Below are 288,358 nucleotides of genomic sequence, written 5' to 3' on the forward strand. Positions count from 1 at the left end.
TTATGTAAACAAAACTTTTATTTTGGATACAATTAACATTGATCAATCATTTGACAGCCCTATTATTAACATTAGCAAAGGTTAATAAATGTTATGAAAATACATTGCTCATTGTTCGTTTCTGTTAGTAAATGCAATAACATTTGCACTGTGTCCTCTAGTAGTCATTATGGGGAATGCCTTCGGCGTGACCGGTGTCTGAAATAAACATCTAAACACGATAATAGCATTGGCTGGCAACAGCCTGTGACATCACTACAGTCTCGACCACAGTATAAAAGGGCGCTGATAGAACACGTTATCCGCTTCTTCATCTGAAACTTACGTCTAAGGCATGGCAAGTAGAGAAAGGCAGTGTCTCATTCCCTTCTCATAAAAACCATGGTTACATGTGTAACCTGAGATGTTCCCTTCCAAGGGAACTCAAACTGCATCCTCTAGGGGTTGCTATGGGGAACGAAATACCCATGCTGCTATGCTGAGGGGAGTGCATGCCAAGAACCAAGGCGAGCACTGAGTATCAACTCTACCTAATCAGGGAAGATGCCCCTTGGTCGCCTTAAGCAGCTGCCAGTGATGATATCCCCTTCGGCCAAAGGCCTGAGCTACATGCCCAAATAGTGTGATTCTTTTAAGGGGATATAGCCAGGAGTCTAGGGTTATTTCATTACCAGACCCCGACCCATCACCTAAAAAAACAATCCCTTCTCTCCCAGGCAGGCTTAAAACATTTACCTGTCTGCCGAACCAGAGTCTCAGATCACTGAAAAATGCAAGGGAAGACTTCATAGTACCTGACATGGAAATTTCAAATTTCATTCTCTTAAGATGGGAACCATCAACATCATTAGAGAGGGGCCCAAGGTAAGAACCGGGGCCTGAACAACTCTAAGAAATGGTTTGGAACCTACCATGCATGACCCTTACCAAAACGGATTTTAGAAAGTGCACAGTATGCATTGCGTGTGCACTTACCATAGAAATGGATTTCAGGAAGCACTTAGTGCCATTAAGAGGCCATGAAAAGGCCTATCCTTACTTATGGAGCTCCAGAGAGTGGAAGACTCGACTGTCAGACATAAAAGGGGAGCTAGACACTCACCCTGGGAGTAGCGTGCTCATAAGTGACCCTCTAGAGTGAGGGGAGCACTGCTGAACTCAACCATGAGAGCAGCCTAAGAGGGAGCCAAAGACAGCCTAACAACCTGATATGGCTGCCTCACGGAGCCCCTGGGAACGGGGGACTTGACTCTCAGAAATAAAAGGGGAACTCAGACACTCACCCTGGGAGTAGTGTGCTCATAAGAGGCCCTCTAGAGTTGAGGGAGCACAGCTAACTCAACCATAAGAACTCATGGAGCTCCAGGGAGGGGAGGACTCGACTCACAGAAAAAAGAGGGGAACTCAGATGCTCACCTTGGGAGCAGCATGCATATAAGCAACCCTCTAGAGCAGTGGTCGGTCGGTGCCAGCGCCCGCAGCCAGATTTTATTGATAGTGGCTGGTTCTGAAATAGAATTGACAGAGCAGCCATCAAGTCTTAGACAGTGACTATGCATTCTGCTAGTTTTTCAAACTGATATGTTTTGCCGGGCAGTGAAGAAATATAGAGCTTAGTATCATCAGAATAACAGTGAAAGCTAAAACTGTGTTTTCTGATGATATCTCCCAAGGGTAATATGTAAAGCATGAAGAGTAACGGCCCTAGTACTGAGCCTTGAGGTACTCCATACTGCACTTGTGACCGATTTGATACCTCTTCATTCACTGCTATATGGCAGTCATATAAGGACGATTTGAACCATGCTAATGCACTTCCATTAATGCCAACAAAGTTTTCTAGTTTATTCAGAAGAATGTTGTGGTCAGTAGTGTCAAACGCAGCACTAAGATCCAATAGCGCTAATAGAGAGATACAACCATGCTCAGATGATAAGAGCAGGTCATTTGTAACTCTTATTAGAGCAGTCTCAATACTATGATATGATCTAAATCCTGACTGGAAATCCTCACAGATACCATTTTTCTCTAAGAAGGAATATAATTGTGTGGATACTACCTTTTCTAGTATCTTGGACAGAAAAGGAGATTTGAGATCAGTCTGTAATTAACTAGTTCTTTGGGGTCAAGTTGTGTTTTTTTGATGAGAGGGTTAATAACATCCAGTTTGAAGGTTTTGGGGACATATCCTAAAGACAATGACGAATTAATAATAGTCAGAAGAGGATCTATGACTTCTGGAAGCACCTCTTTTAGGAGCTTAGATGGAATAGGGTCTAACATACATGTTGTTGGTTTAGATGATTTAACAAGTTTATACAATTCTTCCTCTCCTATAGTAGAGAATGAGTGTAATTTTTCCTCAAGCGATCTATAGCACACTATCTGATGCGATACTGTAGCTGAAGTCTGCATGGTTACAATTTTATCTCTAATAGTATCGATCTTGGAAGTAAAGTAAGTGAAAGTGAAAGTCATGACATTTGCCAAGTATGGTAACCCATACTCGGAATTGGTGCTCTGCATTTAACCCATCCAAGTGCACACACACAACAGTGAGCAGTGAACACACTGTGAACACACACGTGGGCATTTATATCCAGCGCCCGGGGTGGAACTGGGGGTTCAGTGCCTTGCTCAAGGGCACTTCAGCCATGGGTATTGAAGGTGGAAGAGAGTGCTGTTCATTCATTCCCTCCCACCTACAACTCCTGCCAGCACCGAGACTCGAACCTGTGACTTTTGGGTTACAAGTCCAAATCTCTAACCATTAGGCCACAGCTACCCCTAAGTAGTTCATAAAGTCATTACTGCTGTGCTATTGGGAAATGTCAACACCTGTTGATGCTTAATTTTTCATTAATTTAGCCACTGTATTGAATAAATACTTGGGGTTATGTTTGTTTTCTTCTAAAAGAGATGAAAAGTAATCAGATCTAGCAGTTTTTAATGCTTTTCTGTAGGATAGGTTACTTTCCCTAGTTTTGTTTTCCTCCAGCTGCAGTCCATTTTCCAGGCTGCTCTCTTTAGTGTGTGTGTGCTCACTATACCACAGTGTCAGACTGTTTTCCTTAAGTTTAAAGGAGCAACTGTATCTAAAATGCTAGAAAAGAGGGAGTCCATAATTTCTGTTACATCATCAAGTTGTTCTAAAGTTTTGGATATTCTAAGGAATTGGGAAAAATCAGGAAGATTACTTACAAAGCAGTCTTTTGTGGTAGAAGTGATAGTTCTACCATACTTGTAACAAGGAGTAGAATTGACAGTTTTAGCTATATGAAGTTTGCACAAGACTAAATAATGATCTGAGATATCATTGTTTGGCTGCATAATTTCAACACCATCAACATCAATTCCATATGATAGTATTAAATCTAGAGTATGATTTCGAGAATGAGTAGGTCCTGAGAAATGTTGTCTAACCCCAATAGAGTTCAGAATGTCTGTGATTGCTGATCCCAATCCATCTTTTTCATTATCAACATGGATATTAAAATCGCCAACAATTAAAACCTTTTTGCAGTCAGCACTACCTTGGATATAAAATCAGCACATTCGTTAATAAATTCTGTATGGTGCCCAACCAAACACAAGACACAAAGATCGTGTGTCAGGTGTCAAACAACGAGGACACGGATCAGCACACTTCTTAAACATCTTACTAGTGCTCACCATAATAATAAAGAAAAAACAGCGTTCTTACCAGGATGCATGCTTCAAACAAAACAGTACCTGAAGATGAAGAAGAGGATGATGTGTTCTATCTGCACCCTTTTATACAGTGGTTGCGATGGTAGTGAGGTCATAGGCTTTCGCCAGCCAATGTTATTGTCGTGTTTAGATGTTTGCTTCAAACACCGATCACGCTGAAGGCGTTCCCCATAGTGACCGCTAGAGGACACAGTTCGAATTACCCCGGAAGGGAAATAATATTAGGGTCCTATTGTGCTCTTCTACAAAATCTTTATTTTGTTTTGGGGTGGTACTAGTACATGCTCTCATGCTTGGAGGTTCGAAAAATGCATTATTTTTGACATCATTTACATTATTACAGTACCTTTCTCCCCAGCCTGGCACAAACGGCTTGATTAGTTCCGGGTTTGATGAAGGCCTGCCTTCCGAAAAACAAAATGTGTTGTGATTGATTAGCTGTCCCAGTGCATTGTGATTGGCGAACAGCTTAGACCAGGGGTGTCAAACTTACGGCCTGCGGGCCGGAACCGGCCTGCCAGGGGGTTCAGTCCGGCCCGGGGGATAAATCTGCAATATGAAAAAAATTCATTTTCATTTTTGGCGGACCTAACAGCAGATGGTAGCACTGAGCTTCAGGGTCTGAGTGGCGTTTGGTTCAATCAGTTTTCCCGCTTTTCTGTTGGCCCTGGCACCCTCATCAGCGAAATGTCTTTGTCAAAAAAAGAGAAAAGTGGATACAGAGTGTGCCTGGTGTGCACTCAGCAAGTTTTGGTGCTTAAGGAATATAATATTCGGCGCCACTATGAAACTCAGCATGGTGAAAAATACAACAACTTGCACGGAGAACTGAGAAGACAGAAGGTAAATGAAATGTTGGTGGGTCTGAGGAAACAGCAATCTGTTTTTCACCCGGAGCCTAGAGGGCAGTGATGCTGCAGTGAAAGCAAGCTACCTAATTGCTAGCAAAATAGCATTAGCATCAAAGCCGTACTGTGAGGGGGAGTTCGTCAAAAATTGCATGTTGAAGGCTGCCGAAATTGTGTGTCCTGAGAAAAGCGACAAGCTTTTGCCAATATTAGCTTGACGAGAAATACCGTGGCAGACAGGATTTTGGCAGCAGTTTTGGACAGCCAACTGAAACGCAAAGTGGAGTCATTTCTGGCATTTTCTGTTGCAATTGATGAGAGTACCGATATTATGGATGTCGCTCAACTGGCCATATTCATTCGTGGAATTGACGAGACTTTGACTGTCACAGAGGAGTTTCTTGAGTTGGTGCCTATGACCGACACCACAACAGCTGAGGACATTTTCTGCTCCGTCGTTGGAGCGCTGGACAGAGTCGGGGCGGACTGGTCCCGCGCCGTAAGCCTGGCTACAGATGGTGCGCCGTCAATGATCGGGAAAAGGCAGTTGTTGTGACAAAGCTCAGAGAGAAAGTACAAGCCGCAAATGGAGGGGGTGATTTTTGGACATTTCATTGCATTTTGCATCGTCGTTAAAAATGGATCACGTCATGGAGGTGGTTGTCTGAACTGTTAATTTCATCCTAGCCAGAGGTCTCAATCATCGTCAGTTTGACAGCCTTCTCAGTGACTGTAACATTACCCATGGTCTGCCATACCACACTGAAGTAAGATGGTTAAGCAGAGGTGCCGTGCTGAAGCGCTTCTTTGATCTACGTGGGGAAATTGGACATTTCATGAAGGGAAAAGGTAAACCTGTTAAGGAATTACAGTGCCCACTATGGCTGCAGGACCTTGCATTTATGGTTGATATTACAGAGCACTTGAATAATCTGAACAAAAGGTTGCAAGGACGCAAAAAAATTGTAACACAGTATTATGACAGCATACGTGCATTCAAGTTAAAGCTCACGTTATGGGAGACGCAGATGGCAAGCGGTGACCCTGCTCATTTTATCTGTCTAAGAGATGTGTGCACAGCAAGCATTAATCCTGACGTGAGACAGTACAAAGATAAGATTTCAGGGTTGCTGAGGGAGTTTGAGAAACGGTGTCAGGTCTTTAGCGAACTCGAGACCGAATTCGCAGTTTTTCTGATTCTGATTGAGTTTCTGATGTGCCCGTTGACATGCAACTTGAAATAATTGATTTGAAGTGTGATGTACTGTAGAATTGAAGGAAAAATTTGCCTCTGTGGGCTTAGACACATTTTATCAGCATCTCCTGCCAGGCTATCCCAAATTAATAGAACTGGCTACAAAAATGTTGTGCATGTTTGGGACTACCTACCTTTGTGAGCAAATTTTCTCAGTAATGAACATTAATAAAACGAAACTGCGCTCAAAGCTCACAGATAAGCAGTTAAATGAGATTCTAAAATTGGCTACTACTCAGGACATGATGCCTGATATTGATGCACTTGTGCAGGCTAAAAGATGCCAAGTTTCAGGGGCAAATTGATAAAGTAAATTTGTTTACTTAAAAAAAAAACAAAAAAAAAACCTCTGTTTAAAAAAAAACATACATATGTATAAATTTGCAAATTTTACAAATATTTTCTGTTTAAAACAGCTGTCACTTAAGATTTTAAGTGTGTGGAGTCAATTCATGTGTTCAGAATTGCTTCCCAGAATTGGAAAATGGATTTTAAATAATTTCTATATTTTGATGTTTGATTTGTGTTAACATGCAGGACAGTGTTTTTAAGTTCCACAAATCTGTGACTAAATGTTTTGCAACATTGTACAACAACTGTGATCAGCATAATGCACTTAAATAAATGTTAAACTGAGTAATAGTGTTGTTGAAATTGCACATACTACTTACAGTAGGTTGTTCATAATATATTTTGTAAAAGGACAATTCATTTAGTATAAAGATTTTTTATAATTTACTTCTTTGCACTAATACAAAGAAAAAAGTGGACTTATTGTTAGTTCTATGTAATTGTGCTATGAGTTTACTGGTCTGGCCCCCTTGAGATCAGATTAAGCTGTATGCGGCCCTCAAACCAAAATGAGTTTGACACCCCTGGCTTAGACGGTGTTTCAGTACTGCGCCGCCCCTTGCCACAGCTGCAAGTTCTGTCTGCTCCGGTATAGTTAAGGATGGCATCAATATTGCCATATCAATTTGAGCCTGATACAGACCCTGAGAATATTGGGCAAGAGGATCGCATAGAACCTTTGCATGCACGGATATCGCAAGACATATTAGAGTGGTAATGTCATTGATTTCATTTTTATTTTTTTTATTCCTAAAACACATTTTACATAAAACAAAAACAACAAATTAAAAAAAAAACCACTTAAAAAAAAATTTCATATAAGTGCATATGTATTATGTTTATTGTTCTTTAATTCTAACATTATAACGTGAATTGCAGTGAAACTGTTATACAGTTGAATTTATTTATGCCATAGTCCAGTGATTCCCACAGACTTAGACTCTTTTTGTGATGGCATATATATCCAAATTCATCATCTGCCAGCAGGAGGTACTGCTTGAGTGGTAGAGATCAAGGTTTCTGCACTAACAGCTGTACACAAAGCAGCGTTCAACTCACAAACACTGCTTTATCAGACATTACATGCAATGACAAATGAAAATGACATCCAATTTTCTGAAGACAGTCAGTTAACTTCAGAAATACAGTGATATAAAAACATCCACACTCAATGTATGGGAAACACTGTAGTCTCATAATTGAAATGTAAATTCTGCAGATTACATCATTGTCCAGTATTGTATTGTCAGCAATTTATTATAAAAACTTTTCATAATTGTAACATATATTTACATACATAATTATTCAGGTGCATGTGTAATAACTTGCGAAAACTTAATGCTACAGCAGCTCTGTCACAGCACGGTAAGTGAACACCATGGAAAAAAACAAGGTCTGGGTCCAAATGCAGGTTAGAACTCCTCTTTAATAAACAAAAAGGCCAACAAGGCAAAACAAAACAGGTTCAAACTTGATCACAGCTCGTCAACATCACATCCATAAATAGAGAGACACTTAGCACTCGAAATACAAATCACAATTAACAATTAATTCAGCCAGGCAGAGTGGTGAGTGAGAGGAAAATATATAGTCCGTGACAATGGGCACCAGGGGTGTATTCTTAGGTGAAATGTTAACTTACCGTGAACTAAACCCTGAACTCTCGGTTGATTAACCCCAAAACCTTGCTTACTCGAGGCATGTGGTTCCAAAAATGCGTCCGGGAGTAAGTTCATTCAACTCAGAGTATGTTCCTGATTAAGACTCAAGACATTCTCAACAGAGCGACGAATCGACGAGTCACTATGGAAACGGACGCTAAGAAAAAAGCGCGCCAAGCTGTTTCTTTCTTCTTCTTTTGTCATTAGTTGTTTACATGCTTAGTGCATATCGCCACCTAATGGATGACCGTGATTTTTTTTTTTTCATGTAATCTTTAATACTTGAGAATGTGAATTATATTTTTTGTTTTATGCTAATTATATATTAAGTCATATCAGATATGTATTTTGACAATTTAGAATTTAGACATTATAGAAAATCCATGTGTGAGATAATATAACATGTAATAAATAAAATAAATAAATATTTATAAGTTAAACATTACCTTGTCATAGTGTTTTATAATTTATACAGATAACTCTTATATATGGCAATAAAAGAAATAATCATATTAGAATAATGTCACCTTATTTATTACTTATATTAGTGCTTCCTCATTAACATATCAAAATATATATATATATATATATACATATATATATATATATATAATAAGCTATATTACATATTGTAATATTATATAATGCTGTGCGCTATCTGTCACGCCCACTGAAGGCTCGCTGAAGTGGAACTAACCCTGGAACATAACCTGCTCCGGAGCAGGTTAAGTATCAGAGAGTGAGTTGCTATGACTACTAACATACCCTGAAAGTTACCTCCATTTTTGGAACCGAAAGTTGAGGTTATCCACTTACTTACTCTTAAACATACCCGGGTATGTCACATAAACCTGACGGAAATTGGGGACCCCAGGTGTGTGTGTGTGTGAGTGGGTAAACAGGTGTGTGGAGTAAAGGTAAATGAGTCCGGGAGAATGGGAAATGGCGCCCTCTGCTGGTGAGAGGGAGAAACACCGGGTCCGGACTCATGACAAGCACTTCTTCGTCATCTTGTCTGATGCATTCAACAAAGGCCCTGTCCCAAATGGCACACTCCGGACTTGTGGACTTCCTCAGAGTCCACACTTTGGTGATGTCATGTAGTGCAGACCTATAGGGCCCTTGGCAGGAGTCCACAAGGGTGTATTGAGAGGTATTTTTGGGACAGACTCGATCGTCACGCCGGAAATAATGGTCTGGTTGTTTTTTGACAGGAGCTGCAGGTTCGGGGAATATGCTGCCTATGTTCCATTTGAACTAAGATTACAATTTTAACACATAATAAACATGTGCGTGAGTTTCAGATGAATTTACAGCAGGGATAGGCAACTTCGGTCCTGCAGAGTTTAGCTCCAACCCTAATTAAACACACCTGAACAAGGCAATCAGTGTTTTCGGGATTATTAGATAGATACAGGCAGGTGAGTTTTTATGAGGGCTGAAGCTAAACTCTGCAGGATAGTAGCCCTCCAGGATCGGAGTTGCCTATCCCTGATTTACAGGTTTAAATATGAATACTAGGTTTACATATGACTCAGTAAAGATCTGATATTTGGTTCTATTTATTTAATGAATCATAATGCGATCGTATTATTCAACACGCTATTATTATGTTTGAGATATCAACCACTGGTCAATGACCATAATTTTTGTATAAACTGTAGGTAACAACTGGTAAAATGTACACCTAGGTCATAAAAACCATAATGATACCTACACTTAAATATTTTCTTCTCAGCCATGTCATCAATTGCTCTTGAGCCAAATCTCCTCCCATCCGTTGTCTGATTGGCATTTCGCAAGGATTCCTGGGTGGTTAAAGTGTGCGGAGCCTGCATCTATGCGGGCTTCGCGGAAGACCGCTTCAAGGGTACAAAGGGGGCGCTGCTGAGCACACTTCAGAGCGATAAAATGCTGAATGGGATGGCCTACGGACTCATAGACTCGGCGAGCACTCGCAATTTAAGTACACGAGACCGAAAGTCCACATGAAGTGCACCATTTGGGACAGAGCCTTTAAGTGTTCTAACTACGACCTCTTAACACTTAACACAATTCTCATTTTTAGTCATGAAACATGTCAACCAAACCCTGTCTATTACATCATCTAAATCTAAACACAAAATTAAGCTAAATGAATCGAGTGACCAATATATATATATATATATATATATATATATATATATACACACACACACAAACCCGATTCCAAAAAAGTTGGGACACTGTACAAATTGTGATTAAAAACAGAATGCAATGATGTGGAAGTTTCAAATTTCAATATTTTATTCAGAATACAACATAGATGACATATCAAATGTTTAAACTGAGAAAATGTATAATTTTAAGGGAAAATAAGTTGATTTTAAATTCCATGGCATCAACACATTTCAAAAAAGTTGTGACAAGGCCATGTTTATCACTGTGTGGAATCCCCTCTTCTTTTTATAACAGTCTGCAAACGTCTGGGGACTGAGGAGACAAGTTGCTCAAGTTTAGGAATAGGAATGTTGTCCCATTCTTGTCTAATACAGGCTTCTAGTTGCTCAACTGTCTTAGGTCTTCTTTGTTGCATCTTCCTCTTTATGATGCACCAAATGTTTTTTATGGGTGAAAGATCTGGACTGCAGGCTGGCCATTTCAGTACCCAGATCCTTCTTCTACGCAGCCATGATGTTGTAATTGATGCAGTATGTGGTCTGGCATTGTCATGTTGGAAAATGCAAGGTCTTCCCTGAGAGAGACGACGTCTGGATGGGAGCATATGTTGTTCTAGAACTTGGATATACCTTTCAGCATTGATGGTGCCTTTCCAGATGTGTAAGCTGCCCATGGCCACACGCACTCATGCAACCCCATACCATCAGAGATGCAGGCTTCTGAACTGAGCGCTGATAACAACTTGGGTTGTCCTTGTCTGCACATTCCATTCTCACACAGGCAAATGCATGAATATAACAGTAGAATAACTTGATACAGAAATGGCTAGATTCACATTGATTATACTTGATTAGTTCACATGTTGACCAATAAAAATCCAGTTTTCCAAAAAGTAGTTCAAATTTTGATTAGTTTGACCACAAAACAGTTTTCCACTTTGCCACAGTCCATTTTAAATGAGCCTTGGCCCAGAGAAAACGCCTGCGCTTCTGGATCATGTTTAGATATGGCTTCTTTTTTGACCTATAGAGATTTAGCCGGCAACGGCAAATGGCACGGTGGATTGTGTTCACCGACAATGTTTTCTGGATGTATTCCTGAGCCCATGTTGTGATTTCCATTACAGTAGCATTCCTGTATGTGATGCAGTGCCGTCTAAGGACCCGAAGATCACGGGCATCCAGTATGGTTTTCCGGCCTTGACCCTTACGCTGAGATTGTTCCAGATTCTCTGAATCTTTGGATGATATTATGCACTGTAGATGATGATAACTTCAAACTCTTTGCAATTTGTCTCTGAGAAACTCCTTTCTGATATTGCTCCACAATTTTTTGCCGCAGCATTGGGGGAATTGGTGATCCTCTGCCCATCTTGACTTCTGGGAGACACTGCCACTCTGAGAGGCTCTTTTATACCCAATCATATTGCCAATTGACCTAATAAGTTGCAAATTGGTCCTCCAGTTGTTCCTTATATGTACATTTAACTTTTCCGGCCAAAATGTGCCAATATTTGGCATGACATTTCAAAATGTCTCACTTTCAACATTTGATATGTTATCTATATTCTATTGTGAATAAAATATAAGTTTATGAGATTTGTAAATTATTCCATTCCTTTTTTACTCCCAATTTGTACAGTGTCATAACTTTTTTGGAATCGGGATTGTGTATACATATACACAATATATACAGGCATAACTTTCAGAGACAATTATTGCAACAGACAGCATCTCTCGCTCTCTCGCTCTCTCTCTCTCAATAACTTTATAACTTATACGAAGTCTTTGACAAGTTAGGCAGCTATATTTATTCAGATTCATGTGCCAGAAAATCATATGAAACCTTTTAGATTTACAAAATTTGTTTTGAATTACACTGTTATTTACTTGGCAGTCTAACATGGATTATTTTATGGACAGTCACAGGCCTCCGGTTTTCATCCAAAATATCTTAAATTGTGTTCCAAAGACGAACTGAGCTTTTATGGGTTTGGAACGACATGGGGGTAAGTGATTAATGACAAAATTTTTATTTTGAGGTGAAGTATCCCTTTAAGTGTGGAAGACAAATTCTTTCTTAGAATTTAAGATAAGAAGTAAAAAGAAAATAGATTTTCTTACACATTGAATACATAACTGTACACATGATAATAATTTTTAAAACAACGACAAAAAATCATTCTTTACATAACTCATTAAATATCATTACATTTTTGAAGAGTTGCACCACAACTTTAACCTTGCCATGTCATAAAAACATCAAACTATCTGATCTGAGATAATACTAAAAGATTGTCAGAATACTTTGTGAATTAAAGAACATCATACTTATAAACTTTTTCTTTTTTGTGACATGAAAAGTCAAAGCACCCTGATTGCCCTTATTTTAAATATCAGAATAAATTTTAATTTGCAAAAGAGGTGTATTCAAGGTAATTCATGCATGAATTGCATTTTTTGTGTATTTTTGAATAAATTAATAAATAGAACAAAAGAATAAGCAACATGCCATTGACCCATTTATTAAAAATAAGCAAATTGTGTGGAATATATTTACAGTACTACACATTGTTTCCTATATAGAAGGTATATAGTCTGTGACATCATCCAGTCCAGAGCTCTCGTTATCCAGATACTCCAGAATGACGTTGCCTCAGTTGTGCAGGGGACAGTCTGTATGTGAGAGTAGGTGACTGGAGGCTAGCGTCCATCTTAAAAAAAAATGAACATCTCTAACATTTAATAAGATAATTAGAGAACAAAGATGCACAGAACAAATAATCATGGTCTAAATATAATATAGCATGCATTTTTATTTGACCGCTAAATCTGTTGATTGCACCAAAGCTGTTTATGTGGTAACAGGAGTAAAACACGCTTTTCCAATGCTACAGCGACGTCTGTGAAACCAATATGAGCGAAAAAAAGAACTTGTTCATATATCCTTGACATTTCATCAGTCAGTTAGCGTTAGCATTAGCATTACCACTGCTCTCAGGGCAGGAGTACTCAATATTTATATAACCGTTATTTTTAGTGTACCACATATTCTCTCAGAGACGACGAGATGAGTCTACTCACGTCTTCTCATGTGGCCTGAACATATAGTGAAAAAAAATGTAAATTTAAAAAAAATATAAAAATTACATATACAAATAAAGAGAGAAGAAACATTTTTCATGTTAAACAGGTTTTTTTCTTTTTTTTTTTTAAAAAAAGTCAGTGCTTAAAATAAAGTTTTTTTATTGATGATTGCAGTGTGGAATCTGGAGTCGATTAACGCGGATACGCATTTTGTGGCCTGTAAAGGGTCTACTTTTATTTGTATACACACATAATGACAACAAAAATTTGTGCATTTATAAAATAAAGAAACAAACAGAGTGTGCTGTCTGCAGCCTTGGTCTGCGCTGATCTTCATTTAGAAACGCGTCATTAAAATGAACTGTATCTCAGCAAATACTCAACACAGAGACATAAGAGATAGATCCAAAGAAAGCTTGACATGTCTACTTTTAAACTGATCAAGTCTTACTGAAAACAAATATTCTGTGATAAAGTAATCCATATGAAAACAACCCGATGTCCAGTCTTTCACGTCTCCCTTCATTATATCTAATGCCCTTCGCTATGCCCACGCGCCGAGCGCTATAGATATTATAATCATCTACGTGAAGCTTGCGGCGGGTAACAACCCACATCAGAGCAAACAAAGCAGCGAGACTGTTCACTAAGACATAATTCACCTCAATAAGACATCTAAGATGAATCAGCCAGGTATGTGATGTTCATTTATATATTTCAACATGACACAATACCAGTCAAAACTTTTGAACAGTAAGATTTTTAATGTTTTTGTAAAGAATTCTCTTCTGCTGTAACATGGAGGCTGAGGCAGCATTAAAATCCATTTGCAGAAGTTTATTAGGGAAAGACAGAATCGTTAAACCAGGCAGAGAGTCAGTACCGTAATAGCAGTCCGATCTTTCAACATACACAATGGGGATCCACAAGGCAGAGACAAGTAGGCAGGCGAATGGGTCAAACACAAACATCAGTCCAATCAGGCCATAAATCCAATGAGGCAATCCAACAATCGTAAACGTGAAGACAGGCAGAATCATACACAAAACAGGCAAGCAGAATAACTATGGAAACCACTTGGTAAGGCAGGTAAACTGGCAATACTTCGCAATGATCAAACACACTGACTCATGTTAAATACTGTCCGACAGGAAATGAATGTAGAAGCAGAGGGAGCGGTAAACAGTCAGTACTCAGGCGAGGGCTCCCTCTGCTGGTGCGCCGTTACATCTGCTGACCAAGCCAGCATTTATTTAATCCAAAATACATAAAGTTGCATTTGCTAAAGCAGTAATATTGTGAAATATTTTTACTATTTTAAATAACTCAAGTTATTTTGTGGGATAATTAAATATATTCTAAATAAACTACAAACATAAAAATATATCAATTTATTTTGTCCTCACATTCTTTGTTGTAACTCTTCCCTCTTGGTCACATACCTGACTGAAAGGCTCATTATGTAGGCCTTTGTCTTCTCAGGTGTGAATCACACAAATATTCATGGTCAATCACGAGAGAATTGAAATCAATCTATTGTTTTCTGTGAGTGAGTAAGCGAGATGATTTTCAAAGAAAAAAAATTCTAGGCTACAAGCTCCAGGTTTGACAGTCTTGTGAACAAATGTTCTCTAGGTGTTTTATGACCTTATTTAAGTGACTTCAAAATTGTAGTTTTTCACTAACCATGCATAAACGTAGTTTTCTCAAAAACACAATCATGTGCATACATGCTATTTACATATTATTGTAGCCCAGTTTGTACGGATTACAGTGTTATTAGATTTTAGCCATGTATATGTTTATAAGCAACTGAAAAAAAGCACAAAAGTCAGGGGATGTCAAAACTTCTCCAGGCCCCCAAAACCCCTCAGACCCCAGAGGGTTAAATTGTCTCGCACACTTCAATGCACTTTGAATGGAAAACATACATTCGCTTCGAACTGGAACCATGGCGGAATATCTTGTGATGTCCACTTCGCAGGGCATTTACGTTTGAATAGAACACACTGCACCGCGTAAACATAAAACCATGTATGCATTTGTGATCGGAGAAACAACAAACAACAAGCGCTACTTTACACTGCTCAAAACTTGCATTTGAATCATCAGTGGCAAATCCTTTAAATACAAGAGCATCTCAATAAATTAGAATGTTGTGGAAAAGTTCATTTATTTCAGTAATTCAACTCAAATTGTGAAACTCGTGTATTAAATAAATAAAATGCACACAGACTGAAGTAGTTTAAGTCTTTGGTTCTTTTAATTGTAATGATTTTGGCTCACATTTAACAAAAACCCACCAATTCACTCAACAATTCTCAACAAATTAGAATATGGTGACATGCCAATCAGCTAATCAACTCAAAACACCTGCAAAGGTTTCCTGAGCCTTAAAAATGGTCTCTCAGTTCGGTTCACTAGGCTACACAATCATGGGGAAGACTGCTGCTCTGACTGTTGTTCAGAAGACAATCATTGACACCCTTCACAAGGGTGGTGTCACATTTTGGGCGGTTATGCAAATCTTCCCACATCGTGACGTAGACATGTGGGGGCATGCTAGAATCAGCCATTTTAGTAAGGCGTGGTTGACTCTTAACTTTTATAAAGAATATCTCTTTGGATTTGAGACTTTAGTCTTTGCAACTTTATAGATCTTCTTTATGCACCAAGAGCTTGCAACACTCCAAAGAGAAAGGAAAGACTGAAATCGTATCCTATGACCCCTTTAAATTCTTTAAACACCGCACACCAAATGACTTTGAACCCTGACTGAAAACACTGACTGAGCTCAAATGACATTCATAATCGGCCTGACAGTAGTGTTTTTCGGCTTCACAGAATGAACCGGTTTGTGCATGGAACTGAAAGTCTTACTGGTATTTGCAGACTGATGGGCGGGCTTTCTTCATTGTCAGTGCGAGTTTTTAAAAGTCTTTTTTACAGAATCATGCATTGCTGCTGTTTTTCTAACATTTTCTAATACACAGCTGCAAATTACAGTCCAACTGAATGGATGAACACGCACAAATTGACATGCGTGCATGCCCGAAACAGCCTAACAATTGGCTAACACTGCTGTCAGTCAAACTCATCAAGAATTATGCAAAAACACATTTTATTTATTTTAGTTATTTGAGATGTTATAACAGTTCTCTAATTGTGTTAAAATAGATGAAACAATAATTATTTAACAAATATTATATTTGTATAATAAACTGGGGGAGCCTGTCATCAGAGTAGGCGGGCCTGGGCCCGTCAGGCCCATCCGCTACATACGCCCCTGAGATGAGCACTGCATTGTAGATATGGACACAACACTTAGTACACCAGTTGGCATGGTTATATTCACAAAACATTATTTTAATGAGGTTTTACCCATTGTTTTCCCACTATAGTCTCTTTGTCCATTAGGTGAGACTTCAGCAGTGTCAGAGATGTAAGGTATTGTAAAGTATGTTCGTAGGTAGAAGTATTTTTCACAGTGTGGGCAGATGACAGGCAGCAGCTCTTTCTCTTTGCAATCCGCAAAGCTACATGGATATGATGTGCTTCCCCCATGAGGCCATATATGGGTCGCATTGCCTAGCCCAGCCCCAGGGGTCCGCAACCCGCAGCTCTTTCATCCCTTTGTGGTGGCTCCCTGTAGCATCGGTGAAGGTGTACAGAAAAGTACAAAAAGTCCAAACCAACTCGTATGATAAAAGTAACTTTTGAAGCCCGCTATCGCTGTAGCTAAACTGAATTACAAGCATAAACCTGCTGACTGAGGACAATGGTAAACAGGGCCGTGCACAAGGGGGTGGCTCGGTGGCTAGAGCCACTGCCCCTTTACCCACATCGGCTGAGGTGCCCCTCTCAACACCCCCTCCACCCCAGCCTCACCTGAGCCCAAAGCGTTCTATTCCCTCTCCGCTGAAGATCCGCTGATTCCATGAATCTGCTCCAAGTTTTCCTGCCATTCCGCAACATCACTCACAATCTATGTGCCACTCTCTGCTGTAGAGACCACAGTTCCAGAAGCTCATTCATTAAACAGGTAGATGCATTACAGTCCACATTACAGTCAGTGGATGATTTGCTGAATTAGTCATTTGGTAGTTTGTTTTTGTATTTCTGTCAGTAAAGTGATAAAAAAAAGTGATTACAACAAAATATCCACGTTCTTAGAATTAGAATGTCTAATAAAATTATACCCAATCAGATCTAAATAACACAAAATCCACTGTTGTTGGCACACTTGAAGAGCGAAGAGAGGCTGCTAAAGGCAGTTCAACATTGCAAACATGATTTCAAAACTCCAGCAAGCCAGCAGGTAAATCATCATATAGAATATTTAGCAGTTTGTCATACTTTAATTCTTGCAATTAAGTATATTTCACATTATAAACACTTGTCTTGATACAAGTAAACTATTACACATATTTTATTAAAACCATATTAATAGTAGGCCTATACATAGTTTAAAAGTAATATACATTTTCTAAATGAGTTGTTTATTAGTATATAATATACATGTAGATTTATGGTGTAAAATATTAAAGTAAATGTCTAATACTTATCAGGAATAGCCTTCCTGATAATGTTCGGGGTTCAGACACACTTCCTCTGTTTAAATCTAGATTAAAAACACACCTCTTTGGCCAAGCATTCAAATAATGCATCTCATAATTTTGGACTGCAGTTATATCTGATCAAATGCGCATTATTATTCTTTAGCTTGGGTTAAACTAATTAATTTTACTTGGCTGGAACAGCAGCTACGCTAATTATTTCTCTATTTGTTTCTCTGTTTTGCCACTAGGATTTACACAAGCTCCAGTCTGGATCCATAACACCTGAGAAGAGATGATGCCAACCCCTCAGAGGACCTCAGATGATGCTAACCCAGAGACAACATACAGAACTACCACATTTCGCTATAAGTTTGAGTGCATAATTACTGTTAATAGTGTTAATCGTCTGTTTGTTTACGTCTTTTATTGATTTTTCCGAACACATTTCTGCCGTATACACATAAACTGACAGTCATCACTGATAAGCTACTACTAAATATTGTAGAAACGTAATTTTCTGTAAAGTTGCTTTGCAATGATTTGTATCGTAAAAAGCGCTATACAAATAAACTTGAATTGAATGAATAATACTTATAGGGGAGAGTGGGGCAAGATTAACCATTTTTTTTACTTATGTGGTTCTCAAGATAAGGGAAAATGACGCAGAAGTACAATGAAAGTATCTATCCAATCCTATCCTAATGAAAGTATTCCTATCATTTTAAATGATCAGAATGTATCTATGACAAAGGTTCTTATAAAAAAGTGTTCCCATGGCTCAGTTTGCCCCGGGTTTGGGGTAAGTTGACCTGAGCTGAGTCAGTGGGAAAGATGCATCATCTGGGTGTAAAATGACCATCTGACCAAATCTGATTCAAACCCATTTGAAATAAATAACAATATACAAACTAACTTAATAATTTCCTCTTACAAACAGTCATATTTCTTTTTATAAAGTTAATTTTAACAAAATAAAACCAACCAAATGAGGTTTAAATTTCAATATTGTTTGCATTTCTGAAACAATATGTTGAACATCAAAGTTGTAGCCTTCCTAAAAACAGACTAAACAGAGTTTTTTGGCCATTAGAGACTACAGGTGGAAAGATATATCTGTTTATAATGTGAAAAGCATTTTCTGGTTCTTATCAGAGAAGGATTTGGTGCACTTGTACACTGTCCCTATCAAATAAACCACAAATAATATGTATATGATAAACTAAACCAGTAATATCACATTAAAACATCAGTTTATAATTCAGAGATTTAACTTACAGTAATTACAGTGCCTTATGGTGGGGTAAGTTAAAATGCTGACCCAATTTACCCCACAACATTTGGCTCACTTTTCCCCATAGATGCCATTTTTAAAAAAAAAAAAAAAAAAGGTACTGTAGCTTACCAGTTCAGGCTAACATTTAGCTAAATTATTGGCATGGTTTTATTGCTAAATAACCTATATGTGTCATACATATTTTTAGATCTGGATAAATTTGCTTTGATGTAAAAACCATATCATCTGTTATAACTTTGAGAAGCCAAAAACAGTTTTTAAAGTAAATGGGTGCCTTCCACTCCTCCTGTGTGTTTCTCCTTACCACGGTCTGGCAGAAATGATGGGTGGTTCCAAAAAAAATGGTCACATGACAGTAAAGGTGTACAGTTGCCAAGAAACGGGGTGGGTCAACTTACCCCATTCTCCCCTACTTCCAATGAAGATGAGGCAGAAGCAGGCTCAGAAAGTGAGGGAGAGCACACTCTTATCAAAACATCTGCAATAAAGTCTGAAATTATTACAGAACTGTCTTCTCTTTTAATTGTATATTTGTAACAACTGTATCAATTGTATTAACAAGCACCCACCCCCTAGTGCCCCTTTTTTTGGTTTGGCCAGTGCCTCTCAAAATGTCTGTGTGCACGGCCCTGATGGTGAATGATTTGCAGATCCTTAGCACCACTGACAAACATCTAATTTTGTAAAATGTGTTGTAAGTACTGCCGCTCCAGCTCCATGTATAAACGTGTGATCGCGAATCTCGAAAATGAAAGTGAAACTATAATCGATCGTGCATTCAAAAGCAGTTTAGTGGCTCCCTGATGCCCGCAATTTATATACAATATAATTGCCCAATGTTATAACTGTGAGATAAATTATTAAAATATGTATTTTCCTCTCATCGTTTATTTATTCCCTTTAGGGGTTCCTTGCACGTCATTTTCTAACACGGTATTGGGATGCGGAATATCTCTCCGAACACGTACCCTAACAATATCACAGCCCAACATCCCAACCCCAATCATCAATCCTCAAATAACAATGACATCGTCTATCGGCCCAACCCTATTTTTCAAGTCTTTAATATGAATGATACAGTGGTAATTGACATAGCATTAATTACAGTACAGAAGCTATAATTTTTTTTTTTGTCTTATTCCGTGATAAAATGTAGTAAACTATTATGCTGATTATTCAACCATAACCATACACTGTCATTAGTAAAATATATATCAAAAATATTATACTAGACAAATGTTTGGTTATTGTACAGCATTTTAAATTATTGCTACTCCCCTGCCCTGTAGCATAACTGAATATAACACTTTAGAACAATAATAATATTATTGAAATGACTGCTACTCCCCTGCCCTGTAGCATAACTGAATATAACACTTTAGCTATATGCCTTGTTGTCTTTATTTAGGGATCAAATATTTTGTGGCTCCATGCACGTGAATTTTATTCAGTGGGAAAGGGGCCAAAATGGCTCTTTTGACGTTGGAGGTTGCAGACCCCTGGCCTAACCCATTGTGACAGGCTTGTTTGAGATGCGCCTCGCCTGAAATGTAGGCGAAAGTAGGCGGCTGCAGTCAGGGGAGGAGTGAAATAAGCACAGTCAAGACGGACAGGTCTGACCTTTCGAAGTAAAAGGGATACCAATGGGACCAAAGGCAGATATCGCGTTATTCACACTCATGTGCTGTGTTGCTAATAAACATGGTATAACTTCAGTTCTGTTGCTTTTATTTGAAAATAAATATGATGAACACGACACTCAAAGTGCTTGCTGTTTGATTCCATACGAAAGGTGTATTTAACATCCATTTACTTTAATACAAACATGTATTTCAGATTTTCATAGAAACATGACAACAATCACACATCTCACACAGAGATCGCACTGTCATAGTGTTTAGGAACATTCATGCATAATTTAAATATATAATCACATGAAATCAGATATATTATATTAAAGTGTCTGAGCTTTAAGATGTGCCGTCATGCATTTGATCAGAGAAGTCGGTGGAAAGCAACTGCGCCCTACTGCACAATCCGACACAGCCGCCTCGATCGCAGTCGTGAGAGTTTTTTGGCACCCGTCAGCATGACATCAGAGCAAGTCGGACTTAACTCGGAGACTTTTCTAACCGGCATGCTTCTCGCGGTGATCACCGGTGATCGGTTATTCGCAGATTTTGCTAATCTCAAACGAGCCTAATGTCCGACTTCACGTCTCCACTTTCAATTCCGCCCCCGACTGCAAGCGGCTACTCTCGCCGATAGGTCTGCGCGGCGCTGCATGAAGTCGAACACACGAGGGGATGCAGAATCTGGCATCTTCGGCAAAAACACGTGCAGCAATAGGTTTACGTGCGAAGTCACAGGTGTTGAAAATGTGAAAAGCAGAGTTTCAAGAACTGCCACTGATTGGGTTATGTTGGTGTTTTGAATTGAATGTGAAAAGCAGAGTTTCAAGAACTGCCACTTTCTCTCGCGATCCTGTATCTGCCAGATGTTTTAAATCAGTTGGATCTTTAACTGGAATTAAAAGCAGTACATTCAAAATGAGTAAAATTTCAAAGATGTTTAAAGTTAGCTCATCAAGCTCATCCAGCTCCAGGCCTAGTTCTGGTTCTAGTTCTGGATCCGTTTCTAGATCTAAGCATCGGTCTCGGTCTGGTCCATCACCCCAAGAGGCCATCAACAGACTGAGAGAGACAGAGTCCATGTTAACCAAAAAACAGGAATACCTGGAGAGCAGAATCGAGCAGGAAATCACGATTGCCAAGAAGAATGGCACCAAAAACAAGAGAGGTATGTTAAATAGGTCTTTCTGTAGAGAGGGATTATGTAATTTTTATCCTTTGTACCCTGAAATCTAATGAAACCGATGAATTTTTTTTTTTTATGATTTTTTTTTTTAATTATTATTATTTATTTAATTCATGCTCTTCACTGACACTGTTGTGTCCTTCCTAAACAAACTTTTGAAATAATGAAATACAAACAGGGATAAAGTTGTTGTGGTGTAAATGACACCAGAACCGTGGAACATTTGTGTTATTTGTGCAAAGATTTATAACAATAATTTTTATTTCACTCATAATTTAGATATTACAGTTTTAAACATTAATAACTTAACAATGGCAATAAAAAATAAATAAATAATGGTAATATATATATATATATATATATATATATATATATATATATATATATATATATATATATATATATATATTATATATATTTTTTTTTTTTTTTTTTTTTTTTTTTTTTTTTTTTTTTTTTTTTTTTCAGTTGTAAATGATTAAAAGCAAGGTGTTATAACATGCTATTGAACGTGTCATCGTTTACATCTGGAAAGTGTAACACCCCACTGAGACATGGCGGTGAAACATGGCTTTTGTTAATGTAGAGTGACGCCCTGTCACTCATAAAAACATGCTGTTCATCTTGACACTCCTCATTTTACAGTTGTCCCTTTGTGCATTTACACAAGCATGTAGTTTACACCCAGAGGCCAAGGTGCATTCTTTTAAAAGGCAGATTTTTTTTTTTTTTTTTTGGACTACACATCTTGGATTTCTATCTGATTTTTCATTTACTTTTTCATTTGATCTTGCAGAATTTACAAAAGAAAATATCATTTTGTAAAATTTCAGAAAAATATAATTTAATCATTTAATTGTATTAGTTTAATTCTGCTGGGAAATGTTTGATGATGATGATGACAATAAGAAGCAACATTATTAGATCCCAACATTTTGTTAGCTGCACTTCAGGCTCTTAAGAGGAAGAAACGCTTCGAACAGCAGCTGACGCAGATTGACGGGACACTGTCCACTATTGAATTCCAGCGAGAGGCCCTTGAGAATGCCACCACAAACACAGAGGTTCTGAAGAACATGGGTTATGCAGCTAAAGCCATCAAAGGGGTTCACCAGAACATGTGCGTGTCATCATTGGTTTTCTTAACACTGCCATTGAATTATATAAAATTCCAGTTATCATCACTTATTACACAGCTCTCAGGAATAAATATTTTTAGTGGTCAATACTGCAAAATTGTTTTTTTAATATATTTTTTTATTATAAAGATGATAAACCCTATAAATGACTATTGCATACAACTGCATAACTTTGACCAGTGGATTAAACAGTCAACCATACTGCTTCTCGTTTTGTTCAAATGTCATCAGATCTCATCAATCATTCTGTCTCTCTCACTTTCAGAGATCTAGATAAGATTGACACCCTCATGCAGGACATTACAGAACAACAGGAAGTAGCTCAAGAGATCAGTGATGCCATCTCAAAACCATTTGGTGATCAGTTTGATGAGGTAGATGTTATAAATAATAATACAAAAAGAGTAATTATTTTCCCCCACATTTAAAGTGTATAAGGTTTGGCTCTGGTTCATCATTTATTTAATACTGCAGCTTTTTAAAATGTTTCTGGTTATTTATAGCAGCATGTTTACTTTGATTTATGAAGTGATCTGTGCTCATTTATATATATTTTTAGGATGAATTGTTGGCAGAGTTGGCAGAGTTGGAACAAGAAGAACTAGAAGAAAGTATGAAGAATATGGGAAGATTACCAAGTGTACCAACCACCAAACTGCCTAGTGCAAGACCAAGCCACCTTGCAAGTATAAAGAGACCCACACATTCTTTTAAAATTCAGCAAAAGACCAACCTTTTATTCAATTAAAAAAATTATAAACATACAAAACAAAAAAAAACAGCATAGAAACATGCGTACGCAATTTTTCACGCACATATCGTGATTTATAAAAAATAAGCTTGGCGTAAATATGTACTCACCGTACGGACATTCTAGACCATACGTACGAGCTATTTTTCCTGGAGTGAGAAAAGTAATGAAGTAAAGAACGATTTTAAACTCTGTTTTCATGTCGATATACACATTTACATTAAATACTCCACTCTCATTAATGGAGATAAACACTAAAATTACATAATTTTACAAAAAACATAATTACATCATTTTATTAACAATAAGCTACATAATATTTCTTGTGGTATGCTATGTTTTAATGACAGTGAGGAGTGCTATAGGTGCACAATAATTCATCTTTAAACTAAACTACAGATCACATGTTATGAGAAATATTTTAGCGAGAACAATGATCAATGATGCACACTTACTTCGATATTACGGCAGACACTGCTTGTTTCAGTGGTCGAACTGTCCATTGTCCAGTATAGGACCAATAATAATAGCTTATTGTACAACCGCAACTCTGCTGCACGGAGGTGTTGATGTCATGTGAAGGCATCTCCACAACATAATAAAAAAAGACCACTATGTTTGAAGGATATAACTAGGAGAAAACGGTAAGATTTGCATGTTTCCTTTTTAAAATACTTTGTTAGTGACGAGCCGAATCAGACAATTGTAATAAATATGGGCCAATCTGTTTCCGCTAAAAATAGCTAAAACTGCATATATTTAATTGATTTGAATTGTTTAAAACAATTGAAATACTATTTTGCCAGTGTAAAAGAATGAGATCAACTATCTGAGAACAACTTTAAACCATTTTGTTTTTATGGATATTTTCATATATTTTTTTATAAAACATGACAAGGATACTGGATAATTTTTAGCAATAAAAAATAATGTGTATGGCACAAATAGCATTATAGTCCCCATCTCATATTTCCTTAATGTCTTGGTGTTGAACATGGTGTCACGTGGTAGGAATAAGCATGGAAATAATATGCAGATGAGGTTATGCATAGTAAAACTAGGCATTGTAAGCTCCATATATGGTTATTTCGGGGAGGAGACGAGATAGTGATGCACGTATGCACAGTCTTCCCCTGACTGGGATTTATAAAGGGATTTTTGCACAGGTTCTGGTGTACGCATGGTTTTATAAATCTGAAAACTTTTGTGAGTATGCAAAATCTAGCTTTTGTGCCTACGAACACTTTTGGGATGAAATCTACGGAGAGTTTTATAAATGAGACCCCAGGCCTTTTATACAGTCTCCACTTCATCTAAATGTCTGTTATTTCACTCTTTCAGCCTCAAAGAAGAGAGTGGAGGACGATCATGACATGAAGAGGTTGTCTGCATGGGCTTCATAAGCAGCAGTACAAACTCTTTCTTCTTTTTGCTTTTTGCTAACTTGCACTCTTAGCTCTACATCCAAGAATTTGTGTCAAATTATAAGATATTTTTATATACAAAAGTAGAGAAATTAAGCTAAACATTTGTATTCAAGCTAATGATTTTGTTGTGTGTTGATCTTTAAGATGAAGGATTACTTTGGTGGCAACTTGGTGTAAATAGTAACATTTTATTAGTGAAGGACAGTAAACTGTTAATTTTTAAGAAAATGTAGAATCAGGGTTTTGTTAAAAAAATAAACTTTATTTATTAAATGCATGATTCAAGAGTGTGCTTACAATGTTGTAAAGTCTTGATTTTGACACAATAGTTATGTTCTAGAATCAAAATTAAACAAATAAACTTCCTCCCAAGCACCCCTCCAAAAGCACTTTAGAAAAGGGAAAACATTTGTAGGGACGTTCCAAACAAAAGTGAACAACTGAATCCCTTCACCAAGGGCCCTTCCAGAAGTCCGTTAGCGAAGGGAGAATGCGCTGTTCACTTCACGGAAGTGATTTCCATTTGTGATCATGTGATCTTTGGTTAGGAGATCTTGCAATGCATTTTAAAGCAAAGACTTCACATACACATGTATGTAGAATAGGCTAATTAAGGGTGTATTCACATCAGGAAAGTCCACTAGTTCAATTGCTTTGGTCCGGACCAAATACAATGTTGATTTTTTATTTTTTGGTGCTGTTCGCTTTCACACTGCCCTTTTTGCAAGTGAACCAAAAATTGTAAACAAAACCACACGTGTGCTAAGGTCATCCATTCATTGGACAGAAATTCTCAAGCAGGGAAAATCAGGAAGTTTGAAAACAGGCTAATTATGGAAATTTTTCGTAGTGCAATTGTTATTATTTTACAGATTTTCTGTTATTAGCTACAAACGCAATATGAAGACACTTATGAACATCAGATGAGACAATGTCATCTATACGATGTTGTAACAAGGATTTTGCGAAGACGAAGAAGTGCTGCAAGATGGTTCTGGCAGAGAGAGCATGCTCTTATGTGCGCCTACCATGGCATACTGACCATGACACTGCGCAGAAGATGGATTAGGTATATATATATATATATATATATAACTATATATATATATATATATATATATATATATATATATATATATATATATATGTACATAACCGGCGCGCATAGGAAAGCGAGAAAGTGGGGACATTCTAAAACGCTTAACGTACCTAAACACCGACCAGGGAAAACCAAATTTCTGTCAAACCTTACTTGTAATAAACACTAACTACCATCAAAAGAATGAGCCCTTATTCCACAGATAAAGTGAATAATATCACCTTAAGCATTTTCTCCCCAATAGAAGTCCATTATAAGGAAACAGCTTAATGTGGTTTAACGTAGCCTACCTTAACAAAAACCGTGGAAAACCAAACATCTGTCAAATTTTACTTATAATAATCACTTGCTACTTTCATAAGAATGAGCTCTTATTCAGCATATGAAGTGACTAAAATCTCGTTAATAGGCTATTAATATAACTTTCTCCCCCACAGGTGTCCATTATTTGGAAACAGCTTAACGTGAATGCAAAATGGTGTTTATTATAAGTAAAAACTGACAGAAGTTTGGTTTTCCCCAGTCGTTGTTAAGGTACGTTAAACCACGTTATGTTTCCTTATAATGTAGCCTACTTCTACGGGGAAGAAAACGCTCAACATGATTTGTGGGAGACCGCTCAAATCCCCTCTCCTTCATCCTTATGCTGAACTTGCTGAACACATCCGCATTTTTATGCATCTTCTCCAGACTGTTAACTCAAAAGGCGCAGTGCTTTCTGCAGTTGGGTCGGATCGAGGTTGAATCATATTCACATCTTAAACAAACCGTACCAGAGTTCGTTTGAAACTGAACCGAGACCACCTCTTCTCTTCAGCTGGGTCTCAGTTTGGTTGTTTGGTGTGCACCAAAGTGTGATTGCTGTGCACCAAAGTGTGATTGCTGTATTCACACCTGCCAAAAAGATCCGCACCAAAGGGAGAAATGAACCAGAGTTCAATTCAATCGAACCAAACAAGACAGGTGTGAATACATCCTAAGATTACTAAACCATACAGGTGCTGGTCATATAATTAGAATATCATCAAAAAGTTGATTTATTTCACTAATTCCATTCAAAAAGTGAAACTTGTATATTATATTCATTCATTACACACAGACTGATATATTTCAAATGTTTATTACTTTTAATTTTGATGATTATAACTGACAACTAAGAAAAATCCCAAATTCAGTATCTCTGAAAAATTAGAATATTGTGAAAAGGTTCAATATTGAAGACACCTGGTGCCACACTCTAATCAGCTAATTAACTCAAAACACCTGCAAAGGCCTTTAAATGGTCTCTCAGTCTAGTTCTGTAGGCTACACAATCATGGGGAAGACTGCTGACTTGACAGTTGTCCAAAAGACGACCATTGACACCTTGCACAAGGAGGGCAAGACACAAAAGGTCATTGCAAAAGAGGCTGCCTGTTCACAGAGCTCTGTGTCTAAGCACATTAAATAGAGAGGCGAAGGGAAGGAAAAGATGTGGTAGGAAAAAAGTGTACAAGCAATAGGGATAACCGCACCCTGGAGAGGATTGTGAAACAAAACCCATTCAAAAATGTGGGGGAGATTCACAAAGAGTGGACTGCAGCTGGAGTCAGTGCTTCAATAACCACTACGCATAGACGTATGCAAGACATGGGTTTCAGCTGTCGCATTCCTTGTCTCAAGCCACTGTTGAACAACAGAGAGGAACAGAAGCATCTCGCCTGGGCTAAAGACAAAAAGAACTGGACTGCTGCTGAGTGGTCCAAAGTTATGTTCTCTGTTGAAAGTAAATTTTGCATTTCCTTTGGAAATCAGGGTCCCAGAGTCTGGAGGAAGAGAGGAGAGGCACACAATCCACGTTGCTTGAGGTCCAGTGTAAAGTTTCCACAATCAGTCATGGTTTGGGTGCCATGTCATCTGCTGGTGTTGGTCCACTGTGCTTTCTGAGGTCCAAGGTCAATGCAGCCGTATACCAGGAAGTTTTAGAGCACTTCATGCTTCCTGCTGCTGACCAACATTATGGAGATGCAGATTTCATTTTCCAACAGCACTTGGCACCTTCACACAGTGACAAAGCTACCAGTATCTGGTTTAAGGACCATGGTATCCCTGTTCTTAATTGGCCAGCAAACTCGCCTGACCTTAACTCCATATAAAATCTATGGGGTATTGTGAAGAGGAAGATATGATATGCCAGACCCAAGAATGCAGAAGAGCTGAAGGCCACTATCAGAGCAACCTGGGCTCTCATAACAACTGAGCAGTGCCACAGACTGATCGACTCCATGCCATGCCGCATTGCTGCAGTAATTCAGGCAAAAGGAGCCCCAACTAAGTATTGAGTGCTGTACATGCAAATACATTTCATGTGCATACTTTTCAGTTGGCCAAGATTTCTAAAAAGCCTTTCTTTGTATTGGTCTTAAGTAATATTCTAATTTTCTGAGATACTGAATTTGGGATTTTCCTTAGTTGTCAGTTATAATCATCAAAATTAAAAGAAATAAACATTTGAAATATATCTGTGTGTAATGAATGAATATAATATACAAGTTTCACTTTTTGAATGGAGTTAGTGAAATAAATCAACTTTTTGATGATATTCTAATTATATGACCAGCACCTGTAGTAACCATGGCACTACCTTGCTCTTGGACAAGTTTAGAGCTTGTCTGATCTCTCATTTCCGCTAGATGGCCTCGTGAGCTCTCTTTGAGTGCGCGCTCACACAAGAGGTCAACACTCCTCCCGTTGGTGGAAGTCTGACTCGTTTCGTATCGGTTCATTTGAATTTTTTTTTTCTTTTTTTTTTGAATTAATAAGTTTTGTGAAGGGTCCTGTTTAGTGAAATATTCCATTTCAGTTCAGCCATTTTCAGCTGAGAAATCTATAAAGTGTTTAAACAACACTAAAATTAATTTAAATATCTCGGTTAAAATGTGTGTCATCTTTCTCAACATGGGCATAAACATATTTCCGTATTTTGTTTGAAACAATTGTTCTTCATTCAATTGTTCTTCATTAGTTTACTCCAGAGCCGTTCATGGGTGCGTTTCAACGAGCAAGTTCAGTGGAACTTGCGACCGTATTTAGCTAACGATGCTTTTGGGAAACGCACCTCAGACTAGTTAAAATCATAGACAGTAGGTTAAAATGATGCACTGAAAAGATCCGATTCCAAAGTCCCGCCCTTCAAGAAGCAAGCAGGAAATCACTCTTTTCTCACGGATTACAAACAACTCTTTTCTCACGGATTACTTACACGTCAAGCAGGAAATCACTCTTTTCTCACGGATTACTTACACGTCTAAACTTAAAAAAAAAGGCATCGTCATGAGCTCAAACAGACCATCATATTCAACCTGTAAGTTGTTTTAAAGTATACTGTTAAATAATGCTTTATAACGCGGCAGTTGTACTTAAATTTGGCATCGTGTGAGTTCCCGGTGAGTGTATGTGTCGGGTGAATGTGACACGTCTCACTGTTTTCCGCTGCTCTCAGGTATGACGTTCACAGGTGGACATATGACACAACAGACACTTTCACATTATAAAACACACATCCATAAGTTATTCAGTGTTCTATTAATCAATATATTAGTCGTCTACAGTGACTTATTTTCATATGAACACCTTTTATTCCATCATCGCTTCTTCTAGTGTGCTTTAGGGTGAAAGCCTATTTCAAGGCTCTCAGGAGTTTTTATAGGAATAACTGTACTACTTTAGCATTAGTGTTGCTTGGCAGGATAGTTGAATGTAAAAAAACAAAAAAAAGGTTCTCATCAGGGATGCATTAAATTGATCAAAATTATAGTAAATACATTTATAAAGTTACACAAGATTCCTATTTTCATTAAGTGCTGTTCTTGTGAACTTTCTATTAATTAAAGAAAAAAATGACCATGGATAAGCAAAATTATTGATAATAACTGATTCTTGAGCACTAACTCATACTAGAATGATTTCTAAAGGATCATGTGACACTGAAGACTGGAGTAATGTTTAAAAAAATTAAACAAGACAATAAAGAATTAAATTAATTTGAAAATAAGTTAAAATATAAATTATTTGTTTTAATTTAATAATATTTCACAAAAGGCCTTTAAATAATTTTAAAAATAGACAATACAGACATTTTCCTAATTTATGATCCACAATTAATAATAATACAGCTTATAAAACACATTCTTGGATGCAGATTGGTCAAAACAATGTTTCATGATGAGGTGCACAATATAGCAGTAGCAGCTCAAACATTTTCATATAGTGTGGGCCACATTACCTAATAAATAAATATATATTTATTTATATATAAATTTTCACGACTGTCAGTTCACTCCTTTCCAGCCCTTCCCAAATAATAATGTATTGGTACCTTACAGCTGATGACCAACTCAACCCTGAGGAACAGAAAAGCTTGGCAGCAGCTGCCCATGAAGCGAACCGTCTCCCAGAACTCCGGCTGATCTTGCTGGGTTGGCGATGGCCAGGTAAAAGCCTGACTGGCAACACCATTTTGGGCCGTGAAGAATTTCGTCTGGAACGTGCCGCCGAATTCTGCGTGAAACGTGAAACCGAGGTGGATCAGCGCAACGTAACAGTAGTAGACACTCCTGGCTGGTTCTCAGCCCAAACCACACCAGCGGACTACCAGCAGGAAATGGTCCGAAGCGTAACTTTGTGCCAACCTGGACCCCATGCATTCCTGCTGGTCATACCTGTTGGCATGTTCACTGAAACAGACCGGGCTCATATAGAGGAGAACATAGCACTTTTTGGGGAGGATGTGTGGAAGCACACCATGGTGGTGTTTACCTGGGCAGAGGTTTTGAAGGACAGGTCCATAGAAAGACATATACGAAGGGAAGGTCGTGACCTTCAGTGGGTGGTGGACAAGTGCAAGAAAAGGTACCACGTCATCAATAACTTTATTTTTGGCGAACACCCACAGCTGCTCCAGCTGATGGAGAAAGTTGAGAAGATTGTAGCTGAAGAAGGTGGTTACTTCACTCTTAAGACAGATGAAACAAAAACACAAAGTCAAACTCAGAGTCTGAATCTAACCACCAATTCACTGAAAGAGAACAGGGAGCTTGGCGCTAGACCCAAACAGAATGGCTCCTGAAACTTGCTGTGGGCCATGGACATGAACCCTCCACAGAGTGAGTTCATGTCATAGCATACGATGTACAACAAGTGCAGTTCTGGTTATTAGCATGTCTCTGAAGGATAATTTGTTTCTTATTGCATCCGGATTGTCAATGTTTACTCTTTCTAAACTTTTGTTCTGATCAAGTAAATTAATTTCCTCTTACATCATGTTATACTGTCTCTCTGTTGCTTATTCTGGAACTGTATGCTAACATCCTCAATATTTCTCTTTTTTTTTTTTTTTACTGCACCAATCAACATATTTTTAAGTTGCAAATTATTTATTTAAAATTCACCACTGTATCTAACTCTATATTTGTATTCACCAGACATACACTGAACAAAATTATAAACGCAACACTTTTTTTTTTTGCCCCCATTTTTCATGAGCTGAACTCAAAAATCTAAGACTTTTTCTATGTACACAAAAGGCCTATTTCTCTCAGATATTGTTCAAAAATCTGTCTAAATCTGTGTTAGTGAGCAATTCTCCTTTGCCGAGATAATCCATCCACCTCACAGGTGTGGCATATCAAAATGCTGATTAGACAGTATGATTATTGCACAGGTGTGCCTTAGGCTGGCCAAAATAAAAGGCCGCTCTAAAATGTGCGGTTTTATCACACGGCACAATGCCACAGATGTCGCAAGTTTTGAGGGAGCGTGCAATTGGCATGCTGACTGCAGGAATGTCCACCAGAGCTGTTTCCAGTAAATTGAATGTTCATTTCTCTACCATAAGCTCCAAAGTCTCCAAAGGCATTTCAGATAATTTGGCAGTACATCCAGCTGGACTCACAACCGCAGACCACGTGTAAACACACCAGCCCAGGACCTCCACATCCAGCATCTTCACCTCCAAGATTGTCTGAGACCAGCCACCCGGACAGCTGCTGCAACAGTTGGTTTGCATAACCAAAGAATTTCTGCACAAACTCTCAGAAACTGTCTCAGGGAAGCTCATCTGCCTGCTTGTCGTCCTCATCGGGGTCTCAACTTGACTGCAGTTCGTCGTCGTAACTGACTTGAGTGGGCAAATGCTCACATTTCGATGGCATCTGGCACTTTGGAGAAGTGTTCTCTTCACGGATGAATAACGGTTTTCATTGTACAGGGCAGATGGCAGACAGCATGTATGGCATCGTGTGGGTGGGCAGTTTTCTGATGGCAACGTTTTGGATCGAGTGGCCCATGGTGGCGGTGGGGTTATGGTATGCGCAGGCATATGTTATGGAATGCTAACACAGGTGCAGTTTATTGATGGCATTTTGAATGCACAGAGATACCGTGACAAGATCCTGAGGCCCATTGTTGTGCCATTCATCCACGACCATCACGCTCATATTGCAGCATGATAATGCACGACCCCATGTTGCAAGGATCTGTACACAATTCCTGGAAGCTTAAAACATCCCAGTTCTTGCATGGCCAGCATACTCACTGGACATGTCACCCATTGAGCATGTTTGGGATGCTCTGGATCGGCGTATACGACAGCGTGTTCCAGTTCCTGCTAATATCCAGTAACTTCGCACAGCCATTGAAGAGGAGTGGACCAACATTCCACAGGCCACAATCAACAACCTGATCAACTCTATGCGAAGGAGATGTGTTGCACTGTGTGAGGCAAATGGTGGTCACACCAGATACCCCAGTACAGTAAAACTGCACATTTTAGAGTGGCCTTTTATTGTGTCCAGCCTAAGGCACACCTGTGCAATAATCATGCTTCTAATCAGCATCTTGATATGCCACACCTGTGAGGTGGATGGATTATCTCGGCGAATGAGAAGTGCTCATTAACGCAGATTTAGACAGATTTGTGAACAATATTTGAGAGAAATAGGCCTTTTGTGTACATAGAAAAAGTCTTAGATCTTTGAGTTCAGCTCATCAAAAATCGATCAAAAACAAAACTTTATCAACAACAATCTATTAAAAAGTACAATTTATTTAGTATTGTAACATAATGACGTAATCAAACTTTTTTGCAAGACATAGCTTTGCATTTTTATGATGTAATTTCTTTTTGTTATCTCTGCAGGTTTGGTTGAAGAAGTGAGTGACTAAGGCTGTGATAACAGTTCCAGTGCTGCTGTATTTATTACTATATATAACTTAAATTATGAATATTCAGATATCAGTCCACCAGTCTAGGCAGCTGCAGGTTGTAGAGTTTGCAATCAAATGCCCCTGTACCATATACTTCATACTCCACAAAATATAAGATGATAAAAGTATAAATTATCATCAAAGGTTCGAATTGGTGTTAGTAAATCAATTGTACAACACCTCATTCGGTAATTAAAACCATTTGTAATGATGGCATACCCTGCAGATATCACTTCAGTACAATACACACTTACCCAAACAGTCATGTCTCACTAAACATTGTATTATATCTGAAGGACACATTGGTACAGAGAATATTGAGGTAATGGAGTCATTAGTCAAACAGAAACACTCAACATTCATGAATAATTTGCACTAATGAGTTTAACACAACCTAATAGCTTGTAAAATGCCTCAACTAATGCACTAATAGAGTTAGCAGAGATGAGAGTCTGACATGATCATATTATTGTAGCATTGGTTAGTTATATAGGTGACAGTTGCTATGGAATTATAAATCGTCCATTTTCCAGTTATTTCACATCATATTTAGGTGTTGTTTCGGGTATTGCAGATACAGCATGTTTAAATGTTTTCAAATTATGTTATTTTCTAGTAATGTCATTATTGCTATTTTATTGTTTGAGTGAATGAGGTGTTTTCACCTTGAATAATACTTTTTAGTTACTGATGTTTCAGGATTGCTGTGATATGTTTTCTTTTCTTAATTTGTTTCTTTCTAAATGTTTTAATTCTGTATTAAGTACACATCATTGTAAATGGTCTCCTCCATGAAACTGAGGCTGGTTAACTGTCTTGTTATAAGCACTCTGAATATCAACGCTGTTAAAGTTCTGTCACTGTCTTGTTCTTATGGAATATGAGTGCCTGCTATTATTAATTGATTTACATTATTGCATTCCTTTCTAGATCTGGTGATATTTCTGAAAGCAATAAAAATCTCCTTCCCAGATGTCTGTGTGACAGCTTATCATGAGCTGTTTTCCATCAAGTCTTTCAGTTGCCCTAATGATAATATAAAGCTGCGCTGCAGTCAAATATTTTATGGTTGACTTTTGACCTCAACAGATATGATGCAGTAAGTTTTTTCCAAATTATTCCCTTAAATTTGCATAATATATATTTAGCATTCATATTTCTATTCATAAGTCTTTGCTATGTATTTTTTTAGTACCAAGATTTTCAGTTCAGCGCATTTTATTTTTGCTGTAATGGAAATAATTTACTATAACTACAGGTTTAACTGTGTTCTTTTCATTATTTTCAAAAGGCCTTAAATAGGGTTTCCAACATCTTATATGACAGAAATTGAGTCACTCAAAAAGAACGTGTCTTTGTTAAAATAATCTTGCCCTTTACTTGCAGTTACACATTTCTTACTGATTTTAACCACAAGGTGGCGCCATAATTTACCTTTACTGTCGTGGTCTTCAGTCACAAGCAGGGCTGTTAATAATTGTAATTATTTTATTCTACATGAATATTCAATATTAAAATGGCTAAGGCCAATATTAATAAACACAGAACATAAAATAATGTCAGTAAATATAAAGATGACACAATCACACATGTTGAAAACAGATCAGTTATAAACCAGAGCTGTAGAAAGCAGTACAAATCTATAGTCCATTGGGACTACTAAAATTACAGATTTATTTATTTATTTTTTTTTTCACTCCTATGTAGACTGCTGGTATATTGACATCAATGCACAGGCCCTCTGCTAATAATCTGCTACAGAGTATTGATCAACAATCTCAGCATTGTTTGATGGTGATAGTAGTGTATTGTTCTTTAAGTTAACATCCTTGATAGGAGTCCACACTGCCTGGAAGTTGTTTACGTATCAGCAGGCTACTTAAAATGTAAAAAGAAAAAAGTTGAACCTATCAGCGACTACACTGTGCCATGTTTCTCTGTTTTACATTGTTTATCTATTTACATGATCTTTTACATTATAATTTGTTGATAGTCCATTAGTAACACAGAACACATACAGTATTTGTTTAACAATTTTTTTTTTCCAGTTTCTCAGATCAAGTTGTTCTTCACATGCACCTTAAATATTCCAAGTAAATAGTAACTTATTGTTTTTCCATTAGAACCTGTCTGGTTCTCTGCATATAGCACTGAATGACAGTTGTATGAGAATTCCACTACACCTGCAACATTCCAGAGTCTTTTGTATCCAAGAGATTTGAGAGAGTTTTTCTTAATGGAAGCTTCAAGATAAAAGATTATGTCATTTTAAAATTATTTTAAATCAAATCATTTAATGTCCTAGTATTTTTTTCTTTGGTCAACAGTAGACGAGTTACTTACATAACTACCAAGCTCAGAAAAAAAAAACAAAAAAAAAACAAACAAACAACAACAAAAAAAAACATTTACTTTTAACTATAGCACTTCCCAACAAAACTGTCGGCTAATCCCATGTTCCAGGAATTCTTCAGCCTCAGCAGTTCCTCAGATGACAATGTGTTACCATCTTGCCTTTATAAATACTCCTTGCTGGAATCACTGTGTTTCCCTTTAAACAAAATAGCAACCAAAAAAAAAAAAAAAAAAAACAAGAAATTGACACATATCCAGACTGCCAGACTGGAAAATAGGCAAAATACTAGTGTAGTTGAGTAGCTTAATATAAAAAAAAGTATAAAATAGGTACTTAATGTGATGCACAGTGTATCACAGTCTGATTTATTTTAATGAATGAAGGATCAAGATACAACTGTGCAAAAATGTAATTTGAACCTCTATTTGTACAAATTTTGCGCACTTAGCAAACTGAATCTAAATATATATTTTTTAAGTTAACCATGCCCCCATTTTCCCCATCCCTAACATGGCTGTGTGTGGTATATCACTCTGAGTGGTAGAATGTACATGTGAGGGTACTTGAGCAGGCACATGTTTACACAGATCTAACATTTCCTGTCCCAGGTCTCCTGGATTTCCGTAGTTTCTGAGCCATTAAGTTCTGGATCCTATAGCCATTGTAACAGGCTATTTTTCAGCACACATAGTCGCTTCTCCCTTCCTCTCTGAGCAGTGAAGGGACCTATGGTCAGGTACTATCCGAACTAAAGAGAGAATGGCAGTGGGACAAATATGAAAAGCACAATACTGGAATGTATTTTATTTTACAAGCGTGTGTTGTATTAATCTTGGTGAGTAATATGGCATATTTATATTTTCTGCTGTGGTTACATATATTTATTTTACTTTTCATGTTTTTGCATTGAGCTATTGCTTGTATGAAAGTACCTAATAAATGAGGTTTACTATTATTATATTAAAACGGTGCCTCAATTATGTACAGAAATGTACAGAAAGGCATAAAGCAAATAATGAAAAAATATACATGCTTTTCCTCCATTATCCATTTTGGTGGGTATTTTAAGACCTTCTCTAAGTTTTAGTCTAGTTTATTAGAATGAAATGAATATAGGTATACACTGTAAAATTAGCTTTTCAGTGTATAAATGTACAACACCAAGAACATTTTATGTCTTGCTTTTGATAAAAAAAAAAATTCCTGCTAAATGTCAGTAAAGATAGATCTGTAAAGAAAGAACTCATCCCATATGTTCTGTATTTTTCCCCATTAAAGCTACAAGCTGAAGTCATGAGATCATCATCATCTCGCCTTAGTTTTTCTTTTAAGGAACCTATATGGACTCGGTAAGGAATTCCGTTTTTTTTTTTTTTTGATATATTAGCGTTCAAATGACTGAAAACTACATATATTAATAAAATGGTAACTGTAACTGTGTGATATCTGTCAATTTTCCACAGTAATGTGTCAAAAATGCAATGCATCGAGTCAATTTTACATGCATTTCACCATTTAACCTGCAGATGTCGCACTTGTTACATTAACAATACTGGATACTCAAAATACGTAAACATACACACAAACTGAAAATGGTTTTTAATACACACACTCCAAAACTGTACAAATTGCATGAACAATACATTACCTTACCAGTCGAGTAGTTAGATGTTTATAGTGAAATCAGTGCATACAATGTTCTGCATGTACAACGAACAACCATTTCATAAGGCATTGTTGTATAGCCTATGTAAAAAGTGGAGTTTGTTTGAAGTCACCCTCATGGTGATTGGTCTTTGACTGGAAACTTTGACTTTATTTAATTGTGTTCTAGTTGCTGTAATGCAACAGGTTGTAATTATCTTACCTAAAAAAAAGACTAAGCACAATGACTGACATTGACTATATTTTTACAGTATTAGGGATATTCTAGACACACTAGATTAAAACTTTTAAAAACGAATAAATGCTTTATTTAACCTCTTAACCTCTGTAACCTCTTTATTTAACCGATGTTTAAAAGTTTTTTTTTTTTTTTTTTTTTACTAATTTCTCTGAACTATTTTGTCCACAAAAGTCTAGCTTGGCCCGAGACACAGGCCTATATTTTAATATATTTACATGATACCAAACACTTGACTGCTGCCCACGGAGCAAGTGTGAGTGGGTTTAGTGAGAATAGAGGCATGCGCAGAGGGGTGGTTGGGTGAATGTAGAGCAGAGCGCGCGAGTGAGTGTGCGCACGGATGTCACACTCCGCTTTGCGCATTTCACACTGTTTGAGTGCAGGCTGAGAACGGACGCTTGATAAACAGCGGAGAATAAATGCATGCACAGACATCAGTGCACTAGAATATCATTCGCTAAGACACTAGCAGAGTGTTGTTCGTAAACATCACGCGGGGGGAACTGTATGTGGACATTATTTCACGGCGCGTGCTGCTGGAATCGCAACTGAACAACTCTGGTCAACTCTGAGCGTCACGTTCGAAAGGGCGAGGGGTGAAACAGCTTGCTATCCCAGTCCCCGATAGAACGATTGAACAAAAAAAAAAAATAGTTTTCTGAAGGCAGAATTGCATAGCGCTTGTTAGTAACGTTAGTTTGTTTTGCGCGTGCTGCTGCTGCAGCAGCAGGCATCTCGCACACCGTTAGATCAACATCTCTACGGCCTCGGAAGTTAATTTGTTTTTCTCTTTTTAATGTTTTTGATCGCGTGAACACACAATTCTATCTATTCCCTGGACGTACCCACGCTTTAGGATGCCAGATCAAATATCGGTGTCGGAGTTTCTGTCGGAAACAACAGAGGATTACAACTCTCCCACTACATCCAGCTTCATCACCCGCCTGCAGAGCTGCAGGAATACAGTCAGTGTGTTAGAGGAGGTAAGAAGCTGCATGCTTTTCTCATGCAGCACTGCATTAGTGCATTGCATCTGTTTTATACTGACAATTTACACTAGTACATTGCATCTGTTTATAATACTGCGTCTTTACATTGATACTTTGTATTAGCATACTGCATGTTTGTTTACTTTGGTACTTAACACATTGCGTTAATACATGTTTACAGTGGCTCTTTGCATTGGTAGCCTACATTGCATCTCGCATGAGTACAGTACAAAGCATCTATTGTTATTAGTGCATTGCATTAGTTTATTACATCTGTTTACAGTTGTTTATTGCATGTTTACATTTGTCTGTTGCATCAGTTTACATTTGTCCATTGCAATTGTTCATTGCGTCTTCTTGCATTTTTCAGTTGCATCATCCTTTTACAGTGGCACATCACATTAGTGTATTGAATCTATTTTAGCATCTGCTTACATCTCTGTATTGAATTTGATAACTTTGGTATTTTATCATGCATATCATCTGTTTGCAGTGTTGCTTTACATCAATGTATTGCACCTGTTTACATTACATCTGTTATATAAGTAAATTGCATTTTTTTTACACTTTTACTTTGTATCAATACATTGAGTGTTTAGTTTAATGCATTGTGTTTTGGTGGTACTTAAAATGTATTTATATTAGTGCATTTTGGTATATTATAACATTGCATTAACACGTTGTATCATTTTACTTTGGTAGTTATTGCATCTGTTTATATTAGAGCATTATGTCAGTTCACATTTTTTAATCTGTTTGCAGTGGTGTAGTGCATTAGTACACACGTAGATCTGTTTGTTTACGTGGCTATTCTGCATTAGTACAATGAATCTCTCTCTTTCCCGTTTTTTATTTTTTTTTTCTTTTCTTTTATTCATGGTTCATTAGGATGTTGCATCCCTTCAGGTTGTGAGCAACAGTGTGCAGTGTGGGTTGCATTTTTGTTCATCCAGCTGGTCTGGCTTCTGATTGCGCTGATGATTCACTGGGCGTACAACCGTTGAAAGTCTATGCCAGCTTTAAGAGTCATAATTTGGATGGATATGTATGTTTTTGTGATTCATAACGAGTGATGTATAAAATGGTTGACTTGAATTCATGGTAAAACGCCCCTAAGAGCATGCATTTGTGCATGCATGAATTTTAAAGGGGTTATAGGATGCGATTTCAATTTTTCCTTTGTCTTTGGGGTGTTACAAACTCTTGGTGCATAAAGAAGATCTGTAAAGTTGCAAAGACGAAAGTCTGAAATCCAAAGAGATATTCTTTATAAAATTTAAGAGTCAACCACTCCTACCTAAAATGGCTTATTCTAACACGCCCCCACATGTCTACCTCATGATGTGGGAAGATTTGCATAAAGCTGACCAAATGTTCACGCAAAGAAAGAAGGCATAACTTTCATTCTCGCTGTTGCTGCTGGCGCCATGTTGTGGAGACGCTGTGTGTTTTGCTGTGAAAGCGAAGCTACTTTGTTTGGCCTTCCAAAAGAGGACACAATTAGAAATCAGTGGTTAAGGGGAAGTCGTGGCCTAGTGGTTAGAGAGTTTGACTCCTAACCCTAAGGTTGTGGGTTCGAGTCTCGGGCTGGCAATACCACGACTGAGGTGCCGTTGAGCAAGACACCGAACCTCCAACTGCTCCCGGGAGCCGCAGCATGAATGGCTGCCCACTGCTCCGGGTGTGTGTTCATGATGTGTGTGTTTGCACTGCTGTGTGTGCGCACTTTGGATGGGTTAAATGCAGAGCACGAATTCTGGGTCACCATACTTGGCTGTATGTCACTTCACTTCACACTTAAGTTGTATTTACAGCACTGTTCCAGAACAGTTCAACCCAAATATTCAGATGTGTGGAGGACAGGGACTGTTTCCTGTGAGAGTAGCCTACAATGCCAGTGTCTGTTTCTATAAAGTGGGGCAATTCCAACTTTGCAAGGACAGTCTGGCGCTTCTGACACACAGTCTGTAAGTACGTTTTCATATGTAAAGGAATTGCCACTGACGATTCAAACGCGAGTTTGGAGCAGTGTAGAGTAACTCAGCTTGTTGTTTGTCGTTTCTCACATCACAAATGCAGACATGGTTTTATGTTTACGCAGCACGATACACAACGTGTAAAAATACATTATAAGACCTTATAATCAGTAATTATATCCCCAATGGAAGCAACAAATGCCTCGTTTGTAATGGGTTTTATTGGTTTTTGTCTCATTGTGCCGGGCCACGCCACCATAGTGTTAAGGGGCGTAACATTTCCGTCACATGTTTGAGGCATTCGGCCAAACACAATGCACTGGATAGCTGGCTAATCAACCTACACCTCACTTTTCATAATGACGAGCTTTGTAAAAATCAACGCATTTCAGAAGGTGGGGCATAGAGGAGAAACAATAATGCACAGTATGTGGGAAATAATGTTTTTTTTTTTTTTTTTACCTTAAACCACATAAAAACATTGCATTACACAAAATACACAAAAATAATGTTATTTTTAGCAATGTCATATGACCCCTTTAAATGCATATTGGCACAGAATTTTGTTGAGGTTCTGGAACTCTCCAGAGGATGGTCTTATTTTGCTAACAGTGACATTCTGTAGTTAAAAGCAAGAACAGTTAACTTAGTTTCTTACTTATCTTTAGTTAGTTTATTAACTTTGGCATATTAAAATAACCTATTGAGTCGGTTCCTGCTCCAATAGCAAAAAGTATATCTAAAACTAACCATACGTATGGGTTTTAAGAAGGTATTGTCAAAACATGTCACACTAGAAGCAACATAACATCTTCATAACATTTTGCACCACACAGTTGTGCCACTTCTGCTCTTATGTGGATGACAGGAAGCTGGTCTTGCAATGATTTGAAGATAGAGTGATGAAATATCACTTTCAAGCACCACTTCCTTTTTAAAGTAAGCAGATATGGTCATTTTCAATAACAAAAAGCCAGTAGACTTAATATGCGTGTTTTCTTTTAAACCGTACCTTTGGTGTCAAAAGCAGAAGGATTTAATGACAGGTTGCAGTAAATGCTTGGTAAATGCTAAAAAAAAAAAACCTGTTTAGGTTACATTGGATAAAACATTTTGACAGGATGTAGATGCATTGCAGTTTTATTTTACATTTAAAATGAAATGCATAGTTATATTCATTGTGTCAGTATGTATTCCATGCCTTTAATTTTGGTGATGATGAAACTCCAGATCGATCCTAGCCGCAAGTTAGAGTTAGTCATGTTATTTGGGGCACATTGAAGAGATATATCCCAAATATCCCATGTGGTTTTCAACAATGTATGACTGCTCTAAACAGTGTATGACTGCTTTGTATGACTGCTCTAAACAATGAATGACATTTTGTGAAAATGTCAGAATCGCCATGTTTCTATTTTAACCAAACAGTCAGGCCAAATCTGTCTCACACTTCATTAGTAACCTAATGTTTGTCTTAAAGAAATAGTTCATCCAAAAATGAATAGGCTATTCTGTCATTATTTATTTCTATATTCTTCAATTAATTTTATTAATGTCAACATCAAACTTTGTTTATCTTACATACATTTTCGTCTTTGCATTAATTTCGACAATTGTGTGTCAAATGCTAGGATGCCTTTAAAATCTGCTGTGGTACATATCACATCTCTGGCAGTGGATTGATGTGGCATTTGTCCATGTAGCATGCTGATGTTATAGAAGCAAAGAGGCGGTGATGTTTCACTGAAAGCTTCCAACTTGGTCTGATGCTTTGCTCTAGTATGTAACATTTAGTCCTCACAGCAGTGAGTGGCAAAAAAACCCAGAGCCAGATCTGATTGACTGCATGCTAGCAACAGCAGAATCCGAAAAACAAATGCTGGCTAGATTGAGAGGGACTGATAGAGACTGGAAGACATAACACTAGTTAACTATGCTCCTAGAATGAAAGAAGACTAATACCATGTAGCCTACACCATATACCATGTAATACCATGCTTCTGACATGTACACAAACTGTGTGTGCAGAACAGGAATGGCACTCAAAAGAGGAGTGACATTTGGTTTTATCTGCAGTGTGAATGTGGCAAACAGAATTTGATCGAAAACAAGTGAGAAGAGTAGGAGAGAGTGGGAGTGTGGAGGAGGATGTAGGCGAGATCTGGCAGCCAAAGATCCGATCCTCATCCAGATTGGGCCAGTGACGCACTAGCTGCATCTTGGTGTAATATTATACCCTGTGTCCTAATGTTTCAGCCAGACAGACTAATAGTTGTGACTCACGGCCTCTCTTTATGGGATGTAAACACATATGCATTATATCACATGATGTTCAGCTCACGTTGGGGGTGCAAAGCGTATGGATACTAATCCACAAAGTCCCTGTTCCAAATGAAACACTTCATGTGGCGATCTGTCGCCACATCAAAGAGTGCCAAAACGGCATTTATTGTTTGAATTTCCTGAAAAAATTAAATAAAAAAAAAAAACATACTTTCTTACCAAAAAAAACAAACATAATATAAAACTGAAGTTTCCAACGAAGTTCCGCTCGTGCAGTGGTACACATGCGTACCGAACTGAAAGTTCCGTACCGGAAATGTTCAATTTCAAGAAAATGTAGCAAGTTTAAATTTTTATTGGACGAATCTGATTTCCTTTTTGTGTGTGTGTGTGTGTGACCTGCTGATACCGATTTTTGCAGATTCTAAATTTTCTTCCTAAGAACTATAATTGACAGCATATACAAAAAAAAATCAACTTTTTTTTCCTTCAATGGAAAAAATGTACATAAGAAATTGTTAAACATTACAATAGAAACTGCTTTTCTGCAGTTTTACTTTGCACGTCTGTCATTTTCGATCTCTCTCATGCTGCCACAGCTGGAGCCTTCTTTTTCATTAGGTGTGCTGACCGTCAAAGCTGGCGTCTGACAGAGATGAGGACTGTTTTTCATCTAAAACCTTGATACACATCGTCTCAGTTTATTACTTCAACATAACGAAAGATGTGATCAGGAAAAAAGGCATTACATGCAAATTTTTAATTCATAGAAATTTTAATAGTCGCCAGTGGTGATCTCAGTAAAAATATCACTCACAAATTAATATTTTTGATCCCAAGTCTGGAGCCCTGCAATTGGTTATATCGTTGTTGTTAAGCAGACTTTGTTTCACTGCGGCTCATGCCCACTTTTAGAGCTTGTGGTTTAAATATTCCTCATACTTTCGCTTGAAACCATTTGGGTTGTACATCCCCACAAAATTGTCATTTGGATCACTTTTGCCCCATTATCATGTCCCAAGCACCGTTTCATTTTGTGCTTGCTACATACCTCAAGTTCTCCCTTACAATATGTGCGCTGCTTTTACAGTGATATCATGCTGTCTTGTAATGGATCACATCAGAGTTCACATCACCACAGTTTCCCTGTCATCTCATAGCTCTGTATGTGCATAAAACATGACGTTCTCAATTGGATTAAAGGTGCATTAAGCGATTTTTAAAAAACGCTTTTGACCACAGTGACGGACTGAGTCCCAAAACACACTCGCAGCCAATCAGCGGTAAGGGGCGTTCCTAGTAATGATAGGGAGAAGAGAGCGCTCGGTGAGTGCACAGGATGGATATTAGCAGATCGACTATATGTAGATAGCGAGAGATGGCAGATAAACAAAAGAGGAAAATTTTGGGAGGAACAAAACATTAAAAAGAAGGGTGATGATCCGGCAAGAGACAGGACCCGTGTAAAAATCTGAGCAGCGGTGGAGAGAACTCAAGGAGCAGAAAGGCCTGGAATCAGATGCCAAGGGTGCTTTGTTTCTTCTTGATAGATGAGTTACATTTATTTCACACAAACACACAACTTCTCCTTTTTCTCTAATGCTTTGAATACATCACGCACAGCAGGCATAGCAAATCCTGCCATCGTCGCTGCCAGGGTTTGTGTATGTACATGTGGGCGGAGTTATCAAAATAGGGGCAAGGTCCTGTTGGGGTATGGACATGTTTGTTTTGGTGCTTTCAAATTTCAACATCATTTGGCAAAAATCACTTAGTGCACCTTTAAATGCCTCATTTTTCTCTACATGTTGTTGCCCACTCTCAGAGCATTGGTTTTGTTTACCCATGCCACAGGCAGCATTTTTTCATCATAAGGAGGAAAAGTCCCCTTCATGAATCACCTCTCTGGCTGTTTGCCTCATTGCTCTTTGGGCCATGGCCTAAACGAAAACCATCTGTGGGGTTCAGGGGGCCGCCATGTGCACGGGCATTGGTGACTGTAGCTGCACCGGAATTTGAGCATGGAACGCTGAGATCACATGACATGATCTTTTTCTGATTGTAAGAAAAGCTCCGGCAAGGCATAATGTGTTTCTGTCTCAAACAATAAGCCAGTCCTCCGGGAATTAGCCCATTTGATGAATTCATTCTTGACATAACATGAAATGAAATGTATTCTTTTGGGTCCATTGTAGCTTTGTGTAGTGTAATGTTAGCTCTGTTTAAAGCCAGCAGATGTTAGTGCATTGTGGCTCTAATTGATGGCCTCTGACCCTGTAAATACCAGATGGAATTCCAGCTTTCATTCAGAATTGTGGAGCTGAACCTGTAAAAGGGATGACAGGAAAATGTTGCATTTTTGAATATATTTACAGAAGGAACTCTTCACTGAGCATTGTGATTGCCTCTTGGTACCTAGGATAAAAAAAATGGCAGTGAAGTTGATGCTTTTTCTTTTTACTCCTGCATCAACCTTGCTTAACAGTAAATAGCTGGTTTGAGAGTTTGGTTGTGGACAAAAGGGGGAAAAAGCATAAATGAGATTTTCTGTTTTGGATCTATTCTAGATATATGAATTTATTCAAAAATACATTTAAACAAATAAACAAAAATACACAAATGCTGTTCAATATATATTTTCTGTATTGAGCTAGTTTTAATTTCCGTATTAATTTTTGTACATGGGGGGATTAGAGACAAAAATGTTAGTTATGCAGCTGTCCCTTTATAAAGGTAAAAGACTACAAAATTGAAATCTTAAAAACATTCTATTATTTGTTTAATTTAATATTTTATATGTAAGTAAATATATTTATAGTAATAATGTTCATATAATATATTTTATAATAATATTATATTATACTGCTTATAGTTACTGCTTTGTAAAATTTACTAAAACCATGAAACGGCACCCCTGTGCATGTAGCAAGGTAAATAAGTCTTAAAATGTTGTGGACATTTCTAATCTATAATAATTAACTTTATTTCTTGAAATATAGCCTATATATTAGTGTTGTGCCGAAAGACAATAGTATTGTGTATCTATGATAGTCAGAGAGATCACATGATGCCTTTAATGATAGCAAGATGATGATGATGATTATTATTATTATAAGGCTAGTATTATCTAATTAATATTAAGGCTTATTTGTTCCATCATATTTCTTTTTATGCATTTTTACAGTGTTGCATCTCATTACCAATAACACTCAAATCCACTGAGTTTATGAATGCAATGGCCAATCAGAGGCGTTCAGATTAGTCATCAGTCAAGTCAAGCATAGAGTCAAACAGGAAAATAGTTTGTGAATAATGCAAAAAGACAATAACATCATCATCTTTCAGCTAAAGTCAGTTCATTGATGATTTAGTGATGTCATCGTCCAGTTCAGTTCTCTTCCAGTACTGTTTGTGTCAAGCGTCCCCAACTATGCAAGCCAAAGGCAACAGTGGCAAGGAACCAGAACTCCATCGGTGACAGAAATGGAGAAAAAAACCTTGGGAGAAACCAGGCCCAGCTTGGGTGCCAGTTCTCCTTTGGCCAGATTAAATCACTGTAAACCCCGATAAGTTAAGGCTGCCAAAACAGGTGCAGAGGACTGGTCTGGTTCTCGTGGTCTTGTGTCGATGGTCGTCAAGGTGATGAGGTCTTCACAGGGGATCTGTCTCTGGGACGCATCTAGTTGACTTGGTCTCCGCTGACATTCAGGGCTGTAGAGGTTGTCTCTAGTAGGGGTAGGCGCCATACCGGTATGAATGTGACTACCGGTATTATGTTGTTCCATGATATGCATTTTGCTATACTGTGGATACCATTTTATATTCATGAATAAAAATGTTGCATTTATATAGTTTTGTTCAATTTGGTACACTTTGCCAATTATAACACAAAGGACGATAAAGAGTCAAGGCTGAATATTTTTGTTCTCTGTGTGTAACGCGGTACTACACAGGCATTAGTAATCAAACACATAGAGCAGTGGTTGTCAACCCTTTTTGGGCCAGTGCCCACCTACCCATTATTCAGGTCCCTCAATGCCCCCCATCAAATAAAACATAGTCTAATTTTCTTCACTGACTATTAAAGTTTATTATTATTTTGTGTTTATAATGAGGACTGTTATTATATTTACAGTAGCATTTAAATGTATGGGGTCATTACTTTTTTTAAAGAAATTACTTTAATTCATGGATCCATTAAATTGATGAAAAAAAAATTGAAATTCAAGTTTTTCAATTCAATTCAAGTTTATTTGTATAGCGCTTTTTACGATACAATCATTGCAAAGCAACTTTACAGAAAATTAAGTTTCTACAATATGTTCGGAAAAATCAATAAAAGACGTAAACAAACAGACGATTAACACTATTAACAGCAATTATGCAATCAAACTTATAGCAAAATGTGGTAGTTCTGTATGTTGTCTCTGGGTTAGCATCTTCTGAAATGACAGTGAAAATCATTTTTTAAATCGATATGTTTTTCTTTTTTTGTACATTGCAAGTGTTGTTACAGACATGGTATGTCAGTCTTGTATATGTTTTAAGAAAATGTTATAAAAATAATATTACAAAAAATTTATTATTTGAAAATAAGTGCAATAACATTCATTTACAGATTTTTTTAAGCATGTTGGCGATTTTCATTGCTACAGATTTGGTGATGTTGTTGCACTAAATTTAAAAAGACTTGATAATTCTATTTAGAATATATCCACTGGGGCATTTTTACAGAAGAGATTTTAGTTTGTTCTTCCGTTCCTGGCAGAGTGTGTGGAGTGGATTGGGAGCGGAGCGAGGAGTGGATTTTTTTTTTTTTTAAGTCAGAGCATTGTAATTATCAGTAACTCCGAGAGCCTCCACTACCGCTCCATCACGAGCAGAATTAATGCCAACAGCCCATAATTTAACCCCATTTTATCAAGAATTCACACATTAAACATCATTAGCTAGTTTGACAGATATGAGGATCACTCAAATCAGAAAGAAGGTGAAGGTTATAATGACGGCGATGGACAAGTGCGGGAGGTTATTTCTCAGGTGTGTTTGTTTGTAGCTTGTGGATACTACTCATAATTGATTGGATGAATTGTAATTTTTTACACAGTTTATTGTAGAGGTAGTTAATCTCCAAACTAATGTTCTGCTACACTGCATGCGCACACAACGCACTAGCTTGCACATAACGTACAGATCGTGTGCACATAGAAACATTCAGGAGTGCAGAAAATTGTCAACACTGTCCTGTGATTTATCATCTTAAAAATTGACAAGTTACAGCATATTCTTCATATTCATTCATATTTGCTGCACAGACAAGTGAGGTAAGCAGTAATTTTTAGTGTTGTGTATTTATTTTTCATTTAATATAAGTTCTGAACAGAATGTTGTGATATTTCAAAACACTGAAATGCTTTAGCCGAGGAGCGGGAAATTGTGAAAGCGGAGCGGAGCTGGAACGGAGTGATTATTGAATGCTTGGAGTGCGGAGGAGAATTTTTTGCTCCACATTCCACATACTCTGGTTCCTGGAACTCATGAGCACCGTTTTTACTGTTGTGATATGTGTGGATGTTTTCAATTAGCTTTCAGTGAAAAATAATGGGCTAATATTTATCTCTTAGTTGTAGAAAATACCCTGTTTTTGAGAATATATTGATTTTTTTTTCTATACTTTCATTTAATCCAAACTGTGTACATATTTAAATTCAAAGGGCTTTTAAAATCTTCTAGAGTTGGATGATTATAATGCCAATAGCACGCTCGGTGCGTGGGCGTGGTCGCATTAGATATAATGAAGGGAGACATGAAAGACTGGACATCACATTGGTTTCATATGGATTACTTTATCACAGAATATTTGTTTTTGGTAGCACTTGCTCAGTTTAAAAGTAGACATATCAAGCTTTCTATAGATATATTTCTCATGTCTCTTCGTTGAGTATTCACTGAGTTACAGTTCATTTAAATGACGTGTTTCTAAATGAAGATCACTGCAGATCAAGGCTGCAGACAGCGCACCCTGTTTGTTTTCTTTATTTTATAAATGCACAAAGTTTTGTTGTTATTATGTGTGGATACAAATAAAAGTAGACCCTTTACAAGTTCTTTTTGGTGTTATCAGGAGAAGATGCCTCAAAACGCATGTTTGCGTTAGTCGGCCCCAGAGGGTTAACCATTTGTACATTCTCTAAAATGCATATTTTAGATTCACAGTTTGCCATCGTCGGTCCGACGGCGAGCGACGGTTGGGCTAGTTTGTTTGGTGTGTCCCACTCATCGTTTGTTGCGGCGATTGGGCTAGTCGGCTCTCGTCGGGCTCACATTGCCGGCAGTTTGCTCGATTCAACATGTTGAATTGGCATCGGGGGTGTCGGGGACGTCGGGGCCGTCGGCGCGAGTGAGAGCTCTGATTGGATGTTCAGTCTAGCGAACGAGTCAGTGCCGAGAATTAAAGCAAAAGTGATGAAAACAAGCATGTTAAGAAAGGCGGTATACAGACAGAAGGCTAGTTTTTTCCAATCATTTAATGTGATGTCAAATTTCGATTATTTCCATGATCGACGTCCATTAACGATCAATAATCGATTAATCGTTAACCATAATGCTGCAACAATGCGTCTATTGCGGTTTTAAGCTCTAAAATGCTCGGGCTAAAATGAATAGACATTATGAATGATTTCATAAAATGAAAGAGCGCGCAATACTTTTGAGGTAATTTTACTTTGTTGACCGTTTCCAATCCCGCACGGATGACGGGAATCCCGCTGAACGCCGCCTCTTTAAATGGTATTTTGTGGTGCTCGTTGTTGTATTTTAAAAAAACAACCACAATTGCAATGTTTTCAACTAACATTATGGCATTTAAAATAAAATTATCCCAAACGTAACTGTGGCGCGCGTGTGACTGCGCTGCGCATTAAGTGAACTGCTTACATCGGCGTTGACTGCGATGTGAGCATGCGGTCCGGTAGGCCTATTTGTTTTTAAAAACCCGTCATACAGTGCATCAGATCGTGCATGCAGACGCGAGCGAGCGCGGCTTTGGCTAAATTTATTTGGAGGTTATTGCTCATGTCTCATTCGGCATAAATCAAATGTTTCCATATTCGCAATGCATTTGAATGTTAAACTATTATTTATAATGGTAAACTAGGCTTGTACTTTACATGCATTCGCATATAGACGGAAAAGATAAATCCTCGTCGTGAGCACGAGTTGGCATAGCTCTGATTGGACTGGTGTAACCTTTAAATCTTTAGTTGACTATTTTATTTTGAAATGAACAGACTGCATGTGAGTTTAAATCGCTAGAATATACGTGTGCAGCAGGCTCCGGCGCGAAGTGATGAAACAAGCATGTTAAGCAAAGTGTTTTTTGCTTTCATTTGTGTATACAGAAGACATGTAAAGCAAAACAAACAGAATTTGTCAAATTTTTTTCCGTGATCTTTGGAGCCAATCACACTTCTTAATACACAATTTCGCATGTTTTTAAAAAAAAAAAAACCATAAATTGTTATTTTTATTTTGGGCCTATGCAGCCGCTTGCTAAAATGAATAAAACTTGTGATCAATGTCGGCCTCACCGTAGTGATATTCGCGTGGGGGAAAATCGTGTCTGTCCAAGCGCCTAGAATCGATGTAATCCAAAATAAAAACGTATCAAGCGTTTTGAAGCAAGCATGCTTTGACAAGTGTGGTATAAAAGCTTTGTTTGTTATGTTAGATCGCGAGCATGCCGCTTGCTAGCCATAGTCTTCATTTACGCGTTTTGTTCTCCGGTTGGTCACACGAATTTCCACAAATTCAATCTTTGTTTAATTCGCAGGTTTTTCGCACTCTCTTTTTATTAATTTGCTCCCTTATTTCACTTAAAACATGGGTTATTTAGGGAACAAAATTAATGAAACATGGACAATTGCCACAAATAATATTTAACAAGTTGAAGGAATGAATAACGTTACTATTGTCCTGTCCTGTGTCTGAAAGCGCACGATATGAAACTCTGTGAAATGACTCTACATTTCTATTGTTTTTTTTATGCTTTTATGTTGTTTTCTATTTTAATGCAAAGAAATCGCACGTGAATTGAGTTTTTAACGCTACGGTTTTCGTAGTCTGCCGCGGTGTGTTGCGCATGAGCCGCACGCAGCTCAACATTAAACCGGTTAACCGCGCCTTAATCGATGCATCTATGTTAATCCAGCGCGTTTGACAGCCCTAATTTTGGTCCGACGCTGCCAACGCGAGGTGACAACACCGTCGGCTTTCATCGCCGCTAGTTCTTTGAAGTCAGCTTGGTGTGTCCCGGCCTTAATATGTACTCCTGTTTTTTTTTTTTTTTTTTACCCTAATAAAAGTTATAGGAGCATTAAATAGTAGGGATGTGACGAGATCTCGTGGCATGAGATCTCGCGAGATCCAGTGTGTCTCGTGAGATCTGACTGGTCTCGCAACAACGTGCCGATATCCTTGCAAAACAATTTGCAGTTTACATTAGAGATGCACAATGAATCGTTTAAAGATCTTGATTCGAACACCCACGCAAGCTTATTCCTGAATGACAACATTTCAGCTATATCTATTACGACTGTTTCACATCGCGAGTGTCAGTGGAGCATGAGAAGCACGTTTTGTCGCTGCCCATGTTAATGAATAATTCAGGGTCCTCCTGATCCTGATGCTGCACCTGATGAACATTTTGTCAGAACCACTAGTAAATTATTTTGGTTAGTTTTCTAAGCTTTTCTTCTTCAAAATCGTGATCTCCAATTTATATAAATAAAAAAAGATTCTCAATTTATCCAGAATAGTGCAGCTATAATTTACATGTGGTTTATTGCTGTATATAATTCATTAAAATAGTAGTTTAATTTCATAAAGCTGAAAGTTGATTTCAAAATGCACCTAAATTTTTTGCATTTTGTGTTTTTCAGTTGAATAAAAGACCATTTTCCCAATATATTTCATCAAGGATTTCTTTAAAAAAAGTCTAAAAATCTTCTCATCTTGTTCTCGTGAACCCAGTGTCATGTCTCGTCTTGTCTCATGGGATAAGTGTCTCATCACACCCGTTAAATAGTTAATAAAGAAACTTCATTCCAATGCTCATTATATTAGCGTTAGCCACGCTTATGCTAACGATTAACTACTCTAATAACAGCGATGTTCATTTCAATCCGACATCCAAATTAAAATATAGAATAATATTCATAACAGAAACGATGTTTCCCACAGATTTGCACTCTTATTTGTGGCGCATATATATGCAAATTCATTATATGCCAGCAGGAGGCGCTTGTAGAGCAGGAGAGATAGAGGTTTCCCCAGTAACGGCTGTAATTAAATAAGGCACACCGCTCGTGCTGCTATCAGGCATTATTACTGTTACACGGCTCTGTGGAATATGTGATTCTGATTGGTTAGTCGTGACATGGTATGTTATCCAAGGTATGTTATCCCTTGATAACAACCGGTAAAAGCTAATAACACAGGCTCATCTAGGTAACAGCAGTCTGCATTGTACTCTTGCTTGAACAATCTTTTCTTGGAGGAAGCTTTGCGTTTGTTTGGCTAATAAAATATTAAAACTTGATTCAAAATGGTGTACAATTATTTAATTATGTCATCCTGGTATTCGCTCTCGTTTCATACAAACGCAGCTGTTGCCATATTGCTGCGATTGTTTTGTATGCTGTAATGGATTATGAGAGAACTAATAAACTGATAAGTTTTTAAAACATTTTCGTCTTAATTCTTTTATTGCCTTAATTATTTTTGTGGTGAACTGTTGTGTAATAAGTGGTTTGACTGCACCATTTCCCTTAAATGTCCGTCTAGTTTGAATTTGCTGCTTGCTCGCAACTGCTATCCTTATGGAAACTTTGCGTTAAAATATTTCAACTGAAATCAATATTTCGCACCTAAGTATTTACTTATGTGGCAAGTAGTTGTGTAATAAGTAGGATAATGTACATCCAGCCGGTTGTTATCTCAGAATAAACCCCTTCAGGCTGATACAAGATGATCCTGATCCCCTGTTGGGGTTTATTCTGAGATAACAACCGGCTGTATGTAGATTATCCCTTACTTACAGTCAAGATGAAATGAAAATGAAGACAGTCGGTTTCCTTCAGAAATACAGTGATATAAAAACACGGGTTTCGACTTTGACACGTGCAGTGCTCATGTTTATTCAATGATGTCAAATCCTTTTGGGAAATCTACTTGTGGTGGGCCACCACAAATAAATCAATGAATGGGAAACACTTCTAAATATTAAAAATTAAAATGAAACTTACCTGCTTGAACTCTTTCATTTGATCTGTGTGTCTGTCTTTAAAGTGTTTTGTTAGTTTGAGGTGTTTCCTCATTTTGAGGTCGCCATGTCTTTTATGAAGAGAGAACGCATCTGCACACCTTTCAGATAGCGCATCAAGAACCGGGTTGACCGGGAACTCCGTACCACCAGTACTTTAAAAAAAATTGGTACCGTAACGTTTTCATTTTTTTTTTTAGTACCGACTTGGTACCAAAGTACCAGGTCTTTTGACAACATAGATGTAAGTATAAGATATGTATTCATCATTCAGTGTAGCTTCACTGATTATAACGAGTGTTTTTTCAATGTGCATAAAGTCGCGCTATAGTGAAGTCAGTCATGATGTTCTTTGATAATGTAAATGTTTTTTGTTCGTTTTCTATAACTGCTGTTTGAATAACTGAGGAAATGTAAGCATTATAGTTAGTAATTTAAAATGTTTTTATTAAACTATTATCATGTTAAATACAAATTTATTCATATTAAAAAAAAATTTATGACATGACATCCATATCATGCTACTTGACTGAAAAGATATGATGTTTAGTTAATAGATTACACTACAATAGGCTGCTATGAAATTAAGTAAATAATGAATAAATTAGCACTTCTATGAAATTAAGTAAATAATTAATAAATTAACACTAGTATGTATATGTATATCTATATCTATGTATATCTATATCTACTGTGTATATATATATATATATATATATATATATCACTTTAAATGGTTTCCCTATTCTTCTTTTTTATGGACACACTTATTTTTCACAGACTCTTATACGAAGATGGACAGGTTGCCCTTATCCTCAAAATCCTCAGTCAGTCAGACAGACAGTCTATCAATAAAACCCAGACTACTTAAAAATGGTTTGACTTTTAGTTAAATGTGTTTTGTGCCATTTACATTTGTGAATTGGTTGCTGAAAGCATGAAAGTATTGAATTAATACATATCTTTGTTTTTAAAGGACATAGTTTTTGTAACAAACATTTTGGTACTGTGTTAGGGCTTTCTTTCATGTCCAGTTTTAATTCTGGTCCCTGAAGCAAAACCAGTTGGGAACCATTGATCTAGAAAATGTCATTTATGTGAGAGTATTTCTATTATTATTTTTTCTCTAACTTCTCTAACTTTTCTTTTTCTCACACATGCATATCTCATTCAACTGAGAATTTGTGATGTTGTGTGCTGCATAGATGTGGCAGAACTTCAGTTCAGCACATTTACAATCTCTTTTCCTCCTGACAGTACTCATAAGTGCAGTCGCTCTCGCTCTTCCAAGGGACAGCTGTCTCTTTTTTTCCCTTTTTTTCAGCAGAGTCATTCTCCTGTGTGTTCACAGGGTAAATTATGCAGAGGTACAGAGTGAATATTTAATGGTGTAACCTGAGGGCTGGAACAGGCCCACATGGGAACCATCAGCACCTCCACTGCATCAGCCAGGGCTCTTCTGCACTGTACTATGATGACATTGGAATAGAATCTTAGAGTAGATAACATCCTAGAACTTGGAGACCCTAAATTGCCAGTATTACACAAAAATGAATTTCCATGAGCTTGGAAGAGCCTGTGTAAATGTATTCAGATGACAGATTAATTACAGGATACCCAATCCCTCTCTCTAATGAAAGATGGAGCATTTTTCTAATTCACTTTTAAGTGTCTATTTCCCAGAAGAGCCAAGCAAACAAACTTATCATAAAATATAATGTAATAATGCAATAGTTAGGAGTATAGAATATTTACATCATGTACTAACCAAAAAAAAAGAAAAGAAAATGCACTTACCCAGTTATTCCAAACCTGTATTTTGACTGTTCAGAATGTTTCAGCTGTTTCTGTCCAAACATTGAAAATCAATGGGATACAAAACAATGGAGTTTGGACCCCATTGACTTATTGCATGGAGAAATATATATTTTTACATATATATATTTTTTTAAAGGTTTGCAACAGCATGATGTTATTTATTTATGGCTATAGTACTGTATACCACTTGGTTAACTGCTAGTTAGTCAAACTAGTTCTATAGTACTGTATATATTAATGTTTTGTATTAGCTTTAATTTTTGTATTTTAATTTTACTAATTTTGCTTTTATTTATTTATTTTTGTTTTATTTAAATACTTTACTTTAGCTTTAATTTATATCTGTTTCAGTTTTAAATTGAGTAATTTTAGTACTCAAGCGCTTAAACCGACTTAAACATTTCAGTTAGTTGTAGTTTTATACTGTATATATATAATTTAATTTCAGCTTCATTTCAATTAACAAAAACATTTGTAATAGTTTTAATTTTCGTTAACAATAATTTTTATTTAAAACATCCCTTTCAGATGGCAGTATCATGGAAAAAATGACTTTGTTTGCACTTAGGAAATGGAAGACTTCATTACACCCTGTGGTGTGGAATATGGATCCCTTAATGCCGTTCCAGGTATATCAGGTGACATCAGTGGCTAGTTGCATAAACTGCTAATACTAGTCTTAAAAGTTAGACACCTGATTTTTTTTTTTTTTTTCTGCTAGACTGGTCATAATTTTTAAAAGTCAGTTATTTAATAGATTAGACAGATTTAACTCATTTAAATCTGAAAAGTAAGACTGATAACCACTTTGTTAACTGCTAGTTAGTCAAACTAGTTCTTAAGACATAGTCTTAACATGGTGACTATGTTTATGCAACTGGCCCCAGGCTCTATTTTTTTTATCCATTGATTTGTCACCATTCTTTTCATTAAATGTTCCACGTCAAGATCAGGTCAGATCACAATTTCATGGCTTGTTAAACCTCTGTATCTAATTAAATCACATTTGTTTTCATATTGTTAGGACTCGACTCTTTTTATAATAGTATCTCCGATCAGTCTTTTAGTCGGCTATTATTGTAGCTTGTTAAACAAAAGAGGGACTACAAAAGATATTGAGATAAGGAACGCTTAAAATAATCCTGCGGCAAACCTGCATCCTTTCATAGCAGTACATGATGTCATGAGTGTTAAAAGAGTCTGATTAATAGCCACAGCCACTCTGAATGTGTTTCCCCCTTCTTCTTTGAGTACCTCTCTAATGTAGTAAATATTGCACACATATTACACACTTTCTGTGTCATATCCAGCTTTTAAAGGGTTAGTCCACCCAAAAATGAAAATTAGACTGTGTTTTACTTACCCTTGAAGCATCCTAGGTGTATATAACTTTCTTCTTTCAGACAAATCCAGTCAGAGTTATATAAAAAATTGTTCTGGCTATTCCAAGCTCTATCATTGCAGTCAGCGGCTGTTGCAGTTGAACAGTCCACAAGTTGTCAAATAAAGCGCACGCATTCATAATAAAATGTGTCTCACACGGCTCCGAGGGGTGAATAAATGCCTTCTGTAGTGAATGCATGTATTTTTGTAAGAAAAATATCCATATTTCAAACATAATAAAGACTTTTCTCTCACTTCAGTTATGTCATGCGCGTAAGCTGTTATTTTCTTTGCAAATCCTCGGTTTGTACTTCTAATTCGTGACCGCGTTGTTTTGTTCTCTCTCTGCATTCGTCACTAATCACACAACGCCGTGTAATACATCATCTGCCGGAACGGCTTTCGTGTATGACAGATAGATGAAGTAAGAGAAAAATGTTTATTACGTTTGAATTATGGATATTTTTCTTTCTTTACAGAACACAATAACTAAACCAACCCACCCAAGCCATACGACACACAATTAATTATGGATGCGTGCACTTTAACTGACCAACTGCAATACCCGCTATGATAGAGCTTGGAATAGCCAGGACAATTTTTAATATAACTCTGACTGGATTCATCTGAAAGAAGAAAATCTTATATACCTAGGATGCCTTGAGGGTGTGTAAAACACAAGCTAATTTTCATTTTTGGGTGAACTAACCCTTTAATGTTTATTATGGGACACTGGACAGTAATACTTTAAGTTCTATTAAATGGTAGTTGTATAAAAAAATAATAAATCAATGAAACAATACATAAATCAAATCACAATCACAATGAAATAAATGATGATTCAAAGATTTCTAATTCAAATAAATGTAGGGCTGTGACGGTCGCCGTGACCACCACCACCGCAGTTGTCTACTGCCACTGGCGGTTGTGCACGTGACGTCACACACTCTATAACAAGCATAATAGTTTACAAGTGTAATAACAGTTAATAGTTGCAAATTGTTTTATTTAGACTAGGGCTGGGCAATATGTCAAAAATATCTTATCGATAATCACCTTTAAAAATATTGCGATATCCGATAATATCGTCTACCTAAGCCCCACCTCCACCACGCCCCGCCCCCGCCGGGACAACATTGCCGAAATGCACCATAAACACACACCATGTTAAGTTTGGTCTTAATTATTGCCACAAAGTTTGGTTTTACTTTTCTTAGTTTGTGCTTAAACTAACAGAAAACATTAGTTTTGCTGTTATTTTGGTGTTGCTAATAATTGTCCCTCTGTTATCAACAAAGTTGTGCTTGAAATGAATTTTGTTTTGGGAGTAGAACTGTTGAGGAAAAATAATAGAATCCAGTTTTAAGTTCATCATGCTGAAATTGGACATTCTGGTAGTGATTGTAATAATGATAAATGCATGTTGATGTCTATAACATCATAATTTAATGTCCTGATAAAATATGCCTATTTTCCGATGTTTCTCTTTCTTTTTGGCATTATCGGTTGTGTAGACACATTTCATGATGGTAAGTTTAATTTCCTTAATTATAACAATTGCAGCATTGTTTTTAAACTTGTAGTCAAGCTATAACGTATTTGATATTTAATTATTTAGGCCTATGACTAAAATCATGCAGGGATTAGTGTTGGGCTGCAACTCCAAACGCATGCGAGGGAAGCTTCGAAGTCTAACAAGTCTTCATCCGTTTGGAGTTTTGTTGCAAATAAATTAAGAATTTATAGTGCTTTATCTCAGTTTAATTAAACATAATTATATTGTATACACGGTTTAAAAAATCTGTAAAAAATATTATACGGAAATGTGCTCTGAAGGAATTTGCTCTTTTAATTATACCCATCATGCTTGTTGTTTTTCATCATTATACAGTCTGTTTAAATAAATATTCAGAAACGCATGCAGTGCTACTTTTAGTCTTTCTAAAAGAAGCATTTCACGTTATCTTGTGTGTGTGTGTATGCGTGTATATATATATATATATAACAGTATGTGCATTATTTATACTTTTTCAATTTTACAAAATTTTCATGTACTGACCTGGTTTTTATTTATTCAAAAAAATTAAGCGCTGCTCCAACTAGGTGACAACATAGCGCAGTGCCGGCGCTTTATGACTGGATTCCGAGATTCCATCCATGTTTTCTGCATCGCAGGACATTGAGACATTGAGTCTCTCCAACTAGGTGACAACATAGCGTTAAATCACCATTCAACAGACAAAAGCCACCACCGCACTGCCGTCTATTGCACTGCAAAAAGATACAAAATTTTCAATCTGCTACGTTACTGACTGTACTGACAAACTATGCTGACACCGTGTCTGCGCCACAACAGCAATCATTCAAAATCATTTGAACTTCTGTCAGCACGTCATAAATAGAACAAGATGCACATCAATTTACTGCATCCAGTGTAGACAACATCAGTTATTATAATGGGTTCTATTCTACACCGGACGCGAGCGGCGCGGCACGACAAATTACAATAGAATTATGTGATGTGACCACTGATCTATAAAATATAGCATACTGGATTGCTCATGACAGTGAAGCCGCCGCGCCGCCATATTGGTAATCCCTAGTGTGCGTAAACGCTCTATTGAATCAATAGGAAATTGTATGATTTTAACGAGAAAACATTGCCTAATGAGACACCGAAAAGTATTTCTGTACATTATTACAATGCAAACACCCTAGTCATGTAAACATTTATTTTTTTAAATGTCGGGAATTTCCCCTACTTATTAAAAACCTACGTTCATTACAGTAGTGAACATCATGAACATGATAAACATCAGACGGACATGACCTCAACATATAAAACAAACGACAAAGTGCTCATTCTGAAATCTGAATTTATTCAGTGAAATAACTGACTATATACAGTATGGATTTAAAGACATAAAGCTTTATTTCCAAGATAGTAAGCTAAGCTTTTCATTTCATTATAGAGCATCATTAACAACATAATTGTATTATTCATTGATATATATTCAAATCCATTTCTGATATGATTTTTTCATGATCGTTCATGTTTAATAATTCCTGAATAATTATGGTCATAAAGAAATAGGCTATATTTTGTGTTGGATCGTTACCTGTGTCATCAGTGTGCAGCAGACACACACCTAAACGGTTTAAATATATCACTTATACTGCCCCAAAAGACCGTAAACACTGCAGATAACGTCTGAAGTAAACATTAATTTACATACACATAACATTAAAACTAGTCCCGTTTGACTGATTTGCTTGAAATCGGGTGATTTTAGGACAGCGTTTTGAATGTGACTCAATGGTGCTCTCTGCCGGTAGGGATTCGTAAGATGGCGGATCGAACACTTCCTGTGGCTTCAGTGCCTGTTGGCAGTTTAGAACGCGATGAGCGATCAGTCATACATAGATCAGTGGATGTGACCAATGTGATAAGCATGAGTTCTGGGCTGCGGCACGGCCGGTATAAACACCTCTGAGTGGCCGCGATCAGCTCTGGTGGCTGTAACATAGGCTTTAATGCGCCGCCGAAGCGTGCCGTGATGCGCAGATCAGCTCTAGTCTCTAACGTCACTGAATCTGCTGTTAAAAAATTAATCTTCCATTAATCATATCATCATGCAAAACTAAGAATTAGGATCATTGTGATGTGACGATCAAATATAGGTGCGGGTGGATAATTTGAAGCAGTGGGTTAAGTTTGAGCTCATCTGCGCATCTCTACACTACAGTGACCTGGGTCACCGCTAGCAATGGAGTGCGCTCTGCTGGACAAACTAAGCCATTACACCATTCAGAAGTATTTAATCTGCCTTATATGTTCTGTAAAAAAAAAAAAAAAAAAAAAAAAGAATTCATTGCTGACACCGATACATCGGTGACAGGCTCATATCGGCCAATAATAATGGCTAAACGATATATAGTTCGGGCTCTAATAAGAAATGATTCTAAAGGATCATAGTAGGGCCCTATGATTTCAGCAATGCAGAATCCAGACATAAAACGGAATTCACAGTTTAACGCAGAATGTTACTCAATTCATCAAAATTTTAAAGGAACACTCCACCGTTTTTTGAAATAGGGCTTATTCACATTATTTCCTACATTTAGATAGGTGGGCAAATGCATTGTTGTGTCAGTGCATGCATTGTTTTAGTTTGACTGGGTCGGCGTTAGCTTAGCTTAGCACAATGAATGGAATCATTTGTTGCCAGCTAGCATGGCCTGAGTAAAAGTGATCAAAAAATTAAAAAAAACCCCACCTAATTACTACTTGTGGCCTGCGTATTCACAACGAGTACAAATAGCGATCCAGATTAACACTAGGCGATTTCCTAGGCAGATATTGACTTGGGACTATATTATGGGGAAGCACAGGCGAAGCACTGCTGCTTAGGCGAAGCACTGCTACTTCGGCGCAGAGATATCACGCAACACATGACGAAGCCGAAGACACTCGGTGCAGGTCACGCCGGTATGTTCTTCTTCTTCTTCTTCTGTTTTTTTGACGCGTTGCACGCCGGTACGTTGACGGAAGTCGTGGGATTTCATGTGTTGCGTGATATCTCTGCGCCGAAGTAGCAGTGCTTCGCCTAAGCAGCAGTGCTTCGCCTGTGCTTCCCCCATAATATAGTCCCAAGTCAATATCTGCCTAGGAAATCGCCTAGTGTTAATCTGGATCGCTATTTGTACTCGTTGTGAATACGCAGGCCACAAGAAGTAATTAGGTGGGTTTTTTTTACAATTTTTATCACTTTTACTCAGGCCATGCTAGCTGGCAACAAAGGATTCCATTCATTGTGCTAAGCTAAGCTAACGCCGACCCAGTCAAACTAAAACAATGCATGCACTGACACAAAAATGCATTTGCCCACCTATCTAAATGTAGGAAATAATGTGAATAAGCCCTATTTCAAAAAACGGTGGAGTGTTCCTTTAACGCAGAATGTTACGGAATTTGTCAAATTTTTAATAAAATAATCAAATCATGATATGGACTAGTATCTGTACATATTAAGCCACAAAAGTCAATTTAAATATGGATCCTGCATGTTCTGTGTGTCTCTGTTAATGAATGGCGCAGACACGCAATTTCATTTACACACTGAAGTGCGCCTGACGCTCGCGGTGATTTCAGCGTCTGCCCTCACCAAATGAGGAAGTAAAGACATGAAGAACATCTCCAGAACTGCTCTGAGAGTCACTTCATGAGCATTTGACCATTTGATTTGAGTAAAACTAGCATCATATCACATACACAGAACTGTAAAGGTATTCACAGTAACCCCTCAAAATAAAAGTCTGGTTTGATTTGAAGACAAATCACAAGGCTACTTTAAGAAAGAAATTAATAAATTAAGATGTTTTATGCATTCAAATAATTAGACATGCTGAAACACAGAATTTGGTAACAATAAAAAATATGGTGAGGAAAAAATAAAACATTTCATAGACCCCTAAACGTAATTTTTGTTAAACTTTTAATAAACTGATGTGAAAATTTATAAGTTTCATGATTTTTATTAATTAGACATGCTTTTTGATTAATACATTTTAATTAAACTGTTAAAAAGGAATCGAGAAAAATTAAAATGGAAAAAAACAATCCAGAAAAATTTTAACTGAAAAAAAAAAAAAAAACACGATTTCATAGGGCCCTAGATCATATCTATGTTTCTGCAATTTAGTACAACAATACAATTCAATTTACTAGCTAACATCAACTAGTTTCTTCCCTCACGTTATTTCACAGAGCGAGGAATAGCAGACTAAAGTTCTATGTTTCTGTGATTTAGTACAATAATTCAATTTAGCTGGTATCACGTCTATACTTGTAAGCCTTCTTCCATTGTTTACATCTGTTCAGAATCACAACATTTAAAAAACAAAGAAACTGCTGGCTCTCAGGTGTCTTTGCCACTGTTTGAGTGACAGTGGAGAAAGACTGTGTGTATGTGTGAGACACACTCGTGCTCTCTCTTTCCTTATGTGTATGTGCCAAGCGGCAACCTTCCGGTCTCTCGTGAAACCAACACGGAAGTGACTAAAACTGCAATTCATCGACTGACGGCTAGAGGCTGGCTCTAGAAGGGAGTCAGTCCCATAGACTCCCAATGTTAAAATGCCCAACTTTATAGCAGAAAAAAAAATGTTTACAGCCTGGTACAAAAAGTGGTTTTGGTCTATATAGCTAATTTTGCCCTTCATGACAACTGTGAGGGGGGGTACTGAAATAGCCAGCCTGCAGTCCAGATCTTTCACTCATAGAAAACATTTGGCGCATCATAAAGTGGAAGATGCGACAAAGAAGACCTAAGACAGTTGAGCAGCTAGAAGCCTGTATTAGACAAGAATGGGACAACATTCCTATTCCTAAACTTGAGCAACTTGTCTCCTCAGTCCCCAGACGTTTACAGATTGTTATAAAAAAGAAGAGGGGATGCCACACAGTGGTAAACATGGCCTTGTCCCAACTTTTTTGAGATGTGTTGATGCCATGAAATTTAAAATCAACTTATCTTTCCCTTAAAAAAATACATTTTCTCAGTTTAAACATTTGATATGTCATCTATGTTGTATTCTGAATAAAATATTGAAATTTGAAACTTCCACATCATTGAATTATGTTTTTATTCACAATTTGTACAGTGTCCCAACTTTTTGGGAAACGGGTTTGTATTGTATTGGACATTCTTGCATGTATTTTAAGTTCTCAGAAAATACTTAAAAATGAAAACTCAGGCCTTTATTTGGACAGTTGTTTTCTTGGCCTTCGATTTAATCTGAATGAATCCAGTCAGTCATTTTGGCTTAACTGCATGTCTTCATACCCTTTGACCTATGCTTTGTGCTAAAATCATGGTTGTGCCTTGACAGATCATGAGTAAATCAGCCTGAATGAAATCCCCCAGCAGTGAATCAGCAGTTTGACCTCTAAGTGTACATTAGAAAACCACAGAATTTAACAGGTCATATAAATATTGGCTCTAAAGGCATCCGCTCATCCCACAATCTTGTAAAAGCCATGGAACACTTCATGTGCATCATTTAGGCCAGAACGTAAAAGTTATGAAGGAAAATTCATAATTTAAAGGTAAAAAAAAAAAAAAAATTAATCAGAAAGCATGTCTAATTAATTAAAAACTTAAAACTTATTCAATTTAACACAAACTGTATTGACAAATTTATAAAAATTATATTTTTCACAAAACATAAAAAAATGTTAATAATCAAATAGCATTATTATTATTTATAACTTTTTTTTTTTTATCTAATCAATTGCATTCATTAAACTTTAACAATTTGATAATTATTATTTATAACTTTTTTTACAATAATAGGGCCTATGATTTTTTTTTTTTTACAAATTCTGTAATCTCTTTTGATTTTTGTAATCAAATGAAGGCGTAAAACATTAACAGTTTAATTAATCGTTTAAAATGTAATCGACAAAAACTTTAAGATAATCATCAACCAAGACAGTAGTGTTGCTTTCGTCAATGAAAATTATGACTAAATATTATCGTCAACGAACCTTTATCATGTGACGAAGACGAGACAAGACGCAAAGTAAATGCTGGTCATGTATCGATGACTATAATTAAATGTATAATGCAGTATTATTGACGAATAAAAAAGAGACAATGTGGTTAACAAAATAAAAACTATGCTAAAATGTCTCTTCATTTTCGTTGACCAAAATGAGACGAAACGAAATGTTATAAAGTTTTTTCGTCTCGTTTAGTCGCGTTATTATTATTTAGCAGTATTTCTGTTTCTGTGCAGACGCAACCGACGTCACTTCCTCAAGCCCCACTCGCGGCATTATTTAGAAGACGACAACAAACAAAGTTAAGCGGGATTTACACTTTCGCCTGGGTCTGCTGAATGCGAGCGCACCTTCCCAAACGGACGAGGCTTTTATACTTGTCGCGTTCGCCGTTGTACTATTTGAAATGACAGGTTAGCGATGAGGAGTAATTGTCCTCTAAAACCGTCGGGAATCACCGGTGAGAAGTCATTTGCCAGTATGGCCAGTACAAGTCTTGTGATGAATTAATAATTTCTTTATGTACAAACTTAAAACAATCTTAAACTATTGGTTGTTTAACACAAGACAACTTTAAGCACATAGTGTATAATTAATATCTAAAAGAATTCTAATTCTATTTTATACAATAAAAATAAAACATACCTCAAATAAGAAGCCTTGGACAACCTATGCAAACTTAAAAAAAAAAAAGCACCCGATGGAGTTTGAACTTCACATTAAACCACTTCTGTTTCACACAAACCCCAACACAGACATGCATGTTCGGCTAGAATCGCCCTGAACTCATGCATGTTCGGATGCGGAGCTATGCGTAAAGTTCCAAAAAATGCTGTACATTCCACCATGCAAAATTAGTTTGCGTGCACTCAAAGTGAACTTACGGCAACACCGCGATGATGTAATATTTTCCAAGCTCACCCAAGCGAAATTGCGGACACGTCGAGTATAAATCAGCCTTGACACAGAGAAAGGGACCGATGGCCGGCCAGCCGTGTTTGTTTTTGGGAGAAAAATTTGCAGAATTTTGTATTTATTTATTTTGTTATATATCTTATTTAAATGCATGTGTGTGTACTTCTTACATGTTTGTTTGGTAAAATAAATGTTGTAAATTCAAATCAGAGCATCTTCCGTGTCTGGAATGGATGTATTCTTAAGTCTATAAGGTAACAATAATTTAATAAGATAACCTTGTTTGAAATGGGTTTGGCTAAAATAAAATTTTAGTTTCGTCTATACTTCTAGGTACTTGTACTAGATTGACTGGGTTAAATAGAATGGCATTGCTAAAAAGAGACTAAAATACCATTTTCATTGACTAAAACTAGACTAGACTAAAAAGAGTATAACTGTGACAAAAACTAATAAAAACTAAAATGACAGCTTCACATAAAGACTAGACTAAAACTAAAATTAAAACAGGCTGCCAAAAACAACACTAAAAGACAGTATAAGTCATTATAATCAGTAATTATGTCCCCACTGGATGCAACAAATGCCTCGTTTGCAATGGGTTTTATTGGTTTTGTCTCGTTGTGCCGGGTCACAGTATGGTAAGGGGCGTAAGATTTCTGTCACACGCTTGAGGCATTCAGCCAATCACAAGCACTGGATAGCTGGCCTATCAGTGCACACCTCACTTTACAGAATGATGAGCTTTGTAAAAATCAATGCATTTCAGAAAGGAGGGGCATAGAGAAGCAACAAATAATGTACAGTATACTGAAAATAAATATTTAATTAAACCAAAAACACAATAAACACATTACAAAACAAAAAATACACAAAATAATGTTCTTTTTAGCAACGTCATATGACCCCTTTTAAGCATTAGCAAGAAGGCAGTGCACCATGAAAAACCTGTGGATTACTCCCACATCTCTTTCAGATGCACAGTTCTGGAGGTCCGTCAGGGTGGCAGGCGGTGTGGCAGTGATGAGTGCTTCGTGGAAGCAGTCCAGACTTCACAGCTGTGTTCTGGTCTGTCTGCAGCCCCTGCCAGTACTACATGCTGGAAAGAAACAGACCCCTGTGTGTTTGCTGGTATGTGTGTGATGGAGAGAGGGGGATTTCACACACCCTAAGCTGAGAGCAACTTATGTGGGTTGCTTATTTAATGTGCATGGCATATTTGTTTGAACTTTTACTTTTATTTGACCTCTAACAAATGATTTCATCTATATTTTTATTAATTTATTTATTTTGGCATGAAGGCTACAGCAACTAGATTCTATGTTTTCCGTAGAAAATGTGAGTGGTGATTGCTGAAAGTGAACTTGCCAGCACAGTGCTACTGGATTTTGAATGGTCGTCATGATGGTTGCTGGGGATTTCAAAGTGTTCGTGGCAGCACTAGTCTGTAGCACAAAAGATACACAACAATTCTGAACAAACACCATAGCCAAAGTATGAGCAATAATAGAGATGATTGTTATTTTCACCTCTCATATGTTAAAACATCTGTTCTGTGGAACCTGTACGTTGGAAATTCTTTGCTATAACTACAGAGGACAGCTGATTCATTATGGCTTAAACAGCAGGAAATATGTTTCTTTGTTGAGAGCTGAGAGCCTTTATGAATTTTGTCTGCATCACAGAGGATTTTTGTTTGATTAGTTTTTTTTAGTTTTGGTCTGCTACCTTGTCTTTGAGTCCAGTATGTAAATGTGTTGGGTTTTCCACTGAATCCTTCAGTCCTTTATCTCAGTGTTGTAGTTTGACTCGTAAACATCATTGACCGTGTCTAAAAAAGCAGGTCGTATCAATATTATTGAAATATGGTCTCAAAATTGGGGCTTTGGAATATTTCAGATTCTTCTCAAAGAAGTTTAGAATAGTGAAGCATTTGTTAAATTCTGAGGAAATATCCCTCCCTGGGCCAACCTCCGTTCCTTTAAAAGAACATGTTTAGGAAGAACCACCTCACTGACAATAAACATCTTATTTTTGCTTCTTGTAATGTTTATCTTGCTTGATAGCGTGACATCATTCTGCACTAATAACCTTGTCAGAAGGATCTTGCTAACCTTATTCCCTAATAATCAGTAGTAGTATGTGTGTGGCCATGGTTTGGCAGATGGTCTTCTCTATCACCCAGGCAACCATGCAACTCAACATCTCTCTCATGTCTGTGTCATCCCACACCACATGCTCGTCATAGCATTCCAGAACGGGACTGAATCCTCCAGCCATGTCGGAGCCGCATTGTCATGAAAGCCAACAGCTTCTATCATGTGTGTGACTGATGAAAGAAAGAAGCCCACTCCCTGGATTAAAACACAGTGACGCCCATTGTTGTCTAATAGGAAAGCACATTCTGTCCTTTACTTTTCACCAAGGCTGCATTTATTTGGTTAAAAAATACAGCAAAAACAGTAATATTGTCAATTAAAATTACTAGGGATGCACAATATTGGATTTTTGCCGATATCCGATATGCAGATATTTTTCAACTCATTTTGGCCGATACCAATACCGATATATTTCCTTTTGTTTGGAAACAACACCAAGTCTCTCCTGTGCAGAAATTATAAGCAATTTTTTATTTATTTTTTTGGTTAGTTTTTAACAAGAACTTATATGTTAGAATTAAATAACAATGAAGGTTTTTTGAAGTACATTGAAGCTTTGAAAATAACTGTAGTCTAAATAAACTATATATCAATGGCTGCATTTTTTTTTAATTGATTGATCTGCATTTTTCCCCCCAGAAAGATGCAGTGTTAACCCTAAAATTTTATTTTAAGGTTTAAAATTTGTAGATGGTCTAAAGCAAAAGAGCTGTAAACATTCAGAAAATCTTTTAGAGCTTATGATTTGTTTTAAAAAATAAAACATTGTACATTAATGAATAAATCAGTATATGGGTTGTTGACGTGACATGGCATTTTCACTGTCCCACAAATGAAAAATCAATATAATTAATATATTCAAAATTCAAAAAACAATAAAACATTAAACATTCCTACATCCAACATTTACCATAAAATATAAAATCTTAATAGATATCATACATCTTTAATATCCAAACAAAAAATCTCAAAATTGTCCTATTGTGTGACTGTCTCAAGAACGGTTCAGTAAATTACAACTTTTATAAATTAACATGAAAAACGTTAATAAATACCTCCGGCATAATTGTATAAGTGTCTGTTTTAGTAAATGGCAATCTTTTTTTTTTCCATCCATATATTTCTGAAAGTGTAGGAACTTGATACATTTTGTCTCTGAAAAGCATGTGTGTGACACCATATCCTGATTTTAAATCAGCCAATTCCAGAAAAATGTTTAATTAGTTGAAGGACCCCATTCATGATCATGTTACTGAAGCCTCCTGTGAAGCCCATGACATGTGCACACGGTCAATTTTTGTCTCAGAATTGTTCAAATATTTAACTTTTTTGGAACCACTACAAAAGTGTTACTTTTTTTGTCCTTTGGTGTGACACCCATAAATTATATATTTTAATTAAAAACTGCATGTTAAACTTCATTATCATGGAAAATTGTGCAAATGTGTCTTGCTAACCGCTATTGACAGGTTAGCTTGGAATAGCAAGGTCATTTATTGACAGAAAAAGACTGAAACGTCCTCTGGTGTGACAGAAAATGTCCTCCGGTGTGACGCCTGTACTGTCACACCACAGGACAAAGATGTCACACCAGAGGACAAGGTCTTTTTAAAAAGCATTTAAAAATAATTAAATAATATTTATTTAACTCATTTTTATTCTTTTAAATGCAGTAATTACATTAATTAAACTATTTTCTGATGTTTTTGCAGAAAACTTGTACTGTTATAAAGTGTCATGAAAATAAGTATAAAATGTGATACTTGGTTTTTGAAACAGAAATAATTGAGGGAGAAAAATTACTGGAAGAGAGAGGACATGGAAATATAGACAGAAAATTAACAGGGATCCACCAGAAGGGAGGAGATCCTAAGAGAATGATGCAGAAAGTAAATAGAATTAAAATGATGCTTTAAAAAGAGTAGCCATATAGTTTAAAAACAATCATTCACATTTTAATGAATATAGTTTGAATATCAATCATATTTAGCTGTGCCACACATGCAGCAGGGGGGCTAGAAGAGTTTCAGTAAAATACTGATTGACTGAGAGACTGACTTTTGTTGATGAAAATTATTTTTTTGTTTTGTTTAAAATACATGTTGATATTGTTTATATCAAAATTAAACTTTCTTTCTCCTTTGACATGTTCAAAATTAAATAGAAATAATTTAATAATTACCATTTCTGTCCTTTAGTGTGACGTAATGTCCTATGGTGTGACACACATAAAAGGACCACAGATTTGTTTTTATTTCAAAATATCTTTTATAAAGGTTGATTATTGCAACAGGGAATATATAATCATCACTCATCTTAAATTGGTATAATTTTCAGGAGTTTTGAAAGGATGACAGCAAAGTTTATCCTGAAATAGTCCAACAAGTCATGGGGAAAAAAATGATGTTAATTATAATTTCATATTAAATAAATAACACTATATGAAAATAAGTGTCGGACAAAGAAGATGCATCTCTCTCATGCTATTTATATATTATTAAGAAGTTTTTTTTTTTTTCTTAAGTTTTGTTATGTCACACCATAGGACAAATTTATGATACAGTTCAGTTAAAATGTAAAAAAAAAAAAAACAATGAAAGAATTGATGAATAGGGTTGGGAACTGAGAACCGTTTCTTATTCAGAATAAATTTAATGCATCATTACTGAATATAAGTATTCTAAAAAAAAAAAAAAAAAAAACTTACTGATCCTTTATTTTTGACCGGTAGTTTACTTTCTTAATAAACATTTCTGGTCTCATTATGCTTAATTCATTAGGTGCAAACTATACTGAAACTAAATAAAACAGTCACCTTCAGAAAATAAACTCATCAAGGATGGTGTGTATGTAACATGTATTTTTTTATGATCCAACTTATTTCCAATGGATTAAAACCTCCCCTACTTATTTTTTTTTTATTTTATTTTTTTATTTTTTGTGTGTGTGTGTGTGTGTGTGTGTTAGTTTTTTTCTTATTGGATATCCAATTTCAATCAGAGATGCATCATATAATGAACATAAAAGTGTTTGTGAATGACATTTGATGTTAATTGAAGTGAAAATGCAACTGGCAAAAGGGAGGCAGAATAAATCAGTGGTGGACAGTAACGGAGTAGCTTTACTTCGTTACTGTACTTAAATACATTTTTCAAGTATCTGTACTTTACTGGAGTAGTATTATTTTGAGTAACTTTTACTTTTACTTCATTACATTCCAAAGCATAAGATCGTACTTTTTACTTCACTACATTTCATAAAACATATCGCACCAAACCATTCATTCACAAAATAGAATGATCCGATTGCAGCTGTTATCGAGACGATAACTCGCTGACTCAAATGAACCGTTTAGTGCGAGGTAAAAAAGGTTAACGTTTTATTGCCGTAACGTTAAGTTTTATTAAAATGCTACGCATTTAGCCCTATGTGACGTCTGATTTTATATTGTTTATCAACATTATAATTTTTTACATTGTTTGGATTAACTAGCCGAGTAGACAGATATGAATTTTTATTCATAACCATACTGAAAATAAGTAAATATTGTTAGCTGATGCTAACTGTCTAGCTAACAAGCTTCCTGGTGCTAAGTTGAGGTAATTTTTAGATATAAAGTCCAAATATTTTTATTCAACCACCTAGATCGATTACATCTGACGGAAAGAAGAAAGAATGTGATGAAAGTAACAAGTCAATCCCTCTGGGGACCTACTTTTACTTTTACTGGAGTAATATTTTATTATACGTATCTGTGCTTTTACTCAAGTACTGGATTTGTGTACTTTGTCCACCACTGAAATGAATGAACCCAAAATATAAGGCAATTAAGTGTTTCTTAGATTATTATTATTATTTTTTTTATGGGAAGTGGACATATTGTGAAGTATTTAGACAGCTAAATGTGAGGAAGTCCTAATGCAGAGAAACCTAGAAAGCATGTCAAAGCTGACATGGCTACATTATGGCAGTTGTTATCTTTTTTTAAACTCATTTGACTATGTAAATGTATTAGGATGTGTCTTTTCTCATTCATCTGATATGGAAAAGTAAATATCAAACCTAAGAGCCTATACATACAGAAACATTTTTATTTGTACTTTAACTGTTTAGGCCTACTTTTAGATCTAGTTTTATTGATACTTGTAAGGCTTGCATGTCCTACCTTAAGTAGTACCTTCTTTACTGTTTCTAGGTGGACTGATAAAAAACAAAACTTGTGGCCTTGCTTATAAGTTGCATTAAGCCAGCTAATCAGCTTGGAGCTGGCCAGCTTAGCTAGCTGTCTATTAGACTGAAAATGTTTACAAAGTGACTTTAATGTTGTGTTTTCTCTTTTCAAGATATTGTTAAATTGAATTGATGAGATGTCTTACTTAAAATGTGTCTTTGATTAAATGTTGTTAGTTTGCGTGCTAGAGCTAATTTGATGGTCTGCAATATTAAACCAACAAATACCTATATTTTTCATCTACTCAAAATTTGCAAGTCTCCTTAATTTTGTTTAATGTTTGATTGCTTCCATGTCCTGGCGAATCTCCAGACAGAATGTTTAATGCACTGCTATTTTAGTGTCTTGTAAGTGCTCATTATTTGTCAGTTTGGCTAGAATAAAGTGGGTACGGTTTACATGTGCCTGACACACTGTCAATAAAGTGAATTATAGAACAGCCATTTCTTCCCAATCATTTTCTCCCCCTTTTCCTTAATTTCAGTGAGTATCTCAAGATTTGTTTTTGAGGCACGCGCTCATTTTGGCAACAAGACGGTAGCGTGCTATTTTCAGCCTCTTACCTAACATGACTGCAGTCCTTTCCACAGGGACAGAATTGAAGGGCTAAATTATTGATGACTTGAGTGCACTGCATTCATTAAAGCACTTTATTTTAGTGCATGTATTCTCATTCATTCCCACATGCCATGAGAGTGCTGATGACATAGACTTTTCTAATTTCCTGGATTAATTTTGTCATTGTTACAGGAATTTCTATTCTCTAATGTTGTGAGCACCCAGCAAAAGCAGGACTGTAAAAATGATGTCATTTATTATTAGTGGTTACTCAAAAGAAACCCACAACACTGATAAAATCAAAGGTAACTGCAAGTAGTGATGTTCCACTAAATATTGGCTAAATGAATATTACATTGTGATTAGACTGCAGATTTTCAAGATTCACTGGCCTGTTGTTTGTCTAAATCTTAAAGGTCCTGTTTTATTCTAGGGGTGCTCCAATCAGGATTTTTGATCAGGAGTCTCTAACTCAAACTCTCTAGCGCCACCACTTTTTCAAAGTTGCACTCATGTTTATGCTAATAACTTTTGAACCGTAAGCCGTAAAATTCTTTTTTTCATCTGAATCCTTGGCTCATGCAGAGTTGAATGAACTCCAATCGCAAGGTTTAGTTTTTTCACTGTTTTTAATTGTTCGTAAAACCTACTTTTTCGAACTCATCCAAGGCCGTTGCACCGATTGTCTCGAAAATTTAACCAGATTATCTTCAGACCATCCTGGCAAAAAGTTATGGAATTCAAGTTGATTCGTCAAACCGTTCTTGAATAACATGCAAAAGAATTCTACGAAAAGCACGCAAAAATGCATGTGAGGCTATATCTCCACAATGATTAGGCATATTGAGACCAAACTTGGTGTATGTTATAACAAGCATGACCTGAGACTACCTGCAGCATTTCGGCACTGTGCCACCTAGTGGTCAGGAGATATGAAAAATGCATATTGTGGTCAAAAGTTATAATGAAATTTATAAAAATGCTAATAACTTTTGCTTACATTAGCCTATTGTAATGGGACTGATGTTGATTCATTTGGTAACAGCGCCACTTGTTGGTCAAGAGTAATAAACCATTCATTAACCATTAATTATTAAATTTCCAAAAATGCTAAAAACTTTTGATTGCATTAGGCTATTATAATGAAACTGGTATGAAAATATTCCATGGGTCATGCCAACAGCATAGATACCAATTTTACCATAGTCAACCGAACTTCCTGTCCGCCATTTTGATTTATTGAAAACCTACTTTTTTTATTTAATTTAATTCTTCTCATCAACCGTTGGTTAGTTTTTCACCAAAATCGAGTTGGATGATATTCAGACTGTGGTGACAAAAAGTTATGGATTTTGTGTCAATTAACGAAACCGTTTTTGTACAGCGCCACTACAAATTTTAGGCATAGTGCCAAACTGCATCTGAGGCTGTATCTCAATATTTGACATATTGACACCAAATTTTGTATGTGCCATTGTCACCTCACACTGACCATGACACATTAATTTGGTAACAGCACCACCTATTGCTCAAAAGTGATAAGCCAAGAAATCATATTACTAATGGTTGTATTTATGACTTTTTAGCCACTTTGACTAAAATAATCTTAAAACGGTTTTAATTACTCATTCCTGCAGTTGGTCTGAGGCTTGCTTCTGTAGTGCTTGGCCCCATAATTGCTGCTTGCAGCTATATTTATTATTATTATTATTATTTATCCATTTTAAAATGGCTTTTAGGTTGCTTTTAGTCAGAAAACGACACACATACAGCAAAATAATGTAATTTCACTTACCAGCCTATCATTTGAAGCAAACATCCATCGCTTCTTAAGAGTCTGTGTTAAAAGAGCCGACTGCTGTAACGTCATCCAGCTTAGGCATGTTCTCCCTTCATTTTTAATTTGTATACATACTGTTTGAATGACAGCTTGGTAAATCTGTTGGCGATCAAATATTTAATATCGTTACTCATAACTACTTGGTACATTATCAGTGCAGCGGGAGACGTTCAAAATAATATCACATAATTTACGTCTCTATGATGATTGGTTGATATACCAGTTGATATACCAAAGTGAATACTCGATGATGATTGGCATATTTTTTTCTTTACCATCGGAAGCACGAGAGCTCAACTCTCCCCAGTCTCCTCCTCCCCTTCTCTATCACTTAGCGGTTGTAATTACATCAGCAGATTCAGCAAATTCGCGTTAGAAAAGCGGCGCTTTCCGACTACAGTAACATGTTATGGTATTACAGCTGTGAATTTACAAACAAAAAATACACATTCTGAGATATGAACTGAAATGAATTGTGAATTTTATTAATATTAAATCGTCCTCCTCCCATTTTCACCTCAAAATTTTGGGGAAGCTGTGCCTCCCCTGCCTCCCCCGACGAGCCACCACTGGATCCACTCACACTTTTTGTGAAATTATGTCTCACAGAAACTTGTTCAAATTACTTTATAAGTTATTTAACGAAGAAATATGAATTGTACCTCACCTTCAGCATTATAATTATTTCACTCACGCCAGACAGAAACTGAGACGGCGCCACTGCAAGTCAAGCCAAACCTCTGACGGCAGGCACGTCATCAGCTTGAGATCGGTTTATGAGATCAGACTTTTTAGAGACTGCCAATCAATCATCCCAAAGCGATTATTGGCCGATTGTGATCGCTAGCCGATTAATCAGAGCACCTCTATTTTATTCAAATGTATTTTAAGTTCTTTTCTTTTCTTTTATTGACTAGTTGTTGGTTGTCTAAAACCTAACCTTATTTTTTTTGTTTGTTCAGTATTGTTGTGTTCATCATAACTTGTTACTGTAATATTTTGTGTATTCATCCCCTTTAAGGTATCACTACAAAAGAGAACAAAAATGAATGAATACAAAAAATAATAAAATAAAAACAAAACAAAACAAAAAAACCTAGTTAAACCACTTGCTGGACACTTTATTAGGTAAACCAGTTCACCTGCTCATTAACGCAAATATCTAATCAGCCAATCACAGCCAAGCATTTAGGCATGTATACATGGTCAAACCGAGCATCAGAATGGGGAAGAAAGGTGATTTAAGTGACTTTGAACGTGGCATGGTTGTTGGTGCCAGACGGGCACTATTTCAGAAGCTGCTGATCTACTGGTATTTTCACGCACAGCCATCTCGTTTACAGAGAATGGTCTGAAAAAGAGAAAATATCCATTGACCGACAATTCTCTGGGCGAAAATGCTTTGTTCATGCCAGAGGTCAAAGAAGAATGACCAGACTGGTTCGAGCTGATAGAAAGGAATATTTATAATATATAATATATAAGGAATTATTCAAATAACCACTTGTTACAACTGAGTTATGCAGAAGAGCATCTCTCAATACACCACATATCAACACTTGAAGCAGATGGGCTACGGCAGGAGAGAACAGGAAACCGAGGCTCCAGTTCGCATGGGCTCACCAAAATTGAACGATAGAAGACTGGAATAAGTTTCACTGGTCTGATGAGTCTCGATTTCTGCTGCTGTATTTGGATGGTATTTGGCGTAAACAACATGCAAGCATGGATTCATCCTGCCTTGTGTCAACGGTTCAGGCTGGTGGTGGTGTAGTAATGGTGTGGTGGATATTTTCTTGTTATACTTTGGGCCTCATAGTACCAAATGAGCATCGTTTAAACACCACAGCCTACCTGAGTATTTGCTGACTATGTCCATCCCTGAGTGATCACAGTAGTGGATACTTCCAGCGGGATAATACGGCATGTCATAAAGCTCAAATAAGCTCAAACTAGTTTCTTGAACATGACCTCGAGTTCACTACACTCAAATGGCCTCCACATTCATCAGACTTCAATCCAATAGAGCACATTTGGGATGTGGTGGTACTAGTGGCTTGTGAGTGTAAACTAGTTACATTAGTTGTTGGATAACTCATTTAGTACTAGTAGTCGACAATTCTGACCCATACTTTGAAATGATATATTTAATGTTTGTCCAAAAGTAGTTTAATGAATTTATACTTTTGAGTTTATCGTGTTGTGATGAAAAAAAAAAAAAAAAAAAAAAAACACTGGTTATCAAGAGAAACATGGTGTATTTCTTCTAGGTCTCACAGAACTGATATTTGTCAGTGGTGTTGAATGGAGATGATTAAGTGGTTACCTTGAGTCCTGCTGGTGATAAGACATCAGCGCAAATACACGTCAGATGGTGAAAGGTCTCCTCATCCACAGTACCCATTTCTGTCATTCTGTCAGCACTCAAATTAGATCCACGATCTCATAAAGCTATCATCTGCAGAAATACCAGATGTCATGCTAGAGGTTAAAGCTTTGAGAGTCATGTAAGCTTCAGATGCCTCGCCAGCACATTAAAGAGACAGACAGACAAAGTCAGACATGTTTATCTCTATCTACTTAATGCATATAATGCTCAGCTGGGTTTGAAATGTTTACAAATGCTTTGCTTCACATATTCATTTGAATATAAAATAATTGTTTACCTTGAAATTAATATTTTGTCACCGTATACTTTTGTGTGTGGGAAGTGTGTTTGTGATGGACAGCCAGGATAGAGGGTGAGGTTAGTGCATAGAGAGGGATCAGGATGTAAATGCAACGCTGCTGTTACTAAGGCTGGGATAGCAGGAGGGGTTGGCATTGAAATACTTGTGTGACATACATCCTGCAGTGGTATTGTTAGCCAAACAGCTGTGACTTCCCATGTATCTGTGTGTGTGTGTGTGTGTGATTATCACTGCCACCCCATGAGCCAGACAGATAGTTGTAAGCAAAGATTTTTATTTGATTATATCCATGCAGACTCATTCGAGTTGTTGCTTTGGTATGGTAGTGTTGAGGAATGAGTTTTACAATTGCAAAGTTTTTCGTTAGAAAAACAGTAAAAATTGTTTACTGAAAGGATTAAGAATCAGTCAGATATGCTGATTTGAGTAAGTGCATTTGGAGTGTTTTGAGAATTATCTCTGCAGCTTTGGATGTGCTCTTTTTTGAGAGGCTTATGGAGAGCTGAAGACTGAAGTCAAGGGCTTAAACATCACAGTCATCATCAGAATACAAAACACTGTAAACACTGCTGATATTGGCACCAGGGAAAGCAAGACTGACATTTAGTTTTGACACCTGCTGAGCGCAAAATTAATATTCTTAAGTTTTCATCTGCTGTTCCCGTTACCAGTTTTGTTTTACCTTTTATCACTGAGCAAATTGCTGCTTTTGAACTAAACATGCTCCTCATTTGGTGGGTCACACTTGTGACCGGACACCTACAATTTACACCCCCCCCCAAATAAAATCAATGTAACATATTTTTGTTCTATAATATTTATTATTTTTTTTCGTTTGTATTTTGAGATAATTTCATGGTACAAACTAATATTTATAAAATATTTATGACAGATTTATTGGCCATTTAGTGGGAGTAAAATAAGAAAACAACTGCAATTCCATGGTTTAGTCCATAGATTCATATATAGCTCTTTATAAAAGGGCCTATAAATTATTTCTTGTTTTTAGACATAAATACTTATTTTTATTAAGTTGTGGGTTTAGATATGTACATATTTGGACATTCTCAAAGACAAGTTTTTGTAAAGGTTTAGATTATTATTATTATTTTTTTTAAAATGTAGATTTTAAGCGTCAGTTTTTAAATTATTATTACTACAGTCAAACTTGAACACAGAGAAAGCATTTTGTTACACAAAACATTAAAATTCTTTAAAAATGTAACAAAAATGTACAGTAATGTTTTATCAGAGCTTAATTCTTCTGGGTCTGATCTGATTTTAGTTTTCTGACTTGTTTTGGCTATATGGGTATACCCATACCAATTAATTTGAGTGTGTAGCTATAATTGTGTATATGTGTGTGTGTGTGTGTGTGTCTGTGAGTGTGTGTGTGTATGTGTGTGTGTGTACATATTTTCTATTTTACATACACACCATTTCACAGTGTTTTAAAGTGTAACCCCTTCATTGCTGTCCACTTCTTTACTGCATTGTAGTTGAATTATTGTTATTTATTTTACATATTTGCTGTGTTACAGTCACACCAGTTCATAGGTGTGTGTTTATGTAAGTGTGTGTATGCCTGTGTTTGCAATCTTATGTTTTTTTTTAACAACCTTGATGTTTTAGAGTTTCACCCCATCATTGCTGTGTACTTTTTTCTGCATTGTGGCAGATTTATAAATTGTACACACAAAAAATCTCTGAAAAAAATTCAGTCAAAAGTGGTGCCGTAGTCGTCAATTAGCTCAAAAATTTAAATAGAAAATAACCAACTTATTGTCATTCATTATATGTTTAAAGCACCAATAGTTGAATAAATTTTGACACTGGGGTCTTTGAAATTAGTGACTCAGTATTTGTGGTTAAAAAAAAGTTTTGATGAGTTCTAGTGGATCAATTATTTAAGGTTGTTATGTGGTCATAACTGGTTTGGTGGATTGATAGGTCTCAAATAAAATTTAATCTCTCTGATTGATTGCTTGATTGATTGCTTGATTGATCGATTAATTGACCGACCGACCAACCGATTGCCTGACCGATTGATTGACTGATTGATTTTTTTTTTCATTTATCATTTGATTTTAATGATTGAAACAGTAAATCCTTAGTAATAGTAATAATAACAACAATTGTAATTTGGTCTTCTCTTTGCCACTGGCTTTGTTTACATGCATCATTTTTGGTTCAGTTGAACTGAATTCTTTCCGATTGATGAAACTGAATGTAGTGTTTACATGAACGCTAAATAAAGTGATTCGGTTGATTTGCGCGTTTATGTGTCACAAGCTTCAAATCGGAATTATTATTTTTTGTTTACTCACCAGACTGAAATACTGTATATAGGGGCTGGGCGATTTATCGAATATTAGCGATAATATCACAATAATTTAATAAAAATAAAATGCAAACGCTCGTTCCTCATTTAGGAAGCGCTGCCGCAGAAGATCTGAAAACCAAACACCCTGGAGTTTAGCGATCTAAATGAAAGCATCATTTAGCCGGTCTGTGTTCTGTCATGAGATCTCGACTGTACTGTTTGCGATTGTGGTCGCTGTATAAATGAACTCAGTCGCTGTTGTGTGAATAGAGAAACATAGGCTATGGCAATGTGGAATTACTAATAGGAATTTCACTGTTATAATATTTCAGTGACATTACATAACCAGTATTTGTATTTGTAACAGTCACAAAATAATTAGTATCTGTTTTCGGATAAAACCAGGTGTTGTAAAGTTACTTGATAAGACCGTTATGACTATCTTTTTTCTCGTAGTCATCACTGAACAAATATGCTGCGTTAAAGTAAAATAATTATTCATTTCTAAAAATAAATTAATCATATAAGCAGAGATGTCATGACAAACGTTTAGTGATCATTTGAACACGACTGAATGAATTCAAGGTGCACATTTTAATTACGCAGAATTCTCTAAGCGAGTCTTTTAGAAACTTACTAAATAAATGTGCGTGTGCGTGTGCCACGCAAACCAGCAAAATATAAAGAAGCAAACATAGAAAATGTATCTGCATCTAAGGTGATTATTAGCCTACTCTTGAGAGAGAGAGAACTGATTTGGTTTTGCCAAGCTCTGATTTCTGAGAGATGCACAGAGAGGCAACAACAATGCGGTGTTTGATTTGTGCTCTTTTCGTTCATAAAGTTTATATTCATTCACTTTACACACTCATTATTGCGTGACTTTAGAGGTCTCTGTATAATATTGCGCTGATCCCATGGCTCAATTGTTATCTAGCAAACAGCAGAGTGTGCCAGCCTTCATCCAAATATCCAGGCAGAATTGTTCCTTATCTGTTATTCGTTTTTGAAGCCATTATCTGTGCCATTTCGAATAAGGTATTAGGCTTCGGGCATATTTTACATGTTTTCTACATATTTTAATTTTACATGTAACAGATAAAGTGATAGAAAGTAACATCTACACGCAATATTGTAATCCTATAATTTGCGTTGTAGGGAAACTGTGCATGCATTATGGTTAATGCACGCTCGAGTAGTTGATTGTTTCGGAATACTCGACTAGTCTGTGTAACCCCTAGTGTAAACGTATAGCCATTGTGATGTAGGCTATTTGATAGTAACCTGGAACCACATAAAATCAGATACAAAAACAAATTGTGAAACTTAATCAAACCGAAGCTAACTGAATTTAGAGATCTGTATAATCACCTGGCCTGATGGGAGCCCAGTTAACCCACGTGACCACATGGCCTGGGTTTTCAAGCAGGGATTTTGCCATTGCATATCTAACCTAACATACATCAAACAAAATTTGATTTATTTTATTTTATATTTAATTTAAATTTTTAATTTTTATTTTTTTAATGAAAAAAGGCCTTGTACTGCTTGATACTGTACATAAACTCCTCCTTTTGTTTAATATTAAAAAACAAGAAATTCTGACAAAAAAAAAAATCAGTCAATACATAACAATATTGTTTTTCCCTCTGTCTGTCTAGTTTTGCTAGATAGCTTGTTAGCATTATGTTTGGTTGGATGATGCAGTTAAATCATCTTCAGGCTTGGTAATGCTTGGGGCATAAACAGTGTCTGCTAGCATCAGCATGACTCTCAGTATGGAATAGTAGGAGGAGGATGCTGTTCAGCCCGAGGCATGTCTTTGTCAGCCTCGTGCTGAATTTAGCATCTGGGTGGAGACGCTAGTGGTGGCTGTTGTCGTTTGCCTTGAGGTTTTGCCACAGAATACAGAAGCGCCAACTTCCTCTTTAAGTGAACAGCACAGCACCGCCTAGTTTAGCAAGCTTCCATAGAGGATCATTCATTTTGCCCCTAGAGACTCTGCATGCTTGCTGTTCTAGCTTTCTAAGCACAGAAGCTAATGGAGCTGTATACTGATCTAAATGTTTTTCACCATAATTCTGATATATTATATCACAAATATCCCAGATAATCCTTTTTTTTTTTTTCAAGTGTTAGGGTAAATGTGCCTATTAAGCTCACAAAAATATACATTAAGACATTTTTAGTGCACAAGTTATTGGTTTCAGAAGTTATGTTAAAATAAAATATTAATCTCTAACGCAATAATATTGAATTTTATTTTAAATGACAAAAGCATTTCAATTAAGATAGCCTCACATCATGTTTTATTAAAAATTATTGTTTATTTTAAGGAAAATAATAAAGAATAATTGAAAAATGTTTTATTTGAAGGTACAAGCTAATTAACTAAATAAATAGAACACTAAAATCAAGCAACAAGACACTCAGTTTGATCAGTTATAGTATATTCATAGTGTTATTCAAAAGTGTCAGTCATACATATTGCAACATCTAGACTTATCCACGTTCAGCTAAGTAACACATATTCAAAAATATAATAACAAAACAAACCAATAAAATATTTTATTCATGGGGATGAACACAGAAACTAGCCTCATTATGAAGCCTCTTATTAAATGGATGTCAATTTATTTATATTCTCTTAAGCCTGGAATACACTGCATGAGTTTTGGCCTGATTTTTCACTGATTTACAGTCAGGAGAAGTTGACACTAGTTGGCAAAGGTCAGAGCCAGTCTGCACATTTGAGATGACTGAAAATCACATAGTGTTTTTAGCTTCAGACTTTGATTCCATCCAGTCACAGGAGAACAAACATGATTGATATTTTCTGCCGATTTTAGAACACATTGTTTTCATTTGTCACGTGTCTCCTAGCAGCTATGTGCAAATTTCTGTGTGAGTTTGTTGTGATCGGAAGGAATTTAAAGTCTGGTATTGTATGATCCTCAGTCGTTTAGTGTATGATGGCCAGTTTTACTTTGACTATTTACAATACTATTATAAGTCTGTAAGCGTACAATGCCTGGTGTTTTAAAAATCTGTTCAAATTTTAATGAGTCATGTAGTGTATCCCAGCCTTTCGTCACTTTTTTCCTGGACAGATACAACAGATTTTCCTTCTTTCTATGAATCACATGCCTCTTTCATCTTTGGGCATAAACTTTAGTTACACTTAGATTTTGTTATCTTAAAGCTGTTAAAATAAGTTATTAATCATTTTATAAAGATTAATTTAAAGTGACAACCATCAGTTAATATTTAAATTCTGTTTATGAAGTATTAACATAGATGTTCAATGTGGAAGAGCTTAATGAGAGCACACTGAGCTTAATGGTAGCAGAAACGATTTTTTATAAATTTTATGTAATATTTTATTAAAATGACAAGATTTTGCTAAATAAATAATCTAGGTCGTGTATTAAGTTTATACAGTATATATTTTAATATGAACCACTATTATTAACAATATCTATGAAATTATACTTTTTCTTATTGATGTCGCACTGAAGATGTGTGATTTTTAACCATGAAAGTCACCATGAAATCAAAATTTAAAATTCTTATTTTTTAATGGAATACTGCAGTGTTTATTATAAATAATTTCTTCATTATTTTTTATTTTTTAAATTCATGTACACTCGTAATTTTTATTCAAAAACGTTAACCTCCCCTCCCCCTCAAAACGACTCATCTTCTCTTCCGGTCACGGGCTATGGCGCAAGGGCAGAGCTAGTGACGTGAGGGCTAAACGCTGGGGGAAAAACTGAAGCTGATGCTTCACTTTATAGAAATCAATGCATTGACCAGTGCTGACGCAAGCCGTGGGGGAGTGCACTACCCTTAAAAGTTGAAAGGATATTAGGATATTACCACAACATTACTCTTAGGACATTGCAAACTTTTTTTTTTTTAATATGACTTAACCTAATAGAGGACGCACAGTCATTCAGGCACTCTCTCTCTCTCTCTTTCTCTCTCTCTCTCTCTCTCTCTCTTTCTCTCTCTCTCTCTCTCTCGCACGTGCTGTTAGGCATGTTTTGTGCCGTTGATTGTCCTCGTTGTCGTCTTCCTCAATAAATAAAACATTTCTTCATGCTAGGGTGTCACAATCTTATACAGCTAGTCAGTGACAGTAGGTGGGCAACCAAAATTGTCTTAGACTACAGTCTACACATCAAAAATTAAAATAAAGGCCTTTACACAAAGGCTCTTACTGCATGCTATTGTTATTAAACAGTCATTTTATATATATATATATATATAATATATATACAGATATATATATATAAAATATAAATATTCTTATATAAAATTCTTATATATATAATTTTCGAATTTATGTCTTTACTGTATGTCCAAAAATTAAGTATTTATCTGTTTCAGCTATACACATATCATATACCGTATAGCAGCGGTACATATATATTATTTTTTTCCGGCGATACTGAAACACGCGTCTGAATACATATACATAATATATAGTTTTAGCATATAACATAAATACACAGATTAATAGCTAAACTGTTTTCATTTTTTCAAAACGGCCGCCAGACAGTGTGAACACATGGAGACAGCATCCATCTCAGGTTACAGTAGGTATGTAAGAAACGTTCTTGGCAAAAAAATAAATAAATGAGTGTTGCATATTCTTAACTCCCCATTGACAAAATTATTGAAATCTTCCTCTTACAGCTTCAGCCGAGCCACGGAGAGTACTTTTTGACGGTTTCAATTTTCGAATTGAAATGATTTACGGTATGACCAAAAATTAAGTATTTTCTGGTAGTTCAGCTGTTTGATCGCCCTGGCTGTACCATCACGCAGCACAATATTCATTGGAAACAGCGTAAACCAACCGTGCTGTTTGCGTGAGCAGCGAGGGTCCACTTTGGCATATTTTCTAAATATATCGGCATTATTTTTTTGACCGCGTAACTGTGGCAGCGCCGTGTAGCACTGAAGTTATGTACGCGTGCCTCGAACTACAAACTGTTACTTTTCTAACCTATTTCCTACCTAATGATAATTGTTTAGGTGGTTCTTCAAATGGGGTGTGTTGTTCAACATCCACAACTTCGAATATGGAAATCCGGAGTTCAGTAGGATTTTTCGCCAGCGCCATGAGAGAGGTAAGCCCAACCTCCATGTGTTCACACTGTCTGGCGGCCATTTTGAAAGCTGTCTGAAAACTTTCAGACACCAAAAGTGAATAGCTAGTTCAAAAGTAGGCAATAGGCCGCCAGACAGTGTGAGACCCTGTTTATTATTATTATAATTCTAATGATGACCTGAGTAAGATACTCATTATTAATACACATCTCTCTTTCTGCCCTACAGATGGCTGAAAAAGGGTGAACGCTGTAGCTTGTTGACTACTTCTGCAAATTCCAAATAGGTATCTTTTGTAACAAAATATATACTTTTGATGTGCAATTGTTTATTCATTGAACTAACACATAATCCCAATACATAGAACATCAATTGAAATGTTATCCAGAGTTTAATATCGGCATCGGCATCGGCCCCCAAAAAATCCATATCGGTAGGGGCTCTAGAACAAACACATCAAGTTGGACATTAATACATAATACATTATTGTTTTCTTTTTAAAATCTGTCAGAAATTTGTGCTTTTGTGTAAAAGTCTGAGCTCAGACCAATTCGGTACTAGTGTGTCAAAAGACCGTGTATGATGTTCGCTATAATGAATGTAGCTTTTTAATAAGTAGGGGAAATTTCCGACTTAAAAAAAAAAAAAAACTTTACATGCCTAGGGTGTTTGCATTGTAAGAATGTACAGGGATACTTCAGATTTAAAAACGCTGGCTTTTTAGGTGATGTTTTCTCGTTCAATTTCCTATTAATTCAATGGCACGTTACATGCACTAGGAATTACCAATATGCGGCGGCTTTACTTTGATGACGTCGTGAGCAATCCAGTTCTTTGACATTGTTTGTGTCATATCAGTCAGAAAAGCAGTTCTGGGCCTTTTTTTTTTTTTTATTAAGCTAACTTAGTTGTTATTCTTGGCTGCCGGAATTGGTAAAGAGAACCGTGAATTTTCACTGGTATTAGTACCAAATACTGAAATTTTGGTACTGTGACATCACTAATAGGTACGTTTATCCTATCTCCTTTTTTAAATTTGTTTGTGTATGTGTGCTCACACATTTTTGAGGAAATGTAGGTCACACTGGCTAAGAGTAGTAAGGTTATATTTTGCACTCTACATTTTAGTGGTTTAGCTGGAACCGCAGGCTGCCCACTGAGGATTGAGAAATCTCATTACAATGTCCTTATTCTGAAGTTACAGGTTGCAAATCAGAGATTGTTTCTTCATTGGAACAGATTTGGACACATTTTGCATCTAATTTAGCTGATAAAAGCATCACGGCAACACGACTTCAGTACATCAGGTAATATCTTGTGAAAAGAAAAGCTGCATGTGAAATAAGTTTCAAGGGGCATTCTGTGGAGAGGATGTGGTTAGAGGTCTTGTAGTACTTGCATGCCCATCTTGGTTATACAGGTTTTCTCTCTTGTCTTATTTTTCTCTAATGCATCCAGAGTTACTATTATAAAATGGAAGTTCTGGCCCTGGGTGATAATTGACAATATAGGCATGTTATACTAACAGCTGTGATGTTGCTACTCCACTGTGGGTGACAGATTAAAGAGTCTGGTCTACAACAGAAAAAGCAATGGATGAAAAAGAGATGAATGGTTTAAGGAGTGATGCCTGAGAATTAATTAATTTGGGTGTTGCATTGGACAGAAAGTGGCTTTACTGAAAGATGAAATATTTCCATTATGCATGTAAAATTCTAGCAGTGTTGTGTCCGGGGCAGAAGGAGGATGTTGCAAGTCATGCTTGCTGCATTTTAAAGATGTTTTGTTTTGTTTTGTTTTTTGTCTCTTCCTCATCCGTTTCTGTCTTGTGCATGTACACAGCTGCATCAGGCCTGAAAGCCCAAAAAATCAAAACAATTCATTCCAAATAAAAAACGAAAACACCCCCAATAAATCCACAATACACACACCCCCAAAAAATTTTCACTAGATTACCTTTGTCATCACTTTGAAAACACTAATAAATAACTCTGCTAAATGTACAAACAAACTATTCTCTGGTATTTTGAAGTTGTGTAGATTAATTCATTTTAAAGTTAACCATAAACTTATTCTCAAAAGTGCACACACACCAAAGCATCTCTTCTTGACATCTACTACCGCGTTGCTAGGGAATCACTACTACAGCACTGGAAAACAATAAAACTAGCAGGCCATGTTTCACCTCAATGTGGAGAGCTGCCAGATTTCACTGAGAGGTGAAGATCTGGCCTCGTGCAGTCGTGTGTTGTATTTGTGTCTCTCATCTACAGAGGCTTGACATCAGCATTGTTTTAATTGCAGCCACTGTGAGATGGGAATACTGTACTTTACGCTCTATAAAAAAAACATCCGTCACTAATTTAATAGACCAATTTCTATTCATAATTGGATGAATGTTAGCATTAATCAAGCTGTTGTTGAGTAAATTACGTGTCCTCACTCAATCAAACTAGGTTATTATCATTATGCTTTGATGTGACATATTAATAAAATATTGATTTTTTTTCTTCAATTAATGTCTTCCAAATGATTGTACCAGATATCAATATTTTTAAATAATTTATTAAATATAAATTAACTAAATCTGTCATCTGTTATTTTGTCTTCAACAGATTATTTCAATAAAATTAATTTAATATACAAATGGTTTGAATTATACACTACCATTTAAAAGTTGGTTATGTTTTTGAACAAAAGTTCTTGCTTATGCTCACCAAGGCTGCATATATTTGATCAAAAATACAGTAAAAATGGTAATATTGTAAAATATTGTTACGTTTAATTTATTTTCCATTTTAATATATTTTGAAATGTAATTTATTCCTTTGGCAAAGCTGAATTTACAGTAAAATACTGGCAACTAAGACAATTACTACTGTAAGAAACATTTACAGTATTTTACTGTATTAAACTCTTTTGTCTACAGGAGTTCATTGTATTTATTCAGGGAATAATTGTTTTTGTAATGGTTTTCATACAATGGATTGAATTAGTCATTTAATAATTAAATATATCATACTTTTATTCTAAAAACATGAATTTTTTAAGCAAAAGGCAGAAAATTGGCTTTTATGAACACGTAAGCTGGAATGTCAGCTGTATTAGAGTCCTGCAATGGGTCGAAAAACACAAATAATTAACTCCTTTCGGGCGGGTAGTAGCGCGGATGAAAAACACGGGTGGGGATGCAGGCGGATAATTAACTCTTTGCGGGCAGGTATGTGCAATATTTGTATGTACATACTGGTAAAAAAAAAAATGTATAGCCTGAATGCACTGTAAGTCGCTTTGGATAAAAGCGTCTGCTAAATGCATAAATGTAATGTAAATGTCTAAATTACCATTACGCATACGCAACAACGATATGACATTTGACCCATCACGTCACCACCACTGCAACAGTGCAACTTTTGTTGATGCTTCTCGTAGCCTAGTAAGGCTATTGTTTGTGAGCGACAGGCTCAGGGTTTTTTTTTCATTAATAGGTCTATTTGCGTATAGTTATCAGGTTCCATAGCCTATTTAGGTGCCGATGGTAGGCTACTTGAATGGCACAAAACAAAGCGCACTTTAGACTGCTTCATTAGCCTATTCATGACGCTGTCGTGATGTTGAGAGAGGTGCGAGATAAAAAATAAAGCACTTTAATTGGAATGATATTAGCGTGTGTGATTTATCGTGGGCACGGATCGGGTAACGGGCCAAATATTAATGGGTCTGGGCGGGTGCAGATTTAATTTTGATATTATCATGGGTGACGGGTCGGATCTGGTGCTGAACTTTGTGGGTACGGGCAGGTCTCCAGAAATGGGCAGGACTCTGAGCTGTATTTCTCATCTCTCTCTCTCTCTCTCTCTCTCTCTCTATCTCTCTCTCTATCTCTCTCTCTCCTCGCTAGCTATATATATATATATATATATATATATATATATATATATAGATATATATATATATATATATATATATATATAATCATTTAAAGTTTAGTTAACAATAATCAATACAGTAATGTTACTTTTTATATTTTTCCAGATGTGAACAAAAAATAATTACATAGTACTACTCAAGCAAGAAAAAAATAAAATAAAATAAAAACGAGGTGAATGCTTATATATAGGCATAATAGAAGATGTATATTTTAAACAATAATTAAAACACCAAAACAGACACCATTTTAAAAACATAAACAAAAAACACAAAACTCACACCATTTTAATCACAGAAATTTGCATTTGTGCGAGGACCAGTGAGGTCTGTTTCTTGCATTACACACGTTTGAGTTTACGTGTTCAATGTATTTGATGCGCACAAAAATTGGTAATTGATATGGAGTTAGTATAGCCTTATTTTGTGCATTGTACAGTACCGACAGAATTTGTTAGTGGTTTATATATAAGTGGTTTTATATATTTGCCAATATAATTTCTAGTATCAAATGTTCCTGTCATGCCGCATATTATGATTGGACATCTTCAGTGTTTCATCTCTGATCTGTGTGTCCACAGGCTTTGGATCAGGACAGAACTTCATTGCAGAAGGTCAAGAAGTCAGTGAAAGCCATTTATAACTCCGGCCAAGGTATATACACAACCACATGCACACAAATGCTGGTTTTGTTGAGGCTGTAATACAAATAAACACACTTATTAAATTCATAATCACTTATATTTTCCAGGCAGTGTCATGTGTGTGGTGGTGTGCTGTATTTTTTGTGATTAAATATAAATTTGTTTGTAATAATGTTAAAACAAATGGCTAGATTACAGTAAGCATCAACATGTTTCTGGCTGATGCCACACCAGCTAGTTTCATCCACCCCCACAAACACCCACCTACCTAATCACTTTCATACACTGTATAGATGCATTCTATGCTCAGGTGTGTGTGTGTTTTCCGTATATCGTTCTATTGAAATGAAGCAGGATCCATTTTTATTATACAGAAACATGAAAATGTATGTTGGATTTTTTTTCCTCTTAATTGGCTAATTATGCACAGTTATTGATTGTAAATAATATAAAAAATAGAACAATAAAACTCTCCCAATATGTGTGTATATTTGTTTCTTACAGTCTTAGTGTTAGTATTTTTTTTTTTTTTTTATATATAATTAATGCTGTTACTTTGAACATTTTATCCATCAAAGATCCTGGAAAAAAAAAAAAAAAAAAAAAAAAAAAAAAAGAAGACTGGAGTAATGGATGCTGAAAATTCAGCTTTTCATCACAGGAATAAATGACACTTTAAAATATGTTACAAGACAAGATAATTTATTCAAATAAATGCTGCCTTGGTGAGCATAAGAGACGTCCATCTAAAACAAGTTTTAGATTTAGTTTTAGTAGTAGTGTATATTAAAATTAATTTAGAATGTAATAGCACAATGGGATTTATTAATATATAAATGTATTATTTTTCTGATTAATATTAAAATTCTAATGGAAATGGAAAATGCATAGAATGTTTAATAGAATGACCCCCATTATGAAAAAACACCATGATCATGGTTACATTAACAGAAAAGTTGGTGCAGAAAGTTTGAGGTTGCAACTTGATAAAAGCAAACATTCCTTAAGTTCAAAATTATTTGCACTTATATGCATAATGTTATATAATATTATATGTTATATAAATTATATGCATATGAATACCAGGGAAATTTACCTAGGAAGTGAATGATTTCATGCTGTCTTCAAGGAACTAGACAACATGCTACCATAGAATCTTGAGCAAGGATGTGTACTCTTCAAATGCATGACGTTCATTTGTTTGAATTGTTCATTTGTGCTATTTTATCAGATCATATTCAAAATGAGGAGACGTACGCCCAGGCTTTGGATAAGTTTGGCAGTAACTTCATTAGTTGGGATAATCCAGATCTGGGCACGGCCTTCGTTAAGTTCTCCACTCTGACCAAAGAGCTCTCCGCCCTCCTCAAGAACATGGTGAGTCCTCCATGTGAACATATCTTCAAGCCAGAACGAATGGACACCCAAGACTGAATGGATTTAAACGTGTCTCTTTTCTAGGATAGAAAGAGATCTGTACAAAAACCTGTAAAGTCATGAGTTGAACTGTCAGTACATAGATTGTTTTGGTTTGTGTTGAAGCCCAATGTAAGGACAGATTTAAGGATTTACAGCATATAAGATCTCTTTAGAGTGAATCAGCCTCTGAAAGGTGTAAAAGAACTTGAAGTGTGTGCGGTTCTACACTGGTTGTAGAGTTCTCTGTGTTGTTGTTGGAGGCGTATGTGTCCAGAGGACAGAGTTGTGTGAAATGTGTGAAAATTGTCTGGTGGATGTGTGAATGAGAGGGGCTTTTGTAATCTATCCTGCTCTCTTCCTGGCAGAAACGTGGAGATAGAGCCATAAATTTTGAGTGAACCATTGCAGTAGCTACAGAGCATCTCCTTTTCACCCCTCACATGCACACTAACACACACATTCCTAAATCACTGTGTGAATGCTGGCGAGCGCTGCGGAAGGGAAGTCATATCTCTGTGAACGGAGGCTCACTGTTCCAGCACTACACAGCTGCTCAATGTGTGCTGAAAAAAAGTGGGAAATGTATTATTTTCATTTTATCAGTGCTCTGTCTAAATTTAAAATTTCAAAGTACTTTCAGCAGACTGTTAACCAAATGTTGTCAACAAGAGGGTTTCCAGCTAAATAAAAACATGAAGAAATTAAGACAAGCATATATGGCATACTGGTATACTCTGGTCAATTTATGTCATCAACAAACATAATGAAAACATCTTCTTATACTTTATAAATACTGTTCCATGGTACACTGATAAAAATCACAGAACTTTAATATACTTCACAATGATAACAATAATAATGAATACAATAACAATCCATCCCACACCACTCAATCCTTCCTTCACTAATTATCCATTAAATTATAAGCCAATATAATAAAAAAATATATTATTACAAAATATTATTGTTGCATCTTATTGTAACTACCATAAAATCTAGTGATTGACATAGCCAAGGCCGATATATCGGCTGATAAATTTTTCTGTTTGGCCAGTAAATGTCTCCGACGACTTTAGTTTACAGTCTTTGTTTAACGGTTCTGTCTAATAAATACACATTTATATAATTTATGCAAGTCTATGATTATCTAATAAATATTTAGTTCCGCAAACCCTAGCAGAGCTGTATTCAGTTGGCCTCTAGTGTATTGTATGTTATATTCATGTCATAATCATGTGTACTGTATGTATAATAATTGTGTGCAAAGACTTACAACCAGATTACTGAGTACAGTTTTTTTTTTTTTTTTTTTTTTTTTTTTTACAATTTATTTGTTTGTGAAAATAATATAATTCAATAATGTAAAAGATTTTTAGATTACAGAACCAAGAATTTTCTAATTCAAGTACAAATCTGTTTATTTTAAGTGTCCTAGTGTATTTTATAATACATTTTTTAATTGTTAAATTATGTTTATTATATTTATTTAATTATATTTATTATGTTAATTTAAAAACATCGTTTTTTTTTCTGGTTATTATTGGTATTTTGTTTACATAGAATACTGTATCTGGCACTAAATGGTAAACTCTTCTAGCTTTTGTCTGGGCTGCCCCATCACAGGAAGGAAAGATTAGAAACATTGGTAACACTTTAGAATAAGGTTCCATTAGTTATTGTTAGTTAACTACATTAGTTAATGTGAACTAAGCAAGAACAATCATTCTACAGCATTTATTAATCTTAGTTAATGTTAATTTTAACATTTACTAATGTTTTATTCAAATCAAAAGTTGTGCTTGTTAACATTAGTTAATGCACTGTGAATTAGCATGAACTAACAATGAATAACTGTATTTCCATTAACTAACATTAACAAAGATTAATAAATACAGTAATAAATGTATTGTTCATTGTTTGTTCATGTTAGTTAATACATTAACTAACATTTACTAATGGAACCTTATTGTAAAGTGTTACCGAAACATTTAACATTATTCAGTCTATAGATTTTACTAGTATTGGCAAAATAATCATGTTTTATAAACCCTACAAATGATAAATTATTAAATACAATTTGAAACAGAAATATTTAAAAACCTAGTGTACTTCTTGCATTCTAATAAATTAAATACATTTTAAATGTGTATATATACTGTATATATTATGTAAATGTCTTGATCATTTTCATTGCGGCCCTAAAGTTTTTAATGTGCTCTTAAAATTTTCAACTTAGGCCAAGTCAAGGTCAGTCAAGGCCTGTATAACAACTGGTATTTTTGCTCAGAATGTATATGGTTTTCCTCCAGTGCTAACGTATTTTCAGTGTTACTCTCATCCTGTCATGCTGACAACAGCATTAACATTTCCCTGATTCATTTCCTCTAGTTCCTGTTCAATCAGTATGTCCTCTCCATTTCCACGACACCCTCCTGAGGACTGCAACCTCTCTGGAACGCTGATGGTCTGATTTAGACAGATTACATATACTTGTCTTTCACATGGTGGGCTATCAGCATTCACATTGTGTCTGCTAAGCCATGCAACTATTGGCATTGTGCTATGTGGCTAATAACTTTCTTCCTGCAATCTAAGGCTTGAAAGACCTGTTTAAGCGCAATAGAGTTCAGTCATCAATAACTTAACTGTATGAAACAGGGTTAAACTGCAGAATAATTTCTTTGGTTTTCTGCTATCGCTTCTCCTTCTCAAAAGAGGCACTTTGTTGTCTTGCAGCAGTGCTTTTAGTCTTTTTTGCCACTTAGCTGAGGTATTTATCACTCTGAAACAAGAGCCTCCATTTAGAGACACTGAAGAATAGTGAAGAAGAGAGGAAATAGATAGAAATACTACGTTATGGTTTGTCTCCCCATCACAATGATTCTTATTTATGAAAACTTTACATTTTTATGAAATGAAGAAGAATTTCAGTGTGGTTGTACTTTGTTGCAGCCTTTCTGTGTGGCGGTGTATCTTTCAGCATTGGTGTTCATTTGCCATCTGCATTATCTGACTTATATGAAGAAAATCAAACACCATTTTTAAAATGACTTTTATGACTAAAATAATTATTTATTACTAAGTCAGGATTAAAATTTATATTGTTCAATATTTTAAGGCAGTAAGATCATGATCTTTACTGGTGACACAAAAGGCACCAAATACAAGTAGTGCCATATGAGGTGACTTTAGAAATTCACTTTTCCAAGTATTTTAGTCTTTACTCATGGTCTTTACTTTACTTGATACAAGGTTTTTTTATAGTAACTTTGAAATTGCTTGCTAGTGTTTTTTTTTCTCCATACAGTATTTTCATTGTGTTCCATTCATTCATTGTTTCAATGCCATTTAAAAAAAAGCATTTATTTACACTGTGCCAGATTTTTTTCATGTTTTATTTAATATTATTTAGAAAGCATCTCGCCATATTATTGTACTATTCAGGGCTCCAAACTGCGACTAAAACTGTCGCATTTGTGACCAAAAATATTAAAATACTCATATCACCAAACTTATACAAAAACCACCAAACACCAAAAAAAACTGTCGCATTTGTGACCAAAAATATTACATTTCGAGTTAAGTTTTTTTTGTTGAGGTCGCCAATGGCGACTAGGTCTATGTATTTACATGTTCTAACTTAAAAATTTGCATGTAATGCCTTTTTTTCCTGAAAGTTTTGCAATCGCATCATTTGCTATGTTCATGTATTAAACTGAAACGATGTGCATCAAAGTTTTAGTGGAAAAAAAGAGTTTCAAACAGTCCTCATCTCTGCTGCGCAGCAGCGCTGACACACACCTGATAAACGCAGCTCAGTTGTGCAGTGCGAGAGAGATCGACATGACAGAGACGTAAGAAGTGAAAGTACAGAAAAACAGCTTCTATTTTACTGCACGACTTGAGCAAACTACAACAGGTAAAGCTGCCAGCTGTGTGGATATTGGCAATATCGTTAACAATTCTCGTTTATAATCATTACTAATATGGCCACTTCTTAACAAGATCTTAGTCTGTGCTGTGCTCTGTTAATGCGTGAACTTTATTATTTGAAGTGCACTTGCCGTCAACCAACCACAAAAAGCAAAAAGCTTTGATACTTTACACTAAACAAAAAACAAACTATAAAATTAAAAAAAATTCAAAATTATTCAAAATTCATAATGAAATACATGCAATAAATACAGTTTTTTGGCACTCTTTAATGTGGCAAGTGCGGTTCCTTTAGCGCCTCAGTTCTAGCGGCAAGTAACCCATTTTATCTTTCTCTTTACTACTATAGTACATAATGATCATGAATTAACATCAAAAGGTAGACTATTTTATAAGAGAGCCTACAGTACAACTTACTGAAATGTCTCATGTAAAAGCTCATTCAGTGTTTCAGACTGCGGAAAACGTGTAAAGCTTTTAAACATTGCAACATAATATATATTTACCTCAGAATAACCATTCAGTGTCCATAAGCTCATCAGTCAGTTAGAAAAATAACTGTAAAGAGGAGCATTTTGCTTTATTTATGCACTTTTGCATTTCAATATCTTTACTCAACCTGTTGTGTTCATGATACAACTCAGAAAACTCAAACTAAAAAAAACACAAAGAAAAACAGACTGAAAGTGTGAGACGTACACTCTTAAAAATAAAGGTGCTTAAAAGGTTCTTTACAGAACCATGTTTGGTTCCACAAAGAACCATTCAGTCAAAGGTTCTTTAAAGAACCATCTCTTTCTCAACTTTTTATAATTTGAATAACCTTCTTTTGCCTCAAAGAACCTTTTGTGAAACGTAAAGGTTCTTCAGATGTTAAAGGTTCTTTATGAAAACATTTAGTCAAAAAAGGTTATTCTATGGCTTCATGAAGCATCTTTATTTTTAAGAGTGTATGACAACATTTACAGGATGCATTGAGGATGAGCACAAACTACACTCAGTGCCCAAGTGATGCTTATGGTCCATGATATTATGATATTAAAGGGGTCATATGATGCTGCTAAAAAGAACATTATTTTGTGTATTTGGGTGTGATGTGAGGTGTGCTGTGATTGTTTAAGGTTAAAAAAAACACATTATTTTCCACATACTGTACATTATTGTTTCTCCTCTATGCCTCGCCTTCTGAAACGCATCGATTTTCACAAGGCTCATCGCTCTGAAAAGTGAGGTGTGCTGTGATTGGCCAGCTATCCAGCGCGTTGTGATGGAAATGTTATGCCTCTTAACATATTGTGATGCCTTGTCCGGCCGGAGCAACGAGACATAAACATAAAACCCATTATAAACATGATATAAACATGATTTCTAGTCGTGTTTTCTTTTGGAAGGCAAGAACAAAGTAGTTTTGCTTTCTCATCGAAACAGCGTCACACACCACGGCCTTGAGTGAGCAGAGGCCAGAGGCCTAGAGTGAGCCACGGCCGGCTTGAGTGAGCAGATATTTATATTTATATTATCAGTCATTTATTGTTGGTTATTGGCCATAACATAAAATATCTAGAATTTCATTATCTGTGCATCCCTGTATTCTTGGCAAATAGACAAATATAGAGTATACAGTGGAAATTATATTAATGTAATTTAAAGGTGTATATGATGCCCTAAATGTGTTATTCTTTTTTGCACATTTTATTTTTTATTTTTTATTCTCAGGTGATTTAAATTTCTCTTAAGGTCTTATGAGACAATGCTGTGTCACAGTTGGTCTCATCTTGTTACTTGAGTCCAAACTATCTGGCCTCTTAGGTCTGAAACATTAATGTTGATTAATTTAAAAGATCTTCCCCGGAGTATCATGTGACAATGCAGGTCTGCTCATCCTGATGCGATTGTGTCTCTCTCAACAGGCTCTTTGTGTGGATGGCTGTATTTGATATGTTTTCTCTTATTTCTTCTGTGCTGCGCTTATGCTGTGCCAAGTGTCATGTATCGTATTAACACAGTCTCTGCTCTGTTTCACCATCTTTTCCTGCAGCTCCAGAGTCTGAGCCATAATGTGATCTTCACACTGGACTCACTGTTGAAAGGCGACCTGAAAGGCGTGAAGGGGGTGAGAAATATTTACTGACCTGGTCTCATAGACCATCAGACACGCAGAGCCTAAATGCACATGCAGATGCATGCAAACTTTTCTCTACAGTTGTGCTTTTATACCTAGCCAGAAACATAAACAAATCTTAAAAGAAGATGTAGACCTGTTGAAGTACTTGGAAGTACCTCTGTGTGTACAGCTCTGTTCAAATAAATGGCTTCATGACATTACAAACTAAATTAGCCTGCTGCAGTTTTAATGTAATGTACTGAAACTGAGTGCGGTCAAGGCGGCTATTTGTGATGTCCTGCTTATCAGAAGATCAGCAGTCTGACTACCACACCAGCAGTCAATCAGAGCCCACTAATGGATCTGTCATTTACCACAAGTAATGGTCATGGTGCTCCAGATATTCATCACAATAATGATGTTATGAGGATGTTACAGTCGTAATGGTCTGTTTACTTTACTGATGGAAAGATATCATCCCTCCACAATGATGCAGATGTGTAAACTTAGCTCTGTCTTTGTCATTGTTTTTGGGTGTGACATCTGCTTTGATGTAAACATGAGGGAGTCTAATTACTTTCAACTGACTCACTTACTATTTTTCCTTTTTTTTTCCAGGACCTGAAAAAACCCTTTGACAAGGCCTGGAAGGACTACGAAACCAAGTTGTACGTTTGATTTATGCATGTTAGCTGAGTGTGTCTGTATACATATTTGTCTATTCATACTGATTATTTTCTGTCTGTGGGCTTTTGCAATTATCAGATGCATTTTACAGTAATCTAAAAGCACCATCAAAAAGCATGAGCAAAATCATTTTCTCCTCCACAGATGTGAGATTAATGCCAAATAAACAATGCAATCTATTTGCCAACTCAGATGAGTTGTTCTAAATACACAATTTTTTTTATTGCTTTTTATGGTCAAATTTCTTGCAATCTTACAGTACAAAGATCGAGAAGGAAAAACGTGAGCATGCCAAGCAGCACGGGATGATTCGAACAGAGATCACTGGTGCTGAGATCGCTGAGGAGATGGAGAAAGAACGGAGGCTCTTCCAACTACAGATGTGTGAGGTCTGCAGTGCACTTGAGCTGGTTTTATATATTTGTCTTTATTGTTTTGTTTTGTTTGTCTAAATTAATTAAATTATTTATAATAAACAGTTTTTAACAGAATATAAATCTGAATTATGTAATGCTGTCATCTCAGTGCTAATGGCCTTTTTATCTTATGTCTCGAAAGATTCCCTTAGCATTAGAACAGATGGCTCAAATTGTGATAGAAATGTTAGTTTTATGGATTCATAATCATTGGTGTTATATTTGCTCATTAGGGAGGATAGATGTGGGTTATTTAACATGTTAATGAGTTGTGTTTGTCAATAGGATTTGCATCTTGAATTTATTTCATTCTCCATCAAGGGTTTGCGAGGTGTAGATGAAAGGTTTGGTATCTTAGGAAAAAAAGAAACCTCAGGTTGCCTTTCAGATGGTATTGGACCAAGTCACATGATAAAATCTAATATTTCATTTAATTCTCTCTTTTTTTTTCCATTTAATTAAGCAGTAATGTAGAGGAGACAGTGGTATATTGCTGAAAGTCTAGCTTGTGTATAAGCCTAACTTAAACACTAAACTAAATACTAAACTGCATACAACATTGTTTACAAAATTGTTGACAAAATTGTGGCTATGGGTTTAAAGGTTATGCACAAATACATTCACACACTCTTAGATGAGCAGAATGTGTGCCATTTCATTTTAAGATATATTAATTTAAATATGAGCTGCGGAATGGACCTGTAATTTTACCTAGAATGATTTTGAATAATCTATTTCAAATAATATAGCACTTAAGGTTTCCCTATCACTCAATATCTTTTGTTCTACTGTTGGGATACTAAACTGTGTTGTGAGCAAAGTCTGTCTGTTTTTGCAGTACCTGATCAAAGTGAATGAAATAAAGACAAAAAAAGGGGTTGACCTCCTTCAGAACTTGATCAAGTATTACCATGCGCAGTGCAAGTAAGTGACATTTGCTTTCAGATGCGTTTTTACCACAAAAGACATTTGCAATATCAATATACTAGATAAATGAGTTTGCTTAAATCTAAATCCTTTAAGGTCATACAACTGTCAACATAAATCTGTATTTGATGTTTGATTGTTAATGGTCGATACTGAAAGTATTATTGATCCATGTAACCTAAGTGTCGCGATCATGAAGGTCTGAAAAAGTGATGAGCTAAAAGAAAGAACTGAAAATCTAATGTTGCTTTTGACCTGTAGATACATCAGCAGAAACCTGCAAGCATACCTAGAAACACAAGCATAAAAATCAAACCATACACTTCAATTCAATGATTTGACAGATCAGATACTATAAAATCAAATAACCTTGCACTTCAAGGTTTTGATTGGTCAGATGTGAGACTGTCAAAGTTAATATCTGTGATTAGTGTTATTGTGTTCTGACTTATCAGACTTATCTAAAATATAAAAGTTCCTGGTGTAGCCACCATTTATCACTAAATAAGGAAAAACATTTTTTATGGATTTATTTATTTTTAAGTGTCTTATCTGGGTTTAATTTATAAATACTGTAAGTCGGTTTTGTTGTATGGTGAAATGTTTTTATTGAAACTCAATAAGTGTACAAGTAAAGCATACAAGAGTATAGGGCTGCAGCAAAAACAACTTAACACATGTAAGATCATGTCCATAAAGTATGGAGAAAGTTGTTTTATTACTCAATTTGAGTTGTTTATCAGTATTAAAGGGCTACTCCATCCCAAAATGAACATTTTGTCATTATTCACTTACCCCCATGTCGTTCCAAACCCGTAAAAGCTTTGTTCGTCTTTGGAACACAATTTAAGATATTTTGAATGAAGACAGGGAGGCTTGACGCAGTCCCATAGACTGCCAAATAAATAACAGTGTCAAGGTCAAAGAAAGTATGAAAAGCATCATCAGAATAGTCCATCTGCCATCAGTGATTCAACCATAATGTTATGAAGCGACGAGAATACTTTTTGTACACGAAAAAAACAAAAATAACGACTTTATTCAAAAATACAAAAAAAAAACAAAAAATTTTCTCTACAAAAATATTACAAAAAAAAAAATTACATAGGCAAAACATTCAGTTTTCTTCTAAAATATGACAAATGTATAAAAGATTTTCTCTATAATTAGATTTTCTTATAAACGTTTGAAAACTTAGGAATTATACATATAACTATGAAAAGCTCTCTGCATTTTTTTATTTAATTTATTTAAAAATATGCCTAAGGTCTCTCAAATGCAGAATCATGCTCAAACCTCATATATACTGTAAACATCTGATGTGTCCTGACAGCAGAATGTGTGGCACAGTGTCTGTACCACTGACTCATCCAATTTGAATCTGATACTCTTGGCAGGTTGTTAGTGTTGGCACTATTTTAGTCATCTGTCAATATTTAAAACTGGAAATTTCCACCACAGGTATCCACAAAACGGAATGGTTTGTTTGTTAGTTCAAAGCTTTAAATGCTTCAAAGGTACCTTTGCTAATTAGAGAGCTCTACTTCAATATATTGTTAAGCTTATGAGCTAATTATATTTTTTACTTATCATTAACTCAGGCTTTCCAGTTGGCAGGTTTCTGTGTTGTATAGATTAAAAGTCTATAATTTTCCTGACTGTATTAAAAAAAAAAATGTGTACAGTCGATAGCTGTTTTCAGTATGAAAAATGTGTTAATTAATTGTTGTAATTCTTTTTTCTTCTTTAAAAAAAGCTTTTTTCAAGATGGATTGAAGACGGCAGATAAGCTTAAGCAGTATATCGAGAAATTAGCAGCTGATCTTTACAATGTATGTGCCTTATTCTTTAAAAATTTACAATTCCTTAAATTCTTTAAAAATATTTGATTTGGTAAAACCTTTTAAGCTTACTTTATGGATTGGACTTGGCAATAAAATATTTTATCAATATCTGGGTCACAGTTTTTTGTTTAGTGTATAGTCATTTAAAACTGTTATTGCAAAATTTTACTTGTTTCTCTTAGAGCTACATTAAACCTCTGTGTTGTGCACCGTTATATTCTTTCCTAAGATCTTTGGTCAACTAAAAATAATTGTGCATTGACTATTGCTTTACCATGTTTGACCTTGCTGGACTTGCTCCGAATGGTGGACAGTCATTCATGTGGTCCAATCTCAAAATATGAAAGTGAAAAATGCAACTACAAATATTAATTCTTAGCATGAGAATATCAAAACTTTATTGCAAGGTGAAATATTGCGGTACTTTACAATGACAGGCTTATGTCGGGATACTGTATGTGTAACAAGTTATTTTTTGATTTTGTGTGATCTAGATAAAACAAACACAAGATGAAGAGAAAAAGCAGCTCACTGCATTAAGGGATCTCATTAAATCCTATCTACAGCTGGACCAAAAGGAGGTAGGTGTAGAGTGTTGTGTGCCTCGGGGCTCTGTCTTAGGACCAATGCACATTATCATTTAATTGTCCAAACATCAGTCAAATGACTTGTTTGGGGTTAAATATTTCCGATGTTCATTATATTTACATATGTTAAATATGTAAATATAGGAAATATATTCCATATTTAAAATACTGTACACATGTAGAATTCTAATTAATCCTTTAATTGAATGAAACCTGAAGAGTTGAATTTTGCAGTACATCTGTGGATCTAATGTACAAACCCTCCCTAAAGCTCGACCTGTACAGGGGAGAGTGTGAGAGGGAGTGCCCAGTGCTGTACCATGCTGGTAGTCAGTATGAAATTGGGCTTGCTGGTAACCAGTGTTGTGCCCCACTGGTTGCTCAGAGAAAAAATAGCTGATTCTATCATATTTAATAAGGAAAATAAATGACAATAAGTAGTTAGTCAGTGAATATTTGTTTTATGTGCTTAGTGCCAACACATTGCCATGACAGCAAACTTGCATTTAATTATGTTAACATGGTGGGAGACAAGTCTGTAAGTAAGAATAAACCGTAGTGTAATGTACCATAGTGCATTTAAATGGTTTAACAGATTCGACACGGACAGCTTACATGTACCATGCTTTTCACACCCTCTCCTGTGTCTCTCTCACCCACTGCCTGTATGGATTGAAGTCTAGAAGAGTAAGTGTTCAGCATGTACGGCATGACTTGTGAATGTGATAGAGATTGTTGTTTTTGTGTGTGTGTGCACATTAAGTAATTGGGTGTCAGATAAAGCTGATGTTAAAAACGTTACAAATCTGTTGAGAAATGTTGAAAAATATTCATGTATTTTACAAAAATGCTGTGCATGCAGTATCTGTCGGGATCGGTGACTGCATATAGCCGTTTAAAGCACCTTGTGTATGTGTGTTTGTACTTGAGCAGGACTCTCAGAGTAAACAGGGTGGCTATAGTATGCACCAGCTGCAGGGAAACAAAGAGTTTGGCAGTGAGAAGAAAGGCTATCTGTTGAAGAAAAGTGATGGGTACACACACACACCCACCCTCATTTAGATGATACTTCTGATCAATATGAGTTCTTGCTCTCTGCTATAAGTAGTGTTATGCGGTGTAATTGTTGTTTTGTAGGTTGAGGAAGGTGTGGCAGAGGAGGAAGTGTTCAGTTAAAGGAGGAATTCTCACCATCTCTCATGCCACTGTGAGTAACTCGGACACACTCATGTGATTTACTCTGTTCACTATAAACCATGTAATCCTATAATCAGCCTATAAAAACAGAGGTCTGACATTTACAGTGAAAATACTTTGGCTGAATGTCCAAACCTAGACCATCCCAACCTGTGTCCCACTTTATACCTAGTGTAGACTAGAATATTTTTTTTCCAGAATAATTTTTTGTTATACTGGTTGAAAGTCTCTTCACATCCTGATAACAATCAATAATTAATATTACATTTATATATAAATCTTATGTGGAAGGCTCATGACCATAAATTATGGAATTCGGTCCATTCAGTTTAGCTGGTGTGTAAAAAAAATAAATAAATAATAATAATAATAAAAAAAACAGATTCCATTACAGAGGTGCAAGCCAAAATTCGAAGACTTGCCAAAATACACAGACAATGGAATAAAATGAGGGTAAGCATTGCCAGTATTTATACAAAATGGAGGAATTTGATTAAAATTTATACAACAAACTTACAAAACAAACCAGAATAAAAAGGGGCGTTTGCAAACAAAATTACGAATGTTTAAAGTTTTCAGAGTAATCATTTTTCCTTTTTTGAAATATGCTGTAAGAGCTGTGTTTGGGGGAGGCATGGCATGCAAAAGGGGCGTTTGCAAACAAAATTACGATTGTTTGAAAGCATGCTGTATTGTTGTAGTTCTGCTAGGTGACACTAGTAGTGCAAAAATTGCCTATCCTAGCTTTAAGAGCCCACTGGGAAAATGAGCAAGTGTTGACCACTTCATCAAATTTCTCTCCTCTCTTATCCTCTCCACAGCCTTGTTTGCATTCACTTCATATCAAATGTGGCCTGCTAAGGTTTTTACTACACTCCTAAATAGGGTTGGGAATCGTTAGAAGTTTTCTGGTTCCATTAAAATTATTAAACAACTATTAAAAAAAATAGTGGTAAGGAAAAATGCACAATACTCAACTACTCAATGCTCAATACTGTTTATTACTTACTGTCAACTTAATTTAAAGTTTGGCGATGTCAAATTCAACATATATTACAGTGTACGTATCTTCATAAGTAGGGTTGGGTATAGTTAGAAATTTTCCGGTTCCGAATCTTGTTCCATTTAAATGAACTATTATGTTTTTTTTTTGTTTTTTTTTACTATTTTACCTTCATTGAATGTAGTGTTGCTGGAAGGTAGTAAGTAATGTTGAGTAATGTTAGTCCATCAATCAGCATATTCTTCAAAGTTGATGTTTTTTACATTATCAATAACATATTGCTTCCAAATAAATAACAATCTCAATGTCCAAAAAATCCATTAAAGTCTAAGACACAATACCACATCCCCAAATTAATTAAATATTAACTGTTATACTTATAACCATGTATACACACACTCCATAAAGCCCATATTTTACAAATAATAATGCAGTCAGGAGATGGTGTGATGCAATGAGTGGTTTCCACATTTTTCCACCTGTACACTAAATAATCTAACCCTCATACTTGCATAACAATGGCAGTCTATTTATTTAGTGGTCCAAGTTGAAATCAGTATGTATATTGACAATATGGGAAATATAATGTAATTAGGTGACAGCAGGTGCTGCGCGGTGCCAGTACATGTACAGTCAGACAAAACGACATGCACAGTTATCAAAGGCACGAGTGTGCGTACAGTCGTGGAAAACAATGTGTTCGGCAGTTAAAGACGTGACGTGTCTATGGAGTGCGCGTCAATGGAAACAATGTGCTCAGTAATTAAAGAGGCAGGGTGGCACAGCGCTTGGTCATGTGTCCTACCAGAACCGTTTTCGGAACCGAAACTTAGAAATTGCTCACGGTTCTGGTTCTTTTAAAAAAACAGAATTTATTCAGAACCGGTTTACGGTTCTCAACCCTACTCCTAAACATACTCACTCCTAAACATCACTGTCTTGGACACAGTACCAGTCAGTCACAATAAGTGAAATTATGCAGGCAAAAAGGTCCATTGCCAGTAGTTCAGCAAATCATGAAGCACAGCTCACACAGAAGTCACTTTCAAACCAAGCAGCTTTCTTATGGTCAGTGTGGCAATGTCAGTGTGATTTCACCCGCAAAATTTTACTGAGCAATGGAAAATGTGACAGCATTTTTAGTTTAGCCGAACACTACCAGTCAGCTTTGTTAGCATCCCTTTCTATGTCTCAGTCTCAGGTCTTGTCCTCCCTCACCCTCCACAACATATTTCAGCACTTTCCCTCTTGATACCCTCTGTCTCACATTTCATCGTCAAATCAAACCATATTCATAACAGTCTAGACCAGTGTTATGTAACAAACACATGTGTTGCATTTCTCAACACCTTTGTTCAATCAGTAGCCTCTGCATATCACTGTGTGATTGAGCCTATATCAGGTTTATAATAGCTAAATCACAAATTTCTCAAACTACTATCTAGTATTTTGTGAATATTATTTCTTTGTAAAAAGAAGAAATGTTAATTTAGTTTTTTTTTAAAAATGTTTTATAGTTTTAAAAACTCTACTCATTTAGTAATGCACTAATGCACTCTGACCCCTATATGCTACTAGAGGTATATGCGGAATGAGAAGCTGAAAAAAATGACACTCAGCTAAAGATATCCGTCTAGTGTGTACATATACCAGAAAAAAAAGTGTGAAAATGGTGTGCAAGAGTACTTTCTGTTCTGAATGTACAGACTGACAAACTCAACTGTAAAATTTCTGTGGGCTGTGGACCAGTAATAGACCTACGTTAAATGATTGTCTACCAAAATAATATATAATGTTTGTATTAGCTTTATTTTTTTATTATAAATTTAAAATCACATGGTTTAGGATGTTACAGCAGGAATATGAATTAGTCAAGTATTTCTCCTGTTGTCACATTTTGTTTCGTCAAACAGGCAGCCTGTCAAACTCAACCTGCTCACATGTCAGGTCAAGCCCAGCACTGAGGACAGGAAGTGCTTCGATCTCATTTCCCGTGAGTCAACAGACACCCACAGGGAGAGCTTCTTTTGTGGGAAACCACATGAGTGATTTAGTAGCTTAGTGTAATGTGTTTGTTTACTTTACCATACTCAATCTTGGAAGAAAATTGTCATACTTAATTTTAAATAGTTGTATAATTGCAACATTAATGTGATTTATGACTTTAATACTATCTTCTGGTGTTTAATTAAATTAGTGAAAATCACTTCATGTATATGCAGATGGCTTATATTTTATTTGTCATGTGTTTCAGATAACCGTACATATCATTTCCAGGCTGAAGATGAGCAGGAATTTATGATGTAAGATTTTTTTTATGGGACTTATTTTTTTTTACCACTCTGCATCTGTTAGTCACAAACTTTGTAATCTAACTGCTCTGTAAATGCAGTGATCTCTAATAATTTTTTATATGCTGATTATGGGATCTCTCTGCAATTTAACAATTATGAACCTTTATAGCAATCTGCCTAGCGTTGAAAACAACTTTTCTTTTGTGTGACTAGATTGTACTACTTTTACGGCAAACTAATATCGCAAAAAGAGTTTGAGATTTTAACTCTCGTCTAAAGCATTTGCTCACTGGGTTTTGTGAATCTTTGTAGTGAGAAGTCTTTGATGTGTTGTTTGATGGTTTTAATATGGCACATATTCTTTGAGGTCACTAACACCACAATGACATTTCCCAGGCTCCTTTAGATGCAAAAATTCTCACAAAAAAGCATCTACAGTACCATCTCATAATGTGTCTAAGTATTTTTAACAGCTGGCTTTGCTTCTTACCTACACTGCTGTGAGCTCCCTGCTGTTTATCAGAGAAATCCCTGACTGAGCCATTTAACAGCCATTATAAAAGGGTTTTTAAAAGCACAGAGGCTGATCAGAATGAGGCCCTATAACCCCTTTATAGATTAGTCCTGCAGTCCTTTCACCTCTGCTTTGACCGGAATCTCTTTTAAAAGCAAAAAGCCAATCACATCATCTAGCTAACAAGGACGCATGGCATGCTTTTGAACCCCATTTTTTGTAAAATATATCTTATTTACGAAAAAAAATGGCAAAGGGATAAAAGTAGGAAGATGAATAAAAGAGTCTGAAAGAAGGGCTTTTTTTTTTTTTTTTTGAGGCAATTCAATATCTTGTTGGCACATTGGTATTTCAGCATTACATGACAGAGTGTTTGGGACAACTTATAAATAGTCCATGTTATGCAGCAAATCAGTGTTAGGTTTAAAACAATGGACCAATCAAAAGAAGGACTGGGGTGGACAAGCAGTTCAAGCATTTTACAGTAGCAAGTGAGTAACTGTGTACAGTTACCATGCAGTCAAAACTGACAACTTTCCTAACACATGTTCCTGTTAGCATGTTATTCCAAAGAAAAATGTATTTGCACTCTTCAGTTTTAGTTGTGTCGTAAAACTGTAAATAAAAAATATGGAGAATGCTTCTTGTTAATGCGTCTCTGTTAATGTGTTTCTGCCTCTACAGATGGATCTCAGTGTTAACTAACAGTAAGGAGGAAGCACTTAACATGGCCTTCAGAGGAGAGCAGGGTGGAGGAGATGATGGGCTGGAAGATCTCACTAAAGCCATAATAGATGATGTGCTGCGCATGCCCGGAAATGAAGTGTGCTGTGATTGTGGGGCTCCAGGTGCGTCTCTGTCCATCCATCCATCCATCCATCCACCCACCCATCTAGCTATCTATCCATCTATCTGTCTGTCTAAAAAGAAAATTACAATAAAACTGTGTCTGGTAAGGTTTCTCGTCCTTATTTCACTCTCTCCTCTCAGGTCTCTTCTCCACTCAATCTGTTTTAATTTTTTTGAATCCCTATTTCTATTTCTCTCACTCTGTTACCAGTGAAATCTGTCTCTCTCTTGATGAAGCAGCAGCAATATGAGTGTGAGGATCAGGCAGTCAGTACAGACGAGTGCTGTTACATCACTCTCTTATGTAATTGGCTCATGCAAGCTGCGCTGAAAGTTCTAAGAGGGCGGCTGCTGCTCCAGGGATTATTTGATCGGCCTCTTTCACGTTCATTGTTTTCTCTCTCTGTAAGGAGGATAGAGATGTGGCCCAGGAAAGGATCATGGAACCTATATACTTGTTTTAATTTGTTGTAACATAAATCGATGAACAATTTATAAATTGGGGAAATACGTTTTTATACTTTGTCAGGTTTATCAGTAAAAAAAAATTAAATGCTATCCTGTTAGATGACCATTGTTAATGAATAGTGCCAGAATAAACCCAGAGTTCACACCAAGGAAATAACTATCAATAAATATAACTATTATATTATATTTTAGGTGGTTGTTAGCATTGAAGTATAGTTCCTATTCTCATTTAGGTGTTCTGGAAGGTTGTTAGCACATTGTTACATTTCTTCTACCCAGTTTATTTGGTGTTCTGGATGGTTGTAAGGATGTTGCTCTGCAGTTGGTCAGGTGTTAAGTGTTGGTTCCATTTTATGAACTAGGTGTAAAAAAAAAAATAGTCACATGATTTCAGGTATCATTTATGTCAGTAGCACAGACTATGTGGAATGAGTATGCATCATAGTTGCATCATACTCCTTTTAAAAATGAACCATACTAGTCAACTGATTCATTGATTGAAGGGCTTATAAATGAAGTTTAGGAAGCTTCAGGTTCACATGCCATGACTGTGTAAGAGGCTTACTGTGTTGAGCTGTTATTCAGCTCCTCAGCTGAAAGCGAAACACTCTCATCTGTGTCAAGGTGCATGACTCCTTACACTAGTGAGTCTGTTTGAAAACAGATTGGTTTATTTTTTTTAACCAGAGAGATGAATGATTGTATTTTATGCTGACTGATTGTGTGTCTGTCAGAGAAGAAATAATGTACAAGTACACCTGGGATTTACTGAACATGCAGAGAAAGCTGCTGGAGAAGACATGTTTCTATATTTAGCTGCTGTGTATGTGTGTGTTCTCTTATCTTTGCTGCCTTGTCACTGGTTCTGTTCAGTGGATGCCACTCATGGAGCCATGAACACACCTGCCGCCAAGATTTACACACAAACAGATTATGTCGTATTCTCCTACAAACACTGATAACATGGCACACTGAATTAAACTCCATTCAGCATTTGCCATGACTACACAGTGTTCATTGCTCCTTACTCCCTGAGCACAGGAAATCACTTTGCACTATGCCACTGCCTGCAGCACCTTCACACATATGAAGCTTACTAGAGAATTGTGACAGAAATAAATAAAGAGTTTAGATGCAAAAGCCTCTAAGTACGTCTGATGTTTTTCTTTAAAATTACCATTTCTTTTTGGCTACTATGTATAGGTTTCTGTGTAAGTACTGGTACTTCTGAAAGGGTTGAGGCTGGGATTTAGTGCATTTGAAGTGAAAGTACTTGATGAACATGTATTATGTGTGGAAAGCATTCACTCAGTATCGTTATCTCATTTTTGACCAAGATGGCTTTTAGAGGCTTTTGCATTGAAACTCTTCAAATACAATTTAAATTCATGTCTTGCACATTTTAATGCCCTTTGAATGGAACATATACCCTCCCTTAAAAATATAATCAAATATCAATATAAATCCAAAACAAATAGAAATTAAAATATCAATGAAAACAACTACCCCTAAAAATAAAAATGTTTCTTTTCCTCTTCTTACAATTCATACTTTTTTTCGCTCTTTTTATTATTATTATTATTATTTATTTTATTTTATTATTATTATTATTATTATATATATATTTTTTTTATTCTCAGATCCCAAATGGTTGTCAACTAACCTCGGAATCCTGACATGCATCGAATGTTCAGGTCAGTCAGGAATTCACCTGGGGAGGAATGGGCGTCCACATCTCAATATATAATTCATCATTTATATGGAGCTAGACAAACAGTGGAAACCTCTGAACTGTTGGCAGTGTTGCAGATGGGTTGCATAATTATGGTTGATATAAAACTATTTATACATATATATATATAAATATATATATATATATAATATTTATACTCTTGCTATATGCATAAATAATATCAATATTTATATTTGTATGTGCAAAAACTTTTTTTTTTTTAACAAAAAACATTTTTGGTGAAGTATAGCAAAGGTCTTAAACAGTGGATCCCTAGGGATTCTTTGGCAGTATTGCAGGGGGGAAATAAATCTGCCGTGGGATTATTGTTTGATCACAAATAATATAATTATATATATTATATAATATATATATATATATATATATAATTTAAATAAAAAATACAGAATTACTAAAAATTTAACTAAAAATAAAAATAAAAACTGCAAAAAAATTGGACCCATGACTGTCTACATAATTCCTAAAACATAATTTACATAACAATGAACCCATAAATAACTACAAAAACCCAAAATTATTAATTTATTTAATGATATTTGAAGAATTAGATATATTGTAATTTTGGCATGTTTCATTTTATTTTCCTCTATTTTTTTTGTTTTGCTTTCAGCTGGCCAAGAATGTGGGAAACAGTAGTTTTAATGAAATAATGGAGGCAAATCTTCCTTGCCCCTCTCCCAAGCCCACTCCTGCTAGTGACATGTAAGTATATGATATTTCAAGATATTAAATGAATTGTCAGATTTATATTTGAGTTTTTTTTTCTGCATTTAAAAATACTTCAGCTGGTAAGAATTATGAGATTTCCTTTATTTGCAGTTGCTTAAACATTTTTTGCCCCTTAGTCCCAAGCCCACTCCTGCTGTGATATGTAATGTATATCCCTGTTTCTCAAAAAATTAGAGCTTATGTGATCAAAAGTTCATTATTTTCCATAATGTAAGGATAAAAATTAAACTGCTAATATATGTAGATCATTGCCACACAACTGAAATATTGCAGCTTTTTTTGCAATACAGATGAGTTTGGCTGTCATGAAAAACCATCAGGTCACATCTGAAAAAATTAGCTCTCATCCAAAGGTTCTCGTAAACGAGCTATTAACCTATCAGAGCTGATGGAACCACTTAACTGAAGGACCTACAGGTGAGATTTCCAGGCTTCTGAAAAATCCCAGCCTGGTTCGACTCAAAACAGGTAATCATGGGTAAGACTGCCACCCTGACTGCTAGAAGGCCATTCATTTACACCCTTTAAGCGAGATTAAAACACAGAAAGAAATTTCTGAACGAATAGGCTGTCCCAGAGTGCTGTATCAAGGCACCTCAGTGGGAAGTCTGTGGGAAGGAAAAAGTGTGGTCCAAAAAGCTGCACCAGAGGAAGAGGTGACCTAAACCCTCATAAGATCGTGGAGAGAAATGACCGATTCCAGACCTTTGGGGAGCACGGAAGCAGTGGACTGAGTCTGGAGTAGAAACATCCAGAGCCACGTGCACAGGCGTGGATTTTGAACCAGAAACATCCGGCAGAAGCTTGACGTGGGCTCACTGAGAGATCCCTGACTGTTGCTCAGTGGTCAAAGTACTTTTTTTTGGATAAAGCAAATTTTGCATGTCATTCGGACATCAAGGTGCCAAGAGTCTGGAGAAGACTGGGGAGAAGGAAATGCCAAAATGCCTGAAGTCCAGTGGTCAAGTACCCACAGTCAGTGATGGTCTGGGGTGCCATGTCAGCTGCTGGTGTTGGTCCACTCTGTGTTTTATCAAGGGCAGGGTCAATGCAGCTAGCTATCAGGAGATTTGGAGCACTTCATGCTTCCATCTGCTGAAAAGCTTTATGGAGATGAAGATTTCGTTTTTCAGCACGACCTGGCACCTGTCTCACAGTGCCAAAACCAATGGTAAATGGTTTTACTGACCATGGTATTACTGTGCTCAATTGGCCTGCCAAAGATCCTGACCTGAACCCCAATAGAGAATCTGTGGGATATTGTGAAGAGAAAGTTTGTAGAGACGCAAGACCCAACACTCTGGATGAGCTTAAGGCCGCTATCGAAGCATCCTGGGCCTCCATAACACCTCAGCAGTGCCACAGGCTGATTGCCTCCATGCCACGCCGCATTGAAGCAGTCATTTCTGCAAAAGATATTCCCGACCCAAGTATTGAGTGCATAACTGAACATAATTATTTGAAGGTTGACTTTTTTTTGTATTAAAAACACTTTTCTTTTATTGTTCGGATGAAATATGCTATTTTTTTGAGATAGGATTTTGGGTTCTTGAGCTGTATGCCAAAATCATCAGTTTTACAAACATTGTAAAAGACCTAAAACATTTCAGTTGGTGTGCAATGAATCTAAAATATATGAAGTTTAATGACAGATCATTACATTTATATTTGAGTTTGCTAGTGCATTTAAAATACTTTCTGGTAAATTATAGATTTCCTTTAAAATATAAAATTAATTGTCATATTATATTTGAGTTTTCTAGTGCATTGAAAATACTTTCTGGTAAATTATAGATTTCCTTTATTTGCAGTTGCTTAAACATTTTTTAATGTTTGGATATTAATGTTATATCCCTGTTTCATTTTCCGTCTCTCTTATGTCGATCATAGGACTGTTCGTAAGGAGTTTATCAATGCTAAGTATGTAGATCATAAGTTTGCAAGAAAAAGCTGCAGCTCAGCAGCAGCCAAGATGAGTGAACTGTTTGAAGCCATCAGGTCACATGACCTGCTAGCTCTCATCCAGGTGTATGCTGAGGGAGTAGAGCTTATGGAACCACTACCTGAAGGAGGACAGGTGAGTGACAGCATCTGAGAGTCAAATCGATCATTAAAAGTATAGTAACTAGGACAGTGGGAAAATAGGGTGACATTCATTTACCATTTCATTTTTATTAAAAAATAAATAAATAAATAATTAAACCCAAAAAGCTAACAATCTTACCATATTAGAAAGAAAAACCACATCCACAGAGTACATATACAACTAAAATATAAAATAACATAATACATGAACACTGACCCATGCACATCTTTGATGAGCACAGATTTTGATGAAAATCAAAAACAAAAAACACCATTCTGAATTTAACCCTCAACCCTCCGCCTTGATCTTTTCTCACTGAGAGATCCTTCATTGTATCAGCTAATTACTTGAGAGGCTGTATTTGCAAAAAAATTCTAGCCCAGAGGTCTTCAAATAAAATAGCTATTCTCAGTCAAAAATGATCTCTGATGTAGCCCAGAGGTCTTCAAATAACCTGTATCTGCAGGATTTTTAAGCTCAAATTTAAAAGGTACTGGAAATTATATACCCAAAAAAAAAATTTAAAAAAAATACTATACCCTAAACCGCAGTATCTTCAAGCTAAAAAATAACAAAAAAAAAATTTAAAACCCACACAAATACAATCAAAAAAAAAAATAAAAATAAAATAATTAAAATACAACATTTCAACAAAAAACAAAGTTTTATAAAATGATACACTTCACATTTAAATAGCTACAAGTGTCAATTATTATATTAATTTAAACAATTATTATCAATTATAATAATTGTCATTATATTAATAAATAACAAATATATATATATATTCTTAATTGTTTATATTTTTAATACATTATCTTCTTGTCAATCCACCAGTTCACTTTTACAACTCATTGTAAATGAGTAAAACATTTACATTTTCACATTGGTGTGAACAAAAATGACAGACAGGCTTATTGAAAATGCAAATTCATTCTCTGCCAGCAGGAATGGCAGAATGACAGTACATAATGCAGCACAGCAGCTGACTTTGAAATGTGCAGCATTCATATTTATTTAATGAAGTTTAATCACATTAAGCCAGGGGTCTCCAATTAAGACTGGTACTCTGACTTTTTATGGCCTTGACCCGTCAACTTTCCGAATTTTTGATCTCTTCACTAAACACAAGACACCAAAACTTAAAACAGCAACAGTTAACCTTACTGCTCTCTTCACTAAAAACATGACTGCACATCTGAACATAGCAACAGTTAACTATAGTAGCAACCCAAGGTGCCATAGGACCCAAACGGCTCTACTGATGTGCTTGATATACTGTAAATTTGATTTTATTAGAAATTAGCATTTGCCATTTATTTATTTCCTTATGTCAAAAGGCTTTCCTATCCCCATATCAAAAACAGATTACGGGTCATCTTTTGTTAAATCCTCAAAACATGAATCAGTGACCAACACAAAAAAAAAGAAACTACTAACAGGATACATTAATAAATAAAAAAAAGTTTTCAGTCATTCTTAAAGAAACTCACACATACCAACCAAGGATTTATTTAATTTAATCAAACAAAAATACATCACAATTGACAATATTTACAGTTATGGATACGGATTACTATTCATGAACTTTGGGGCTTCCATAAAAGTGCATAGTCTATATCATGTATACCTACCAAAGGGCTAAGGTCCTTTTTTTTGTTTTAAATACCAATGTAAAACCTGATAAGACTGATGTGTTTGCATGTGAACACAGTAATATTAGTAAACATTTATTGTGAAATTACTGCAGTTCCGTGTCCTAACTGTTTTCTATTTTAATTACATCTGAAAAGAAAACACGTTTCATACATAGAATAGAAACAGTCTTATTGCTGCCTGCTCCAGACGCCACATGGAACCTTTGGAAGCCATTCCTTAATGCCAATTTTTGAATGGATAATAATTAACAATGGGTGCGTTTATTTAAAAAAAAAAAAATGCAAACGCACACGCACTGCAGACGGAGTCTGTGTGGCCTCATGAAACAGGCTTGTAAGTCCTTTAAAATACCATGCAAATTAGAGAAGGAGTTCTACCAATCTCAAGGACCACACTAGGACGCAAAGCTTCCCTTAGCTAATGCGGATAATAATAAAAAAGCAATGTAGCGCAGGGGATAATAATATAATAAACTAATAGTGCAGCAATGTATAATAGTACTAGTAAAATCAGTTAAAAGAAGAGCAAGCCTTCGGAAATAATCACAAGTACCATTTAATTCTAGATTTAGATTATTTTGATTACAGTGAGATTAATCTAGATTAAAAAAAAAATCTATGCCCACCACTGATATATATATATATATATAAACATTAAATTATTTTCTCATAAATAAATTTTCTAGGAAGGAGGAGAGACTGCATTGCACTATGCTGTGAGGACAGGTGACCACACCTCACTGCACCTGGTTGACTTCCTCGTCCAGAACAGGTATGGAACGCCAGCCTATAACCACAAAAACCTGAGAGTATACAGTAGCCATATTTTTATTATCAATTTTTTTTTGCAGTGAATGATCTTCAGGATTCATTTTAGGCAGTCACGTCTTGTTGCATTCCATCACTATTATCATAAAGAGCTTCATGGTTAAACGGGATGACTTTTTAATGTGTTTTTTATTTAAGATGACAGGTGTTCATGTATGAGCACCAGCACTTTTGAAGGGATTTTTATGCAGAAAATAGAGTAATTTAAGTTCAACTTTAGCTCAATTTGCTCTCTGGTTTGTGGATTAAAGTTGCATAACAGCATTAGAAGATCTGGTCATGCTTTAGCCAGAAATATACTTGGGTCACATCCTAGTAAATAATCATAATTCGATTTCCCTGAGAACTGGAACACTGAAACTATTCCAGGTTTGCATTAAAGGTTGACTCAAGAGAAATATGACAGCATAAGGGAAATAAAACCAACCCAGACAACTGGAATTGTTTTATTTTTTGGACAGCATGGCAACTCCTCACTAGGTTTTGTTTTCCATTCCCCAATCCTCACTTGCTCCCTGAATACATCTGTAAGATATTGCGTTCCGAGTTCCATGGCAAAGTTTGCACTGTGATAAATGTAATATTAGGTTAATGTTTGCACAATTTCTGTACAGTTGCAAATTGTGATTAGTATGTATTATATTATAGTAATATTGATATGAATGTGTTTAAAATGTGAAGTGCTATTATTTTCTTTAAATTAAAAGGTTGGCATCTGTAAAATGTCTCTTAAAAAATACCGTAAAAAACGTAATATTGTGAATTATTATTACAATTTTAAACCAATATTTCTTATTATATGTTCAAATGAATTTGTGGTGGCAAACTTGAATTTTCGGCAGTCGTTATTAGTCTTAAGTGTCACATGATCCTTCAGAATTCATTTTTAATTTGCTGATTTGGTTCTCAAGAAATGTTTCTTATTATTATTGATATTGAAAACAGTTGTGCTGCTTAATATTTTTACAAAAACCAGGATTCTTTAATGAAATTTCAGAATTCAGAATCAGATTTCAGGGTTCTTTAGTGAAAAGTAAGTTCTAAAGAACAACATTATTAATATTATTATTATTATTATTATTATTATGTGACAATGTAAAAGTTTTTACTGTCATTTTTTATTTTAATGCATCCTTGCTGAATAGATATATTATTATTATTATTTTTTTTTTTTCAAAAACATTTTTATTGACCCCAAACCAGGGGTGTGAACTCGAGTCACATGACTCAAACCTCAACATAATTAAAGAAGACTTGAGACTTGACTTTGACAGCAATGACTCAAAACTTGACTTGGCCTGAGCCCTTTGACTCAGAAAGACTTTATGATCAGATCAAAGTCGTTATAGACGCGTCCCTGCAGCGTGCTTGCTCTTGACTGGCAGTAAGCCAGAGACTGCGTTCAGGGAGTGCTGGATATATAGGCTAGAATAAATAAATGGAGTAATAGCATAACTTACGACAAAAGAACCAAGATAAGAAAAAAAAATTACATGATTCGTCTAGTAGCGATCTCCACTTGTGAAAAGATAGCCGCCCAGCAGACACACGGAGTGGGCATGAGAAATGAGAGGCGCGGTCGCGATCACTGGTGCTCACCTCATCATCACCACTGCTGTTAAATATTCCTCACTTCTTTTGTTTGTCCGACATCAAGGTGCACCATGAGTGATAGATCTGCATCCAGCCACGACACTCGCACTCTGCCAACTCGATGTGCTTTAATTTTTATTTGTAATAAACACCTCTCTGAGACCTGTTTTTGTCAGATCTCCACTGTTTTTGTTTAATCAGTTACATATTTTAATTACATGTGCATTTTATTTTATTCAAACCTCCAGTAAGTTTAAAGTTAGTCCATAATGGAGATTTAAATCTGAGTTTAAAGTTATTGTGCAACAGGATTCAAGTTAATCTTAAATATAGGCCTCACTTCAAAAATGTAAAATGTAAACCTGCTTATTTTTAAAGGTGTAAAGTTTGGTGCAACAGAATTATTAGATAAACCTTGATTTAATCTAGATTTTAAATTAATCATTGCAAACCATTTAGCTATAATTTAAAGAAGAAAAATGCACATTAGGCCTAATGTCTGAAGTGGGCAAGCGGCAATAGGCCTAATGATCATTTAAAATATAATTTGAAGAAGTGTTTCTTTCTCAAAATGAGTATTGTATATATAACTATACAGTATAGGCTACTAAATTTTTCTCCCTCTTCACCAGGCACTCATGTCTTTTCCATTTCTTTCAGGATAAATGAATGAATTCACGTGTAGTAAATCAGTCTGTTGGCCTAGCGCACATAGCCCCTTAACTATGCATATTATAAACTTTACATTTAACTAATTTTTTTTTTCTATTAAATAATTTTGTCTTTGTTACTCTTTGTTATAAAGGATGACAGCACAGCATTTTTGAATGATTGTCTTCATGAATTTGTCTGCATCCATATTGCATTATCTCTCTCACTTGTAAAATATGCAATTATTTCTTCTAGTTCTTTCAGAGCAGTTCTTTCAAAGCAGTTCTTTCTGCGTTATAGATACAGCTTTTGTGCCACAGACACATTGTAGGTTACTGGTTCAGGAAACAGTCCTCATCCTCCATAAAATGCGCAGCACACATCTGAATATTTGGACTGAACTGTTCTGGAACACTGTTGTAAATACAACTTAACCACTGATTTCTAGTTGTGTCCTCTTTTGGAAGACCAAACAAAGTAGTTTCACTTTCACAGCGACTCCACAACATGGCAGTGTCAGCAACAGAGAGAATAAAAGTTACACCTTCTTTCTTTGCGTGAACATTTGGGCGGTGTTATTTAAATCTTCCCAAATTGTGACGTAGATGTGGGAGTGTGTTTAACAAGGCATTTTAGGAGGCTGTGGTTGACTCTTAACTTTTATAAAGAAGATCTCTTTGGATTTGAGACTTTAGTCTTTGCAACTTTACAGATCTTCTTTATGCACCAAGAGCTTGTAACACTCCAAAGAGAAAGGAAAAATTTAAATCGCATCATATGACCCCTTTAACCCGCTGCGCTTAGTCACAGCCAATACAGCATCATCTTTGGCCAAATGTAGGCTACTAAACAAAAGAAAAAAATTCTATCAACACTTTAAAGCCATTAAAGTATTTTTAAGATGTCTAAAAAGGTTTGCTGCATTGTTTAAAAAAAAAAAAAAACCTACTTGTATAAGATTGCATTTTGAGAGTGAAAAAAAAATGTCACGTATAGGCTCACGTCGCATTTTATTATTAAATTCAGAACTAATGTAGGCTAAAGAAACATGTTTAGAAACATTATAAACACAGGTAATTTTCTCTCCACAACAAATCCTCTAAAGTCAAGGCTATGCGTTTAGGCTCTAAAAACGACAATCCAAAAACTAATTAATTTAAGGTAAAACTGATGCCTACCTCACTCATTCAGCACAATGTTTACATATTCGCGACCATATCTGGATGCTAAAATTTTATTTATTATATGCTAGGCTTTGTACTTCATTCATTCGCATTGACATTATCCTTCACATTGGCTATATCAGCACAGTGAGGTGGTGGTTGATTGAGCAACAGAGCAGTGCAACTTTTTATTTGTTTCTTTAACTGTATTTTATTTTGATAATGAACAGGCTGCAATGTGGCAAAAATATGTTGTCTGTGTGTGTGTGAGGCGCCGGCGCGATACGGTCATACCAACGCTGGTTGGTTATACAGATAGAAGCAAGACATCGTTCAAAAGTGTCAGAGCTTTTGCAAAGTAAATAACACTGTCAAGCTTTTGCAAAATAAGGAAACCTTTCTGCTGTCTCGTTTTCCTTTCCGAGAACTTTGGAACGCGTCACAATGAACTGTAACTAAGCACACTTTTTTCTTTCGTTTTCTACAAACGAGACTTCTGTGGGAAGTCGTGGCCTAATGGTTAGAGAGTCGGACTCCCAATCGAAGGGTTGTGAGTTCGAGTCTCGGGCCGGCAGGAATTGTGGGTGGGGGGATTACATGTACAGTTCTCTCTCCACCTTCAATACCACGACTGAGGTGCCCTTGAGCAAGGCATCGAACCCCCAACTGCTCCCCGGGCGCCGCAGCATAAAAATGGCTGCCCACTGCTCCGGGTGTGTGTTCACGGTGTGTGTGTGTGTTCACTGCTTTGTGTGTGTGCACTTCGGATGGGTTAAATGCAGAGCACGAATTCTGAGTATGGGTCACCATACTTGGCTGAATGTCACGTCACGTCAAACCCGATTCCAAAAAGGTTGGGACACTGTACAAATTGTGAGTAAAAAAGGAATGGAATAATTTACAAATCTCATAAACTTATATTTTATTCACAATAGAATATAGATAACATATCAAATGTTGAAAGTGAGACATGTTGAAATGTCATGCCAAATATTGGCTCATTTTGGATTTCATGAGTTACACATTCCAAAAAAGTTGGAACATGTAGCAATAATAGGCCGGAAAAGTTAAATGTACATATAAGGAACAGCAATTGGCAACATGATTGGGTATAAAAAGAGCCTCTCAGAGTGGCAGTGTCTCTCAGAAGTCAAGATGGGCAGAGGATCACCAATTCCCCTAATGCTGCGGCGAAAAATAGTGGAGCAATATCAGAAAAGAGTTTCTCAGAGAAAAATGCAAAGAGTTTGAAGTTATCATCATCTACAGTGCATAATATCATCCAAAGTTTCAGAGAATCTGGAACAATCTCTGTGCTTAAGGATCAAGGCCGGAAAACCATACTGGATCTTCGAGGAATGCTACTGTAATGGAAATCACAACATGGGCTCAGGAATACTTCCAGAAAACATTGTCGGTGAACACAATCCACCGTGCCATTCGCCGTTGCCGGCTAAAACTCTATAGGTCAAAAAAGAAGCCATATCTAAACATGATCCAGAAGCACAGGTGTTTTCTCTAGGCCAAGGTTCATTTAAAATGGACTGTGGCTAAGTGGAAAACTGTTCTGTGGTCAGACGAATCAAAATGTGAAGTTCTTTTTGGAAAACTGTGACGCCATGTCATCCGGACTAAAGAGGACAAGGACAACCCAAGTTGTTATCAGCGCTCAGTTCAGAAGCCTGCATCTCTGATGATATGGGGTTGCATGAGTGCGTGTGGCATGGGCAGGCTTACACATCTGGAAAGGCACCATCAATGCTGAAAGGTATATCCAAGTTCTAGAACAACATATGCTCCCATCCAGACGTCGTCTCTTTCAGGGAAGACCTTGCAATTTCCAACATGACAATGCCAGACCACACACTGCATCAATTACAACATCATGGCTGCATAGAAGAAGGATCTGGGTACTGAAATGGCCAGCCTGCAGTCCAGATCCCCATACCCATAAAAAAACATTTGGCGCATCATAAAGAGGAAGATGTGACAAAGAAGACCTAAGACAGTTGAGCAACTAGAAGCCTGTATTAGACAAGAATGGGACATCATTCCCATTCCTAAATTTTAGCAACTTGTCTCCTCAGTCCCCAGACGTTTGCAGACTGTTATAAAAAGAAGAGGGGATGCCACACAGTGGTAAACACGGCCTGGTCCCAACTTTTTTGAGATGTGTTGATGCCATGAAATTTAAAAATCAACTTATTTTTCCCTTAAAATTATACATTTTCTCAGTTTAAACATTTGATATGTCATCTATGTTGTATTCTGAATAAAATATTGAAATTTAAAACTTCCACATCATTGCATTGTGTATTTATTCACATTTTGTACAGTGTCCCAACTTTTTTGGAATCGGGTTTGTAGATCTGTCAATTATTTAAGTGAAATATATTTTGTGTATATTCCTATATTTCTTTTTATGTAAGCTTGTGGTTTTATTCTGTTTTCTCGGTTCATAGAAGCGCTGCAGGTGCACGTGATCCATTGAATCCTTCTTACACTATCCTCGGATAAACTCTTTAACTCCGGTGCATTGCCATTGTGACTTATGATGAGTACAGCTGAGTTGGCATTTCTCTCGCTGGATGCGTCAGCTCACATTATCCTAGGCCGTACTTCTGGAATTCGTGATTGGTTGACAGCAAATTTCAAATATTAAATGGAACGATAAAATAACATCAACTGGTTCATGGCCATTTCAAATTTTCAATTCTGTTCAGAACTTTAAAATTTGATTTCATTTCTGGTTCTGTTCCTGTCAAAATTTCGTTCGTTTCCATTTTTCGTTTTCGTTCCTTGAACCAGTTCAAAGCCCTGATTGCACATTTTGGAGATATGCTCAGATGATTTTGTTAACATGTTAACAAGACCATAGTTTTGTGCCAAAATTGATGCAGGTTGGTTTTGATACATGTTTATTTTGCTTTATGTAGGGAGTTTTGAGTTCTAATACTTATAGTGTGTTTTTAATAGTACAGTAAACTCTTACATGTCAGAAGATCAAGGAAAAATGTATTCTTCATATCTCTGTCTCCAGTGGGAATCTGGATAAACAGACGGAGAGGGGAAACACGGCCCTGCACTACTGTTGCCAGTATGAGAAACAAGAATGCCTCAAACTACTGCTGAGAGGCAAACCAGCTACTGATATCAGTGAGTTACACATGCATGTGGATTTTTACCAGATTTACTTCTTTACTTTTCACTTATTATGCCTTTTAATATGCTTAATTATATACAAACTTGTAGGCACAATACACAATACATCAGTACCATATTGATAATTGGCCATCAAAAAAATATTATTTTATTTATTATTATTATTATTATATAACATGTATTAATTAATGAATGGTTTGATTTTTCCCCCCAAAATGAATATAATTTTTTGATACTGCAATTTATAATGTTATGATGCTTAAATCCATTCAAAATTCAGAAACCAAACCAACAAAAGAACAATATTATGTAAGTGCTGTGACAAGTCCCAGTTAGTCTAATAAATAAATTAAGTCGATAGAATAGAAAAAGTTTAAAATTAATGATTTTTTTTTTTTTTTTTTTTTTTTGTTGTTGTTGTTTATTTAGACAAAATAGTATAGAATTATAATGTTGGTCATTTATGTGTTATTGACAGTAACACAAAAATAAAATAATTGTCATCTTACAAAATAATTGTCATCTTATGGTCATATATTTACCAACGCTGAGCCAACACATTGTTTCATGATAGACATTATGTATAATTTCTGGTTAATGTGGGGCCTTATATTTCAGCCAATCAGAATGGAGAAACAGCTCTGGATGTGGCCAGGCGGTTGAAGATCATTCAGTGTGAGGAAGCGGTGAGTAACTTCTGGATCAGATGATATAATCCTTCCTTTCAAAACTCTTAATACATGTCTGAAAATATGTCCTTCATGATCAAAGAACAATAGGGGGCAGCAAAGATGTGGTAAAGTCCCCAGGGTGTTAAGATGTGGTTGTTTTTGAAGATCTGTCTCATATTTGTGTATGTGTGTGCTTCAGCTGGTACAAGCCACTGCAGGAAAATTTAATCTTAAAGTCCATGTGGAATATGAATGGAATCTCAGGCTAGAGGAGCTTGATGAGAGTGACGATGATCTGGATGACAAAGTAACACTTTAGCCTCTTTTAAAATATCCAAACTTATGTGACTCACTGACTGAAAAATTTCATATTGTTTTTCATTCCCAGCCCAGTCCCATTAAAAAGGTTCGTTCTCCCCGGCCCCAGAGTTTCTGTCACTCATACAGTCTGTCTCCTCATGACAAGCTCCCTCTGCCTGGTTTCACTGGCCAGCGTGATAAGCAGCGCCTTTCATACACTGCACTCTCCAATCAGATGTACAGCGTTTCTACTGACTGCACGTCCTCTCTGGTCTCAGATGCTCCACCTCTGCCCCCTAGGAATGCAGGCAAAGGTAAACTAGAAACTCAAAGGCGATCAAATGCCAAAATTTGAGCATAAAACTTGTTCTAACCAGTCTTGCGTATTAATAATTAAATATATTAATTTATGTTATAAATTCTATTTATATTCATAGAAGCTGTTTATGAACGTATTAATTTAGCTCTTAGCTTCTGTATTTTAGTCCAGTTTGTAATCCTAGAACCTGTACAGTAAAAAAAAAAAACAGCAAACCTGTAACAAATATCTGTGTTTTTTTATCCGCTCTCTGTTGCTTTGCACACACTCCAGCTGTGTTTACTTTTCCTTTTGATACTTTCGTTTATGGTTTAACTTTCTGATGTCATTGTATTAATAGGCAAAAATATGTAAAATGTCATGCAGCCTTTTTCCAAATTTTCTTTGTTTCTCTCTCTGTATTTTTCTATTTTTCTCATCTCTTGCAGCTCCTCCTCTGGCTTTCCTTGGCTCTCATTCCCACTATGCTACTCTGGCTAGCACTCGACCATACATCAGTGACTATTTTTTTATTTTATTTGCATAAACCTCTCCTGCTTATTTAATCTATTTAATGAAATTACCCTATTATCTTACCGCACTGCCTTAAACTAAACTCAACTCCACCGCATCGAACTAAACTAAATTATATTAAATTAAACTACAATACAAAACAAATGATTTCAATAACAGTAAGACATTTTTTTCTTAAAGGAAATAAATACTTTTAAATATAAAGGACCTATTAAGTTAATCAAAAGTGACGATTTAGACATGACATTGTAAAGTTACAAAATATGTCTGTTTCAAATAAATGCTGTTCTTTTAAAAGTTTTCAAAACAATAATAATAATAATAATAATAAATGTATTGAGTACCAAATCAGCATATTAGAGTGATTTCTGAGGCATCGTGTGACACTGAAGACTGGAGTAAAGGCATCTCAAAATTAACACTAGACAACAAAGCAAAAAAAAACATATATAAAATAATAAAAAAAAAAAACAGTTATTTTAAATTGTAATAATATTTCATAATATTATATTTACTTCATTATTGATCAAATAAATGTGCCCTTGGTGAGCACAAGAGACTATTTTAAAAAATCTCACCGATCCCAAACTTTTGAAAGGTAGTGTACATTCTAAATAGTCTGATTTCAGATGATTTGAAAATGATGAAGAACACATTGAAATGAGCTTTAGAAATACATTTATTAGTCCAAAAAAAAGAAAGAAAGAAAGAAAGAAATGTAACATTAACAAATTACTATCACAGGCGGTGAATACAAATGCTGACAGGATAAAAGCTTCTTAGTAAATAGATGGTTGTGCATAAATTGGATTCGGATGTGCCTTGATGCCTTTATATGTAAAGATTCTGCATATTTCTGGTTTTGGACTATACAATCACTCAAACAACCATCACCGTGGTCACTAACTCTTCTTATATGCAAGTTTAGCAGACAAATCAGATTCTGTACATCCTGTTTACTTTTCACTTGATGATTCTGCTACTGTTCATCTGTTTTAGTAAAAAGATGATTTGACTTTCCTTACTAAAGTGCAGAATTCACTTTGGTTGTTAACTTGCTACGTTTGCTTACATCTCATCCCTTTCCTGGTCCTCTCTGACTGAGTTTTTCACTGGCTTTTGACGGTCTTTTCAAAATATGTAACATAGAATAGATCACCCATGAGAATAAACCTTACTCAACTTTTTTTGTAGTGTCTCGATGTCCTTCATCAATTTAAGTCACTCATCTAGTTTCTACACTTCCACTTTAAGTACCCCACTTACCTGGCCTGCTTCAGTTTCAGTAGCAATTGTCATCTTATCCAAGTGGTTACCCACACTGTCATTCCTTCCCTTTATTTACTTATCTTTCTATCCTGCCATCCTCCTCCTGTATCTTCCACCGAGCCCATGTTAAATGACAGTATCCATTCTTCCCCGTGACATCTGCATGTACTTGTTTTATGTTTGTTTTACCTCCAGCCCCTCCATTGTCAAACCTGCCCCCCTCCACCCCTGCTGCACAGACCCCCGCTAGTGGCAGCTCCACCCTGTCAAAGAAGAGGCCACCGCCCCCTCCCCCTGGACACAAACGCACTCTATCTGACCCCCCCACCTCTTTCTCACACACCCCCCTCGATAAAGGTGGGCTATACTTAGTCAACAACTCTAGGTTCAATTACAAAACTAATGTTTCTGGTGTTTATTTTTGTCCAGGTTTTCATTTACTCCGATCCACATAGAATGGATTTGAATTTTCCATTTGTATGAGACGTTTTCAGTTGAAACACCAATTTAGTTGTTTTTAAATAACATTCTATTAAGAAATTACTGTCTTTCGGTTAATTTTAGATCAATCCTTAGTAGCTGTTTTTACCATCCCCAGGCTTCCTGCATTTACTTTTGGTTTAGTCTCTAAAATATATTACCAGATCATTTGCATCCCATTCATTCTGTGGTGTTGTTGCATGTTAAACAACATAACATTTTAAATATGAAAACCAATATTGAGAGGACAATATTGCCAATGAAAGCCTCGGCCTAATGACCCATCACTAACCTTTCGACCTCTGCGTTATACCCTGACCCAGTGATTTGCATGTTTCTTACCATTTTGGGTAAGGCAAAGAGAAAGGCATGGCAAAATAATGGTCTGAGTTTAATTAATAGGTGAAAAACTGAATGCATTGCATCTTCCCATGATCTGTTTTGATATAAGCCATCTAAATTAAGTTGTTGATTGAAATAATTGCATAATCTGAGATGCATAAGACCATTATTGTGCTTGGCCTGGCGCTAATGTGTTACCTTTCTGCTGCATTATTAATAAAGTTTGCTTTACTATACTGAGTCTAAACAAAGCCATAAAGTGACATTTGCAGAAAGAATTCCTGGAGATTTTCACAATGTACACAACAGACTTAAATGTGAAAAACATTTGCGTATACTGTACTTAAATGCAGTTCAGAATTTTGCGTTTAGTATTATATATTTTTTTCCCTTGTTTCTGAAAACATAAGTTTACATAAGAACATTAAGCATAAGGCTGTCGTGATAATCGCAATATTGTAATATCATGATGCTGAAAAGCATAAAATAATTTTAAAAACATTAAAAAATATATAATAATAATCTTTTTTTCCCCCAGTGTGAAAGTCACACAAAGGTCTGTTCTGAAAATGTCACTTTAGAGGCTCTTATAGACTTCTCCCACTAAAATCAGAGATTTAAGTAATATGTTAATTTGTTATGACATCTTACAGTACCTCATAGTATAATGTTCACTGTACAACATGCTCATCATTCCAGGAAGTGATTCAACGCCACCTCCTGTCAACAAGATGTACCCTCAAAACAGATTTGAGGGTATCCCACAACAGCAAAGGTGAACCGACATCCTTTAAGCTTCAATGTGGCAAATGAAACAGCCCGAGCATAACTGATTCAGAATTAAATTCACACAAGCAAGTAAAAATCTTTTGCAGTTTTTATATAGCAATTCTGAACTATTTTTAGAACTATATTTGCATTAGAGAAGTCAGCAAACTTTAGACTGCAAATTTAAACATAGCCTTTTGTGTTTCACTTTCATGTAATTTTTTCATTTTGTTTGGGCATGCAAATCAGTTCCATTTTATACAGTATGGCTGGTTTTACAGAGTGTGTAAATATGATATTATCGGACATTGCTTTGAGGCTTACATATGTTCCATATTTTTAGTCTCAACACCACAAAGTCCACACTTGGTCCACGGGTCCTTCCCAAACTACCTCAAAAGGGTAGGTGACATGCTTTCTTTTTTTGAATATCGCTGTGGTACATCTGTTTGATGAAATAAAATGAATTCCATTAAGTAATTAATTTAGTTATTCATGAATAATCACAAATGTACAGGTGCTGGTCATATAATTAGAATATAATCAAAAAGTTGATTTATTTCACTAATTCCTTTCAAAAAGTGAAACTTGTATATTATATTCATTCATTACACACAGACTGATATATTTCAAATGTTTATTTCTTTTAATTTTGGTGATTTATAAGTAACAACTAAGGAAAATACCAAATTAGAATATTGTGAAAAGGTTCAACATTGAAGACACCTGGTGCCACACTCTAATCAGCTAATTAACTCAAAACACCTGCAAAGGCCTTTAAATGGTCTCTCAGTCTAGTTCTGTAGGCTACACAATCTTAGGGAAGACTGCTGACTTGACAGTTGTCCAAAAGACGACCATTGACACCTTGCACAAGGAGGACAAGACACAAAAGGTCATTGCAAAAGAGGCTGGCTGTTCACAGAGCTCTGTCTCCAAGCACATTAATAGAGAGGCAAAGGGAAGCAAAAGATGTGGTTGAAAAAAGTTTACAAGCAATAGAGATAACCGCACCCTGGATAGGATTGTGAAACAAAACCCATTCAAAAATTTGGAGGAGATTCACAAAGAGTGGACTGCAGCTGGAGTCAGTGCTTCAAGAACCACTACGCACAGATGCATGCAAGACATGTACGCATTCCTTGTGTCAAGCCACTCTTGAACAACAGACAGCGTCAGAAGCGTCTAGCCTGGGCTAAAGACAAAAAGGACAGGACTGCTGCTGAGTGGTCCAAAGTTATGTTCTCTGATGAAAGTAAATTTTGCCTTTCCTTTGGAAATCAGGTTCCCAGAGTCTGGAGAAAGAGAGGAGAGGTCCACGTCCACGTTGCTTGAGGTCCAGTGTATAATTTCCACAGTCAGTGATGGTTTGGGGTGCCATGTCACCTGCTGGTGTTGGTCCACTGTGTTTTCTGAGGTCCAAGGTCGACGCAGCCGTATACCAGGAAGTTTTAGAGCACTTCATGCTTCCTGCTGCCGACCAACTTTATGGAGATGCAGATTTAATTTTCAAACAGGACTTGGCACCTTCACACAATGCCAAAGCTTCCAGTATCTGGTTTAAGGACAATGGTATCCCTGTTCTAAATTTGGCCACCAAACTCGCCTGACCTTAACCCCATAGAAAATCTATGGGGTATTGTGAAGAGGAAGATGCGATATGCCAGACCCAACAATGCAGAAGAGCTGAAAGCCACTGTCAGAGCAACCTGGGCTCTCATAACACCTGAGCAGTGCCACAGACTGATCGACTACATGCCACGCTGCATTGCTGCAGTAATTCAGGCAAAAGGAGCCCCAACTAAGTATTGAGTGCTGTACATGCTCATACTTTTAATGTTTATACTTTTCAGTTGGCCAAGATTTCTAAAAATCCTTTCTTTGTATTGGTCTTAAGTAATATTTTAATTTTCTGAGATACTGAATTTGTGATTTTCCTTAGTTTTCAGTTATAATCATCAGAATTAAAAGAAATAAACATTTGAAATATATCAGTCTGTGTGTAATGAATGAATATAATATACAAGTTTAGCTTTTTGAATGGAATTAGTGAAATAAAACAACTTTTTGATGATATTCTAATTATATGACCAGCACCTGTATAGTTATTTGCATTCACATATGTATAGTTTAGTTTATATTAAGCTGACAGTGTATTTTTTCCTACCCACTATTACAGTACAGTTAGATGTATAACTTAAAGCACAATTATTTTTTTTTTCCTTTGCCCTTTGCTATTTATACTTTTTGAAAATCCTGTTTTCTAGTGTGCTCTTCTGGCATTTTAAACCTAACCCAACATCTTGTTAGTGAGGGAAATATTTTTCATAGTTGTCTTCCAGAATTATCTAGAGCTATATAAAAAATTTTACAGAAAACATACAACTAATCTACTAACTTTTTTTTTCAATAGTTTCCCTGCGTAAGATAGATACCATCCATCATCCATCTATGGACAAAACCAACCAGCCTCCTGAGCCTGTCCTGTTCCAGAAGGTTCTGCAGAGTTCAGACACCCCACCGAAAGTTCCGTTAGCCGATAGGCCTCAACCTGGAGATATAGCTCCCAAACCACAGCCTTCAGAATTACCCCCTAAACCAGGAGAACTGCCTCCAAAGCCTCAGCTATCTGACCTTCCCCCTAAACCCCAGCTAGGTGATCTACCCCCTAAACCTCAGCTGAAAGATCTCCCGCCCAAACCTCAACTGACAGACATATCCCCACCCAAACCTTTAACCGCTGAGGTCCTCCACAAACCTCCTCCTGGTGAAATGACTCCCAAGCCCCAGCCACCAGATACTCCAGCAATCATCCAACAAGCTGAACTGACTCCTCAACCTGTCCAGTCTAGTGAAGACACCAATGGAAGCCCAACATCTGCAGAAGAGACTCCTGTACCGTTGCCCAGGAAAATAAATCCGGTAAGGATTCGGAAAAATGCATTGAAGTATGTAACAACCCGCTTTCAACAAACTATTTTACATTATTTGTTTTGCTTTCTATCAGATAAAGAGTAAAATGCGGAGGGTGAAGACTATCTACGATTGTCAGGCAGATAATGATGATGAGCTTACTTTTGTTGAGGGTGAGGTCATTGTAGTAATGGGGGAAGAAGATCAGGAGTGGTGGGTAAGTGTAACAACAACAAATTTTCAAGCATGTGCACCACAGCATGAGACTGAAGAAGCAAAAATTCTAGATTTACAAATTCTAACGTTCCATTAATGTTCTTTGAAATAGCCCATAGCTATGAAATAGTTCCAGGTTTCTGAGCACATTACTGGTTCATATCACAAATTGTGCCAGGAGTGTACTGTTGCTGTGTATTTATGAACGCAACTTTCACACGCATCTGATCAACAGATAACCCATACGTGCTTTATTTATTTGTTATTGCTGTGCATATTTCAGCAAATTATGTTCTTCACAAATTATGTTCTTTCTCTGTCCATGCAATAAATGGTTTTTCTAGCATATTATGTTCTTAGTAAAAACAGTATTTTATTGTTCTAGATAAGTTCCAAAAATTTGCTGGTTGAAACACAAATGAAAGAATGGTTAATGACCTTTTTAGGTTTAATGAGTGTACATTTTGCTAATAAACTTAAAAAAGATAACAATAAAGTCTAATCATCTAGAAAAGATTGAGCATTCGTGTGTGTGTGTGTAAGGAATAATTGATGACGGGCTGTTGAATTATTAGAAAACGACGCAAAGCGGAGTGTGCGTTATTTTCACCACCACCATGTGCGTTATTTTTCTAATAATTCAACGGACCAGAGTCAATTATTCCGCTTATACTACGGTTACCACACCTCAAGTAATCGATCGGATGATATATTTAAAGGGATTCCTCCACTTTTTGTACTTAAATCACTATTGTGAGTAGGATTATTTCTTCCACATTTCATCCAACGCCTCTTTTGCTGGTTCCAAATCCAAAATGTCAATTTTAGAGCTGGTAATGGAGGCTTGATAGCATTCTAATGCAGTTATTAATAAAGTTATTAGAAAGAGCGTGATGGAGACAAAGACACACAGCGAAAGAGAAAAAAAGAGAAATAAAGAGCTTGCGTGAATTAGGCTACCTCTGTGCATCCCACAACAGTGTTCTGCAGCAGCGTCTCTAAACAGTGCTGTTATTACCTCGCAAGTGAGAAATGTCATGTGTACGAACGTTCTGAGGTGTGCAATTATTTTCTGAGAAATGCACAGCGAACATAGTTCCAGGCAGCTCTCTTGACCGCATTACAGTTCCATATCACTTTACATAGTAAAACTGTAATAATGGAAATTACAGGACTTACAAAAACAACATGACAGATGAATTTCCGAAAGTAAATTGAATTGAATTGAATTAGTCAGAACGTTCGTCAGCCAATATATATATATATATATATATAACGGCCCCGTAGAATATATATATATATATATATATATATATTTTTTTTTTTTTTTCATGTGACCTTGATGGAATATAATGGTAAAGAACAGTTATTAAAAAAATATAGATAAACTACAGTATTGCAGGCCAGACACAAGGCCCACACACATGAAAAACTGATAAATCATGGTAAAAGCAGAATTGTTTCCAGGCCATTGAATCTGGCATTCCTTTTCAGAAATACAGCAGTTCATCATCAGTTATTCCTTTCTTGATTTAGACTGGCATTTAGAACCACATTCTGATTGCAACCTTTCTTTTTGTCTTCAGATCGGGCACATCGAAGGGCAGCCAGAGAGGAAAGGTGTATTTCCCATGTCTTTTGTTCATATCCTGTCTGATTGACAGAACTTTTGGTCCTCTGCCTCCATCTATGGGATGCACTTGACTTGAGAAACACATTATCACCTTACCATCATCAGAGACAGAGTCTAAATAAAATGTCTAACTTTACCGCTGTTACCCATACCATTTTTTAGAGCCTACCGCAGTGGCTAGACTGCACCCACTTAAAAGACCAGCACTTTCCCTCCACTATTACTGATTCTGTATCTCTGTATATAAGATTGTACATAAATGTGTGTGTGTGTTTCACATAAGGATGAGTGTGTGATTTTGTGCAAATATGGAAAATTGTGTTTGTTTGAAAAGTAAATGTGTGAACTTGTACTCTACCTGCCAGAAAGTTACGGCTGGGGCCAGTTTTGTTCAAATAAGTTGAAGGCCATCATTGCTATCATCTAAAGCAGGGACAGACAGGAGTAGACTTCTCTTCCTTGTGAATAACTGGACTCATAAGTTTCTTGAACATTGGTTTTCAACTGTTTTTGCCATCACATTTCCTAATACACCACTAAAACATGTCAGAGAGTGAAATGTTAATGTGTTTGCTGTTCCCTTTTCTTGCTACTCAGTGTAAAAATTATTAAACCATGCAATGCATTACCTGTGTCCTTTTCACAGGTTGTTCCTATATGATCCCATATCAGTGTGTTTTATCTAGTCTTATTGAAGGACAGTGCTCTGTGATACAGTGGTGTTCCACAAACATAAAGGTCACCTTAATCATCTTGAATAGTTTGAGGTCTTGGATACTTGAAATACTTTTGAAATATGGAAGTTGTTTACTTGGTTCATAGAGGTTATATTTTCAAGTGATAGACATGTACTGTATTACAACTGGAACCTTTGCTTTGTCCATACTGCCAGTAACCCCATGTTAGATCTCAAAAGTTTCATTAGCCTTTCAAATTCCAGGTGAAGGATTATGACTATAGTTTCCAGGGTGAGATTTGGTCAGTCTTGCATTCATCCAATCAAAGGTTGGATCATGTCAGCATAGAGATTCCTTTTGGTAGATTGGATCCCCAAAAATTTAAAGGAGCATGGTATGAAGTCTAGTTCAAAAGGAAGCACGATTGAAGTTTGAATAATTATCCTCATTGGTCATTAACCCTATTTGTTGCATTTACCCAGTATTCAGCATTGAGGTTTTAGGTCAGATGTGCTACAGGTTTCTTTTTGGCTGCATATTCTGAGGACAGTGTCCACTGTCTGAACATGTTCCTTATTTACCATTCCATTATCAATAAAATGATTATGTTAAGACTCAGTTTCTTAAGCATTTAGTTCACAATCAAGTTACAACTAATTCAAGTGATAAACTCCACAGCAGCTGCCACAAGTGGACTCAAAACCACACATGCAACGTGGAAACTCAAATTTATTTGTAGTCCAGCAGCATACAACTGTTAATGCTTCTCTACAGTCATGCCAAGCCTCAGATTGGGCCCCAGACTCAGTTCAAACAACCCAATACACCAGCAACGCATTTAAACGGCTTTAAGGCAAAATAAAGTGCAGTTCCGTAAAACTGCACAAAAATGCTCAACTTAAAGAACCTTTTGGTTCACATACCAGACTGCTGGTAGATAAAAGTATTGAGCAACTCATTTTGATACAGCAGGTTTGTGTGATGTCTTTTTAGCTTTGTCCACCTTCTCCACAGATTTGATGACTCCAACAGCAACTGTCTGTTTTAAATCCCTTACAGCAAATCGACCTGACACACACATTAAAAAATGCTTCTTTCAGCAGTACTTAAAAAAAAAAATACCTAAAGCTACCTAACACACACACACACACACACATTAAAACTGGCTTCTTTCAGCAGTACTTTAACTACAATCCAGTGCCTTACCCAGAGGTGGATAATGAAAGAAGCTCTCCACACATAAGGGTTTGTTTGGGATGAGTTTTATTGTAGCACCATCTCCCGACATCAGGTACTGGGGCCAATCCTCCAGTTTCTTCCCCGTACGCCGATCAAGCCTCTCCCTCAGCTCAGCAAAACGACAGGAAACATGAGTTGTGTGGCAATCTAGTACAGGGGAGTAGCCAACCTTGATTTTGCCTGGGTGGTTCAGCATTATGATCTGTTGAAATACACAAGAGAATCATTTAACGGTGTGTCAACCAGAGTTCAAACAGTCAAGGAGAGCAAAGCCGCTGTACCTGAGCAATAAAACTGCTGACATCTGATGGTGGGTCCTGCTGTGCGTTACCGGCCACATCACCTCTCCGAAGGTTCTTTACAGACACATTTTTAATGTTGAAGCCCACACTGTGGCCAGGGAAGGCAGTCTGAAGCCCCTGGTGATGCATCTCAATTGACTTGACCTCAGCAGTCAACTTTGCTGGTGAGAAGGTCAGAACCATTCCAGGCTTTAAGACACCAGTCTCAATCTTACCCACAGGGACTGTGCCAACACCTGGGGAGGGGGACCCAGTTTAGACAGTCACAGTAGATGTTATGAGTGCTCAAGGGGTTTTATACTTTGTCAAATCAAGACCTTGCCCACTTGGTAGTTTTACTCACCACCAATCTTGTAGACATCTTGTAGAGGAAGGCGCAGTGGTTTGCTTGCATTGCGCACTGGAGGAAGTAGGGATTCAAACACCTCCAACAAAGTTATGCCATTTGAATGGCCTTCTTTCCTCTTGAGCTTCCACCCTTTGAACCATTGCATCTGAAAGAAAGCAAGTAATTGAGGTCTGCAGATAAAGTCTATCGGGGTGCCCAATCCTGTTCCAGAAGGAAAAAAATAAAAAGGGTCCAATCCTGATCAAACGACTGAAACTGCCATTGTGTGTCTTCAGGAGCACCTGATAGTTACAGACAGGAGTGTTGGAGATGAACTCTATAGGTAGGTAGGTAGGTCTACACGAACAGGATGGCTCTATATCTTCATGTCAAGGGTGTTGAGAATGGCATTACCTTTTGGGATGGGGCAATCATGTTCTCACCGCTCCAACCAGAAACAGGTATGAAAGGTACAGCACCAATCTCAAAGCCAATCTTCTTGATGAACACAGAAATGTTCTTCACCACCTCATCATAACGTTTCTGGCTGAATGGCGGCTCAGTGAGGTCCATTTTATTGACGCAGACCATGAGCTGTCTGACCCCAAGGGTGTATGCCAGCAAAGCATGCTCTCTTGTCTGACCATTGCGAGAAATCCCTGCCTCAAATTCACCCTTTGCAGCCGAGACAATTAGTAGAGCAGCATCAGCCTAAGAAATTGAAAAAGATCACCATTTAGATCAACTTGATTGTATATGAATTACCAGAAGAGAAACCCAGATAAACACTCAAGAGCTCAACTCCCCAAGAAGCATTAATACCTGTGAAGTCCCGGTGATCATGTTCTTAATGAAGTCACGATGACCAGGTGCATCAATTATAGTAAAAGTGTATTTCTGAGTATTGAATTTCAGCAGGGAAATATCAATTGTAATGCCACGTTCCCTTTCTGCTTTCAGTTTGTCCAGAACCCAGGCATACTTGAAGGAACTCTTTCCCATCTTCAAAAGAAAGGAAAAAAAAAAAAAAAAAAAAAAAAAAAGTTTAATATCAAATCAATCATAAAAAGAGAATTCAACTTGATACTAACCTGGGTTGCAGCTTTCTCATATTTCTCAATTGTTCTATGGTCAATTCCTCCACATTTGTAGACCAGGTGACCAGTGGTTGTGGATTTGCCACTGTCCACATGGCCAATTATGACCAAGTTGATATGGATCCTGTCTTTAGCCATATTTGCAGATAGTTTAGTTAATAATCTGTTTTACACACCTTATTCCTATAGTGATTTTCAAACCACAGCGAACCTAACTAACAAAGGAAACAATTAAGTATGGTTGCTGGTGATTGAGTCCTGGTGTGATCAATAAAGGCTTAAACTGCATTACTGCAATAATAACCACGCCCACAATTAATTAGAATAGGCTCGCTATTGTTATATAATATGTACTCCTGTATGTTAACAAAAATCTGCAAATTTCTGCATAACGCAGATGCCACAGATATCAAAGTCAATTTGATTTTATCTCCTTAAACCCGCAGCTTTTTTATTTATTTTATTTATTTATTTATTTTGGCGCAAGTGACATCACTCAAATTCGAATCTAAAATGAGGGCACCAGCTATAAGGCTAATACCAAAGACAATAGAATATAACACCCATGTTTATTAATTACAACCTATAGCCAGCTGAAGTAACAACGGCCCTTTTGTACTTGGCATATGTACAGGAAGTAGACAAATGTAGGATAATTATATACACATTTCAGGTATTTCATGTAGCAAAGACAGATTTAAAAAAAAAAAAACCCAACAACTTAATTTTATTGGACAGTGTGTCGTCATTAGTAACTCGCATTAGCTGCGTTTGTTCAGGTTTACATAACAGGCATGAGTTTATCAGTCAGGTGTGTCTCTTATGCGCATCAGCACAAGTTAACCGGTAGGGGGCGTGCTGAAGACTTCATTATTTTCAGCTATATTATAAGAAATCATCGCATGTCTGTTCCACACGCGACTAAATATTTGAAGTAGTATACGTGCTTTTCTTATTATATGATAATTCTTGGAGCTTGATTTACGTTTGGTTAAAATAAATGCGAGAAGCACATGACGTTTTATTAACCCGGAAATAACAGTCGGTAAGACAGCTGAGAGAGAGAGCGAGAGAGGCTCAGATCCAGAGAGGTAACGTAGAGAGAGATCTAAAGCCTTCTCCCTGGAGCTTATAGCGTGCTACCTGGACTCCATACGTGTTTTTTTTATCGCTTCACAATCAAAGGTGCGTCTTCATTCCTCTCTTATGTCTTTATGCTGCATGTACTGGGCTTTATTGTGTATATTCATAACTCTGAATGCATTCATGCTGTAGTACAGCATGTGACTGAGCAGGGTGCATTCAGCACGATGGCACCAGTGGCCATCCGTCGTTTAAAAGGGTATAGACAGGAACAGATGAAAAATGAGTGCTTGAAAGTGTTTAAATGCATTTATGGGTGAAAAACAAGTAAAGTAAAGCAGCTATGTGTCATACGATGCAATATAGTGTAACTTCTGCCATGCTTTGTGTAACACTGGTAAGACCTGCTATGATTTTACAGTTTTCATAAGCAAAGATGTTTCCATGGTCATGGAAAACCTGGAAATATCAGGCTGTTTTTAAGTTGTTATTTAAAGTCAGAGGATATTATTTGTATCTAAAGTGCACATGGGCATTAGATACACTTCTTGTAGACATACTCAGCACTACAGTATTTCATGGAAATTCATTGCTCAAAGGCATGGGAACATAAAATCCAGCTGATGCCTCTGCTTAGATCCTAAGTGGGTATTCAGATCTAAAGTGTAGTGCACTAAATGTCCAAATGTGGTGTATGCATTTATTATTATGCAAACCAAAATAGCATTTGCAATATAATGTCAGGTTCTGCAATTTATACTTTTTTTTTCTCCCTTGTTTCCAAAGTCTTTTCCTTCAAAAACTCATTAATGTGAGATTATCGAGAATTGGTGTAGCATAGAGCACTGGACTGTGTTGTTTTTATATCCATAGCTCATCCCTGCACGTCAGATCAATAATGAGCCATGATGAATAAAGTGTCTTTACTATATAAATCTCCTCATATTAGGCTGCTATTTCCGATCGTATACCATTGGATAAACCTCTTTCATAATAATCATTCATGTGCAGATACTCTTCACTCTGTTTGATTAACATCTTATCGCCTCTCCTTCCCTTTCCTTTTATGGTATGTAGGTGAGGCTTGAAGTCAAGCATAGCATACAGGAAGACTCTGATCTGGTGGTTTCTGACACTTTGTTGTGTGTCAGCAACGTAGCCTGTTTTAAGTCATGGCCAGATTGAGATGGCTTCTTAATGTGGAAGCCTGTATGTACAGTATGTGTAGGTGGATGTTGCCCGATGGGACTGCATTTAGATCATTGTAGTGCGTCAGGGGGTAAACTGAATGGATGATCGTTTATGTAAGATTGATGAATATATGGAGTGTACTGTGTGCAGAATGGTAAAAAAAAAAATGTTTAACTTGTAAAACACATTGGACTGTGGCAGGCATTGCACGCACTGCTTTGCCTGCATGTCAGGCGATGAGTAAACATTGTGTCTCTGCTTGTTTAACGGACAACTGTTTGTCATAAATAAAGGTACTTGTAATTAGGGCTGAACGATTTTGGAAAATAATCTAATTGCATTTTTCTTGTTTTACACCAATATTGCGATTGCAATTTAATATGCAATTATTTTTTAAAGCTCTTTATGTTCTATATTATTCAACAAAGCTAAAAATCATCACATAGTATGACCAATATAAAATATTAGATATATTAAACAGAAATGTTATTTTCTGTAGGCCAGGCCTATGTTACAATGAAATAAGGTGATGCATGAATTGATATGAATGACATTTTTATTAAACAACTACAATCACAGTAGTATATTGACTGATTTGTTGAACTTCCAACCTTGTAAGCATGTAGGCTAATAATTATGACAACACAAAGCACTGACAAATAAGCCTGGTGTAAATATTAATATACAAATCACACAAACTAAAGTAAATTGCAGAAATATATAAACAAGTATTTTGCTTCACCACACTACTGTAGGTAATTCAAAGTCACTGTAATAAACATGTAAACATGTGGACTGCACTTTTTAAACACTGTCTGTTAACTTTAGACCAGTGGTTCTCAAACTTTTTTGGTCGTGCCAAATAATTTCACTAAACATTATGAAAAATTAATGTTTTTTTTTTTTTATTATTATTTAAAAAACTTATTTATTTAAAAAATTTATTTATTTATTTATTTTTGTGGGTTTCATGCTGTCCGCTAAGGCATAGGACCTTTCCTCCTCGCCAATGACATTAAACACCATGTCTACACCGGCCGCGAGCGGCAAAATACAGTAGAATCCATTAATCAGTGACGCTGTATACACTGGATGTGGCGCGGAGCGGCGTGACACCAAAAACCTGACATTAAACTGATGCCTTGTTCTATTTATGACGTACTGACACAAAGTTAAAATGATTTGCAACGGGTGCTTTGTCGCGTCTAGTGTAGAGCTGTTGCGGCGCGACAAAGCGACAACTGTAGCGTCCGGTGTTGTGCCCAAAAGTTCAAGTTCAAGTCTGCTTTATTGTGCTTTATTGTACGCTTTATTGTGCTTTATTGTCTGATTTATTAGGATTAGGGCGGGGGTTAGGATTAGGCAATCAGGTAGCGATTTGAACGAGGGGGGTAATAATTTGGCAAGGGGTCAAAATTGGGCACAACACAGGTATAGACACAGTGAGTGAAGCCGAGAACAAGATATGCCTCATCATATTTTCAGCATTTAGCTTTTGAATGACCAACATCTGCCTGGGTCTGTGCGACATCATCTATGGCTTTTCTCTTCCCTTTCACAAACCGATCCATCTCCAATTCTAAGTTACGTCCTTTGGCTTTTTACTGTTTTATTTATTTTCTTTTTCTGCTGATGGTCCGTACCTTACTATATATATTATTTTAAGGTCGAAGTCTTTAGTAATGAAATGCACGGTAACACTGTTACTGTTTGAGTAATTTCAGTTTGCCGTTTTGAAGTAGGCCTACGTTCTTATTATATACGCTTTCAGACATTTCTGCATGTAGCGTACCACAGTTGCCAGGTTTTCACAATGAAACCTGCCCAATTGCTACTCAAAACTAGCCCAGTCGTGTTTCGAGGGGGGTCCACCAGTATTCCAGGGGGTAAAATACATGTTTTATGACACCTTGTCCCAACTTGATGCTTCCTCTGAATACTGCTTAGATGTGTTCGACTTGAAGCAGCGCTGATTAGACCGATCGGTTCGTGTCATCGAAGTACTGTGAGAGCTATAAGAGAGCTGCCATTTCCTTATGCTTTATCTCGCCATACTTTGTCATACAACAATCGATCTTCAAGTCCAGTCGAACACACCTCTTTACTCTCGCGTGTCACATGACCGAGTGTAATAGCAGCCACTGCAATTGAAAAATCGTGTTTTTTCATATTGCGATATTATCGCAAATGCAATTAATCATTCAGTCCTACTTGTAATACACTTTTGTGAGGTATCTGACGTGCAAGTGGTAGGTGTGTGCAGCAGTGTTTGTTTGTTTAAGAGAGGACTTCCTTAGTAAGCATTTATATTAATGGTATACAATTTTATTTGACAGACCACAAGTGCTTTGGATGAATTGTGACCTGAATTGTGTTGAGTGGTTGGGTTTTTAAACTAGTCAAGAGCTTATGATCATCTCTCTGTGCTCTTGACTCATGGCTATCAGCCGTAATATTTGTGTGGTGCATATTTTATTGTGTTATCTGCAGGTTAGCTGATAGGACACTTCATCTTTTGTCAATAAAAAGAAGGCCTGGCAGTTGGGGCAAAAGTGGAATTTCCTCAGAGAAAATTCATAGTTGAGGAAAGCAAATCTTTTTATTGTTGTTATTATTATTATTAATATTTTTAAGGAAAGTTCATAAATTGTTAGTATATAGTTTTCTTTCCTGTGTTGACACATTTCCTATTTGAACAAGAAGTTGGATTGATACATATCAAAAGGCTGATCCCTTTTTAAAATATCCATTATTTTGCCTCAGCCATGCAAAATCAAATTAAGATGCCTCCTTTGCAATCAATTTATGGTTAAGAAAGAAATAAAATACAAGCTTGAGAATAACCAAATACATACTGATATAACATGATTTGCTACTTGAATTTCAGAGCCAGTTAGTTCTATAATATATAATTTGTGTAATCATGTGAGACTGAAGACTAGAGTTATAGCTGTAAAATTCAGCTTTGCCATCACCGGAATTAATTACATTTTAAAATGTATTCAAATTGGGGAAAATTATGGTTGACTTATTATGGTGTTATTGTTTTTTACTATACAGGTCCTTCTCAAAAAATTAGCATATTGTGAAAAAGTTCATTATTTTCCATAATGTAATGATAAAAATTAAAGTTTCATATATTTTTAGATTCATTGCACACCAACTGAAATATTTCAGGTCTTTTATATGTTTTAATACTGATGCTTTTGGCATACAGCTCATGAAAACCCAAAATTCCTATCTCAAAAAATTAGCATATCATGAAAAGGTTCTCTAAACGAGCTATTAACCTAATCATCTGAATCAACCAATTAACTCTAAACACCTGCAAAAGATTCCTGAGGCTTTTAAAAACTCCCAGCCTGGTTCATTACTCAAAACCGCAATCATGGATAAGACTGCCCGACCTGACTGCTGTCCAGAAGGCCATCATTGACACCCTCAAGCGAGAGGGTAAGACAGAGAAAGAAATTTCTGAATGAATAGGCTGTTCCCAGAGTGCTGTATCAAGGCACCCTCAGTGGGAAGTCTGTGGGAAGGAAAAAGTGTGGCAAAAAACGCTGCACAACGAGAAGAGGTGACCGGACCCTGAGGAAGATTGTGGAGAAGGACCGATTCCAGACCTTGGGGGACCTGCGGAAGCAGTGGACTGAGTCTGGAGTAGAAAACATCCAGAGCCACCGTGCACAGGCGTGTGCTTTTGAACCAGAAACAGCGGCAGAAGCGCCTGACCTGGGCTACAGAGAAGCAGCACTGGACTGTTGCTCAGTGGTCCAAAGTACTTTTTTCGGATGAAAACCAAATTTTGCATGTCATTTGGAAATCAATGTGCCAGAGTCTGGAGGAAGACTGGGGAGAAGGAAATGCCAAAATGCCTGAAGTCCAGTGTCAAGTACCCACAGTCAGTGATGGTCTGGGGTGCCATGTCAGCTGCTGGTGTTGGTCCACTGTGTTTTATCAAGGGCAGTGTTTTGATAGGGTTTTATCTCCTATCAGGAGATTTTGGAGCACTTCATGCTTCCATCTGCTGAAAAGCTTTATGGAGATGAAGATTTAGTTTTTCAGCACGACCTGGCACCTGCTCACAGTGCCAAAACCACTGGTAAATGGTTTACTGACCATGGTATTACTGTGCTCAATTGGCCTGCCAACTCTCCTGACCTGAACCCCATAGAGAATCTGTGGGATATTGTGAAGAGAAAGTTGAGAGACGCAAGACCCAACACTCTGGATGAGCTTAAGGCTCAAGGACGCTATCGAAGCATCCTGGGCCTCCATAACACCTCAGCAGTGCCACAGGCTGATTGCCTCCATGCCACGCCGCATTGAAGAAGTAATTTCTGCAAAAGGATTCCCGACCAAGTATTGAGTGCATAACTGAACATAATTATTTGAAGGTTGACCTTTTTTTGTATTAAAAACACTTTTCTTTTATTGGTCGTATGAAATATGCTAATTTTTTTGAGATAGGAATTTTGGGTTTTCATGAGCTGTATGCCAAAATCATCAGTATTAAAACAATAAAAGACCTGAAATATTTCAGTTGGTGTGCAATGAATCTAGAATATATGAAAGTTTAATTTTTATCATTACATTATGGAAAATAATGAACTTTTTCACAATATGCTAATTTTTTGAGAAGGACCTGTATTACTGTTTTTATAAATGCAACTTCGTTGAGAAAAAAAAAATCTTTTAAATAAAACTTTTTACTGTCTGTAGTGTAACTGAGCATGCTCTAGATCAGGGTTCCTCAATTAGTTAGTTATTATTATCACAATTATTATATTGTTGCTTTTGTTAAAATAACCACAAGATGGTCACAAGGTGAATATATAGATGTTTTTCCCCTTTAGATTTTTTCCCCAGTAGTCTGTTTTATTCAAACAGTTATGAACATTTTTGCATTTAGATACAGAAGAACTTTGCTTGTTGAAGCATCCAAGACAGCATCACTGATTATAACGAGTTCTATTGAATTATATTGCGTTTCGTCGCACCGCGCCACTCGTGTCGGTGTAGACACAATGTAAGTTCATGTATCTTACTCACTCTCTGAATTAACTTTCCACACAAATAAAAATAAATTATATATATCTTTTTTTTTTTTTTTTCTCACGGGCTGCCTATTGAGGAACCATTCTCTAGATAGATGTCCTCAAAACTAACAGACATGCACCTACAGCCACTGTGTACACCGGTTTTGATTTCCTGAGCCATAGGCCACAGTGTGCATCCATTGTTGTAATTAGCACTTTCTGCTAATCTCTTCATCCCAGTAAGAATGTTAGTTCTGGGGAAATGTTTTGTGTATTTGGAGGTTAGTGAAGGATTGGAGCTGTAAAACTTTAAACAAGAATGCAGTGTACCAATCGGAGATGGTATTCTTTGTTGAAGCAGTTTCCTTAAGATAACTCCCCAGAGCATTAGTTTACTTAAAAAATAAATAAATAATAATATAATAAAATAAATAAATAAATAAAAGTTATAATATTTTTTTTTTAAAAAATTATTTAATGTTAAAATATTTTTTTTGTGTTATAATATTAACCATTGTGTGTTGTTAAGCCTCAAAATATTTTTTTTCTTTAACTTTCTAAATGTCATGTCTTTACATGCCAACTCAGGTAATCTCTCTGTGTACTCTGTCTTGCAGCAGCATGTAGGCCTAATGTCGAACTTTCTTAATGTCATGTCTTTACATGCCAACCTTTGAGCTGAGCAGTGTGATTTTACACTTGATTTCCACTTCAGGATTTTAACATTTCAATTGTTAAGTGTTAAATAGAACTGAAAACATACACCACTTTGACACACATTTGGTACTTAAAACCATGTGCTTGATGACTGTAAAATAAATAAATAAATAAATATTCAGAATAATAATTTTGTAAAAGCCAGACCTGCTGAAATGTACAAAATGAGAAATTAAATTAAATCGCAATTCTGTTATTTCTTTTGTTCAGCAGCAATGAGCCCATTTCTAGCTTTTGCTTCAACTGTCACTTTGACACTCAACATATATTGTGTGCCCACTGCGTCCCCTCCCTCTTGTTTCCATGGTGAGGATGGCTGAACATGGTAACCGACACAGATGACTTGGCAACAGTTGGGAAGGAAACCCAACAATATCCATCTGTTGCCTTTAACATGCCAGTCTTCAGTGAAGCAGAAGAGTTATACTAGACTCTCTGCTCTCAGTCAGAAAGCATGAGGGACATGTTTTAAATAGAGCTGACTATAAGCAGCATAGATGGCTAATTCTAGTGCGGTCTTGCTGTTGCTAAGTGAGAATTTGCTTGGTTTTGGTGATGTCTGAGGTGTGTGTGCACAGGGCTAAAAGAGGATATGAGTCAAGCATGTTTTTGCCTCATTAGTCAGCTCATGACTCTTGCATGCTTGAGATTTGAGGGCTGAGGAGGGCTGATTTTAGATGATCCACCCCAGGACTCCACATTTCCCTTTTTGCCCAAAAGAAAAGGTTTACTAATCTGTGGTTAGCCATCATCTTAGATTTTGCCATTTAACTCAACATTGATTGATTGATTCATGTGTGATTGGTTATAATGGGCAGTGCTGTAGCTACAAACGCGTGCTAGCCAGCGAAGTTGAAGTTGTGCGAACGCAGATTTGAATTTAGCAGCTAATGATGTGCCACACTGAACCATCTAATCACACCGGTGTGATCATTTATCAAATATTAAAAAATATAATATGACATTTTTTTTTGTCTTCTGGAAGCTGCATTGAAAATCCACTTGCCTCAAAAATCTGAGGGGCCATGGCTGAAATTAACCAACTAATACTAGTACTTACCTTTTTCTTTTTCTTGTCTATCATATTCAAAAAAAAAAAAAAAAAAAAAACCCTGGCTACGTGTTCTGTACTAGACTAACTGAGACTTGTCATAGCACTTGTATACCTTATTGTTGTTTTCTTGTTGATCTGATTGTTTCTACTGTTCTCATTTGTAAGTCGCTTTGGATAAAAGCGTCTGCTAAATGATTAAATGTAAATGTAAATGTAATGTAAATTGCGTTCCGGGAGTAGCGGTAATTTCGGCTGGGCCCCCCTCTGGTCCAGTGCCCTGAGCATGTGCCCACTTGGCCCATGCGTTAATCCGTCCCTGACACCTTGGCATTATATATATATATGTATATATGTATATATGTATATATGTATATATGTATATGTAATATAATAATGCCAAGGTGTCAGGAACGGATTAACGCAATAAAGCTTATGTTTGTAAAATAAAATAGCACAGCTTTTTTAATTTCTGGAAGTACACTCTTATCATTCAGTCAAGCATTATAATATAATATTATGAAAATCAAGCATTATTTAATGTTAGAACTTAAATAATTAGAATTAAAACTTGGTATATGAATGCATAATTGTTGTTTTATCTGAACTTAGGACTGGTGTTGGTGCTTAAGATATTGTTGATCATTCAGTGTTTCTATAAATAAAAAGGAAAAAAATAATGATAACTGATAAGATAATAATAAAAATATAAGGGTGCTCCTATCAGGATTTTTGAGGCCGATAACAGAAAGCAGTATCTGCCGAGCCGATCACTGATACCGTTTATAGTAATGAGCCAATCAAGATTTTTAGACATTTATTCAGGGCCTGAATTTCATTTTTGAAAATTAATTCCTCTCTTAGGTGACTTTGTGAGTCTATTTTTTTTTTCATTTGATGGGTGGAGCAAGGGCATTTTTTTTGTCATTTTTCAAAAATATATATTTATCTCACCTAAATGTTTGATCATGCACTGTATTTGTTTTTACAATCGTGTAATTGTTGCACAATAGCTTACACAGCGCAAGCCTGATTTTGTGAGCTGTATGTGAGGTTCACACATACTCTGTTTGCAGTGCGTATGTAGCCCATGTGTGGTACAGAAGCAGCACGGACTGTGCTTTCACACAGGAGTCTGCTCCTGATCTGTGGCTGTTTACCACAAACACAACATTTATCCATTATTTTGATTTAAAATCCAAACATTGTTACTCAAAATGCTTTTCAAACATTTTTTTACACAGTACAGTAATACAAAATTTCATCAATTATTCAATGCTTTTTACTTTTGCATTTACTTCTAGATTTATATATTAAATTGCTAAAGTAAAACATTTAAACTACTTTTCTTACATTTATCACAAACATTCTAATTTAAAACTTACCATTGACAGAAACCATCAGCTCTACTGCCTTTTCTTTTGCATTTAAATCTTTATTAAAAGCAATCCTGCAGTTCTAAAGAACTTTAATTAAGAACTTTAAAATTATTGCCTGGTTTATTTAAAAAGTGCTCTTTTCCTTTAAACCTAGCCAAAAAATCATAGCCTTGGCTATGAAACACAGTAGACTATAATTTTATGCATTTAAGGTGTAATTATTACTACATTTTTGTGTCAATGCATGTTCATATTTACCGCAAACAATGTGCTGTTACTTTAATTCAGCGCGTTGAGCATAGCAAAAAATAGACCCTTTGCGGAAACAATCTCTGCACTTCTACTGACGCACCACTCCTAAACACACTGCCAGACCGCAACCGTGAGTGCAGTGTGAACGCTTTAATGCATTAACATAAGTGCGGAAAAAATACGCACCACTTACGCACTGCAAACAAAGTAATGTGAACCTGGCATTGTTATGTGTGTGCACTTCAAGTGTGCATGTGTGCACAGTCTCCAGGAAAGTGTGCAAGGGTTGAATGGTTTAAACACTGGCAAGAATTAAAAAGAAAAAAATGCAGTTTATAAACTTGATAGTGCAAGTGACAATTCCTGTGTCAACTGTGCAGTGTGCAGCTCACTTATAATCAAGACCCCTTCAGATGACTCTGAAGCGCTCAGTCAGAGTGTTTGGTGAGTGAAAATACTCTCATTATAGAGGGTTGCAGATTTATGTCACGTTGTCTTGCAAATTATCTGGCTAATATAATAACCTATGTTCAAAAGGACCCTATCACACAATGTGCTACACATCCTACTCTAGATGTACATTTGTAAGCAACGCAAGTTACTCCTATTACTATTTGCTCCCTTTTTATGTCATCCAGTAGTGCTGGAGAACGTTTAAATGAGTTGAAATGCCTGTGGTTAATGCAAGCTCAAGATATTTTCATGTTTTGTTGTTCTATGACATAAAACACATCCATTTAATAAGCATTTACATTTAAAAAAGTGGTTGCTAATAAAATGCCAAATGGGACTTAGAGATGTTTATCACACCGAACAGGAGAATTCACAATAGTCCCTTTTTAAAACCCTGTTGTCTTTTTTCTTATGTGCTTGCATTTTATTTTTTAACTCAGACTTTCCAACTTGTTGATTTTAATTTAAAATTGAAAGAAGTGTCTGGTGGTGACATTAAAGTCATGCAGTCCAGTTACCCCTTCTAGCCTACCCCTTCTAGTGTACCTGCCATTCCATCACATCAGTTGCGATTTCATTTGTCCATTAAAAACCCAAACTTAATGTCTAAATCAGTGATCGGCGTAAAATGCAATCTACTATTGCTAAACTGCGGGTTGTGCTTGATAATAAAAAAAAAAGAGTTAAAAAACACTGTTCCCCAGGTGGCTTTCTGTGTGTGCACTCCGAAATGGAGCAGACCGTGGACAAGCATTTGGGCTTTGGGTGGGTGCCTATAGGGTCAAATACACACAAAGATATGTTAAAAAAAAAAAAACCTTGGGGAGTATTCACTCAAACACAGTTGCTTAAGTCATAAGTGACTGGAAACTGTTGGGAGTGAATCGGATGTGTATATTGCATTGGGTCTTAAAGTGACAGCAGCCTAATACTGTACCTACTGCTGTCTGTCCTTAATCTTAATCAAACAATAAAAGAAAAAGAGAAAATCTTTCACTGCTCTTGACTGAATTACCTTTCAGCTTTAATAAGCATTAGAGGTGTGCGATGTTGACAAATTTAGTTGGCGAAAAAACAAAACAGAACAGACAATTTTGTGTCTTAAATGTAACTCACTCAATTTTAACTTCTCGTTTGTCGAACTGTTGCATAAAATTAGTATCACATTTGCGATCGTGCTCACATGCTAATATTCAGGAAAACGGCACTCTTGCTTGTGATATTACTGAACTATATCATTTATACTGTGTATATGTGTGTATATATAAAAACATTTGTTCTGTTATACTGTATTGTCCTTTTTATTTGTAATTAGCTTCTTTGTTATTTTTGTATTCTTATTGTCTTCAATAATTGTTTAAGGACTTTAATTTACATTAGATAACCTAGTATTAGTTTTTGCTGAAGTATCCCAATTGGTCTTGATCATTGTGAAAATTCAGTGATGTCTTAAATTACTCATATCGTCAAATAAGATTTTGATCATATCGCCTACCACTTATTGTTAAATGCTTGTTTTTAACACTGACCAAATGTATTGAGATTGATTTGCCATAACACAAGTCCATCCAAGAGAACATGTATTTCAACTGTATCATTTTCACTTAACTAAATATTAGTGTAACAGCACTGATGGTTCTATGGAATCAGTTGCTTTGTCTTTATGGTTGTGAGTGTAGTGCTTTTGGGGAGATGTTTGTGAATTGCTTTCTAAAAAAATATATATTTTCTTTTTTTTTGAGCCACTATAACCCAGGTTCTGGAGGAGAACAATTCTTCAGTCCCAAATGCTTTGTGCAAGAAATATAGAGTATCGTTATTCAAAAGGGGCTCTTTGTTTTGTAAAATATTAGTCAGTTATGGATACCGTGTGTGAGAGTGTCTCTACTCACTCTTTCTTTCGTCAGCTGTCAGCTGTGCTTGTTTGTGCTATGTCAGCTTGCCCCTAACCCATGCTGTCTCATCAACCTCCTCAATTTCATCTTCACTAATAGTAACCATCTCCCCATACTGTTTTAGTGTGGGTCAAGGCAAATAGACAGCACTAGGGGTGTGGGGGGTAAATACAGTAATTGTGAGGCAGTAAGGAATGTCGTTAGATGACTCAACCACCCACTGCACTCAGTTTCCTCTGTATTTGTTGTCTTCTAGACAAGGTCTGTCTTGAGTAAATAAGTGCCTACCGTTAGTGTAGGCTTAGGGCTGTGTAGTTGTGTGTACTTTCTGCTTTTAAAAAGATGGTACACCAAAAATATACATTTTTGTAATCATTAACTCACCCACATGTTCTTCCAAACTGGTATGACTATTTCTACCCTGGGGTAAAAAAATTGTGTAATGTACTGGTTGCTCTTTTCCATGCAATTACAATGAACAAGGATTGGACCTTTCAAGAATTGGAAACAAAGGCAACACTAAAAGTATGCACCCTAAAAGTGTATCTGCCTTAAAAAAATCTGACATCTGCCCTATTACAAAGTTATTCTTTTAACAGTGCCTATGATGCTGGATGAGAAAAAAGATTATACCCTGATTTTTCATTTCCATTTCATATACAGTACGTGTTTGCAAATATCATCTGTATTGTTGTTCTCAGAATTGCAGACAGAGAGAGGGAAAAACTATTTTTGCAAATGATTTCAGCTCCCTGATTTTTTTTTTATTTTTATTATTATTATTATTATTATTATTATTATTATTATAAATAAAAATTATTATAAAGATAGCCTAACTCTTTTATATAGGCAAGATATGGATTGCACTGAACAGAATCCTGTTGAAGGAAAAAAAAATCTGTTGCTGTAATAACCTAGCAGTGTTAACTCTTAAAGTGTGTTACACAAGTTTGAATCCAGCTTGCATCATTTGCCACTCCTGTTCCCTTAACTCTCCAACATGTTTTATCCTCTCTATTGCACCTAGCAATAAAACTAAATAATAAGGAACATACTTATCTTTAGAACAAAATTTGTTCATCGTCTTTTTTTTTTTTTAAATGTATGTCTGAGTAGTTTTTTTTGTTGTTAAGTTGCTAGTGCTACACCCTGTATTCTGGGTGGTTGCTGGTAATTGTTTAAAGTTCCCCTATGTTTTTTTGGATGTTACTTTTCATTTAGCCTCGCGTAGCCAGATGGCAGAAGGTCTGGACCAGGCAACTTTCATTGGCTTGCCCTGACTGCCCAAGAGGGTGTCTGACAGACATGTAAAGCAACTAGTCACAGTCCGTTTCATCCAGCATCATGTTTACAGTCTAGAAAATCTAAAGTCGATGCCCCATAACAGCCCGGCATGCAACTAATAAATCATTTTTACAATAAAGTCATGCAAGTTTACTGCAACAGAGTCCATATTGTGAACTTCACATATTTTTGAAAATCCAGCATTTAGTTGATCCCATCTGACCAGTCAAAGCAGTGTACGCTCTTGGAAAAGAGGATTTTAGAGGGACTGGAACCTTGCATGAACAGTTATAGGCAATTTTTTTTTTTTTTTTTTTTTACCTTGTATGCATGTAGGCTTAACCTTTTGTACGAGACTTCCAAAACTAAATTAGAAAGCTTTAAAATAGCATAATAAGGGTACTTTAAAGTTAAAATCAAAAGTCATAAAATGAAAAATCAGTCTGTTTTCTATATGTGGGCTATGTAAAGATTTTCACTACTTCCATTTCAGAGTGACAAAGTCAAAACCAATCCAGACCACTGTAAGTGTCATGTATGGGTTTTAATTCACTTGATTTATCATACACTACATGAAAATTGTAAATTCAATTGATTTAATTAATTGCACCTCTTTTCAAAAATCCATATGATTTTATTTGATGCTTCTAGCGTAGCGCTGAGTTATTTGTGTACCAAAGTTTGACTGTAAGGATTTAGAACAACCCCCTAACTCTTAAGTATGAGGAAGAGAGATGTTTGCCTTTGCAAACACCACTAATTATATTGTCACTTTGCCAACCCTGTGTTATGCTAATAAATTGCCTCCTGCTGCACTCACTCAGTAAACCAGTCCATTTCCAGAGTGATTAGCTTAACTCTTTCGAATGAAGGGTTTCATGATCCCCTTCCTCTCCAAGAGCTCCAGCCCCTCACGGCAAGGGTTCCGAGCTGTTGCCTTGGTGACGTTCCAAGAACTTTATGTTCTGTGTTTCTCAATTCTAAATTCAAATAAGGCCTTCAGAGTGTCATAATCTTAGCAGCTGCCATAGTAACACAGCATTGCCAGTCTTGATCAAGTGATGATGATTATAAAGTCATCCACAGGAATGAGCTTATGCAATAATGGCGATGATTCATTAAGCTAGCATAACACAAAAATGTATTTGGTGTGGCTCTGTGTTTAGAACACTATTTGCATGAATTTTCACTTTGTAATGTGACATTATTGAATGTGTCTGTCTATGGTTCTGTCTGTAATTTAACTAATGCTGTCATAAAAAAAAAAAAAAAAATCACACTTTTCTGTAATTAATCGTGATTAATCGCATATTAATCTTATATTGTCATAATTTTACTTTGAATTTCCAAGTGAATGTAGAACTACATATATATAACTACACATATTTTTAATGGCAGCCTATTATTGATGAAGGCCAGTATCATTGAAATCAACAGTGCTACTGATGTCTTTATTAAAGGGGTCATATTATATGATTTCATGTTGTCCTTTGACTTAAATCATTGGTTAAGTTTTATTTTCTCCAAACTGTATCTCATTTTAGGGTTTTTATGGGGTCACTCACCAAAAATGGGCATTTTGACATAATTCTATATGTTTTTGTCAGTTGAAGTGCAGAAAACAGTAGGTTATTTATATATTAACAGTAAAAATTGTTACTTGTTAATTTTTGTGAATTTCCACATCTCTCTTGGATTATAAAAGATTTTGTCTCAGTTTTCAATATAGAACATACAGTGCTACTAATAATAACACTTAAGCCCTATTCGGACGGGACTAATTTTTTAAACAATGTTTGAGTTACAGTTCTTATCACCTGACGTCTGTGATTCCACATATTGATTCAGATGGAACTAGCATCTCCATGTTTATTACAGAGGTGGGAGGGTCTATTTTGTACATGTGGGCATTGCAGAGATCACATGCTCTGCATGCGTGCGTTGTGTATTGTCATCCGGAATTATTACCATTAGTATAACCACAGTTTACTACAAATACCATGGTTAAGCTATGTTTAGTATAGCAAAACCATAGTTAATTTGTGGTTATCCTAGGTCTACTATAAAAACCATGTTGTTGTTGTTTTTTTAATTTTTTTTTTTTTTTTTTGGTAGTAAAACCACATTTAAATTTTGTATAGGTACAATACAGTAAAAAAACAAAAATTATTCAGAAACCAGATATAAGTTTTGATATTTGTTTTGCTAGTGGGTGCAGGACACTATAGTTCATTTATGTACAAGTCAGGATAGCAAAATAAAGTAAACTGTGACATTGTACCCCAAAATTCTTCATACAGTGGACTACCAGTTAAACAAAAAAAATTTACTCTTTGACCTTTGACCTGACCATGTTTTGCTTAAGTGTTATCTGACATTATCAAGATGAATTTTTTCTGACACAGGTTAACACAGTTTTACCAAACTATAGCTAATAAACTGTAATAGTGTGAGATATGTTGAAGGTGTCCGAATAAATGTTGGGTTGACTGTATGTAATTAAAACATTACGTAACTGAGTGCAGAAGTGAAGGTGAGTAATCTTACCTGACGCTGAGATTACAGTAGCGAGTCTTAACAGTTTTACGTGATCTGACTTTTGTTTTTATTTTTTTATTTCTTTGCCGTGATTCAAACACATCGAAAATGTGTGCAGTATTAATGCTGCCTTCACGTGCTATCGGAATTATCTTAAATACGAGTTTCCTAATCAGATATGAGACGTGAATGCCTCTTAAGTCATATTTTCTTACTGGGAAATTCAGAAATAGTTTCCGAGTTGGGCGGGTCATAATCTTTAAACATGGTGGAGGGGGCAACCATTGGGGTAGACTGAGTACATTTGGGACATGTGTACAGTTGAAACACTTTAAATAACTTGTGTGCACAGGAACCCTGAGACGTGATTTTTATTTTTATTTTTTTTCTCCACACGTGTATTAGCATTCTCTTTGATCCTGGAAAATTTGAAAGGCGTCTTTCCACTCCAAAGATATTGGCAAAAGTTTTTTTTTTTCTTTTTTCTCTTTTTCTCCCCAAGATAAGATTTTCATTTCACCATGTCCCTTCCACAATAAATAGTTTATTAGCCTTTTATGACTGTTAGACTTTACGTATATCATTGCAAACGCTACTGTGTGCTCTAAAAATAGACATATTTTATGATATGTGCCATGTAAGGTCTTTGCATAATCTAGAGAAAAATGTCAGTGGGGTACGGTTGAGACGTAGTGTATCAACTGTACCCAGACAGGTGTCCTATTGCATCACATGCTGTTTAGCTGTACAGTATTATGATAATAGATTAAAAGTCCCATGTATACACATGCTATGGAAATTGTTTAAAAAATTATATTTGTGATATTTCAACTGTCTATTATTAATGGACATATTTTCTAACATGATAGCATAACACAGGATAACATAGCATTTTGTGAAATATTCAAGGCGTTAAAGTGGGTACTGTTGACACACCCTTTATATCCTATGTATGCAGTAACAGTTCAATCAGAAAATAAAATGCATATTTATAAACTGTGTGTGACCAAATGTCCCCACAATTATAATACCAGTAAATTCTAACCTTAAGGAAAAATTTTGTTAGGTCCCTATGAGTAAACAAGCTTATTATTCATAAAGAATTATATATATATATATATATATATATATATATATATATATATATATTATATATATATATAGTATATATATATTTGTGTGTGTGTGTTTTAGGCAATGTAGTCAGTGTGTGAACTTTATTTTTGTTTCTGTCTTTGTTGTTTTCCATGACAATTTTCATTGTTCTTTTTACTGTTACTGTACTGTATGTGCAGTGAATGCACTGAAAAAAGTCCTAAGACAGGAGAAATGGTGAAGATGCACTGTTCCAGTATTGGAAGACTGTGTATTTTGAAGTGATATATATGCAATGTTTTAAATAAAGAATTTTATATTTTGTAATAATTGTGTCTGTTTTAATTGAATGTCATTAGTACGTATGTAGGATAAAAATAAAATGATTCCTAATGAAATCTATATTCAAATTAATAAATTGCAGTAGTATACTTATGACTTGGATTTTATTTTACAGTAATTGCACTGTATTAGTGTATGGGTACAGTACCATGAAGTTACTGTAAAACTAAAATACAGTTATGATACTGTAAATATTAATTACAGTAACTTACTGGCAATACTGTTAAAATGTCTAACAGTGTAGGTAATTTGGCCTGGAATTATTACAGAGGTTGTGTGAGAAAAACAGACTTGGCAGATTCGGACGGATTAAAATCGCAAAGCACGTCTGAGAAACACAAGTTTCTCTAATGACCCCCTGGAGAACTAGTCCATCCGAATAGGGTTTTTGTCTGTTTATTTGGCTTCAGAATATGTGTGTACAGTACATGTATATACTGCACTACGCATGCATGTAGTGTTGTCGACATGCAAGAGAAAAGACGATCCATGCAAAGCTTACAAAGAGTAATCTGCATTATGCCTCTGGCAGTCCAGTGAATGATTTCCAGTCTAATGTGAGCAAAGCGCAGCTCCATATCTCCTGCAGAGTACATCATGCTCTCACAGCATCGACACAATGGCCAGCTGATAGCCCGATTGCACTTTAGCATTTCCCACTGCTCTGCTAATTGCAGTGACTGCAGCGCTGGTGTTTGCTGCTGTTCTACTTCAACATTGTTAGGAATTCTGAACTAATGTCAGATAATATTTTGATTTTGTTCTGGATGCCTTGCTTATCTGTTACAATTTAGGCCAGTGAACATCAACAGGCTTGTTAAACTCAGTTGAGCGTTCATTTGTGTCTCCAGCTTCTTGCAACTTTAAACCAGCCTTTTCAAAGTGTAATTTTGTTCACTATGCATTCGCTGAATAGTTCATAATAAGGTGTTTTTTTTTTTTTAATCTTTTCAAAATCCAACCAGGTGGATTAGATAAAATTAACTAGATGCCAGCTACAGAAACCTGGGTCAACTTGTATGCCACAGCAAATGTTGAGAAGATCATTTCCTCACCTCAGAGTATGGAAGCATGATGGCAAGGTTAATGTTTAACATCCTTAATGTGTTTTTATTAGGATAGACTGTGTTTCCGACAGCACAAGCCCATAAAACTTAACCAACACACCCAATATGCCAACTTGGCATTTTTGTTAAAAAGATAAAGCGTCAAGACTTTCCCACCTAGTGACCCATGCATGAAAATCATGAGCTGTTCATCTACATCCCTACATCTACATAGTGAAATGGCTTAGTGTGATGATCAAATTACAAAGGATGTGGTTTAATATGCGATGTGTTTGAAAGTGAAGCATGTTACTGTGTCCTTACACGTGAGCAGCTTATTATCTACCAGTGGTTTGCAGTGTTTTAGAGCAGCTCTGTTTGCAGTAAATGCTGCTCCCCGCAAACTCCATCTCTGCATGTGCTCTGATTATGTCACTTTAACATGCATTTGGGAATGCAACATGCACCAACCATCCTCCCATACTTGTAATGAGAAGCTCTTCTCAACAAAAGAGAAGATTTAAGGGCACACTGCATCTTTTCTGAACCAAAAGTTTGATTTATTGTTTGAAAATGAAGAAATTAAGACAGTCATTCATATAAGTACTGTAATTTTACAGCTTTAATATAAAATAATAGTAATTTAAATACTTAACATTTATTTATTTAAATTTATTTATTCATATTAATTTATTATTTATTTCATTATAAATAATAAATTACCCCAGTCCACCCCACCAGTTGCTTTGTCTGTGCCTACATAGGAGAGAATTATATTTTTTGTTTAATGCATGACTAAATGAAGGATCTGCAATATTGACCAAATATTGGGCCAAACAGTGTTCTGTACGTTGCATTGTAGTGACTGTAGCAGAGAAAGTCATATGTAGTCTGTTGAGACCAGATTTGGAACTGTTAGATAAAAACTTTCTCTGCTGCTCCGAAGGCTTCTTTCCTCAGATATTCATCTCTCTGTCTGCATGTGATAGAATCATGTTATATCCTGTAATGATGGTTTGTTGCCAAAATATAAAGCATCACAGCAATGCCAGCAAATTTGAGACTGTATCTTTATCTGTTCCATTTCGTTAAATTGTTTGTTTGACCACTGAACCAATTTGCAGTTGCGTCATACAGCATAGCTGGTTAGGCATACTCTTCTTCATAGTTGGATCAGCTTTGTTGAGTTCACTGTTGCATTTTCTCAATGTTGGATCTCAGTTCATCATTTTTCTGCTTTTCTTCAGGTCTGATGTTGGGGATTATTGTTAGATTGATTTAAGATTGTGAGACAAGCAAATAGCCATATTTGCAGTATCAGTGGCAAAGAAACAGCTTTGAAGTCACCTCCGATGTGTTTGAGGAGGTATGAAATGATGCCATCTCTTGAGGAAATGTGACACATGTTCAAGCAGAGATAACATTATCTGACCTTCTGACATAAATCTCTCAAGTGAAGTGTATTTTACAAAGAGTAACATTACAAACAGTCAGGATAATGTCAATGTAAGCATTTATACAGACTATTCCTGTTATGTTTCTTTTCCCACTGCTCAGAATTGATCCAGATTTAGAGAAAGTTTACTCAACAATTAAAGTTCAGTGAAAGAATCTTTCACTCATCTTCAAGTCATTCCAAACCTGTATAGGTAATTTTTTTTTTTGTTTGTTTTTTTGCCTGTATGAATAGATGGACAGAAATCTTTTAGGTTTCATTAAAAATATTTTTTATTTTTGTTTCAAATATGAAATTCTTATTTGGAATGGCATGAGGGTGAGTAAATGATAACATAATTTTCATTTTTGAGTAAACTATATTAAGTACAGTATATGACATGGAGCAAGTGGTTTTTGATTAATTTAGCATTGGTTGACTTTAGTGTCTTGCTGAACTAAAACTAAATTGCCATTTTATATTGCATTACAGGTACATTAATAAATATTATGAATAAAAACTTGCAAGAGGAAATAAGGATCATTAGGAAGTTATTTTATTACTTAAATTCAAGGGTGAATAAGAACCGTTTCACAGGGGATGCCAGGTGTTCGAAAAAAAATAAATAATAAAATGTTAAATTACCTGTAATGCAATATTATTACTTAAATTTGTTCTTTTTGAGCTTTTGCAAAGTAATTCAGACAAGAATGGTAGGTTGTATTCGTTCGGTGGGTTGGCATTCGATTTTAAATTTTGAGATTTGAATATTCTATTTTTATTTATTTAATTTTTTTTGAACACCTGGCATCCCCTGCAAAATGGTTCTCATTCGCCCTTGAATATGAATTGCCCATGAGTGAACATCATGATTCAGTTCATCTGGAAGAGAAGACAAAAATGCCAAGACCTCAGCTGTGTGGGAGCACTTTAAATTGAGTGAGGACAAGACAAAGGCAGTGTGCCAAATATGCGATTTGAAACTGGCCTACCACAACAGCACTACTTCTGTAAGTAGAAAGCCTTTAGTATATTGTTGGAGTAAAGAAAAAAAAAAAAACGAGCTGCTTTTATCCGCTATGTTAATCAGTAATTTTACACATGATAAAAACGTGTACTTAATTTGCTTGGAAAATACTTGCGTATACGGCAGTCATAAAAAAAAAAAAAAAAAAAAAATACAGTAGCCCAGCCTAATAATAATTTGTCTATATTAAAAGTATTGCTCTTTACAGACCTGTGTGATTTGTATCACTAGTGCAGTGTCTGTTCTCGGAGAATATAAGCCCTGCCCACGTGAGGCATGCCGCTTCTGGCTCGCGCTGTTCTGTAGTTTATTAAAAGTTTATTCATTCTGAACGTATCGCGTGGCCATATTGCACCAAAATGCGACACTGCACTCCCTTGGGTCCGCAGCAACACACCCGCCATGCGTGTCGATTGGATGAACGGTTCTTGACATAATAAAAATGCAAACAGACAAACAAGACAGAAATTTCTGCCTTTATTACACCGTGTCTACACCGGACGTGACAAAGTGATAGTTGAAAATCATTTGAAATTTGTGTCAGTACTATAAATAGAACACAGCAGCAGTCTGCGTGCGCTGCATCCACTGTAGACAGCATAATAGGCTCTATTGTATTTTGTCGCGCCGCGCCGCTCGCGTCTGGTGTAGACACGTTGTTAGAGAGAAGAACATGTTCAGCCTCCTCCCTCCGAAGCTTCGAATATTGGTGTTGTTTACTACCGAAGCTTCGAAGCTCAAAAAATGGTATTTGGACCAGCCCTAGTAGGTTGTTGCTAGGTTGTTGCCAAGGTGTTTAAAGGTGGTTGGTAGGCCATTGGTAGGCTGTTGCTAAGTGATTGCTTGGCTGTTCTGGACTGTTGCTAGGTGGTTGCTAGTGTGTTCTGGATAGTTGCCAGATGGCTAAGGTGTTTGGATGGTTATGTTGCTGGGTGATTGCTAGGGTGTTCTTGGTGTTTTTTAGGTGGTTGCTAAAATATGTTTTTGGATGGTTGTGCCAGTGTTTTAGTTGGTTGGTATGTCAATAGGTTATTGTTAGGGTGTTCTAGATGGTAGGTTGCTGCTAGGTGGTTACCAAGCTGTTGCTAGGTGGTTGGTAGTTTGTCACTAAGTGGTTGCTAGGGTTTTTTGGATGGGTTTAAGAGAGTTTCTAAGGTTTGCTAGGTTGTTCTGGATAGTTGAAAGGGGCTTAGGAAAATAAATGAGCAATAAATCTATAATCTATAGAAAGCTTGAAATGTCTACTTTTGCATTTCTCTCTAATTGCACGACCACGGTATGGCAAAGATGGTGAATCGGGATCGTCAGTTTCATCTTTCCTGAAACTGACCCAGAAAGTACTAGCTTTTTTAAAAATAAATAATTAAAATACCTCCTTGCTATTTTTTCTGACACATTCATTGTCATACTTTTGGCAGTGCTTTGTGGCAAGATTTATGCATGTCCTTGAGCACGGAATATGCTGTTATAGGCTATTAAAGGCTCATAATTAAATTAATAATCAACATGCAATTATTCAACTAATGGCTTAAATGAATGACTACTAGTCGACTAAAAAAAAATCTTCAGTCAGGGACAGTCCTAGTTTTTTTTCTTGGTGGTTGGTAGGTTTTTTCCTCACCTTTCTTGCCATCTGCCAATCAAAAATCAAATAAAACAGAGATAATAAAAATAATAAAAACACTCTCCTCAACAAGCTTAATGATTTGAGGCATCATTCATGTTCATAGCACAAACAATGCAGAAGCATTATGCACCAACCTTTAGTAGGGTTACAGGTTGTAAAAAAACAGCACTAAATGGTTTACACTGACATGAGGTGAGAGTGAAGCCAGCAAGCACAATGGAAAGCTGAAGTCTGCTGTCAATAGGAGGAAGTGTTGCACAAGAGGAAGTGGCCAGAGCACCTCCCAGCACTTTACCACAGGGGCAGTTTTGCAGCCTACAGGCATTAGCTATATGAAGAAGGGGCAAAAGTTGCCTTGAATATTAAGAGCATAATTATCACAAATCTATCACAACCCATGCCCTGCTCAAACCACACATCTTTACGATGGTTTGATGAACTGCGTCCATTAGACCAAAGCTGTGCACGGTTGTTTTAATGACTTTGACATAAGACGACACTGTTTGTTTCTGTGCTAATGGACAAACGATTCAGGTTAGTGTGCAGTGTGGTATAACAGGCCCACATAAAACTGAAGAAAGTCTGAAGCAAGTTTGAATTCAGGAATTAAAATGCACTGAGTGCTTAGGTTGTGAGAATCCATTACCCTGAAGGCTTTAGTGTGTGTAAGCTTATTTCTGGACTTTAAATTGCGAAATTATGGGGAGAAAGACTTAAATGTGTAAATGTGTAGGGGAATTGAAATAGGGAAATGCTGTTTAAAAGCACACGTAGTCAATGATATCACAGCTCTGTTTCTTCTAAATGTTCTTATTTTTATCTGTTATAATGAAAACTCTTTCTCTTCTCTCTTTTCAGGTTGTTGGTATTTCTGTAGAATTGCGACCTTGGCGAGTGCCTGGATAGGCCTCCCTTCTGTCACCTCCTCTGCTTTTCTGCTGGTAAGCATCTTTAACACACAATCAGTTCTGTTAAAACTCCTGTGCAGTTATTGTACTGCACGAACTGTTGTGAAGTCACGGTTTTGTTAAAACTTTAAAATAACACTGGTTAGTCTTCAATGTATAAATAAACATTCATGACAGACTGCAGCAGGTTTATTAAGGTTGCTGTCTTTTTAAGACCTCATGCACAGATCAAACTGTTACACAAAAGTTTAACTGCTCCCAGCTGGTGGAATGACCTCCCGATCTCAATTCGAACAGCTGAGTCTTTACTCATTTTCAAAAAACATCTAAAGACTCATCTTTTTCGCCAGCACTTAACCAACTAATACTAGTACTTACCTTTTTTCTTTTTCTTGTCTATCATATTCCAAAAAAAAAAAAAAAAAAAAAAAAGACCCTGGCTACGTGTTCTGTACTAGACTAACTGAGACTTGTCATAGCACTTGTATACCGTTGTTGTTTTTCCCTCGTTGATCTGATTGTTTCTACTGTTCTCATTTGTAAGTCGCTTTGGATAAAAGCGTCTGCTAAATGATTAAATGTAATGTAAATGTAAATGTAAGTTTTGTTTCTTAACTGTTTCCCAGGGCTCCAGACTGCAACCAAATTGTTCTGCCTGTGCGACTGAATTTTGTGAGTGTGTTGCCATTGTGAGCGGTGCCATTTCTGTTGCATTTGAGAAACAGCAAACTAAACTGTTTCTCATAACGAAACCGCGCTACTTGTTTGATTTTGTTTTGTTTGATTTGTATTGTTGTTGTGCTTTTTAATTAAGAATAACAATGAATCCATCTTTTGTTTTAGTCTTAAAAAGTGAAAGGTGTGTAAATGTATGTAAGCAAAACAAACATTATCTTTTCCTGTAAAACTTTACAACAAGATTGCGAATTCGAGCGTGAAAGTGAAAGCACCCCAAGCCCGGCTTATAACACAGCAAAAGAACTCTCATTCACCAAATTCAAATCACAAATACTACAGATGAAAAAGAACGGGTTGAATGTTTACCACTTTCGTTTCCATATAACTATAAACTATGATATAAATTCATCAGCATGCATTGATTAATCCCATGATGTAGCGCAAAATAAATAAATAAATAAATAAATATTGCGAGTGATGCCAAATCATGTGCTAGTGCAACCAACTGAGAAAGTTAGTTGCAAAAGAGCAACCAGTGGGAAGAATAGTATTTGTTCACAAAAAGGAAACTCAAATAGCAGAAAGCGGCATCCTATTTGTATTCTTTATTTTACAAAAGCACAATGTTTTATTTTTCACTGTGAGTGTACACAAATAAAAGCAGAACTTTATACAGTGATGCATTATTAATAAGACAATAAGGGTTTTTAAGTTGATTCTGCTGGTATATGGAAACAGTTGAAGTGATGTGCCCGCACACACACAAACACACACACACACACACAGAACACATTAGTTCCAGCATTGCTAACTTGACAGCGCAGTTGGTACTTTATCAAAATAAAATACGGTGAACCAAAGATCAAGCACAGCATAATTTTCAATTTTTATATTTGCGATGTAACGTAACTGAATGTTAAACTATTATTTACTATCTAAATTGTAGGCTTTGTACTTTAGTGGCGTTCCAACAGTGACACAGAGGTGGCTGAGAGAGGTAGGATACACGAGCACAAAGCTACATTTCGCAAACAGTTGAGTGCACAAGCCTTTAAAGTATACTCCTTTGTCATTCTGTGAGAGATGCATTCAGAATCAGCACATGGTTACTTTCTAGTGGGCTTTGTTTTCAAGTGCGTAACTCATGGCATTCGCTGTTCTTCTGCTGGCGGCCGGTTATCAAACAGCGTTGCATTGCTGCGAGCGCCCCCTTCTGGATCGGGGGTGTATTCGTAGTAAGGCCTCATGCACCGAACCGAGATGTCCGTACCGTGATGGTTTGGTACAAATACATGTGTCGTTCTACCCCATATATATATATATATAACTGAAAATATATATATATATATATGTATATCTATATATATATATATATATATATATATATATATATATAAGCCCCTGTTAACTTCAGACAAAAATAACACCAAAAATAACAAAAAAAAACAACAAAATCAAAACAAAGAAACAAAAAAAGTAACTGCACAATCACCGAAATGAACAAAAATGCCACACAAATTCAAGATAAAGGGACAAAAATTGTCCCTGCACAATGAAACAATCAATTACAGCTGTAGCGATTAAAAGTTAAATGTGAAAATTAATGAGAAGTGTCTATTCGTGGAATTACATTTTGATTCCCTCACACTGCATTAGATTGCTTTTTGTGCATTTTTTATTTTTTGCAGCAGCATTGATCTTTATAAGCTTGAGCTTAGGAATGCAGTGGCCAGTCAGAAATGCTTATATTAGTCTGCTTATATTAAACGCTTATATTAGTCTGCGCTATAAACGTGCCAATCAAAGGCATTCAGATTTATCTTTGCATAAGGCTATATTTGTGTGTATATATGTATGTATAACAGTTTGTTCTGATCCTTGAATCCGAAGAGACTTTCTGTTGATTTTTCTACATGCACGTGTTCTAGACGGGCTGTCAGTTAGTGCAGTTAGATTTTTATTCACAAATATGAAACGTAATTAATCTTTTAACTTTGAGCGCCATATTAGAAGGCTCAGCTGACCAATGCGTCGATGCTAAGACAGAGATTTGGCTTTCTTTGGACATGACAACCTATTTTCACAAATATATACGACTCGTAAGTAATCGCACATGCTCAGTTGATCTCTTTCTCATTTGTTGTCTGTTTAGGCTTGTTAAGTGCAAATCTACGGAGCCTCCATGCAAATAAGCATGGTACACATAATGTTATTATTACTAAATTATTTAATATTCAGTACACATGCACGAAGTGTAAAACGAGAAGGGCATAACCCTATGAAAATTACACCAACTAATCCACAGCCACGTATAACATATTTAACATTTAAAATACAAATATGCAGAACAGGATTTTGAACCAGTGATATTTTACTGTAGGTGGTGCTACACAGAACACAACAAAAAAAGTGACTGTCAAAATGACTTCATGCTCAACGCTGATTCGGAAAAAACCCAGATTAACATGAAAGAGTTTGGATTAAACACTTGACTGTTTTATCACATTGCATTTGTTTTGAACTCAGTCACAGTGCTCTATATCCTCAAAAATGAGAATATTTTTATTATATAAAAAAAAAACATTTATTATAAAAAAAACTATTCAGTGAGTGAATTGCAGTCTCCCAAAACTTTAACATCAGAATGTCACCGTAGTCCAGTTGTGCAGAAACCACTTCCTCTTTCTTGCTTTCCCCTAATACCTAGCCAATGATTATTTTTTGTCAGTGCAGCAGTCTGGGTGTTTAAACCTCAGACACAAATGCCAAACAATTTTGCTTGTTTATTTTATGATTTACTTGATGCAGTATTTATTTATTTTTGTTGTTGTTTGAAGAGTTTCATGCTCTTTTTTTTTTTTTTTTTTTTGATCCTCAACATTATAGTCTGACGTCTGAGAAAGAGGTGCTGTTTTTCCAGCAGTTGTTGACATATGTAGTTCTGTTACTGTTGTTTGAAGCCAGGGTTATTATAGTTAACTAAAAAAAAAAAGAAACACTTCCATTACTTAAAATAATATAAACATTGACTAAAATAAAATAAAATAGCCTATAAATAAACTATAAATAAACAAAAAATTATTTTCGTTTAGTTGCCAAAGCAACATTTCTCATTAATTTAGTTTGTTAATGTACTAAAATAATTAAAACTGAAATAAAAATGAACAAAAACAATATATTTTATAAAATAATGAAATATTAAAATTTCTCTAAAAAATACTGTTATTACTATTTAAAATTAAAACAGAAAATACAAAAATAAAAACTCAATACAAAATAATATATAAAATATAAAAGTCAATTCCAAATATAAAAACCTATAATAGCATGTAAATGATGCTAAAATAGCATAACGTTTCAATCCATAATAAAAGAGAGAAAACATCTTGATTTGCATTCTTTTTTCCCAGCAGAGATGTGAGCCCAGATTGTGTAACATGGTTACTGCGGAAGTGAATGGCATTGTGGGACATAAAGAAGGTTTGAGTAATGCAGCTTCCTGTTCCTCTAGGATGGTGTCTTATGTAATAAAAGGGTCAGAGTTTGCAGGAGGTGGTCCCATTTATATGCAAGATGGAGGGGAGTCTAAATCTAAGCAAATAGGTGTTTTGTGGTTCTCTCAGACCGTGCAGTGGATACTGAATGTGTGCGTCTTTAGACAGTTGGGCAGGAATGCTAAGAAGATATAAATTAAAAATGCATTGTATATGATAAAAAGGGGGATTATTGGGGCCTTTTTTGCCTGAAGCTTCTGTTTCTCTGTCTTAAAGTTAATATATAACCCAGTATCATTTTTTTAAACAACATGATTTGGTCTAGTTGTGCTTAATAGTGATGTAAATTTACATCATTTACATGACGACACGCCTCCACCCTTGTGATGTTTGTGTGTGTGTGTGTGTGTGTGTGTGTGTGTGTGTGTGTCTTTTTCCACCAATTTATTTTATTTTCATTATTATTTCCTGCCCCTAACCTCCCATATTTATTTTTGCTTTGTTTCCATGGACACCTTGACAAGCTGCTGCATACATAATTGCTGACTTTGAGGTAGAGAACACACCCTTTTCATCTGACAGCTATCAGTAAGCTGAAACCTAGTGCATAAAATAAACCAACATGCACACAAAGTTTCATTATGCCAGGTTACGATGTTGTGCATTACAGGTGATGCATTTGGATTATTCCAAATCTTGTGGCTGGGAGCCAATGTAAACGCCTTGTACTTTTGCAAGGCGAGGGTGGATTATATGGGTCTAGCAGTAGAGCCTGAGGTCATCTTTAACAGTGTCAGCCCCTCCCCCTGCTTATCACCCAATGCTGCCACTATCTGGTAATCTTGAAAACTGCCTCTACAAGAGGATTCACCAATTTAATAGGATTTACATGATTGCTCTGAGCTATTTGTTGTTGGAATAACTTGTTCGATGAATGTAAGATTAATGCCTGATTATTCTCTGGAAGTATCAGTTAGACTGTCTGTTCAATGCTGCAGAGCAGTTACAGTCTGTCTGCATTTTGTCTGGAGATGAGTTACTGGATAGCTGGTTATTTGAAAAATTATTTAAACTGGAAAAACAAGCCTCTTCTTCATGTGAATTCTAATTCTGGTTATAAATAAACTGATGCGTTGACCAGTGTTCCTACAATCCAGAGAATTTCAAAGCCCTGGAATAATTTTCAAATAAATTTTATAAAATCTTAAAAGAACATGAAAAAGTTATTTTGAAAGAAATTAATACTTCTGATCAGCAAGGATGCATTACATTGATAAAAAAAAATTACAGTAAAGACATTTCTGTTTCAAAGAAATATTAAGCAGCACAAATGTTTTCAACATTAATGATAATAAGAAATGTTTCATAGAATGATTTATGAAGGATCATGTGACATTGGAGCAATGGCTGCTGGAATAAAATATATGAATAAATTATATGTTGAAATGGAAACCAGTTGTTATTAAATTGTAATAATATTTTAAAATATTTCTGTTTTACTGTGTTTTTGATCTAGTAAATGCAACCTTGGTGAGCATAAGTGCTGGTCAGACAAAGATTGTGCACTGAAACATATGCAACTAAAATCTATAAACCCTCCTATTTTTTTCCCTCCTAATTCTTAATTTTCTTATTTTTTTTATTTCTTGATTCTTAATTCTGCTCTTCCTTGGCTCAATCTGTTATCTCAGGATGATAGAAGACTTTTAGTTAATACAGTTTTGGGTACCAGACAAAACTCTACTGACAATTTTGGATACTAGACAAAACTGATATCTTCTGACGGGATCTGTTAAAGAGACTAGATCCAATATTACTTGTGTGGAGATCCAATCTAATATTACTGATCCTTGCAGTGCTTGAGTCCAAAAGAAGTTAAATAAAGAGCACCCATCCTTAATTAAAAAAGTCTCACATGGCTCTGGGGGGTGAACAAAGGCCTCCTGTAGTGAATCGATGTGTTGTTGTAAGAAAAATAACCATATTTAAAATGTAATAATCAATCTAATCTAGCTTGTACTCACTGTTATTTACGGAAGCAGTTCCGGGCGGATGACGTATGAGGTCGGCATTGCACATATGTAAGTCCAAATAGATTACATTTGATGTGAAAACAAAGGATGTGATGCTCAAAACATGATATGATAACTACAGTAATTATCATAGTGGGAAGTGATGCCCATTTTACCCCAAGTGGCTGGGGGCGTATTTTGCTGGGGGAGTATTTTGAGCAGTATGACTATATAATGTGTGTGTGTGAAAATAGAAATCTTTTCTAACAATATAAATCTTTTCTATCACTTCTTATCAATTTAGCACATTCTTGCTGAATGAAAGTTTTAATTTATTTCAAAAAAAGAAAGAATAAAAATTTACTGACCCCCAAACTTTTAAATGGTAATGGTTAAAAAAAAGATTTCTATTTTAAATAAATGCTGTTCTTTTTAACTTTTTATTCATCAAAGAATCCTGAAAAAAAGTATCACAGCTTCCAAAAAACATTTGGCAGTACAACTGTTGCCAACATTGATAATTCTAATAATAAATCAGCATATTAGAATGATTTCTGAAGGATCATGTGACTCTTTTATACTGGAGTCATGATGCTGGAAATTCAGCTTTGCATCACAGATATAAATTATATTTTAAAGGATATTTAAATAGAAACGATTATTTTATATTCTAATAACATTTTGCAAGATTACATTTTTTTTATTTTTTTTTGCATTTTTTTTTTTTTTTTTTTGCATTTTTTATCAAATAAATGCAGCCTTGATGAGCAGAAGAGACTTCTTTAAAAAACATTACAAGTCTTACTGATCCCAAACTTTTGAACGGTAGTGTATATGTAGTGTGTATATATATACAATTATATAAGTAGCTTATATAAAATTACAAAATAAACAATCGATCAGTACTTTTTTACTTTAGTACTCAAGTACTTTCACTCAAGTAAAATTAAAAAGGAGTCCCTAATACTTTTGCTGGAGTAATATTTTACTTTACTTATCTGTACATGTATTTGTATTTGTAGATTATTTGTAGTTTCTTTTTCCATATGTTTCTATGGTATACTGAAAAACAATGATAAGCATAGCATAATATATATATATCTGTTTAAGTGTCTGTTTATATATAAATATATATATTATTTAAAGTATATATATATATATATATATATATATATATATATATATATATATTTATATATACATACATACATACTTATATATACATACATACATACATATATATATATATATATATATATATATATATGTATATAATATATATATATATATATGTATATATACATTACATATATATATCAGATAAAGCGGCAAGAACATAGATCTATGTTGCATTTACGTGATATATATAGTGTATATATATATATGCAGCAAGCATATATAATATACATATATATATTATATATATATTATATCAGACATATATATATATATCGAGGAGTCTCTTATATATATATATCTTATATATACATACATATATATAATGAGTCAATACGTATTTACAGTCTTGCCCCTTGTTCTTTATACATATATATATAATGAGTCAATACGTATTTACAGTCTTGACCCTTGTTCTTTATAACCTCTGCCATTCGCTCTGGCATGTTGGATATTCGCTTTTGGGCCAAATCCTGACTGATGGCGATCCATTCTTGCCTTATTAGTTCTCGGAGTTGATCACAATTTGTGGGCTTTTGCTTGTCCATTCGCCTTTTGAGGAGTGACCACAGGTTCTCTATAGGATTGAGTTGCCTAGCCACAAAGCAAAAATTTCAATGTAATGATCTTCGAGCCACTTCTTCATCACTCTTACTTTGTGACATGGTGCTCCATTATGCTGGAAAATGCACGGATCATCATCAAATTGCTCATGGATCATTGGAAGTCGCTCTTGCAGGACGTTTTGATACCATTCTTTATTCATGGCAGGGTTTTTGGGCAGAATTATAAGAGAGCCCACTTCCTTGGTTGAAAAGAAACCCCACATATGGATGCCTCAGGATGCTTCACTGTTGGCACGTCACAGGACTCATGGTAGCGTTCACCCTTTCTTTTCTGAACAATCGATTTTCCAGATGTCCCAAACAGTCGGTATTAAGCTTCATCAGAGAAAATAACTTTGCACCAGTCTTCTGCTGTCCAAATCTTGTACTTCCGGCAGAATTTTCACAATTCCCCATATTTCTATCTTTGAAAAAAACAACAACCTGAGCAAGCTTTACATTAGTGGTGACTCGATCAAAAGTCTTGGCCTCTCTGTGTGTGTAGATGCTCGCAGACCAACCTTCTACCATTCCTGAGCAAGCTCTGCACTGCTGGTGACACAATTCTGTAGCTGACTCCTCAGGAGGAGACGGTCCTGGTGCTTGCTGGACACTCTGGGACATCCTTCTTAACTGCAGTCAAACCTCTTTCATTGAAGATCTCGATGATCCGGTAAATGGTTCTTTCAGGCGCAATATTCTTTGTAGCAATTTCCTTGATTGTGAGGCCATTTTGATGCAAAGCGATGATGGCTGCACGTGTTTCTTTGGAGGTAACCATTGCTAACAAAAACACAATGATTGGAAGTGCTTCTTTCCTCCTTTTATAACAATCAGTCTGCTCTTACAATCTAATTAGTATGATATTGATTTTACCTGACTAGTACTCATTCACACTTTCACATGTGCTGCTATGATTAGTCAATTAATGTTAGCTGGTCAATGATTTTTTTTTTTTTGTGTGTATGTGTGATAAGTAAATTTTTCGGCCAATGAAGCTTTTAGCAATTATTTAAAATGCATTTGATCACTCTACACAATAATCTAGAAACAATGTGAATGAACACTGCAGCAGCTTAAGCAGCAAACTTTGCAAAACACAAAATTTATGTTACTGCCAAAACTTTTGGCCTTGACTGTACTTGTTTTGTGTACTTTGTCCACCACTGCTAATAATGTGTTCTGACTGCTTTGATGCATTGCTGTCTGGTTTCCAGGTGGCTCCTTTTCTTTCTTTCTTTTTATATTTCTTTCTTTCTTAAACAATGTTCATAATCGGGAAGAAGGAGGCAGGAACTGGCTACATTTAAACATAATTTAATAACGAAACAAACACAAAGCTGAAAATAGAGCAACAGCCGCTCACGGATGACTGCCGCACACAAACAGAACCAAAACAAAACAACGTAAATGGCAGGTCTGGTCCTCTCTCATCCTTTACTGTTGTTACTCCTCCTTTTATCCTTCCGGAGCTCCTCCATGGGTGAGTGGTGCAGGTGGCACTCATTATCATTCAGTCCACTGGCCTCGCTCCGTTCCCACGGCTCTCGGCCTCGCCTCACTCGTCACACTTTGTTTCTTTGTTTCTTTCTTTCTTTCTTTTTGAATAATAATAATGATAAAAAATTAAAATAGCCCATCTCATATCACTAATATTCCTTTCTACAAGACATTTCACATTTTTTCCACAGAGGGACACATATAATATAAAATACAGTGTAAATATGCTCTTTTTACCACATTTGTTAAGTCTGTTGCAGCTAAAACAGAACACTGTTAGTTTGGTTTAGTTTATTAGTGCTTTCTTCGATGGCAATTCTAAAATGGTCAGTGGTTATTGTAATGCATATGGATTTTTGGTATGTTATACCTTGGTGGTGTTGGATTGTGTTAAAGTGATTACTTATTTTGTACAGCAGGTGGCACCATTTGCTAAGTTATTATCATTCTCAAAGTTTTATGTGAATGTTTCATTCCATAATATATATACTTTTTAAAACTTTTTTTTTTTTTTTACTTCATTGTCCTGTTGATAGACTGGACTGAACCAGATCTTAATCACTGTATAGGTGGTTCTTGTCTCAGGATCTCAAAGGCATTAGCTCTTATGTCAGATGAGTGAGTGAAAGAACAAGCTGAAGAAAACTGCATATTAGTCATTCCATGTCAACTCAATTAGAGGTCCTCGGCTCAAATTTTTGATTTTGCTAATATTTTTTCTGAAGAAAGATATAGATGTATAGTGATGAAAGCCAAAATATTAAATGTCATGGATGAATATTTTCCTGAGTTATCCACTATTTTGTAGAGGGGGGTTGAAATGGTAATTTTCACCTAAGATTCAGAGACAAATTACAGGGAGTTACAAATGACTTCAGAAAGATGTCAGCATAATTTTTACACAGAGATTCTTAGGTCTGTTAGTAAAATCTGTTGACTTTAGCAATCTTTGTTGCGTTATGTGACAATGGTGACAATTCAAAAATGGGGAAAGTTTTTTTTTTTTTTTTTTTTTTTTTTTTCTTCAAAGTTTGCAGACCTGCAACTCAAAAAGTATTAAATATATCTTAATGCCCTTTTAGATTTTCGGTCTTAACAAACTTTTCTTTTGGCATCTTCACTTTTAAGGGCTTATATTGTTTGGTTTCAGAGATATTGACATTTCAATATGGCTCCAGGAACATAACATTGAACATACCTGTCTGAGTGCGATAAGTATTCTTTTTCCAAAGTTTGCGTGCCCATACCTCAAGAATTATTAAAGCTATTGCAATATGATTTTATAATTGTAGTCCTCATTAAACTTGACTTTTGGAATCTTCATTTTCAAGACTCTACATCATTCATTCACAGAGATAAGGGATCATATCCAGATTGTTGAATAATACCCATTTTCAGTGGTTGAAAACCAAATGTTGGTCACTTTGTATACAGACAGTACTTTTTTTTAAATTTAAAGAACAATGTCTGAAGAATTAGAATTGTTTACCTCTATCAAAACAATATGCATAGAACATGCCTGTCTGAGTGCTAAAAAATGCACTGAATTTGGAAGAAGGGATTTTGTTCATTTTAACAGCTTCTGAAGCTACCAAGAGTTCATGGTAACACTTTATTTTAAGGACGAATTCTCGCTATTAACTAGCTGCTTATTAGCATGCACATTACTAGCATATTGGCTGTTTATTAGTACTTATAAAGCACATATTAATGCCTTATTCTGTTCTTCTCACTGTTCATTATAGTTAACGATTAATCCTGGTCATTTATAATCTGACGCATCACACTGTACATTCCTAAACCCTGGCTTACTGTTATTAATTGCATATTTGACAGTGTCAGCAGTGATGACTAGATAAACACAAAACCACATTTGGTTTTTGAACATTGAAAATGGGTAGGATTCAACAATTTGTACATTGAGCTGCACTGAGATCTCAAAACAGGATTAAACCATACAGGGGCTTAAAAATGAATATTCCAAAAGAAAAGATTCTTAGGAACCAGAATCTAAAATCATATTAAGATGACTTTAATACTTCTTCAGTTACAGGCACGACATTTATGACATTCAAACATGTATGTCCTATACAATGGTTTTAATAGAGGGAAACAAGATGCATTTCTAGTTTCAACATTATTAATTCTTCAGATATTTCTCTTTAAATAGAACGAGTACTGTCTGTATACAAAGTGACCAACGTTTGGTTTTCAACCACTGAAAATGGGTATTATTCAACAATCTGGATATGATTCCTAATCTCTGGGACTGAATGATGTAGGGACTTGTAAATGAAGATTCCTCAAGAAAAGTTTAATAAGAACTATAATCTAAAATCATATTGCGATATTTGTAATACTTCTTGAGTTATAGGCACACAAACTTTGGAAAAAGAATACTTATGGTACTCAGACAGGTATGTTCAATGCAGATGTTTTGACAGAAGGAAACAAGACATTTCTAATTTCAACATTATTTGTTCTTCAGACATTGCTCTTTAAAAGAAAAGAAGTATCATATTTTTGCAAAGTTACCCACATTTGTTTTTTGACCACTGAAAATGTCAAATTTAACAATTTGCTCCTGGAGACATATTGAAATTCCAATATCTCTGGAACTGAACCATATATAGGGCCTTAAAATGAAAATGCCAAAATGGAAGTTTTTTAAGACTCGATATCTAAAAGGGCATTAAGATATCTTTAATACTTTTTGAGTTACAGGCCTGCAAACTTTGGAGAAAAAAATTGAAAAGTGCTCTTTCCCCATTTTTTAATTGGCACAATTGGCACATAATGCAACAAAGATGGCAAAAGTCAACAGATTTTACTAACAGACCTACCAATCTCTGTGTAAAAATAACATAAGGATGCTGACATCTTTCTGAAGTCATTTTAACCCCCTGTAATTTGTCTATGAGTCTCAGGTGAATCTCAGGACCCCCCTCAACAAAATAATGGATTACTCCGTAAATATTCATCAGTGAAATTTAATATTTTGGCTTTCATCATTATACATGGTTATTTAGCCTCAGAAATATTTACTAATAAATTATAAAAAATTCTTTTACTTTATAAATAGAAATTTCTACTCAAAAAAGAAAATTACTAAACAAACAATAAAAAAATTTCTACATAGAAGATGGGCTTACTAAATGACAAGAAGTTTCCATTCAACAAAGCTAAATATACATATTACAGTTTGAATTGAACGATGTTTTTAAGTGCACTTTTGCTTTTCCATTGACCTTTGGCAATAATTGCCCTTTTAAGACATGACATGAAGTAAAGTGGTGCTGAGAGAGCAGACACAGCCACTACCTAGACATCTGAGACATCTTTTAAGTATGAGAAGGATGGCAGTGTGCTGTTTAAGTCAGTCAGCGCCTGCTCTAAGAGACATGTTGATGCAGCTGAAGGGAGTGGAAGGATTAGTTAAATATTCATTGGGTTAGCTCCCCTTTCATTTACTGTGTGTGTCATGTATACACTGCACTTACCCTCCACCCATGCATACCACAGGCATTTTATAGACGTGTCATTCCCCTGCTGTATAAATGTCAAAATTATTCTCCATTGACTGTCTTTTATAAAGTTTTATAAAGCCATTCTTCAGTTTATGCACTAAAAAAGGTACTGGTTGGTAGTGCTGCTTACTTTGTTGATCTTAATACATTGCTACTAGTCTTAATGTTTCCGCTTCATCAGTCCAATCATTTCCCCATGGGTTATATATATATATATATATAATATATATATATATATATTATATATATATATTATATAGATATATATATATAGATATCATATACATTATATATATAGATATATAATATTCATACATAGTTATATTGTTTTGATATAATATATATATATTATTTTGTTGAATATTTTTTTTAAACTTTTGTATCATTATGACATTTAAGTCACAAAAAAAAGAATTGTGTGTTATTATGTTTGCTCTGGATTTGAAATATTGATTGCGCAATATTATTTATTAATTTTTTATATATATTTTCTATCAAAATCATATTTACTCTCTCTAACAATAATTCATCACCCAACATCTCAGTTTGCAAGCATTAAAAAATTAAATGAATTATTCTCAGGTGACTAGTGTCTTTGTACATATTTTTTATATATTTATCCTATTTAGGATATTTTATTTTAATTTTGATTGCAATTATAAATATTTATTTTATTTACATTTCTTTTTTAAAAATGCTGTTTTTATTTTATTTATTTATTTTATTTATTTATTTATTTATTTATTTTTTTTATTTATTTTCTCAATCATTTTGAATTAAATTAAATATTGAATAGTGTCTTTGTACATAATTTTTTATTTTATTATTTATGTCCCCTTTTCTTTACATACACAAAATCATATTTTATTATTTATGTCCCCTTTTCTTTACATTCTCCTAATCATTTATCCTATTTAGGAAAATTTACATTCTCCTAATCATTTATCCTATTTAGGATCACAGGAATGCTGGAGCATTTTATTTTATTTTATTTTATTTTATTTTATTTTATTTTATTTTATTTTATCCCAGAGAATAGGGAGTGGCCCTCTGTACACACCTTCCTTGCTGTCAGCAGAGGGTGCTCTGTGCTTAAAAAAAGGATCTCAAGGCTCATAGCGCAAATCCACCTTATGCCATACACACCCCCAAAAATCCCATCTCAGTTTGACAGTTCCATACCCCTCATACTCTGCATAAACAGCTCTCCTGACTGCCACTCACTTACTCAGAATTAAGAAAATGAAAGGGACTGAAACAAGCAGTTGCTTATTTTTGTAAATGTCAAATAACACCTCACTGTTTGATTTGATTGTGGTGAGTGACCCAATGACAAAAGGACATCGGTGCTCAGAAAAGGGGGTTAGAGAATGTATTTCTCACACACGCAAACTTCATTTTCAGGCTGTGAAAGTGCCACAGCCTGTGTTAATCTGTATTCAAAGACTAAACTTCCTGTGCTTGTCTTGCACCAATGACTTTCTCAGATCTTAAAGACCTTCACAGTGAAAGAAGGACATCAAGATACAAGAATTCTTTCCAATTCTGCTGTTTTCCGTAGCTGACATGGACGGTATGAGGCAGGATACATCAAGTTCCGTCCCTCAATTTTCTTTCTTTAAGTGGAATTCATTTGAGGCTTGACTTTACAGAAAAGGACTGTTTTTGAAAGATTATGATAATCACAGCAGCTTCAGCAATGGAAGTGACGCATGTTTTTCGATTAAACAGACTTTGAACATTTGGAACGTGGCTGCTTAAAATTCCTTCTCCCAACATTTCAGATGAGGTGCCCTGTTTTGGCTTATGATATTCGGTTGCCATGGTTTCTGGCTTTGATCGTGAGAGGTACAGTGCCGCCTAAGAGGTCCTATTGTAGGAGAGATTAACCAAAAATCCTACTCTGAACCTCTCCGGTTATCACCATGCACCACCAACTAGTTGAGACTTATGCAAATATTTTAAATGATAACAATTGTAAGTGATCATCAGTAACACTGTGCTGTTTGTGTGTCACTATTTGTCAGTGCTTGTGACGTCAAAGCTACAAATGTCACGGTTGTGCTTTGACAGTGTTGTCCGTTGCCGTTACACTCAACCCAGACTCACCAATAGCTGGTATCCTACAAATGCGCAGCAACCTCATTGGCTTATCCAGCAATTTGTTTAGATTTTTGCCACAACATGCTTAAAGAGGGCATTAAAGCGGCTGTTTACTCCAGCGTGGGCGGAGCTACAAATCACATACAAACACACGCTTCCTCTTCTCTCATTTATCACCCTTCTGATTCCTTAGTTTTATTTAACACATGACGTTAAATAAACGTTTGGTCAAGCAGGTTATGCAAGTTTTTGGGGTGGATGAAGGGTATCTGCACCCCATATTTCTGATCAGTTTGGTGGGATTCAAAGGGTTGGGGTGAAATCAGAACACTGCTACTATAGTTGGCTAATGCGATGTGGCAGCACGCCACAGGAAATGTAGGTCAAGTTAAAACTGCAGATAAGGATGTAAGTGATGCTGCGTAAGAGTGACACTGCATGATGTATCACATGCACACACACTTTACTCATTCTTGAGCATACATTAACAGATATCACAACATTCAACACTTGCCATTTGGAAAATGATAGTCAATAAATGTGCATTGTAAAGGCTGAAATGCATAAATAATTTGCTAAGTCTCTGTAAATTTGATTTTAGACCATGCTGCTACGTTAAGTGTTGCTCTTCTGGCAATATTCTCACATTAGGTTCAATTCTGCATATACTTCACCACATACATAACTGGATTATTGCATCCATTCACTCAAATAAGCGCACTTGAAAACATGCACTAATTCACTCGCTCCCCTCCCCCTCGATGCCTGAGGCAGCCGGTTAGCCTCTCCATGGCTGTGCCCACGTGACGAAGGGAATCAAGGAGGGGAGAGGTTGTTGTTGTTGTTTTTTTCCTATGGCGCCACAGTGATAGTGTAGTATGGTGAAAGCACGTGGACTCCCATGCTGTAGTGCTCCTGCATATTCCAGCATTATTTTCGACAGGCTGGGAAATAATGGAGCAGGTTAAATCTACTTATACACATACGCAATTGGAAAATGTATGTATTCCAAGTATTTTAAGATGTATTATATTATATACGTATTGCACTGAATTATTTTCATAACAATTCAGTATGCATTGATTTTTTAATTACAATTTGAATATAAATTTTATATTGCATAAAATTATCATCATTTTATGCAATTATTTATATTATTCTACAAACAATTATTATATGTAATAATAATTCAAATAATTGTATATAGTATTTTTGTACAATTAATCATATATATTTATGCATCCTAAGACTGGAATGCCAGTTATTCGTAGAATTCCATGATTAATCAGCGTGTCGCTGTTGCACTTGTTGTGCATTTTGGTGCATTACCTCATCGCTATTCATATATACACAAGCTCTTAAGTCGGACTACTGCTCCAGTGCCCTCATCCTCCTCTCCGCCTCCCCATTCGCTTTCTGGTTGGCTGTCAGAGTGTTTTTGGAAGCACCAGTTTTTTTTTTCAACTCCATGGATACAGTGGAGTGCAAGAGAACTTGTGTGCAGCCAATCACAATGCAGTAGTGAATCGTAAGTGCCCAGCGGGCTTAGACGAGCCCCCCTTTGCTCCCTCCTTCTCCAGAATCCCATCGTAGCTCCTCTCCTCCAGCACGCAATCTCCCAGTAGGAGGCTTTGAAAAGAAAACAACCAGGTCAGAGTCTCTTTCTGTCGGAAAGAGCTTATACAGGGAGCTCGCCTTCACCCTTTGGGACTGCTGTGAATGAAGCTGAGAGGCAAATGCACTGTTCCTAATATAATTTTCACTCTTGTCTCAGTGTAGCCCACATACTCTTTTGTTGTCATGAGAAGATATTAGGACCTTGATAAATTTTCTCCACTTTGCAATGTTTTATTTTCATTTTTAAAAAGGGATCTTGTCACTTAGCCTACTTATTTATACACCTCGATCACGTTTGTTCCTATAATAATGACATGAATGCAAAAGACATTGAACCTTATGAAAATTAATATTTTGTATTTTGCATTTAGTATTTTTTTTCTTTAATAAGAAATATGATTGTATCATGTTGGATTTTTGAGACTGCTGTTCTTGAAATGACCCCCTAATGGTTAGAGGGAACACTGTGTGGGATTTAGGGTTGGCGTACTTGGCAGCAGTACATCATTGGCATGGCTTGGATTCAGGTCACATTTATTCCAAGTAACTTTAAGTAACTTTCCAACAGTGGATGAGGATAAACACACAGTAAATATAGTGCAAATAGCATCAGAGTTGTTAATGTAACCCATGTACTTGTCACCATAATGCTTTTGTATTGTGGAACGTTGTCAGTATGTTGCTTTGTGGTTGCTAAGGTGTTCTGATTCTGATTACTCATTCATTGCTATCGGTGGTAGGGTCGTAGTTTGGTTCAAATATTTAAGGTCAGTTAGATTTTAATGTTTTTAAAAGATGTCTTTATGCATACTAAGGCTGCATTTATTAGATCTAAAATACAGTAAGGACAGTAATATTGTGAAATATTCAGTTTCATTTATATAGCATTTATATTTTGATTTTGACCCTCTCCCCATTATTATGTTAAATGCTAAAAGCAATGCAATTGCAATTAAAAAAAAGTGTATTAAACAAACTTTTAAAGCTACAGTGTTGTCGTATCAGTGTTTTTTCAGAAGCTACATTTAGGTATATTACACAGTGTGTTGATATCGTATTATATTATACATTAATAATATTATTTAAAAAATAGGCGAATTTGGATTGCATCGCTCTTCAGATTTATCTGGGCTTTTTCTGTAGTTTTATTGTTGTTTTTGATTGTCCATAAAGTTAATGCTCTCTGTAACTCCCTCTTGTACACCTTGAAACTTACAACAAATGCCAGTTTTGCAAGCAAGCCAAGCAAGAAATTGTTATTTTGCACTACTTCAGTAGTTGTTTTGTGAAATTAGTAATTTACTCAAGGCACTGTCCTTGAACTCTAATCCACATGATCCTTAGCGTGGCTTTAACCTGTTGCTGCCCCTCACCATGTGTCCGTGTATCTTTTGTAAAGTGTGAATGTCTGAATCAGTACTCTCGCTTGAGTGGGTCTTGCTTCTGTCAGCATGGGTTAGAGTGCTTTTGATCATTGGTTACCATCAGCAACTTTCATGTACGGTCCCTGTACCTGTTTGAAACCCTCATGCACACAGATCGTCCCAGCTCAGACGCTCACCTGACTTTAACCTCACCAGAGTCACTCCTCGAGAAATCTCTCACACCCATTGCCTCTTTGCCTCAGCTTCCAGACACTCTCTGTCTCGGTCGTCCTGTTGACCTGTCTACCTGTTCATGTCTCAACTTTCCACCTGTCACTCTGCATACACCCCCTCCAGCTCTCTTCCAGATTCCCAGTTCAGACATACACAAATACTGGACAGGAAATTTCAAGCCATTTTGGCAGTGTCATATGGTGTCTACAAATAATTGTAAATATTTTTCCTGTTATTATTATTAGGGCTGTAAATCATATTTTATAATTAAATTAGTTACATAACATGGAATTTAATTAATCAAATTAGTATCAGTATTAATTAAATGTTAATAATAATTTAAATTATGTATTTATAAATATAATAGTTTTTAATAAATGAAATTAAAGTAAGATAACTAAAAACATTGCAACGAAAGCATGAAATAGTCAAAAAGCTTTAGAACTCAGTATATTGCAAGATGTTTAACCTAAAATCTTGGATGTTGATCAATAAATTGTACTGTATATGACTCTCCAAATACTAACCAGTAACATAAATCAACTGCCAATATCACTTGTTCGCTCCAAAGCAATCAGTTATTTTTATTTGATTTTTACATTCATGTGCACCTGCACATTTCGGTGACTGTAACATTCGTTGTAATTGCAGGCATGTAGGAGTGACTGTTTGTCTCATTCTGTCTAGATCTGCAGTTGGATCGTCAGCTAGATTATATAACACCCATTCACACACATACACATTCATGTCGGTGACCTACATCTAGCCGCCTGTATGCTTATGTGTGTTTACACACACATCTCTCCCCCCCACAAGAATAATAATAATCATGTATATCCCCCCTTCTGTTATTACCTACAATATACACCTTCCCCCTTCTTTTCTTCCCTCCTCTCCTCTTTCATCTTTTGTACTAGGTGAAAGTAAACACAACACAATCTTTTTGTGTTATTCATTCTTTTTTATACCTTTACGACAGGCTGTGAAATAATTATTTTTCTTTTGTTTTGTTGTAACTTTTATAGTTTACCTGCAGCTCAACTGTGCATTTGGTAAGTGTGTACAGCTCCTCTCCTGACACTCATAGCAAAAACTTTCCTTCAGACCAATGGAGTTCTTGGTAAAAACAGCTTTTATACAGAGAAATGCCATTGAGAGTTGTGGTGGAGGCATTTTCCCATCAGCTTACAGTGTTTATCGGGTTTGATGTCAGGTGGCTGTTTTGGAGGAGCCTGGTATGTATTGGAGGAAGGATGTGTTTTTTTTTTTTTCTGTGTGTTTTCTCAGAATCTTCCTTTTATAGTTGATTTTCTCACAGATAGTATAAAAAAACCCTTTTTTTTTTTTATAACTTAATGCATTGAAGCAATATCGTACATGTCTGTAGCATTAGCAGTCCATGTCAGTCATAGCTTAACATGCGTCACCAGGTGTAGTTGCAAATATAGTGACGCTTTTAAGCAGGTCCCCTATTTTCCATTGTTGCAAACGGTTCTTCCTGAAACACACATCATTCATTGAGTCACTTGAGTCAAGTTACTGTGTTGGACTGCTCTGCTCTTCTTTATGCTCTTTGGGATGTCATCCTAAAGCCCAAAGTATACTTTAGTTTTGAGTCTACTTAGCACATGCATTCATTGGAACACATAGCTAGTACACTCCATTTGATAGCATGGGGAACACAGGTGCTCAACCATGCACTAGAAAGTTTTATACTTATTTTTTACACAAGTGCTCGTCAACACAGGCATTTATTGTTGTTATTGTCTCAAGTTATTTGCTCTCAAGTTATCTCTTTTCATTTTCTTTTTCGATCGTGAATAACGAGCCGAGGCACTGTTGCTCACACTTTTGTTCATCAGAGTAGTCCAAGCTGCTAAATACTAAATAGGTAGGTGATCATATGTTAATGAGCCCATGGTTATGACATCATCACAAGAACTGTTTACCATAAATGCTCTTTATGGACTGGGGAAGGGAAGAGCATATAGTACGTTTAAGTTTTATTTTAAAAGAATATAGAAAGTATTGTTTGTTCTGAAATGACCCCTCTACTGAACATCTTTGGAATGTGACTTTTCCTTTCTCGATTTTGCTGTATGGAAGGATAGTTTGGCCTTGCTTCTGTATTTCACCCATGTCTACTGTTATTCACGTTTTGCAAAAGCAAAATGTTGAACCCAGTAGTCTCAGTTATCCCAAGAGAATGAATGGTTTTGGAGAGCTATTTTTACATCTAAAAACACTAGTATACTTCCTAAATCTTAACTTTGAAAGCTTGGGGCCCCTCAATAGGGAACTGAACGTGAGCAGTAGGCATGACATGCACGGTTGGCACTGGCCACCAAAGCGCAGGGATTCTCGTAACTCCGTGTGTGTGAGGGGGGTGAGGGGGGTTACAGTAGTGACATCTGGTCAAGAACCTGCACAGGAAAACCACTGCCTGGAAGCACTGTCTGGAGAGTGGAAGCTGCGGGGTAAAGGGAAGGAGCGTCAGCTGGTGGTTGGAAGGACGATGGTTTCTTGACTTATAACAGAAGAGATTAGTGCCATGATGGAATCAAAGTAGGGCTGTTAAGTGCTGCCCCACCTGGATCTGAACATCAGATTTATGATTTCTGTTTAGAATATGTGACTTAACTCTGTCTTTCTTTTTCCCTTTAGGTACGTTGTCATGGGGAACCTCCTTAAAGTTTTGACGTGCACAGATCTTGAACAAGAGCCCAACTTCTTCCTCGATTTTGAAAGTGAGATATGTCTCCCCTTTCCATTAATTCCCTTTCATTTATTAGCTGTAAATAATCTTTCATTCTCAAAGCTTACCTCAAAATGCACTAATTAATGTGTCCTTTTTGGTATGTTTGAGAACTGGGATTCTGGGGCACTTGGTGTAGGTCATTACCTGGTCAACTTGTAAAAAATGCCAGTTCCCCTTTTGGTTCATGATAATATCTTAAACTCCTTTCCCCTGGAGACTAGTTCACAAACCACACATAATCTGCTACCATCTCATTTGTTTGAACCCAAAAACCCTCTCCAAAGTGAAGGAAGGTGAATGAACCAAAGAAAATAAGAGTTTCCTGGCTTTTATTACCCTTGCCCACAGAACATTTCCATCCTGCCATGTTTGTCTCCAGTTTTAGTCATGTAGTTGTTCCTTTGAAGAAAGAGAGTGGGTCACCTTGAAACCGTTGACTCATTCATGGCTCATCAGTCGGGACACATAAGAAAAATTCCTATAGTGGCTGCTCGAGTGTTATGTAACACTACAAAAGAAGGCTGGAGTGCGAGTGACTCCAAGAAACAAAGCACTGGAACAGGACCTACTGTATCAATACGAAAACATACATAGACAAAAAAGCTTAGAGATTCTCTTAATGTCTGGCATCTGAATGCTTGGTGAGAAAGGAGGTGGCCCTTAATTTCTTAATCTGCATTTGAAGCCAGCTGTCAATGTCTCATTAAGGTTTCTCTTTAGATGTGGGCCAGTTTCTACCATTTAAAATTTCACACATTGCCTTTTAAATATATGAAACAGGTTCAGCTTGGTTTGACTCAAATACGCTTTAGGATCCCCAGTGAGTAATTCCCCACAAAATTTGAATTTGTCATCATTGTCTCAGTCCAAACCAGTTTGATTTGATTTCATCTTATAGTGATGTCAAGTTTGGACTGTATATATCCAAAGTGTACAAACTACTGTTTATACCTACTTGTAGAGTCAATCCAAACAAAAGTGAGCAACCAAATCACTTAATAAAATGTCTGCTAGTGAAGTCTTTTTACATTGGTCACTAAAAAAATCTGATTTTGTAGTTTATTTTATCCTGGGTGGTATTTTTTTTTTTTAAATGCAATGGTTTTTCGAAATTGAAGTAAACTTTTAATAAAATAAACAAAGTAATAGTTAACACAAACATTCAGTTGCCCCAGCAATTAGCCGTAAATATGAATTTTACTGCAATGTTATTAAGGTTACATTTAGAACAAAATAAAATGGAAGAGATGTTTATTTTGGAGGTAATATTTAAAATGTAAATAATTCTTTTATTCTCACCAAGGGTACATTTATTTGGTCAAAAATTAAGTAATATTGTGAAATACTATAGTAAAACAAATTAAACTGACTGTTTTGTGTTTTATTATAATTTAATATGTAATTTATTTCTAAGATGGCATAGCTGAAATATCAGCAGCCATTACTACAGTCTTCAGTATCACATGGTCCTTCAGAAATCATTCTAGTATGCTGATTTAAGGCTCAAGAAACATTTCTTATTATTATGAATGTTGAAAACAGTTGTGCTGATTAATATTTTTGTGGAAACCCCGATACATTTTTTATTTTTATTTTTTAGATGAATGTAAAGTTCAAAAGAGTACTTTTACAGTAATACCCTTTCTTCAGAGTACTTACTATTCTATAGTAATAGTGGAATTTGCCCATAGTATCAGCACATGCACAGGGTTAAATATATTGTGCAAAGTGTCACCAAATACTCTTTCTTTGTTATTTCCTTCATTTTAATCTTGCCTCATTCTCTATAAAGCTCTGTAAAGCTCTGATTCCTGTTCATGAGTTGCATATTCATTTTTTAAAGGGGTCATATGATGTTGCTAAAAAGAACATTATTTTGTGTATTTTGTGTAATGAAATGTTTGTGGTTTAAGGTTCAAAAACACATTATTTTCCGCATACTGTACATTATTGTTTCTCCTCTATGCCCCGCCTTTCTGAAACGCGTCGTTTTTTTTTTACAAAGCTCATTGGTCTGAAAACCGAGGTGTGCTCTGATTGGCCAGCTATCCTCAAGCGTGTGATGGAAATGTTACGCCCCTTGCTTTACTGTGATGCGTGTCCTGTTTAGAACACCGGCGCCACAAGACAAAAACAATAAAGCTCATTACAAATGAGCCATTTGTTGCATCCAGTGGGGACATAATTACGGATTATAATGACTTATACTGTGTTTTTCTGCATTGCGTTGCATCATGCCGCGTTGCATCGCGCCGCGTAAACATAAGACCATGTCTGCATTTGTTATCAGAGAAATAACAAACAACAAGCGCTACTGACATGGTCCCTACACACTGTTCATTGCTCGAAGTTTACTTCACTTCGGAACATTCATTCACGGATTAGCGCTGCGCAACGTCTTCACACACGGACAAGTGTGACATCATATACCTCTGTAAATAAATACAATTTAAATTCACGTCTCGCACACTTCAGTGCACTTTGAATGGAACATACACGTTCGCTTCGAACTGGAATCATGGCGGAATATCCTGTGATGTCCACTTCGCAGGGCACTTACGTTCGAATAGAATACATCTTAATATTTGGGTTAAATTGTTCTGGAACAGTGTTGTAAAACAACTTAACCACTGATTTCTAGTTGTGTCCTCTTTGGAAGGCCAAAGAAAGTATTTTTGCTTTCTTCACTAACAGCGTCTCCACGTCATGGTGCCGGCGGCAACAGCGAGAATCAAAATCACGCCTTCTTTCTTTGAGTGAACATTTGGGCGGCGTTATGCAAATTTTCCCACATCGTGACATAGACATGAGATGTTAGAACAAGCCTTTTAGGAGGGCGTGGTCGAGTCTTTACTTGAGACTTCAGTCTTTGCAGATCTTTATGCACAAAGAGCTTATAACACTCCAAAGAGAAAGGAAAACTTGAAATCGCATCATATTACCCCTTTAATGTGTCAGACACTGACTAAATGTGACCTTGAAAGACCTTTAAAAACCTTGAAATCTACTCCATTTATTCCCTTTTCTCTCTCGCTCTGTTCCTCCAGATGCCCAGCCAACAGAAGCAGAGCGGGAAACATGGAAAGAAGTTGATGTGGTCCTGAAGGATGCACTGGGAATACTTGATGAACTACAGGCATATAAAGGCGCTGGCCAAGAGATACGAGAGGTATAGGCACACTCTCAAGATAACAGAGGTCTGCTGATGTTTGACTTATACGTATGCACTTATAAAGTTGTTCATGTAAAATTGTCTCCTTACAACATGTACATAAATTCACACAAAAATTAGTTGAATAATATCAGTGGCTTTGAAAACATATCACAGTGTGTTTGTATGATTCGAAATTCTCTGCTCTGTTAAGTCACGCCTCGGTATGAGTGAGTGTCAGTGTGATTGATACTCTTGTTGTCATGGATACTGTTGCTATACAGATACAGTTGCCATGGACTGGTGTCTTCGGCAGAATGAAAGTGAATGTTTCTTTTATTTCTTTTTTTCTAATTCACTCAATAGAACGTAGTGTATCCCTTTTTATGTCAGCACACTCAGTAATTATTTTAATGAGCCGCATGTATTTGGAAATTCAAAAGCACACTGAGGTAGAGAGAAAAAAACATTGACTAGATGCTCTGCCCAGTGTCATAATGGAAAAACCTAATGAAAAAACCTTCAAGCCTCTTGTGTGCTTCGATTTGACATCATTTACATCCTCAAATTGCCACCCTCATGAGCACATCATTTAAAAACCTCATCTCACATGCATAATTCTAACACAACCTCATACGGTCATAAAATAATATGTTCCATTTGGAACATTGTTTATAACTCGCCAGATGTTGTATTATTAAGATGTTGTGTTTGTTTTTTCAGGCAATCCAAAACCCTAGTGATGAGGCATTACAAGACCAGGCATGGGCTGCTGTGGTGCCACTAGTAGGCAAACTAAAGACGTTCTATGAATTTTCACAGAGATTAGGTACATTAGCCTGTTTTTCATAGCAGAAGTAGTTATACAGAAATCTTTTACATTAACATTATGAAATCATTTACTTACCTTGATGTCATTCGAAACCTGAATGTTTTTTTTCTATGTAACACAAAAGAATATATTTAGCAGAATATCCAGGCTGATTTTTTCCATATTATGAAAGTGAATGGGGGGCAGCTCTTAATGCTTCTCTTTTGTTGACGGTAGCTGATTCATAAGTGCTTGTCATAACAAATTTGGGAATTTGGGGTTTGGACTTTTTAGGTGAACTGTATCTTTAAATGTGCTTAACAGCCATTGGCAGTATCCATTTCAATCTGTTTTCTGAGCTGTAAACATCTTACAAATTAAATGCATACTAACACATTGTGTGCAAACACACTAAAACCTGAGCAGCCCCTGGGAAGTACCAAAGCTGGTCCTTTCACACAAAACACAAACTGATAAGTAGGCAGGCCTTCGCCAATGTCGGCAGCAAAGAGGTCCTGGAAAAGACAGATTGCTTAATCGTGGACATGTAGCTCATGGAATCGCACTTCAAACTCCGCCTTCAACATTTCCAGCGCTTCCACAGACTTTTCAGCTGGGAATGGGGCCACTGGATTCTCAGTTGAGAGGCTCTGGGTAACAGGGAGATGGGTGAAATCTCGCTTTTGCACTTGTCACACAAGCAGTGCTAGTTTCACCTCAAATGCTTTTATGCTGGAATACATGTCACAAATTAGTTTCCCCTTGCCTTGGAGCTGCAAGTGGAGGTCGTTCAATATTTGTATCACATTTGTTAAAAAGGTGAGGTCCCATTTCCATTCTGCCATAAATATTACAGACCTCTCACAGATATGCATAGAGAAAAATGACCATGATGTCTAATACTCCAGATCATATTGGCTTCCTTAGCATTAGCTGTTTTGCCCATCAAAATACAGGAATGTTAGCAACTCAATAAGACCAAGTGGTGGTCTTGACCTGAAGCCTTTGAAACCCTGCACTTTAAATCCATGTAATGGCTTCTGAACTTGTAGTCAATGAGTGCAGGCCAGGCATCTGCCATATGTTACGTAACTTGCCGAACTGGGTCATATTGCTTTCCCGCGCTTTCCGCTCCAGTACACCAAACCGACTTTTGGCGCAAGCCCTCATGCTTGACATGCTTCACTTAACTACACTGATCACTTGGCATGTAGTGCTCTCATCTGACGATGGACCTGTTTGTGCATATTAACTCAAATTTTGACCCTTTGGCTGTCAGTGGTGTTATAATTGTATTAACAGCGTGAAAGAAGCATGCTGCTGCTTTCTAATAAGTCTGTCCGAGTCTCCAGACAAGAGCAGAGCAGAGTGTCAGGTTGAGTCACCAGCCTGAAAATTCTCTCTCTCTTTCTCTCTCACTTCGATGTAGAGAGCAGCCTGTATGGCTATATTCAGGTCCGGACTGGGACACAATTTCAGGCCGGGAAATCTCACATTCACCCAGGCCACACAGAAAAAAAGAGGCCCAAATGGTACCTTTTGGCGTACAACAGCTTGTCACTGGAGCAGTACCCTTAAAAGAACATCTTTGTATCTTTTTTTTTTTATTTTTTAATTTTTTTTTTTTTTTTACCCCTAATAGGTACATATAAGTATCTTATAGTAATTTGTACACTTAAGGTATATGTACCTACTAGGAATAAAAAAAAGGCAAAAAGATGTCCTTTTTATGGGTACTGCTCTAGTGACGAGCTGTTGTACCCCAAAAGATACCATTTTGTGTTTTGCAAAGTTTGCTGCTTAAGCAGTTGTGGTTTTCATTCACATTGTTTCTAGATCATTCACATTTTTCTAGTGTTTTTTAAAAATTGTTAAAAGCTTCTTAAGCTGTTTTGTGGCTTTTATTCACAGATCAGCACTTCCAATCATTGTTAAGTTGATTGTTAGTAAAAAGGAGTAAAAAGAAGCACTTCCAATTAACTTGTTAGCAATGGTTACCTCCATAGAAACACATCATCACTTTGCATCAAAATGGCCTCACGTGCAAGGAAATTGCTACAAAGAATATTGCACCTGAAGAAAAAAAACATTTATCTGGATCATCAAGAACTTCAAGGAGAGAGGTTAGACTGCAGTTAAGAAGTCTTCAGGACATCCCAGAGTGTCCAGCAAGCACCAGGACCGTCTCCTCCTGAGAAGTCAGCTACAGAATTGTGTCACCAGCAGTGCAGAGCTTGCTCAGGAATGGTAGCAGGTTGGTCTGCGAGCATCTACACACACAGAGAGGCCAAGACTTTTGGACAACGGCCTGGTGTCAAGAAGGGCAGCAAAGAAGCCACTTCTCTACAAGAAAAACGTCAAGGACAGACTGAAATTCTGCAGGAAGTACAAGGATTGGACAGCAGAAGACTGGTGCAAAGTTATTTTCTCTGATGAAGCTTACTTTCCACTGTTTGGGACATCTGGAAAATCGATTGTTCAGAAAAGAAAAAGTGAATGCTACCATGAGTCCTGTGACGTGCCAACAGTGAAGCATCCTGAGGCATCCATATGTGGGGTTGCTTTTCAACCAAGGAATTGGGCTCTCTCATAATTTTGCCCAAAAACACTGCCATGAATTAAGAATTTATCAAAACGTCTTGCAAACTTCAAACCAAACAAAACATAACCGATTATAATACGATCATTTCACATCACAACGGATAACCAAGCAACAAATCAAAAATCAAGATAAATTAAGTGGCTCGAAGATCATTTACATTGAAATTTTGGATCTGTGGCCAGGCAACTCAATCCCATAGAGAACCTGTGGTCACTCCTCAAAAGGCGAATGGACAAGCAGAAGCCCACAATTTGTAATTAACTCCGAGAACTAATAAGGCAAGAATGGATCGCCATCAGTCAGGATTTGGCCCAGAATCTAATATCCAGCATGCCAGAGCGAATTGCAGAGGTTACAAAAAACAAGGGTCAACACTGTAAATATTGACTAATATATATTTTTTTGCCAATAAAAGCCTTTAAAACTTATGATATGCTTATGATAACTTATCATTGTTTTTCAGTATACCATAGAAACATGGGAAAATAATCTACAAATAATGAAGCAGCAAACTTTGCAAAACACAAAATTTATGTCGCTGCCAAAACTTCTGGCCATGACTATATTATACACCCACAACAAATTCTGCAACTACAAATAACCCTATTATTTAAATGGCTGTCACATAAAAAGGTCTAAACCCTTAGTCTAGGGCTGTGGAAAATAATTAAAGGTAGTCTCTTGAAGAGCACCTACACTTTCCTTTTCCTTTTCTTCATTTTCCCCAGTATTTCTCTCCCTTTTTTTCCTTTACATGTCACTTCTTTACCAGCAGGTCTATGAACTGTGTCCACCTTGTTGCAAAACCTCATTGCAATTTGTTATCACAGAATATTATTTATATTAAAATTACTTAAATGCCCAAGATTTAACAAACCTGTATTTTATACAAATATATAAAAACACATTTTCTAAAGTGCCTAAATGTCAAAATCAGTACAATATCTTTATTGAAAAATCCTAATACTGAACCCACTACTGAATTATTAGGCTGTGACTCATGGCCTATTTTTTTGTTGCTGTCTGCTCTAGCTCCTTCCAATACAACAAATCCATGTGAATGCTAAATTTATTAATGTAACTTTCCAATCAACAATGATGTTCTTTAGCACAGTATTCTGACTGATGATAATAATAGGGTGTTCCTGATAGCCAAACAGATGCTAGCAGATTAATACTCGACTAGGTTAATAAAGACAAAACTACAGTAGCATATTTAACGATTAAACTGACCTGCACTTGATGCTCTGAACAGGTCAGTAATTTTTCTACATTTCTGTCTGCTTCCTCTCCTTCCTTGAGGCCTGTGCATCGACTCTGTTCGAAACGGTTTTACAGAAGCGTGGAAGAGACGTGAGCCGATATCGCTGCCAGTCAAGACTAACCGATTTATGATTTATTATGTATTTATTATCAAATGACAAAATCTGAAATTATCACTTTGGTACATTGAGAACGCAAAAATATAAAATATTAATAATAATAATAATAATAATAATAATAATAATAATAACTAAAAGAAGAAAAAAAAAACAGGGCAGCGGGCCAAATCAGCCTTCAGGCCACCGGGAATATGGCTATATTGGCTTGACTATGAAAAACTTTAAAACTCAAGTCCATATGTGAATAAATTAGTTAACAGACATTGCTACCCTCTGTTTACCTTCAGACGGGATTGATTACTGTAATTGCCAAATGAGCCAATAAAAATAAAGCTGAAAAAATCCCAAAATTGTCTGAACTCTCAGAGCAGACTTAATTCAGTTCATCAACTGTTGTTGATACATGGATCTAAAGTTACATCACCCAACCATCAGATCAGATCAGGATTAAAAATTGGGTTGATGCGACCAAACTATGATCATACCGTACCTCAACCATAAACTCATTTATGGCTGCTGAGCTGACTCTTATGTAATATAACTACTCTAACATGCTGTACTGTATTACCTCAACAGAGCAATGGAGAGAATGAGAATGGGAATTGTGGGTTAAGAACAGCCTCTCATGTCATCGAACTGTGTACTGAGGCTTAAGACATCACTGTGTGTTAGTAAATAACATTGAGAAGCTTCAGATTAGGCCTAATTTAAGAGTGTGCTATTTATGTAGCCTGGGGTATGTTTGTGTGTCTTAGAAAATAGTTTGAGATTAGGCATTAAAGAACATTTAGTTAATTAGGTCATGTATGATACCAGATGTTTTATGTTGTTTGATGAAAGGATTGATTCTTAGGGACTGATCTGCAGGCAGTATGAATCAATATGTCAGCATCTAAACAGTATATTGTTTAAAACAAACAATTTATACAACATTTAGTTGAAAAACAACCATCCATTATAGTTGCCTGGTCATAATGAGTTTTAGTTAACTCATCAGTGGGTGGATGTTTATAATTGGTAAAAAAAAAAAAAAAAAAAAAGAAATAATAAGATCTGTTGCACTCAATGCGAACCTTATTGACCCTAACTGGCGATTGTTTGTCTCTACAGAAGCAGCGCTGCATAGTCTATTGAGAGCACTCACTAGTGAGACATACGATGACCCCACACAGCATCTGGAGAGAGAGCAAGCCCTCGCAAAACAGTTCGCTGAGATCCTGCACTTCACACTGCGCTTTGATGAGCTCAAGGTGAGGACCATTCCTCAATATTATACCTCAATAAAAATTCATTTGTTACGTGATGATAATGGTTTTTGTTATTATTATTTATTTTTATTTTTTGATTGCAGTCATTGCATAAATTAAAGACCATTATACATGAAACAGGTTTATCCTGTTCATTTTCACAGAGTCAGTCGATGAATTAATTTGCATTTAAAATTCTTGTTTATTTAGCATTGGGTGTATACTAATACAAGAGCTGACACAATACAGGTCAAAAATCATTGGTTTGTATCTTACAAAACCTGTCAAGAACATGTTCGAGTCTTATAATAAGAAATAATAATTATATTTCTGTTTAAATAAAATGAAGCCTTGTTGTTGAATCAATAACATTTTTAGTATTTATTACAAATATTGTTAAGAAATTTCCAGCCCTCTGAATTCTTATTACCATAATAATAATAATAATAATAATAATAAAATAATAATAATAATAATAATAATAATAAAGAAAATAAAAATATTCATGCATATTAGTATTATATTGGTAGTAGTATATTGTCTTTAATTTATGATGGCTTAAACAAAAATAAAATATTACATTATTGAGAATTTAATGAGAATCACTAATGAGAATGTTAGTAATAATGGAGAAAAAAAAAATCCTAAAAATTAAATGTAAACATCCGGATGTAGCAATGTAATCAAAATTTGGGAAAAATATTCCTTATTGTTATGAAAATAATATACATAATGTTTAATTATTAAACTTAAAGGGGTCATATGACATTGCTAAAAAGAAAATTATGTTTAAGGTTAAAATTATGTGGTTTAAGGTTAAAAAAATACATTATTTTCCACACAATGTACATTATTGTTGCTCCTCTATGCCCCGCCTTTCTGAAATGCATACATTTTTACAAAGCTCATTGTTCTGAAAAGCGAGGTGCATGCTGATTGGCCAGCTATGCAGTGTGTTGTGATTGGCAAAATACCTCAAGCGTGTGATGGAAATGTTACACCCTTAACATACTGTGATGGCTTCTCTCAGCACGACCAGACAAAACCCATAAAACCCATTACAAACGAGGCATTTGTTACATCCAGTGGGGACATAATTACTGATTATAATGACTTGTACTGTGTTTTTATGCATTGCGCTGCGTACCGCAACGCGTAAACATAAAACCATGTCTGCATTTGTGATCGGAGAAGCGACAAACAACAAGCACTACTCTACATTGCTTAAAACTCACGTTTGAATCACCAGTGGCAAATTCTATAAATATAAAACATGTACATACAGGCTGTGAGTCCTCTTTTGGAAGGTCAAACATAGTTTCACTTTCACAATGATACACAGCGTCTCCACAACATGGCGGCAACAACGATACTACAGTGAGAATAAAAGTTATGCCTTCTTTCTTTGCATGAACATTTGGGCGGTGGTATGCAAATCTTCCCACACAGTGACATAGACATGTGGGGGCGTGTTTAAACAAGGCATTTTAGGGGGGCATGGACAAGTCTTAACTTTTATAAAGAAGATCTCTTTGGATTTGAGACTTTAGTCTTTGCAACTTTACAGATCTTCTTTATGCACCAAGAGCTTGTAACATTCCAAAGAGAATGGAAAAATTGAAATCGCATCATTTAACCCCTTTAATGGACCTAAAACATGCTTCTTTTTCTTTATGTAAAATATGAGGTCATTCATTAATGTTCTGTAGTCAAAAGAAATGCATGGTTAAAAGATGAGCTCACCATTAACTGTAAGTAAGATGAATTTTAACTTGCAGTCTGCTATTACACATTACCATGTGATTGATGAGACTGACCAGGATGAGATGCCTTAACAAGCTTCCACTTCTTTCTAATGACATGCTAATTGTGATTGGAAACCAGCTAATGAGAAAATAATTACTTTTCAATTGCACGTGTCAGTTTCCACTGGCCCAGGTGCTTGCCAAACCTTTCTCGTCATTTAAAGGGTCATGAAACCCCAGACTACTTTTTTTTTAGATTTTAGCAGAGGTGTTTGTATTGCACATCATAGAAGACAATGTTACCATTCGATAGTTCTAACTGTTGGAGAAAACTGGTTAATTTTATGCTTTTTTGCACTATTTTCATCTCCCAGGTTTAAAATCTACATCGTGTTGACATCACAATTTGTGACAAGGCAAAGAACTATAGTACATCGATGACACGTTGATCTCTATTAAATAAACTGCATGTTCTTGTCCTACGAGAAGACGCTTCGCTTAATTATTCACAACAGCATGTGCTGATTTGCTATGACAGACGCTTCAGACTGTGAGATTGCGGTGAGAACTAACCAGTGCTGAAATGGGGTTTCATGACCCTTTAAGATCACAAGAAAATTAGCTTTTGATCTGTCGCTCTCCTCATTCTCTTATTCTCTGCTTAAACACCTGCTGTTTCTTTTATATCAAATTAATAATGCAGCACATTAAACGGACATTAAAAGTGTATATGTCAAGACCGCAGCATGCTGAGCTATAGTTTTTTTACACACTCCTCTGACCATGTGAGAACCTCAGACACTCAAACAACTCTAAATGAACAGTAAACCACCTCATTTGTCTCGGTTTATGTGTCTAAAGAAATCAAATAATGTTTCTTCTAGCTGTTTTCTTATTCATCTCCACACCAACACTAGCACCTTTCTGTCCTGCATAAACATTCACATACACCCCAATGCCCTGCGGCATGGAGCTGGGATGTCCCAATTAAAGAGCCCCCCAGATGGGGTTGCTAAATGCAGGAAGGTAGGGGGTGTAAGGTGGCATGCCATCCTCCATTAAACCATGCCCTCCTCTCAGCTTGGCGCAGTGACCTACTTCAGCCTGCCAGTGCCGTAGCAACGTACACTGCAGGGATAGTATGGGCTGTCTGGTCTGACAGTAAATCGACTGAATACAAGCACTGCGTTAGTTTTGTTGACAAGGATTTCATTTGAGGATATTGTTTTCATTTCTTCTTTCTGAGAGTTATCTACATAACCATCATTAATCCTATAAAGCCTTACTGTATAATTTGATGCATTAATTTCTAAGGCCTCTAAATTATCAAAACTTTGCTGAAAAACCTGTTATACACAATCTTGATACTCAACAAAATATTGCAAATACATGAGATTTTTCTGTTATTTCATATTTCAAGCTTTACAGAATTAATAATCACTATCCTTGTTCAGAATTCACTGAACATTTGGGATGATTATAGTTGACCTCTGCTCTTGCAAATCCTAAAGAGTTCATTCTTCTCCCTGACCTTTGTCCTCTAACCTGTCTCTGCTGTCATCTTCACGAGCGCCCCTCTCCTTTGTCACTTAATTTGTCTTTGAACCCTAAATTGAACATGACTCTTCGTTAGAGTATATTTATCCATCTGTCACAAGCTACAGATCTTTTGCGGTGCGCTTTAAGTTTAAACAGTACTTCTATAGGGGGTTCATGTGTCTTAGACATTCTCAGTCCTGGCAGATAAAGATTGCACTGATTACCTAAAGGAACTGGTAGTCATTTATGTAAAGCTTTAGCTAATCCTATGTGTTCTTCGCCTTCTAGGCTAACAGACTGTATTTGTCTACTTCAGTCCTGTCACACCAGCAATTACCTGGAGATTTGTCTCCCTTTGAAACACCTTTGCATACACAATTTGGTTTTATAAATGGTTCTTGTTAAGGCACTATTGTTCATACTTAGAGTTACAGGTTGTTTAAAAACCCATAATTTTGAGTATTAAACTTCGTTATGTAACTTTGAGAGGTGTGCTATTACTTTTCTAAGGGATCAGACTTACAATTTCCACCTTGCAAATGATAAAACAGATGAAAATATTCCCATAGATTTAAACTGAACCACATTTAGAGACCTGACCATGCCCTATTAACTATACATCTAAAAACCAATATGAACATTTTAACAACTGTATAGCAATCACCCACAACAAGCAAGAATTGTAAAGGAAAATATTTCAAAGAAGACTGTAGCCATTACTCAGTCTTCAGTGTCACATGATCCTTCAGAAATCATTCTAATATGCTGATTTGGTGCTCAAGAAACATTTCTTATTATTATCAATGTTGAAAACAGTTGTGCTACTTAATATTTTTGTGGAAACCATTTTTTTTCTTTCAGTCAGTATTCTTTGATAGAAGATTCAAAAGAACAACATTTATTTAAAAATAGAATCTTTTATAATTATGAATAATAAATTACTGTCACTTTTGATCCATTTAATGTCTTTTTTTTAAGTTGACCCCAAACTTTTGAATGGTAGTGTAGCTAAACTGACTAAAGACCTGTGGTTTTCGTTTTTGCAGATGACAAATCCTGCCATTCAGAATGACTTCAGTTATTACAGGAGGACCCTGAGCCGCATGAGGATCAATAATGTTCCTGTGAGTTTTCTCAAGAATTGAAACTGACACCTTTCTGTTACTATGACTTTCTCAACCTCCCCCTCTCTTTCTCTCTTTCTATTCACCTTTCTGTGTACTAGAACGGTGGTTCTCAATTCCAGTCCTCGTGACCCCCTGCTCTGCACATTTTGTATGTCTCTCTTATCGCTTCAGATGTTTGTTCTATTTGAACGTAAGTGCCCTGCGAAGTGGACATCACAGGATATTCCGCCATGATTCCAGTTTGAAGAGAAAACGTATATGTTCCATTCAAAGTGCATTGAAGTGTGCAAGGCGTGAATTAAAATTGTATTTATTTACAGAGGTATATGATGTCACACTTGTCTGTGTGTGAAGACATTGTGCAGTGCAAATCCATAAATGAATGTTCCGAAGTGAAGTAAACTTCAACAGATTTCCCCTGCTCAGAGAGTAGGGAGCAATGAACACTGTGTAGAGACCATGTCAATCAGAACAGTTCATGCACGGAGCTCACTTCTAATGAGCTGAGTATCTGAATCAGGTGTGATAACAAAGAGAGACATACAAAATGTGCAGAGCAGGAGGTCGCGAGGACTGGAATTGAGAACCACTGTACTAGACTTCTGTCTTCATTTAACTTAATTTATCCACACCTGTTTTTTAACTTTTAAAGTAAAAATATGCCTTTGACAAGCAGCTCTTGATTTTATCTAAACTCCTTTCACATAACCAACACACTTCCTTTTCTTTCTCACTCACATACTTAAGCACTAAGCCACTTGCACATACCAGCCCTCAGGGGACTATTGAGGACCCAAACAGAAAATAGCCTTCCACTGGGAGAGCGAGTGAGTTCTGAGATGCTTACTGAAGTGCAATGAGGTGCACCAATATAGTTTGGCACCTGATCTGTGGTCAGCTTTTGTGCCTGTCCTCCCAAGAGATGTCCTGCCCTCCTAGGACTAAATATCTGATCTAAGAGTGGGCCACATACATAGCCCTGGGGGACGTCATGCAGCCTGCATACCTTGTTTAGTGAAGTGGTGCTGGTTTTCCCCTCATATTCTCCCAGACTGAATTCAGTAGCCCCACCATGGCTCCCTAGGGCCCTACTACTGTAAGAGAGCTAAATAAATCACTCCAGCTAGCGCTCTCCACATCTGCACTAATAGTTTAGACTATTGTTTAATGTATGAATGTATTTTTAGACTTGACACACCAGAATGTGCAGGTGTATGCAGTTTACTGAAAGATTAAACCGCTTAAGTAAAAACAAATTTGTTATTGTCTGCCTATCCTCATTTTGAAGCTGATGGTTTTGTTTGAAATGTGTTTTCAAGTAACCCTTTTTATTCATTAGAATACAGTAAGTAAATGAAAACGGATTTCATTTCACTGAAAAGATTTTTAACTATTCATTGCATATTTGGCAAAAGAACTAAAGCTTAATTAATTAATTAAACCTTTTCTGGGGATGTCTTTACTTTTCCCATCCTTGTCCAATTTGCATTTACCTGTTAACCAAAATGACTGTATTCCGGGATATTCCATTGTTACTCAAATGATGCTAGCTTTGCAAACTCAAAAATTGACTGACATACAATCCCTTCTCATTTTAACAGAAGGGTTGAGTAACATCCATCCATTTTTGAAGAATTCATTTTTTAATATTTAGTACATAAATGACGTATAGCATTTTTGACAGATTTTTCTTTTCAGTGCTTATGAATCTTCATATTTTTCACTTTATGGTCTTCTTTTTATCATTTTCATGAGGCATTGACTGTGATGAGTTCTTTGAAAGAAGAATCTGTGTTCTTGCTTTGCTTCATTCATGATGTTTTTGGTGTCTGTCCATGTAGGCAGAGGGAGAAAACGAGGTGAATAATGAGCTGGCCAATCGGATATCTCTATTTTATGCTGATGCCACACCCATGCTAAAATCATTAAGTGATGGGACAACAAAATTTGTATCTGAGGTAAATAAAAACATTTCAATTTAGTTCTCAGTGACATTTAAAAAAAAATAACTTCTAAATAAATGAAAAAAATTTTTGCTTTTGCCCAACAGAATAAAAACTTGCCCATTGAAAACACAACAGATGTATTAAGCACCATGGCGACCGTGTGCAAAGTTATGTTGGAAACCCCGTAAGTCTGCCATTTTCTCATCTGTCTGATGACACCATAAATTTTGTGGTATATTAAACAACAAGAACAATTTACTAGAAATTGGTAGGTGAATATAAAACAAAAATGTAAAAAGATTTGCTTATTTTCTAATTTTGTTTGGATACAGAGAGTATCGCAGCCGCTTCAGCAGTGAGGAGACGTTTTCCTTCTGTCTGCGTGTCATGGTGGGAGTCATCATCCTCTACGACTACGTCCATCCCGTCGGCGCATTCGCAAAGTCCTCCAAAATAGACGTGAGTGAAACTATCTCTGAAGTTTTTCCCCTCCCCACACTGACTTATAATCATAGTGCTTAGAAAACGTGGTGATGGCTCTCTCACAGCATCATGACTCATGAAGTTCTGTCATTACTCTGCCACTCTAACCATGGTTGCTTTTTTTCCCCAAACAGATGAAAGGCTGCATTAAAGTGCTCAGAGATCAGCCACCAAACAGTGTGGAAGGTCTTCTAAATGCTCTCAGGTATCTTATTCAACAAGCCAACATTTAGAGTCTCATACAGTACAGTAAATCTCATTATTTTACAGTGTTTTAAATACGAATCAGTTGGTATTGTCCAAAATTAACTGTCACTCCTGCTACTGTTATTCTTTTTTTATATATATATATATAATTATATATATATATATATATATATATATATATATATATATAATCTTTATAATTACAATTATTTAATCAATTTAAAAAAAAAAATTCATCCATGAAGACACATTTTGATTTTGTTCCTCATATTTTCTTTAATGTGAGGAATATTCCATGACATGCACTGTGCATATGCAAAGATTCTTTTCTTTTTCTTTTTTTTTCTTTTTTTAGCACTGCATGTTTGTTTTGCAACAGTGCTAAAGAAAGCTTGACATGCAGTAAATATAATTATTACTTAATGTCTGTGCAGGTACACAACAAAACATCTAAATGATGAGTCAACCACTAAGACCATTAAAAGCATGCTGCAGTAGCAACAAAACTCTGGGACACACACCACTGGCCTCAAGCAATTGCTCAGGAGATGCACATACACTCTCTCTCCTGGAATAAAGCGATGCACAGAATGTTTTTTTTTTTTTTCAGTTTGTTTGTTTGTTTGGGTTTTCTTTCTTTTTTTTCTTTTTTTTTATTAAACCAGAAAAAAAAAATCAGACAAAAGCTTCTCTAATCTTTCCTTGTCTTTTTACAAAGCAGATGCTGCTGGCATTATGTGTGGTTTTCTGTGCCAAAATCGTTTTGCTGAAATCCCTTGTTTTTAATGTTCCTAAAAGACAGCCATGCTACTGATGGCAGCTATGAAAGCATTGTTAGATTATATTTGTGGTAAATGTTTCCCTATAAAGGGAGGGTGAGTGTTTTGACTTGAATAAAAAATATCTATATATTATCTATATGATCTGGATACAATTATATAAAAAAAGAGAAAAGTATATTATTTTTTTTAAATTAATATTTAATGTTACATCCACTGCATGGCAAATGATTATGTCTTCTATTTAAAAGAAAACTATTGTTTCAAATTCATTTGTCTGCTTGATTTTGTGTAAAGGAAAAGGTGTTTAAATTATGTATTGAAACGGTACTCGGAGATTAAAAATAGAGGTTAATTGTTTATAGTTCTTGATTTGTTTTTTTTTTTGTTTTGTTTTTTTTTCCGTAGGTGTTATAATTTTCTGTTTTTCTTTTTTGATCTGAAAACTAGCTTTCAAAAACTGTGATAGTTTGTAATCTGTCAGATGTGATGACAAAATGTTCTTAAGATGAAATAAAATGCTTTCATTTTTATAATGATATGTTTTTTTTAAATGCAGTGTTACTAAGGTGTATGCAAATGAGCAGTACATTTCTGGTATTATCCAAAACAGCAGTGGCATTTGAATTTTGAAATTCTGGTGAACACAATTGCAGATTGCACAAGATTGTCTGAATCAACCAATCACAATTTCATTTTTATATTTTGAAATGTTGATAAATAAAATAAGGATGGTTTATGTAAGATAGATTATGCCACAATATCAGATTTCATTGAAAAAAAAAAAAAGATGAATTAGGGTTATGCAAATGGTTGTGCAAAAAACATTGAAAAATATAGAATAATGTATCTAGACTGTAATACATCAAAAGAATTTCTGCATCATTTCACCCAGCCAGATTGGAACTGATTTGACAATTTATTGAGTGATTTATGTTTGTCTAAAAAGTCTGTTAATGTGTTGTCCATTGAAGATCTGCTCCCTTCTCTCTTATCTGTTCTTAATGGCAGGAATCACCTGCCAGTTTCAACATGCTTGCAATCAAGGATTCACAGGCTGTGAGAAGGGTGTGGCCATAGTAATTCTGCAGTAAGGACATGAACGAAGGTCAGGGAGGATGGTGAAAGGCACTGCAGGGCTCTCTGCATCCTGTCAATGAAACTCTTGGGGTTGTGGAGTGTGTGTGAGAGAGAGAGTTTTAGGGTGTGTCCTGTATCCATGCGGCACTGCTGGATTGAGGGACTGAATAAGAGTTCAGGAAAGCAGGTCATGTAATGGGTGGGTCTGAAATGCTTTAGGCAACAAATGATGAACATACTAATTTTGGTTGGTGTGTGAATTTTGGGTGGCAATGAAATGTGTCAGAATACAGTGTGTATATCAATTATAGTGAATACTTAATACAAATAATTAATATTTTATTAAGTTCACTAATGTTTGATAAACATTTGATTTTTGAAATTGGGATCACATAGTGCATTTAAATGACTGAATGACTCAATGACTGAAACATTTTAGACTCACATTTTACAGTATATCATTGATCTTCTCGAGCACTCTTGATAATAGCTGAGAGCCAGTTTTCCGTATCTAAAATCCATCTTTAGCATTGGAGGAATGACAAGGAAAATAAGCTGTTTTTCGATGTCAAGAATGGCTTCTGTTAATATCCCTTATAAAACGTTCCATGAAGCACAACTGTTTTCAGCATTAAAATAATCAGAGATGGTTACTGACCAGCAAATCAGCATATTAAAATGATTTCTGAAGGATTATGTGACTCTGAAGACTGGAGTAATGATGCTGAAAATTCAGCTTTGGTCACAGCAATATGTTGTTTGCACATGATGTCATTGTTGTGGCGTGAAATGCAGCTGGAGGGCTGGATTTTTCTATATAGGAATTTGCTAGCAGAAACTCTAAATGCCTATGTTTTGCGGTGTTTATGGATGCTCAAATCGGTCAAACCGAGAAACCACAAGGAACTATTATTGTGTACCAAAAACAGTTCATAAGGGGGAAAGGCGAGAAATTGACTGAAAAATGCAGGAAAAGTTGCTTGTAAACCTGCGTCTGCAGTCGGGAGGAGCCGAGTCGGACAATGCTTGTGTGTGCAAATAGTTAATATAGGATATAATAATAATATTACAATATAAAATATATAAATAGATACAGGGCTGCCAACTCTCACACATTCAGCATGAGACAGTCAGAATTCACTCAATGCTAAATGCCACACGTTGACACGATGTAAATAATATATTATATGTGCAGCTTAGAGCGCTTCATTGATTATAACGGAACAGAGTGAGATTGCGATGAATTGAAGTGAGTGAGCTTTTTAGTGATTACATGGAAGCACTATTTTCTCGCTTTCTATGCTATAATCAATTCAGAATTTGAATAAAACTTTTGTTTTACGTGCTGCTTACAGGATCAGCGGTCACATACCTGTACATGCAGCAAAGTTTCAGAAGTGACATATCCCGCATGCATATAAAGGCAGGAATCACTTTCGAAATAACTTGTTTGCAATCAGGGTTAGTTGCTTAGGTTACTGTATATCCACTGTCTCGATGGCAGGCAAATATTTCAATTTAGTTGAAAAATTGCTCCTCTTCATAACATAAGGATCACGTCCAAAATATGTTGTGTTTCTGTTTATAACTTTCTCTTTATTAGCGTCTAAACCAGCGCTTGAAAAAATTGTTTTCTACAAAAAGGGGGCACTGCTGAAAAAGTTTAGGAACCACTGACCTAAGATATGAACTTTCTACCACTTCTACCATTTTTCTTGTTGTCGCTGTTTAGTGAAGGGCTGGCTATTAACAGACATGGATTGGTGTGACCTAATGTAAGGGAATATGAAACTGTAACTATACAGTTTCTGAGAATTCTCAAGCCAAGAAGAAGGACATGCTATCTCATGACACAAGAAATTGGTAAACCACAAAACTGTTACTTGCCAACTCTCACAACTTTTTGTATTTATTAAAAGACTTTGCAAAGAGGAAGGTCTTGTTCTTCCACATTCACATTCACATGGGTTAACACAGGACAAAAAAAGTGTTCCCATTCATAATTTTCTTTTCTGTCTCTCCAACTCATTATTTTTTAAATGTTTTGATGTTTAACTGTTTGACATATGTTTAACATATTTGTTCAATTCCAGAACTTAAATGAGCTTCTTCTTATTTATTAGATTTTTTTTTTTAAATGTTCAAATTTCAGTTAAATTCAATTAAAAAAAAAGTTTTTACAATTATTAGCATCACATTTAGTAACCTACTGTTAGTAACATACTGAAATCCATTGTGAGTGAAGTCTCCATGAGGAGTGAGAAGCACTGTTTATATATATATCTATATATATATAGTGTTCATCGTCTGATTGCATCATTAACTGCATTTTACTGTACATTTCTGCCATATGTACAGTACATCAATTTGACAGTCACCACTGACAAGCTACTACTAAATATATTGTAGAAACTTAATTTTCTGTAAAGCTGCTTTGCAACAATTTGTCTTGTGAAAAGCACTATACAAATAAACTTGAATTGAATTATATCCTGCCTATGTGGAACAATTCAGATCAGTCACTTCATTTCATGTAGGATGCCACAGTTCACACTGACAATGTAAGCAGTAACCACTAGAAGTTATTCACGTTCAATGTGAGTTGCGTATTTGTGTAGTCAAAGACTATAGGAGAGTAAGAATGTCTACTTGCATCGACTAGGCGATCTCCACCGAGTTAAAGGGGTCATATGATGCTGCTAAAAAGAACATTATTTTGTGTATTTGGTGTAATGCAATGTGTTTATGCGGTTTAAGGTTAAAAAAAAAAAAAACATTATTTTCTATATAATGTATATTATTGTTTCTCCTCTATGACCCGCCTTTCTGAAACGCGTACATTTTTACAAAGCCAGGTGTGCTCTGATTGGCCAGCTTTCCAGTGCATTGTGATTGGCTGAATGCCTCAAGCGTGTGACGGAAATGTTATGCCCCTTAACATACTATGCCGTCTCCCAGGCCAGCAGCACGAGACACAGTCCAGCTGCTCATGCACATCCCATCATCAGTTCTCTTTTAGCAGTTCAGTCAATGTACTGTTAGGAGTAACTGAATAACTCTGGATATTGGTTTATTTCGCGTCAGAGGGAATGTAAGGCACGTTTATAAACCGAATAGCTTAAGTAATTTGTGGATTAGTGCGTACTGGAGAGGCGAACCGTTTCAACCGGTTCACTAAGAAGATCCGTTTAAATAGAAAGATTCATTCGTGATCCGGACATCACTAGATGAGGCAAAACAAATAAAACCCATTACAAACGAGGCATTTGTTGCATCAAGTGGGGACATAATTACTGATTATAAAGACTTGTACTGTCTTTTTATGCGTTGTGTTGCATTGTGTATCACGCTGTATAAATATAAAACCATGTCTGCATTTGTGATCTGAGAAACAACAAGCCTACTCTACTGCTCAAAACTCGCGTTTGGCAAATTATTTAAATATAAAAAACGTAATTACAGGCTTTGAGTCAGAAACGCCAGACTCTCCTTGTAAAGTTTGAACTGTCCAACTTTATAGAAACCGCTGTTGTGCCACAGACGCATTGCAGGCTACTGGTTCAGGAAACAGTCCTCATCCTCCATAAAATGCGCAGCACACATCTGAATATTTGGGTTGGGCTGTTCTGGAACAGTGTTGAAATACAACTTAACCACGGATTTCTAGTCGTGTCCTCTTTTGGAAGGACAAAGAAAGTAGTTTTGTTTAAAAAAAAAAAAAAAAAAACACACAGCGACTCCACAACATGGCAGCGGTGGCAACAGTGAGAATGAAAGTTACGCCTTCTTTCTTTGCATGAACATTTGGGCGGCGTTATGCAAATCTTCCCACATAGTGACGTAGAGATGTGGGGATGTGTTAGAACGAGGCGTTTTAGAGGGGTGTGGCTGACTCTTAAAGGGGTGCTACTATGCTTTTTCAACTTTAGTTAGTCTGTAATGTTGCTGTTTGAACATAAAAAAAATACAAAAAACAAAAAACAACAAAAAACAATACAAAATAATAAACATAAATCAACATAAAAAACTACAAAAAAACAACAATTAACGACTACAACACTCTACAACGCATATTTTCCGGGATTTGTGATATCACAAAGATCGACGAATGGGACGAGACCTTTTTGAGCTGCACTAGAGAAGGCAATGAGTGTCATCACTACATCAGAGACACGCTATCATTCCCAAGACAGAGCTTAGAGTGGTTACAATCATCCGGGTTTAAATTGCGGTCAAATTGATTTGATTTTGACGCAATATTTAAACTGAAGCTCACAGCAGGTGACTGTGATAAGGGGCATGACATTTCCTGACCAGGCACCGAGTGCTGTCAATCACAACACACACTGGCCCAGCTAACCAATCACAACACAGACTGGCGCAGCTTACCAATCACAGCACATTTTGTATTTCAGCGGGCCTTCATTTGTTGCAGGAACTGTTCCAGCCGTTCATGCCAGACTGGAGAGAGAGGTGTTATAATAATGTAAAATACATGAAAAATATGTTTTTCGAACAACCTAGTATGAGAGCCTGTTCTAGTACACCCCCAAAACAAAATCAAGACCTTGTATAAGAGCATAATAGGACCCCTTTAACTGTTATAAAAAATATCTCTTTGGATTTGAGACTTTAGTCTTTGAACTTTACAGATCTTCTTTATGCACCAAGAGCTTGTAACACTCCAAAGAGAAAGGAAAACTTGAAATCGCATCATATGACCCCTTTAATTGCTGTTAGTGTGAGTGCACCTTTAGAAGACACGTGCCTATGTAGGGCACACTAGATTTTGGACCAGAGCTCTTGTCTGTGTGTCATGTAGGTCTGATATTTATATTCAGGCACATGGTTTTAGTTCACCAGTGACATGTCTGAGACAATTGTTTGAGTAGACACTGAACACTAGAGGATGTGGTTTGATGTGGGGCCCCTCACAAAGTGCCGGCGCTGTCAGCATACAGCCAGAGGTGCAATTTACACTTCAACAACTGCAGAACTCTCTCCTTTAACACCCACTCACTTATGGGATTCCTCTTACTGGCCAGAACTGGGACTGGCAGCACCACCATTTCAAGTATGACTGTGATAAAACCACCTTGGCTAGCGGCCCTTCCACCGCATTTTGGCCTCCACATGAAAAGTGCTGCAGATAACATAAGAAAATTGCTATGATGTGTAAAATGTTAATATTTTAAATTGCATATCACAATGTGTAACACAAGCTAATAATGGTTACATTTAAAGTGAAATTAAATGTTTCTTTGTGTTTCCAATCAGCTTTTGGTTTACAAGCTAACAGCTTATTCTACTAGCATAGCACTAACTGGGAAGCTCTTTTGATAAGTCAGAACAAGATATCACACTGTTTTTGATCCGACTTGGGGGATGGTGGATGGGATTCTACATACAAGAATACATTGTACTTGTCAAGAAAAGGCATAAAACGGCAAAAAGAAATCATTAGCTGTGTTTCAAAAGGGCAGTGGGTAAGGGGTCAAAGCTGAAATTTTGTAGCTTGTAGCCTGATGCCATGATCCAAAGAATTAAATGCACTGGAGAAAATTTAGTCAGTAAATTTTCAGACTTCAACACCTCAACACAGCTTATTTTGACACTGAATCACACCAGAAAGACAATGAAATACTAGCAAACAGCTGATGACATCTTTTCACAGAAACACAAACAGTTTTTGGTGAAGAGCCACATAACTAATAGGGAGGTTAAACTGCCACTTGTTTCACTGAAATACATTTGGGGGGTTTGGGGGGGGTTGGGGGGGTGATTATGCTAAATTGCAGAGAGAGAAAGAGACTGTGGGTGTCAACCTTGACAGCCAAACCACAATGTCCTTATACAGTGCAACCCCACCTCTCCAGGATGTTCTCTTCTAAGAATGACAACGGCTATCTGCTGATACCCCCCAACGCTCTGACACTTGCAGACCCACTTCCTCTAATTCGTTGTCTTAATCAGTGAAGTTTTCCTGCAACAGTTAATCAATTATGAAACTTCAACGGCTTTGCTCCGTACCAAATAATGCCATTATTGTGGTTTGCTTTGAGGAAAGGGTGGAATAAAGTTAAATGTAATAATGCATAAAGACAATTTACTACTGAGATCAGAAGGTTCATCCTGCTTTTGGTACAACATAATTTAAAATGTTAGATAAATAGATCATGGTCGTGAAGTGTTTAAAAGTCAAAATGATAGTTGATGACAGATTCCAAAAGCAAACAACAAATGTTGCTAATGTACACTCATGATGTGCTATAATACCACTTAAAATCATGATACTAACCTTGATCTCAATATGCAAATCTCAGATGGTCAGACAGTAATTGATCTTTTATGAACAAATAGTGCTCATAAACGGCTGTTGAGATATTCTCAATTAAATTTTAGAGGCTTGGACCAGAGATGGTCTTATTATTGGCAGCCATTGGAGAATTGTAATGCCAACTAAGGTCATGTGTGCCTTGATAACCAATCACAGTATGGGCTTGGCATCATTGATTTTCTGTCAGAGGTGTGCAACAGTCAATCACTGTTTGCAGATATTATGGAAAAGAATGAGAAGTGCCATCTGACTCTTATCTCTTAAAAAACTCTCTGTGACTTCTCTTATAAAACAGCATTTTTTTTTCAGTGTACACCCGGAAACAGTTTTCCTTACATGGATAGCAGAAGTCTAGGGCAAGACCATCTATTGGCTCAACCAATAACAGATGGGGTGAGCTATGTGTTGGGAAACCGGTTCGAAAACACACTTCATCATCTTTAATTTGACGCAAATAACACCCCCCCCACCACCACCACCACAAAAAACAAAACAAAAAAACACATCCATTTGTTTGTGCATCCAACCGGCAACAGCTGAACCAATAACGGGAGTTTAGGGTGTAGCCATGAGATAAGACTTCTGTGGAAACTGTTTGAACACACTTCATCTTTTAATTGAATACAGATAACAACAAAGCTGTGAGTGACAGACATAAGCCTACAGTCTGTTCAGTGAGCCTAAAACATTTCATTTAAAGTTTTTTTTAGAGAAGCATTTTCAAAGCATTGCTCTGTTTTAGCATCCGGCCAGTCCAGCAGCAACATCTCAACCGATGGTGTGAATTTGGGGCGGGACCAACTGTTTATCTGACTAATAGCAGACGGAAAGTTTTCTGTGGGGGGAACCATTTTGAAAACAGTCATTTCATTTGATGATGCATGTAGCACAGAAAAGACACATTTCACCTTTAAGTGGATGCAAATGAAAAAAGCTATTAGAAGTAAACTGTCTGTTTAGTATGTCTTAAAGGTTTAATTTTAAGGTTTCAGACACCTGAAAAAAAAAAGATGTTTTGTTGGTAAACTAATGACATCAAGGTGTATATTATCAGTACACTATGAATTTTACATATTGCATGTCCATCCTTTTGCAGCCTTATTTATGTTCATTTCAAAAATAAAAATAGCATCTATGCTGATTTAGAGTAATCCACTGAGTGGGATTTTTTGGCAAATAATTGTGTATACTTTTGTTAGTGTGTTTGCTGCTGTGTCTCTCTTTAGCTTAACTTTTTGTTAGTCAATGAGGTGTCCAGTCTAATTACAGCTCAGGTATAGTAGTACATTATTATCTCTGTCTAGGGAAACAGGAAAAGTTTCCAAAATGACAGTGTGTGGGCTCTCAACAGACAGCCGGTATACCTCACAGCTTCTTTAATGCCTAATCACATTGCTTTCATCGTCCAGAAGGTCATAAAACTGTTAAACACTTCCAATTCTGCTAAAGGTCGGTAGCGGAGTATGAATAATACTAACTGGTATTTAAATAAGTCATTTATAAACCAAAGATAAGTTAAATGGCAATGGACAGTCAATCACAGACAGTATTTAGTGAAGATCCAATAACAAGTTTCCCTCCCTTTTCAGGGAATGGAGGATGAACTTCAGATCTTTCCCACCATCTATCTTACACAAGTATGAGTTTTCTTCGAAGACTTCAAAGAGCAGCCCAGAACATCCTCACTTGAGTGATCTTGCTGAACCTGGCCCAGCTGAACCAGTCTCTGCTCAACCCTGCCTGACCTCACATGCCTTTTTCACACCAGCTGTCAGCAGCACACACGCAAACACCCCGCCAACTTACTGACGGGTGGTGTGTGTTCATATGCGCCATGTTGATTTAGATGCGACGGAGAGAGAGCTAAACCCTCTACTTCCCTTTTATGGGTCACGGATGTCTCTCATCCATGACCCTGAGAATTAATGTCAACTGTGCTGCTTCTACTCCCATCCAGTTTGTCATTTAGTTAAGGAAAAATAAGTGGTCATGCTCGGATTGTGGCCTGTAATCTAATCATCTTGAAGAGGCCTGTGTTTAAAGAAAACATTTGGGAGCTGTGACACTGCGCAAATCAGACCCAACCAGAAACTTCCTGTCTGAGTTAGTCAGGTAACATAAAGGACTTTATCTCTAGCATTACTGTAGCAAATACAGTAGAGGTGTAATAATGAAGTTCATCCACCGTGCAAGTGATTGCTGTTAACAATTTGGGTCATGCTTCTTATGCAGTGAAAGCATTGACTGTATTTGGCAACCTATTTATAAATCTGTTGCTGTTTATTCGTTTAATAAAGGGGTCTAAACTAAAATGATAACTATACATTTTTAATAATCATTCCAATTAGAATAGGGAAATACGCACCAGGATTATAACAACACACGGAAAAACAATACTGTTGGAATCACTCTTAGAAGGATTTTTTCCAGCTGACAAATGATAAAATCATCGGAATACATGCAACTTTAAATAGCTTGAACATTTCATTTGGCAGTTAACAAAACAGCAGTACTTACTTATAATAAACTGAATGCTATTTGGTGTTTGTGTGGACATTAATATAGTTACAGTTGTTATTATCTTTGTAATAATCATTCTTGGTGTAAACTGGCCTTTAGCTTGTAAATCAATACTGGTCACTCTTTCCTACTAAATGAATATTAACACAGTTGAAGCATTCAAGGAAAAAATGGTTTGATTGCCATAGTGGTGGCTTGAAACGTGGGTAAAAGTATGAGTATTACTTCACACTGTGGTTCTAAAGAAGGCAGTGACAGTTACTCGTCTGTCAAAAGCATATAAATCTTTGGGAGAGCCCTTGATGACTGTGCAAACTGTGTCTTGTGGCACTAGAGCAGCCATTTTGGATCTTAGTCACATCCGATTTCATGAATGGGCCACTGTAGGTAATGAAGGATGTGTGAAATCAGAGAAGGGCCTGCTCCCTAAAGCCGGACAGGGTCTGGCTTGTGGATGGGCCTTCCTGTTTGGTGCTTGTCTCACTACTGGCTCTTTGTCCTGTAAGTTAACAGTTTCTATCAGAAAAGAGGATGTTAGACCACAGGGGGGAAGTGTGAAAAGGAACTGTATCATTCAAAAAAAGTGAGGGAGGGGGGTTCAAAAAGTGAAGCGCAAGCAGAGTTTAATCACATGTACAATTATTAAAAGGCAGTGAATTGTGAAATTCAAGCCTAAATGATAACACACTTCCACCTTATGGTTCCTTTGTATGTATTATGAAATATTACTTAGCCCATTCATGTACTGTATCATGCAATCAGGCTCTGAGGTTTCCGCAAGACTTCCATCCTGTGGTCCAACAAACCGATGAAGCAACTATTAATTGATAAACTCTATAATTCTCTTAAATTTTGAAAGTAACACGGCAGCTTTTACTTGTGAAACTCTTGTTAGCATTATAACTGTGTGCTGTAAATTTACAACGATAAACATCATGTTACTGTAAAGACAATTTTGTAGTACATTATCTGACTTATTTAGCTTGTATTTTGATTTTCTAATCTGACTAAAGAGTATGAAACAAAAGGCCTCTCTTGATCCACATTCAAGCCATTTTCTTGACGAAATCCTTAGTATATACAATATACAGTGGCTATAGAAAAGAATTACCCCCCTTAACAATAATCACATTTTGTTGCTTTGATGAAGATGGACACAGTTTTTGTTTTATCCAGCTGTATTTACTGTATTTTTGTTTCATTCAGCTGTAGTGCTACTCATAACACCCAAGTGTAAGATATAAAACCAACAAGAACATAATCACAGAGTTGGAAAAAGGATCACCCTCCTTTAAAAAATGACTTGTAAACTCAATCAGGAGAGGCTAATCACCTTCTCAGTGGCACACAAAGCCATTTGACTTTCAACTGGGATCAGTTGTGGTCATTTTTGATTAGCTCAGCATGAAAAGAGCTTTCTTGGAGCATTTCAGTGCTTGGAAGTGCAACTGAAGCAAACAATCAAGTATAAGTGGCCAGGCACTGTCAAAAGATCTCCAGGATAAGTTGGTGGACAGACTCAAGTCAAGTCAAAGGCTTCATCAATGCCTAAAAGCACAGTGAAAGATATGTCTGGCAGAAATCCAATAAAGCTCACCATCCAAATAACAGCATTCATACAGTAAAGCATGGGGGTGGTAATATCTTGTTATGGGGGTGTTTCTCTGCATCAGGGTCTGTATCACTTGTCAAAATAGAAGGAAAAATGGATGGGACAAAACACCATCAAATTCTTAAAGAAAATCTGCTGTTCTCTGCCAGAAAGTTGTCAATGGGAATAAGGTTTAGCTTCCAACATGACAATGACCCAAAAGCACACAGCAAAATTGACCACACAGTGGTTGAACTGGTGAACGTTCTTGCATGGCCTAGTCAAAGCCCAGACTTAAACCCCACTGAAAATCTGTGGAATGACTTGAAGATTGTAGTCTACAAACGCTTACCATCAAATTGAACTGAACTTGAGCAGTTCTGCGAACAAGAGTGGGCAAATATTGAAAAAAAAGTGTAGATGTGCAAAGTTAATAGAAACATAAAAAAAAAAAAACTATACTGTATATATATATATATATATGACCAATCAGAAGCAGGTATCATATTATTTTTATGTGATAATATATATATATATATATATATATGACCAATCAGAAGCAGGTATCATATTATTTTTATATGATAAGTTATCATAGGTCATGTCAAGCATTAGATGGAATACATTGGCTAAAGGAAGGACCAGTGCTGAATGTAAGTTGCACTTTGCTTTCATTGTTTATTTATATATATTCATGTTAACATCTTAAGATTATGATGAAGTTCCCCACAAATATACATTTACCTAAATATACATTTAGAGCCTGCAGGTGGAGTAGTCACACCTACTTTGTTCCTTCTCTTTACTTTTTCTATATATTTCTCTCTGTCTCTCACTCTGTCTCTCTCTGGTCTATAGGAGTCAGGAGTCTGAAAAACACTGATTCAGTGCTTACACATACATTCAGTCACTCAACTGCGTTACACACAAATGCGACTGATGCATTGCACACACCAGTGTCAAATCTCCATAAGTCACATAGAGACTCATATAACACAGAACTAATATTCTGTCATTTACATTATAGTGCCAGTTGCCATGATGTCTTTCCTCACTTGGCCTCATGCAATATTATTTCTTAAACAGTTTCATCAATGCTGCTAAAACAACCATGTGTGAAATATAGGATGGATGAATAAAGAAGTGTGGATAGCTGACTGTCTGTTGAGGTATTGCTATACAGTAGTTGCATATGTGAGCAGTCATATATTTAAAATTATGAATGTGAGTTTGCTGTCTGAGTGTTGTCCAATTCAAAATATTTTAAATTTACATTTGTATTGTTTAATTATTAGCTTTTCATCATTTCCAAACCCCCTTGCATATTCCTCATGAACCCTAAGTTGGTAAACCCTGCTCTAATAAATTGGAATTAAATCCAATAGAATCAAATCAAATCAGAATTAGTGTATGCTGGCCTTTTTATTTAATTATTTATTTTATTTTATTTTATTTTATTATTATAATTATTGTTTTATTTATTTATTTATTTATGTATTTTTAGGCTTGTCATGAAAATATCAAACTAATTTATCTTTGGCACTTGTGATTGAGAAAATGAAAGTGAGGGTGGAAAAGTCTAGAAAAGTCAGAAATATAACCGACAGATATATTGTAAAAAGGAGGATGAGAGTCACTTTTCAAAGAAATCAAAAACTAAGGCACCTTTCATAGTGGTAGACTATAGTTTATTTTAAAGGGTTACTCCATCCCAAAATGCTTTTACAGGTTTGGAACGACATTGGGATGGAGTATCCCTTTAATGCTGCATCTCAGCCACACCTCATCCCTGCATCTCAAACACATACACACACACACTCACACAGCAGCAGTGAGCATGAATAATGCAGCCAATGCTGCGTCGACATGTTCATCACATGTTTTATTCATCATTGTCTGTGATGTCGTAGGTCTCCGTCATAATGCTGATTTTGTCTGAGACAGCCAAGCCTTATCGTGGTATGCCTCTTCAGAGATGGTTAGTTTGACCTCAGAGTCCCTTTGCATCCATCTCCAGGGAGATTTGGTGTGACGTTAGTGTCCGTTTCAGCTTGAAGGATCAGTGGTTTGAGAAGGCAGAGGAGTCGCACATGTATTTGTACAGCAAAGCTTAAAGTCAATATCTTCTGTCACTCCTCCCAAAGTCAATGGCGTGATGGAGAATCTATTGAATTTTCTTTAACTCCAGGGTTAAATCCCAGTAGAATATTCTGGAATGCTAAAGTCACAGAAGGTGAAGCTGACTCACCATTAGTACAATCTGCACCCTCAAATTCCCCAGTCATCCACAAAGTTACACATCCTTTGTTTCCATGAATGTTTATTTATTAATTCGGGCTAAATTAATAAATAATCATGCTTAAAGCTTCCAATAGTGTTGTCCTCACAACTCAATTTAGAATAATATATTCCATAGAATTTTGCAGATTTTCTTTCACAAATGGTGCAGAAAAAAAGTCTGGGCCTAGTCATGAAGTTTTTTCTGTCAGTGGGTACTGAATCAAGAAAAAAGATTGTGAATAAACTAGATTTGTTTTTCCTAAGGAAAATGGCTCTTGCCTGTCTAAAAGTAGCTGCAATAGTATTTATCTGAGGTATGATAATATTCAAGGTTTGTTAAAATCCTAAATATGAGCAACATTATAAGGGATGTTTGCTTTAGCATTTACTAAAAAAAAAAAAAAAAAAAAAATCTGGAGTATATTTTGAAAAAAAAAAAAACTGAAAGTAAAAGTAAAAAACTAAATAATAATAAAGACATTATTTCTTGATCTTGTAGTTGCAACTTTATTTCATATAGTTTATGACTTTAAATGAGAAAATGTGATTTTATATCTAACAACGTGACTTCTTACTTTACAGTCGAGACTTTATTTTCTGTTATCAATTTGATTTTATATAATTGTGAGTTTATATTTTACTATAGTGACTTTTTACATCTTGCCATTGCAACTTTTTATCTCAAAATTACATTTTCTTTTCAAACTGTATCTTACAAATTGCCTTTTATACCTGAGGCACAAAAAGGTTGAATGCTAAAAAAGTCATAACATGCCTGCATTCATTTGACCACTAGAAAACTAACAACCATCTGCGGCTTAATATTTTGTACACTCGGCTTCTGCATGAATGGTTTCATAACACACACCTTTCCTTTTTTAAATACAGAACGCAGCTTCCAATGGCGCTGTTTAAGTTAAAAGGTTGACAAAGCAGATTTATCACATGACAGTTTATCTATCCCATCATGCATTGTACCGCACCTTTCTCTGCACTGTGTGATTAATGTTGACATACATGAGTTCACATCAATAGTGCAGCAACAGGTGTCTAGACTTTGGTGTGTGTGAGCATGTACACGTGCACACAGAGATGAGAGATGCTCCCTTACACGCAATCACCCAGAGTTCTCTGCCTGATCTCGTTTAAATGACGACAGCCGTGTAGTTATTTTGCATTATGTAATATGCATGTCTTTGTTTATACACAACAAATGCTGCAAACGAGCCTTGACCTCCACACTTAACCGCCACACTAGAAAAACAAACAAACAAAAGAAAATCAGGAACATCTAAACACGTACAAAACGCCAAAGAGTATTTTCTGTTTCGAATAATCAAAAGTGTTTAAAAAATGTGAAGGCTAGAGACCAGTTCAAATTATATCAGGTATTTCCAACTGTTTTTGTCAGCCAAACCCTTTTGACATAAAAGATGGCAGTAATTTAAAACATTTGCTTGTTCTCTTTCGGTTAATGGTCACATGATGTGCATAGAAACAAATAAAATGTTTCATATTTGTACTGTTTTATTCTGAGTTTTTATTTAAAAAGAAATTGCATTATAATGACCAGCTGACATTACTGACATTATATACATATATAATATATTTGTTGACTCTCTCTCTCTCTCCATACTGTGTGTATATATATATATATATATATATATATATATATATATATATATATATATATATATATATATATATATATATGATAAAAAAATTTTACAAGTACAAGTTTTTGAGCTTGACACATATATAGTTTTAAATATACTAATTGTTTTATATATTGAAAATAAGGTGAAAACTTAAAAAATCATGAAATTAATGCTCTAATAAATTAAGCATTTTATCTCTCTATTTTTTTTTTTTTTTTTTCAAATTATATTAACATTAAATCTTGATCTTGCTATGGGTCTTGTGTCGGTGTAGGTCTGGGTTTTGAAGGATCTTGGTTTTTGGTCTAATATTGGTCTTGGTCTGGGTCTTATAGGCCTTCTTAAAGGGTCTGGTGAGCAATTTTGCTAGAGACTGCATCTTTTCACAGCTGGAATCTGTATTGGCACCTGCCTGGCAGTGCTCAGTTTGTACATGAGTCAGTAGTCATTCACCTTAAATCATAACATTGCTTCAATGAAAGTGTGAATGACTTTCTTTCTTACTAGAGTATGTATATGTAAAAACTCTCAACTTTGACCTACATGTCTTAAACGTGCATGGCGTGCTAGAGTTCGACTGGTGGTATTGATGTTGTTTGTAAAGCTGGAAACATGAACAAAGTGAATATAGGTCACGCATGAGGTATGTTTGTATTGATAACAAATGAGGGTTAATGGAACAACAAAGCTACAGTACAAGGGTTAAAACCCATGGAAGCAGAATGCTTGTGTTTACAATACAAACATAATCAATGAATCAGAATCAGACATTTTCTGCTTTAATTTAGTAATGAGTCATTTATAAGTTTGACAACAATAGTGTCAGAGCATGTTTTTACCGACACGTGAGTGGATAGTCAGATTAGGGAGATGAGCATTGAAAAGAAGGAAAGGTGAAAGGGGCAAGCAGATAAAGTGGTAAATGCAGATCAACAAAGCCACCTGCTGAAAAAAATACTCTCTGTTCGGTTTTGAGTCATATTTTCTGGGTTACACACTCTGTTTGAAAGACATAATCACTTTACCAACCCTCCATTCAGGGTCAGTCAGAGCCCAGTGTTATTTACAATAACACAACCATGTGTCATTTCACACAGGATCGGTTACGAGGCATTTATTCACAGTGTTGTACTGAAAATAGCTTGTGGCTGAGGTTTTATTAAATATTTTTCTGTGATAATCAGCAGCATGTCACAGATACTGTTGATAATTTGAACTGTTTTAAGTGTTAAGTAGGTATTTCAAACACAAGAAAAGCTTTTTTGTACTTTTGGATAGAAGCTGAAATGTAATGGACATACTGACAGCATCTAAATTATAATTAGTATTACATACAGTATTTACAGCTACAGATATTTAAAATGTTTATGAATCCTTTATATCATATGTGCATCTATATAATGTAAAAAAATGACTTTTTACATTTTGCCATTGTTTTGTGTGTGTGTATGTGTGTGTGTGTGTGTGTGTGTGTGTGTGTGTATGTGTGTGTGTGTGTGTGTGTGTGTGTGTGTGTGTGTGTGTGCTTTTTTTTAGTGCTTTTCGAGGAAGTACATTTTGATGTTTTACGGGACAGATATGAAGGTCCAATTTGGGTCTGTTCTTTATGCAAATGGAAACATATGGACATTCTGACAATTTGCACAGCACACAAATAAAATGGACTATATTTATTATCCCTGTATATACTATATATACTGTAATCCTTTGAAACGAGCCAACAGCGTTAAATAAATATGATTGAAAACATAATATCAAATATCATAAAAGCAATAGAATCAACTGATTAATTCCATGAATTAAATATTAATAGAATAATTAAGCATACATTCATCAAGTATTTGATGACTATAAATTATTTGCATTTTAGATGCTGTCAATTCAGAATTGTGTATAATATAATAGTAATGAGATCTTGTTGAAAATATTGAGGTGATGTTGTATCATAAAGCTTTTTCATGTTGATTTAGAATTCTTCTTCATCTGTGTACACGATGGCTCAGTTACCTCTCATACTTATAGAAAGTATTTATTTTTGTCCAGCCATTGTTAAAACAACAACAACAACAACACAAAAAACATAATTTTCTTTCTGCCTTTGTGGCGCATGAAGAGGCCTCTATCATTGTCTCTCATTGCACATGAACCTCAAGTGCTCCCCATGAGAAAGTCTGAACATTCAAGTATGTCACGGTCCCTTTGAAACTGAGCAATGAAGGATCTCCTCGTGCTTTTAACGTTCTTCAGGCAGGTCGGACAGAAACAACACTGGGCTGTTTCCTTTGAAGTTGGATTCTTTACCTGAGTCAGTGGTTTCCAAGGCAGCCGAGATATCACCCGTGGCATAAATAGACAGAGGACAGATACTTAGTCTGAATAATACAGTGTGTTTCATTTCAGCTTGTTATCTGGCATTATGAATGAGTGTGCATTAGTCTGGAGGGTTGGGTCCTGAACAGAGCTGCTAAGATGAATCATGAGTCTCAACAGAGTGTCTTCTAAAAGCCATTGTGTCTATTTGCATAACATAATTCATTAGAGTGAATTTTCTCCCAAAAAGGCACAAATGTATTAATCATTGAATGACTGAAAGAATAAACAGATGAATATATTCCGTATATATATATATAATATATATATATATATATATATATATATATATATATATATATATATATTATATATATATATATATATATATATATTATCATATTTTTCTGTGTGCATTTCTGAAAATCAATTTTGTGTAGGCACAAGCTATTGAACTGTTCACTGAACCAGTGTTTAGCAACAACTATAGTATTATAGTTTTTATTAATATTTGTAGTTTTTATTTTAAGTTTTAAGTTTAATTTTAAATTTTTAAAAGTGAAAGTGAAAGTTAAGTGACATGTGGCCAAGTATGGTGACTCATACTCTGAATTTGTGTTCTGCACTAAACCCATCCAAATGCACACACACAGTAGTGAACACACACACACTGTGAACACACACCCAGAGCAGTGGCCAGCCATATTGCTGTGGCGCCCGGGGAGCAGTTGGAGGTTCGCTGCCTTGCTCAAAAGTTTAACCTCGGTGCCTTGCTCAAAGGTGGAAGAGAGTGCTGGTTATTCAGTCCCTCCACTGACAATTCCTGTCGGACCTGAGACTCGAACCCATGACCTTCGTGTTACATGTCCGATAATAGCAGTCATGTTTCACTGTATTATGTTCTTTATGTGAGGCAGGAGCACCTGCTACTTTCTATCTCAGAGAAAACAGGAAGTCCACAACCTTAAAGAGGTCCTTAATGTACTGCCAGTTATAGTGTAAAATACTGGACAATCTTTCTGTGAGCAAAAGAGCTCTCTCTGTCTATACCCCAATATGTATACATGTCAAAATAATCCAATAAATTTTAATATGTTGGCATGTCAAAATAATTGAATAAAGATTTAAGTTTATACTATGTACTTAAGTGTTTAGTTTTTACTTTTATCTTGTTTTATGCTGATGCAGGCCAAACACACTATTTACTGTTAGCGCATACAGGTATCTCAGTATTGCATCATTGGTATTTACCATGTGCAGATTTACACCCATTATGCCTCAGGATTTCTTCCATACATCCTGCAAAGCTCTTTTTAAAGCAGGCAGTAGCCCTCAGAAAGAGAGCGAGAGTGGCAAGAAAACTGTTCTCATGCTTAATTGGTGTGAAAGCTTTATGACGGTGCAGATAAGATCATGCCTCCGCTCACCCGTTTCCCCTGTTGGCGCTGAAGCGTTTCAGGCACATTTCAAAGACGTTCTCAGAAGGGTCAGGAAACAGGGCCTCTCTCGTCACTGCAGATTTAAGAGTGTCCTGTTGCTTCAGACCCTCTCGTTCCTGGAATAACAGTCGTTCATCAAAGTGTGAGGCCTAAACGTGCAACAGATAGAGAGAGCGAGAGAGAGAGAGACACAGAGATGGTGAGGTGAGGGGGGAAGCTGTCACTTTAAAAAGCCATAGCCTTTATATTCATACAAAGATGGAGGCCGTGAAGATAGTGAGTGAAGGAGAGCACATTAAAAGATTAATATCCATGCTGAAAACCAAGGAGCGCCACAAAGGGTTTCTACAGCCCAAAGAACAAGGGCAGGAGCCCAGCAATGAAAAATGTATACGAGGATACAAGATTTAAGATTAGCCATCAGAATTCAAATGGCATTTATCACATTTTTGGGGACTTTACTTGCCAAAGTTGACCCAGATATAACAATATATAGGATCATATTTTTATTTAACAAATTAATATCTAAGATATTTGATGTCATAGTGTTGGTTCTGATCAGTCAGTCAGTCAGTCACCACAATAAAATGACAGATAAACTGTATAATTGATTATTGTTCCTGGCAACTGATTTCCTACATAAATGTGCTAGTTTTATGTGTCTCATTAAGTGGTCTATTATAATTAAATTAAAATATAACAAAACTTATGATTATTATTTAAAATAAAATAAGTGGAATAAGAATATTAACACTTTAAACTCAATAAATAAACCATATTTCTTGTATAATTTATTGTATAGTTTATAATTTATTTATATATTTATTAGAGTGTCACACTGCCTGTTCATTATACTGTACCTTACCTGATAGATTGTTGCTATGTGTTACAGTAACATAGCAGTTCACTTATCAGACTTTGTGTTAGATTGTCAACAAACAAGTGTATGTATGTGGAACTTCATCTAATATTTAAATATAAAAGTAATGCTATGGTCTTGTCAAAATTGAAATATGACATAAGAGTACTATTAAATAATGTCAATGCAGAACTCATTTAAAGATGGTAAAGCTAAAAATGCAAAAATTTATCTTAAAATCTCCAGTGCAGAATTTACTCTAAAATCGCTTTTAAATAACATTATTTTTCATTTTACAGATTTATGTGATATTATAAGCTCAGTTTCTCCAGAGACCTAATCCAAATGGGTTAAAAACAAACTGAATGCAAAAAAACAATGCTGTCACGTGATCATGACCAAATAGAGACACATTGCGCAACGCTGGGTATCATAAGCCATTAAAGGCCAGATTATAGTTCAATCTGACGCAGTAACACACTAACCCAATGAACTGCTCTAACACAAACACACACACCTAAACTACCTGTTCCCTTCACTCTCCTGTTATTTCCAACGAGAACCCCTGTGGCCTCTGTAACTACACTTTCAGCATAGCTTTCAGTCTCAGTGCTATTTCACTGTCAGCTTCTTATCTGCCTTCCCCCCCCGTAGCCCCACAGGCCCCCATCTCACTCTGTCTCTCACATTACTAGGCATGGCCTAATTTCTGCCCTCAGCACCCACACACTTGTCAGTGGAGGAACCAGTAAACAAAATCTGACTGGCCAGCCACAGCGTTCCTGTTGGCACTGTTGCTAGGAGATTATTGACCTTCAGATGGCATCTAGATACACATGAGAAAGTGACCTAAAACTATCTATCTATCTATCTATCTATCTATCTATCTATCTATCTATCTATCTGTCTATCTATCTATCCATCTATCCATCTATCCATCTATCTATCTATTCATCCATCCATCCCACCCACCCATCCATCCATTTCAAGTAATAATTATACCAAATATACATAAATACACATAGGAACATATAACACACACACACACACACACACACACACACACACACACACACACACACACACACACACACAAACACAAAAAAAAAAAAACAAACACACACACACACACACACACACACACACACACACACACACACACACACACACACACAAAACATCAACAAAAATAAAAACCAAACAAACAAAAAGAAAAGAAAAAAAAAAACTTATATTGATTGAACCACAGAGGTAGATATCACACCGGGCTTGATTCTGCAACCCATTGTTACCATTCCAATTTGTCACATGACTTTATTTATAGCACATAATTTATATGAGGTCATAGTTGTAGAATAGCATTGCATCCTGCAAGGAAATGGATGCACACATGTGAGATGCAGTATATTTTTAGGCATTGTCTCTCTGAGGGCTGTGTGTGTGTGTGTGTGCATGCATATGTACATGTGTGCATATTCGTATGATTGATGAACCTGGACTCTGCTATGAATGATTTTTTTGCCATTGTCCTGTTTTGTTACTGACTCCAAAGCAATACATTTATCTACCTCTTCTCTTTCCATTCCGCAAGGTTAACACATGTGTATTTGTCCCTGAAAACAAAATACACGTGCAGCACATGTCACACACATTTATTATATCACAATCGCAAAGAAAAATCTATAAATGTTTTGCACAGAATAGATCAGGTGGGATCACACCGTAACCTTTTCAGTGTGAATCAGTTGCATTTGCTCTTCAAAGGCCTGTTTGTTAAAGTCTAAACTATTTATTGTGATGATTTATGTTATTAGCTGTAGGCAAGTTGTCAGATATTCCACAAGGGCCATCACTCACATCTTTATCTGCCTCCTTATCTACTGTGAGAAAATTCAAACATGCCTCTTGAGCCACAGAATAAAATGAAGAGGCCTCTCATTCATCACATTCATGCTGCTTTTTGAGAACGTGAGTGGTTTTGAAATAACCTCAACCCCTAATTTACAGTGGCACCATATATGTGTTATGTTGTAACTGATTTATGGAGCACCTGGACATTATAGAAAACAGGAAATACTTTTAGACATTAATTACAACTTTCCTATGAGGCAATTGTTTGGTTAAAGGGTGTCATGGATCACATGGGCCATAGACGAAAGTTATAATTGTAAGTGATAAAGACAAGTGTTAAAATCATGCAAAGTATGTATTTTGCTGATTATTTTTAGTGCAGTGCATATCTAAGATGAATTACATATTTTCTGTGACATTTTAGGAATAATATAAATTGACCTATCTATTAAATATTCATTTTATAGCATTTCAGAAAACACCTTTTTTTTCTTAAATTAACTGCTGCTTATCTACAGGCTTTAATAATAAAACAATTAATTATCCACTTTCTTTTGCTTACAACAAGAAGATTCCCATTCACCAAATGGTCTTAATTGGACTATTTATGTGTCAGTGAAATCAAAAATGTTAATCGGGCTCTTTAGTTGCCAAACCCACTTTCTGTTTGCATTTATTTTATTGCCTCTTTAGAATGTAACCATTACCAATGTTTTATGGATAATCACCACATGCTTTCTTGTAAGAGACCTTTAGATGATAGTATAGCATTACTAGAAGGCTACAGGAAATTGATGTAAGACTTTCCACAAGTAATTTTAATACTGTAATGCCATGAACAGTTATAGTTTGCTTTGATTTTAAACGAGTCAGTTGATGTAATTTGTACAGTAAAAGTATATTGAAAGATAGTGAAAGATATTTTGTTCTTTAATAATGAGTGATATGGATAACATGTTTTGACAGTAATGTTATATTTGGCAGTTTTTTTTTTAGCTTAATTCTTTAAGGAGGTTGTTGTCTTTTTTACAGAAACATTTAAGTTTATGACTGTTTTAGATAAAGCTATTTCATCTGGTCTAATTTTTTACTGAGTACAGGCTTTCTCGATACAGTATTACAAGTTTCATTTATTTGTATAAATGGATGACTTGAGTTGTGTTCCTCAGCTGTCTGTAGCTTTCAGAGTTGCTCAGATGCAAATGTAAGATGGCAAAAATATGAAACAGCATATCCTTTTCCTTCAATGAAAAAAAACAAAAAAAACAACTGTTCTCCCTTTTCTGAGAATACACTTGGCATAGAGCAGAAATAACAGGTTTTACTGACATGTACGTGGGCAGAGTTGAGCACTATTATTTAGCAGGAAGTAGCAGACCTATTGAACATGCAGAGCTGGGCTTACAGGCTTATCACACAGCATCTCTGCCCGGTCAGCAGCCAGAACAAAGTGGTTCATTCAACAATTGTGCAGCCTCCGCAGCAACCCTGCTGAATCTGATCGACGAAGGGCCTTTATCGCCTGCGACATGGCTAAAGTTACCATTGCAAATATTCCTCATGTGTGAAGGCTCTTTAAATATTTGGGCTTTGTGCCCAGTCTTGGCATGCTACTTGGCTGGGCTATCAAGCCTGTGAGGGGATCCTAGGATTGTCAAACCATGCACTTTTGCACAGTCATCCTCACAAAACACAAAAACCCATGCAAGGAAGTCAGCACAAAACCCATGCAAGGAACAAAACCCATGCAAGGAAGTCAGGCAAATATTTTATGGTCTTTATTATATTATTCAAAAAGGTTTTTTTTTTTCTTTTTTTTTTTAAAGGGGTCATATGATGCTGCTAAAAAGAACATAATTTTGTGTATTTGAAATGTGTTTATGCGGTTTGAGGTTATTTTCCACATACTGTACATTATTGTTTCTCCTCTATGCCCTGCGTTCTGAAACGCGTTGATTTTAACAAGGATTATCGCTCTCAAAAGCGAAGTGTGCTCTGATTGGCCAGCTATCCAGCGCGTTGTGATTGGCCAAATGCCTCAAGCGTGTGACGGAAAAGTTACACCTCTTAACATATTGTGATGCCTTGTCCGGCTGCAGCGACTAGACATAAACATAAAACTCATTATAAACGTGATATAAACATGATTTCTAGCCGTGTTTTCTTTTGGAAGGCCAAACAAAGTAGTTTTGCTTTCACAGTAAAATACACAGCATCTATACGACATGGTGGCAGCGGCAACAACAATACTACAACGAGAATAAAAGGTATGCCTTCTTTCTTTGAGTGAACATCTGGGCGGTGTTATGCAAATCTTCCAAGGATCATGTGACTCTGAAAATTGGAGTAATGGTTCCTGAATGGTGGTGTATATTCAATAAAATACAGTGGGTGTAGACAAGAATCACCACCCATAAAAAGAATCACATTTTGTTGCTTTGCAGCCTGAAATGAAGACAGACACAGTTTTTGTTTTATCCAGTTGTATTTACTCAGTGCAACTTATAACATATAACATCCAAGCCAAAAATATACTGTAAAACCATTTTTAAAAAAAAAAAAAAAAAAAAAAAAAAAATAAATAAATAAAAAAATAAATAAATAAATAAAAACAGAATCACTGAGTTGGAAAAAGGATCATCTCCTTGTGTCAGTATTTTGTTGAACCACCTTTTGCTTTAATTGCAGCCTTTAGTCTGTTGGAGTATGTCATTGTCTCTACTAACTTTGCACATCTAGACTTTGCAATATTTGCCTACTCTTCTTTGCAGAACTGCTCAAGCTCAGTTAAATTTGAGGGTGACTGAAGTCTTCAAGCCATTCCACAGATTTTCAGTGGGGTTTAAGTCTGGGCTCTGACTAGGCCATGCAAGAACAATCGCCTTTTTCTCTTTCAACCACTGTGTGGTCAGTTTTGCTATGTGCTTTGGGTCATTCTCGTGCTGGAAGGTAAAACCTTCTTCCCATTGACAAGTTCCTGGCAGAGGGCAGCAGATTTTCCTCAAGAATTTGATGGTATTTTACCCCATCCATTTTTCCTTCTATCCTGATCAATGCTCCAGTCCCTGCTGCAGAGAAACACCCTCATAACAGGATATTACTGTTAATGAATTGGTTATGTTGTTTCCTTTTATATTGTTTACTTTAATCTTAATTTTTTTTCATATTCCTTAAATGATTTATTACGTTGTCTATTTTGAATGTGTCTCATGTTTAATTGTTGGATTTTGGGATTTTTATTTGTTTATACGTCTTGTGGTAGTAAAGCCTTTTATTTTGTCATTCATCTGCATAAGCAGATATATTGTGGCATGTTCAAAGCATTCTAGTAAGGAGTGCAGCTAGGACGCACATGGTCGATTCATTCAAAGGTTTACGGTTAAAGAGAACTTCAAGGATCTAGTTTCTGGTTTAAATGGAGAAGGTAAAATATTGACTTTGTTATCTGTATTGTTTTGAATTTCTTTCTTTATGTAATGTAGTATGGTTATTTGTTTGTATGATGTTAGGTGTGTTAAATCATTGATGTAGGCCTATTTCTATTAATTTGTATTTGATTTGATGTATATTTGTTTCAAGATTTATTTATATTATGTTTTGTGTTTGTTTGTTTTGTTTTTTTATACAAAGCTCTTACAGTGATTTGTGATGTCTTATGGCGTTTAACGGTGATTACTGCAAATCTACGGTGATGGATCTTTAAATAAAGCTCATTATGAATCATCAGTCGAAGAGTTCAACATTTTTTAAGCCAGGAAACTACAATTTCCACCTCCATGCTTTACTATAGGAACGGTGCATTTGGATGGTGAGCTGTTTTGGATTTCCACCAGACATATCTTTTGGTGTTGAGGCCAAATAATTTAATTTTAGTCTCATCTGCCTCAGAATCATCAAGGTGTGTTTTGGCAAAGCTCAGTCATGACTGCATGTGGCCTTTCTTGAGGAGTGGCTTTTTTTTTCTTTTTTTCTTGCAACCCTTCCATACAAGCCACATTTGTGGAGAATTTGTGATATTGTTGTCACATGCATACAATGACCACTCTTTGTCATAAATTCCTGCAACTGCTTCAGAGTTGCTGTAGGCCTCTTTGTAGCCTCTCTGACCAGTTTCCTTCTGGCTCTGCCATCAAGCTTGGAGCGACATCCTGATCTAGGGAGGGTCTGTGTTGTACCAAATGCCTTCCACTTATTAATAATAGATCTTACTGTGCTTCTAAGCTTTGATAAAGCTTTTGAAATTTGTTTGTATCCATTTCCTGACTTGTGCTTATCCACAACTTTATGCCAGAGAACTTTTGACAGTGCCTTGCCACCCATAACCTGTTGAAAAAAACAGCATATGCTGGTTGGGTATGTTTGAAGCATGGCTGCTGGTTTGAGCTTGTCCTTAGCGTGTCATGTGCTGGTCCTGAGCAGGAGCTAGTTGCTTAGTAAATACAACTGGATAAGACAAAAACTCTGTCCATCATCATTTCAGGTTGCAAAGCAACAAAATTTGATTATTTTAAAGGGGGATTATTCTTTTTTATACCCACTTTACAAGATAACGTGCAACAGATCCTCTCATATGTACAGCACAACCTCAAGTGCTTTATGCAAGGGATAATGTACAACCAGCTGGATCCCGCTTATTACATGGCTACTTGCCAAATAACTAAATAATTAGATGCAAAATATTGATTTGAGTTGAAATATTTGAAAGCAAAGCTACCGTGAACACAGTTGTTATTAGCAAGAGGCAAATTCAAACTAGACGGACATTTAGGTGCAGTCAAACCTCTTATTACACAACATTTCACCAAAAAAATAATTAAGGCAATAAAAGAATTAAGATGATTTTTTTTTTAAAAAACCTTACCAGTTTGTTAGTTCTCTTATAATCCATTACAGTGTACAAAACAAACGTAGCAAAATGGCAGCAGTTGCGTTTGTATGAAACTAGAGCGAGTCCGCGATACATGGATGAAATAATTAAATAATTGTACAACATTTTGAATCGAGTTTTAATATTTTATTAACTAAAAAAATGAAATGCTTACACCAAGAAAAATTGTTCAAGCAAGAGTACAGTGCTGACTGCTGTTACCTGGATGATCCTGTTATTAGCTTTTACCAGTTGTTATCAAGAATGAAGTATTCCACAGAGCCGTGTAATAAAGCTTTAAAAAAATGGTACTACATGAGTATCAAGATAATAATATTTATAAACAACAATAAAAATGTGCTGTTTTATAGTAGTTTGAAATTTTTGGTAAACAGTTAGGTTGCAAATGAATTTGGTTTTCAACTATTGCAAAAGCTATTTCCAGCACTGACGTTCAAGCTCTATGTCAGTAATGGCCAGTCTCTTCAAATGATACAAATTTCTCTCTCTCAACGATACAAATGTTCATTATCAAAATAAAATGGGCTGCATTATTGAGTCCAAAACAGACGCAGAGACTTGGCTTGTGTTGCCATCTCAACGCTGGTAAAAGTCAATCAGAGGTATGTCTTGCTAATTGGCCCTGGTTAAGAGGCAGATTATTTTTCTTGTTTGGTGTAATGTGGCGTGGCATTTGTTACAAGCTACCAGTGACCTTTGGCTTCGCCACCCATCCCACAAAGCAATCTACATGTCCTAATGCAATTACCGAGATTTTGAAGCACACTTCTCACAGTCAGGTTGTGAATGGCAGGGCAGGAGCCGGAGTGCATTATGTTTTCTGCTTAAGTAAATCTGAGTCTACTATTTTATCTGAGATTAATGATATGTTTGATGCTAAGATATTTTTCTGCTCTATGTATCTTCTGAAAACCAAAACCATTATTTATTTATTATTATTATTTTTTTTTTCTGGGACAGTTTTATCTAAAAGCAAGCAAAATAATCTGTTGAGCTCTGCCAAGCAATTATTATATCTATAAATTTTTGTCAAAATGACATAACTGGATTTATCAGCTGGTGTGTTATTTTTTTTCATGTTTAAACACTCCTGTTGCTGCCATAATATGCAGTACATTTACATTACATTTACATTTAATCATTTAGCAGACACTTTTATCCAAAGCGACTTACAAATGAGAACAATAGAAGCAATCAAACCAACTAACAAACTAACGCAGTTCACGTAACAAGGGTTTTTAAATAATAAATAAAAAGATTCAAAAGTAGATAGAATAGATCTAGTGTTAGAGGGTCAAGTTTTTTTTCTTTTTTAATAAACAAAAGGAAAACATTTAGTGTTAGAGTGCTAGTGTTAGAGAGTCAAGTTTTTTTATAGTAAATAAAAGTAAACAAATAGATAGAATAGAAAGTGCTAGTGTAAGAGGGTAAAGGATAGATTGAAGAGATGTTTCTTTTGTCAAAATATGGAAGAAAAGATCTGTCATTACTTCCGTTTTCATCGTTCAACTTTAAAAACATTGTTCTGTTTGTTAAAAATACTGACCAGCTCCACAAAGTAACAGTTCAATCAATGGCAAGGTTGTTATCTGTATGAATCATATTTTTTTCAGCACCATTTATTGTCAAATTTCAGCTTTAACTCAGAATTGCATGTGAGTGTCTTTCAAATACAAGTTCACATTTTGAGTGTTTTTAGAGTCTAGTGTCCTCATTCCATCTACATGAGATGACCCCATTACACAGAAACCTTTCTGACAGGAAACACTCATTTTTTTAGGCTTGAAAGAGAGAGGAACGATAAATAAACTGGTAAAGAAGCAAGGTCTGTGTTTCTCATGAACTCCATTCTCTGTGCTCTTTGAAACTTCAGAATCAGCTGGTCTCCATATCGCCAGAACTGTATGATGGTTGAAATGATTGTTATTCTGGAAGAACATCACAACACATCCAAAATCAAAAGCCAAGACACTGGCAGTTGAGCAGATGGACATACTTGGACAATAGCCCAAGCAATTTCTGAACCATTTTTATTAATTTTTTTAAGATATAAGTTATAGCAGCAATGCAACGTAAGAGACGGAATTAAATCTATGAAAGAAGCCAAACATGGTCTTCAAGGGGACACAAATGCTAGTCAACTAAGGATGTGGCTGATGTGCTTAACAAACGTTTATTCACTCTATTTGAAGATGTTAAAATCTGAGAACATATTGATACCATCAGGGGCAAAGATATGAATTCTGGGTCCCCTGGCTGCATATTCATCTGGGCTCCTCATGTTTTTTTTCACTAAAATTCAGACCAGAGCATAGGTTATATATACATTATGTGGTGATATTTGTAACGCTATGTACATGTAGAGGAATGACACACGAAGAAAAAGGTCATATACACAAGAGTTTAATAGAATCCAAGAAGATGATAATTCATGAAGGCAAAGGGACCACGCAGCAAAACAACATTAATATCAATACCGGACAAATTAAAGAACAGAATGGGGAGTACTTATACTAACTCAAATAAGGGACTAATGACTAGATTAACAGAACACAGGTGAACAGATTTAACTAATCGAGGGGGAAGAAAACAAACTAAAAGTAAAGTGTGAGCAAGCTTGAATCCTGCTCAAGTCGTTCTCAGCAATTCTTACCAGTTTTGTTTTTCCTCATCATCATTTCTTTAAAACTCTATTTTAATGGAAACTGATAAACTGATATACATATTTTACTGTAGTAAATTAAATATGAGGTTTGTCAGTGTTCTATTTGTTAATTTAGTAGTTTAAAATGTTTGTTTTTTTCTGTTGTGTTTGTTTGTCTATTAAAGAAAAAAATCAATTTTACAACAAATTTTTGTAGTGACATGATGTAAGAATGAGGATTTAGAGTCAATGTTAGATTTTCAATGCCCTTAGTAACTTTACTAAATCTGTGAAAATTACGTTCATATCTCTTACTGGATCATACATCAATCCTGTGGGAATAGTTGTGGACATTCCTTGGATGAAACACCTAGAATCATTCCCACCAAACGTTTTGGGATTTGTTCAATTTCATGGTTGGTTTGCATACAGACTATTCCTCCATTTTTATGACAGTACTAAGAACATGCCACACTCCTGGATGTGAATACTGCAAGGATTCCTCACTGAGTTTAATTTACTGCGCTAACTCTTTCCAAACAAGATATGATGTGCTCCAGAGGGCTGAGACTTGTTCTGGGAGTCAGACTGTTGGACGGACGCCCTCTCTCATCCTCTTCCATTTTTAGACAGACAAGTGTAATAAAACCTCTTGATAGTGGAATGAGACTGCAGCATTTCCATCCATGCATGTCATGTTCTTCCACTAAACACCTGATTTAGTTTCCATTCCCGTAAGTCATGCAAGAAATTTAAACTGATCCAAAGCTGACTGAACAATGTTTACAATTTTGTTCCAAATGACATTCATTTCCCACATCTCTGTAATCGAAAATCCTAAATCAGCTCCCACATACTAAAAGTGACAGTTTAAGCATGTGTATTTAGTCTTAGTGTAAGTTTTTCTCATGTTGTACACTGCATTTTATTTTATTTTTTTACATTTTTGAGTTAAATAAATAAATAAAAATAAATAAATAAATAAATAATGTTAGACTTCCTTACTCCATTTGGTCCTTATCTTGTTTTATGCACAAATATAAAATATAAAATAATTGCAAATCAAAATTTGGTGTAGTTTATTAGAATAATAAGCCTTTGTTAGAATATATTTTGAATGTAGCTAATATCCTATGCAATTTTGCTTCTCCTGTACTGTATATTTTAGGGATGTTTATTTTTACAAAAAAAAAACAAACAGTTCTTTGCTGTGCATGTTGGCTAAAGTGGCTGTGTAGGTGTAGCCTATGTGTCTGTATGGGTTAATATTTATGACTCTAATTACCCCTTGCTCTACTCATGCTGAGTCTACTTCCTCTCCTCCTCTGTTGATTGACTGGTCCTCCTCCTCAAAGGTCCTGTTCCAGTGTTAATCCAGCCGTGTCAAGACTGTACTCCTGTTTGCCCTCCCAAAACAGAGTGTAAGAGTTGCAATGACACGGTCATCTAAACCACTGAAGGCCGACAAGTGGTTTGACTTTACACAGACTGTTATAAAGCATGTAATGAGAAGGTGCACAGGATCACAGAATGGAAATAGGGGTTAGGGGTCTAAAAAATCAGCAGTAATGGACTTTTTAGGATATTTTAGTATCTGAGACTAAAGTGAAATACTTTCCATTTGAGTATTTTTTAAATCAGTACTTATATTTTGTTTATTTTTAGTAAAAATATCAAACAGTTTATATATATATATATATATATATATATATATATATATATATATATATATATATATATATATATCACAGTAAACATAATTAAAGCAAGAAATATTTTGAAGAAGAAGTGAAATTGTGAAAGATATTTTGACTTTTTTCACATCTTGATTTGCACTGGAAATGTGTATTTTTACACACATGAAAAAAAGGCTGTATGCAGATGGTATTATTATTATTTTATTTTATTATTTTTTTTGTTGTCTTATGCATTTTTACTTAGTAGATTCATGTCATGTTTTAAGGATGTTTTTTCTTTTTTACTGGATATTTTTTATATTTCTAGTGTAAAATAAGACAACATTACTCATTATGAAAATCCTTTTGGAGTGTAATAATTTTCTACTAATCTGATGTAAATAATATTATGCAGGAAAACAAATGAAATGGCAAAGTCACTTCAATGGTGGATTCAAGTATGTATAATTTAATTATCTGTTTAGCATTATTTGCACAATTTCATTGCATACCCATCTTATGCCAATGCTTCCCACACAGGCTCACCATCTAAAATTAATTATGTTTTTTACTATGATCTGAAAACTATTTCTAAATGACTGCTGTGCAAATGATCGATTGATGGGTTTGCTTTGACACCACAGTAATAAATTAATAACAAACCATTGCTATTATCACTCAAACAAAACTCTCATAAAATAAACAAAAATCATCGACAGTATTAATTTCTGTGATACCACAGTAATACATGAATATTTTTTGCTCAAACAGTGCTCTATTGCTACAAAGTCGGTCCTCGTGGGTATTAAAAGTCCCTGGAAAGGAACTTGTATGCATTTTCATTCTTTTTAAAACGTGTACACTTGTGTGGAAAATTGTATAGTTGTTATTCTCAGTCGAAGCCTCGTGGGTATTAATTTAAACCTTAAACTCTTGTATAGTTGAAAATTCTTATCATAGCAAAAACAAAGAGCAGTTGAAGCAGAAAACATTAAAGAACCTAAAAAAAAGGCCACTGTAAAGTGCAGATTTAGAAGAAAAGCATACAGTACATGTACAGTAGAACTTTTGTGACCCTGGTTTTTAGAGCAGTTGAAGCACAAAGTATTCTCGCTTCCAGCAAAATCCACTCCAAAACTCTTCTCTGCAAAAGTATCCCCATATAAGTACATTTACCTATTCCTGAAACCTTTCAAGCACAATGAGAGTGAAAAGCCATGACAGCAGAAGAGGAAAAGATTCTTTAAGAGGGACAAAGAGCTCTGACATTTAATAGCAGCTAGGGGATACAGAACAGAGTCTCCTTCCTTGGGCCTGTGAAAGCAAAATGCTTCATTTCCCATCTGGCCAAGTCATATTAACTCTCTCATCATTCCAGCTGCTTTTTGGAATTTTTACTATCGACATTCCTCCGGTGGTACTGAGTAATTTACAGTAGGCTGCAGGCCTCAGTGACTTATTGCATGCCAGAGTTTCCTAAGGTATAACTGGAGGTTGTGTCGTACAGGTCTCTGATTGAGGCTCACTGACAACTGAAAATAGTCTAATTAAAAGAGACAGCCCCTTTATGACTGTGCCTGAAAATATTTTCTGTATTGCAGCTTTTATTGACAGCTCTTAACATTGATCATCTGTTGACTGTAAATGACATCACTGTGTTGTAATTTGTTCGAAAGGCTCTGTTTAAGTAGCAATAGATGTTTTATAGTTGTAGCTTGATGTAAAGCTTAAGGTAAAACAATGAATAATGAATAATTTGCCAGTTGCAAGGCCAAGCAGAAGATTAAGACCTGATTAAGATCTGTCTAAAACAAAATTCCACTGCATACAGTTATGGTATTTTTCTTTCCCACTTAAATTAATATTTAATGTCCATTTATTGATATATTTGGAAGGCAGCCATGCAATAAGTCAGATGATGTAGTCAGCCAATCATTATCACAAAACATCACAAAATCTACTTGATAATGACCAGATGACATTACTCAAATTATACTTTATCCTTAAATATGTATGTATTTGTTGACATATTCATGTTCAATATGTTCAATGTTTCATGCCTAATAGATCAATTAAGGTCATAAATACATGCATAATCAATGTTATACGGTATAACATAATCTATTAAATAAAATCTGACCACACTAGCATAACAGTCTGTAGAAGTTATTGAAGCATATGAAATCCTCTTCTCTTGAAGCTCAAGTTGACCCCCATTTTAGCAGAGTGCAGCAGCTTTTAAAGATTTTGTCTTCAATGCCATTTGTATGACAAGTTCCAGCCTGTTTACCCTTGTGAAAAAGAAGCACAAATTTAGCATATTTTTTAAAAGAGTACTTATTATGGAAATAATATGCTTTAAAAAATATACTTTAGAACTGAATGTAATCTTTCAGACACTTAACTTAAATCGAAAACATAACATTTCAAATCAAAACTTAAAATCAAATATAAAATAAAATAATTTAATATAATATTAAACACAACATAAGTGTACTTCTTAAAAGCACAACAAAAGATTATTAAAACAATGATTTTAAATGTGCTAAAAAGTGTTCATCTAAACAATGTGAATTCTGATGTTGAAAATGAAAGCCTGTTTTTTTGTAGTTGCTGTGTGTGTGTGTGTGTGTGTGTGTGTGTGTGTGTGTGTGTGTGTGTGTGTGTGTATGCACATGTGTGATCCCTCAACCCATAACCCATCTATTAAAACATGCACTAATGAAACCAGAGAATGGCTTTAGCAAACTAAGGGCCAAACACGCCAGAGTTACTAGGCCATCAGTCAACTTGTACAACTTTATTGCACACGGATTGTCAGTAGTTGTGTGTGGTATTTGTGCATATATTTGGGACATTAGCTTTTTTGTGCTCTTGCATGCCCTACTGAGTGTGCACCCAACACTTTGTGTGGATATACAACAACACCTGGGTTTTTTGTGCCTTTTATCAACCAATAATTGGTTTCTTTCAGCTAACCTGACACCATGGCATCATTACTCATTACTTCCAAAGTGTTTCTGTTCCCTGTTAGCATGTAACAGTAGCTCACAACCCGGCTTGATCAAAAAGAGACCTCAACATTAAAAGGCAAAAAAAAAAAAAAAAAAAAACACCAAACCACATGTGAGCCTCTATTTTGGGTTTCACCCCAATCCTCTCTTCTTCTCTTTGGCTTTGTCTCTCATATGCCCCTTTACAAAAATGCTGAGGGCTGCAGGGTCAGCAAATTCATTGCAGTGGAGGTGCTGCTAGCGACCACGACCTGTTTGATCTCAGCACCCGGCTTGTCTCTAATAAATTAACCAGCAATCGAGGCTATTTACTTTGGTTGGGGGCTATTTGAGCAGAGATTGTTAAATGGCCCAGTTGTGTCGTTTATGGGGGAAGTGAGAGCTTTTCCTTTCATTTAGGAGAATTCCACTGCTTTATGAAATGAAGGGAGCTTTGCAGGGGGCTCTACTCAAGGTTCCCAATTCTGCGCTCCTGCTTGACAAAAGTCACAGCAGAAAAGCATATTGTGTTTTATATGTGCATTGTGGAAGGAAATGGTTGTAATACCTCAAAGGAGTTGCTAAAGGTAAATGGGAAAGTGCTTATTGCAAACAGAAGCCATTATGTAGTGGTCAGTCAATAAATGCAAATAAATTCCTGCAGCCTTTTATGAACAGAACCAATGTTTGTATAGTGAAATTAATTTTGATCTATTAACATACTACTAAATTTATAGATACTAATCATAATTATACTATACAGTATATTCATCATTGCATTTGTATAGTACACTAAAATGTGAATCCATTTGGATGAAAAGGATATAGAATACTGGATGTAAAAAGATGATAAAAATCAAGTCATGTCATGTGAATAAACATTTACACAAGTGTACACATGTATATACATATGTATAACCAGAAAAAAATGCATTATAATTAAATACATGCATATATGCATTCTATTTGTTTTTCCAATTTTATTAAACCCTTTGATGCATCCATTAAATCATTATATATATATATATATATATATATATATATATATATATATATATATATATATATATATATATATATATATGATTTAATGCATACGTCTTTCAATTGCAATTGGAAATAATGGTACATATTCATAGGTTATCCTTCAATCAGACATGTTGAATTTATGCTGTTGTAAATAAAAAAAATAAAAAACACAATGACATAAAAGGGGTGGTCATTGCAGTATGAGAAAGGGTAAAATGTGATGGTGGTATGGATGTAAAATTGCTTGAATGGGTAAAAGTCACATTAGAGGGTATTGTACACTGAGAAACAAATGAATCACCTGAGTCATTCATACATGTCAGCAACATTGTATTGCCTGCTGGGAAAATTTGTTAGTCACTTTCTACTACCTTTACATCGTCTGTAATTTGTGTTACGACACTGTTTACTAGGACACCAGAAACTGCTGTCCATGGTGCTGCGGCGCTATTATTTGCTAATTAGTGATAAAGACGTTTCCTCCCTAAAGACCTGCAAACAGGCGGCTTAGCTGAGTGATGTAGTCCTCCTTTCATTCACTGCCAAATCAGCCTTTTTTTGCGGTCAAGCTTTTGTGGCATACTCATAATAATACCTTGAAGTCCTCAGTCGACACCTCGTTAGCATTATGCTAAGCGTCTGTGGTTCGGGCTCACACAGAAACAGTGGTTAGAGATCAACAGTAATGGAGAGGAGCTTCCCTTTTTTCTTTTTTTTATTAAACTCATTCACCATGCATCACCTAACTCGGTCCAAAGAAGCAACAAAACCATAGAATCACAGTCTACATGTGTTATGAATTACACTGTTCATGCACAAGGCCTGTTGTTAGCATGTATTATAGTCACGCTGCATTCCATTATCAGTTTCTAGTTAAGTGAGGCTTCAGACAACTGCTCCACAGATAATTCTCAGTGGATTTTTGTCAGTTGTATAATGAGTTTCCAGTAAGAAAATGTTAGTCATCCTTCACCAGGGTGCAGTTGTGGCCTAATGGTTAGAGCGTTGGACTTGTAACCTGAAGATTGTGGGTTCGAATCTCAGGTTCGGTCATGCAAATTTGCTGTGCTGCTTGGTTTGACTTTCGTGCAAGCTGTGACAGACTATGAACATTTTTTCAATGCACAATTTTAACCAAAATTTCACAAGTCTTTAAGATTTTCCACCTATCAGATGATAAAATGACAACAATAATAAAAATAATAATGATAATAGACATATTGACCAAGGGACCTGGGCAAGAAAGCAATGCAATCACTTCCAATGTTAATGTATTTGTAATGCATGTAATACAGTTAAATGTATTATCATAAATACAGTATATGGAATATCAAGGAATTTTAAAGAAAAAAAAAACACTGCGTATCAAATCAATTTAAGAGAAAAATAGAGGGTGATAATGATTATGAAAATAAAAAACTTGTTCCTTAAAATACACCCCACATACTATAACATGACAGACAAGGGAAGGGATGAATGTGTATAAGTGAAATATATATATGTGCTTTATCAGTGTTGTGTAATGTATCTGAATGTTTCTGAAATACAGTACATACCATTACAAATGACTAGGCGAAAGGTGCTGGCTGCTTTCTTGGAAGTAGAGGAAGCAGCGTAGCTTGCTAAGTTAGGACACATCTGTTGAACTTGACACACAGGCTGATTAATGGTAGAGTGAGAAATATTGTGCGCACCAGCCAAAACTGTACATGCAGTACAGCTCACATTGCACTCAGACACACGTGAATGCACACATATATACGTACACTTTACCTACATTTGAACATCATTAGAGTACATAAACAGAGCTGGGCTTTCCTGTATACACACAACATAATGAGTTTAAAATGACTTTCTTTTATGGACCTGTCTGATGCATCAATGAGGTCAAGTCTATTTTGCCAATTCAGATCAGGCATTTCATGTTTAGAGCTAATTTGTTACTTTAAAACTCAAGAGATGGGGACAAATGTGACTTTTCGATTATAAATCAGTGTGTTCACTGGATTTAGATTTGCCATTCATTAAAATTGCCCTCTAAATGTGTGACTAGCCTGATGTATTGCTCACTGCTGACCAGGGAATGTGTGTCAATGCCAATAGTCTAACACATACTATATATGTCACACGGATATAAACTATATACTAAATATATGTGGAAGAATTTGTGACTTTATGGCATACAGTAAATGGATGTTTATTTATGTCGGCTAAGTGACAGGCACTTTTGGATAATATGTAACTGTGTATTTTTTTTAAGGCTTATGTCAAAGCTAGAAACACATATAAAACACATAAAATTAAAAATAAAAAAAATACCAAAAAACACAAAATCAAAAAAAAAAAATAAAAAAAATAAAAAACAAAAACTTTTTGAATTTTTTAATGTAATAATTACCGAAATGGTTAGTGATTAACTCTGTCTGTATATTATTATTATTATTTTGTTTTTTTTGGTAAGAATATTGCAATGTAGATTATATATGATATATTCTTGCACATCTCTTTTTTTTTTTTTTTTTTTTTTTTTTTTATAATGTATGGACAAAACCAAGTCCTGACCAAGATAATCACAATTTCCATTTCATGACAACAAGTAGAAAAAAATAAACGATGAACACATCATAAAAAAATAATCAAATAATATAATTTTTTAATATAACCATACCCCCTCCCCACAGGAATATAATCCAATAATCATGCTCGAAGTTCAAGAGACACCCATTTAAAACCTGTGTGATCCAGAGCTGGCTGGTGCTGGGCTTGACCAGTCCAGGCATTGGCAGCATCTGCTGGCTCTATACGTGGAATGTGTTGACAGAGTATGAGCCAGGCTTGATGGATCTTGTTCTACAGCCAATTAAGTTTGGAAGTCTTACATTAGAGTCTGCTTGATAAAGTTACATCATTTTCACAATGCACTGCCCGCAAAGCCACTAAGAAGGGCTTTGATTGTTATAAAACAGCCAATAAACATTCCCTGGAATTGAATATCGCTGACATTGACTCATTATTCAGTTTACCTCAAGCAAGTTCATGTTGTTGTGAAATCTACTGAAGTAACACTTCATCTATTGTGTCATGATCCATAACTGGCTGTCAGGCTTCCATGAGGCTAAAGCCCAGTTTTTGGGCACGGGAATGATGACACATGTAATGCTACTTGCTCAGATTCTGAGAATTCCTGCAACAGCCAACTGTGTGAAAATCCAATACACAATATGCTGTTAAATCTGAGAGCTCAAGCCACGCACTGTATCATTCCCTCATAGAAACAGCTGTCCTTTCAAGGAGAGTAATCTGATAGCAAGTGAAAAGTATTTTATATCTCTTTTGACACAGGGCATAAACTTGTAGGGGTTGTTCAAATCACCCAGGATGTTTCTTTGCTATATAGTCGGCTCTGCTCAAACAAACTGTATAAATGGGTTTAAAAGAATTTGAAATGAAAATAAAAAGTTAGCTTTCATTAGTTTTACACATACATCATTAAAGTCTCTGGGACCACCCCCAAACTAAACAAATACACTGTGTAAAAAACAAAACAAAAGAAAAAGAAACTTGAAACGACTTGTTCTTTTTAACTGAACATTCAATAATATTTTACCATAAAATTAAATGAAATGTCCCATTAAATCTATTATAGTTTTCACCATATAATTTCAGTTTTCAATACAATAAGGGAACATGCTGCTGGGTCATTCTACAGAAACTTCCATTTTTCTGTCCCTAGCCTTTACAGAAATATTACAATTGAAAAACACATTAGGGTTATTTTTTTATATATATATATTAAAATAAAACAACGTGTTTTTTGAACAATTGGACCTTCTTGTGCCATCAATGTAGCGATATTTGTTTTTAATTCATTATAAAGAATTCCAAGCACCACAAAACTGCTTGTCCCAACAGCCATATACAGAGGGAAAGTGCTTTATTTGCACTCAAAAACAGGTTTTTCTACCATTTAAAATACAATAATGTATTCATAACCAAAAAAAAAAAAAAATAAAACACAAAATAAAAAAAAAATCACAATAAATATTATAACATATATAATGAAAACAGTGGTCCCCTGAAGTTGTGTCACTGGTGTTACCGTCTGACAAAAACCGTTACTGTTTGAAATAAAAATCACACTGATGACATCACTTGACTTCCTCCTTCCTATTTACTAAAGATCTATGATAAAAAAAAATGCCCATGTTAAGTCCACTGTTTCTTTTCAGTTATCAGAAATTTTCTCATTTAACTCACGATTTCATATGAAGCTTTTAGTTGATGTCACTGGTATGACCAATTTATTGTTAGGAAATTGTAAAAATAACTATAATACAAATGGTTTAAACAACTTAATTTAGTGGGTTTACCATGATTGACAACATATGGTTTGATACCCTACAGCAGACATTTTGTAAAATGCATTTTTCATGAAAATTGTCACTGGTCATACCATCCTCATGTTCAACAACAAACAACACCAGTATATCAGGTCTGATGTATGTCAGTGGTGATTCATTGTGTCACTGGTGTTACTGTGCTGTGTTACTGTGTTACTGTACTGTTTTTGTCTTTCACGTTAAATAAATAAAACATAATCTCCTTATTTCTTGCATTTTCATTATTTTTCTGTAACTCTGACTATGTGCTGAAAAAAAAATCTTTCATAATATCTTTTAGTATTGATAAAGAAAACAACAACAACAAAAAAAAATACATGTTACATGTCTTCAAAAAATAACACAAAAAAAAAAAAAAAAAAAATAATAATTAAGCTGTCATTTATATGTATTCATAAAGTCAAAAGGTAATTTAATAATGTGGTCTAAGTTTAAATGTTAGAAAAATAAATACATTTTAAGACATTTTGCCATACCAAAAGTGGACGTTTCTGTAGAATGACCCTGCTAACAAATTAACATTTTTTTTCCATTGCATTTTTACAGTCGCTTACCATTAAAATTACAATAATTTTTACAGTGTTGATGATTTTATGATGGAGTACCAGCAACCCCACCATCCTGTGGATAGATTTAGCTTTAATTAGACAATAAGAGGGGGCATGGGAGGGAGAATCACTGTGTGACTGTGTTCTCTCTGTCTTAGCCTCTCTTACAGGTGGAATTTACACACAAAGGCCGTCGGGCTTCTATCTGCTCATCTGCGTGGACACAGCAGTTTTGAAAAGCTCCAACAGGATTAAAGTGAGGACTGTTGAACCACAGAGCTGCTGTGGTGACAAACCTTTCCCACATCTCCCTGATAATTTTTCTGACTGCTCACAAAAGAACAAGAACAAGAACAACAACAACAACAACAACAACCACCACAACAAAAACAAAAACAACAACAATAATAAACTATTTTGGTTTGGCTTTTAAAGTACAGAAATATATGGAATCCTGTTTCCACCAAAGAAATTTGTTTGATTCATTTAAAATTATTATTATTATTTTTTTTAAATGTAATTAAAATAAAAGAAGAAATAATCACATTCTGATATATATAAAGTTGGAATTGTGAGATTTAAAGTCAATACAAGAAAAAAGTTATTATTTCTATAAAAACAAAAAAAATTTTTCCTGTTAGACCTAAATTGAAATGGAAGTAGCAACCGATTTTTCATCCCATATTGGGACGTACATCCAAGGGAAACAAAGTATTATTATTATTATTATTATTATTATTATTATTATTATTAATAATAATAATAAACAAAAAATATAAATAATAAATAATTTAATTATTAATTAAATTATTTAATTAATTAATCAATTTAATTAAATTATTTCATTAATGAATAATTGGGGACTTAAGGACTGAAGAAGTTTGACATCACCAGAGAGAAGTATATTCTCAGTTATGTTGTCAATTATGGCATTTTGATTAAATGGCCAAAGGTAAAAAAAAAAAAAACCTTTAAAATGAAGCATAAACATGGATGATTTGATCACAATAAGACGATATGATGATACAAAACCAATTAAACCCATTACAAACGAGGTACCTGTTGCATCCAGTGGGGACATAATTAATGATTACAATGACTTCAAAACTGTCTTTTTACGCGTTGCATTGCATATCATGCTGCGTAAACATAAAACCATGTTGTGATCGGAGAAACAGCAAACAACAAGCGATACTTTACACTTCTCAAAACTCACATTTGAATCATCAGTGGCAAATTATTTAATATGAAAACTTTCCAAAACAATGAAACACAAAACCGCCAGACTGTCCTTGCAAAGTTGGAACTGCTCCACTGTATAGAAACAGCCTTTTGTGTGTAGACGGCATTGTAGGCAACTTTCCCAGGTTTAGGAAACAGTCCTCCGTAAAATGCAATGCACACATCTGAATATTTGAGTTGAACTGTTCTGGAACAGTGTTGTAAATACAACTTAACCACTGATTTCTAGATGTGTCCTCTTTTGGAAGGCCAACCAAAGTAGTTTCACTTTCACACCAAAACACACAGCGTCTCCACAACATGGCAGCGGCAGCAACAAGCAAGAAAAAAAGTTACGCCTTCTTTCTTTGCGTGAACATTTGGGCAGTGTTATGCAAATCTTCCCACACAGTGACATAGACATGTAGGGGGGTGTTTAAACAGGGCATTTTAGGAGGGCGTGGACGAGTCTTAACTTTTATAAAGAATATCTCTTTGGGTTTGAGACTTTAGTCTTTGCAACTTTAGGGATCTTATCTATTCACGAATGGCTTGTAACACTCCAAAGAGAAAGGAAAACTTGAAATCACATCATATGACCCCTTTTACAACTTTTCTCAGAACTACCTAGAATTTTCTGTAATTATTTTTGTAATTATTTCTAACCAACCCAGCATCTGACTATGCCTACTTCCCTATAAAGAAAAAAAAAAAGAATAAAAATAAATAAATAAATAAAATAAATACACATCAAATGAGAAAAATATCTTAATATGCTGTAGCCGTGAAACTAAAAATACATGAATGCCCTTCCACATGTCAAGATTCAGATACCTTCATTTTAAACAGTAGGTCTGTGTTGACCTTAAAAACAGACTTCTTTTTGTGAATGTTTATCTTATTTATTTATACCTTGTGACACCTTCATTTAAATATACAGTATATGCCACTCACTTTGATATTTTGTTATATAATAATGGCATTTATCTCTAAATTCTCTTACTTTTTGGTCTCTTGTAGATGCATATAAAACAACTAAAAAGGTTTTGAAAGAGCAGGAACGTGCATTGTGTGTGCTTGCATGTGTGTCTGTGATTATTTGTGTGTCTGTCTGTGTGTATCACAGAAGTTTATCTCCCTCTCATCTTTGGTGTATCAGTGATGTTTGACCAATTTCTGTTCTTCTATACACACTCAGAGAGAGAGAGACGCTGCTGACACAACAGGATGTGTTAGTAAAAACAGCCACTGGATCATCTTTCCTCACAGCCCAGAATAAGCTTACCACACAGATTTGGGATTTGCTTCCTTTACTAAAAGATTGGGCAAAAGCATCCTAAATATATAATAGCATGATTTCTGAATACTTCTTGTCTAGAACTGATCTTTGATACAGAAAGTTATATATTGATTCCTGGTTGATCCCATAAGTATTGAAATTCATCATATTCTGCAATGCTTACCCTCTGTGTTGTAAATATAATGTTTTGCAGAATTGTTGTGCATGCTTATCTCTACACAAACACACTAGTAGTGTTTTATTCCTAAATGAATCAGTATTTTTAACAAATTGGTTAAGGTTATTATTCAGTGACTCACTCACACACTCACTCACTCACTCACTCACTCACAAAGGTCACTTGTTTTGTTCTTGAACTAATCAACATTTTATACAAATCACTTAAATTAATGAGTCAGTGAATTGCTCATTTTGACAGTCACTTGTCCCAACCTGCTGGTGTATCCTCATTTTAAATTGCTTTGGATAAAAGTGTTTGCAAATGTTTTTAATGTAAATGTATTGATCTAAGCTGCAGAAAGAGTCACTAAAAGTTCCCCACAATTAATACAATTTGAGAACCAGAATTAAGTGTTGTATATTAGAAAATATATATATATTTTTAATACATTTTACTGTATTTTTTTATGATGTACATTCAGATTTATTTTCTCTTACTCATCCTCATCTATTCATCCAGATTTTGTATTTTTTTTTTATTTTAAACTTCCCATCTCTTTCTGAGATCTATTTCTTTACCCCAAGCTGCACTTCCTAGAACAGTAAGAACAGGAGCTGTAAATGGGTTCACACGTGATATGACGTGATTGTGTAACAAAACTGTTGGAACATTATGAAGCGCACCTAGCAGATGGCGAGTACAAGATAGAGAGAGACATTTGTAAATGTCGCCTGAGGAGCCGGCACATTAGTTCCCGATCTTATCCAATGACTGCATATCTTCTAACCCTCCCCAATGGCCTTATGCAATAACACTGGTAATTGCTTTAGTGCAACATTGTCAGCATACCATAGAGAACAGACATAACTCACAGTGTTCCTCGCTGAGGGTGACTGTCATTGTTTTTGTAACCAGAAGTGTTGGGTCGTAAAACAGTGGAAGATACATTAATGTAGATTCATCTTTGTGTCATAATCATTTGGGATCCTTCTGGAAGAAATTGTAGTATTGGAGCTCTTGCAGAACTGACGATTGATTTGATGGATGTCTTTGAAATATAGAGAAAGACAGCATGATGTTTACCATCAGCATACAGTTTATTGTACAACAGAATAACAGCTAAGCGTAGCGCGCGCGCACACACACACACACACACACACACACACACACACACACACACACACACACACCCACACCCTCACAGCAGCTGATCCTTGGAGAGTCTTTGGCCACTCAAACTATCCTCTTTGCCTTGCATTGAGACAATATAGATACAGACAGATTTGTTACATTTCCTGTTGATTGGAACTTCTTAATTATTTCCCTGATGGGGGAAATGGGAATTTACAGTGCTTTAGTTGTTTTACTTTCTTTAAGTGTAATGTTTTTTTTTTTTTTTTTTTTTTTTTTTGCATATCAGAACTATATTCTTAGGTTTTACTCATCGTGATGGATAATTAATTTAATTTGACTATAGTGTGACCTCATATAGTCCTGGTCTGCCATGGCTGGACATTTTCATGTTCACACCCCAGTGTTGTAAATATGTAAATTTGAATTGGGAATATACTTCAGAGATATTTTACTCATAAGAATTTCTAGGGGTGCCAGTAACTGTGGCCAATGTGTATTAGAGAACCCACAACTTTCACTTGTTTTACTTGTTGATTTTTGTGATTTATTGTGATTATTTTATTTTTTTAAATGAAAGATCAAAAGGATAAATAATTCTGATTTATTTTTACAGGCTTCTTTGTTCATATTTACCAAGGGTGCTAATAAATCTGACCATGACTATAAAATAGGACCATATTTTTGGGTTTTTCATTTTTTTTCAGCCACCCTACTTCATGCTTCGATCTAGCTTCATATATGTGCCATGATCATGAACTTCTGCACATCAGTGGACTTACAGGTGCATATATGTATACTGTATATGTATTTTCAGTTGCCCCAAATAAAATCTAATTACATTTGTGAAATGTCAACATATGTACAATGCGATCCTTAATGTAATTTCTCTGCCAGACATCTAAAGTAAAAGCACTTGTTTAAAATCAAATTTATTTCCTGGAAGTAATTCGGCATGTGAATGAACTTAAAGCATTGCTTTATTTTCTCCCAATGGCTGCCATGATGTGTGCCATCAACAATCTTTTGGACTATACTTGATGAATAAATTTAACAAAATATAATATAACAATATAAATTCTAAGAATATAAATTATATGAATATAAAACATCTACTTTTGTTATACTTTTGTAAAAAAAAAAAAAATTATTTTAAATCAGATCCAACATCTGATAAACATGCGTAAGTTGTGCATTATTGTCAACTGGACATGTTTCTCTATTAAAACAGCCATCTAAAATAGCTGCTTATGTTATTTTCTGCATATTCATGTTCATTCAAAACAAGTTACAGCAATAAAACAGATTAATGTTAATTGATTGATTTGACATCAAGGCGAGGTGATGGAGCTAAAGACACTTTGAAAGTCTGTACCACTTATCCAAGTAATTGTTAATTAGATGACCTTTCACCTTTACTAATCACCCCCCATCAATGCTTATTTTCAGACAGTAAAAAAGCCTATTATCAACTCTCATTACAGCCTGTAAATGTTGCTAATTAAATGTGCCCATTAAAAGTTTCTAAACACATGGCAGTAAACCTAAACATGCTATTAAACTGAAGACTGTCTGCTTGCTATATTGGCAAAAGGTAAGAAATTATGAGAATGTGGGCTCATGTAGACATGGTATTTGCAAAGCATGAGGTTCCAATACCCACTCCTACACTGCTCTCGTATGCTTCTGTACTTGGCCCTGTGACCCCAACTAGTAAAAGGTCTCCCTCAGCTCAGAGAAGATCATGGACTGTTTGACAATAAGACTACTGTAATTGTTCCTCCGTCCACCTCAATTACAGCACATCTCAAGCTTGCCATTTTTTTTTTTTTTTTCTGAGAGGGATCTGACATGATCATTTGTTGGAGTGGTACCAGGGTAAATTCAATTAGTTATGCTGTAACTCTCCCATAACAAAAGACTTTGTTTTCATTAGCGGACACCAGGGTGTCTATGCAGTAAGTTAAAGTCAACTCTAATTATTACAAGAAGCGGTGGATGGAAATAATCATGTGTCTAGGGAATACAGCAAATCTGAACTGCAGTATACTGTCTTTGTACAATATATTCATTTAAACCTGGAAGTTATGTTTTGGTAACCTTATTGGCTTTAATGGCATAAAATGTTTATGCTCAGTATTAATATTATTATTATTACACTGAAAAAAATGGTGTGGACACAATTTTCACTTAGAAACGCTAATAAATTTCACACTTAATTACAAGGATGTGGGAGCTGTAACAATTGGATGTGACAGGTATAAATCTTGCTCCAGGTTGTTCACTTTACTGATGCCATTTTGATCCTTGATCTTTAAGGCAGAGGTTAATTAGTATGCTGACAACAGCACTATGGGTTTAGGAAGCTAGTGATGTTCCTACTTAGCTCTCACCAACTCTAGAATATCTAGATGAACTTGGAGTAGATCTGTGGGAGTCAGTGAACAAAGGTTTTAAATAGTTTTCAGAAATTCCAAGCTATTTATTGGGTTGTTTTCATCAAGTTGTGAGCTAGGCATGAGATTTATTTAATTGAATCAATTTGAGTCATGGTTTACTGTACGTCATTGCCCAAAGGTATGTTTCCTGTCAACACTGCATTTAACTACCATCACGTGTCTTGTTTTAATGAGCCCAAACAATCTGTTTGCTAATTAATAACATTTAACATTTAAAAGCTCATTTTGTGTGAAGTGAATGGAACACCACTGCCACAGTACAGGAGGCTTAGATACTGATTCATTTAACAAGTCTTGTTAGTTTAAATAAATGTGGGGCATATCTGTTACAGAAACAACTGTTACAGAAACATTATTAATATATGAAAGCCACCCTAAGTAGTTAGCTACTTGTCATATTATATAGCTTGTACACTTACATTGAAGTTATTTTTATTTTATTTTACTGTACTGTTTAAAAGTTTAGGGACAATAAGATTTTTCTTTTTCTTTTATTCAGCAAGGACCCATTAAACAGATCAAAAATGACAGTAAAGACATTCATAATGTAAAAAAACAAAAAAACAAAAAAAAAAACAAACAAACAAAAAAAAGAACATCAAGGACACCTCAGTCATGGTATTGAAGGTGGGAGAGAGTGCTGTACATTCACTCCCCCCACCTACAATCCCTGCCAGTTTGGGTTACAAGTCCAACTCTCTAACCATTAGGCCACAACTTGCCACAAATGAATGTTTCTTAAGCAACAAATCAGCATTTTAGAATGATTCCTGAAGAATCATTGACACTGAAGTCCAGAGTAATGGCTGCTGAATAATTATTATTTTTTTTTTTTTTTTTTTTTTTTTATTTAGCAAATTTAAAAACAACCCAAGGTTGACCAAAGTGCTGTACAGATCAAGATGCACACATAAAAATAAAAAAATTGCAATCTATAAAGAAACAAACATAAAACTAAAATTATACATTGGAAACCCACACTAAGAAAATGTGTTTTAAGTTTAAATTTAAAAGAGGAGAGTGATGACACCATTCGGATTGGTACTGGTTGTCTATTCTAGAATTTGGGGCCTGCTGTCGCAAAAGCTCCACGTCTCAAACCAAGGTTGCCGGATCTAAGTGACCTAGATGGGTTGTGACAACGTCGAATGTCAGATAGATACTTTTGTGCTAGGCCATGTAGTGCTTTAAAAACAAAAACATTTTAAATTCTATTCTCAGTTTGACTGGTAGCCAGTGCAGAAAAGTTAAAATGGGATTAATATTATCAAATTTTTGACTACCAGTCAACAGCCTGGCTGCAGCATTTTGAACCATTTGAAGACAGCCAATAGATGATTGGTTTGCTCCATAATAGAGTGAATTGCAGTAATCAAGGCGTGAAGTAATGAATGCATGGATAACTATTGCATGGAAAAGATTTAAATTTTGCAAGATGTCATAGATGATAAAAACAATTTAACAACAGAATGAATTTGTTTATCAAACTTGAGACCGGAATCAAATAACACACCTAGATTTTTCACACATGGAGTAGCATAAGAACTTAAGTCGCCCAGGTCCAGATCACCAAAGTCAAAAAAAAAAAAAAATAAATAAATAAAAATAAAAATAACTTTGACTAAACAGTATAACTTTTTGTTACGATCTCTGAAAGAAATTTAGATTTAGCAGACTTATAGGCTTTCTGGAAAACAGAGAAAGACTCCCTTAAAATGTCATAGGACTCCTGCAACCTGTCCTTATGCCATTTCCGTTCTGCTCGTTGGAGTGAACGAATAGAGCCATTAAACCAAGGAGCAGATTTTTTAATAGAACGCTTAATCTTCAAGGGAGCAATGTTGTTAACAATGTTCAAGCAGGTATTTCTAAAAAAAAAAAAAAATAAACTGATTCGAAAGAATGCAAATGAATTGTCCCATTTAACTAAATATTATAATATAAGTTATTGTTTAATATATCAAAAAAAAAAAAAAAAAATACAAAATAAATACAACATCTATTAATCAAAATAATATTTAACCACAACCACTTAATTTAAATTGAACCATATTAAATAACTAAATAACTAAGTAAAATACCCAGTTCAAAACCTTAGATTATTTAGGTGAACATTTTTAATTGTCTCGTATTGCTTGACTATATATCTTTGTATAATATGCTGTGATAAGAGACAGGAATGTAGATCTTTGTCACACTACAGTGGAATTTGCTGGGAAAGTTGCTTGTAATTGAAAATACTTCTTTGTTTGAAAACACCTAAGGTTTTGTCATGCTACTGAATGTACTTGTTAGTAGTGTCACTACTAGTTTCAGTTATGTCCCAACAGATTTACAAGATTGAGAAAAAAAAAAAAAAAAAAAAAAAAAAAACACACAATCCAAGATGGGTGCTTATTACATTACATTCTTATTTACAATGCAAATATGCTAAAATATAGACATGCCTTTATATATAATATACACTCATGAAAAAAAGTCTGTAACAATAGGGACAAATGAGGTGTATATATACTAATATATGTACTAATATAAAGGATTTTTCATTATTGGTTTTTCAGGTGTTTAAGCCATTTTTTGAATAATTTTGAATTATTGAATTTTGTTATTTTAGCGTTGAAAGAAATGTCCGTAAACTTATCAGAAAATGTCGAAAAAAGGATTCCTTTTCCATTTTCAACTTCTTATCACTCACTGCTGCATCTGTAGATCTGAACCAGAGCTGTTCCACCTTTTCTATCTCCAGATTTTGGCCACATGTAAACACCACCCAGCAGGCCCTTCCTGGTCAGAGAAAAATGCTTCTGCTTGACTCTACTGTTGTCTTGCCAAAGTTAATAACACACCAGCATGCTTCTGTAGCTCTCCCATCACAAGTTAGGGAAGCCAAATTTTCTGAGCTTAGCGACATATGGCCACCTCCTTGAGAGAGCTATAAAACAGGCTATTTAAATCTAACCTAATTACAGTCTAGACAAGTGTCTTTTAGTACACCCAGAAAGCTGTTGATATACATCTGCATTCACACACTTATTCACTAGCATTCTTTAGGTTAGTTTTATCCAGACCGCCAGGCAGTGAAAAGATGCTTACTCACTGGGAAACTCATCAAGCCAATAAGAATCCGGAGTTTTTACTGTCCACCCTAAAAAAAATGCTGGATTTTTTTCAGCCCAACTTTGGGTCAAAATATGGCCTAACCCAGCTGTTGGGTTAAATTTTTAAATTAAAATTTTAACCCAAAAGTTAGGTTAGTCCATATTTGAGCCAAAGTTGGGTTGAAACAACCCAGGATTTTTTAGAGTGTAGATTAAAAATTTGCTGTGTGCTTTGGGTCATTGTCATGTTGGAACGTAAACCTTCTTCTCATTGACAAGTTCCTGGTAGAGGAAGAGCAGATTTTCCTCAAGAATTTGACCATAATTTGCCCCATCTATTTTTCTTTCTATCCTGACAGGTTCTACAGTCCCTGCTGCAGAGAAACACCCCCATAACAGGACATTACCACCTCCATGCTTTACTGTAGGAATTATGTTATTTGGATGGTGAGCTTCATTGGATTTCTGCCAGACACATTGTTTGGTGTTGAGGCCAAATAATTCAATTTTAGTCTCATCTGTCTCAAAATCTTCAATCTGTGTTTTGGCAAAGCTCAGTCGTGAGGGCATGTTTCTTTTCTTGAGGAGTGGCTTTTTTCTTGCAACCTTCCCATACAAGCCACATTTGTGGAGAATTTGTGATATTGTTGTCACATGCACACAATGACCACTCTTTGTCATAAATTCCTGCAACTGCTTCAGAGTTGCTGTAGGCCTCTTGGTAGCCTCTCTGACCAGTTTCTTCCTGGCTCTTTTATCCAGTTTGGAGCGACGTCCTGATCTAGGGAGGGTCTGTGTTGTACCAAACACACTGTGCTTCTAGACACTGATAAAGCCTATGTAATGTTTTTGTATCCATCCCCTGAATTGTGCCTGTCCACAACTTTATTCTGGAGATCTTTTGACAGTGCCTTGCCACCCATAGTTGATTGATTGCATCAGGGGCGATTCCGGGGTGTAAGGAGTGAAATTATTTCCTTATGAAATGAATTCTTTGTAAAGACAAACATTCAGGAACTCTCACAATGCAAATGCAAATGCAACAAGACAATGGGCTTTGATCTCCTCGTGGAGCCAAACAAATAGATAGGAAGATCTGGAAGAAAGACCATTTGCTCTTTGGTACCTTCACCCATCCTTTCCCCAGGGCACATGGTCCAGGCAACTAAAAAATGTTACGTTCACATAAAACATTTACTATATCTTCAGGATTCATAATTGTAAACTTTTCATGTTTGCTGTCATTTTAAAGGTCTCTGTGTGATTGGTAAATTGGTCTCAATTTCACAGTAGTCACTTGTATTATAAGAGAGATTGAAAACTTTTGTAGAATTGTGTTCTGCTGTGAAGGGGGTGTGTCCCCCTTTAGGGGTCTTTGAGAATGTTTATCTCCCAGCCAGGTATGACCCTGATGTGATCACGGGAACCTAAAGAACTTTGTTGTCTGGTCTGAGTATTTAAGGGAAGTGACAAAACAATATATATATCCAAGATGGCGCCGAGCATGCACTACTAGGCGATTCTGTAGACAGAAAGCCCGTAGTGTGGAGTGTATTTCATATGCTCCATACTATGTATCTTCCTGAAGTCAGGTATACTATTATTTATTCAAAAATGTAATTGTGTTAAACACATTGTGCCTATAGAGCACACTGTATAGTTGTTTGTTCTACTACATGTACACATTGGCTAGTTAAGTTTATTCTCTAAAACACCTGAGTGCTTTGCTATGCATTTTAGACCATGTGTCTTAAATTAGGATAACTGTTACATGTTTGACTATGTTAAATTTGTATGCCTCCTGCATGGATCACTTGGCCGTTCCCAATATGGCTACAGTGTCTTTGTGCAGAAGCAAAGTTGCAACACAACTACAGTGTGATTTACAATTACACTATCCTTTCTAAATTGTCTTCGAATTATTTTCATTATGTAATTGGCATGATACAATTTTACCTGACTGATAATAAATTGTTATATTTGATTTATTCTGCATTATTCTTAATTCGTTATTACTAGTAGATTAAAGCGAAGGTATTACCTCAAATCTGTGTTCAGGATTGTTCATACAAAAGGTTTAATAGATGGAGCATGGGGCACATCAATTAAGTCCATTTCGATTTCTGACTATCACGGTCTTAAATAAGTTGCAGTTTTCGTAAATACATAAAAACAACTATGCTTTTTTGTTACGAGTAAGCAGGGCGCGACCGACTTAAAGGAAGATATTTACCCTGCATCCAATGTTTAAGATCAGACTGACGAGTTTGTGTCCGGGAAGAGCATTCAATCGGCCGAAATGCTACTACTAAAGCGATACCGGGTCTGCAGTGAATGAATAATTGAAAGTATGGGATTTTCAGGATACTCAAATATCTAAATTAATAAACAATCGATATCTGTGATCAGCTTTTGATAGAAATATTGCCCTCATTTAATGATCACGTGAAATTGGAGTCAGATTGAACACGGAGCTAGACTAAAATTCAAACTAAATCCTGATAAATTCAGAAGCGCAAATAAAAGACCGAATACACATTAAACCTTTGACCAGGCCACTGGATTCCGCTTTTTGGGCTGACACACATATACATACATATACAAAAAAAAAATACATATACACACACACACACACACACACACACACACACACACACACACACACACACACACATATATATATATATATATATATATATACAGTTTATTCAAATTAAAATTATAACATCGTTTTATAAAGTATATACATTCATATGTGCTTCATTGTCACTGGAGGAAACATGTGGTGTGATGAGGGGTGAATGCAGCGAAAACTATATAGTAGATGGGGAACTGATTGCTCCCCCATGATATTTTGTAAACTGTATTTATGACAAAGAACTGCACAGATGCAGATATTATAACAATCTGTCGATAAACACACACCTTGTCTTCTGTTTCTCGCTCTGCGCTGCTGTGGTCCTCTGGATTGAAAAAGAATGCGCTGAAAGACGGGGAGGAGCCTGTCGCCGTTTTCATATGAAATTTAAAGGGGGAACTGAGGTGAATATGAATTTGTGTTCATGTTTATGGAGCTAATCTTAAAATGTTAATTTTAAATGGCCTAGCGACGCTCATGGTTTGCATCATTTCCACTACCAAGGACTGAAATGCTCCAGGAAAGCTCTTGTCATGCTGTGTCACAGCCATCTGCTGGAGTGCCCATGACAGCCACCAGAGGGCCTCCCAGGTCACTGTTATTGCTTGTGGACTTAATTTCCCATAAACCTTTGCTCTATTTATCAGGTTTATTGTTTTCCAGCTGTGTGTCATTTAGTCTTGTTAGTGTACCTATAAACACCATGTTTTGTTCATCTTAAGCCCTATTCGTACACGGGATTACTGTTACCTGGTGACCTCCAGTCATTTGTAATAATTGCGGAGGTTGTCTGTGATCTTAATCCCGTGCGAATCGGCCAACATACTTTGTAAAGTAAAAATTCCCCTGCAAAAGACCTACCGTATTTTGCTGAACACAGAGGTCCTGTGATAATATTAGTCCTGTGCGAATCAACATCTCTGTGATTTGGCCTGGATTTGGCGGGTTGTATATAATTTTTTCGAGGTTTTTGTTTCCTGTGCGCCTTTTTATCCATCTTTCGCGAAGAATGGAGCTGCGTTGGAGCATTTAATAGTATTTTGGGTGCTGTCATATCGCTACACCATACAATTTGCAGAAAGAGAAAGCTGAAAAGGTTTTGAAGTTAATGTGTTACAAATAAACCAAGCGTAAAGCTTGAGATATTATTTTAACCTGGTTAAATCTAAATAAAGTGCAAAAAACTATATTATTATTATTCACAGGCTTCGCTTATCCCGTGCGAATGCACCACATGAAATTCAGATGTGGGAGGGTAATTTCAAAATCACACAAGGTCCCTAGATAATACTAATCCCATGCGAATAGAGTTTTAATTTGCTGTAGTATTGCACTACATGTTTTTGTCACATTGTCTGTTTATTTTTGTGAGCTACTGCCTTCTGGATTACTTTTTTCTTTTTTTTTGCTGTTTGCTTTGTTTTTTTGGACCTTTTGTTGTCGATAATAAATGCTGCTTTTGGATCTTCATATTGCCTCTGAGATTTTCGTGACATGCTGAGCTAATCAAAATGACCACAATTGATCACAGTTGAAAGTCAAATGGGTTTGTGCGCCATTGAGAAGGTGATTAGCTACGGCTGATTGAGTTTACAAGTCATTTTTTTAGGAGGGGGATGATCCTTTTTCCAACTCAGTGATTTTTACACAGTTGTTTTTACATGTTGGTGCTTCATTGTCTTTATCTCACAAGCAAAGATCGAGAAACAAGGCCCATTCCTATTGACCCAGAGCCCACTCCAGTCCAGTCCAGGAGCCCTCAGAGTCCACTCCAGAGCCCGCTCCAGTTGGGGAGCCCTCAGAGTCCGTGAACCTTCAGAACCTTCAGAGTCCACCCCAAAACCCCACCCCAAAACCCAACCCACATGGGGAGCCCTCAGAGTCCACTCATGAAACTGCTCCAGTCAGGGAGCCTTCAGAGTCCACTCCAGAGTCCGCTCTAGTCGGGGAGCCTTCAGAGTCCAGTCATAAAACGGCTCCAGTCAGGGAGCCTTCAGAGTCCACTCCAGAGCCTGCTCCAGTCAGAAGCCTTCAGAGTCCACTCCAGAGCTCGCTCCAGTCCAGGAGCCCTCAGAGTCTACTCCAGAACCCACTCAATTTTATGAGTTCATTTCAGAGTCCACTCCAGAGCCCTAGTCTACAGTCCCGTCTGCTCTGCCATGTTTGTCACCCTGTCTCTGTTTATTTTTGTGGACTGCTGCCTTCTGGATTACCGTGTGTGTGTGTGGTGTTTTTTTGTTTTTTTGTTTTTTTTGACATTTTGTGGATAATAAATGCTGCTTTTGGATCTTCATATTGCCTCTGAGATTGTTTCGTGACATGCTGAGCTAATCAAAATGACCACAGCTGATCACAGTTGAAAGTCAAATGGGTTTGTGTGCCACTGAGAAGGTGATTAGCTGCACCTGATTGAGTTTACAAGTCATATTTTATTTTTCCTGACATGTTGGTGTTAAATATAAATAGAGAGAGGCAAAGCTGATAAGGTTTATAATGTGTGTCCCACCCCACTTTTCAGACTTTTGGTTCTACACCCCTGCAACACACAGCTGTGCAATATGGGGCTCTACTTAAACACATAAAAGGAAATTTGAAGTATAGTGAGGCTTCAGTATACTCAAGAAAAAACAAATCTGCAATCAATCTTTTTCATCCTACAAAGTTGAAAGCTTTCAAGATCAAACAATTTCCCAGACCATGCTTTTCAGACATGCCGCATAATCATAAAGTAAATCTCCTCATAAAACACGAATATGCCATCCTGCTTAACATGATTGTGCTATTTCAAAGAGAAACAAGTCATAGGGTGGGGGCTCATGTTAACATGTTTCTTTTTGAGTAAACCTGATTTAACCCTGCTGGAATGTTTAATTTCAGGTACATCTGCAGCAAGATTCTTCCCAAGGTTTGTCAGTCTCATTATAAAGGGTCTTCAGATTAATGCATATAAGCAGTACACATGAATTTAATTCAATAATTGTTTAATTCTTGTGTATCCATATAAAGTTAAAGTTTCAGGACATGGCATGACAGAATCATAAATACTTTAATCATTCCAGTTCATTAAGCGTTCAGGAATCGGACTACACTGGTAGTGCTGAATGTTTTGATTTACTGAAAATAACCAATTCATAAGAATAAACTACTAGAGACTGGAACTTCACTGGTTGTGATCAATAGGCCTTTGGATATCAAATCAATGGATTTGATAGTTAAACATGCGTATGTTAATAAATTCCAATTTGTTTTAAAAATTGTACTATATATATATATAATAAAGCAGTAACCAGTAATATTGACTTCTCAATCGTTGTAGGCAGTTGTTGTACAAGTAGGATGTTTAGAAATTTGTCCCACCCCTACTCTATTTACGGTTGGGTAAATAGTGACAGTGACGAGCGCTGCCTTTTACAATTATCAACTCAACTGCAAAAAAAATAAAATAAAAAATAATAATAATAATAAATTAATTAATTAAAAATGTAAAAATAAATACATTAAAATTAAAAAGAGGGCAAGGGCCCTGTAATTATATATTAAAAAAAAGTGACGTGACATGACCCATACTCAGAATTCGTGCTCTGCATTTAACCCATCCAAAGTGTGCGTACACACACACACACGCATGCACACACACACACACACACCCGGAGCAGTGGGCAGCCATTTATGCTGCGGCACCCAGGGAGCAGTCGTGGTACTCGTGGTAATCACAACCTTAGGGTTAGGAGTCAAACTCTGTAACCACTAGGCCACGACTTCCCCATTTATGGCATTGCATCAAAATTCAGTTTGCCAAAAAGAACACACAGAGCATTTACACGTGGTAGGGAGCAGGTGTACATTTCGTATCAACTAACATTTTGAAAATACGAACATTTTCATGAATTTGAAAGTTTACATCAGAACGTCTTTACGAACGATTTACACAAAAATTCGCTCTGCGTGTGTTTCATGAATGAGGCCCAATGTCTATTTATCTCATTAGAGTCATTTGTTCAGAAAGTTGTACTACATTGTAAAGTCAAGTCGCCTTTATTTATGTAGTGCTTTATACAATACAGATTGTGTCAAAGCAGCTTTACAGTGTCAAACAGGAAAACAGTTTGTCAATAATGCAAGAGGACAATAAAAACAAACTGTATATTTTTTTCATTTAAAGTTAGTTCATTGATGATTCAGTGATGTCATCATCCAGTTCAGCTCTCTTCCAATAGTGTCTGTGCAATCAACTCAACAATATTGCCAGAAATGAAGCATCCCCAAATAAGCAAGTCAAAGGTGATAGTGGCAAGGAACCAAAACTCAAAAAAAAAAAAAACCTTCCAAACAAAACCAGCATGTTGTGTGGTTTAATTCCAGGCTGCAACACAGGTCAGATTGTGCATTTAACACGGGTTGATGGGGACTTCTGGTTCCTGTCTGTCATACTGGTTTGCGAATGTAGCTCCATGCAGCTTTGTTTTTCTGTAGGAATCTTACTATCACTCTCTGTTGTTTAAACTGCTAAAATATAACTTAATTCTCACTATATTTCTGATATTATCAAAATTTGACATTGTTCTCTTTTAATCTAAACTGCTAACGCAGCGCATTTTTCACAGTTCATCAAACACCTGTGGTAAGTTTTTATTTATTTATTTATTTATTATTAATTTAACATTCCTTCATAAATACAATTGTGACAGAACATGTGCCAAGGAAAAGAGCCAGGGGTTCAAGGATGACCAAACAATATACAGCAATTACTAATAAAAAGAGAAAGAGTAGAAAAATAAATAAATAAGTAAATGAGAAAAAATAAGATAAAATAAATGAATAAATAAACAGATCACACAACCAAAACATACCTTTCCTTCAAAACATTAAATAATTATCAGATAAAAATAATACAAAAACATCAAAAAGTGAGCACGCATTTAAAGTTGCCTTTTTGTTACAGGAGATAGATAAAGATTTAATATAAATTTTAATATCTTCTTGAAAGTAATAGAAGTGTGCATGTGTGTGTGGGGGGTTGTGTGTAAATGTTATTGTGTGTGTGTGTGTGGGGGGGGGGACCCAGGGGGGTGGGGGGTAAATGTTATGAAGTTTACAATGAACTGACAAATGTCTTGCCAAAGTTTTCTTATGAACACAAAGCCAAAAAAGATGCAGGACAGTCTCTGGTTGCAAGTCACAAAAAGTACAGTTCACATCTATGTTTATGTAGCCCAGCTAAGGTTATCTATAATCTTCTTAAATGCATATTTTTGAATATGAAAATATTTCTGAAATTCATGGGTTAAACTGTTATAAATGCCATGGGCTCATATAATGGTATATCATTTCACATGTACAAGTGATACATAGATTATGGTAAATGTTTATGTGAGATGTACTGGCTCAAAACGTGGATTTGACAAGCATGAATGTTCTTTTATTTGTGATTGGTCTTTATTTGACTTAGTCTTGCCCTTATGCAGGCACTGAGAGTTCTGATTGGAAGCAGGAGGAGAGCAAGATGAGAGAGATGATGGAGGCTGATCAGAAAGTGATTTCGCACATAAATTTTTCATGATTCAGAAAGAAATAGTAAAATAACCGCTGATTAAGTGATCAAAGATTATATTCAGAGAATGTAGGAAGTGTTACAGAATGTAAATCCCCACACAGTTTAGAATTCATCTATCATCGCAGGATTCATTGTCATTCAGCGGACAGCTTGTGGAGTTCCTAACGCGATCAGTGGACAGCGTGAATGTCAGCACACAGAGACACAGTACATTCGTATGTTTATTTAGCTCTCGAAGAGGCCATTTGTTGGTTTTAACAGCCACACCGTTCTCAAGCGACGACACAGACCTGCAACAGGTTGGGGTTTTCTAATTGTGTGAGTGTGTGTGGGCCCCCATTACATATTTGGTATAGTTTATTCACGTGATTTATACTGGCCCCGACAACCCAATCTGTGAACACGGAAACTGGCCTTAGGGACGTGGAATGTCCCTTGTGCGGGAGGTTGGGAGGTACCGGCTGGAGATAGTCAGGCTCACCTCCACGTACAGCTTGGGTCCTGAAACCACGCCCCTTGAGAGAGGCTGGACTCTCTACCACTCTGGAGTTTCCCGTGGTAAGAAGCGGTGGGCTGGTGTGGGATTGCTCATAGCTCTCCAGTTCAGCCCCCATGTGTTGGAGTTTACCCCGGTGACTGAGAGGGTCGCTTCCCTGCGCCTTAGGGTCGGGGACAGGTCTCTCACTGTCGTTTGTGCTTACGAGCCGAATGGCAGTGTAGAGTACCAAGCCTTCTTGGAGTCTCTGGGAGGGGTGCTGGAAAGTGCTCCGACCGGGGACTCCGTCGTTCTACTGGGGGGCTTCAACGCTTACGTGGGCAATGACAGTGACACCTGGAGGGGCGTGATTGGGAGGAATGGCTCCCCTGATCTGAACCCGAGTGGTGTTCTGTTATTGGACTTCTGTGCAAGTCACAGTTTGGCCATAACGAACACCATGTTCAAGCATAAGGGTGTCCATCAGTGCAAATGGCACCAGGACACCCTAGGCCAGAGGTCAATGATCGACTTTGTGGTCGTTTCGTCTGACCTCCGGTCGTATGTCTTGGACACTCGGGTAAAGAAGGGGGCGGAGCTGTCAACTGATCACCACCTGGTGGTGAGTTGGATCCGATAGTGGGGGAGGAAGTTGGACAGACTCTGCAGACCCAAACGTACTGTGAGGGTCTGTTGGGAACGGGTCAGAGTCCTCTGTCAGAGAGATCGTCAACTCCTACATCCAGCAGAGCTTCGACCAGATCCAGAGGGAGGCTAGAGACATTGAGTCCAAGTGGACTATGTTCTCCACCTCCATTGTCAACGCGGCCACTCTGAGCTGTGGCCGTAAGGTCTCCGGTGCCTGTCGAGGCAGCAATCCCTGAACCCGGTGGTGGGCACCGGAAGTAGGGGATGCCGTCAAACTAAAGAAGGAGTCCTACCAGGCCTGGCTGGCTTGTGTGACTCCTGAGGCAGCTGATGGGTACTGGCATGCCAGGTGGTTGTGGAGGCAAAAACTTGGGTCTGGGAGGAGTTTGGTGAGGCCATGGAGAAGGACTACCAGTTGGCCTCGAAGAGATTCTGGCAAACCGTACAGTGCCTCAGGAGGGAGAAGCAGTGCCCTGCCAACATTGTTTACAGTGGAGGTGGCCAGCTGTTGACCTCAACAGTGGATATCGTCTGATGGTGGAAGGAATACAGTACTTCAAGGATCTCCTCAACCCCACCGACATGTCATCCATTGAGGAAGCAGAGGCCGAGGGCTCGGAGGTGGACTCGTCCATCACCCAAGCTGAAGTCACAGAGGTAGTTAAGAAGCTTCTCAGTGGCAAGGCACCGGGGGTGGATGAGATCTGCTCTGAGTACCTCAAGTCCCTGGATGTTGTGGGGCTGTCTTGGCTGACACGCTTCTGCAGCATCGTGTGGCGGTCGGGGACAGTGCCTCTGGAATGGCAGAGGTGGTCCCTCTTTTAAAGAAGGGGGACCAGAGGGTGTGTTCCAACTACAGGGGGATCACACTCCTCAGCCTCCCCCGGGGAAATCAATGCCAGGGTACTGGTGAGGATAATTCGGCAAATAGTCGAACCTTGGATTCAGGAGGGATAATGCAGTCTTCGTCCCGGTCGTGGAACACTGGACCAGCTCTATACCACCTCCAGGGTGCTGGAGGGTTCATGAGAGTTTGCCCAACCAATCCACGTGTGCTTTGTGGATTTGGAGGAGGCATTTGACCGTGTTTCTCGTGGCATCCTGTGGGGGGTGCTCCAGGAGTATGGGGTCCGGGGCCCTCTGCTAAGGATTGTGCGGTCCCTGTACGACTGGAGCAGGAGCTTGGTTCGCATTGCCGGCAGTAAGTCAGACTTGTTCCCAGTGCATGTTGGACTCTGGCAGGCTGCCCTTTATCATCTGTCTTGTTCATTATTTTTTTCTACAAGGATCTCTAGGTGCAGCCAGGGGCCGGATGGTGTCCAGTTTGGGGACCACATGATTTCATCTCTGCTTTTTGAAGATGATGTTGGCTTCATCAAGCCAGGACCTTCAGCATGCACTGGGACGGTTTGCAGCCAAGTGTGAAGCGGCTGGGATGAGAATCAGCACCTCCAAGGCCATGGTTCTCAGCCGGAAAAGGGTGGTTTGTCCCCTTCACGTTGATGGAGAGCTCCTGCTTTAAGTGGAGGAGTTCAAGTACCTAAAGAACAAGATCCCAGATACAGGCGGCCTCTCAATTTACCGGTCTATCTATGTACCTACTCTCACCTATGGTCATGAGCTGTGGGTCATGACTGAAAGAACAAGATCCCAGATACAGGCGGCCGGAATGAGCTTTCTCTGTAGGGTGGCTGGGCGCTCCCTTAGAGAAAGGGTGAGGAGCTCGTCCACTTGGGAAGAGCTCAGAGTAGAGCCGCTGCTTCTCCACATCTAGAGGAGCCAGCTGAGGTGGCTCGGGCATCTGTTCCGGATGCCTCCTGGACGCCTTCCTGGGAAGGTGTTCAGGGTGCGTCCCACTGGGAGGAGGCTCCAGGAAAGACCAAGGACACGCAGGAGGGACTATGTCTCTCAGCTGGCCTGGGAGTGCCTCGGTATCCCCCCAGAAGAGCTGGAGGAAGTGTCTAGGGAGAGGGAAGTCTGGGCGTCTCTGCTTAGACTGCTGCCCCCGTGACCTGACCCCTGATAAGTGAAAGAAGAAGAAAAAGTTCATCAGACAGCTTATCACATAACATTTTCATTTAAGTAAAGTAATCAGAAGGGAAAAAAGAAAGTAAGTAGATTAGTTAAGTCGGGAGAAACATCATTAGAACCCGGTGCTCCACCCATTAAAGAAGAGGGTAGGGGGCACTACACATTTATGGGGGCTCATCTGGGATCACTTCTTTCCTGTCATCAGCTGACCCTAGAAAACAAGAGTTGAATTAAATATTGAGAAATCAGAAAATGCCACGCTAGTGATACAGAAACTAGTGTGTTCTCTTCGGCAAGCCAAATCTGAGAGAAGCAGATTGACTGGAGACAGTTTTTTTGCTAACAGCCTTAATTGTTCCTTTGATCCTTTGAGTCAAATGGCCAACAATAAGCCAGTTCTCTCCCCAGTGGACTAGTGGGTCCTGTTTCTACCATTCCTGTGAAGGTGAATGGATGTCCATGTACAGACCTTCTTGATAGCAGATCGCAGGTGACTATTGTTTTTGAACAATGGTTTTCCAAATACTTGTCCCACGTTCCTATTCAACCGCTTGCTGGATTGTCAATTTTGGGACTGAGTGAATCAAGTTATCCATATAAGGGCTACATAGTGGTAGACATCTCCTTTCCTGCTATACTCACTGGTGAAGCTGAGACTATTTCTATCCTGGCATTGGTTTGCCCAGAACCGCAAAGTACTCAGCAGGTTCCGGTTATTGTAGGAACTAATGCGAACTTCTTCCAGTGACTGACTACATTTAGCTTAGACTCTAGTGTCTCCAATCAAGCTTACTCGTTGAGAATCCAATCAGAAGTGCCTAAACTACATGTGCCACAGATCAAAGGGAAAGTGGAGGTTTCTGACTCAGATGAGGGGTAAATATTGTGAATGGGACCAGAAGGGTTAACCATACCATCAAGAGGTGAGAAGTATGCTGTGTGCAAAGTAGAAATGAAGAAACAACTGAGTCACAAATTTTTTTCTTCTTGAAGCATTTGAGGATAACCAACTTCCAGCTGGAATTCTTGTTCCACCTATGCTTCTCCATTATTCTGACCTGAATGAGGATAGTTTCAAATTGCTAGTGTGCAATGACACTTCCTGAGACATCACTATACCTGTAGGGATGGTGATAGCTAAAGTATCCCCCACTGACACTGTCACACTGAAACTGTCAGAGCAAGGAATTGTGTTTTCTGTGACTGAATGGGATGTGGGGAAAGCTAAAGACGTGAAACATACCATAAGACTAAATGATTCCCGACCCTTTCGTGAGCGATCTAGAAGAATTGCACCAGCAGACATCGATGATGTCAGGTGACATATGAAAGATCTACTGGCAGCAGGTATTATAACTGAATCTAAAAGTCTGTATGCTTCACCAATAGTCATTGCCAGGAAAAAGAATGGAGCCATTCGAATGTATATTGACTATCGGACTCTAAACGCCAGAACCATCCCAGATCAATATACCACCCCTAGGATAGAGGATGCTTTAGACTGTCTGAATATTACCAAATTGAAATGGCTGATGAGGATAAAGAAAAAACAGCAATCATTTGCCCTCTGGGCTTCTACCAATTTGAACGTATGCAACAGGGTGTGATTAGGGCTCAGGCCACTTTTCAATGATTAATGGAAAAGGCTGTTGGAGACATGCATCTCCTCCAAGTTATCGGAAGTTAATGGAAGATATTATTGTTTGTATGTATTATATGTAACACATTATGGTGTCATCCTTTAGCCAAATGTGATTCATGTGCTAGTTGGAGTACTGACTACAAACCCAAAACCCTAATACAAATGTAGGAGGGAGGTAAACTCTTGGGGACATGAGAATATCAGAAGGGGGAGAGTGTAGCCCAGCTAAGGTTATTTATGATCTCCTAAATGCATATTTTTGAATATGTAAATTATATGATATTCATGGGTTAAACTGTTATAAATGGCATAAGCTCATATAACGGTATATAATTTCATGTGTACAAGTGATACATAGATTATGGTAAATATTTAACGTGGGTTTGCCAAGCATGAATGTTCTTTTATTTGTGATTGGTCTTTATTTTACTAAGGCACTGAGAGTTCTGATTGGAAGCAGGAGGAAAGCGAGATAAGAGAGAAGATAGAGGCAGATCGGAAAGTGATGTCGCACTTTAATTTTTCTTGATTCAGAAAGAAATTGTATATTAAAAGATTATATTCAACGAATGTAGGAAGTGTTACAGAATGTTTCTTTAACTTGTTTAATTTGTTCTGCTCTGACTAAGAGTTTAAACTGACTTATATTGGTTACTGATGCTGTGCGCGCTGTAATCTCCAGTTCTGTTACGGAGAGTATGAAACTATTATGTGATGATGGACCAGAGTTTATTAATAATTTTTAAGAAGACGACTATAGGATGGAGGAACCAGGTAGTGTTCCAAATCCCCACGCAGTATAGAATGCCTCTGGCATCGTGGGATTCATTGTCATTCACAGGACAGCTGGTGAGACTCCAGATGCATGTGGTTTTAACGGCCACACTGTTCTCAAGTGACGACACAGGCCTGCAACAGTTTCGGGTTTTGAAATTGAGTGTGTGTGGGCCCACATTACATATTTGGTATAGTTTATTCACTTGATTTATACTGAGTGTATATTGCATTTTGATTTCTGTTGTTATATTACAATACCTCAAAGGAGAATTATATTACTGTTTTCTTACTGGTACAAATTGAGTATTTATATTTGAGTATCAGGTTTTGGAATGTCTGATTTGAGAAGATCGAAAAGTGATTTTATGTGAAAGAAAATAGACATTTGAACTTTCTTTTACTCATTTCACTCTTGATTTACAGTATTTCATTCTTTAATCTTATTTTCCGTTAAATAAAAATTAGTTTGTTAATTTATAAGAAATGACCTTTTTGTGATTTACATTAACAGTTCATCAGACAGACTATCACATGACATTTTAATTTAAGTAAAGTAATCAGAAGGGAAAAAAGGAAAGAAGTAGATTAGTTAAAGAGATACTCCACCCCAAAATTAAAATTTTGTCATTAATTACTGACCCCCATGTTGTTCCAAACCCGTAAAGCTTTGTTCTTCTTTGGAACACAATTTAAAATATTTTGGATGAAAACCGGGAGGCTTGTGACTGTCCCATAGACTGCCAAGTAAAATACACTGTCAAAGTCCTGAAAAGTATGAAAAGCATCATCAGAATAGTCCATCTGCCATGAGTTCAACTGTTTTGTTATGAAGCGATGAGAATACATTTTGTACACGAAGGAAACAAAAATAACGGCTTTATTATACAATTCCTCTCCTCTGTCTCATTTTGGACAATATGAGCTGGACGCAGGTGGCGTACACTCTTCTGTGTCAGCCGCACTGCACTGATGCACTGTTTTCTTTCAAACCAAAGTGTAAATACATGCAGAAAACATATCCTTGTGGCGCGGCTGACACAGTATAGTGTACGCCACCTGCGTCCAGCTCATATTCTCCAAAATGGCACTATGGTGATGTAGGGAGAGACAGAGGAGAGGAATTGTTGAATAAAGTCGATATTTTTGTTTTCTTTGTGTACAAAAAGTATTCTCGTCGCTTCATTACATTACGGTTGAACCATATTTACCAATAAATACTTGTTAGGAAGCATCCAAACCTTTTTCCACAAAATATTTTTCACTGATCTATTCCATTTTGAAATAGAATGAGGAGTGGAAACACAATCATTAAGAAAAAGAAAGTGAGTATTTCTGATATTTTTCAATGTAGATTTAAGACATATCCCACCTACATATGTGTCAACTGGGTCTGGGAGAGGCATTTCAGAACTTGTCAAAGCACTGTTATAGCCCTTAAATAACATAATTACACCATTCGGGATAACACCAAATACAGTGGAAACTGTTTTGGAGTAACAGGAAACTTATAGTGAGAAATAAATTATTGATAAGTAAACAAGTAACCATTCTGATGAAATAATTGACTAACCATTCTTAAAAACACCTGTGGTAAGTCAGAAATCATTCAACAATCACAGTGAGTCATGGCTTCTTCTCCTGTCATTGTCACTTGCACTGCTTTCCACATGTATAGTGTAGCCTTCTATGTCAGTGGCAAAGGATTCACATGTGATACACGCAGGGAAATAGTTAGGCTGACAGAGAAGATTTCAGAACAAAAGACACGCATCCAAAAATGAATTTCGGATAGTAAGAATGTGAGGGCCACTAGCTTTCTTTGGTTCTTGTTGCAGAGTCGGTTGCATATATATATACAGCCATGACCAAAGTTTTGAGACTTAAACAAATATTAATTTTCACAAAGTCTGCTGCCTCAGTTTTTATGATGGCAATTTGCATACACTCCAGAATGTTATGAAGAGTGATCAGATGAATTGCAATTATTGCAAAGTCCCTCTTCTCCATGAAAATTAACTTAATCCCCAAAAAACATTTCCACTGCATTCAGCCCTGCCACAAAAGGACTAGCATACAAACATCAGAAAAGTGATGTTTTGGCGTTCTTAAGAGAATATCTACATGTACACCATTATTAGGCAACTATTAGTGTGCAGAATTATTATATATTCTAATAATAATATATATTATTATTATAACTAAATGAAAAACAAAGATTTTCCCATCTCACTTGTTTATTTTCACCTGTTAAAGTGAGAATAATAAACAAACTCAATTTACAAATAAACATTTCTGAAATTTAAGAAAGAAAACCTCAGTGACCAATATAGCCACCCTTCTTTTTGATAACAGTCACAAGCCTTCCATTCACGGAGTCAGTCAGTTTCTTGATCTGGTCAGAATCAACTTTTTGTGCAGCCACAACCACAGCCTCCCAGACACTGTTCAGAGAGGTGTACTGTTTACCTTCACTGTAAATTTCCTGCTTAAGAAGGTCCCAGAAGTTCTCAATAGGTTTTAAGTCAGGTGAAGAAGGGGGCCATGTCATTAGTTTTTCATCTTTAAGGCCTTTACTGGCCAGCCACGGAGTGGAGTACTTTGATGCATGTGATGGAGCGTTGTCTTGCATAAAAATCAAAGTCTTCTTGAAAGATGCAGACTTTTTCCTGTACCACTGATTGAGGAAAGTGTCTTCTAAAAATTGGCAGTAGGTCTGAGAGCTGATTTTGAGTCCATTTTCAAACTGAAAAGGTCCAACTAGCTCATCTTTAATAAAACCTGCCCATACCAGTACCCCACCACCTCTTGCTGGCATCTGAGTCGAAGTGGAGCTTTGTGTACGTTACTGATCCAACAATGGGCCCATTCATTTGGTCCGTCAAGAGTCACTCTCATCTCATCAGTCCACAAAACCTTTGAAAAATCTGTTTTTCTTGCGACCCTGTTGACTATTTGCTACAAAACGTTTGATGGTTTTGTGATCACGCCCCAGTTATCATTGCTTTGAACAAAAATGGATTCACAGGCAAGGATAATGCTGCTAGTAAGATTGCGCCTAAATCAAGGATTTAGAGGATCATCAAGAACTTTAAGGGGAGAGGTTCAATTGCTGTGAAGAAGGCTTCAGGTCGCCCAAGAAAGTCCAGCAAGCGCCAGGACCATCTCCTAAAGTTGATTCAGCTGCGGGATCAGTGCACCACCAGGTTAGAGATTGATTTGCATTTCAGGAGCTCTGTGCAAGATCTCGCCTCGTGGGGTAAGGATGATCATGAGAAAGGTGAGGGAGCAGGCCAGAACTACACGGGAGGAGCTTGTTAATGATCTTAAGGCAGTTGGGACCACAGTCACCAAGCAAACCATTGTTAACACACTTCACCGCAATGGACTGAATTCCTGCAAGGTCTCCCTGCTCAAGAAGGCACATGTACAGGCCCATTAAAGTTTGCCAAAGAACATCTAAATGATTCAGAGAAGGCTTGGGAGAAAGTGCTGTGGTCAGATGAGACCAAAATTTGTTCTGCTCTGAACTGGCCGATGAGGCCATCTCTGAACTCTCATCCTGTGCTGATGGGCTGTTAATGAATCTGTTTCTGAATATTAGTCTGTCCTGTTTTCCGCAATGAGCCTGATGTTGACTCAACTCTCTGTTCCGATCCCACTGTCAATACCAATTTAGTATCTATCTGCCCAGTATCAGCCTATGAGTTGTGTGTAAGTCCAGTTCCGGTCAATGCTCTTTTTCTGTCCAGTTTCAATCTATGAACATAGATCTGTTTATGCCCCATTAGTCCAGTCACGACCCCAGAAACCTTACCTGAAATCCCTGTAGGCTCTAGTAGCCTTGTCACAGCCCAAAGACCCGCCTTGAACTCTTAAACCTGTCTGTCATGAACTCAGAAACTAGAAATGAACCATCTTTCTGTCTTGTTTTGACCAATAAGTCTGATTTTGAACTGTCTGTCTTGCAATTCCTATCACTGAACTGTCTGCTTCAGTCTCTGTCAATGCCCTAGATTTTGAGTTATCTGTCAGTCCTATTCCAGCCTATGCATTTGATTATGAACTGTCTGTCGGTCCAGTTTCAATCAATGAACCTGATTTTGAACTGTCAGTCTACCCCATATCAATCCATGAATCCATTTGTGAACTACCTGCCAGTCCAGTTTCCCTCAATGAGTCTGATTTGGAACTGTCTGTCTGCCCAGTTACACTCAATGGACCCAATTATGAACTGTCTGTCAGTCCATTTACAGTACAGTCAATAAGCCTGATTGTGAACTGTTTGCCCGCTCAGTTGTCATCATGGAAACTGTTGAGGAACATTTTACATTTCCTGCCTTGGTCCTTGGGGCCGTGAGTGCTCTGTCTGTGTTGTCTGTCTCTGCTCTCTCTACATTACAGTCTCTGCCATAGTCTTATGATCAGTTTGGCTCACCGTGAGGGTCTTCTGCTCTGTTTGCTCCGCTGTGGAGGTCTTCTGTTCTGTCTGCTTCTCTGTGGTGGACTTCTGCTTCATTGGTTCCACTGTGGTGGTCTTCTGCTCCGTCTGGTCTGCCGTGCTGGTCTTCTGCTCTGTTTGCTCTGCCGTGGTGGTCTTCTGCCCCATCTGCTCCGCCCTGGCTTCCTATTTCACTGGCTCTGCCCTGGCTCCCTGCTCTGCCGGTTTCATCCTGGTTCCCTGTTCTGCCCTGGTTCTCTGCTCCACCCTGGTTCCTTGCTCTGCCCTGGCTTCCTGCTTCGCCGGTTCCGCCTGGGTGCCCTACTCTGCCTCAGTCCCCAGTCTCTCCACATCCACTTCCGCCTCTGCTCTTTCACCTATATATCATACTACAGAAACTGTGTCTGTTCCCTGAACTAGCTAGTACAAAAAACATCCAAACTAATTTAAGGGTAAAAATCTAATTGTTGTTAATTTAATTTTAATGTTCAACAAATGAAAAACAGATATGATACACATAAGCAAATGATAAACCTTGGCTTAAGGAATATTAGATCCCTTTCTACTAAAGTGTTTTTTGTAAATGAAATGAACACAGATCATAACATAGATGTGCTCTGTTTGACAGAAACCTGGCTAAAACCAGATGATTACATGACTTTAAACGGGTCTACCCCCCAAGATTACTGTTAGAAATGAGTCGTGTCCAAAAAGGTAAAGGGGGAGGTGTTGCTACATTTTATAGTAATATTTTCAGTATTTCTCAGAGCTCTGGTTTCAAGTATAATTCGGCCACCAGGGCACCATACAGACTTTACCAAAGAATTTGCTGATTTTCTGGGTTGCTGGTTGCAGATAAAGTCTTAACTTTTGGTGATTTGAATATCCATGTTGATAATGAAAAAGATGCATTGGGATCAGCATTTACACTCTGGACTCCATTGGGGTCAGACAACATGTGTCAGGACCTACTCATTGTCGTAATCATACTTTATATTTAATACTGTCACATGGATTTGATGTTAATAGTGTTGAAATTCTGCAACAGAGTGATGATATCTCGGATCATTATCTAGTCTTGTGAATACTCCATAAAGCTAAAGCTGCAAACCTTCTTACAAATATGGTAGGACCATCACTTCTACAACAAAAGACTTCTTTGTAAATAATCTTCTTACTACACTAGTGGCTGAGCTGTCTGTTTCTTGCTTCTATAATGGTGTTGCAACAGCACTGAATAAGTAGTGTGGCGTCAAGAGTATTTTAGTGTGGTAATCTGTCTGCATTGGTGGAAAAATGCTCATGCAAGAACTGTTAATGGAAGTGAACATCATTTAGTTGCAGTATTTTTTTAAATGAAACTGGTTCTAATTAACCCTACCCGGTTATACTCAGAAAAACAATATAATATGCTATAATAGATTAATATTGTCATGAGCCAGGTTTGATTACTCTTGTTTTGGGTGTCTTTTTCTCCCCTATTGTTCATCTTTCATTGGGTTCAGCTGTTTCCTGTTACTGCTGGCGTTCGTGCACCTGCGCACGAACCTGTTCTGTGTCTTCGCACTGATTGCGCTGCCTACTTCTCCCTGTTCTTTGTTCTTGTTGGTGTCCGGGAATTGTTTCATGTGAGTGTGATGTGCTTCTCGCCCTTTCGCTTTATGCAGTTTGTCTTAGCAGCTATTATTCAGAGTCTGAGTCCCGGTCCCAGTCCAGAGCCCGACCGTGTTTCTGCTGTCCTGATCTACCATGCTGGATCCCCCGTCTACAGGCGTGGTTGTCACTATCTGCCAGCCTGGGCCATCTCCGTCTGCTTCATCCCAGTTGGACTACACTTCAGTCGAGGATCTTTGACTCGGGAAGCAGCTATATGATCCTTAGTTCTCCAGCTGCAGTGTGTTTTCTCCACCGCGCCTGGCAGTCTGTTTGTGTTTGTTTTTACTGAACAAAATAAACAAACCAAACTCCCCTCTCCTCCATCTCATGTCACCCAACAGTACAAATATAATAATTGCTTTCAAACAGGATTCCCAAAAACTCTTACTGCCCATTCTGTTCTTCTCCCATCTGTCAGTTATTACAGGTAGTCCAGCCCAAATTCACAGCTTTGGTTGAATAAGAAGTTGACATTGGTCTGCTCAAACAAACAGCAATGTTTTAAAGAGCCACTGAACCACAGTGTTTACAGGCAACGTGTGAATTGTTTACCATATTTGTCTCTGCACATTAAGCTGGAATAAAAGAAAGTATTGAATAAATTGCACAAGGGTTATTTCCCTTCGCAGACTACATTTACATTACATTGACTTTTGAAAGTATGAAACACGTTAAGAAGGTACACAGAGTAAATGATATATGAGTCTAAGGCATTTCTCCTCCATGTTTCCTACGCATATGTTAGTGATATATCTTTAAGAACACACCAGAATAAATCTGCTTAAAGCCTTTGCTCATTTCTCCAGATGGCTCAGCAACCTTGACTATATTAGATCAGCCAAGAGCTTTGCAAGGTTCAAATCCATTTAGTCATATATCTTATTCCCACTGCAAATTAACACCGTCTCTTACGATAGAGAAGATTTATGATGATGTCTTCTTGCTAAATAATTTAGCATGCTTTGAGAATAAAGAATGACTACACTGTGGCAGAGTGAGAAATTCATCTGTTATAATTATTTAAAAACATATTTTTTTTGTTTTTTTTCTTTGTACACTTTAGTCACATTTTATTATTGGTCCCAGTGCTATCTAAGTATTATTTGTTTACTATAATAGTATACGTGTGTGTGTGTGTGTGTGTGTGTGTTATATATATATATATATATATATATATATATATATATTGAAATAGCTTTTATTTTTATATATTTTAGTCTTTATTTTAATTTTAGTTTAAAATAATTTTCTTATGTACTTTCATAATTTTAATTAGTTTTTTAAGCCATGTAGTTACAATACAGCAGTTCCAAACTTTTTTAAAAAATATACTACAGGTCCTTCTCAAAAAATTAGCATATTGTGAAAAAGTTCATTATTTTCCATAATGTAATGATAAAAATTACACTTTCATATATTTTTAGATTCATTGCACACCAACTGAAATATTTCAGGTCTTTTATTGTTTTAATACTGATGATTTTGGCATACAGCTAGGGTGACCACCTCCAGTCAGATAAATGTGGGACAAGTAGCATGGTAAAGTGGGACAATGTGGGACAGACGTAATAATTTTAAACTTAAGATATATTGTCTATCTAATTTACCAAGAAACATTTTTTAAAACCACCGACTAAAAGATTAAGACACTACCTGACCCAAAATATCACCCAAAGTTTCTACAGCTTAAGGCATAGGCCTAGGCCTATAAAAGACAAAACACTAATTTGCAACATCTCGTCTTTATTGGGACTATCAAATTAGTCAACTGTCCAAAGGACCAGGTATTACGAAACTAAAAAAAAATGCTCTCAGTGAATCAAATTCACCTTAAAATACAAGACACAAAAACATATTAGGCCTAGCCTATTTAAGTTTAACAAAATATAAGGCCTAGCCTATACAGTGCAAAATATTTAGGGCTTGCCTATAGAAAGTTTAACTATTTCAGTGCAAATAAGGTAAACCAAAATCTTTTTTGATAAGAATGGGCTATACTTTGATATAGAATAGGGAATACTCACCAAGATTAGGCTAGGCCTACATGTTTTTGTGGAGGAAAATTATGAATCCACTGTAGATGGCTTCAGCGCGTTCCTGCGCTCACTGATGCTGCGTCCAGCAATATAACCCACTGGCTCATTATTCTCATTATAAACATGGTCAAAACTCAGACTTTGCTTTAGTTGCTGGTGCAACCAAAACGTAATCGCCAGAGGCAAGCCTCCGTTTCACTTACTCAGCATACATTTTCACATCTTTCTCGCGCTAATCGAAACACATCACATTACCGCTCATTTACCTCGCAAACCGAAGCGTAAGCCCGAGCCCGGCTCGAGCCCGTGTAAAATGCAAATAAATAAATCACTGTCAAAACGCCATCAACCAAACATCTACAACACTATAGTGCATCTTCTCTTTTTCGTGGCCACACTGGCCATGGGCTGCTTAACCTGACCGAACAGCGCTCGCGCTCTCCAATTTGAGATTGTTTGACAATGTTGAGGAGGCGTTTGTGTACCAGTCAACAGTTTGATTGACGTACGACTCAGCCTATCGACTAACGCTTTTATTGCTCTCCTCTGAACTATTGGACATAAGTTAACAAGTACGCCTATGGACGTATCCGTGTATTTATTAGGCAGGGTTGAAAAAGCGGGGGACAGAATGCTCAATTTGCGTGAGGCGGGACAAAGGGTAAAATTGCTGTACAGTACAACGTAGAGCGGGACAGGTGGTCACTCTACATACAGCTCATGAAAACCCAAAATTCCTATCTCAAAAAATTTGCATATTTCATCCGACCAATAAAAGAAAAGTGTTTTTAATACAAAAAAAAGTCAACCTTCAAATAAAGTATGTTCAGTTATGCACTCAATACTTGATCGGGAATCCTTTTGCAGAAATGACTGCTTCAATGCGGCGGGGCATGGAGGCAATCAGCCTGTGGCACTGCTGAGGTGTTATGGAGGCCCAGGATGCTCCGAGTAGCGGCCTTAAGCTCATCCAGAGTTTTGGGTCTTGCGTCTCTCAACTTTCTCTTCACAATATCCCACAGATTGTGCTTTGGGGTTCAGGTCAGGAGAGTTGGCAGGCCAATTGAGCACAGTAATACCATGGTCAGTAAACCATTTCCCAGTGGTTTTGGCACTTTGAGCAGGTGCCAGGTCGTGCTGAAAAATGAAATCTTCATCTCCATAAAGCTTTTCAGCAGATGGAAGCATGAAGTGCTCCAAAATCTCCTGATAGCTAGCTGCATTGACCCTGCCCTTGATAAAAACACAGTGGACCAACACCAGCAGCTGACATGGCACCCCAGACCATCATGACTGTGGGTACTTGACAGCGGACTTCAGGCATTTTGGGCATTTCCTTCTCCCCAGTCTTCCTCCAGACTCTGGCAACTTGATTTCCGAATGACATGCAAAATTTTGCTTTAATCCGAAAAAAAAGTACTTTGGACCACTGAGCAACCAGTCCAGTGCTGCTTCTCTGTAGCCCAGGTCAGGTGCTTCTGCCGCCGCTGTTTCTGTGGTCAAAAGCACACGCCTGTGCACGGTGGCTCTGGATGTTTCTACTCCAGACTCAGTCCACTGCTTCCGCAGGTCCCCCAAGGTCTGGAATCGGTCCTTCTCCACAATCTTCCTCAGGGTCCGGGGTTCCACCTCTTCTCGTTGTGCAGCGTTTTTTGCCACACTTTTTTCCTTCCCACAGACTTCCCACTGAGGTGCCTTGATACAGCACTCTGGGAACAGCCTATTCGTTCAGAAATTTCTTTCTGTGTCTTACCCTCTCGCTTGAGGGTGTCAATGATGGCCTTCTGGACAGCAGTCAGGTCGGCAGTCTTACCCATGATTGCGGTTTTGAGTAATGAACCAGGCTGGGAGTTTTTAAAAGCCTCAGGAATGTTTTGCAGGTGTTTAGAGTTAATTAGTTGATTCAGATGATTAGGTTAATAGCTCGTTTAGAGAACCTTTTCATGATATGCTAATTTTTTGAGATAGGAATTTTGGGTTTTCATGAGCTGTATGCCAAAAACATCAGTATTAAAACAATAAAAGACCTGAAATATTTCAGTTGGTGTGCAATGAATCTAAAATATATGAAAGTTTAATTTTTATCATTACATTATGGAAAATAATTAACTTTTTCACAATATGCTAATTTTTTGAGAAGGACCTGTATATAGTTAATATACTTTTTATATATTATTATCTTATATAATTTATAAGAATAAATTAATGTGTTATGAATCAAGGTCATTTTATACATACAAAAATGTATACTGTAATCACTTTAAAGGGGTCATGATGTTGCTAAAAATAACATTATTTTGTGTATTTGGTGTAATTAAATGTGTTTATGCAGTTTAAGGTTCAAAAACATATTATTTTCCACATACTGTCCATTATTATTTCTCCTCTATGTCCCGGCTTTCTGAAACGTGTCATTTTTTACAAAGCTCATCGGCCTGAAAAGTGAGGTGTGCTCTGATTGGCCAGCTATCCAGTGCTTTGTGATTGGCCGAATGCCTCAAGCTTGTGACAGAAATGTTATGCCCCTTGCCATATGGTGATGCATGTCACGGTCACCGTATGGCACTGGCAAGACAAGACCAAAACAATAAAACCCATTACAAATGAGCCATTTGTTGCATCCAGTGGGGACATAATTACGGATTATAATGACTTATACTGTTTTTACGCATTGCATTGCACCACGTAAACATAAAAACATGGCTGCATTTGTGATCGGAGATACGGCAAACAACAAGCTCTACTCCACTGCTCAAAACTCGTGTTTGAATCATCAGTGGCAAATCCTTTACGTATGTAAACTTACTTATAGACTGCAAGTAAGAACATCCGGCATTGTAGTCTTCTCTCCCAGGATCAGGAAACAGTCCTACATAAAATGTGCTGCACACTAAATATTTGGGTTGAACTGAACTGTTCTGGAACAGTGTTGTAAATACAACTTAACCACTGATTTCTAGTTGTGTCCTCTTTTGGAAGGCCAAACAAAGTATTTTCGCTTTCACAATGAAACAGCGTCTCCACAACATAGCGTTGGAGGCAACAGCGAGAATCAAAGTTCCGCCTTCTTTCTTTGCGTGAACATTTGGGCGGTGTTATGCAAATCTTCCCACACAGTGATGTAGACATGTGGGGGCGTGTTAGAATGAGCCGTTTTAGTGGGGTGTAGTTGACTCTTAACTTTTATAAAGAATATCTCTTTGGGTTTGAGATTTTAGTCTTTGCAACTTTACAGATCTTCTTTCCAAGAGCTTGTAACACTCCAAAAAGAAAGGGAAAATTTTAAATCGTATGACCCTTTTAAATCACTTTGGAAAAAAGCTTCTACATAATGCATAATTGTACATATAGTTTGCAGAGTTTCTGAATATAGGCATTACAGTCCAGGATTTGGATATAGATGTTTAATTAACTTGACTCCACTAACCTTGTTGTCATAACAGCAATGTCTTACAAATGTTGGTCACTTGAAAATGATACAGTTGACAGAACTGAACAAAACCATTCATGCTAATCCTTCCTGTGTTAAACAAACACAGGCATTTGTCTCTGAAGGCTTCAAAAGTGTACATGTGTGTCTAACACTATATATAAAAAAGACAAAAGTGGCCACTGGAAGACGCAGTGGAAGTTTTCACCAGTTTTTCTACCTCAACACCAATTAGATGAGTATCTATTATATTCTCTAAAAGACCTCGGCAACAAAAGAAAAAGAGAACATTTATCTCCTAAGAGGTTGGTGAAAGGATCCTGATGGATGTTCCATCATGACAAAGAACATCCATCAATCTTTGGGCACCCGATGAGAGAGTGTGGAACACACCGCATTACGCAAACTGCAGTTTGATTAGCCTCCTCCTCCAGGAGACCCACGTGCTGTCATGGCATCCCCAGGGTTCACTGATCACCCCAGGGGAACGCTGATGATTACGTTGGAGGATTCTGATAACACTTCTTTGAAGAGCTGCTTGCCTTCTTGAAGGATGAGTTCCTCATGGGAAAAAATGGTCCGTCACACTGCTCCACCTCCTGCTGTCCCCACAATGCTTGCTAACAAGGCATACATCACACCTCGAAAGCCCTCATTCAGACTCTGTCACCATTCATGGTCATCACTTCCTTAAAGACAAATGCCTTCAGAAGGTCCCTTTCATCTTATTGTCAGAACTTCACTGTCTCCTTCCCAGTCGGGACCCTAAAGTGGAGGAATAGCCTGTTAGCACTAGCTCAGGCCTTGACCCGAGGACCCCCTCTTCAGAACACTTTTGTTCCAGAGATCGGTGCCCCAAACTGAGGCAAATCAGACCCCGATCGGCTCTTGGAAGGCGGGAGCCACCAGGAGTGCCATTATGCTCCCATTCATGAGTTAGACAAACAGAGCAGAGAGGACTGGACATTAGTGGCTCTTGTATTGGACAATGTCCACAAAGGGTGACAGCTCCAACTGAGAGTGGTATGCAGGCATTTTAATGCCCAGCAAAAGTATTTTTCGTTCTTCAGTTAGGGGTTAAAAGAAATTTGAAATACCTTTGCAGCAGTATACTGTTCACAAACCTCTAAACTCTGCCTACTCTGCTGGGAGTGGCATTTAAATTAATATGTAAATATTTGCTGCATGCTTTCCTCTCAATAAGAAAAAAAATCCGTACAACAAAAATAAAAGCAGAGCGAAAACAGCTGTTGAGAAACTTTTGATCCTAGCAAAGTTCATATGTTTGCATGAGGTCTACAATTCTGCACTCCAGTCAAGTTGTCACATTTCTTTATATAGAACTTTAGACAATTTATTGCTTCAACATAAGCAGTGTACTAAACATAAAAATACAGTGTCGGCTTCACTTTTTGGTCAGACCTCGGCAGGCGGAACAGAAGAAAACAGAAGATCTACCAATAATGCATATCTACCAATAATGGCATTTTTTTTTTGCCTGATTTTGTTCAAAATGACTTCAAACTAGTTTTTTCTTCAGTAAATCTAAGTTTAATGGGGCATTTAGGGTTGGGGCGTTTAAGGTTTTAGGGGTTGTACAAAGGCAAACTATATATTATGTTGCAATGATCAGTATGGTGGATAAGCTGTCCATGGCTACAACTTTTACATAAAATTTTTGATTCACCAATATACCATCCGTTTCAGTTGTGCTCAAACTGTCATAACAAATAGCAAGTTCACAGATCAATATTTTGGAACCAGCCCAACCAAAGTGTTTATCCTCCCTTTTAACTGTATCTATTGGAGAGTCATAATACCACAATAAACTCTAATTCCAGCACCACTTTTATTGATCAGTGCAAGCAAAAAATCTATGCAACTGACTTAGACATTTAGAGCATGTGTTATGGGATGAACTGAGATTTTTCAGTGTTGGAAAAAATTAGACAGACAGACAGACGGACAGACAGATTTTTTAAAAAATGTTTTAAAAGAGGTCTCTTAGGCTCAACAAGGCTGTGAACATAGTAAAAACATAAATATTGTGAAATATAATTGTAATATTTAAACAATAGCTTTAAATATTTTATGTAATTGTAAATGTAATTTATTCTTGTGATGGCAAAGCTGAATTTTCATGAACCTTTATTTCAGTCTTCAGTGTCACATGATCCTGCTTAAATCAATCCAACATGCTGATTTGCTGTCCAGAAAACACTTATTATTATTATTATTGAAACTGATATCTGAACATACTATTTTCTATTTTAAATTTAAATATTTCACAATATTACTGTTTTACTGTATTTTTGATCAAATAAAAATACAGCTTTCAAAAACATAAAAAAAATAATTATTACAGACTTTTGACCAGCAGTGTACAGTAAGTATTATTTAAAATGATTATTTTGTGAAATAAATTGCTTGAAAACTGTGCTTGTGCTACCTTACCTTAAAGCAAATGTCACTTGGTTTGATATTTTGTTATATAAAGACATCCATACATTTTGCAATGTGACAATATTTTGGGGGGCCTGAATTGCTCCTTTATTCTTCTGTTTTCCTTTCATGGTGGATCTATTAGTAGTACAGAAAATAAATGATGTTATATATTTCCAGTGCTGACAGGAACCTTTTTATTGGATCCAGCCCTAACAAAATACTTTGGAAATACTTATATAGAAACATGCTGGTCCCTTTTCACACAGTAAAAAAAAAAAATAAAAAAAAAAAAAAGATGAAGCCCCTAAACTTCTTAAGCTAAATCCAGCTCCAAGTGTCTTCCTCAATGAACCCACCTCCCTTTCCCCTCATGATGACCGTCTACAGAGGAAGAGATCCATCAGGTCTGATTGGTCTCAGGCTACTGTTTGTGTTCAAGGCAATGAGGACTCTTTCTCTCATCTTATTCACTTAGCTCTTTAGGGGGCGTCAGAGTGCCTTGTTAGGACTGCTCAGACCTCACAGGATGAACCTGGAGGTTACTGAGGGGTACCCAGTAACAATGGCAAGAAGGGGGTGGGGGGTGGTCCCCTCCTGATGATAAACCCCTCTTCAACTATTCCCGCCAAGACCTCAGGAGACAGAGGGATTACTGAGGTGATGCGTGAGACTGACTTCCTCTCTCGGCAGGGGAGGGAGGGTGTAGATAGGGTGGTGATTCATATAATTACAGCATGTTTGGGGATTAGAGTTGTGTTAATATATCACATTGTGAGACCACTTTTTTATTGCTTCAAGCACATATGTATCTCTTTATCACTTTCTCGCTCACCCACAGTTTGTTTTTGGCACAGCTTCCAATCTGTACAATAAATTATTTGACTTTTCCTGCTCTGTGGATAGGAACAGGAAAATGTGTTTTGATCAAAAGAGACAGTGTGCTTCCAATCAAAATAGTGTAAGTCATCAGAGTGTATTATGGGACGATGAACTCTGCTAAATGTGATCTGAAGCATTTGTGGATTCCATTATTAGCATTCAAAAATAACATCCCCATTTACTTTGTTTTTTAGAAACATGGAGAAATGAAGGATAAGGAAACTCTGTGAAATCAAAAATTATAGGTCTATCATTTGACTTTTTTTACACATTTGTATTCATTCCTTCGTTTGTTCATTCATTCATTCATTCATTCATTCATTCAGTCAATAAAAATAAAAGACCAAAATCATTCTGAATGAATCAAACCAGAGCCATAATTAGATGTGAGGTAAGAAGTGGCTACACATTTAATATTTGACAGTCAGATATTAAATATGTAGCCACTTCTTACCTCACACTTTCTGATTTTTTTTTTTATGCCAGAAATGTTAATCAACAGTAATATCCAATAATGCAAACTACTCAAAGTTTTTGTCCAATTTCACCATTTTGAATTGAAAATATATTCTGAATCATTAACGTAATTTCTTTCATACAGAATTCTAGTTCACTTTTTTATTTAAAAAACAAACAAACAAAAAACCTTACTAGTGTTCTACTGTTCTTTTTTATTTATTTAAAAATTTATTTATTTAAAAAAAAAAAAAAACCTTACTAGTAAAAAGTATAACTGACCTTTGGTTCACAGATAAAATATACTAAAATGTAATAAACAGTTACTGAAAACTTAAACTCACTAAATGATTAGTTGTAATATAAAGTATAATATAAAAAAATTAATATTATACAAATAAAAAAAAAATGCTTAACACTAAATGATTAAGATCTAAACTTGGGTTTAATAAATGACATTCAATACACTGTTAATGTAAACATATAAAATACCATTATATTGATAATGTTTTGATTCAGAAAAAACTGTCTATTTAAAATTATAATTAATCACTAAAGTATAGGTGTTGTGGGTGCTGAAATGAAACTGAAATGTCTTTTAAAATAAAATAAACAGAGTGTTTAAGTGTCAAAAGAACCCACTCTTACATTCGCTAAAGTCACAAGCCTCAAAAAGAATAAGCCACTGCTTACTGGCATTACCATAAATCACAAGAACCCACTCTTACATTCGCTAAAGTCACAAGCCTCAAAAAGACTTTAATGATGAGTTGATGATGATGATGATTAGCTTCTTCAGTGCTACAGCACTAAACTTAGTGTATAAAGCACTATAGAAATAAAGGTGACTTAACTAATTACCTATAGCATCAGTTTCAGCAGTGCTGCATGACCCACAGCTTCTTCTTCATGTCAGACCATTCATATATTTTCACGCTGACATGGCTATGTGGATATTGTATCCAATATTTTTTAGAACCACTTTAATGCACAAGTGCATCTTAGGTTCTTTATGGAGCCCCTCTAAGCATTATTAGAGATCCATCTTTTGGATAGACTATTAAGAATGGTAGAATGGTAACCTGCTGGCTAAGCTAGACGGGACTGTAGGAGTCAGTATTTTTCTCTTTGAGTCTTTTAAAAGACCCTCTTCCGAGCCTTTGAAAAGATCTTAACAGTGTCACAGCATCAGTCTAAATCTGATACTGTTTGTCCTGATCCTCCCTGTGCTTATCAGAATTAGCTTTGCCACACTGGACCTGGCGCTTAATCAGGCCTCCCTTAACAGGAAACAATAAATCTTGGCATAAGTGCTGGCTAAGTGGGAATTAGTCTCTTTTGAGTCTGTCTCCCTCCCATCGGCCCCTATCTGCAGAGAAAACAGCTGGGCTGCATTACGCGGAGGGAAGGGGGTCTGAGTTTCCTTCCTTAGGAAGACGCTGTCTGCAGAAAAGCCTCAGGGCAGGCTATTTTGGCTCTGCAACAGACCACTTAAATGTGGCATGTACATGTGGCTGACGTGGTTCATTAATAATGGACAGCTTTACTGCCAGCTGCTGTTATAGGATGCTGGGGAAGACAGGGCTGGAGAAAGTCAAGGAGAATGTATCATTTTGATGAAATCAACAAGAGGAAACCTTATACACCTCAAGAAGAACAAAATGTATCAAATTTGTTAATATCATAGAACATGTTCTAAGTGAATGTTCCTAAAATTGCCTGATAAAAATGATTGATAAACTCGGTAAATAAAAAATAAACTGTAATTTCTTATGTACAGTAAGAAGGAAATTAAATATATTGCCTTCAATTTATTGTATAGCACTTTATACAGTATAAATTGTTTCAAAGCATCTTCACAGTAATAAACAGGAAAATAACAGTGTTAGGCTACTGTTATAAAATGAATCAATTGTGAAATAAATTTAAGTTATAAAGCAACCCTAGAATAATAGTGTATTCAGCTCAAATGAGTTCAGTGTTGTTTCAGTTCAGTTAAATAACTATCATGTTGCAAAGTTCATCAATTATAAAACAAGTTTAGTTCAGATACACATAGCTCTACAGAAGGCAATAGTGCCAAAGTAACTTTTTTGTATATATAATGTAATTAGTCTGATGAAATGTTTAATGATTGACTTTCATAATATTGTTATAATATTGTTTCATAATATCCATATAGTCATATAGATTGATACATTGGTGAATGGAAACCGATACATTTTATTTTTTACAAATCATATAATATAATATTACTTTTAATTACATAATTTAATTTTTTTTATCTTTTCCATTCAACAATCTTTTTTATCTTATCCATTCAACATTTATTTATTTAATTTTTTTTCAAGTTGCCACACTAAATTCTACAATAAAGTTGCCTGGGCCAACTAAATATGTTTTCATGTTCTTTTTGAAGAAATATATTTAAACGGCATAATTCTTTAAATCATTGACAAGCTACTCTCACAGGATTGTTCCAGACTCATAAAAGGCAACAAAATCATCAACAAGTACATCAAAAAATGTAATTTAAATTAATGTAAATTTATAAGAAAATAAATCCCTGTGTGCAAGCTCTTGGTCAACCCTCCTCAAAAAGAATCAATGACTTTGTCCCTAAAAAAATTTGTTTGGAACAAACTGCTCATTTCCATGCAATGAAAGAGAATGAGGATCGGTGCTGTTGTGCTCCAAAAGTAGTCCATATGACTTACACCATACTGTGCACCACTCATTTGAAGACTTACACATTAGCTTAATGAGACTTAAAATTAAAGTTCACTGAAAATGTTACCCTTTGCTGTAGCTCTCAAATATTAGTTCACATTCAACAGTTGCTGAATGCCAAACTTGATTAATGATGTTTTCTCTGTTTGCCTGTTGGGTGTCATGGAAATTATTATGTCATTCAACAAACGCCCTGAGTACAAGCTATCACCTGGTTTCTTTGGCAACAGAACCACGTTAGCAGCTTTCTTCCTGCCTGAATACAGTATGTCACCATGCTCACTCTTATAAGGATGAACCTTTGTGTTCATGAAAAGTTACTCCTCTGCAGTCAGCTGCCTGCCACTCAAAAACTTCACAAAAAGTGACCTTTTTAGAACAATATGACGGTTTCATCTGACCAATTATCTATTCCTTCATTGTGTGTCAAGCATCACATTTTTCACAGTTTGCTATGGACATAAATGATAACTTGTGCTTTTCTCAGAAAAAAAAGGTGTTAGGTCAATTTGTAAATTTATTTTTTTATTTTTTTTTTTTTATCATTTAATCACTCCAAACCTGTATGGTTTTCTTTGTTCTGCAGAACAATTTTTTTTTATACATTTACTATCCCTCACAGTGGGTTCCAGTAACTCTCTTCTGACTTGTGTCAGCAACTACCAAGAACACCCCAGAAACTCCATAGCAACGCTCTAAAACATGCAGAACAACTTAGCAACCCTATGAGAACGTCTTTTCAATTACCCACAGTACCTTCATCATGACAGTAACTTTTGCACAGTCTAAAAATATTTTTTTTTAAAATTGAGACTTCCCCTTGTGACAAAGAAGTGTGCTTAATTGTACTGAATTTGCACTTGTAACGTACCTTAAATCATAAAAGTGTGTGTATATATATATATATATATATATATATATATATATATATATATATAAAACTGTACATAAAAAATATATAATTATACTTGTAATCTTAAATTCAGCTTACCTCATTGAATATAAATTTAAACTACAATGTAGTTTTTTTCAGACACAATTGCATTTTAATTGCAACTAAATGAAAATAGCATTTAATTGCGATTAAAATGCAATTGTGTCTGAAAAAAACTAGATTCAGATTGCACTTAAGTACATTTGGTTCAATTTTAGATCAGGGACAAATCCTCACTATTTAACCATTAAATATGGCTTTTGCCCCAGTAACCTCCTAATTTGCTGCTTATTAATAGTTAGTGGGGTAGTTGCTAGGTCAAGGTATGGGGTAGGATTAAGGATCCAAAATATGGTCATGCAAAATAAGGCATTAGCCTGTTTTTGTTTACAAGTAATAATAAACAGCCAATATGCTAGTAATATACACACTAATAAGCAACTAGTTAATAATGAGAATTGGTCCTTGTATATTATTTTTAATATTTATTATTTCCATAATAATATTCTTTTATAAGCATGCTAAAGGATACTTCTTTTTCACAAGAGACTTTTTTTTTTGAGCATTACTGTAGCATTAAAAAGGTCCTCTGTACTGAGAAACCTAGAAGTCTAGCAGATTTATCTGTAGAAAAACACTACGTCTGAAACATCAATTCTAGGAACTAATGGATAAAACTCCTTTTCCTTTTTACACAAACACGCGACTGCACAACTAAATTAAATTTAAATCCCAGACCTAAACATCAACATCTGGCTATTTAGTGGCAGTTAATGGACGTCCAGCTTGGCTCACGGCTCAGGTCATCTCTCTATTAAATTGCCAGCTAAGGAGAACTGACCACATGGTTGAGCTTCTCTCTCTCTCTCTAAATGTCTCTCTCTAGCTGTCTTTCCCTCTCTGCCTTCATACACACATAAACAGTAGTGCATTCACATCGTGTACAGGGACAAACACACACCAGACCACGTGAAAGCGTTCATTTGCACAACAACACCTGCCCAGAGCACAGCTGACATGCAGCACACACTACATACACAAATGACATGCACACACATAGCTTTCCATACACCTGCACTCGACTGCACGCCTCTCTAATGAAAGTGCAGAAGGAGTGACACTCTCACTGACTGCCTTGGCATCATGCCAGTCCTTGATCCTGCATGATCAGGCTTGAGTGAGTATCGTCATGGCAACAGGAATGCCATTGTTGCCAAGGGAGCAGCTGGCACATGGTGGTAGATTAGCCTTCAAACAGATTTACTGGCAGAAAGAGAGAAAGAGAGAGGACTTTTAAACTAAGGGCAAGAGGGAAACATTTGTATTTACAAATGACAACTTTTGTTAGTCTGTCTGTCACTTAAGAGGAGCTACAGCACCAAAGTGAATGGGATTCACGAAATCAACAATAAAGGAGAACAGAAGTTATACTTGTAGGAAATTGGTTAGATGATAATGTTATAGGAAAGAGGTTTTTCCTTCTACTTAGAATCCAGTTGTACCATGAGCTAAACAGACTTTAACACAGACTTAACCCATTTACTGTATGGGTACCACTCATGATTTGCTTGATTACACAATGTAGCAAAAATTTGTCTCATTTGAATTTTTGATGGTTCTTCTGTAATCATGTTGTGCTAATTATTATTGTACTAATATTGTTCTAAATAATTTTTGAACTTCTATAATCAACAATGAAACAGTGGTTTAGTACAGATACGTTTTTGTACTAATTTTGCATGCTTTCTTTTTCTGCATGCAAAAAAATCTGCTATTATTTTTCAAGCATTTTGGAATATCTTCAAAAAAAGTATTATAAACCTATTTTTATTACAAATATTAAATATTAATTAATATTAATATTTAGTGATCAATCACATTTATACAAAAATATTAAAACATTATTTTTTCTGTGTCCATGAATTTTAATTCACCTCTTCTACGCCACTTATATCAAAAATAAATAATAAATAAATAGTGAGCTCTCATTTTAAATGAGGAAGCGACATAATTTGCATTAATCATTTGATATATAAATATATATATATATATATATATATATATATATATATATATATATATATATATATATATATATATATATATTTTTTTTTTTTATTTTTTTTTTTTTTAAACATGCTTGACAATATTCAAAAACAACAACAACAACAACAAAAAAGTCAACCTTTTTGTACTTTTTTTGGTATGGGTGGAGTCTGTGCCTGATTTCCCATGTCCATTTAATCCTTTAGTGATTTGGTTGACAGTCATGACATATTCCAAGCGCTGGTGGTCTGGCTGGCCTCCCCAATTCAGTATTCATAGCCCTAGTTGATCTCTCAATTAAAGCAGATGGGCTCCAGTATTGCATTTGCACGGCCTAAGAAATCTGTGTTTTACTAGCCATGGATGGGTCTGCCATATTAAACGCCTGACATTAATTATTCACACGCTCATTGATTTACATCTGCCATATCGTCACTGCCAGACAGTCCACTGGGCTGCTGAGATAACAAACAAATTACCGGCCGTAGAGACGTGTCTAGATGAGATGTTTTGACATTACCTTTCGTGTTCCCTGACTCAGGATAAACAAAAGAACTTATACTATGCATCCCAAATACAAATTCTGACATGGAAGGTCATTCATGAATATGCAGAGGATCTGAAGCAGTTTAGAGAGACAGAGATGCCCTGATGTTATAACTCCTTCATTAGCGTAATTGCCAAACTTGTTATGCATGCACAGATACATGACAAGAATTTTATTAGAGCTTCTTTTTTCAAAGTTGTGACATCGTAGACAGTGTCCATTAAGAATTTTTTTATGTGGGCCATTTCTGAGATTTACCAAGTTTTATAGCACCTTCACAAAAAGCATAGGGGACATACAGTATACTGCTCTTCTAATGGACAAGCTTGCAATTTTGCAAGTTAATGCAACCACACTCTATGTAATTGATGGGATGACTTCTGCTCTAGGGAGCAGCTTGGCATTTACCAATGGAAATATAACATCAGAATATTTTATATAATGTATGTGCATAGTGAAAATCATGAAAAGCAAGTGTTTTATTCAGTCTTGTATATCATAATAGAGCTGGAACATGTTTAAATGTATGCAATTCCTGATTTATTTACTGTATACTGTGGTTGTTGGTGTGAGCGCATCTTGATTAGCTATATTTTCACAAATCAAAACATTTAACACTGGCACATTATAATAACTTGCTGTGAGCATGGAATGCAAAATCCCGCTGTAATTGAGTTCAGTTGTAGGTTACATTTATATCCCACTTGAATTTTCACAAAGATAATAAAATATAAACTACCCTCTACACACACACACACACACACACATATATATATATATATATATATATATATATATATATATATATATATATATATATATATTATATATATATATATATAGATATATATAATATATATATATTACATTTCTGCTGTAATTATGATGAAGCTGTTTGTTTTCAAATATTTTTATTAACCTTATTTTGTTGACCTTTATTTATTAAACTATTAACCACAATTCATTTTGTAACTCCAGAAGTTTCAAGAACTGTGTGTTCTTCAATAAAAACGTTTATTTTTGGGGGGATGGTGGGGGGCACTATCCTACATGATTGAAAGTAAGAGTATCATAATAACAAAAGTTAGTCTAATTATTATTTAAATTGTCCCACTTTACCTGTATCCACCCAAAGTAATACTTTTAATATTCATGCTTCTAGTCTTCATCCCTTGAGACTGAATGTAATGAAGCTGATTCTGCAGAGATGTAAATAAAGATCAGTAATAGGGCTTAAATCCCTCTGTATATCTTTCTTTAGGGAGGACATGTTTGGACATGCCTGAGGAAGAATCTTTTCATCAGATGCGACCAAGGGTGACTGCTCATCTAAGGGACTCTTTGTTTCTGGTTGTATGCGTCTGTCTTTCTACTTTTACATTTAATCATTTAGCAGATGCTTTTATCCAGGCGACTTACAACTGAGAACACTACAAACCAAGTGTCTATACATTTATGCATTTGGCAGGCACTTTTATCCAAAACCATTTACGCTGTACGCTTATTTAGAGTACACATTTTATCAGTTAATTCATCCCTTGGGAATTGAACCTACAGTCTTGAGCTACAGGAGTAAATTTTTTCAGGTCACATAGAAATGATCATAATAATGTATTAGTTTTGTATTACAACTGAGTAAGCTAACTGAATTGATGCAAAGCTTCACGTAACTTTTTAGTGAACAAAACTACATGAAAAAATGTGAAGCATATCTGAAACTGATGTGGTTTTTGGATCATGATAGGGTATGGTGAAAACAAAGGATGACCCTTGACATGTCTCTCACCCTGTGCCCTGTCATTACCCCTTCAGTGCGGTAAGAGATTAGCCACAGCTGTTCTAGATAAACTTTACTTTAGAGGTGTTATCATTTGGACAGAAAAAGCAATTAACCTGTATCACAACCTTTTGGTAATGGCCACGTCATTCTGGCCTATCTAAAAGCAGAGGGGTAATTTACAGTTTCCTTCTTTTCAGTTGCTCACAGTAATTATTTTGTCGCATTCATATCCTGGTCATGACCTCTGTGGTGAGACTGGGACATATCCGCCACCTGGCTATTGTAATTTTTTATTTTTTTTTTTAAATCTCTATCTACAGGAAAAGTGGCTGTCTGGAATGACATAGGTAGGAAATAGAATTCAGCATGTTTTGAATGCTGATGTCTTCATTTTAAATTATTTGCACTGAAATCCAATCCAATATACTGTTAAAGTCTTGCAGTCTTTCCGGAATGCTATAGCCAACTTTTCCTTAGTTGTTATATTTTAAACTCTAAAGGAAAACAATATAATTACTGTTTTTTTTTTTTTTTTTTTTTTTTTTTTTTTATATATAGTTAAAGGAATATCATGGGATATTTTGTCATTATTTACTAGCCTCATGTCATTCCCATTTAAAATTGTATTGTTGCTTTCTTGGTTTATTACTTCTTTCTTACATTTGCAAGTCATTTTGATTAAAAGTGCCTGTTAAATGAGCAAATATAATGTACTGTAAAATAACTGAAAAAATACTGTGCACTAACATGCAAAAGTTTGGGGTTGCATCCTGCTGCCAATTCTTCCCTGGGTTAACACACACACACACACCTGGCCATCTACCTCATTCAAAAGACCAGGCAACCTTCTTCCAGGCAACCACCCCATGGTCCAGTTTGGATGCTCAAATGACCATTTTAGTTGCTTTCTACGGTGAATGGGGTCATCATGGGCACTGTGCCCATGGTGTGCGGCCATGTAGCAAACTATGGTCTGCTATGTGTTCTGACACCTTTCTATCATGACCAGCATGTTTCAGTTTTTTTCAGCAATCTGAGCCACTGTAGCTCTTATGTGTGATCGGACCAGACAGGCTAGCCTTCGCACCCACATGCATCAATAAGGGTGTGATCCTGATGCCAGTTCAGTGGTTGTCGTTCTTTTTTGCCAGGTACTAACCACTGCATAGCTGGATCACCCCAAAAGACTTGCCATTTTGGAGATACTCTGATCAAATAGTCTAGCCATCACTGTTTGGCCTTTGTCAAAATCACTCCGATTTTTTCACGTGCCCATTTTTCCTGCTTCCAACACATGAATTTCAAGAACTGACTGTTCACTTGCTGTCCCACCCCTTGCTGGGTGACATTGTTACGATATAATGAGTTTTATGCACTTTACCTGATCAGTGTAAAAAAGATGTATAGTATATAAAATCTCTGAATTTGAATCATTGCTAATTTTACACAATATTTAATAATTTAAAAAAAAAAAGCTAAATAAAAATTACTTAATCAAAATCCATTGACAAAGCTGTCGGTAGATTTTGGAACTAAGTGGACATACAGGCAAAGTTATATGTGCCAAATATCAATCAGCCTGGGTAATATATCACTATTCCGTAGTCACCCACTTAAAAACCACAAATCCTGTCCATTTCTTTTTTTGCATGCAGCCAAATTAGAGTGTAAAGGGAATAAGCTGTTCAGTGTGCGAGAAAAGAAATAACTCAGTAAGTGTCAAAATACTTAACTTCAGCCTGGCTACTATGTGACCTACACTGAGGACAGTTTCTACCTACTGTACATTATAGCAGAGATTCGAAGTCTGACTAAATGAATGAGGCATTTTTCTGGGGCATTAAACATACAAGTAGAACCAGTGTTATTTCTGTACATTGGGCTGATGGCTGAACTTTGTCTCTAGTGGGAGGTTGGCCCAGGTTCAACTATGCCGTAAGGCTGGAAATCATTTCTGGCAGTGTTCTGGTGGATGGTTGGGGCTGCCATGCTGTGGCATTTTCATTAACCCCTACTGTGGCTCAAAGAGAAACAAGCAGGAGGAGAGCAATTTGTCTGCAAAGAGCTCTGTCGTTAAGGAACGGGAGTGGAGGCTAGACAGATGAAGGCAAGCGATTTGGCATGCACAACATGTTTGTGTCAGGTCACAAAGGCTTCAGGGCTTCCTGGGATTATTATTGCCGTGATTATCAATCGTCTGCACTTTATCTTTAGAATTATTTAACCTCTGCAGAGTCTAAAAAAGTCTCAGTGCTTGTTTTCTTTGTAAGGATCAGCTGGTAAATGTGAAAGAATATTTCCTTTCACTTTTTTTTTCGATGGACAGCAAAAAGCAGTAAAGAAAGGAAGGTTATTTCCTTTTCTAAGGGCACAAATGGTGGGAGTTGTGTTCTTTGCTTTTTATAGTGTATTTGGGCTGAACGCTTTCTGCTGTACTGTACTGGGGTTTGTAAATTAAAAGGATATCATTTCTTTCTGTGGAGCTGAGGTCTGAATCTGCCTCTGTTCCAATGGAAGTGAGTTATATAATCTTACCGAAGGCCTTCGCCGTTGGTTGGTGCACACGTCCCTGAGTGAGGTTGGGCCGGATTGGCACATTTCCAGTCTAAACTGAAAACTCTCTGTCATCCAACCTTGTTCTTGGCACCAGCTGTTCAGCTGGATACTTCAGCAGCTGAGACCTTTGTTGCACAGTTTTTCCTTCTTTTTTTTCTTCTTTTTTAGTAGAGAGATTTTTAAAGGTCCACATCAATCAGCACAGTTAAATCTGTCTTGTATCCTTTTCTCTTTTCTCTTTTTTAACTACACATGCTTTCAGATTTTACCAACTTGTGTATTGCTCTCTATTTGTTGCCTAATTGTATCTTATTGCCTTTTTGAGATGCAAGCTGTTTCACACTTGTTATAATTCCCTTGGTCCTTGTTTTTGCCCACTCTCCCTTTCCAAATTTCCCTTTCTTGAATTTCTCTCCAATCTGTCTAATTTTTTGTCTCTATCTCAATATTTTAGAGGTAGTTATACAGGAAGTTTATCAATATTGTGCAACTGAGGAGCACCTGCTCTCCATGTGCCTGTCTCAGTGGTCTTTCTTCCTTCAGTTTGCTGCTACTGTAGCCTGATCAGTAAAAAAAAAAAAAAAAAAACTCCCACCTGTTTCAGCTCTCCACTAACAACTGCCTGTTGCATCTTTCCTCTTTTTTTCCCCCTCTCTCGGTTATCCTGTAAGCTCTTGGCCTTGTGTAAACAGATGACGCAAATCCCTAACGGCTGCTGTTCCGGCATAATGACCCTCTCCTAAAATCATTTGCCTTTTGTGACTTTCATTTGTAATCCAAATTCCTTCCGTTGCAACAGCAGGCCGCTTTGTAGACCCTTAATCTGCAGTTATTGGCCAATTAGTTAGGCATTAAATGGTAAAAGTTGACACTATGCCAGTATACAGACAGCTGCAGAGTTTATTAATGAACTTTTTAACAGATCAAACAAACATACATAATACATATACTTGGATATGCAAAAAAACAACAACAACAACAACAACAACAACAACAACAACAACGACAAAAATTGCATATTTTTGACACAATTACTTAATGTATTTCTACGTAACTTTTTTGTTTGTTTGTTTGTTTCACAAAATGCTGCAATTAAACTTCTTTAGATACAGCTGATATAGCATGCTGTATTTGGTTGCTAATTTGGTTGTGTCAAGTTGCTATGCTACAAGCGGATAACTCAAGAACAGTCATGATCGATTTATCCTCTGTTACGTACAACAGTAATTGATGGAGCGCATTACATCTCTTTTGTATCAGAAAGAGTGAATGACATTCCTCACCTGTCTATTCTGCTGTCATTGCTCTGTGTGACAGCTAACAAAGCCTAGGTGACCTTTCTACATCTGGAATTCACATCGCATGGCCAAATAGTCGTGTATATATTATATTATACATACAGTATATGTTAAATTATTATATTTTATATTAAACATTACATTTTTACTGGATCCATTAAGTTATTCAAATATATATATATATATATATATATATATATATATATATATATATATATATATATATGAATAAACCTGGGAAGTAAATGTGGATATTTTTTGTGGGGCTTAAAAAATATATAAAAAAATTGTAAATAGCTTTTACATGAAAACATCATGAACCAACATTAATACAAATATTGCATTTCCAAGAACTTGGCACATGCTTTTAAAGAAATTTTTTAAAAATAGTTCAAAATAGTTAAAAATAATTCATTGTAGGCTAGTCTTTGACCTTTTATTATTTCTGGTAAAACGTCTAATCCACTGGCTTCTAACTTAAATTTGGAAGCTTTAGAGAGGCGTCATGATTCAGTGGATATGAATGCATTTTCTTCTTATCCATACCTAATTTGTCTCTATGTGGCATATGATGCTTTGAATTGTCCACTGTGTGACCCCTTGAAATCATATATGGGAGCAGTCGGGGCACTCGGATACCCAGTTTGGTGGGCTATTAGATCCTGCTGTTTTATGAGCAAACCAGTCTCCCTTAGAGACAGAGAGATGAATGAAGGATGCAGGATAAGGAGCGGTGATGACTAAAGGGTCACCGTTCATTTGCTTGATGATTTTGTGATTTCCTTGAGTGCATGTCGAAGCTTTAATGCTTCCTCTCATTAGAGGCTGCCTCATTTGATGCTGCATTGATTTACACATCTGGCTTTGTCACAATTTGTCAGACAAGGCAACATCATGAAGTTGATATAATTTAATTAATGTTTTGCTATTGAAGTCCCCAATTTCAACAGTGTTTCTTGCTGTCATTCAGTATCAAGAGGAATTTTCAACTGTATAATATGGCTGAAATAGCATTCTATTATAAATGCCTCACTGATGGGAACCCAATGTGCATTTGCATGTCCTGCTGCATCTGCCAGCCATTTACCACCTGCCTTTACTGAGTTCAAAACATCTCAACTCAAAAATAATGAGCAGCTATTACTATTCCTAATAAGTTGTCATATAACAGTACAACAGATTCTGGCAGGCTACAACGTATCAACCGCCAATATGAAGACAGATTAGATTTGGATTTATTTACTCTGAATCTTCATAAACTCCTGGGACCAGAATAAAACAGTGAAAAAAGAAAAGCATTTTCATTAAAAGCTTCCCCGGACAATCTGTACCTCATTATGTTACGTTAAACCTAACGGCCTCTTCATTAGTCTTCTTAAAAGGCCTCCAAAAATAGATCCTACTGGTGATATCCTCATTAAAAGAACAAAGCCAGAGCTGACCCAGACAAAAGAGAGTTTTAATTCATCAAAACTTTTGGGATAAAGCCAAAGGGAAGCCCTTCACACAACATGACTGACTGTGACTGGCTAGACATTTTAGTGGCTTGCGGAGTCAGAGATAAAATTCTTAATTCTTATCAAAAATTGCTTTTAATAAAAAAAAAAAAAAAAATGGAAAAAAAAAATGGAAGAGAACATTTTGACTCAGTTTTTCCTTGTAATTCAAGTAAAGTAAAGTCAAGTTACCTTTATTTATGCAGTGCTTTTAACAATACAGTTTGTGTATAATAAAAATTGGGGTAAAAAACAATACAGTTTGTTTCAAAATAGGTTTACAGTATTAAATAGGAAAATAGCTTTCTAGCTGCTGCATTTTGGACCAGCTGGAGTTTAATGTCAAATGCAGAAACGTTAATTCATGCATTCATGACCTCAAGGTTAGATTATTATAATGCCTTATTGAGAGGTTGTTCTGTACACTTAAGAGCATAGATTGTAATTTAGATAAAGTAGATGGAAAAATTCAGTTTTACAAATGGTAGAAACGTGACTTTCAAAGGAAAGATTGTCTCATATAGTCAGATTATTGACTATCAGCATAAAGACTGGTGCCGTTTTGAAGAAAAGACTGTCTGACTGATCTTTGCTTACATTAGACTTATT

The 288,358-nt window shown here is 36.3% G+C and overlaps 5 protein-coding genes and 1 pseudogene across 7 annotated transcripts; 5 read left to right on the forward strand and 1 right to left on the reverse strand.

Moving 5' to 3' along the window:
• Positions 1 to 4,398: 4,398 nt before the first annotated feature.
• LOC122135454 lies at positions 4,399 to 5,803 on the forward strand (annotated as a pseudogene).
• A 15,538-nt stretch (positions 5,804 to 21,341) lies between these two features.
• Positions 21,342 to 25,320, forward strand: LOC122135502 (charged multivesicular body protein 4c-like). 2 transcript variants are annotated; one of them, XM_042714943.1, is made up of 5 exons: positions 21,342 to 21,724; positions 22,685 to 22,862; positions 23,147 to 23,255; positions 23,441 to 23,563; positions 24,974 to 25,320. In XM_042714943.1, the coding sequence occupies exons 1-5, from the start codon at positions 21,475 to 21,477 to the stop codon at positions 25,007 to 25,009; spliced, it is 696 nt and encodes a 231-aa protein (XP_042570877.1). In that variant the 5' UTR covers positions 21,342 to 21,474; the 3' UTR covers positions 25,010 to 25,320. The 2 variants fall into 2 exon arrangements, with proteins under 2 accessions (XP_042570877.1, XP_042570876.1); XM_042714942.1 differs by having other exon boundaries at positions 23,441 to 23,567; positions 24,974 to 25,319.
• Positions 25,321 to 29,325: 4,005 nt separating this feature from the next.
• LOC109083313 (GTPase IMAP family member 4-like) lies at positions 29,326 to 34,376 on the forward strand. The gene is made up of 4 exons (XM_042714158.1): positions 29,326 to 29,344; positions 29,411 to 29,501; positions 30,523 to 31,302; positions 33,336 to 34,376. The coding sequence occupies exons 2-3, from the start codon at positions 29,471 to 29,473 to the stop codon at positions 31,263 to 31,265; spliced, it is 774 nt and encodes a 257-aa protein (XP_042570092.1). The 5' UTR covers positions 29,326 to 29,344; positions 29,411 to 29,470; the 3' UTR covers positions 31,266 to 31,302; positions 33,336 to 34,376.
• A 3,553-nt stretch (positions 34,377 to 37,929) lies between these two features.
• On the forward strand, positions 37,930 to 130,984 carry LOC109067964 (arf-GAP with SH3 domain, ANK repeat and PH domain-containing protein 1-like). Its single transcript, XM_042714163.1, has 29 exons — positions 37,930 to 38,648; positions 88,342 to 88,414; positions 89,636 to 89,781; positions 95,795 to 95,869; positions 96,479 to 96,528; positions 96,807 to 96,936; positions 97,802 to 97,887; positions 99,647 to 99,722; positions 100,229 to 100,315; positions 101,000 to 101,008; positions 101,255 to 101,355; positions 101,459 to 101,528; positions 104,427 to 104,514; positions 104,776 to 104,824; positions 106,014 to 106,177; positions 108,287 to 108,373; positions 108,424 to 108,443; positions 109,010 to 109,101; positions 111,019 to 111,205; positions 113,559 to 113,644; positions 120,148 to 120,263; positions 120,888 to 120,955; positions 121,140 to 121,247; positions 121,329 to 121,554; positions 124,863 to 124,938; positions 125,275 to 125,333; positions 127,345 to 127,853; positions 127,939 to 128,061; positions 129,647 to 130,984. The coding sequence occupies exons 1-29, from the start codon at positions 38,523 to 38,525 to the stop codon at positions 129,719 to 129,721; spliced, it is 3,162 nt and encodes a 1,053-aa protein (XP_042570097.1). The 5' UTR covers positions 37,930 to 38,522; the 3' UTR covers positions 129,722 to 130,984.
• A 95-nt stretch (positions 130,985 to 131,079) lies between these two features.
• Positions 131,080 to 133,566, reverse strand: LOC109046091 (elongation factor 1-alpha-like). Its single transcript, XM_042714160.1, has 7 exons — positions 133,331 to 133,566; positions 133,062 to 133,241; positions 132,654 to 132,950; positions 132,255 to 132,405; positions 131,891 to 132,147; positions 131,577 to 131,811; positions 131,080 to 131,438 (listed from the first exon to the last, which is right to left on the reverse strand). Exons 1-7 carry the CDS (start codon positions 133,472 to 133,474, stop codon positions 131,326 to 131,328), a joined length of 1,377 nt encoding a protein of 458 aa, XP_042570094.1. The 5' UTR covers positions 133,475 to 133,566; the 3' UTR covers positions 131,080 to 131,325.
• Positions 133,567 to 134,099: 533 nt separating this feature from the next.
• Positions 134,100 to 196,321, forward strand: LOC109048956 (CYFIP-related Rac1 interactor B). 2 transcript variants are annotated; one of them, XM_042714161.1, is made up of 12 exons: positions 134,105 to 134,521; positions 157,649 to 157,731; positions 178,673 to 178,755; positions 181,814 to 181,935; positions 182,641 to 182,746; positions 187,823 to 187,962; positions 192,290 to 192,367; positions 194,212 to 194,328; positions 194,421 to 194,500; positions 194,649 to 194,775; positions 194,934 to 195,004; positions 195,441 to 196,321. In XM_042714161.1, exons 3-12 carry the CDS (start codon positions 178,683 to 178,685, stop codon positions 195,502 to 195,504), a joined length of 978 nt encoding a protein of 325 aa, XP_042570095.1. In that variant the 5' UTR covers positions 134,105 to 134,521; positions 157,649 to 157,731; positions 178,673 to 178,682; the 3' UTR covers positions 195,505 to 196,321. The 2 variants fall into 2 exon arrangements, with proteins under 2 accessions (XP_042570096.1, XP_042570095.1); XM_042714162.1 differs by lacking the exon at positions 157,649 to 157,731 and having other exon boundaries at positions 134,100 to 134,521.
• Positions 196,322 to 288,358: the final 92,037 nt, after the last annotated feature.

This window comes from Cyprinus carpio, chromosome A24, assembly GCF_018340385.1.
Source record: "Cyprinus carpio isolate SPL01 chromosome A24, ASM1834038v1, whole genome shotgun sequence".
Classification (NCBI taxonomy): Eukaryota; Metazoa; Chordata; class Actinopteri; order Cypriniformes; family Cyprinidae; genus Cyprinus; species Cyprinus carpio.

Coding starts and splice junctions, on each gene's coding strand:
- LOC109048956 (XM_042714162.1), top strand. CDS start 178,683: ATGGGGAACCTCCTTAAAGTTTTGACGTGCACAGATCTTGAACAAGAG. Junction 178,756..181,813: donor CTTCTTCCTCGATTTTGAAA/GTGAGATATGTC, acceptor CTGTTCCTCCAG/ATGCCCAGCCAACAGAAGCA. Junction 182,747..187,822: donor TGAATTTTCACAGAGATTAG/GTACATTAGCCT, acceptor TTGTCTCTACAG/AAGCAGCGCTGCATAGTCTA.
- LOC109046091 (XM_042714160.1), bottom strand. CDS start 133,474: ATGGCTAAAGACAGGATCCATATCAACTTGGTCATAATTGGCCATGTG. Junction 133,242..133,330: donor ATGAGAAAGCTGCAACCCAG/GTTAGTATCAAG, acceptor TTTCTTTTGAAG/ATGGGAAAGAGTTCCTTCAA. Junction 131,812..131,890: donor TCAGCAGTTTTATTGCTCAG/GTACAGCGGCTT, acceptor GTATTTCAACAG/ATCATAATGCTGAACCACCC.
- LOC109067964 (XM_042714163.1), top strand. CDS start 38,523: ATGCCAGATCAAATATCGGTGTCGGAGTTTCTGTCGGAAACAACAGAG. Junction 88,415..89,635: donor CATTTATAACTCCGGCCAAG/GTATATACACAA, acceptor CTATTTTATCAG/ATCATATTCAAAATGAGGAG. Junction 125,334..127,344: donor TCCCAAACTACCTCAAAAGG/GTAGGTGACATG, acceptor TTTTTTCAATAG/TTTCCCTGCGTAAGATAGAT.
- LOC109083313 (XM_042714158.1), top strand. CDS start 29,471: ATGAGCTCAAACAGACCATCATATTCAACCT. Junction 29,502..30,522: donor CAGACCATCATATTCAACCT/GTAAGTTGTTTT, acceptor GGTACCTTACAG/CTGATGACCAACTCAACCCT.
- LOC122135502 (XM_042714942.1), top strand. CDS start 21,475: ATGAGTAAAATTTCAAAGATGTTTAAAGTTAGCTCATCAAGCTCATCC. Junction 21,725..22,684: donor TGGCACCAAAAACAAGAGAG/GTATGTTAAATA, acceptor ACATTTTGTTAG/CTGCACTTCAGGCTCTTAAG. Junction 23,568..24,973: donor AAGACCAAGCCACCTTGCAA/GTATAAAGAGAC, acceptor TCACTCTTTCAG/CCTCAAAGAAGAGAGTGGAG.